General features: G+C 32.5%; 4 protein-coding genes and 1 long non-coding RNA gene across 13 annotated transcripts; 4 read left to right on the forward strand and 1 right to left on the reverse strand.

Annotated features, from left to right (window-relative positions):
- Positions 1 to 57184: 57184 nt before the first annotated feature.
- Positions 57185 to 193317, forward strand: LOC126856659 (glutamate receptor ionotropic, kainate 2). 5 transcript variants are annotated; one of them, XR_007688382.1, is made up of 18 exons: positions 57204 to 57282; positions 61998 to 62153; positions 104763 to 104947; positions 127878 to 128035; positions 155420 to 155561; positions 162873 to 163040; positions 170179 to 170199; positions 172704 to 172856; positions 176693 to 176914; positions 178863 to 179154; positions 179797 to 179935; positions 181331 to 181468; positions 182682 to 182880; positions 183962 to 184193; positions 185569 to 185684; positions 187197 to 187352; positions 189120 to 190761; positions 191468 to 191607. XR_007688382.1 is itself a non-coding variant. In XM_050605407.1 (17 exons), exons 1-17 carry the CDS (start codon positions 57204 to 57206, stop codon positions 191660 to 191662), a joined length of 2751 nt encoding a protein of 916 aa, XP_050461364.1. In that variant the 5' UTR covers positions 57185 to 57203; the 3' UTR covers positions 191663 to 193317. The 5 variants fall into 5 exon arrangements, 3 of the variants coding, with proteins under 3 accessions (XP_050461364.1, XP_050461341.1, XP_050461358.1); XR_007688383.1 differs by having other exon boundaries at positions 191471 to 191587; XM_050605407.1 differs by lacking the exon at positions 189120 to 190761 and having other exon boundaries at positions 57185 to 57282; positions 191468 to 193317.
- A 1181-nt stretch (positions 193318 to 194498) lies between these two features.
- LOC126856645 (glutamate receptor ionotropic, kainate 2-like) lies at positions 194499 to 205877 on the forward strand. Of its 3 annotated transcripts, none has more exons than XM_050605353.1 (16): positions 194499 to 194612; positions 196471 to 196567; positions 197002 to 197160; positions 197524 to 197714; positions 198035 to 198192; positions 198773 to 198956; positions 199407 to 199709; positions 199808 to 200227; positions 200367 to 200451; positions 200620 to 200896; positions 201293 to 201491; positions 202557 to 202699; positions 203932 to 204014; positions 204764 to 204879; positions 204981 to 205130; positions 205504 to 205877. In XM_050605353.1, the coding sequence occupies exons 2-16, from the start codon at positions 196483 to 196485 to the stop codon at positions 205684 to 205686; spliced, it is 2736 nt and encodes a 911-aa protein (XP_050461310.1). In that variant the 5' UTR covers positions 194499 to 194612; positions 196471 to 196482; the 3' UTR covers positions 205687 to 205877. The 3 variants fall into 3 exon arrangements, with proteins under 3 accessions (XP_050461310.1, XP_050461328.1, XP_050461319.1); XM_050605371.1 differs by having other exon boundaries at positions 198815 to 198956; XM_050605362.1 differs by lacking the exon at positions 194499 to 194612 and adding an exon at positions 195171 to 195488.
- A 1337-nt stretch (positions 205878 to 207214) lies between these two features.
- LOC126856681 (glutamate receptor ionotropic, kainate 2-like) lies at positions 207215 to 215345 on the forward strand. Its single transcript, XM_050605420.1, has 16 exons — positions 207215 to 207273; positions 207954 to 208035; positions 208138 to 208296; positions 208613 to 208794; positions 209159 to 209316; positions 209579 to 209720; positions 209902 to 210198; positions 210436 to 210654; positions 211199 to 211405; positions 212158 to 212242; positions 212354 to 212630; positions 213034 to 213232; positions 213385 to 213610; positions 213781 to 213896; positions 214923 to 215069; positions 215157 to 215345. The coding sequence occupies exons 2-16, from the start codon at positions 207966 to 207968 to the stop codon at positions 215277 to 215279; spliced, it is 2607 nt and encodes an 868-aa protein (XP_050461377.1). The 5' UTR covers positions 207215 to 207273; positions 207954 to 207965; the 3' UTR covers positions 215280 to 215345.
- An 18485-nt stretch (positions 215346 to 233830) lies between these two features.
- Positions 233831 to 234988, reverse strand: LOC126856869 (uncharacterized). Its single transcript, XR_007688421.1, has 3 exons — positions 234685 to 234988; positions 234261 to 234339; positions 233831 to 233976 (listed from the first exon to the last, which is right to left on the reverse strand). It is a non-coding gene; the product is annotated as an uncharacterized LOC126856869 (long non-coding RNA).
- Positions 234989 to 276780: 41792 nt separating this feature from the next.
- On the forward strand, positions 276781 to 286499 carry LOC126856766 (uncharacterized). Of its 3 annotated transcripts, XM_050605598.1 has the most exons (4): positions 276781 to 277161; positions 278135 to 278627; positions 284126 to 284405; positions 285342 to 286499. In XM_050605598.1, the coding sequence occupies exons 2-4, from the start codon at positions 278489 to 278491 to the stop codon at positions 286456 to 286458; spliced, it is 1536 nt and encodes a 511-aa protein (XP_050461555.1). In that variant the 5' UTR covers positions 276781 to 277161; positions 278135 to 278488; the 3' UTR covers positions 286459 to 286499. The 3 variants fall into 3 exon arrangements, with proteins under 3 accessions (XP_050461555.1, XP_050461544.1, XP_050461566.1); XM_050605587.1 differs by having other exon boundaries at positions 276781 to 278627; XM_050605609.1 differs by lacking the exons at positions 276781 to 277161; positions 278135 to 278627 and adding an exon at positions 280374 to 281459.
- The last annotated feature ends 1859 nt before the right edge of the window (positions 286500 to 288358 follow it).

The raw sequence follows: 288358 nt of genomic DNA on the forward strand, positions 1-288358 counted from the left end.
GGCAACCCCCAAATTTCGTACGTTCCAGCATCGTGGTTGCTCGCTTCGGGAATTTCAACGTCGCCTGTGCGAACAATGCCCCGTTCCGTAGGTTACCGTTGTGTGTTTACCGAAGAAGTTTACCCGTTTGAGAAACATCGTCTGTAGCGGGACGAAAAGTTTACCAGTCGTTGTCGACTGGTTGTACTCCTGAGCGATTAAGCTTTCGTGCAACGCAGTATTGAATTTTCACCTTAATACCGAACACTGTTTAAGTAAATTTCTATATCGTATATTGATGCATTGTGTTAAATTAATAAATAAATAAAAAAGCGGTTATAAAGAGAAAGTTCCTCTATATCTCAACTTTTAATATTTTTTAATATTAATTTATTTGTATATTTAATATTCATTGACATGCGCAATTATTATTCTGAGATATATTTTGGATTATTGCATACTAAATATTTTATTAAATTAGATACTGTTTCAATATATCTTTAAACTGACGAGTGTCATAAAATTATCAGGATGAAGAAATATTTGATATTTTAACAGGCAACGAAACAATTGTCAAACTTTATTTCGCATGTAAAATAATAAAATATATATTAAGAATAAAATTGCGCACGTATATCACAATAAATCAATTTCATTATGTATGAAAATATCAATTTTTGAACGAACATTTTTCTAAAAGTACACACATGTATACCGTGATTCAGAAGATTAAAGATAAATCAGGGTTTGCTCTGAGAAATTGCGTTTTCATGTTCGATTTACAGCTACGAAAAATTTCATCTCCGCTTTTTCGGAATTTGACGCACGACGTATTTCTGCTGTAAGATGGAGGAGCACGCAAAACTTCGAGAACGAGCTGGAATATACCGGCCACTTTAGACAATTTAGTTCGCGGACCGGCGGACTCCGAAAATGGGGTTCGTTTACATCATGACGGAAGACCGAGCCGCCGAAAGCTTAACTCGCGGCGATTATATATCATCCCCACCGTCGAGCACATCATGAAAATCCTCTTCGAAACTCTCGCTCTCTTCTTTGTTTTATAAAAACTTTATGGGCCGAGATATTAGATACGAGCCTCTGTACGATCGCTGGCATCCACCTTGGCCTCGCCCCGAGCTACGAGAAGTAAAACCGGCTTTGCGATAATCCACAAAATTCGCAGACCAATATATCGGGAGAAAGAAAATTTGTTTGCCAACATTGTTCTTAAGAATATTGAATACCTGTTATTCGTCATCTTTTGTCTCCCCTCAAGAGCGGGCCGCATTAAAATAAAAGATCGTGTGGTTTAAAAATTCAAGATTTTTTCTTTTTTTAAATTTAACATTTAAAAAAATAATCTTTTATTACACAATTTTAAACGAAAATAATTGTGAAATATTGTCAAAGTAGTGTAGTTCGCGAAAACTTTGGGAACATTTTATATTGATATTTAAATGCTACATGACAGAGAGAGTTATCAATAAAACAATTGCAAACTTATAACTTGTTTTCACATACCTCAATAAATTCGAGCAATATAAATTGTTATAAAATCAGACCACATCGGCAAGCTTTACAAAAATAAAAAAAAGTTAAGAATTGCATATGCATATGGCTTGATGATTAAAAAATATACTGATAATATATACCGAATATATATACCGATAATTACATATTTACAATTAAAAATAACCTATATAATAAAACGTATTTTTTAGTAATAAAACGTGTAATGTAATAATTTTGCCACAAAATTAAGTCCTTTTTTGTCGGAAAATTAAACTTGTTATTAAAAAAAAAAAAACTCATAAAAATGACTCATGGTATTCAAAAACACGGATCGAATTAATCATCGGCCAAGGAATTTTCATCAGATTGAAATCATAGATTGACATGAAAGCTCTCTATGAGTTTAACTTTTAGTCTCTGACTGAACTGTCCTGGTGAAACCCAAGCCGAGTGTATCTCTCGACGAATGTCAATTCGAGAGTGACCCTCGATGAAAACCCTCTCAACCCCCATTCTCGTCTACCTAGCCTCAGGCGAACTTTATCCGCAGGTTTATCATTGCGACCAAATTTTTCATACTGAATCGAATGCGACTGGATTCTCGGTGGAGCAATCGGGGCAAAGGCAACGGCGTTTCCGGGCTACGAAAATAAATATCCGAGCTTTCGCTTCAGGAGAAAACGCGCGCGATTTGACATATCGACGATCGCGGCGGGGGAGGATCGGATGAAACTTTTAATCCGTCCGTTGATATTCGTGCGCGCGCGCGCATAAGCGTAATATACGCGTAAAGAGAAAGAGAGTTCAGGAAAAACGTAGACGTAGCCTCCGGGATTATGCGATTCCTCGTTCTTTTTTGCTGCTCTTTTGCCGTGAATTTCTCCGGTACTGGCATTTATTTTGCAATAGCCGCGGATAAATATTCATGTCGTGCGCTTTAACCCACCTCCGCTCGGCATATATGACACATCGCGGTAACCACGTACGCCGTTACAGACGAGATATAATGGACCGCCGTGCGCGCGTGTGTATAACCGCCTCTCTCTCTCTCTCTCTCTCACTCCTCCATTCCGGACGGCCGGACGCGATTTATATGAATCGTAAATAGGCGCGTCATGCATGCCGACCGTAATTCCTTTCGTGCGCTATTTCCGCGGAAAAGGTTCGCACGCCCGTTTTCCCGCGTTTGCAATCATTAAACTCCGTGAGTAGAAAAAATGACCGGCAACAGACGAAAATTCAGGCGATATAAGCGATAAGGATAATGGCTGGGCGTGGTTATAGATGTATATCGACACTTGAATACCGCTCGCAATATACGCGTCCATGTGGATGATGCTTGACATCTGACATTCACGGTCAATAGTGCGAATGTGCGTATTATCGATTCAATAACAACGTGAACTGTCAAATTAGCGAGATTATTCGCGTTAATTAGAGATACAAATGAACCGTTAAACGCTACTTATGTTATCTTCATTCTGATGATTTTTGAAAATATTTGATGTAAAATATAATTATGTACATTATTATATCAATACTTTTTCTTTATGATTTTTAAAAGAATAAAAATAAAATATATATATTTTTATTAAAATAATAATGCAGGAAAACTGATATATATATATAAGAATATTGTTTTACTTATTTTTTATCCGTAATTTAAATCGGTATTTCTTGATTATAGTTTAAATATTATCATATAAATATACTTTGTATTTTTTTCTTTAAATTATTATATAATTTATTTGTTTCTTTATGTTCTTTTTAAATTTAAACGAAGAAACGATTATAGGCAAAAACGCCGACATAAATATTATCAATTCTTCATAATTTTTATTAGAGAATCTGAGAGAATATTTAAACTTTTTAATTAATCGCTGTAAAACCAAAGTACATCGCAAAAGCGGTTTACTCGACTTAATCGGATCGACATCGATTGCCTCGTTTGCAGGTTACAAGAATTGTGGCGATGTTCGTCGAGTTTCATAACTCTTACGAGATTAAGTGCAAACCAATAGAAATCAAATATGTCGTAATAAGAAGGAAAAATAAACTCGATAGCGGAGGTAACGTTAAGATTATTGGTTTGAACGTATACTCAAAAATTCTATTCGAGATTAATATAAACAATAAAAAAAACAATTGGAAAGATCCGCAATGAAGTTGAAACAGCGAGATATAAAAATATTAGCAAAAAAAAAGAAATAAAAGGAAAATATAAAAGGAATGAAAGGAAAATATAATAACAAATCGCAGTTTTTCCGTTTGGAAATGCATGTCTGTCCGGAAAGACCGATTGCATCTCGCAGTTTTGAAGTTATTCATTAGACTGGGAAATTATTCAGCAATGTAAAAGTATCTTTGTAAAGAATCACAGTGTGCAACGTCCGAGGAATTTAATAAATTATTTTTGAATATATTATCTCAAACGCTACAAAACTTGCTTGTTTTGTCAAAATTATATTTTATTGTTTGCTTGATTAATGTATTAAAAAAAACATAAAGAAACGGATCATAAAATGTTTATTGCATAACGGTGATACGTTTGAACATCTTAAAAAAAAAAAACCATTTGTCACATTCAAAAACTTCAAACAAAATATTTCTTTTCCGAGTATCTTATTCTAATAATTTTATACACAGACTGTTTAAAAGAATTTATTTATGTGAAAAAAATTATAATGCTATTAAAGAAAGAAATGCAGAACTGCATTTTTTGGTGTATTGTTGCACTTACGAAAAAATGAGTCAATAAAAAAATAAGCTTTGTTATATTATTCAACTTTTGCCTTCATCGTTTCTTTCTATGTTCAATGGAACAAATGCTAGAACCCATTTCAATTGCGTGGCTCACCTTGTATATGATAATTTTTCTGCAGTAAAGATCGACTTTGACTCTCATATATATGTTTTTTCTATTATTATATTATATTATTATATATTTATATTATTATTATATTATTATGTAATCTTTTAACATTTAATTTTGGACATATCTATGTAATTAAATTTTAAAAATTTCTATCGACTTTTGTTACCTAAATGCACTCTCGAGAGTAGCTTGGAAAATTGTATCGTCACGGACACTGGTCCATTTTATTGGTCTGAGATTGTGTCGTAAAAAAAGTGTGTGACGAGTAAGCGCTGGTCGTCGAGGCGACTTAAACGTTACTTCTGCGCGTCTCGTAAAAGGACGAACTCTTTTGGTCAAGAGATATAAAAGCACGCGATTAGCTGGGTCTTTGGAGTGCGCATTTTCTCTCTCTCTCTCTCTCTCATTCTCTTTCTCACGCCTGAGAATAGATAAACCGTGCTGCTTCGAGAAAAGTGGAGATAGCTAAGCTTACGAGTGCTAAGTTTCAAGTTATGGACGGTGTATAAAAGTCTACATTTACACATTCTTTTCGTCCGCGATAAAAGTTCCGTAAATTGTGCCATGTAGTGCACAATAATGTTTTCGTTAATGCTGCGCGCTACTATAAAAATAGGTCTTTTTTTACAATAAACATTTTTTTCGAGGTTCTAGCTATTGATAAAAAAAAAGAAACATATGCATATGAATTTATTACTAAAATACTATGTTTATCCTTTTATAATACAGGGTGTCCTAGACTACCCGTACACCCCCTTTCTTCCAAAAACTAAGCATTTTAGAGAAAAACGTTTTGAACAAAAATTGTATGGTTTTGAAGGGAACATAAGATGGTGTCATTGGTTTGACCTTGGATGGCATTGTTAAGGTCAAGACAAGAACACCTTTAATTTCTTAAAAGGAATCCCCTATTTTTTATTGCATATTCTTATAGCTTATATCGAAAGCTTTCCAAAACACTATAATAAAGTATTTTTTCATTAAGAATTTTTTGAGTTATTTTGTATCTTAATCTAACATATTTTAGTATAAAATATTTCGAAAATTATTTAGTGTTTGATAATTGTATCGTAATATTTTTATGTACAGAATAATAAGATGAATCAAATGTTATAAAAAAAAAGTAAATAATTGTTATAAAAAAATATATTGCAAATAATTGCATACTTTTTTTTAAAAACAATTATTTTCTGTACATCGTAATATAAGCATGTTGCATGAAAAATGCAAAAAATATATACATATATATAAATCGTTACAATAATAATTATTATTTTCAATGAAATAGTAATTTATAACTCTCATCTTTTATCGTTTCGATTTTTACTTAAATTAATAAATTGCGCGAAATATTGATTTCGATAAATAGCTGTTAGCTTGATATATTTTTGAATTTTGAACTAGTTGATATGATATAATATTTGATGTGATATAATACATATATATGTATATATATATATGTTAATATATTGTGTGTATATCAAATATATATATATGTATTCGAATTTTCATTGTGGCTACTTTCTATTTGGTGGCACAATTCTCGCGAATCCTCATTAACAACCACGCGATGGTAACGATGAAAGCCTCAGTTTCCTTCGTTTCGTATCGATTGTGACTCGACCCAAGGGAGAATCAAGATTTATAGTCGTGGAACTGTCGGGCACTCCCTGTTGGGGCTTACCCACGGTTGATCCATCTGTCACAGAGAATATATCTGATCTGTTTGTCCTTTTTTTTTACAAATTCATTTTATATATTTTTTTTTTCGAATGTATTTTTTGTAATATCGTTGTTGGCAAATTGTGGCTTGTCGAGTTCGTTTCACGCACGTATATTTCCTGCATATTTTAAACAGTCTTTGATTACTTTTTCGCCGCATTCTCTGGGGTACAAGCTATGGCATTATGAGTAGACAAAGCCTGATTAAAAATCACGGAAAAATATGAAGAATAATACGATGCTGGCTATTACAAGAGACACAATATTGTTCCTTTTTTTTTATGCGTAGAACTAAGCGATAATTTACAACAATTGACTCGGTCTGGCTTTAATAAAACTTTTATCTTATATTTTCATAGAGATTTGTTTTTTTTTTTTTTTTTAAATATTTACAGCGAGTTAAATAATTTTTCCATTTAATGATATTTAATTTTTATGTCGCGCGATAAATAAAACATAAAAGTTTCAGTCTCAGTTGAAGTCTCTTTCACATTTCGCGAAAAAGTCGATATTTTCTTGTATTATAAATTCAAGACAAAGATTAAATCTTGTTCAATAAAATTATTTCAATATTTCAACAAATTGTATTTTCAATAAACTCTGCTCTGTAAAAATTATTTGTTTATGCGCTAACATCTATTATCAACTCGGGTCTCTTTGCAAAGTAACCAATCGAGATGTGGAATCGATTCTCTCGTTGAAACGATTCCGTTTGCGTATTATTCCATTGCGTCTTCGAAAATATTTGCATAGTCGTTCAACAAAAGGGAGACGTCGTACGTAGGGCCGTATAGCATCACATGTCTTTGTCACGGATTTTCGTTTGGCATTTTCGCTTTTCCGGTTTGAGCGAGGAAAGCGATTCGCCGCCGTTCTCCCGAGTCCCCTAAGATTCACACGAATGCTTTTCCGATATCTACACGACGATGATGGCACGTCGCGCACGCGAGTCTCCGCTCCACGTCGACGTCGAGAACACCAACGATCACTGATGTATCATGCATATATACTTTCGTCAGATGTTATTTTCAATGACAACATCAATTCTAGAAGATAACTCGATCACTACGTTTCGTCAGCACTATCGTACGCACACGCATATTAGCAAATATATGGATTATATGTAGAAAGCTTTAATTTATAATGTGTTTATTTGCAAAACATTCACAGTGCGTGTGCAAAAACAGAATTTAAATATGTTTTATTTCACGTAGTGAAACTTGTACACGTACCAAACGTACGTGTGATTTGAATTGAAATATTAATTGAAATAAATTGTATTATATATTATGCAATACCACTTTTTGTCTCTTATTTTAAATAACTTATCAATGACTATATTGTAATATCATATTTTATACTTATATTGCAAATTATAACGATATTTTATAATTGAAATCACGTAAATTGTACGTGTTTTAAAATTCAATATTATAATTTAGACAATATTGACAATATTATATATACAATATTATATATATAATATTATATTATATATAATATTATATACATGTATATTGCTCAAACAATGTTATATGTATATATTAATTTATTTACTTTATAAAATAACTTTTTATATAGTAGCATATATTTTATTTTATATATTTTTTTTTATTTTATAATATACTATATATTACAATATTTTTTTTATTTCTGAACTGTATTTAATATAAAAAAATTTAATTATTTTAATTTTTTATATAGTTAATGATAAATGCAAAATTTATTGCAGTCGCGATTGATTTTTGTTCATTTCGTGTGTGTTGATTAGAATCAATTTGTCCATTATTTTTTTATTTATTTTATTAAATATAAATCATGATGAGCAAGTTATGGCAGGGCAAAAAAACCAGAAAGAAAATGATGCATTATAAAATTTTAGAAACATTTTGCCCGTCAAGATAATGGCAGTTATGACGTATAAATAACAAATCAAATGGATTAATTTATATTAATAGTGCGTTGCGACGTAAAAATAACATTGCAAAGTAGCACTGAACTGTTTCATTGTAGAAAGAGATAGGCTATAATTTGCTAGAAATATTCATAACGCACGCCAGCGCAAACAAAACCGCTCGACTCGTATCACCGACAATATTTTCGCCCTACTTTTTCCTTAACGAATATAATCCAATTAATCCCTTTTTACACAGAGCGCGCCTTTCACTAACGCGGACAGAAAGCAATTTTTTATTTGGCACTATATTGAACTCATTTTTTTTCCGCGATCTTGCTGCGGATAAACATTTTTAATAAAGAACGAGTTTCCGGAGAGCTTCCAGAAATAACATGCGTTTTTAAAGCGCCGAATGCGTTTCGGTTGTCGCAATATCGCTCTGGCGACATATTTGCCGGAAAAAGGTCTGCTGGAAGACTTATCGTTTCGGAAGAACCGGCTCCTCTGCTCGAATGGTATTTTCGTGTGCGGAGAATGTCTGGAACGATATATCTCGGGCGGTGAATAATCGCGACTCAAAAACAAGAAGCGAGAGCGGAGAGATGTATTATTCGTCCAAGCGCGGCTGGCAACATAAATTACCAGCGCATTCGTTGTATGCGTACGGCCGCCGTGTATAGATGTGGGACAGGAAATGCAGGACAATCCACTCTGCCGTAATCTTATCTAACGATTGGACGAATAGGAGAACAAGCCAACGCTCGTTGCGGCGCGATCGACACAGTAGAAACAGACAACCTTCGTGTAGCCCGCGATTGTGTTCTGTCGCACTCGATAGTGCAACGATAGTGAATGTGACTGCGCGTTATCAGTAAGTGCAAATAATCTGTATTTCTATCATATGGCCCAGCATCAAAGATTCATCACATTCAACTGTACACATACATGATTGTATATCCGATGTCACACATGTGTCATTTATCTCTGATATTAATCTTATTTGCCAAAGTTCGCTTGATTTTTTTTACAGTTTTTTACAATTTTTTTTTTGCTGAAGTTGTTGAAACTGTTGGCAATGAATTGTAGATCTTTTATAATCATAAATATTTTTTGTTGTCGATACATGTAATAAATGCGTTAAATTTCAGAAAAAAATACACCTTTTAAATTTTCCGAATGAAAACAATTGGCGTTATCAAAAGTGGCAATAGATGGAATATTTTATCAGCGATTGCGTAAATTTTTTACATTTATAGAGTATCCAATATAACTCTCTCAAAAAATATATTATATATTAGTGATATCGCTAATAAATCATCAACTATCGTAAAAAATTTTTCCAAAAAATATACCCTTTTAAAAATCATGCATATTACAAAAATATGTATTATTTTTTAAAAGACATCTTTATGATGAATTTTTTTGATGTATCATCGCGACATTTTTTAAATTGCTATTACATAATACAAAAACACTGTGTTGAAAAAAACATCAATTAGCATGAATAATAAGCAGTTTTTTATGTAACATGATTTTGTGAATGAAAAATAGAAGAATTTATTGTGAACATAGAAAATGAAGGAAAGAAGTCGGCCATCGTAAATCACAGAATAAATTACCGGGTCACCACGTTTGTATCGCCAATTGTATATATGTACTACTACACTCGACTGCGCAAGAGCGTAACAGAACAACCCCCTTGCTTTGCATGAAAATAAACCACCCGGCAGCAAGCAGCACTATCGACAAGTAAATTTTGACCCAGCTAAAAGCGTTTAGAGATACGCCCGTTTCCGCATTGTCTTAATGTGTCTACTTGCTCATACATTCATGAGTGGGGTATGAGGGGAAAGTAAACGAGACAGGATAAAGAGAGAGAGAGAGAGAGAGAGAGAGAGAAGGAAAGAGAGAGAAATGAGAAACATGAGAAAAGAAGTTGCACAATTTGCCTAAAAATAAATTAGGCAAGTAAGTTGAATTAAAAAAGATAAAAGCATAAAAAGAACGGCAGTAAATATATTTATTTTATGAATTTGACGAAATAAACAACAAAGGAAACAAGATATTTAATAAGAACTTCGTACAGATAGAATTAATGTTTTATGACATCTTTACGTTATTTTGACGTTAATTAAATATCTTTCTTTTTTTTTTATTGTGATAGAATAGCAACAGAACTTATAATGTTATATGACAATATCAATTTTTAATTAATCTAAATTGAAACAAATACAATAATATATACGACAGTATCAATTTTTAAATTAATCTAAATTGAGACAAATACGATATGTTTTTTTTTTTTAAATGCTATATTATGTCATGGAGAAAATTATTTGTGGAAATAATAAAATTTTCATCGTTACGTATAAGACAAAGTTGAGACGTAAAAAAAATTTTGTATTTTACTCATCTTACTTCATATTTAAAGTCATATCAAGAATAATTATTTTTGATAAAAAAAATTAAATTTTGATAAATATATTAATTCGAGGGATGTAGATCTATTTTAAATTGCATTTTTTTTATTTAAATTGATTTTTTTTATTTTTTTGAACTAAAGGATTACAATTTTTAAAGTAGTGTTAGAATGGAAAATAAGGTTTTGTCTTTTCAGAGTCGTGTACTTCTGGGTACAATCTGCTCTGTCCTATCAAATAAAAGATAACTGATGCTGAGATAAAGTTGCAACGAAATGTGCTTGCAACGCGCAGACGATCAAAATCAAAAGCCAGTATTTTTAAAGTTAAATGACAAAACAAATAGCATGTTAGGTGAGGGGGGGGGAGGGGGAGGGGGAGGGAGAAGATACGGATAATAAGCAGAGAAAAACAAGAGATAGAGAGAGAGAGAGAAAAAGTGAAAGAGAAATCGGGAAAAAACTGTAGCTCACAGCGGTATCCAACGATCGCGACACGAGGGATATAAATTGCTTGTTTGTTACGCATTTCCCTTGTTAAGCTCGAGGGCAGACGGGAACAGCGTGAAAGTGCACAGAGAAAGGGGGAAGAGGGGAGGGGTTCATCCTATATCGTATGAAAATAAAGCAAGCATGGGTGTGTGAGTTCAATGAGCGGGGTCGAGCGCGGGATGAATGAGGGCAGGGTGGGTGTGAGCACGTGCGGTCGCGAGTTAACTGTTGAAAAGCGGTTATAAATAAACCACCGCGATGTCCTCGCAGCAGAGACTGTCACTTCTCGCTTCGCCTTGTCGCACTTTGCGCTGCATCGTGCGAATTTCGGACACCGCGCATGAATGTTTTAGGACGATATCGTCCTGACAACAATATCCGGTTTCCTTTTCCTTCTCAGTGCAAGTATGTTAAAAAAAAAAAAAACCGGCGATTGCTGCCACGTTTTTATTGATCCAGTTAGGCGCGATATCATGTCATATTATAAAATAAAATATAAAAGCAGATATTGTCAATAAAAAAATCCCATGAAAGTTCAATAAAAAAGAAGATGCCAATAAAAAGTTTATTTAAGACAAAATAGTTAATTTTTGTACTACTTGCTGATTTTTTATTTATTGTAATATTGACTTAATTGACTAAAAATTGTCTGTTAATAAGATAGTGATTAATTCTAGCGATCGAACTTTGATTGATTCCTATTTTCTAGTTATCAATTTCTTATTAAAGGAAGTAGGTTAAGATACGAGGAAAATTAAATTTTTAAATAATAAAAAACATATATGCACTTTTCAATGTTGGGAAATTTTATTGATTTTTTTATTGAAGGAGCGAATCATGTATATATTGAATGAATCCGAATAAAAATAACATAGCAAACTACAAAAATACCGTCCACTATGTTAAGCTTTTCCAATGCTACGTTGGCTCGTATCTACATATATGTGAAATAACTCGGTTTTCATCGAATGCATTTCCATGCAACTCAATGGCCAAGTGCTTAATCAAAACTCATCAACTGTACTTGACTCCACCTAATGCGCGCATTTCCATAAAATAACAAATGTGTGCGCATGCAAATTCCTCCTGTATTATTTTTCGCTATATAAATATCCATTAGTCGGATTTCAAATAAATAAATGCATAATTGCACTAAAGTTGTTCAACTCTTGTTACTCTTTTTCAGTATATTTCGCGATTTGCATCCAGGACAACCATCTCAAATATTTATAAACGCATCTTCGCGATTTCCGTGAAATGACATTTTTCGCTGCCTACTGTGGAACTCTCGTTCTCCTGTATATATGCTATTGCATATTCGGTAACAAATTTTCTTTTATTTAGTTTTATATATCTTTAACACGTAACGATAAAAAATATATAATACGTAATGATAAGAAGATATACACTTCAAGAATTAACATACATTTCACATTTAATTTTTGCACTTTTGTAATGAATTCGTCTTTTTCATGTTTTAGTTTATGAGTTATATGCATATGTATATATATAAATATCTCTCTTTTAATATCCCTTTTTCACCCAACTCGATTTAAATGCTCATCGTTAATAAAAATAATAGTATCAGAGTTTCGAGTATAAAATTAAAGATGCTAATTATTATCAATTTTTAAACTATAATCGTGGTCTACATCTCGTGTTCTTTTTCATCTCTATAATTATGTGCTTGAGGAAACGCTAATTAGCTGATAGTGCAAATAATTAGTAATAATACGTAGTTAATAAGTAGTAATTCTTTAGGTACTTGGAAATTAATTTTGTGTGGCAAGCCAGTTCCGTTTAATTTTTTATTTTTTTAGTACCAAAAATGTTTTTTACGACTAGATCAAATCCATTTCGAGATGCACAATTATGTAAAAACAAAACGAACGAGTGAATAGAGAAAAATAGAATACAATGTATAGAAGAAGAGAATATATTATATATACAATATTTCGACTTATAAATCTTCTTAGATTTACACATTTAAACGCAAAAGAAATATTATGCATCACAAAATCGTAAAACAAAGATTAAAGATTAAAATAGCCATAGAAATAAAAAAAAAAACAAAGATAAAAAAATGATGAGAAAAATGAAATAAGCTAATTATTTATATCTAATCAAGAAAATATAAAAATATTGAATATAGAAAACTGAATTTAACATACAAGCTCTATATTCCAGCGATGAAATGATAAAAGAAAAAAAATGTACAAAGTATAAAAGAGGAAGAAGGTTATCGCATAGGGAGAGCAGGAAGCTGCAGGACAAGAGAGTGGTATGAGATGGTTGTTGATGAAAGGGAAGTTAAATAAACGCGAATGCCTTGCGGCGAGTGCCACAATAACAAAGCTATTATCCGCTTTAATCGTCGATCTACTGTCGAACAATCATAAAGAGAGCCAAATAGCCTGGAACTTGGGGGTTCAGGTTAATTCAAGCACTTCGGTTAATTTTGCTCTTTTTTTCGACATGACTCAATTTAATTGCGTCGTGTGTTTCAAATGCGTGTGTTCACTTTGCGGAAAGAAATAAAAGGGAGCAACGAACAAAGATCGATGCACAATACAAGATAGACATTTGCTTTGTATCGTCTAGTCTCTCAATCGGATTAGATTCTACTACAAAGAGATGAATAGAACAGTGAGAATAGAATAACTATTCTATACAAAGAGAAGCCCTTTGCGATCGGTAACTCTCGCTGACTTGCAATAAAAGAATAAAAGTAATGCAATTACCGCAACAACAACAATTGAATAAAAATTTCTACGCAATAATCAATAGTTATGATCTATTTGCTCGTTGTAATTTATTTGTGTATAATTTAGACATCAAGTCTGGAAGGATTGCGTTGGTTGCATCGGACATTATTAACGATAAGAAACACCTGCACGTTTCCGATTATTTCAGAATGATAAAGGCAACGTAATAGGTAGAATCATATGCGGATGTAATGTACGGTAGCGCGATAACGTCGTTGTAACACTACTTCGCGACGGCGTCAGCTGGTCGAGGTAATTTAGAGAATCAATTACAACGAAACGATTAGACTATCTCTCAACAGCAATAATATATAACGATGGCACATCTGTAACGTTACGACGGTTATTACTGTGAGACGATTATAGTTGCCACGTTGCATCGCGGAGACATATTGTCCTCTAACATATACCGATATCCATGTAATCGATACTAACCAGCAACCTAATATTTGTCTCGGAAAATAATACTCCTTTTACCTATCGACATTAATGATGTTTTAAAAATTTTAATTTAATTAATTTTCTTTTATTTTTTTTTTCTGTCTCGTCTTATTTCTCTCACGACATATTTAGCAAAAATTGTTAATCATAAAAATATAAGAAATTTTTACTCTTTACATAATGTCATGAAAAAAATAAAAGTATAAAAAATCATTAAAATAATTCTTATATAAATATTCCTTCATAAAATAATTGTAACCACGTATCGAAACGAGTATCTTCCAAACATTACTTTTAAGATTTTCTTTTTCATATAAAAATATACAAAAAGGAATATTAATTATTTTACAGTATATAAAATATAATTAAGTATATTAAATGTTTTACAACGCTTGTGCGCATAGAATAGCAACAATTTGGTTGGAATTAGCGGCCGATCGATCGATTAATCGGACCCTCTCATCGTTTATTTACGCGGCAAAATTTGGGATGAATAGCTCGCGGAAATGTGTGAGACGTGACGCATCGCGTGCCAGAAGTCTTTTTCTGCTGGTGGTGACAAGCCTGACCGGGGTACGTGGTCGTGAGTTACGCAAAATTACCTCCGTGTGCGGTTTCATGCACTCTCGCTTCGCCGCACAGTGGAGCGCTTCACGTCGGAATCGACGCGAAAGAAGAGCGGGGGATGGATCCGGAGGTGACAGGACGCGGTGAGGTGAGCTACGTGTCGGTGAATCTGTTTGACCACGATATCCCGTTCGGCTGGTTGCAACGCAATGACCGGCGCGACTTTGTCGCCGAAATTAATGTGTCCGTTATTCGTTGGATTTCACGGACAAAAAGAAAGAGAGAGAAAAAAAATGAAAGAGAGAGAGAGAGAGATGTGTGTATACACGAAACATGCATATAAACTGATTGCATATCTTGTTTATGTAAATCCACGGATTCGTATGCATTTTAATTAATACGATCAAAATTTTCGCTCGGATTATGCGATGGAATCGCGCTTGGAAGTTTAGTATGCGAAAGATTGGTGTTCAAATATACCATTGGTATATTGGAATCATGAAATGTAAATCACATCATCATACGAGCGCTTGTAGATAATATAATGCAATTTCGAAATAGAAAAATTAGTGTCCAAGCTATGAAATATTTTCGCAACTTGATACGTTTCGTCAACAAAATGAAAAGTATCATATTCATATATTTCTCTTATTTTAATTATATACAGGATGTTCCAGATCAGGTCAATGAAACTTTAGAGTCTTATAGGAAATTAAATTTGGAACAAAAAAGTTTATAAACATAGATCCGGAAACGCTTCGTTAAAAAGTTATAGTTAATAAACTCCCTGTAATAATTAGTTATGATCAAAATTTAATAAGAACATTTTTATGTTTGCATTTGCAATGTTTGCACTATGAATGTAGTGTTTACACAAAGACCAAAAAGATGATTTTTTTACAAGTTTCTGCTTTTTTTTCCGTTGTTTTTTTTCGCTTATTTTCTTTTTAATGCCTTATCAGAATTAAATAAAATTGATTAATTTAGTTTGTTATTTAATTATCCATCAGATTTATTTCGTTATTTTTTTTTAACGGATCAAGAATTCTGAAGTTATTTTTATAAATAAAAAAAAAAGTGATTTTTCAAAGTTTATTAACTATAACTTTTTAACGAAGCTTTTCCGAATCTGTGTTGATCGGAACTTTTTTTTTCAAAATTCAATTTCCTATAAGATGCTGAATTTCATTGATCTGACTTGGAACGTCCTGCATACATATATATCATTGTAATACAAAGGTGTACATACTGACGCGATATATTTACGTGATAGAAGGAAATAGCGAAGATCCGGAAATACAATCATAATTCGTGAGCTCGATAATCATCGATTCACATATTTAGAGGATTTAGTCCTCCCCCGCCTGCCCAAGTCCGTTAATAAATTACCATGACTAAGTTTCAGAGATATTACCAAGTTGTGTATTTACCTTAATCTAAATTTTCGATGAACATACCCGGGCATCGCTAATTGCCGGAAGCTATGTATCATGATATTCAATCAGACGACGCCCTATATACACGAGCACGTATTATGGCCCTGATAGCACACCTATGGATATTGAATGTGCCTTGCAGGCGATCGTGGCATCGTTTGATATGACTTTTTCGGATCACGATCAATTAGTCAAATATAATTTATGCCCGAAAAAATTAAGAGAATAAGTTTGTATTATAAAGTCGATCTTGTACGGTTTTTGTTTTTGAAGACATAATTGTAAAATGAAGAAGATAATCAGATTAAATTAAAAATTTTTTTTTCAGAAAAAACAAAACTTATTTTTTAAAATAAAAGATGAGTGAGAACTTGATATAATGTGAAAATTAATAAAATCGAATTATTAGACCAGTATCTGTGTTTAATAATCAATGTAATATATACATAATACAGATACTGATAAATTTAATTGTCATTCCTCGTTTTGAATTAGACATGAATTTTTTTTATATTATAAACATAATATAACATTTCTATTAATTTGCGACATGCAAAGAGATGTGAAATTATTCTTTGAAAGTGAGAAGGAAGGGATACACATATAATCAAAATAAAAAACAATTATGTTTTTACATAAATGACAAAATTGGTTAAATGTCTCTTAGCGTTTATATCTTTTATGAAATAAAAGCATAAAAGATACTTATCATCAGTAAAATCATTTAGTATTCGAAATCGTAAAGTTAGTTTGTAATACCTTTACTTACGTAATACCTTTATTTTCAATTGAAGTATTTATATTTATGTTAGAATATAGGTCAGCGAAAATTATACATCAAGTGTTAAACACAAATATCATGTAATGATATCGCTGGCTCGCAAAGTTGGAGCTTATAATAGCAAGGTATGTTGCATAACTCGTATTTGTTTTTAATTATTTAATTTTATTTTAAAGCAATTACACACATACATGCATATAAACATATATACAGTAGCTCGTACATATACAATATATATATATATATATATATATATATATATATATATATATATATATATCGCATATCTCTTAATAATAGTAATTAATTTTTTACTTAATTCCATCGTTAAAGTTTGTGTTTAATAAGCGTATAAAATGACATAAGATTAAAAGGGCTCGTATGCATTCACGTCATTATGACTTTAATGAGATTCGATAACGATAAATATGATACATTCAATCTGTGTGCAAAATCTTAGTAGGTATCTATGCCAAGTTATCGTTAATTATGAAACACGATATCTTGCCAGCAACATGAGTGGAAGCATATCACCCACCACAGTATTTTGACTTTGTCTTGAGAATTGTAAAAAATCTTCGAAAAAGAAATATCACAAGAGAGAGAATTTTTCTTTTATAATTTAAAGATGAAAATTTACAATCAAGTACGAAATCCATTGAATAAGTTTCCGTAAAAGAATTCGCAGACTTCTATCTCGATTCCCCGCCGAATGAAATCAACGTATAATTACACGGCATAGAAAATCATTCGAGCAAGGAACTTCGATACCGCGCTTATTCCTATAAACGCGAGAGAAATTAATAAACTGTCGGTTTATAAGTTCCGGAAATTAGCGAGGTAGTTTAATTAATGCTTTACTGAACTTCAAATCCCCGGCGGATATTTCCATACTTTGCAACACGTTCCTCTCTCTCTCTCTCTCTCTCTCTCTCTCTCTCTCTCTCTTTATAAAACAAGAGGAGTCCGCCTCTTCGTGGTATTTTCCCTTGCCACGTCCGTACACTGCATTTTAGTATCTCATCCTCTTTTCTTTTATATCGGACGCGCTCTATTCAGCTTTCATCAAATTTGAAATCGTGTCATCAGGAGCGGTTTCCTCTCCTGGAAACGTGTCCATTGGGATTTGTGTCATTTACCACGATAGTGCTAATTAATCATAAGTTACTTCGCTTCTTGTCATCGTTATGTATATATCGTTTCACGTTTTAGTAGACTTTGTATATAGAATCTGCGCATGAATCGCTTTTATCCGTCACACCTAAATTGGTTTTAATTATACGCGATACTCGAATCTCATAAATATATTATGAATGCAGAAATAAAACTCGTACTCTCTCATAGTATTCGATATCTATATTGATAGATTATTGAATACCAATTCATGCATGAGTTGTTTTAATTTTTATCAAGGTGCTCAATCTTATTTCCTTCCTGAAATTAATTGTAAGTTACAAACTTGAAAATAGTAAAATTTTGTCAATTATTTAGATGAATAAATATAAATAAATTTAAATAATAATTTAATCCCGAATTAAATCTCGCATTTGCATTCAAATACGAATACGCATATTTAACCAAAATTTAAAATATTAATTTATAATCTGCTTTTGTATTATTAATCTAGAGCATTAGCTTCATTTTTTAATTTCTTTTCCGTTTTGATCAATCGCGAATTTTGTTTTGTGAAAAAAATTAGTTTTTTTTTAATTAATCTCTAGAGCAGATTATAAAAATCTTAAACATAGTTCTTGTAGAGTTTTTAATATTTCACGTTATTAAACATGTGTTCAGCTGTGCGTGAAAATGTGATGAATTTGAAATTACAGGTAATCTGCATCTTATTGTATTCATATAAAAAATTAAACAAAATTTGAGATAACTCACATAGGATTAATAATTTATTTAAATAATTAACAAAATATTAATAAAAATTAATAAAATAGCTTTTATTTAAAAATAATAAATGATAAAGAGCATACCTACACAGAATGATTAAACAATTATAGCCAATTTAATCTTACTGCATTTCAGATATATATTTTGTATTTACTTTTACAGTTAGAGAGAATTTTTTTTTTTTATATTAAATAAACCAGATCATATTTAACAAATAAAGATATATATGTGTATATTTATACTGTCTCGGATGTTTATCTTTCAATTCAGTTATACGCTGGATAAAAAGTTCAGCTTCTTCCTAAAGTAACTTACAAGGTACTTGATTTTCGGTTTTTATTTCAGTACTTACACTGTTACGGTAAAGCCAAGATGGATCGGTAACCGTCTGATCTCACGACTTAAACGGCGGGCTCTTAGCGACTCGCGGATATAGAAACTCGCTTTCTATTATCCGGTCGCGCTGAGATTTTGCCCCCGGGGGCGACGTCATTCGGAAATTGGAAAATATATCTTCCCGGCAAAAAAGGTCAACCCGATACACCAGGCACTGTACAGCGAGGGATTTTTCCGGGAAGCTACTTACGACCGTTACGTCTGATTTATCGCGTGTGCGCCGCGCTTTACCGCGTTTGGCCGAGTCGATGAAATTAAGTATCTCGCGATAAGTTCCTTCCCTCACTCGATACACTGTCGATGCTTTATTCACCATCATCCGTTTGCTATGCCGTTCTTCGGACTCTATGGAGCGTGTATAGAACTGTTATACACAAGAGACCCGGTTTGCCATTACGGAAAGTAAGATCATTTTAAGATCATTTTTGAGGGAAATCGATATAATGAAGATTTTTTGGGAGTATGAAGGGACACGAAAATGCTTATTTTCCCATTTTTGCTTTGAGTAGAAATTTATCGGCGAAGTACAGAGATTCTTTACTGAATATATATATATAAATGTATCTGATACGCGCAAGAAATATAAAATGCAATATGCCGTGATACATGCTGATGGTTATCATGTTCGGAAACTGTCATCTATTCTACCGAGCTATTACACATGGATATGTGATATCATAATAATGATATATCTAGAAAGAAGCATTTCCTACCTCACATTTAACAACTTCTGTTTTATGATAGTTTTCATGCTTGATACACGTTTTGATTTATAAAAATTTATCTTATGTATATAGGACGTATATACAGAAAAAAGAAACGAGACTACTCTTATATCCTCTTGCATTATTTTAAAATATATTTCTATGTACTATGTATATACCATATATTATCTGCTAAAGTAAAATTTACTTGAAATTAAATAAAGGAAAAAGTTTTGTAATTCGCATTCTCTGAAACTTATTTCCTGACAATTGCTAAATTTTCAGGTGTTTATAGTTTGCGATGCCTAAGGCACTTTGTTGGACAAAGATCAACTGCAAAACACAAAGAATATACAAGAGCAAGCGCGAGAGAAACTTGTAATATCTTATATATTTTACTACATTTTAAATCTCCGGACGTCTTTAGATTTTCCTCGCTTTTCAGTTATATAAAAAAACAAATCAATTGTGAAACTCCCCTTCTTCCATTTCAGAAAGGATTGTACGTACATACACTAATAAATATCATTTATAAAAAATTTGTAATGATTTGTTTCTTTAAAGAGAGAGAGAAGGAGAAAGAGAGAGAGAGAGAGAGAGAGTGTGTGTAGCAGAGTTTCAAGACTTACATCACATTTATTGCAGGGGCATTTATTAATATGCAATAAATTTTTATTAAATACGTGTGACAGATTGAGCGTACAATTATAATACATTTATAGCCATTATCACAGAATTAATTCAATGCGAAAATCGCCATTGGGTTATTGATTAAATTATAGGTCTTATATATATATATATATATATATATATATATATATATATATATATATATTCTCGAAAATGTAAATTGCGATGACTACAATTTATTTGATTCGCACGAACATTCCGAATTGTAAAAATTTTCCAAACTAACGTATCTAAATGTGCATTTAATTTTGAGAAAATAATCGAAGCTGTGTCGACGGTTGCGGTTTGCAACTCGTGCATTAAATGAATTTCATCGGTTAATTTCAAAACTATCGCAAGGACTAGCCGTGCGATTGTAAACTTTATCTTTTATCGATTGCGGGAGCGATCAGGCTCTGCTCCAATTGCATTGCGCACTTATCTGCTCTCGCTACGTTGATCCGGAAATTCTACAAAAACTCGCGCGCATAGATCGAAAAGGGTTTATCGAGATATCTCCGCTAAAATACGGAGATACGAATGATACGATATTGCAGCTCTGACAAATCGGCCGATATTGATGAATACAACCCGTGTTGCGTATCAAGATTTTCGTACATTTTCCGAAAACTCTCTGCGAACATAATCTGTGCGCGTGTATGCATGACTATTTGTCACGATCGTTTACTGTGAACGCGTTCGTTGATTGATAAAAAGAAATCATTATTTATTGGAAACGTTAAAAAGCAGTAAAATTAAAGTTATTCTTTTTTAATCTTAAAGATTCAACTTTGTATAATTCTTTGAGCCCCTCTAAGGAATCTATTAGTTTGTTTAAATAAAACAATGAATTATTTTTTATTCTTAACTTGTAATATTTCATATTGCCATTTTATCTTATTAATTTATTATGTTTGCATAATACAGAGTATCCCAAAACCATCGAATGTCTTTTTAATAACAGATTTTTTGCTAATTTAAAGTCGATTTTTCTTTAACGAAAAAATGCGCATTTTTTATAAAAACTGTACGTAATTCTTACTATCATTCTTTTTCTCTTGCATTAAATATTTTTTTCTTTTATCACATCTCGTCTTTATCATGTGGCGCATTCAAGCGCATCGGATAAACATTGATAAAAGCGGGAAATGTTTTTGCTGTTTTACAAGATGTCAGGAAATACCCTCATTTGTAGGAGATTTCTTTACACTGTCGTCTTATACACAATGTTATATATAATATTAAGGCAATGCAGTATGCGAAAGATTCTGTCGCTTATTTCTACATTTTGTATTATATTTTTAGTAAAATAATAACGCAAAATAAACATAAAACAAAGAAAGTTTACGTAATATATTAAATATAAAATAAAAATAAATAATTTGAAATATAACAATGATTGTTTGTTTAACTAAAAATTTAATACAAATTTTGTAATAATACGTAAGAAAATATATAACTGATCCATGTTTGTGTATGTATCGATTAAACAGGAAATGCACCATTCAATATTATTGTCATATTCACACAGTATAATAAATTAATAATGAGCTATATATATATACAAAATTATTATAAATTATTATAAATTTAGATAATATGGTGTTAATATTATAAGCATGGAGACCAATATTGAATATTGATGTAATTAATTAAACATTAATGATTGATGCAATCAATATAATTAACGCTTTCCTGTTATGTATGAAAAAAATATAAAAAAAATCTTTTATTTCTTTTTCTCTCTTTTTCTTACTCTTGTAAATACGTTAGTTTTACTCTGCTTTCCCATGATTGCACGGATAAGTAATCAATCGAGTCTTACGATCGACAATTTTCTTTTCCAGGAACGAATAAAGCGTACAATCATTGATCCGTTGTTAATTCCGGAGTATTCCGGATCTCGTTTTTTTTCTCTTCGTAACTTTGCAGATAGGTCAAGATAGGAAACGATTATTGGAAAGTTATAGCTCCATGAATCAATAAATTTTTATGAATTTTAATACGCGGTTAAAACCCTGGAAAAGAAAAGAAACTGTTCCCAAAGTAGGCCAAGGATTTAATCGATACAGAATTCTATTCAAATTAGAAGCCTATCCTCATGTAGCAATGCCTCTGTATATAACGACACAAGTTTTTCTGAAACTGGAACCATATCACCGCCGATATCGCGGTGTTGAAAAGTAATCTGATAATGTTCTGTGAGACGCATCGAGTACAGCAAATAAGTTACACAACATTGATTATACAAAATTTTGTACAACAAAATTATTTGTTTACGTAATAAATAATGTTATGCTTTATATTACTGATCTCTACTACTTTAATACTTAATACTACTGTGACACTCAATCTTTATCATAATTTATGAGATGGCGTTTCATAATTTTTACTTTTAATGTTTCTTATTTATGTGATCACATCATGATGGCCACTGTTAGATTATGATCACAATGTGACATTTTAATTTCAATTGTATTAATCATACATAATATAGTTATAGTAATTATCATAATGTTAAATGATATAAATGAGAGGTTTTAAAAGAGAAAATCATGACACTAAATTCCACATTACAAATTATGATGAAGACTAATCATTATTATATAGGGGAAAGCAAGGACTAATGATCAGCAAAATTTTTTTTATTCTCTGATTTTTTGTAGAAAAACAAATCCAAAATAGCATCTGGTTCCTCTATATACATGTTTTATATATATATATATATATATATATATATATATATATATATATATTGTAAGACTTTTAATTTTCTTTACAAAAGGAATTCTTTATAAAAGGAATAATTTGCTAAAAGTCAGGATTTAGAAAAGCTCTGTTTAGCTTGATATATTCGCGCGGATTTGCACGTATGCTTAAAAATGTGTAAGAGTCTTTTCTGTGTTTTATGCAAAATAATATTCATGTAATTATTTCAAGCAAACATTTCTTTTAGCAAATTATTCCTTTTATGAGAATGTTAAAAATGTTACAGTACTGCATTTTTTTTCACAAAATGCGTAAAAGATTATCAGATTTTTTTACGTACATATGTATATATATAAGTAATATATACGTATTATTTTTGAATTTTTTCTCTGAGAAAACTATATTTTTTCTATCTCGGAGCTCCTAAAAAATGTCGCAATACTTGCATTTTTTGTTTTGTTCAAACGTAGGAACAATTGAGGAATTTTTTCCCCGTACATATATATATATATATATATATATATATATATATATATATATATATACATATGATACGCTCAAATATTTTTAAATATACAGAATTCTTCCAAAAGCGTTTTTATTTTTAGCATTTCTTTTTATAGTCAAAATTTTTTTAAATTACCGCAGTACTTGTATTTTTTGTCACAAAGTATAGAAACATTTAGAAATTTGTCACTGTATGTATACCGATACAGAGAAAATTCCGGATTAAAGGAAAGATCAGATTCTTTTAGCTCTTCCAGATTTGATTCTTAGCAAAATATTTATTTCTATACATATATGTATATTTGATATTACTTTTGTAAATTAATATTTTTTCCAGAAATTATAAAATGAGAATTAATGTAGTATTCACCGATATACTATATAACAACAAAGATACTATGTATCATTAATGTATAAAATAAAAAAAAAATATATTTAAATTAAAATAACGTGTAAAATAATTAATATTTCAGCAAATATTTATTTGATATAATTAAAAATTCTTTACTTTTACTGTAAACATTATTTAAAGTAATATAGAAAGATTATATAATTTTTGAAAAAAACTAATTTTTTTATATATATATATTAAAATTTTATAAATTATAAAAATAAAAAATCTTTAGATTAAATATATAAATAATATAAAAATATAATTAAACTATAAATTTTAAACGATGTTGAAATAATTTATACATATATATTTATATGTAAATCATTAATTAATATAATTATTTTATCACAAATATTTTAAGCATTATGAAATTTAATAAAATCTCAAATATTTTATATATATATGTATATGTATTATATTTTACAATAATTTAAAATAAATTATTACTACGGAGATAAGCGAGCTATTACTTTTACAAATAACAAATAATAAATAAAATAAGTTTTAAATCGTTTACTTTACCATTATTCCACCGTTGTTTGAGACTTCTAGAGACGTCTCTTTCTTCTCTCTTAATCATTTTCTATTGCTTCTTCATTCGTCACTTATTCGTAAAGGTATTTATAATCACGCGCGTACTAATCAGCAAAATTCGACGATCGCAAGACATTTTACATGGCATTGTCGATGTTAATCGTTTAAATTTTATTCAGGTGCACTATTTTTCACGTTATTTTTTTTTTCGAAGTGTTGTCAGACCAATCAGTGCAAAAAAAGTATGCTTTGAAATAAAAGCAAGCAAGCAGAACGCTCCCATTATTACAGAAAAACAATGCAAACATTAATCACACGGTGCTACGCACAATAAGACGGCACATTAAAACTATCAAATTCGCGCTTTGCTTGTCGCGGCAATGTTTTGTCTTTTGCTAACTATTATTCCATCACAATTGACTAATATTCTATGCAATTTACGATTTTATTATTTTATATTGTAATAAATAAATAAATCTGTCTTTATAAATTTGTCGGTCGATATTTATTAAGGCATATAATTGACACAGGACGGATAGAGCAAATCTCTATAGTAGTTAAAAGTTCAGACGCCATAAAGCGACAGAAAATGTATGATCGGAATTTAATATTGTAATTGTAATAGATTTTCTATCGCATTTTCCAGAGAATTACAAAGTCGCGCGCGATAATCTTATACGTTCTTTATTGAAAGACTTAATCAATCACAATTTATCAGTAATCATTAATTGTAATAATTATCGAAAATTATCGTATTTTGAAAGGTAATGTATGATACGTGGAGCGCCGATATTTGTTCGTCCGCGTTGCCATACGAATGAGTACTAGGATAAGACTACTATGTCAATGACCTTGTGACGTAGCGCGGCTTGTTATGCTAATCTTGACAACAAAGCATTTGCGCGGTGGGCTATGTTAACCTTGACAACAAGGTATTTGTGCGACATGATTCGAGAGAGCAGGCATTGTCTCACTCTTCGCATATGATACATAATCTAAACGCAATCGAAATGCGATTATTCGTCATAAAAATTACTGGTTTAAGCAATTGATTAATGCTCGCAATAAACGATATGTAAAATTATCGCGCGTGCAGCTATTTGATTCAAATAAAAAAAATAATATATCGACTATTTATATTAATGTATTAATAATATAGGTATGTTATTGCTAACTAGTAACTACGTAATACAAGTATTTCGCGGAATTTTTGCTTTGGAAATCTATTAAAAGCGATATTACATTTTAATTATTATATTTTCTGCCGATTTAATGTGTGTGTGCGTTTTAATGTTTAATTAGAGATCCTCTATTAATCTCACATTGATTTCACTTATGTTATAATGTAAAATGATAAAATTATGTCCAAGATATAAACGTAAAATATTTATTAATAACAGAAATAATATTGTCACGGCAAATAATGCGTTGATGGCTTAATTTTCGTGCCAAACATATCATTGTGCGTAGCGTTGTGATTGTAATATTCCTATTATTCTTTCATCATAATTTAATAAATTTTTAAAAATATTTAATATATATTAATAGCTATATCAATTAATGTCGGGATTGCCGAGTAAATTAACTAGGCGTCTGTCGAATTTTGTCGATTAACGCGCTCGTGATTATAAGTAAATGTGTCTTTGCGAGTGAGTGACATGAAGAAGCAACTAAAGACGATCAAGAGATGGCTAGGAAAGGCATCAGATGACGGCGGAACAACCGTGAGATAAACGATTTATAATTTAAATTATTATTTGTTACTTGCACCAGCTAATAAATATTAGCACTTTTTAAAATCCTTTATAATAAAAATAAAATATTCTAAAAATCAAAGTCTCCTCTAATAAAAAATATTCTAAAAAAGCTCACTATAATAAAACATTTGCGTTTGCAAATACATCTAATTGTAAATTTACTTTGCTTAATTCTCTTTATTTTTTAAAAATATTCAAGATCTTTATATATATAGGGTGTCCTAGACCACCCGTACACCTCTTTTCTTTCAAAAACTAAGCATTTTAGAGAAAAACATTTTAAGAAAAAAATTGTATAGTTTTGAGGGGAACATAAGATGGTGTCATTGGTTTGATCTTGGATGGCATCATTAAAGTCAAGTCACCTTTAATTTCTTAAATGAAATCCCTTATTTTTTATTGCATATTCTTATAGCTTATGTCGAGAGCTTTCCAAAACACTATAATAAAGTATTTTTTTATTAAGAATTTGTTGAGTTATTTGGTATCTTAATCTGACATATTTTAGTATAAAATATAAAATATCTCGAAAATTATTTAGTGCTCGATAATTGTATCGTAATACTTTTATGTATAGAATAATAAAATGAATCAAATGTATGCAATTATTTGCAATATATTTTTTTATAACAATTATTTATTTTTTCTTTACACCATTTGATTTATCTTATTATTCTGGTCAAACCAATGACACCATCTTATGTTCCCCTCAAAACCATACAACTTTTGTTCAAAACGTTTTTCTCTAAAATGCCTAGTTTTTGAAAGAAAAGGAATATACGGGTAGTTTAGGACACCCTGTATATTTAATAAGTACGAGTTGCACGAATACAAATAAAAATCGATCTTTTTGTTTGCCCTGTGCTTGGCTGATTGGACAAATTGATGTACCCTTGTATTTGTCCGCGAAGCTTAATGGTCATTAGATCCAGACGTGATCACAGGATGTACACGAATAATACTACAGAGTAGTTTCCGCGCAGAGATCGAACGATTGCCGATTATCTGCGAGTGCAGTCGAGTTCTAGCAGGTAAATGGTGCGCGCAATTATTGCCATCAAAGCAGCAAATACAATTTCCAAGCGTTACGGAATATAGCGAGACAATCCCTTTCTTCTCTCATCAATCCAGTGATCATTATCTATCACGTATAATTCTGGCATATTTTTAATTTTATTATGAAATACTAAATATTCAATATTTTATTTCATTCTATTACCCTCACAATTTTAAATTTATCAATTACTCGTTATATTGTTCCGACAACAATGTTTTTATTTTTTTATAATGATTTATGAAGGGAAAATATACTTTTTAGCAATTCTCTATTTTCACGCATATAATTTTATTCGCGTGTTATTCTTTTATTATTTAGATTTTTATTTTTCATAATTTTATATGTCACTTATCTTGACAAATTTATCGAAATAATAAACTCCTGTTGTCTCTTTTAATTGAAATTGCAACAGATTTAACAGGGCGCACTTATTTTCCTTAATTGCATTCTTATCTATTAAGATCGGCAATTCGATTTAGCGCAAGAGAAGTTTCTTCGAATCTTTCACGCGATACAATCTCTGCTTTTCGCTTTGCCCGCAGGATTTAATTTCATAACGACGAGAGAATATTTCTATCTTGTTTCTCCAAAGTATTCCGATGTATATATCACCTTGGTCGTAATGTCGTAATTTTCAAAGTTTTCCGAAGCGCGGAGCTTATTTCTATTTCACCTCGTGCCGTCGAAGTATTTTGGTCCGGCAGGGATTTCTTGCGTGAGAAGAAAGAACGCCATCCAACTTTCATTGTAATGCGACGAGTTGCCGCAGTATGTTACGGAAGTAATTTCTAAAGTAGGGCCTCGCTGTTCCGGCGGAATAGCGTCTACATATACGTATGTAGATCGAATACGTGCAACACAATCACACGCAAGACGATCGCTCTGTTAATGTTCCCTTAGTGAGGGGAGGACACATCTTCGCGCGCTTTAATTCAATTTCAGTATCACAATTATGTTTTCTCGATCGTTTCCGAAATATTGACCGCCCATGAAACGTTACGTTAAAGACAATCACGGTATCGCTGCTAAATGACGCATCACTCGATGTCAAAATCTGATTTAGTGACCTCAATCTGTTCCGTTTACGATAATTATGCGTAGTTTGATTAGTGCATCATCGATCAGACTAAATGAAGCGGCCTAAAATTAATGCAAGTCATTTGCGAGCCAAACACATTAAATGCGCGTCCAATAAATCAAAAGTTTCTTACTAGACAGAAATTATTAGATAAGTTGTAGTAAAGTTGTGAATTTAATAATATAAAATATACAACTATGCTAAATTTATTTAATTTAATTTTAAAGCTTGTTCACAAATCATTAAAGCATTAGATTATTATAAATTAATTAAATGATATTAATTAAAGGGAAAATAAATTACAGACAGTGTTTCGGCAATCTTCATTTCCCATGTCTCGTTCTTTAATTAACGAACTTGTTACTAATACGGATTGATTGCCTGTGCAAATGTTAATTTAGCCCTGATTGGAGCCGTTTAACTTTTAATTAGAATTCGAAGTGGCGCGAGCAATTCGTGCGCGCGTTCGTGATTACCAACGCGATTATCCATTTCCGGTATGAGCGACAGATGCATCGGATCGACGAATTAACTTTCGCACGAGTTCATCAGCTAACGTCGGGCCGAATCGTGAATCAAGCAGCTAGAAATCGGAATTAAAATAGGAACAGCGGGTGCATTGTTCGTACGGTAATCGGTTCGTACGGCGTTGAGTTAACTATAATTATGTCCGACCGCGCCGGTAATTAATTTTAAAGTGAGAGACGATTAATCATCTCTCGTGGCTATCCCGCGCGAGGCAATATTTTACTCAACCTTCTGACAAATATTTCCTCTACTCCTTCACAGAGCCGGAAGATTCAGGCAAACAGTCGTGATTGCGTTTATTTTTTGCGTTCTTTATAAATGCATCACTTGCGCTTTTTAATCACGTATACGTGCTTTGGCGAGAGATATTCTTTTGATGAAAGTTAGTTGATTTTATACGTTAAGCAATATTAAAATATCTTTCTAACGAGAATTCTCTTTTTCTCGCGCTTTTTCTCCAACGGGACCCGTTATCTATGCAAAAAAAAATTATTATAAAAATAATAAATTAAAAAATTTTTTTAAATTATAATTATATATATATAATTTAATATAAATTAATATAATTATAATTATATATATATATATATATATATATATATATATAAATACATATTCTTATTATATATCTTAAAAATAACATTTTGGTTTTTCGTGTGTGCATAATTTAATTAATTTAAGATAAATTAAATAGAAGTTAAGAAAATTACTTTATTTTTAACTTGGTTTTTACACAATAAAAAGAAGCTTTCAACCGAAAAGTATAGTGCAATCGTTTATCTGACTATGGCAATTTGACAAAAATAATTTTAACGAGTTTTAGTTTTAACTGTGCCGATCGTAAATCAAGAAAATAATATTTTAACGAGATTTGTTTTTCGTTTGTGAGCACATGGCGTATGGTATCATTTAAGCGATGACTCCGGAATGATAGTTTAGATATGGCTTGGCGCCAACATTCTGGCGGCGCTGTGAATCGGCTTGTACATATATTTAAGTTGCTCGTAAACAACATATATGAGCAATTATCTGCAGTGTGCTAAATAAAGAAAAAAGAGACAATTTCTGCCATATCAAAAATACCCAAGTAAGTTTAAGTTGAATAAAAGGGAACATGTAGACGTGAATTTTGTGCTTGCCTATACTTAATAACGCGTTTCAATTCGATTTGCGTTTTGGACTGGAATGGCTTGTTAAGGTAATTTTAAGAATTATTTAAAATCATTTCCACAGTTAAATAAACGATCGAATGTTAAAATAATTATTTCAACATAATCCATTGATAAAAATAATTTAGAATTAAATTTACGTTAAATTATTACTCGAATCTTGACAGTTATTTTGACAGTTTCTGCAATTTTTGCAATTATTTATTACATATAGCAAATAGACAACGTTGATGTTGCTACAGTTTCATTTAGCTCGTGGAATTTTCTTCATAGGATTCCCTAAGTTTCTTTTGCACGGAGAGCATTGGTATCCGAAATATGTTGGGAAAGACGGAAAAAACCGTAATGCGGAAAAGAGAAAACCGCAAGATAAAGAATAGCCTGATATTCAAGTTCTTCGAGGCAGAGCCAACCGTAATTTGAGCGGATTCTTTGACCTTCCGGAATTCATTGTCCGTGTGTCTCATCACCAGCGATGCTTAATTTTCCCCAAGTCTCGTGGTCTATACAAGTATTCACTATAAAAATTGTTACTCGTCGTCCCGAATTTTTCAAAGTTAATAAATTCCACTTACTTTTATGCATGTTTGTCTTTTATATCTTCTCGCAACTATAGTAATATCGATATGAATTATTGAGCAAAGTTTTATTTGTGAAGTGATCTACATGTTTCAATTATTATCTTGTTTCTGATGTTATCTATTACATAATTCTTTTCACAATTATTCTGTAATATTTTTATTAAATTATTTTTGAAATAATAATATCTTTTTCTTTCTTATTTTCAAATTTTTGCAATTATTTCAGATTGATTTGTATTAATGCCATTAAATAAAAAAAGATATATATGTGTAATCTACCTTATAGGCTAATAATTTTAAAAAATAAAAAATAATTTTTTTTCTTAAGATTTGAGACAAATCTTTTGTCGCTATCACTTTATAGTACATTATCCTTACTCTATCATTAACATAAATATATTTATCATTTTTTCTTATAAGCTATCTCATTTTTTATTTAAGAATATATAACTGTATTAAATTTATATTAATATAATACTGACGAAAATTTTTCAAACGATTATTATAATGATATGCATCTTCTTTATCAATCTATATTAAACTTTTCCATGATATTTCATAAATTTGACTCTTTGGAAATAGATCGCGTGAATCATTATTTTGTGACATTCACACATAAAAGCGGTAAAAAAGAGACTCGATGATACTAATGGCACGACGGCGGAGTAAAATACCGGAAGACGTTTATACGAGCGGCGGCAAACAATGCCGGGCAATAAACTTGGCTGGGCATGGCGAGGGTTTAGGTAAAATTGCTCGCGATAAAAAGATAGACATCTTTTTATCCGTCGGTGATTTGTCGCTGTGCATGAATGCCATCGTGCAATTTTGAAACTTGAAAGACGATAAACGATTTATTGCATTATCGCAATGATATCAAAAGCGTTGCAATTTAATATCAATCACATCGGACGCAATTGTTCTCTCGATGAGGGAAAATCAAAGACGAAAATTTTTGCACACACGCGGTTGTCTATTTTTTCTCAATTATAATACGAAACTGCGATAATTAGATAGTTTCGTTCTTTGATATATATCTGTAAAGTTATTTATATAAAATACCATGGCGATATTTGATTTGTGAAAGATATGCATATATTATTTTACATTTCTAAGCTTACAGCATTTTTAAGTTTTCAAAAATTTAATCTCTCTTCCCTAAAATTAAGTAACATTTTTTTTATTAATTTAATAAACAAATATGTTACATAATAATATTAAAAATAATATATATAGATTTCTATATATATATATTCTTAAAATGTATAGAATATAGCGTGTGAGTTGGAGAAAAAAAGAAAGAAAATTTTTTTCTTTAAATTACTCACTCAATTACGCAAGAATTTTTTTTGCTTATTTAAAAGAAATCTGCAAATCGTTTTAATTTTGTATATACATATAAATTGCTAGGTATAATACTATAATAAAGATAATTACTTGAAAATTTATTTTTAACCAAGCATTACATAAAAGAAACTTGCGGAATTGAAGAAGTTGTGTCATTTTACCTATTCTAGCAAATTCATTAAAAGTTTAATTCCATCATTGTGAATATAACCATAAAGCCTTTTGTTATAATGGAAAGTGAATCTATTCTATAGTCCCTTTTTCATTGTTCGATAAACTTTTAATTAGATATATTTCTCCCTCTCTCTTTTTCTCTGTCTGCATAAAATCTTTTTATGCTTTTATGTGCGATGGACATAACTGAAATGCGGCTTAAAATGATAATTGATTAAAATAAAACATGTGCATGACATGAACTGCTAATTGCATTCAAAGCCGCTTTTTTTTGCGTTAATTCCACGTTGATATTTATCTTTCTCGAATGACCTATTTTATTTATTGTAAAAATGGAGCAGAATAAATAATATAATATTTTCGCCGATATTTTTCGATGATATTCGTTTTTCTGCTAAAAGACCTCCATTTCACGAGTTAAAATACGATCACGTAACATGCGCGAAATTTTCGTGTAACACACGAGCATACGAAATGAAGTAATTCGTGTTTATGCAAAATACGGTACTAGAGAAACGCAACGAGAAATATTCCGTTAATATTATAAATATATGGGTATATTAAAAAATGGGTATTTGAGAGTATAAAAGAGTATAAAAAGTATAGTGAGTATAAAAAGAACGGGATATAACTAGTAATGAATCCTTGATATTATCTATTAAAATATAATATATAACAAATTAATATTAGTATTGATCAAATGCAGTGTGTATGTGTATATCTAAAAGTATATCATATTTAATTTATGTTATATATTGGTGATGATTTGAAAGAAACGATTTAATATCGAAATATATCTGTCACATTCTATATAATAAAAGAAATATCATAGTTAAAAAGATTTCGATTTTGGGGATATACAGTTTAAAATGACGTGATTTTCCATTTACAAGAATGAAATTACGATACAAGAAACAGAAATTTGTCCAATATTGGGTATTTATCGTGTTATTAAAATTATTGACACAAAATTTAATGCACGTTGTTGTATTAAACGCGCAGCTTGCTCTATTTCGAAGAGGCGGCGCAGCCCGAGGCCGAATCGCACGGAATTCATCCTCTCTCGAATATATCTATCGTTGAATCCAACTTTATCGGTTCGCACGAAGCCAGGCAGGCGCTCACGCTAATCCTAGATTTACACGAAGCCAATGAAGGAAGTGAGTATAAAGCGAGAGAATTTCTTGATGTAACCTACTGACGTATAATCACGCACCTGCTGCTTGGCAAAACGATTGGCAAATAGAAAGCAAATGCCAAGTTGAATTAATAAGCAATGCAAGCGAATGGTCACAAATTTATATAAAAAGAATTTGTTTTTATGGTAAAATTTGAAATATAAATTATCTATGTCATTTTTGGAAATTAAACAATTTATTTTTAGTTAGATATAAATGTGATAAATTAAATATTTCTACAGCTATAGCTTTGCTAGTTTATTCTTAATTTTGATAACGCAAGCCAAAGAGCTATGGTACGCTTTAAAAAAAATAATTTTATAAATTTATTTGTCTAATCTTTAAAATATATTGTTTACTCAACATCAATACATTGTTTTTATATAATTTGTTTAATAAATTACACAATGTTATATTTTTGGCTATAACAATATTATATATAATATAATATAACAAAGTAAAATCACACAGGAGACAGACACAACGCATAATAAATAACTTTAGAATCTAAAATGAATTATTTTTCTACACGATTTCCGCGATCAGAATAAATATTGCCGTGAATTATGTATTTACTTGTTGGTATTTACATCAATTTGTACCAAGTGAATATATCGAATATCGATATCAAGGCAAGATTTATCAAGCGCCAGCAGCATCGCTGAAAGTCAATTAGAATTCGTTCCATCGAGTGTGTCCGGCCGTATGTTGGAGCAGGAATCGGAGCTAGCTTTTATAGTTTCCTCTTCGACCATGACGAAATTTAACCTGTAATTCAATATCGCTAATACCTTTCGGCCGACACGAGTTTCTTATTCGGTGCTGGTGCGCAAAAAGAACACGTAATTTGTCGCTACGAATCGATAATTAGAATCCCAATAATTCGCGGATAAATGGACTTATTGACAAATCGGAACTTTTTTAAATCTTTTTCTAACGTTCAAGATAGCGTTTTAATTCGGTGTGAATATATTCCTTTTTTTAACGATCTATTCGGCGATATATACAGATCGTATATGGAATGCACGCGATAACATCAGATTAATGCAGGCTAAATTTTAAATAAAATAGAAAGAATTATCTTTAATATCGCACGTGAAACTTGCATTTATTTTTTTTAAATTAGAAAAGAATTAAATTTCTTTCCTTTTCTTTAATGTCATACTTTTCAATCATACTCCATTTCTTCGAATATTTTCTTCTCAAATGTATCAGATATACATCAGATTGTAAAAAAGAATGCTTGAAAGTTTGTTGTTATTTGCATTTCAAGCATTCCCTCCTCCGTAGAATGTATACTTGTACAACACTTTCTTGCCCGATTTGTCGCAGCTTCGATATCTCGTATGCTATTTGTTTCCATTGGCGATGACTACGCGGTCGCCAAGTCTCTCGGGAACGATCTCGCGATTTCGGACGACAGTTTGGTGGCACTTTTTCGCCGCGCTTCTCCATCCGGACCATTGTCTGTCGTTCTGTCCGATCGTCCATCTGACATGACATTCCCATAATGGGAATGTTGCACGAGGCAACAAAAACGGCATACGGTTTTCCATTATGTGACAGCAACAACCGATTGGCTATTTCGGGAGAAGCCATCAATACTATTGATTAATAAATGATTCGATATAAGTAAATCAATAATTTGACACATAACATTATAAATTATATGTCAAATTATTTCTAGTCAATATATTCTAGTTTATTCTTATAAAGAGATTGAATATTATTGAAATCTTTTTTCGCAGAATCTTTATGTCAAAAAGAGAAAAAGAATAGATAAAATATTGCGATTACATTATAGCAGTACGTGAAAATGGATGAATTCAAAATAAAAAGGAACAAGACCGCATAAGGGACTACACCAAGTGTAACTCACGCCTAGAAAACATGAATAAATGTGAACAAATATAAGAAATATTGAAAATATAAGTATATGAAAGTTGGTGGTGTAGCGATATCGATACGGAAAAATCGCCGAGTCCAGTGAATCCGGAGCAATAATCGGTCGCATCTATCACGTCGTCCGATTTACAACGTTCGATTTATTCAGATTTATATATATTTTCGCGACGACCCTAGGCGGATTTCTCAGGGATTTTCTCCGATTTTCCGTGTGTCGAAATATTCTCTTCTCCAGTTGTACCGCATCGCCGTCGTCGCCGCGGCGAGGCGAGACGACGCGCGTTCTATTTATCGATTTTCGTCCGATCGCGCACGCGATTTCGCGCCGTGACAAGTGTAATTTCCGGCTGTTAAAACGCACGGCGCAGCGGTTAGTCAAATTTTGGAAGAGAAGCCGCGGCAATATATTATGTAATAGTAATATTCATAATTAATACTTCTGTTATTCCGCGCCGACAATGGCTCGTGCGCATTGCGCTCATTTCATTGAACATCGCGTAATTTATGCAGTGAGTTTCACTGTGCACCGTGGAGCGAATAAATTCGATTGTTGCGTAGCAAAACGTTTTTTCTTTTTTTTTTTTTTGATAAAGTAATTATGTTTATAATTAAATATAAATTCTATGTAAGTGTCAAGACACAAGAAACCTTTTTATTAATCGATATTTTTGTATCAAAGAGAATGTGTTTGATTCTGTATAAATAAACTTATAATTAAAAATGAATGTTTTAAATTATTTATTTAACAAGATGGTATAATATAAAAATGATTTTGATTGTCAGCATTTTCTGAAAATTGTACAATGTAATATCATTACTAAAAATAGTAATAAAAATGAAATAAAATGTGTTTTACCTTTTTTCTATGTAATATGCAAACAATATAAAAAAGTATTTGATATATATATATAATAAATTTCCACCTACTACATATCTATCTACATAGCTAGCGAACGCAGTTATCAGATAAAAAGTAGCAAAAATGCGATTGTTGAGTATTTAAAGCGATAGTTCAAAAATGAATACCAGAACGTACAGAAATATCGAAATTCGATAAAACATGCTTGGAAAATGGATGTCGAATAAGAATGTAAGTAGATAAAGCCTTTGTCCATATCATTGCACATCTAGTGATTTTATCATTAATATGATAATCATTCAAGTCAGCAAAATTTTAATAATATAATATATCAATTTTATCTCACATAATATTGATATAAAAACTTTAATATAAATATACTTTAACATATTATTAATAGAATATTTATTACATTAATTAGACATTATTGATGAAAAACATCTGTTGTTAATAATAATTATTAAACATATATTATAAGTTAAATTTTTATTTTATTAATTATGTAAAACTTGTTCAAAATATCGATAAAGAATATTAATTACAAGCATGATCCAATACTGAAAGCGCGAAAATCGGGGCAGGAATAATAAAGAAACATATATCGGATAATTGTTTTGTTGGCAATTAATTGCCAGCTCTCAATCTCGATTCAACCAGTTACGGAATTATTTACCATTTCGGAAACTACGGCCGTTCATTGTATCCTCGCAAGTATAAGCAGAACTACATACACGCCGGCGAGTATTTGTTTCATACGTTTTCGCCGCGCAAATACATAATAATAGCACTTTAAAAGGATTGTTCGCTCGGCTAGGTGACAGCATATATTTAATGACAAATTTAAACCGGTTGCACCGACGCTTTGTGCGGTTTGCACCGTTATAATTTATCCTAACAAAGAACTCTCTCATTTGGCGAACGTTTTAGGATGACGCGTCCGTTCGCTGTAACGCCGAATGCGATTGTTCCGGAAAACGCGCACTATTAAATCGGGCTTGGTGCGAGCCAACGGATACGAGCCAACCGACACAATGCGGACTGTTTTAGTTATTTATCCAATCGCAGCTTCATTTTTCTGCAGCTAAATGCACTTGCGTCAAAATGGTTATTTTTGCAAATGCGATACGCAAAACGATAGGACATGCATATTTTCCGCTTTCGCGCTACTGTTTTCGCGTGTTTTATACCCTCTGGTGTCATATCGACTGAAAATGTCGCGTTTTATCTCCGCGCTACTTTAACTGCCATACGCACCGCAGAGTGTATCAATAAATTTCAATTTTAACTAATATTTTTTTTATAGCCAACAGCGATAAGGATAACAATATTTTTGTGAAGATAGTACAATGTTTCGGATGTAGTCGCACAATTATTTTTTAAAAAATCACTATATCGTAAATAAAAGTTTATTTTTATTGTAGACACACACACACACACACACACACACACACACATATATATTGTTCAGATTAATTAAATTGAAAATCGTATACATTTATTTCAAACATATATAAAGTAAATTGCAATTTATATATGTATGTATGTGTATGTACTTGCGCGCGCGCGCGCGCGTGTGTGTGTGTGTGTGTGTGCGTGTGTATGTTGTATTAAATTTATACATATATATATATATAATATATATATATAATATATGAATGATTATATCACATAGAATGATTATATATATATATATATATATATATATATATATATATATATATACTTTTAGCAATTTTATTTAAAAAATTGATATGTATTTCAAAATTATATACCTTTCAATTATGTTTCCTAAAAGAAAGATACTAAGAATAATATTTCGATAATCGAAACAAACTGAAGTATATTTTAATCTGTCTTGATTTGATAGATAATACAATTTTTATAATCACGAATTGATCTAACATTTCTTAATTTTATTTTAAGCAAAGATTGCATTAAATTTTGATACACCTTTTCTTGGAATAGATTCGTATATCGTTTAAATTTGAGCAATTGAATTAGTTGCGACATGCAGGGTGACTTGTTTTGTTTTGCAATTGCTTCGTTTTAGCTTAATATGTAGCTATGTGTTGCAAAGAATTATCATAACGACACAAGAGTATTGCTTCTCAAATATCTTTGCAAATAAATAGAGGAAGAGAGAGAGGAAGAGAGAGAGAGAGAGAGAGAGAGAGAGAGAGAGAGAGAGAGAGAGAGAGAGAGAGAGAGAGCTTTATGAAAAATCAGAACAAAATTTGCTTTTATTTTGGATTTGCTGTACCTTTTAATTCAGCTTCCGATGCGTGTAATAGAAGTCTGTTGAGTAATTGGATATTGTGAATCTAATGGAAAATATTGTTTTACTATATTTTCGGTTTGTTGTTGCAATATCTTCTGCAATTGTTTTCGATAATGCATTTGTTCGAATAAACGTAACATTGTGTAAATACAATTTTCCATATTATTATGCCCTTTTTGAAATTCTCGGTTAACAGAAAATCATCTTTTCAAGCGAAATTCCCAGCACATTTTAATTTACCATCAATATGAACACGGGCGTTTTAATTACGTAATTTAATCCATTAACGAAGCGTGTAATGCATAACAAAAATCTGTTCCGATACGTTAAAGCAATTTTCAAAATTTTTAAATATTTTCCACAATCTTACGAGAAAGTTTCATTTCGTTACATTTAAAATTTTTTAATGATAAAAAGAAATAAAGACACATATAGACAATTGCAAAGAATTGTGAAATTACACATTTAACTCGCACATGATACGCGATAATTTCAACTTTGTGCAAATATAATCTGGGATGAAATTAATATTTCTGTAAGTGAAATTAAAAGAGCCGGAAGCGCTGACACGATAGTAGCTCTCTGAATTACGTTTTTCGCCGAAGTTAACATCTAAAAAGAGATAGAACAAGAACGATGATAAGAAGAAGGCAGTGCGCCTGTTTGTTGCATATGCACATTTTGTCTAACTGTACACATTTAGTCCGTCCCTACGGACGTCAGTTCGCTTCCGCATAATAGAGTGCATTATAAAACTGGATTATTCTGACAACGCTTTCGCGCCGTATTTATCTTGTTCTTGCTTTTCGTACGTTAAGAGCTTTACGATGATTTCTTCCGTCAACATAATTCATGAACATCATTTTAAAAAAAGTTTTCACGTTCAATGTAATATCTATTCGTTAAAAATATGTATTTTATTTGTGCAGTATATTTTATACCATAAAAATAAAGAGATTATATGAGAATACATATAAAAATAATTCAGGTTTGCCTGAAATTATGCCTTCTTGGCTAGATATATTAAAATAATTTCTTTTTTTTTTAAAAAGCTAGTTTTTTATATTTCGTTGACACATCTTTTGTTTTTATGATTTTGTAAGATTAAGAAAAGTTATGATATATTATACAATTAAAATTTTGTGATGTAATAATAATTTTCAATTTAAAAATAATTTTCATAAAACATACAAAATTTTTTTATTCGCATAATAATAATTAAAATGTGCAAATAGAGAGACTTGATCGATTTTTATTACATACTTTTTATGAAGAGAAGACATCGTTTAAAAAGATGAATAATGTACTCATGATTAACTGGTATTAAGAAAATAAGTGAACGAGTCAAAAACCGCGAGAAAAAAATTTCATTTTTAATGCGTCAAAGTTTTCTAATAAAAAGCATCTCAAAATGCCATCAATTAAAATTCTCATTCATATCTGTCAAAAGCGATTTTTACGTGACAGCTTAAAGTTTCTTCTACTAAAACAATATACTATTTTATGCATGTTAATTCATTTATTATTAACGCGAGTTATCGTACAAGGCATTCAATGCGCATGCAATATTTTCGTTTAAACACCGACAATATAAAGCGATTAGTGACCGTGCGTAATGACGATAAATGATATAAGCGGCAAAAGCGTGTTCACATTCATTAGTTGATGCGATACGTAAATACGGTTGGCAATCTCCAATTTAATACTGTTCGATTGAAATACGTAACACAAGTGCGCAACTTTTTGTCATTTATTATCTGTCATTGTTTTCAATGTACAGGCGCGCAAGAAAAAAGTCAGTCCAAATGCGCGCGCGTCGTTTAATGAGGCACTCAGGAGCTGCAATTCCAATTAGGATGCATTGCATATATGCAGCGCATAAAGCCCCTAATTAGTGCGCCGCGATATGGCAGGCGTTTGCAGCGAGCTAGGCGGTCGGCGCGGGACGTTTGTAATGCGGCCGTAAGTCATCCTCTTATTGCACGCTACTTATTAAACGTGCGCGCCGAATTTTGCTGTTTTGCAGCAACTAGGTGCACCGACAAAACCGGTGCGTGCGCGGGCGGATAGCAGGCGGGCAAATAGCGGGTGTAATTTCCGCGGGATAACTAAGCGCGGCCGTTCGGCTTACGGTCTTGGATATCACCGTACTCGTTGTACGAATCCTGCTGCAGCAGAGCGTGACCATAAAATGCGTGACTATACAGGTCGTAGGCCGTGTGAGTGCCGTAGGTTTTCATTGACGGGATCGATAAAGACGGGAAAAATTTTTGCGCGGTCGCTCGCGTTTCTCGCGACGCCCTTTTCGATGATCCTTTGTAAGGATACAGATGAATTCATTCTGCGCGATGATGTTTACGCGGTTTGTATATACCATTTCACATCTCCCAAACATTAAATGATCACAGTAATTTTCAAACTCAATGCGTTTCATCTCAAGGATTGTTATTTATTCCAATAAAACCTGCCAACTATTTTCGCAAATGATGTAATAAGTTTTATATTATGTTTGTTGAAACTTTAGAGTACGTAGTTGAAAATTGAGATCTAAAAGTTGCGGATTCAGAATTTACATATGAATACGTACTCACACACATGTATGTATGTATACTCTACATTTCTACACAAATAAATTTATGTGTATAAATTTATGTGCGCGCGTGTACATTCCAAATAACTGTATTTAAACAATGATACTTGTACTTTGGAAATAAAAGACAAGTAATGTTGAATCGCAATGAAATTTTGCGCGTATTTTACGATGCATGCAAAAGAGTTTTGCGCGTATTATATAATGCGATATACAAGAGATATTCGCGTAAACTTTGCAAAAATGCACCTCCAAATACGGAATGGACATTGTTGTATAATACAAGAGACGCTGGATCTCTCGGTTAATGCATACGATGCATTTTCGTGATGCTCTTATGGACTGACGGCGTCTGACAGTAATTGTTTCGTTCTATCTTTACGACAGAAAGATACTTTGAACGGGCTTTTCAAAAAGCTTTGTTCGACTCTCCGCGCAAAAGAAAAATCGTTTCATCGACGTATCCTGGTCGTAACGAAGTTACGAGAGCTTTTATCAATCGAGAATGTTCTGGCTGTGAAAAAATGAAACGACATCGAAAACATTGGGCAAAAATATTACTAGATTTAACAGAATGAAAAAGCTAACGAGTTATTTTAACATTTTATACTGAAACGGTGGTCATTTGATATAATGTCAAATTTAACGAGAATATTCCTCGGTTTATCATGAAAAATATCACGATGTAAAAATAATAATAAAATTTTCGCGAAAAATTAATAATAGCCGAAAAATTTATAGTTAAAATATATATGTTACGTAAATAATGTGTATATAAACGAATATGTAAACGAACAATTTATTATTAAATTTTATTAATAAATTAAATTTTATTAAACAAGTGTTTATACGACCAAACTGGCAATTTATTGTTTGATTATTATATCACGACGTTTCGACCATATGGTTTTGGTCCTTATCAAGTGAAACTAAAATAACAATACGATAAATAATGATAGTCATGTTACAATGAAATAAATAGAATTAAGCAACTTACGTTATAATTAAAAAGTAGAAAGAGAAAAATCGAAATGTCAAACTGACATTGTGTCAACCACTATGTTTGGAATACTGAGATCAACTAAACGACCTTTATTAATTTATCGTATATGTTGTTTAAATTCTCTGTATCCTTTTGGGAATTAATAGTGTTGTCAAATTTTTTAATAAAAAACATTTCAGCTATTTCTCTCTTTCTTACATGTTTTTCGTTATGTAGAATATCAGGCGCTGACCAATCGAAGTCATGATCAAATTTTAATTTGTGTTTGCTAATTACGGATAGATTACTTTCGTGCATTTTTATATTATTGCAATGTTCCTTGACTTAAATTTTATTATTAAATTAAATTGAATTAATTACAAAATATAAAAGTTATGTTTTATTTTTATTTTTAAATTTACGACGTTATTTCTCGATGTACTGTATTTACGTAAATTTGCATGTACGTTATATTATTAAGATATGATGATAAAAAATTTTCTCCCATTATGTATTAAAAAAGAGCGTAAGCATTTTTCTCAAGATTTCTCGTGTGGGCGTGTTCTGAATGCAAGTTTTATAATCTTTGATATGCTGTTTGTTTTGTCATCGAGATGGCTTTGCAACACATCTCGAGTGACACGATAAACCGAAGGCACAATCTGTATACCATATGCCTTGATCCTCATACATATTCAAATCTCAATTGCCATATACCGTGTGTACACCGTCCATCCCCGAAATCCAATGTTTTCCGGCTGCTTCATTTCATAAAGTTTCCATCTCTCACTTTTATGCGCGACCCTTATCGTTTAATGCGAAATAAATGAACGGAATAAGTAGAACATTTTTATTACGCGTATTTAGACAAGAAATAAATTACTTTTTAAATATTTATTCTCTAATTACTCAACAAATTGTATGTGTAAAAATGTGTTATGTCACACAAATATAACCGTCAAATAATCAAGCGATATATCTAAAAATTAAATAATAAAATTTTTTCTTGCTTAAAATTTTTATATTTATTAATGTAATTACTTCGTGTAAAAAAATGACTTTTTATTAGAGAAATTATGGAATTTGGAATAAATAAAAGAGGCTCACGCGATCTTTTGGTTATCTTTTTAAGTTCTTCATATATATATATATTTTTTATGTGAAAAAAGAAATATGACTCAGGGAGGATTTGATAATATGTTGCGGTACGATAAAAATTCGCGGAACTTTGACTGTTTTGTAAAAGTATCTAGAGCATAACTGGAGTTGGAAAGTGGTGCACAAAATGCTGAGATCCTTGGGGACGAGCTACCTACAAAATCCAAGCGGCACCACGTTCACGCCATTTCGCCATTCTTCGACTAATGCCTAGCTTATAAAGTCTACGTGCTGCGAGAATATATTAAACCGAGTGTGGTATATGTTGTTATACACTGTTACAAAGTTTTTCTTAGGTTTTTCATTAATAAAGTTATTCTGCCACGGTGTTAGCATGTATTCGTGAATTCTTGAATATTTAAACCTTTGGTTTTCAGAAAAGTTGAATCTCTCTCTGTAGTTCCTTAGGTACTAAGAGCGTTAAACTTTAATTGAGTATTTGAATTCTCACATTCTAGGATTCTAAAACTTTCACAAATTTTCAGATATTTAAATTTTTATAAAGTCTTAGCATATTTAAATATTTAGATGCTAGACTTTTATTCCACCATAGATCTTTGGATTTTAAAATTCTTCATTAGTTAATTATGTATTTTAGACAATTTTTAGATTTTAAGAATCTTTTAAGATTTTATGTGTATGTGAGAATTAATTTTCTAAATATATCTTGAAAACTTTGAATCTTTTAAAACTTCCAAATTTCTTGATATATACAATTTTTTAATTCTATAAAATTGGAATTATTAAAATGCAAGATTTATTATAGAAATTTAACCTGTTATTATATTATTATTATTATTTCTATTATTAATTAATTTATTACTAAGCAAGAGTTAATGTAAAATATTTTGCATATCAATTATTCATAAAATTAATAACAACTAACAGAGAGTAAGCACATACACATAATTTCCGTTATATATTACAAATATAAATATTCTGTACAATCTTTAAATTATCAGTAATAGGGTAATGAATATTAAAATTTAATTTTAAATAATACTGAAAATTCTACTCAGCTAACAGATGAATAATGTGGCGGCAACGTGATAATGTTTTTTAAGTATTTACCAAGAGAGAGAGAGAAATAGAGAGAGAGAGAGAGAGAGAGAGAGAGAAAACAAGAGAAAACGAGAAATATTTATTCTTAAAAAAGACATGTTAAATCGATATTCGCAAGTATTGTTGCTTCTTTTCCTCGATACTGATTGATTACCTCAATACTATTAAATATATTTATTAAATATATATATATATATATATATATATATATATATATATATAATATATATTTAATATTTAAATTGTCAAATACGCAGCCATGATGTGTATATAATTTTAATTTAATTGATTTCAAAAAAACAGGTAATACATATTATTATATTACATGTAATTTTATAATAGTTACATGTATTTTATAATAGGTGCGTGCCTTAACCCTAACCGCGTGCCCTACTTGCATGTCTTACTTGAATAGAATGTGCCCTAATAGAATGCACCATAGGCTGCTTTCGTTGGGCCAGTTGGACTTACCTTTCATTGATCCTGGTCATATTGATTCTGGCTACATCTAGCCAGAGATGTAGCTTCGACTCTTATCAGAGATCAATGAAGAAAGAAAATTTCTTCCGTTGCCGGCTAATTATTGTCACCGGTACATGAACATAATTTCATACTCGTTTATGACAGTTTGTCATGCATTGTTTTAATATAACTTTACTTTAAACTAATGCCAAATTATCAGTTAAATTTAATAATTGATTGAAGTAATAATATTTAATTTAATGTTATTAAAATTAAATATTATTACTTCAATCAATTAAATATTATCGTCAAATTATCCATATGACACATAAATATTTTACTAATTTTATTTTCATTACATATTATTATACAATAACAAATTACATATTATTATAAATATTATTATAGTAAAACGATGACAAACTGCTCAAAGCTTTCATTGATATAATAATAAAGATAGATGGGCTATGAAAAATATTTTATATTTTTTTCAACTTTTTGTTTTAATTTATATTTTAAATTATATTTCTAATATGTTTTAATGTATATTTAAAAAGTTTATTAAAAGTTATTTGATTTAATTTATTCTAGCCCATCCATTTTGAGACAACGGATCTATTTACAATTTACAATCTACATTTGCATCTACAATATCTACGGATCCGTCATCTCAAAATAAAATAAAATTTATCACTCACCGGCACTGATGAGCAACAGCGGAGATTTGGTCTTGAGGCTACGTTGTCTGCAACACACAAATATAAAATCCAAATTATAGCATCTTAAAATAATTAATATTTCAAAAATTTATTGTACGCATTGAATTTTATATTTGATGCATATAATAATAAACAGATTAATAAAATAATATTATAAATTTTAAAAAAGACACTAATAACTAATAATTTCATATAAAAACTATAATTTAAAATGGAAACTTTTATAAAATTATAGCTTTTATATAAAAATCTTTTTCTCTCTTGTTTTAATCATATCAATAAAAAATCAAATTACGTAATTAATTGCTCAATTTAAATTGCACGTACGCAATTAATAAATAATTAATATGCAAATAAAAAAATTACTTACCGCATGGTTGCTCCACCAGTGCCCGATGCCTCTCCTAGGCCTCCTCCTCCTCCTCTCAGATTGATTCACACGCGCGATACTTTAAACGGCACTTCCGCACTTTTATTAAAAGATACTTCCGCACTTGTACGCGCGATATTTTCAACGACATGTCTCGTATTTTTGAATTTCGCGACGCGAAAACCGTCCGCGGCACGATGACGGGACCGACGCCGCGATAAGCCGTCCGCGGCACGATAACAGCACTAATGATACGACGAGCCATCCGCGGCGCGATGACAGCAACGACGACGTTGGGTGCTTGGTTTTCCCTTTCTCAGTAAACCTTTAGAGACCTTAAGGCCCTTAAGGCACCGTCCAGGTACTAAGCCCTCCCACCGCGACAAGGTTACACCCTAGGAGGGTATTATACGTATATAATTTTGTAAAATTATATACGTATAACGTGAGATTATATTTGAAAATAAATTATCTATATCTATATCCCTATTTTCTCTCGATTAAAAGAGATGCGATGTAGATAGATTTTCAAAAAACAAGTGATATATGCATTATATTATACGATAATTTAGATTGGATTTTATACACCATTAAAGAAACGAAGGAAAAAAACTGTGCAGTATATATATTTTAAAATTAATATAGATAGTAAATAAAAATAAATTATTTATCACACATACCTCTGCTCCATCCATCGTTGGATGCTTTCTAGTATCTCCTTTTCTTATCTTGTTCATCTCTTGTTGTTTTCACATTTACTCGCGAAAACACAATTAATTACGATTCGTCGAATATGCGACGATCGCATTCTTTTCATCGACACTCGTGATCGCGAAATAATTACACAAAACATACGCATTATTATATCGTAAAAGAGAAAACGAAGAACATGATTCTTGATGTTTACTGTGCTAAAATCATGCGTCACTCGTAAGAGTATCTCTATTATTGAAATATTATTTTTATTTCTTTTTAAAAGTTATTTTTAAATGTTAATTAGTCGTTAATTAGAATAATCATAGCAAATTATATTTTAATATCTGTCGCGATCGCGTTTAGAAAAGGAATTTGATGATATGTATCGCGCTTTACTACCCTACTGTTCGACTGTTGCCGTGCGAATGATAACAATCCGTAAATTGTGATACGATAGCGCGCTAATGTTTACATCGACACGGCCGTACACCATGTTATTGATAATTTACAGAAGAAATAATTATATACTATGACGTATAATAAACGGAATATTAAATTATACACAAGTAAGTAATTTAAAGTTTTAGATTAATTATTTAATAAATGTTTAATATATCACTTATTGTTATGTTAATTACACGAACTTGAGATTCGATTATTTTATTACGCGTTCTCAATCCGAATATTTAAAAGTCAAACGATAAAGCATCAGACGAAATATAATTGAACTTTAAGTATCTTTTAAGAAATAATTATATAAAGGAAGAGAAAGATCGTAATAGAACAATAATTTATAAATTTTATTCTTATTATTTTGATTCTTGATTAAATGTGTATATATCACGCGCGAAATATGCACTTCGAGAATTATCACTGCAATATAATGTATTATTTAAGATATTATGTAAAAAATAATTAATATTTATCATATTAAATTATTTTCCGATACTTGTCACAATCGTGTTTAAAAAAGGAATTTGACGGAGTGTCTCGCGCTCTACTTCCGTACTACTCGAGTATCGCCGTGCGAATGGTAACATGTAGGAAAGAAATTCTCACCCCACTACATTCCATTCAAGTATCTCTGAATGAAATAATAACAAAGTCGTGATACGTAAACAATAGCGTGCCAATGTTTACGTCGCCAAGGCCGACTACCATGTCAGGTATTGATAATTCGCTATCGAAATATTTTACATACTATAAAATATATATGCAAAATATTAAGTTATATAACTATTTTAAATTATAAATCAATTATTTATTAAACGATGAATGTATCACAAAGTTTATTGTTATGTTAATTATTTGGATCTGCGATTCAATTATTTTATTACATGTTCTCAAAGCAAATATTTAAATCATAGAAAAGTGAAACAATAAAGCGTTGGACGAAATATAATTAAACTTGAAGTATTTTTAAAGAAATAATTCATTGCTTATAAAGAGAGAGAAAGATCGCGACAAACCAATAATTTACAATTTTAATTTTGTCACTTTGATATATATATATATATATATATATATATATATATATATATATAAAATCTATCTATATAAATAAAATATATAAAATTTTGTATATATATATATAATATATACATATATACAAAATCATGAGCCACAAGATGCTACCTTTATTACTTAATTATTATTTTTTATTTCTTATTTTTAAAAGTTAATTAATTGTTAATTATAATAATCATAGCGAATTATATTTTAATATCTGTCGCGATCACGTTTAGCGATCTGGGTAGCACATATAAAAGAATAAAAAGATATAAAAGAAACTTTTAACATTTTTATACTTAAATCAATATTGCAAAAGATATCGCGATTTTTTTATTATTTTTGTCTATTATTATTTATAAAAACTAAATTTTGTAATATTTTATATAACACACACGCGTATAATATTCTAATAATGTGCTGTGCAGTCCTCATTGAGATATCTACTTTTAAAAAGGCATATTAAATCGCTACTGGCAATATTGTTATCTCTTTTTCGCGATGCTGATTGGTTATATCGATGATGCACCGAACTTTACTTTATATCAATAAAAGTTTGTTATGTAATTGAACGGCACATTTGATAGTTTAAATATTAAGGGGGTGTGTAATTTTTATTTAATTTATTTTGAAAAATAGAAAACTAGAAAACACACAAAATAAACGGCGCGCGCGTAGCGCGTATAATATTCTAGTGAACGTAAAAAGGATAGTCGTGTAATTATCTCCATTATCTGCTTATTTTGCAGTCACAACGGCGTATAAATATATAAATTTTTTTAAACGTATTTTGCTCTTACATACATTTATATACACATAACCCACATATATGTATACATATATGACGTCACACAACGTGAAAAGACGGAGACGTGCGATCTCGATAGTTGACGGGTAAGGATTACGCAAATGGTACACGGTAGCGAGAATCCTGCAAATCCTGATGCTGTCCGTCGCTAAGACGTAAGCGAGATATTTCGCACTAATGCGAGCATGTAAAACGAGAGCTTGTTAGCTTTTAATTATTTTTTGTCTCTAAATTAAAAAGATAAATGTATAAAATATTCGGAGATTTCTCGCTAGCTTATCAAGCGCAAAATTCTATAAATTTATGACAAATATTTTTAAATTATTATGTCACGCTTGCGCGCGGATAGATTCACTGAAATTTTATTACATTACAATTTTAAAAAAAATTTAAATTGTTGTTAGTTAAAAAAAAATGGAAAAATAGAAAAAATAGAAAAATATAGAAATTGTTGAATTTTTTACTGACAGATAAAAATTATTAAATTCTTCTTAATCTAAACAAGCAAGAGCAAAAATTGCAGAATTTTAAAACAATATGCTATAAATAACAAACAAATAGAAAATATTAATTTTTTATACTTTTAAATTTTTTTACTTTTAAAATTCTAATGGCTATAATAATGACTATAATAATGGCTATAATATCATTAATATCATTGAATGAAAACCAAAATAATCAATATTTAACTTATAGTAGTTCAGAATGAATTAGAAAAATTTTGCATCAAACTCAGCATTCTTTTCGCCTTCGATCCATTCTTCACATGTAATATATCAATATATTTCATGGACTCAACGTGCAATACATTTCATACACCCAACGTGATACCACTTGTGCGATCCATCATTTATGCAATATCACAGTCCCACTGTCAGATCTTGGAGATCGAATGATATTTTTCCTCACAATAACTCCAAACATTGTCCTTTTCTTTGCAAATCCTTGGGACCGTCCTCTCAATTCCGCCTCGGAGAGCATCGTGTATCATTCCGCATTCTTTTCTTCATCGTTCAGGCGGATCGTACGCAGAAAGGAAACGAGCTCTTCTCGAGGGAAGGGAGATACATAACGTAATCGCGAGAGACTCGCGAATGGAAGACATTACGAATGTTTTTCGATGGCGCGGTTGCTACGACCTCGCCATGAATATCTGCTCCGAAAGAAAGTACTTACGCGCGCTTTACTGCGCGCGAAGCGACGCGCGCCCCCTTCTTATGCAAAATCCATTTGGGAATAGAACAGAAGAGAAAGATGCCGTGAAATGTTAAACAAAAGGGGGATTCAAAAGCGAATTGGAAAATAAAACGGAAAAATCTTACATCCGCGACGCGACAATTTCGGCATTGTGACGAGGATTTATTCGCGTACAAAATGTCGCGCAAGCAATATCAAGGATGTGAGAAAACCAATAGACGAGATAACGTGCGAGAATTATTTGTCCTAGTCTCACCAACGTAAAGGAAATCAAGATATTAATAAATAAGATATCACAAATTTACATCGTACTGGATTAGAAAAAATTATTTAATTTTAAACGTGGGAAATAATTTGTTGTTGCGAATGCTTCGCATTCCTTATAGGACGAAAATTATTATTGTTAAAACAAAATTTGATAAATCTCTGTTATATTATTTGTTTTAATTAAGCTTATTTTTTCTATTTAATGATTTCTAAAAGAAAAAAGTATTTCATAAAAATATTTAAAAAAATATTTTATATATGATAGTTTTATGCATATTTTATATTATAGCGCACTCTCTAATTTTGAAACTTTCAACTTAGTATTCAACAAGAAAAGACGAAAGACTTATGATCGCTACTATAAGTTATTTTGCAACACACATTGCGGTGCTTATTAAACTTCCGCGCACTTCTTACCAAATGGTCGTAATAAGTTTCTTGCTTGTACCTAAGTTTCATACTTCGCCCAATTTTTCACTAAAATTGGTGACCGCGCCATTTTGGCGTCACGCCAGATGACAGATCGATCACGCGCGATATCGAGAGGCAAAGGTATTTCAATATATTTGCAGTCTTGCGTTTAAGCGCATCCCGATTTCATTTACATCGCGGATAATTGAGCGAAAAGGAACAGCTTGGCGCATCGCTACCGCCAAGAGAAGTTTGATCATAAGATCGTCGCGACACGAGTCTGGGTGATCGCGCGGAGACGAAGACAAGGCGCGAGACGCATAATCCGTGTTTCCATAAAAATTTCATGCCCCCGCGGTCCTGCGGGACGGACTCTGGCGAAAGCCTTCCGCCGGAAGGAGCTTAGCTCACAAAGGCAAAGCGTTCATTAAAATTCAACGCGCATCTCCGAACGGCGCCAATGTCGGCTCTTCGCCTAGAGCGCTCGTTTCTCCTCCTCTCATCCTCATTTACCGCAGACCTGCATATGGGCGGCTAAATCATGATTGTACCTAAGCGCGGACGAGAGTGTCTTTAGGCATGCTTAACGATATTTTCAGAAGGTGCAGGAATTGATTTTTCAAACAATCTAAGATTATTGGTTTCTTTTGACAAAAATGGCATTTAAATGATTTCCCGCGAAAGAGTTATTTAATCCACTTTCAAAACAGAAACTTAATCTTAGAGTTGAAAAAATAAAATTTATAATTTTTTGGATCTCTCTTTTTTTGAAAAGACGATTAGATTAGATTAGCTATGCGGCAATGGAATAGACTTTTTATCTTCACTTTGATATACACATTTTTCACAGTGTTTTAAATTTCTTTAATACATATAAAAATGTCATAAATAATATAAATAATAATAAATCAAGAAACATTATTTGTCTCATTTTATTATCTCATGTTATATTAAAAATAATGTATTAATTTTTCCCGTTTAACAACAATCTGAGAGACTGTTTTTTTTTTCCTTGAGAAATGTCAATATTACTTTATGATGCTCCAAGATAGACTATTTTCTCTTTCCCTACTTTTTTTCGATAGGGAAGAAAAGAATACGAAATGATACGATATTTTTCAGGATACTGGAAAAGCAATAAGATTGAAGATAAGATTGAGAGATAAGATAAAGACTTGGGATTAAAGGGGACAATGATCTATAATGTTGTTATGAATAAAAATATTATGCCCATTTAAAATCTAATTATAAATTCGCCAAATAAAACAATGCTTTCTATCTGCGCTATAAATTTATCATATAATTATTGCTACTTTTCAGTCAATAATTACTTTATTTTAATCAAAATATATAATTTGTAGTAAAGTATTGTGTATGAATTTCTGAAATTATATTAATATTAAAAGAGAAAAATATTTGTTTTTTTTTTTAACAAAAACAATGCGATTCTTTGCACTTTTATTCAGATTTTATGTATTTCAATAGTTTGAAATGATATACAGTTTGAATCTAAATATAAAAAAAAAAGATTGTTAATATTTTTTCCATCATAATATAATTCTCTTATTTTTATTTAAAAAATGTTAACGATAAAAAACTTATGATAAAAATAATTAATATAAAAGAGAGGAAACTCGCGTTTTACACATTTTATGTTACATTATTTTTTACTACTTTTTTCTATATTTTTCTCAGTATTATATAATATAATTGTAATATTTTATAAATAACACAAACAAATTCCGATATGTTTTTAATTTGCGAGACTATAAGTCTTTGACTCTTTTATCTACAACACGTATTCAATAATATTGAATATTTCGATTAAAAAATATATCGGCTTAATATCAAAAATTAAAATACATGTAACCAGGATTTATATTATCCAATTTTATTTCGCTCCATTATAACAAACTGTAATACAAATTGGTAGAGATTGCACGCCGTGGAAAAGGGAGCGAATAGGATTCAAGCTTCACAGCACATCTGCGGGAACGCGTTATATTTGCCAGAGTTCGCCAATGTATCGGAAATTCCTGGATCCATGTTGATGTGCGTCTGCGCCCAAAATCGGTAACATCACTCCCGGAAGGAAGCCAACGACTGCGACCTGATAAGTTATGCGAAAAGAGAATCAGCTATCGATGCATGCGTTAACCGCCGCGTGTCTGTGCGACAGTCGTTTCGGCAATATTCGCTCCGCTCCGAAAGCTCTCACGGGCGTAGAGACCGGAAACGACGGGGCGTTTTGTAAAGTGGTGTGCCGGTTTTCCCGGTTAACTACCCCAAGTCAGTAATTCGGGGAACAGTGCATAGCGGATGGGTAAATAGGTAAATGGTGCACTGCACGCTGCGAGTATGTATAATGCTGCACTGTAATGCCAGTCTTTGCTGTTCTATTAAATTAATTCGAACTACCAAAGCAAAGAGAACCAGTGTGAGATTTTGGATAATCCCTCATGAATAATAAACAATTTTTTTTAAGGATAAAATTTTGGGGAAATTGATACTAATTTATTCGTTGCATTTGTGTATATTATACAGAGGGGCGGAGGGGGGGGGGAGAGGGTACAATATTATTCTAACAATATTTAAGAAATTTTATTTGCTAGTCCTATTGTCAACTTTATTGTAAACATATATTTATTGAAATATTTTATTTTAATTATTTTAGATATTATACTTAATTAATTTCTTATTTAATATAAATCTTTTCTAATTTAAAAATAAATGAAAAAAATTGTATGTGATTGTATTACGCTTGATAACGTTCTTTTAATAATTATAAATAACTATATTCTCAGGTGCGATAGAAATTTAGTGGTTGTCGTTAATTTACCATCGAAATTGAAGCTATAAATCGCATTTGCCAGCTCCTTTCAGCTTACCGCACAGGTTAGATTACTACATAGCGTTATATTGCCTCATACAACGTATAATATAATTTAAGATAGTTATAATTGATTGCGCGTACGCTATCGTGGAGATGATCCGATAATAACAACGTGACTGCGTAATTTTAGATATAATCGAAATGTAATGTGTAGCAGTATCAAATACAGAACAATCATGAAACGGATATGCATGATAAATGTAATTATATATTTGCACATTTTATATTACATTTATACATATGTAACATTTAACATTTCGACGCTATTTTTATGCGAATCATGTTATTAAAGAATTTAAGATATTTGTAATATAAAATGTTCGATGAAATTAATCGCTCGAATTCACATGTATTCTGAAATCGCACGATTGATTGAAACACGAAACGATGATAAAGGCGAAAGTATCGCAATGCAGTTTATCCGCGTTGTTATAACATACGCGTTTTCGATTGACACAATCTCTCTGACAATATACTTATAAACAATTCAATGCAATTTATGAATAACATACATGCGACGAACGTAAAGCTCGGGAAAAACAAAGGGAAAAAATAAACGCGATCCATCCTTCCACGCGCGACAATTCTCTCTCCGTTCTAATGAAAGAGCGGATTTCCCAAAGGCGAATAAGGGATTTACGCCGCTTACGAAATCTGCATTGCGGGATTAACAAATATTTTTCTAGAACACATGGTACTGTTCTACATGGCAGTTCGGCACAGCGCGACGCAGCGCTATGTATTTTCACTGTATTCCTGCCTGCATTTACCAACATGGCGCACACCCCAACTCAATGCTCTCGCGAAGCTCGTATATTGTACACGCACGGCTATTGTAACTACACATTCGTGGTTCGCATTACCAAAAAAAAGTCCTCTAGTTGCAGTTTAAAAACACGCGCAATCCCCCATTTTTTTTTGTCACGCTTGTTTTTCCCATTTCCGTCCCAGTGCCTTCGCTTAAGAAGGAACTGAATGAATCAGCTACGTCAAAAGTTATAAATCTAGTACATTTTGAGATTCATAAATTTGACATTGAGCACACATAAAGCAAAATAAAAAATTAATAATTAATTTATGAATTAAAAATTTGTTCTGGAGAAAATAATGTAATTTCAAAATCGTGAGTCTTATCTTATATCGAACTAACAGTGTGACTGTGCACAAAAATAGATAAAAATAAAAATTTTAACTTTGCAAGGCAAATCTTTAATTTATGTATAAATTATTAATTTATGTTGTAAAAGATTAAGAATGATTTGTGTATGCGTGCAATGTCAAATTCATGAATCTCGAAATATATTAAATTTTGACATAATTGATCCGTCTAGATCCTCTTTAAACGACTATCCATATTAAAATTATATTCATCGTATTTTTAATTCTAATCACCATAATTTTGTAAAAACGATAAATGCATAAAGCATGGCTAAATCACACGTTTTGTAATTTGTGAAAAGTTCACTGAAGAATCAACGAACGCTCATAATCAACAATCTTAATAGAGATTTTCGCTAGAAAATCAAAGTTTACATAAAATAATCAAGTTTCAGCAAAAAAGTTTACTTTTCGAATCTGAAGATTTAGCAATTCTGTATTTTCATAATTATTAGAAAATTATTAAAAAAATTTTATTCTAAATATGTAAGAATTTATTCTCTTTTCTTTTGAATTGATCTGAAATTGATTGAAAATTAGATAAATCAAAAATGCTTGGAGAGAAAAGATGTGTATTTATAAAATAGAAAAAAAAAAAAACATGACAATCATTCATGAAAATTTCGATGAGATAACCGACTTATATCCGGAGATGCTGTGATTTAAAATCAGTGCGACCTGCATTTCTTGCGCGATATGTAACATTTCTGACCGCACATGTAACATTTACTTTCATAAGGTATCATGGGCCAGTTGTAACAAAAGGGAGGAACTGGGCAAAGCAAAATGTCTCGGTATTTCGCGGAATATATTTCAGCGCGTAATATATTTTGGAATTATATTCAGCGCGACGTTTCGTAATGCTGCAATACAAATTGCCGGCATATACACTCGTTGTGTGTAATATCTTACAAAACTTATATTTAAAAAGAGACGAATAAGAGACATTTATATCTATTATAGTCATTCTCTATTATGTTGCTTCCAACAGCAATTATTTGCGTGCTTTTACTTTATTTACGTATTTAATTTATTTTGTTACTGATATAGCATTAAATAGATATATCCATATACATATTGCGTAGTTCAGGTAAATTACACAATGCCTCGAAATAGCAAAAAAGCAATCACTAATGTGTAAAATTTTTATTTTTACGTCCATAATTTCATTTCTTATTTCTTGTTAGAAGCGATTAAATTATAACATAAAAATTAATCCAATACAAATGTGTTTAAATGCAAACAGTTAACAAAATAATTAATTTTAAGAAAATTATTGTAACGCGCATTAATTCTTTACTTTTCTTTCAAGTACATATTTGATAAAATAATTAGACAATTCTAGAACAAATCTTTTTTCTCTCAAGTATCAATTTTTATAAAATTTAATATAATAAAAGTCATATTTTTAGTTAAATAATTTAAACAAAAAATCTCTTTTCTAAATTTATTAAAAATATTTTTATATATGTATAAATATATGCAATTATATATAATAAAATTAAATTATAGTAGCTAAAACGATATAGGATGCAATAAATAAAAACTGACCTAAAATATGCAATCAAAATACAGTATTGTATCCATAATACATTTTGAATGCATTGATATTGCAAAATTCATGTATTATTAATAAAAAATTAATGTATTTTGATTTTCCATTACTTGAATTATTCGATTCGGCGATTCGTATATTATTCCAAACTTTCAATTCATAAATGGTGGAAAAATTATATTTAAATCAGCAAAAAATTTGAAAGGCAATCTATTTAAAAATTCAAGCATTGTTAAAGAAATAATCATTTTTCGTAAATACATATATCCATATATGTACATACAAGTATATACTTTATTTAGTACGATATTATCTATCCAATTTTTTGAGCCTGATGCGATTATTTTTTTTTTCTACAATTTTGTATCTACTACCCTAATATCGATGATTAATTTAAATATTTATTATCATTTGAGCCTGTTCTTCCATTGATTTCCGGTTTTCGTAAGATGACAATTATAGTCGATTTCGTGTCGGCGATCACGATGATGTCGTGGCGTTCTTGAAACACAATTCTCTTGTAAACGAGGGCAGATATTCAGGCTGGATACGAAGGCTTGCAGCGTGCATTTTAATGAACTCGCTGTCCAATCTTGTTTTCCAGTGGCGTAAGTTCCTTTGGGAGAACGAAGAGGGATAGAATCCAGAGAGAGGAAAAGAGAGAAAGGAAGGAGAAGGAAAGGCTGCAGGCGACGGCGGTGGTGGTGGCGGGGACGGTGGGCGGGGGAGGCGGCGGGGTGAACCGGAACCGGAAATGGCTGCGAGGTGGCTGCTGCTGCTGCTGGCACTCCTCGCCGCCCACGCCGCGGCTCTTCCTGATTTCATTAGGATAGGTGAGTATCTTTTCCAGCTTCCCCCGGTATGAAAGCCGCGACCCTTTCGACCGCATTGAATAGCGTCAGTAAAATTATTATCAATGTCCCGCTCGATAATACTCGCGAGTGAGAAGACGGTAGCGCGACTTGGTTCTTTCAGCTGGTATTGAGAATGAAGCTTGGGAGACATTATAGATAAGATCTTATTCCCTCAAATTAATTCCAAGCAAAATTTTCTTTAATGGTACCTTGATCTCAAGCTTAATTATCGAGAAGCGTGCGCTAAAATTCCTTTTCAACGGAAATGCGCGCATGAGGTGATTTATTCAATTTAGTTTTACTGGTAAAATTGAAGTGTATATGAGAAAAAATGCTAATTTTTTATTGCAATCTAACTATAGTAAACTTCCAATATTGCTGTAATGCGGCAAAAAATTCTTACATCTCGTATAACGCTATAAATCACTCTCATAATGTAAATTTCAAATATGTTTCGTGCTTTTTTATAATAAAGATTGTATTTTCGAATTTTGTATAATCCAGATATGAGTATCGTTTAACGCGGCATCATATAACGCGAAATATATCGCATTTACACGGGGATTTATTGTATATGTCGTTCAACTAACATTATTTGTTTTTTATCTTTGCAATCGTAATGCATTTAAAAAAAAATTATATTATACTTTTAGTTTTATTTAAAACTATTTTCTTACTAATTGTACCTTTTAATCTGCAGTTATTCTTGCTTTATACTTTCTTAGACATGTAAGTAGTTGCTAACGTTATCATAGTGGCTTTAAAAATGTTTCGGCTGCGAGGCACAAATAATTGAAATTAATGACAGTAATTCCGCATTACTAACGGTGTTTTATTTAATTGCCACTGATGGTGATGCAAATGAAACACTGGCAGAGGAACGAACAACAAGCATTTTATCGACGTACGACGACAATTACCGAAGTTCTGGCTCTCGCGCTCTCGCGCGTCAGAGAGAAAATCAGTTCGATGCGTGTACTATTGCATATGTAGCGCATATATATTTGTAACACGAGATATTTCACAGTCAAATATCGTAAATTAACTGCCTCTGGGTATATTAAAAGTAGTAGCAGTTGACTGTAAACAGAACAGATGTGATATACATGGCATATTTTTACAGCCCCCACAAGTCGCAAATAAATTGCAAAATATTTCAATCGGACATAATATCTAAATATAAAAGATTTATTTTATTTAAAAATCATTTATATAAAAACGATGATCAAGCAATAATTTTATATTTTGAACTTTTTACAAGTATTTGTAGAAAAAGAAATGCTTTTCATATTTTCTAATAGTTTAAACAAGGTCTTTTGCTCTTTTAAATTATGCCTATACATATGTGTGTATGTGTATTTATGTATATATATATATATATATATATATATATATATATATATATATATAATAATTATTATTATTATAAATAATATAATAATACAATAATAATTATAAATTAGTAAAATTAATATAGCAATCATATATACATTTTTTAAAATAGCTTTTTACATAATAAATATTTATATATTAGTTATTAAAGTAATGTAATTCTTATATTTAAATTATTGTACTGTATTGTATTTAAATTACTTTTATTATTTTCAGTTATTGTACTTTTTTTTTGAAACGCAAAATATTATTTTATTTTACTGGAAAAAATGTTTTGAAAGTATAGTCTTTTAGTTTTGAGTCACGTAAAAACGCTCGGTTGCTTTGACATAAAAGCTACGCATATTTAAATTTTTATTACACGTAGAGAAAATTATTATAATTACGTGATTGTAATATACAGTAATTTTGTTATACTGTGTGTTTTTTTAACAGAAAAAAAATCTATGTATTTAACACAAAAAGATTTTATTACGCCATTTAACGAACATGCTATCATTGCCCGGAGACAATAGTGATACTCTGTTCAGAATCTAATAATAGTATAACGTTACATCAGCTGTCATACATATTTCTATATCTAAAAATCATTGATTCGTACATACTTTTTGAAACACAGATATTGTATTTCATAATACAAGCGTTTTATACACATATCTATATTAAATTTCTGTATTCCATTCTTATTTTAATAATACAATAAAACAATAGTAATTTATAGATTTTGCATCACACGTGGAAACATTGTTCATCATTGTTTAACATTACAATCGTCGTTTTTATACAACGCACAGACATATACGAGCAACTGATGATGCACTGAGTTTAGACTGCACTCTGAACTTTTATCGAAACATATATTTCCCGTTGCACTCGATTTCCGAGCGCGGCTTTCTTTTCTAAAATAGCGAGGGAGAAGCAGAAGCGGATCAATATTGTACATCCGTGCTCAGGAAGATACTTGCTATGAGTTTTGATGCATTCATTTGTGTTACGCGTGCTTCCACGCCGTATCACCAATGGTGCGTGTACGGTCAATATCTTTCTGAATTGAAAAGCTGAAAAGCAAAGGAATTTATCGGAATAATACGAAGATAGACATAAACCAAAGATAAAAGAGACATCGCTAGAAATTCCTTTAACTTGCATAAAATCGATGTTAAACGTTTCGCATTTTAGTTTTCTTATATTCTCTTTGATACTTGTTCAATATCTGTTGTACCTTTTTAATGCTCTTTCTCAGTATTTTTATTTCCATTGTTATTGTTCATCAAACAACCGCATGGTTTATTCTGTTAAGAAAATTACGTTGGCAAATTATTATAAATAAAGAAGAAATATAGGAGAAAAAATTACTTGTTTTGTTAATGATGATATATAATTAATATAATTTACAGAGATAATTTTGTTTCGTAAATACATATATATGAAAGAGACAATTACATATATATATATATATAACAATTTATATATTAATTTATATATAACATATATTAAAAAAACATACTATTTTTATAATACGCTGATAAAAATCCATTCTTTGCCATTGTTATACATTGCAACAATATTCTGTTTTAAATCAACAAAAAGTTCATTTTAAATTCAATGTTACTACAAACACGTTTCTTGTCAAACCGTAGTCAAGATTAAAAACCCGCATGTGGTCGCGTATAGTTTTCGTTATTTATTTGCACAAACCGACGGCAAACTTGTTTTTTCGAGCATATAATTAAACCGAGGCTTGAGGTGCGCAATAGGAATAAGCTTGAATGTCCATTGATTCCAATTGTATTTAATTGGAATCAATTTACTGTTTTTATTTTCATCGTATAATTGCGACAAATAAGCGACGATGTTATTGCTCCATCAATTTGAGCGGACTAATTCATTAACGATAAACAAATGTAATAAAATTTGATTTGCAAACAAGGAAATATGTAACTGACGTGAGCGTAGATTTTTAACAGACTTTACAACGCGACGATTTTACAATTGACTCAAAATATTGTCACGATTCTCGTACACATATTTAACGATATTCACAACATAAATTCGATTGATAAACCGTTAATATTGTTACGCTTTTAATCGCATCCCCCAACATCTTGCACAACCTCCTCTCTTTCTCTTTGACCTGAAGAATTGTAGATATATTAATTTTTTATTTGTATTCCTACAAATCTGTCTCTGGTAAAAAAAATTATATAAATTTCTTCTCTCGATGCAAGAGCATGCGTTTCTCTCTCTCTTTTTTGTTGATTTTATGCCGCACTATTCACTTTTTTGTTTGCGTTATTACAATTATTGTTACAATGACCGGCGAATTGACCTTATAAAGTGCGCCAAAGTAAATCGATAGCAACTCACTAACGAGAGACGTAAATCTATCCCGCAAATTCTATAAATCGCGAAGTCAAGCCGGCGCAGCTGCTCGTACAGTTACTTTATGACATACATGAGATTAAAATCAATTTATCGCGCCAATTTCTCCTAACTGAATGAATTGAAAGGTGTGGAATTTGAGTAAACCACACGAAGAAACTGTCAAGAGTACTTATGCGATGCGAGATGTTGGAAATGACAGCAGATGGAAAGCAAAAGTAATTTGCTTTTTCGATAGCATATAAAAAATATCAAAACCTATTATTTTTTAAAGTACAGAGATATTTCACAAATTTTATTTTAGTTTTGTTATGTAGTTGAACGATGACTCTGCAGTTATTAATGATTTCTAATATTTTCTTTTTATATACGTCTTTTATTTATATTACTTCTATTATAAATAAATTCAATGTGAAATGATACAATATGTTTAAATTGATAAGTTTTTTTCTATACAAGTTATTAATGAATTAATTAATACACTTTTAGAATTTATTATATACAATCTGTTGTCAAAAGTATTCGTATCAAAAAATTTTAAAAACATATTTTTTAAATTGAAAATTATATTACAATACAACTATTTAAAACTCTTTATTCTCAAGCTTAAATCAAAAGATTCTTGCAAGAAATTGTTATTATTTTAAAAATACTGAATATAATACATAAAATATATTAAATAGTAAAGTTACGTTAAATATGAATCCGATTTGAATCATTCAGTGCGAAGATGTAAATGGATCATAAATCTTTATCGTTCGCCTTCAGACGGACAGAAAAGATCAGATAGATAGAGGGTTGAATCTAGAAAAAGTGTGTGATGGTGATCGCAGACGGAAAATAAGGAAGAATATGGGCGTATACACGCGCATGGATCTCGTCAAAGTAGCACTCTTTAATATGGATGCGTGATTTCCCAGGCGGGCTGTTTCATCCATCGGACGACAAGCAGGAAGTGGCCTTTCGCTACGCTGCGGAGAAGATCAACGCCAACCGGGACATCCTGCCTAAGTCTCGACTCAGCGCCCAGGTCGAGGTGATACAGCCGCAAGATAGTTTCCACGCTTCGAAACGGGGTGAGTTTCATAATTGAATTGGAAATACTCAAGTGATACGAGACTTCGCTATTCTTCGTTCATTGTTAGTACAAACTTCTTATCAAGTTTTGATGCCGTCTATCGATGCGACACTCTAATATTTGCGGGTTAACAATTTATTAATCTAATTTATCTATCTTTAACTTTTTGTTTCTTTATTATACCATATAAAAGTTTTAACAAAAATATTTTTTAAAAATTTTAAATATTTACATACATGTTGAGAATAAAAATATAAAATTTTAAGCCATATTTTGTAACTGTTACAAAATTTGATTTGTGAATATTACAGTATATTAAAGATTTTGAAAATTTAAAAATTTTATACTTATACAAAATGTTTCTATAACAAGAAGCGGTTTCATAATTAAAGAAATAAAGAAAAAAATTAATATAAAAGTTTTCTCCCTATCGACGATATACATTGAGCGTAGGAACTATGAAAGAAGAGACATCAGATAAAATTATTGCAGTTGGTGGTCTCGACAAAAGTCAAATAGTTAAGGACTTATGTTGCAAGCAAAGGGATAGCAAGTTGACTGGAAATCGCTTCGCCTTAACGTATGCGTGGCACGCCAAGTCGCACGTAACTGCCTCGAAAGTTCGCACGACTTGCTTGATGCGCGAAATAAACTCCATTTACGCGATTAAGGATTCGAGACGTCGTTGCTGCTGTGAAGCTTCACTTTCGCACGTGGTGAGACCGGGTGCTGCCAGTTGATGCCCGATGTGACGATCCCCTTCCTAGTTCTCCACTACCAAAGTGGAACTCCCTAACATCCTTATCTCCAAGGTGGAGCCCATTTCCAACGCTGAATTCCGTTACTTGCAGTTTCTGTACATCTAGTGCATCCCATTAGAGAATCAGGAAGCCTTAATATATTAAAAATTTAACGGATAATTTTATGGATAATTTTACTTTCTCTCTCTATTCTTTGACAATGACGGTATTGCTCGAATAATTATTGATTATGTTTCTTTTTAAGATTATATTTAAAATACTTATTTAGTGCTTTCTTGAAAATTGTGATAAACTTTTTTACACACAAGACATATACATATATAAATCTTACACAGTTATATACAAATATATTTTTAAATTATAAAAACAACATATTTATTATTTTTTATTTCTTACGAGAAAATTATTAAATCGTAACAAATTAGTTATTAAGAAACTTATATTAAAAGTGACTTATTAATAGCATTAAAATATGTATATATAAATTTTTTTTTTAACAGTAAAATATTTTTTTAAGTGGAGATTATTTTGCTATTAATTTATATTTAGTAAAGGTATTATTTTTGACATTAAGGATAAAATTGTTATTATTATCGAGGATATAAATATTATTTTTGTTAGCATTAATGAACGTAACAATTGCAATTACTGTTGAAATAATTGCAAAAATCTGAAATTAACTATTTCTATTACGGAAAAATTTACTTAGATTTTTTGGAAATAATTGAGAAAATTAGTTATGTTTCTATCGTCAGTAAAGTTTCTTTTCCTTGATACTTATTTATCACGATCTATTATTGTCTAATAAATAACTTGTCAAAACTATATTATATTGAATATGTTTTACAATATTTGTGTATATTTTATCCTGTAATTGCAAAATATCGCATGCCAATGTTTAATATGTCATACATTATTCTTTCAAGATTATTATGCTTGTACCTCATATTGTAACATTCGTAATAAAAAAAATATGTAAATTTATAATTTTTAGCATGATTATATTGCAATATTTTCTGCATTTTGTAATAGAATTTGTTGATCCACGATTTATTCAATTATTTTAACTATGAATTAAATTTTATAAAATGGAAAATTTTATAATTATTTTGTCCATTACTTAAAAAATAATTTTCGCTGCAAAATAATAATATATTGCAAATCATTTTGGTTTTTATTTTGGGATAATATGTAATAATGTTTCTTTGCAATGACTGCTAAATATACGAGAATTATTTCATGATTAATGCATAATGTGATTGAATGACGCAATCCTAGCCTGAAATTTTTGAATAGTGATAGTGGAGGAACTTGAGAAAGCGAAGCTTTCATAGTACGTGTCATTGTAAATTGACAGGTGTTAGAAATAATCTCTGCAAACGCTTCAAGTATTGCGAGGTGTGAAGATCGAATATCGGGCCGAAATTTATTTTTCTACAAATTATTCGACAAAATATGAAATATTATCTAATCACCACAAGCTTTAGGCAAAGCACTGCAAATATCTGTTGAATTTTCGACCACGTGAAATTTCAATCTTGAGTCCTACAACTGTCCAAAAATTTCGTTGAGATTGCACCATCCATTCCGCGGCGTTATCACATTGTGCATTATTTATGAAATGACTCTCGTACAAACAATACTAAAAGTTTAGAGGCTTATATTCAGTGGGCACCCTTTGCTACTTTTTCTTAAATATATTTTTTCGTTCTATATTATAATATTATTATTATTTTCTTTTTGTATATTTATATTTTTCTCTCTCTTATTTTATTAGAAAAAATAACAATATGTATATAAAGTGTGTACAATAAGTGTGTTACTTCCTTGTAAAGCAGAAAATATATATTAGAAATTTCAAACACTCATGGAGAGCTGAGTATGAAAATAGCTCGATCCGCACAATATATAAAATATAAGCCAGCGGTTACACGTTTAACTATGTATACAGCCGGAAATTGATAATTTCCAGCATAAAATAATAAACTTGGCGGATATTTGCGCATGGTATTAACTAGGAGCAACGTAATTACCATGTCGAGTTACTAAATGATTAAAGAGAGAACGGCGCATTGTAAATATGCACGCTGGAGTCGCGTACAGGCGCATCGCGGTCATGCCGCGAGTATGCGAGCGTGTGTGCGAGTCATTGCAAAACATCAGCGCAGGAGTTGGATGGCCGAATTTGGCGAAACTCCAGAGCGGTATTACACTGTGAAAGCAATTTTATTGATAAACTTGTGTTTGTTGGAAGTTAACAAATCTCCTTGGGACATACACGGCGATCGCTCCGGCGCGGCGCTCGGGCTGGCAATCGCGCTGCACATTTCGCGACGCTCGAACTCGCCGCTATGGGTGATTCGAAAAATTTATCTTCTCCTGTAATTCAACGGTACGGCGAAACGACACGGTGCAACAGAGCAACGAGCGCATTCGCGACCGAAACGAAACTCAAACTCCGTTAACCATGACGTATACTGCTCCATCATAGAAAATTACGTGAGATGAAGTTTACTATTAACAATGGCGTGTAACGGGGATATAATGCGAATTATACATGATTCACAAGCTTTATGAATAATAATATCCACTGTAATGTAATGCATACCGCGAACTCCGCGAATGTAATTTAATACTTGAATATTTAGATATCATCACAAGTCGCGAATTTGAAATTCTCGAATACTCTGAATAATTAGAAAATTTGGATAAAAAATACAATCGGTCTCTTTGCAATTTGATTAATTTAAATATTATGTATGCATAAAATAAAGATTTTTGCTTTACATTAAAAACAAATAAATTAATTAAGTGATATCATATATATATCAATTTCAAAATCTAATATCTAATTTAATTTTAAATATATGTACAATATTAAAAATAAGGATTATATATATGATTTTATGAATGATAAATATAGAGGCATTACATATAATATATAATAATATATATAGTTAAACCTACAATATATATAAATCGAGAATATATATTTAATATTTAATAAAATATTTATAACAAATTTATTGCATTAATATTAGAAATATTTAAAATATATTTATTGAGAATGATGCTATTTTTTATTAACAGCGCAATTATTTCACAAACGTTCGAGATAAAGGAAGTAAAAAAGAGAAGAAGTAGTACTGGTAAACAGTTGTCTGCGACGTCAGCCGCAATAGTGAGATAAATTAAATGTTGGGAATTCACTTCAGGTCTTGTGTTCTTCTCGTCGTCTAGATTCTGTTCGTCCTCAGGGCGATGAACCTCCTCGTTCGACAAACAGAAAGAGCGGATGGTAGTTTGGACGGTCTCGCCACGCCGTCTTTTTACGATGCGACGGAAAAACATCGGCGAATGCGGTGGCCTTTGTTCGCTTCCTACCTTTCGCAAGCTCGGGGTTGTTGGTAATAGAGTTTTACGATTCCGCTCGGCTGTCTCGGAATTTTCGGTGATACAGCCCGTCGTTCTCCAAACGCGAAACGCCAGTTGGAGCGGAAGTTAACGAGGATGCGCGCATTCGATTATGCGTGCCCTTCTACTGCGCCTCGTTGAAAAAAATGTGCGACAGCGATAACGAAAGCGATAGCAGTTCCACCAAGGACAATTGTCGAGATCTCACTCTATATGCATTGCGCGAAGAATATTATTCAAAATGTAGAGATTTGGAGCTCTTATGCGAACGTTTGCGTATCGCGCGATAATCTTTGTAAAGTACCGAGAAGATTTCCTCGATTCTTTTAATATACTTTTGTGGTAGAAGCGATATTTCGCAAAAGAGAGAGTCGAGATGACATTTCTCTCAAAATAAAAATGTCTAGAATTTTTTCACAAAATTGAAAAAAATAAAACACAATATATACAATAGAATCTTATTTTTCTTTAATTTAAGTTTATGTAAAGTATATTTAGTAAAACTTTAATAAAAAAAATCTCAATTCAAACGTTAATTACAAACACTCTTAAAAAATGAAATGTGTTTTAATAACTGTTGAAAACTAGCATTTGAATTTATTTGTAAGATAATTATTACTTATTAATATGGAATTTATACGGATTAATCTTTCCAGATACAGAAAATAAAAAATATATTTATATTTTGCTGTAAAAAATTTATTGATGCTGTAAATAATTTCCGATTGATTAAACATTTAAACATCCGCATATACATATATTTTTGCCTTAACTCAGATACATTACTTATCAATTATATTGTAACTCGCGTGTACGAAAAGAATCTCTCTTTCTCTCGCGAAACTGGATATCCCTCGGCGCCAGTGTGCGGAAATGAGGATATACCGAAATACCCTTGCGAAAGTATAAGAGACGCTCTGTAATATTTTACGCTTACGACGATAGTGCTTGGCGAGCGTGTCCGAGGGAGGTTTCCGTAACTACCCTTACCGGGGGTGAAGTAACTCGCCGCGCAAGCGGTGGCGTTGTCTCGCTCGTTTCACTTTCGCTAAGCCAATTTCCCAAAAACCACCAGGAGGAAACGTAAAGTTCCGCGCCGGGATCGTGAGAGCGACCGCAAGTTGCGCGACGCCGAGATGAAGCGGTCCGCTCTAATTTTACCGTAACTTTTAAGGTTTCTTCTTTCACATTGTTGCGCAAACTTTCGAGAACCTATTGGCACGTGGGAAACAACCGACGCGTTTCTCTCTTTCTTCTGAGACTAGCCTTCGAATAGCCTTGTTACTGTCTAAAAGAATGTTGGGGAGAATAAAGAGCGTCATTAACTCTCCGCTATTTCATATACACATGAAACACGCTAATTCGCACTTAACTTTATATTAGAAATAAGAGAGACTTCATAAACAAAGCAATGTTTTTGAGGAAAAATTCTTGATACATAAACGACAATTCTGTTAAAGAAAATATAATATAGAGATTGTGAAACTAAGAAGTAGCGTGCGTGAAATAAACTTTGATGATAAAAATGATCTATTATTAAGAAGACAGGATGTAGCGCATCTTCTATTATCAATTAAAAATATATACGTTTCACGTATATATAAATTATAATATTGTTTGATAATTTTTATATTATGACGTGACAATATTATAATAGAGATTTGAAATCAAAATATAATTTAAAGAATAAATTGAAATATAATACGAAAAGAAAATATAATTTTACAATATAAATAAATATTACAACAATATTATATTAAAAAAAATTATATTGAGAAAAATAATAAATTGAATAATAAGCAGATGCATCGTTTTCATCAAAATTGCATTATTTTCTGCATTATTTTATGAAATCTGTAACAGCGTTAATTAATTAAATCTTTTTTAAAATAATGATTTTTTATCATATTTTATATGAATATTTTATATTAAAATTTATGCATATATAAAAGCAACATAATTGTATAAAAAATATAAAACAATTTAAAATAAATTGTTTCAAAATCTAGAATCTTTCTAATTAAAAAGCTTGTCAACATTTTTTACGACAATAAGAGCTCATCGATTCAATTTTTTTCGGATAATGTAATCGAAGTGCTTATCAAATGCGTAATTTTTGTAGCAGTAGTGTTTTTTAACATGTTTTTTAACATGATAAAATGGAGCAAATATTTAACCCGTATTGCCGATTACCTCACGATTTTATTAAGAGTTCATTACGAACGATATAAAACCAATTTGTGTTATACGTTTCCGTTAAATATTACATTTTTATTACATTTTTATATATTTAAAAAAACATGATAATATATAACAGATAATATAAAACATGATAATTTTATATTTGTGAAAAAATTTGCATGTATGATTTGATTTATAATGCGCTTTTAATTTAATAGATTATGTATATTCACAATTATAAATTTAGCATGTAAATTTATATTCCTACTGCAATTTCAATAAAAAGATTCTAGTTTTGACTGTACCATAAAAAGAACCAAGAAAGATTTCTAAATCAGCTGACATAGTGAAAATATTCAAATGACATTTCTCTCTCCCTCTCTCTCTCTCTCTCTCTCTCTCTCTCTCTCTCTCTCTTTTTGTTGATACTTTAAGGATTTTGAAAATATTAAAGCAGATATGTGCACCTCACAATCAATGAGATCTTTTAATTTATTAACTTATTTATTAATTATTAATCTTTTAATTATTAATGATTTTCTAATGCGTATTGACCGATAAGATATAGATAGCTACCTTCATAAATAGGTCGACGATTTGCGGGTGACGATTAAGCGCGACCAATCTCGTGAGTAATTACACACGATAATCAGGTGGCATATGTCGCTCGCTCATTAGCAAGCGCGCAAACAATACAAGTGCAAATACTGTGCTCTCAATGCGATTTGGACGTAACGACATGTTGTCTTCCCGCGATGCGATTTCCGATCACGTTCCGGTACGCAAACGAATGTTGGATATGTCTCAAGTTCACTGTAAATACCAGCTGTTTTAAAAAAGCTCAAGCTTCCTGGTGTTTTATAAAAAGACTAGGTTTTTTGCGAGAGGACTGATTTTACAAAAAACTTGTAAGACATACACAACGACGGACGGTAGCGAGAGATCGGCGGGGAGGGGGAGGGAGGGAGGGGGGGGAACAGATTGACAAGGGACACAGAGCAAAGAAAGAGAGGAAATCGCGAAGTTGCTCGATAATAGTAGTCATGAATAATGTAATCGCTTCTCGCGTTGACAAAACGCTTTTTGTTTTTCTTGAATAGTCGTTTCACGTACGTTCAAAGTATAGAAATTAAAAAATAAAAAATTATTAAATATTATATATATTTAAAATTTTTTTTAAAAAAGACTGAAATTTTAAAGCTTTTATAATGAAAAACCCGTTCGTATTACGTACAATACAGTTATTTACTCCGAAGCACGATAACTTGTAACGACTTACAACTGATATTTGGTTCACGCGTATCTACAATGAACCTTCTAAGTATGCATTAAATGTCGCGCCGTGCAAACGTTGCAGCCAATTTAATCGGCACACACGTAGCGTGTCTTGTTAGGACTGAACCAGCTCAGAATGTTGGCTCGTCCTCTCTTCCTCTCTCGGCGAATCTGCGAAATGTTGGCGAGGAACTGCTCTCTTGGACCGTAGCGAGAGCGCGTTAGCTTTTCATGCAATTACGAGGCGCACATAAGGGCGCAACCTAACTCGAAAACGGCTCCGCCGTAATTATGGTTTTGAGTTTTTCAATTACAACAACGACATTTCCACAACCGCAGTGCACTCGCAAATGTTTCTCGTCGTCCGTGTAATTCGCAAAATAATTAGCTTCTCTCTTCTTTTTTTTTTTTTTTCTCGAAGATTGCATTATATGCACTGCAGAGATTTTCATCCTTTTTCCTTATTAGTATTTTTTTAAATTACAATACTTACTTATTTTAATCTTAGAATATCAGCTATACTACATTATATCATTTTATTGAAGTATTAGAAGAACTAGATGCTAAATTAAACAAAGCCAAAAGTTAATCTAGAATTTAATGTAATTAATTGCTTGGAAAAATGATGTGTTAATGTTAATAATTAATAAGGGAACATTCGGAGATCGTTGAAAATATGTTTTTTCATTAATCACGGAGAGAGATTAATTAATGTGTAATATTTCACAAACAAAGTTAATTAAACAATGTTATTAAAAAAAAAGTTAATTAAACAATGTTATTAAAAAAAAATTTCTTTTTGTATAATCTTATACTTAAAAAAAAAAAATAAATAAGAATACCTATAATAATTATTTCATAATACCAAAATTTCAAAAACAGAGCGAGAGAGATAATATATAACTTGTAATACATAAATCATGATGCGTCCAATAAAATGCACGTATAACGGTATGCAATTCGCACAAAAAGCCAGGCAAACGTTATGAATACTTACGGGTCGCCGCAATTTTCGCCATTCTTTTCAGAGTTGGACGCTTTTCTATCTGCGAAACTCTTTTTTCTCTTTCTCTCTCTTTCTCTATGGAATAAATCGGATCATGTTCTATACGGGCTTATACGCGTACAATTAAACGTTCCTATTTTGCAAGATCCAAAAAATACACGAAAATAAACAATAGAAAAGATACTTTGTGAAAATGATAACTTGTAAAGTAATTTTGTAAAGTAATTTTATAAAATGTTATTAAATTTAATAAAATTTATCGATACATTTTTATGATAATAAAAATAAAATTATTTACATTATTAAATTTTATTAATAACTTTTAAATTGTAAAATATTAAAGAATTAAACAATTGTTTTATTAATTAAACTACATGAGAAGCTAATATTTCGTGTTTTCTAATCTTAAATGGATATTTAAAAAGAAAGGAATTTTTTATTACTAAAATATTTAATATTTATAATTAAAAGTTGTATGTGTGTGACAGATAATACGTTATTATGAAACTTTTATCTTATGACAACAACACACAAAAAAATTTCTTGAAACATATGTCACACACAAAATCTGTAACCGAGAACGTAAGAAATCACGATCTTGTTTTTGTTTTATGAAATTATTTAATTCACGAAAATAATTCTATTCAGACAGGATGATTAAATAAAGACCACGATGACCCTTGCGACGTTGAATGCATTTTGTTTTATTCCGGCTCGTTACTTAATGTAGTTTCTTCTCGTCCCTCTTCTCTCTCACGTAAGTCTCAGAACGGCTTACTATTCTTTCGGCAACTTCCGCTATTTTTCTCTTCTATAAAGTACGCGCCGTTTTGCCGTCCTTAAAATTAAAATAAATTTACGAGCCGGCGAAGTTCGTTAAGAAAAAGATCCTCGCTATTTAGTAAATCTACTTGAAATTCTCAGATATGGTCCTCGCTGATGCAATATAACTGAGAAAAATCGAGTGTGCTTCCGCATTTGCGGTACGGAACGACTCGCTAATCTAGTATTGCAAATATTTTTTTTAAAATCCAATATTATATATATATATATATAAAACAGCATCAAATTTACACACATAACACACACATGTGTATATATAATTTTTTATAATATTATCTCACAATCAGTTGCAGTAAAAGAAACTAATTTGCAAAATATGCACAATGTTCCAGATATTGTGTATTTCTCGATTTTTTAAACAATAGAAATATATATTATCGGTCAGCGCCTGATATTCTGCATAACGAAAAACATGTAAGAAAGAGAGAAATAGCTAAAATGTTTTTTATTAAAAAATTTGACAACACTATTAACTCCCAAAAAGATACAGAGAATTTAAACAACATATACGATAAATTAATAAAGGTCGTTTAGTCGTTCTCAGTATTCCAAACATAGTGGTTGACACAATGTCAGTTTGACATTTCGATTTTTCTCTTTCTCCTTTTTAATTATAACGTAGGTACATAATTCTATTTATTTCATTGTAACTTGACTATCATTATTTATAGTATTGTTATTTTCACTTGATAAGGACCAAAACCATATGATCGAAACGTTGTGATAGAACAATCAAACAATAAGTTGCCAGTTTGATCGTATAAACACTTGTCTATTAATATATATTATGTTAAACATACATTTCTAGTAATGTATTTTTCAAATTATATATAATTGGAAACTTTCATAAATTATGTACTATAATGTTTGTCAATTAATATTCCAAAAAAATAAGCAGAGGAAACTGTATAAATGTATATTTGAATTCAAAATTTATTTATAAAGAAATTGAATATTAAATCATCGTAAAAAAGAACTGGTTTTTATTGACGGAAAATCAATGTGAAAATTATTAAATTTAGTTAATGAACTGAATGGACGAAAGTAAGCCGATAATATCTTGTAAAAGCTATATAGTTTATATAATCTTGTATTTTGCTTTTACAATCGCACACATTGCATTTTTAATGTTGAAAAAAGCGACGTTGAAGGATTTGCTTTTATAAAGAATGAGGGATTTAGAATTCTTTATCAGATAGAAAAGCACAAGGCATTGAAGAATATAATCTCCTACGTGTCTGTTGTATTATATAGTAAGTGTTTAATAAGCGATGAAAAATTGATCGCAACGGAGGCTAAATTTGCGACACAGTGGCGAGAGGGATTTCCCTAAAGCCGCTTATGAGAATCCACCCAAGTCTCGGGATGCCAAACTACAGTCTAAGATACTCATACGAAAGCACTCAAGAGTTCTGTGAACGGTGTTGTTCGCATTATATCGCAGTAGGATCTTCGTACTCCTCTTAATTGTGTACGCACTCCGATACGCTCCTTAACCGCTTGTATAAGTAGACTTTGGGTACCGCCTTAAATTATGCGGAATTAATTATCGCAAGTAAATGAAGCCGTCGATCGTCTGAGCTGAAATACCCGTAACAAATTACCAAATAATAGACAATTGTCACAATAACAGCGATCATTTTAATATAATATAAGACTTGTGTCACTAATGCCATTCTTGAAATATTCTCATAAAAAAAAAGGGAATTATATAACTGTTTTGATGAAATTATGATTCGATTAAAGAAAAAAATGTGGAGCTATTGAAAACATAAAGTTTATTACAACTTTTACTAAATGACATTTGAGATAAAGGTATTGTGGCCATTAAATCCGCTTATAAACGTTGTAGTCCTTGTGTTTGAATAATTTGTAAAATCGATAGCAATATCAATTTGTTCCGTTTTAATTATCTCGTATATACAATAAATCAACCAACTGCAAAGCAAACACTGCAGGTAGGTCGAAACAAGAGAACGCGCGTGTGTGCAAGTTCGGTATCTCATTTTGCCTTGGTTAATTTTGAATTTTCACAAAGTACAACAAAAGAGAGAGAGAGAGAGAGAGAGAGAGAGAGAGGCAGGCTCAACCGCTCAACGAAACCGCTACTTTTGGCTGATAGACGAAAGTTTCGACGCTACGGCGAATCGATCGCACCAGCTGGCTCCGGCAATAGGTGGCGTCGCCCCCGTTTATGGAACCCGCTGCGGTACGATCCAAAACTTTTTCCTCAATTAAGGAAGCGAGTTTCGGAGCTATAATTTCGTGCCCTGCGTTTTACTACTTTTAATAAAATTAGCGACGCGCCGCCGCGGAAATCATCTCGAGCTCAAATGACCATTTTCCCTCCCCCATCCCTCTCCCGCCCCTTTTTCTTCTTCGTCCTCGCTCGAGCTCTCCCATTGACGTTTCTCATCCTCTCCTCAAATAGACTCGAGCACAGTAGCGCGAATAAAAACATCATAATTATCCTATTATTCTCCATCATAGTTCGCACTTTGGAGACTCGAAGCGAAGGAAATTGTATGCAAAAGTAATATTGCGCGAATAATCATTGTTTCAGACATCTTCATTGTTCAAGATTGCAGCTTTGATTAATTTATATTATAATTTGCTGCTTGTGTAGTTTTGTGTAGTAGATTTTTCATTGCGCGATAAACACTTTAGATTTTATACATTTAAATATATACATACATTCTTTGGTCACAGTATGTTGCTTTTGCTGACGAGCGCGTGACAATTAAGTTTCTTTGCGACGTGCTGTCTTCATCGAATGGCGTGCGCGAGGTACTAGTATTTTACAAAATATATGTAACTGCAAAAAAAAATCTTGTCTTGTGCAAATTACATAATATTACATAGTTTTACGTGTAAAAAATCGCAAATGTTTTTTAGAGAAAGGCAAGTGCTCAAAAATCGTATCTCAATACGTTATTAATGTTTTGTTTATTTTCGCATAACGTTTTGTTGATAAAATATATATAAGCAGATTATATGTATATCTTGGAGTAATTTATGGATTCTTTTAAAACCAAACTTTTGTTCAAAACAAATAATTTTAAAATGTATTATTAAAAATTACTAATCTAATTAATATTTCATTATTAATATTTTAAGTTTATGGGTAAATAGCATATTGCATAGAAAAATTATCACTTGACTAAATATTGAAATCTGATACAACTATTTCATTGGACAAACATTGAAGATTCGGTTTTGTCAACTAGCCCTTCAGCATAAAATACCTCGCATTGTTTTCAACTGTGTATTCAGTGAAACTATACGTGCCTCTGTCATTTATCTACGAGTGTCACAGTAGAAATATCCAGGAGTATCGATAAACAAATGCGCTCGAATATCGTTGGTCACACGAACCACCGATATTTCCGGTTCGATTTCAACTCCCTCTTGACCTGCCCTAAACAATTAAATTCTTTTAAAGTGGAAATAGCAATTTCGAGTTTCACGCATGGGCAATGTACATTCTATCAAATTTTGCAAACAAGTTACATCTACTGTAGTTTTCAATTTTTTTATTTTTAGATTAATTCAGATATGCTAAACATTATATAATCATTCTTAATTGAACAATAATTGAATAATAATTTATTTATGATTAGATTATTCAATATAATAAGTATCACTTGTTATATAAGTATATTGAAAGTATTTTTAATAAAATATGTAAAATCAAAGAAGAGTTAATTATATCTTTTATTATAAAATTTTTAATATGTCGCAAGACTCATTTCTCAAGAAATTCTTTATGTTTTAATATTTCTAGTTATATCGGGAATAAGAATATATTTTAATAGATAATAATGCGTAAAATTATAATCTTTTTATCTATTTTTTTATCTTATCTCTATTTTTCACTAAATTCATAATCTGTTTATAAAGCTAGACTTGTAAAACTAAACTAAAAGACTGAAAAAAAAATGCTTTATAGATTAATCGATTGGTTAATGGTTTCATGGAGTGGAATAATCGATAAAGGAACGTTTACGTCGTTTTATTAATAGGTAATAACAGATCACAAATTGGAGTACCGCTATTGGAATATCGGTCGACGAAGCGTTTTGTCGAAGCGTGTGAAATGTTCGACAGGATGACACATCGCGGGATTACATAGGACTGCATCATCCTCGGCATTACAGGAATTCTATTAACTCCCGCTATCTCCTCGCGAATTCTCGGCAAACCGGGAATTTTCTATTTTTCTCTGATGGGTAGTAGCCGCGAATAATTTTCAATAAAGGGTTTGAAAAATACCTATAGTGTCGAACATCCCCGCATGCGGAACACCTACTCTCCTGTCAAAAGAGAAAAAGAGTATAATTCTACGTAAAATTGCAATGGCTTTATTAAAAATAGCGCATAAGATTTTTTACTTATAATAATTATTTTATGAAAACAATAGTATGATTTATTTATTTTAAAAATTCTGTACAAGAATATATATATATATTTTTTTATTGCAAATAAATACATTTATCTTAATGCAACATATCAATTTTTGATAATATTTTGTAAAAAGAATTTATGGTTGTTACTTGTTTGTTTTAAAATAAAAGATTTATATAGCGACAATACAAATAAATATTATCGACTATTGTAAATGGGTAGTTATAAATTATTTATTCTGCGAAAAAATTACTCAATTTACACATTTATATAACATAGATTTATATAACATAGATTTAAAAAGTATCGATACAAATAATCCAATATAATAATCGATTATTAAAATAAGTATATTATGAATTACTTATCCCCGATAGAAATTATTAAGAATGAAAAAGAGATTCTCTCTACTGTCACTTGATCGAGCAACGCTACACGTAATCAAAATGTCGATAATCTGTCGAGAATTAATTTAAATTTTCCAGCGAATAATTCTCGATTTCTTTTTTATGAAGACCTCAGAGATGCTACCGGAAGAAGAAGGGTGCATAACTTTCGCAGAAAGTTCACGGCACAATTCTTCAAATACGTTCATCTGCATACCAAAATACATGGCTATTTAACTTAAATTGAAATTTTAGATCGCAATGGGGATCATAAAAATAAAAGAATTTTTTCAGCAAATATCCTTATAAATTTATTCTCATCGTTCTATTTCTTACTAAAATAATCATGAACAAATCCTTTTTTTTTAAATATAATTTAATATGATTAATTTTCATATCCTTCGCTATTCATGAAATACTTACAGGCTCGTATCTTACGCTTGAGTTTTTATGCGATGAGCATGATTAATTTCATGCAATTCAATTAGACACAGTGGTAAAGATTTTTATCTCCAAAATAGTAGAAAGAAAGTTTCATCGCGGTCGGTTTTTGTTTCACGGCACAGGAAGAACAATAAATTACTTTGGTATATAAGAGTGTTGAAAAGAGGAGGCGGTGGAAGGGATGTTAATCGGATTGTTAGCGGAGAACAGAAAGTCTTACAATATAACTTTGCGAATGAATATTTGCGACAAGCAGTTGACAAGTCGGCGCTCATTAATAAACGTCCCTCGACGTCGTCGCGTCATTTTCTTATAAATAAAGTACTATTTGTTGCGCAGCGCATAATAGTCGGAAATGAATGCATCCTTCGTCGTATTCTGGTAATAAACGTCACTGAAATAGACGTATATATTCATAGTAAAAAGACGTAATTTAGCCGTAGAATATCAATGTCTTGTGCTGCACATTCAGAGAGTATATTAACAGATTTAACGCAGTTATGATGTCAATATTAAATGTAATATAAATTATCACAACAATAACATATAATATATAATTACCTATTTTTTTCAAAAAGAATTTTACTTGTAAAAATGAAAATTTTTACGAATAAAATTCCGACAGAAATTTCTAAATTTCATAAGTAAAATGAAAAAATTCTTATCTATATCATATTTTATTTTTATATTATATTATATTTTTTATGTTATTACATTTTTATATTATTGTTTTGAAAGTGTTATCTCTCTTTCATCTAAAACTTTATATCAATTTTATTTAATATTATTTCATATTTAAATCTAAGTCTCTTTTATACACTATTAACATTATATATATATATATAATCAAAGATAATGAAGCTCAAAAGAAACGAGTTTTAAAAGCATTCACAGCTTCGAGGAGCTTAATAACTCGTGATAATTCTTATTTTCTGCGGTTTAACGCCCTCATTAGAAGCGAGGATCCAATGAGTTACTGAATTCAGGAACGCTTTGCCAGCATTGCGCTGAAGCGAGTACAACCGCAACGGACGACGACGACGAAGCGGAATATAAAGGCGGGTTTCGTGCCGCGTACTCCCTTCTTCCCTAGCCCTTGTTAATCCCCCCGGCGGGATTTCAACGCCGTGGAATTTGCATAGTCGCCGGATTTTTATCCGCGAGAAAGACTATCCACTCTGACCGGTCCGGGTCGCCAACACCTTCCATATAGAGCGGTTGGTCCCGCGTCCGCGCCCGTTCCGGTGCACGGAGAGAGAGAACAGAGCGCATCGATTTTTCATTAAGCTTCAACCCCCCGCGGACCGTCCGGCTGCTTTGCATACGCGTTTATTCGTTGCACCCACCGCCGCATCGCGAATTCCCGGATTCTCCCTTCCATGCGGCCCGCGCGACCGCGCTCTGTTTCCGACATTACGCGACACACAGGTAGACGATGCAAAATCCCGCGGCCCATTTCCGCATTGGTGGTACCGGCGGAAGCGGCGAACGAGCCGAGAAGGCATCTGCCTGTGTATTTGATCGGTCTTAACGCGCGTTATTGCCGCGCGGAAATCATTGCAACGTTTCGAGATATATGCTGTGAGAAAAATATCGATCTATTTTATATCCACTCTTAAAAAAAGGGGTGTTAAGTCAATATTCGAATATCCCGAACTGTATTGGTGTTTTTTTTCCGCGCTTTTGATTGGTTCTCTCGCTATGCTTTCTTCATAAATAGTTGTCATTGCGGAAATAGCATATTTTAATTTAATTTGTACATCTTGACAATTCAATGTTATAATAGTCAAGAAATAATTTATACGAATAAATTTGTTTAATTAAAATTTTTTTTCTATTATATTAATGAGGGTTTTACGTTTAAAAATATTCGCTGATTATTGTATCGCATATTTCGTAGTATTAGCAGCTGTTTGGCAGCGCGAAGATTATTTTGATAGATTTTATCTCGAATTACATTACACAATAGAAGGAAATAAATGGCGCGCGCATAATGCACGCGTTGTAACGTTCTAGTAATATTAAAATAGAAGCAAGTAATTTTCATGTATTATAAAAGTCTTTAAACGTTGAGTTCATGTATAATAATAACAAAATAACATTATCCTTTTCCTTTATATAATTTATATATCGCACTTGACATAATCTCTCTTATCAGTTTAGAAATATATACAAAATGATATACCTTGAAAACATTTCTAAAGCTGTATGCGTGCGATAAGAAAGTTATGTAAAGCTCCGAGATCCGCTCGACCCTCAAAATGGTCCAGGGAATTAAGGGGGAAAAAAATTGGGAGATTTGCCGCGATATCTCTCCACGTTGCAGTTACGCGTCAATCGTTGTCATGCAGATTCGCGGCAACCAGCGCGGGAGATCGTACGGATGGGCGAGGTCGCCATAAAACGAGGAAAATTTCGGGAAACGAATTTTCTATTACCGCGATATCCTGGTCGCGTATCCCGCTTCCCGATTTCATCGTGCGACACATCGCTCGTGAATTCCATTGTGAACGGATCATAACGATTCTATACTAGCAAAGTTATAAAAACTTGTCTACGCAGAACAAGTTTAACACTCAGCCGACGTACACGACATCTCGAACTTTCTTACGATTGCTTGATGAAATTTCTTCAATCGCGGAACAAGAGAATCGAGGAAACTAAACAACCGTCTCTCGCAGCGAACGGCTGATATCGATAGGAACAAAAAATATTGTTCACACTATTTCATTTCTTTGGTGATTCGCGTGACAGATTGCGCTTTTTATTCCAGTAACTTGCAATCTTCTCAACATTTCGCGTACACACTTACATATCTATAAAATATTACAAAGAGTTAATAATATTAATATTTTTTGAATATCAATTTTCTCTATAATATAATATGTGTGTGTGTGTGTGTGTGTGTGTGTGTGCACGTGTTTTATCTGTCAAAAAAAAAGAATGCAGCTAACATATTTCTCAATTTTTCTTTAGTCGACTTTCAAATTAATTTTGTGATAAAACAAAAATTAATTACGAGTAGATAATAAATATATGCATAAGTTTCAGAATGTGATCTTTTACCGCTTCAAAGAAAATGGACTCTAAAGATTTCAAGTTCGACATATAACGCCACAATATAAACAATAAAAAATTAAACATGATTTATAGAAATAAAACATTTTTATTTTAATTATGTTATGACATCACTAATTACATCACATAAGCTCTCATGACAAAATTGTGGCCATAATTTGAAGTTCTTCTTTGGAGTTCATTTTCTTTGGAAAAGATTACTCTCTAAAACTTATTTATTTCTAATCTAATTGTAATTATCTTTGATTTTATCACAAAAGTAATTGGAAAATCAGCTAAACAAAAATTGGGGAACATTGCCAATGGCAATTTGGCCGCAGTCTTTGTATAAAATTTAAAAAGAATAGAAAGGAGGGGGGAAGGGAAAGAGATTTTTCCTTTAACGTCCTGCTTGATTATAATCTTGTTATTTTGAGAAATATTAGCTTATTAAGGTCACAGAAAGTCACCATCCGCTCCTCTGCTAATCGCCATCGAATATCTCGCAAACAGTAACCAAAGGCATTTACAGCAATGGTCTAATATATCAGGATGAATTCAGCCAGGTAAATGCCTTGTAAAGTTTCTGCACAATTTCCCTCGATTTAGTTATATAGACTTGTTCTCCCAATCGCATGACTCTCGTTGTGGTATTGTACACGACTGTTAGACACGCCCGGTAATAGTTCCCGTGTCGCAAAGTCGTAGATAGGTTTGCGTTACGTCACTGAAATTACGACGTCGACGTGGTTCGTACAGCTAGCAATATAAGATGTACTCAAGTACGTATAATCGCTAGTGTACGTAGGGGGTTAAAATATCATCGCAAGCTGCGATTAGCATAAACATGTTTTAATATTAAGATATTTTGTTGCAAAGTAATGAAACAATAATTATTCACACATACATATACATATATGTATGTTTATATATCTTAATATAATAGCAATCTAATTAAATTAAATTCGATAGCAATTTTGACATAAAAAATTTATATAAGTATAAAATATGATATTTATATAAATAATATTTAAATAAATATATATATATATATATATATATATATATAAATATATAAATAAATATATATAAATAAAAATAAAATAAATATATAATATTTAATTAAATAAATATAATATATAAATAAAATAATGTTTATTTCAATTTGGCACAAAAAAATTGTATAAATATAAGTATTAAGGTAAAAAGAAGATTATTTTGAAATCGCTATCATATTAAATTTAACCAATCATACTCTGAGATTCTGAAAGGTATCTTTAAATCTCCTGAATGTTTATTTTCGATTATGCACGGGACTAGCAATGTTGCAGGTTCGTTATGCACATCGAACGCGATGGTATTTACGCGGTGGGATCGTAAATGAGTTTGCGGTATTGCGGCGCAGACGCTCCCGACAGAGACGCACAAGAGACGTCGTCGTCTCATATAGATTGCCGGCATCGCTTAGCGCACATCGCGAAGCAAAACATGTATAAGTACGATAGGATATCTGTTGCCAGCTTCGTATCCGATGAATACGAGGTCGCCGTCCTATTTTCTCAGGAGAGAGAGACGGTTATCGGCTGGTCGTGAATGGGGCCAACATCGTGGACACCAATTTTACGATAACAAACCGCATGAATATAGATGGGAAATTGGAGCGACCAAGCACGGAGGGCGATTACTTTCACATAGAATTTCTTTAATAATTTAGAGACAATTTAAAGTTTCTTCGACAAATTTATAGAATTATTTCTTGAGATAGAACTCGTATCGAAATGTCAATCAAGAGTTTGGCGCAACAGCGCCGAAAAGAAAGATCGTACAAAATTTTTAATTTAATTTATTTATAAAACTGATAAAAATACTTTGATTTTTTTTGTAAGCAGCACTCTTAGATGGTGGGCTTTAAAATAATGTCAAAACAATATATTCACATGGACGAATAAACACGTGCAATTAAACACGCGTTTTTCGCAAGTTTAACGCACGAATATAGATACTCAGCGTATAAATACGAATAGCGAGAGATATATTACCAAATATATTACCAGTTTCCAAATGTGCACATAAACCAGGGTGTTATACTCTCGAAGCGCTGAATGCGATAAGTACGATCCAGTTGTGGCGAAAGGGATTCCGGTATATGTTGCTGACACAGGAGGTCGAAAGCCTCATCGGACGACAACGTTAATCAACACAGACTGAAACGCTCGCAAACCAAGCAAGTAGAGATCCTCCTTTCGGCGATCATGCTCGACTAAAGCCGGTTTATGTTAACCTAGTCTGAGATTAATGTCATTCAAAACCCGCTTTGATAATTTGTCTATCTATACGCCATACATGTATGCGGAAATATAATTGATTTTTTAAATAATGGAATTATAATCTCCTATGTCAATTTAAATATATGCATCTTTACTATACGATTATCATTATAATAATTTTTATTAATGTTTGAAAATTTGATATTTTAAATATTAACAATATAAAAGTGCATAGAATTTTTGCATTAAAATATTTTTTATAATTAATATATTCAATAACCCAACATAATATGAAATTGCTGACATTTTCAACAATAATTTTATTTTTGATAAAATACAAATAATTATATATATTTTTAATAATATTATACTAAAGACAAAAGTTGCATTTATGCGATTTATGTATCAAAACTACGGTTTATCCGTTTGATTTTATTATTGTAAATTGTTCTTATATATAATATCTCATAATTCTCTCTCTTCCTCTCTTTCTCTCTGTCTCTCTATTACATGTACGATACTCTCCTTTTACACATTGACATCATTCAACTCCACCAAACTTTGACGATCGTTAGCTTTGTCAAACTTTACACCTCCTATCTCCTTCATTAACCGTCCTCGAAGTTATATAAAGTTGCCATCATACTATTCCCTTACGATATCAGACTCTTCAGTTGCTTGCACGTTGTTAAATTCTATAATGTTTCGATCAATCAGTAATATTTCGATCCCTTAAACAATTTATCTTATTTATTAATAATTTTCCGTTTGTGTTATCGCATTGATAATACGAATGTATAGTTGCCTAAAATTTTAGTGGTAAAAAATATTTACATTCTAATTTTGACGATTTTATTAATAATCTCTATAAAAGCTTGAGATACAATACACAGATTTAAAAATTAATTTTTATATAAAGCAAAGTATTTAAATATCCAAAATATTTAAATGTCCAAAGCAAAGTATTTAAATATCTAAGCATTAATTTGTTTAATTTTGCTATATAATATATCTAAAATTAAAGAAGCTGTTTCGCCGAGAAGATTAATATAAAAAATCGGTTTTAAAGTGAAACATATAAATGTCTTTTATAAAAAGTAATTTATTTTTAATATTGCCAATATTATAAATCAACGAACGCGATACATTCATACAGATAGATTTCGTGAAATTAAAATTTCTTGTGCGATCTTGAACGTTGCGCGATCCTGTGACATTTCTCGTACGCGCGCATCGTGATTGCGTGCGATTCGTTTCGATTTCCACGCGAGAAACCAAAGGCATGTATTTCTGGACCGGCGGTATTTTATATACATACTTTTACCAATCTACCATGGAAAGGTGGTTGTCGGTAATGCAATTCCACGTAGCGAAACGATGGTGGAGTTCTGTTCGCCTGCAGATATACGCATTCCTGCTCGCTCTTCTTCCGCGGCGCCACGTCGCGTCGCGATGCTGCCGGCATCAGGCAGCCGGATAATGCTGTATGAGAAGCGCCTCGTTTGGAAATGTAATATAACCGGAGACATCAGAGTGCGGGAATGCGTCTCCACGCACAAGATAGAGACGTCGTCGTCCTTAAGTAAATGAAAATTGAATTTGCGGCGTAGACTCCGCGCACTTTCCGCATGGCCCGTCCCGCCTTCCCTCCTCCGTGTGTGTGTGTGTGTGTGTGTGTGTGTACACTTTGAGTACTTCGTTTCTTTTCCATTATGAATCCCCGTGCACGGAGCGAAATCTGACGTTCGCGTCGCCATAATTCAATTATTCATACACTTACCCTTCCCTGATCGAAATGTTTTTCTACAATCGAGGAAAGTTATTATATGTTTGAAGGAATATTAATCTTTTAGAAAAATAATCATTGTTAAAAATTTTTAATGCTTCATGACATTTTCATTGTTCAGATATTAATAGAATAATAATGATAAAATAAATAATGTGTATTCCTATAAAAGGAATGCTAATAATTTTATTGACGGGCGAGTATTTTTTAAAAAGTAGTAAATAGATTTTTTATAATTATCCGCTTAAATAAATAATTAACACATAATACGCGTTGTGATAAGATATAATATTTTTTTTAAACTCACATCACTTAAAATAATAAAACACATATTTCTATGTAAATTTATCCTTTTGTGAATAAATGAAGTGTGGTGTCACAGCAATTAACGCTTAATTTAATTTGATTTGTTTGGGTTGGAAAGGGTTCAACGATAGGAGAGCTTCATAATAACGAAATGACCGAGGAAGTTGGTGCATTGTTGGAGACTACGGTATCGCAGAGGGCAAGCCTGGATGTGATTGACGGTGGTTCGTGGTACCCTGTAGCGTGTTAATTTGAGGGATGACCACATCTACAAGTGCTCCGCCGCGAATCGATCTATGATGGGCTTGCATCGCGTATAACAGCTTTATTTCCAGCACTTCCGCATGACTCAATTGTCGCTATTCGTGCGCCGAATTTCCTCACAGGATCCTCGCGTTACGGTAGATTACCATGTATTCCGTTTCGTAAAATCTCATTCGCACTTACAATTTTATGCGCGAGTTAATCAGTAGATTCAAAAGGTAATATGGTTCGGCGATTTAATCAATGTTTTATTTCAGTGGATTACTTATCGTTTTATCGAATCGATTTACGATATAAAAAATGTACACGTCAATTGTTTGGATATTGTATTTGTAGCATTATATATGAATATTATTACAAATAAAATATTGTCATTCATGAGTAAAGTTCAAAATGAGTAAAGTTTATAATTTTTATAAATTCCTCTGAGTATCTATAAAAAGTACACATTAGTCAAAGTTTTTTTTCCATTTTTATCATTTTCTGTGATTTTTTTCTAATTTTAAATATACTTAAACATTGTTATTTTAATAATAATCATAGTAGTAACAACAGAAATAATGAAACTTTATTTTGAAGTATTTTAAATAATTTAAGAAAATTTAAGAAAATTTAAGGAAATATTTAGCGCACAAGAATGTCGCAGATACGAGGTAAGGGGAACGTTGTGCGACGATGTTTTGGACAACAAGTGGTCACTATCAGCATTGTGATGCGCGCGATGCTGGCAGCATAGCGTTCCGCGTGCCATGGATACAATACTATCGGAACGGTACATAATAATCCACGGTACCTGTAGTGGACCACCGTGCATGTTACTAACCCACTTTACATACATTGTACCTATAGACTCTGGCTTAATTACAATGTGAAGCTATATAGGTCGAACCCTTCTCCCAAAATCGTCGATATCTGTCGATGACCCTTGCCTACGCTCGTTTAACTACGGAGGAACCATCCGCGAAATTGCGCCGGAAATTCTATGTAATTTTCCAAACACTTGATTAACCATGCAGGGGGATCCTTCAATAATCTTTTACGTTATATCTCCATTAGTTGAGTTGACATTAAATTGTAATGTAATTATGATGCAAACACACTTACTATGTTCAGTTTAATTCATAATTTTTTGTTTTCCGAGTAATTCTTTTACAAGGCGAAAAAGACATTATTCTGCGCATTATCTGTAAAGATATATTATTTTTATTTTTTGTTTGTAAAAGCTATTAAATTGCTTGAAATCAAATAAAATAAGCATTGATCTTTTTTCATAATTTGCATCCTGAATGTTTATGAAATGTATAAAAAACCGAAAAAATGCATATAATATATGATTCTTTTTTTACGTGTACATATTGTATATGAACATGAATATGAACATATATATACATACATACATTCATACATATATATATATAGTAAATTTTTCTTTCAACTATTTAATACATAAAATATTCTTAGAAGCATATATCCTTATTTTAATGTACTGTTTAATTAATCAGTTAAAATTACAATGAATTAATTAAATGCCAATTATTTTTACAATTTTATTCTCTACTTAAATTTAAAGTTTATTTATAAAATCAGCTTAATAATAAGTTTGCATTATTTATCTATCAGTAAAAAATTCAATGCACAAAGTATATGTCTCGAGAAATCGGCAAATGAAATAAATTTAATTATTTATTCCGCTTCCAATATAATATATCCGCAAAAAATTCACAATACAATAATTATTTGTGATAATTATTGGCGGCAAAGTCTTTGAATGGAAGTCAATCGATGGATCAATAGAGAATTAACAGATCGGACGGGCATCTACGATGGCCCGGCGGTTTGGTATATAATTTTGTCCTGGATTTCGGCGAATAACACAGATGGCTTATTGCCAGATTAGCGCCGGATTCTAGTAAGTCGTAATTTATTACATAATGAATTTTAGCTATCCTACCAATCTTTCGCGTCATTCATTGATTTACAGTATACTCTTGTATTTCTGCATTTGATGATCGAGATATATTTGACAGGCATTTATTAGCGGTTGCATGGTCTTCCTGTAATGGGCAAACGGCGCATTCATTTTGGTGATTAATTAATGTCATGTTCGCGAAAATTTCTGTACCATGTAAATGGTTATTAATTGTGCAATGTTACGGAATGTAATTTTCGTGACAACATAAGAAAATTAAAAAATTACCTTTTAAATTTCATTTTATATTGCTGCGAATAAAATTAAGCATCTCTCTCTCTCTCTCTCTTTCTCTCTCTTTCTCTCTTTCTCTCTTCGCAAATTTTCTTCAGAATAAACGAATAATTATCAGGCATCGCGAAAAACGCTGTCGCAATGATCAAAGGAATGGTTAAACAAAGCCTGACATACTAATTAAAAACGCTCAAAAATTTTGAATAATAGTATAATAAACATTATATTTATAAATCCTGTATATTTTTATAAGATAAAAAGCAGTCTGTGCAGAAATATATATATATATATATATATATATATATATAAATCTTGTTATTCTAAATATTTAATTAATTAAAAGTAATTAAAACTGAAAAAAGCTTTAATAATTGACGTATGTGGTTTAATACACACATATTGTTGACTATATGTCACATGATTAACATGAATTGTATAACAAAATTATACCATTGATATCTCAAATATCGACATTGATTATTCAACTTGTAAAGAGTTTCGACTTGTAAAGAATTTTTCTAAATTAAATTTGAGCAATATAAAAAGATAAACTTATTTTTTTTTTTTCATTTAATATTTCAAATAATTTTTAAGAAAATTTTAATTTGTTCTTGTTCAGTTGTAAAAGTAGCTCGAAGCTAGCTGCTGAAAAGCTCACAAACAAAATTTGTTCCAGCGCGATTGGGACTTTCCGTCGTTCAATTACGTGAATTTTCGAACGATCGGTCGAGCTTTTGATTCGTGGGGCTATAATCACGTCTCATGCGTATATTTCAAATCGTAATATTATACAATTTGCGCGCGGTTGGCCGCGTGCGATCACAAGCGCGCGCACCTTTCAGCCTATGCAAATATAACGTGCCGTTGTATTTGCATACCACGGATTCCGCCCGCCAGAAAACCGTCCTCCGATCGGGCTTGGTCGTTCAAAAACAGACCGGACATTTTGAATGCGTAATCCCAGGTTAGTCTTTTGCATTTACATGCGCCAATCCCTTCCCGATTGCACGCCCCTCCGCCCCTCCGCTCGCGAATAATAACCCTTTCCCCCCATCCCTCTGATGCAGCTATCGTCTGCCTGTAATCTTTCATCATACGTATGTGTTTTCTTGCATAACGTCGCGTATTATCACTTTGTTATTTTTTTTTTATCTTTGAAATCCTTTTTTTTATTTTTAATAAAATAATTTTTGCATGCCTAATGTTGCGTTACATGAGCACGTTGCAAATCAGTGTTTATGCATTTCTATCTCCTTTACAGCATAATTATTTTTCACTATCAATTTTATATCTTGATTTATATTCTTGATATTTTATGTTAATCAACATATGTAACATACTTTTACGTTTATAATATAAAAATTTATATCTTTAAATACTCTCATTTGCATATTTTTAATTTATGCTCGAAAAGCAACCTCTGGATTCTGTCTTTATACAAAAGTTTCTCATTTTATTTATATTCCGATATACTTTTCAATAAATGCGAATATTCTGTAATTATGATTTAATTTTTTTTTTTATTATTTTCTCTTTTATTCATTGATAGCGTTATGGAATATTAGAAGAATTTTAGCAGAGGCATTATGTCGCAACGCATTACTTCACGTCGTAAAGACATTTCAATCCTTCATTCATCAAAGTTGCAAGATCTTGCATTACGCTGTCGTAGATAAAGTGATGTATCGTTCCTTTTTTGCGATAAACTCGAAAGGAGTAATATTTCAAAAGAAAGAGGGATGAAAGGTACCAATCAATTACAGACACGGTAACATTTTTTGAATATGTTCCACTACAATCGGCTAGGAGAAGTCCATTATTTGACGATCTAAAAACAATTATGCGCGAGAGGATCGGATCCGTCCGTCGTGTTCCTTACCGCTTGAAAGATCGATCGAAGAGTAATACTCGAGCTTCTCTCTCGTCAGCAAGCATTGTGATCAGAATGCAACGGATGCACCGATTGAGAGCAAACCGTATCAGTTCTGCGTTTTACTCATAGCTCGAGAATAGATATCGATAATCGGTGCGAGTGAATTAATGCGGAAAAAGCATTTTTGTGCAGATGACGTGCTTGGCATCAACGCTTGACGGAAAGAGAACGAATCACGTCCACGACGCTCGTTAACGCGAAGCTCTGGTAAACGTGATAAATCGCTGCTCTCCTATCGTGTAATTGTCGCGTGCCGACAAAACCACACTGCGACTGAACTGGAAATTAATATATTTAAATCCGACGAAAATGCTCGCGCTCTCTCTCTCTCTCTTTCTTTCTTTCTTTCTTTCTCTTGTGCTCGCGCTTGAGCGAGCGTGTACCATTTCCGGCTTTCCGCTCTTTCTTCTCTCTTTCTCTTTTCGCTGCGCTTCGCTCTAACGTAATCTACGGTTTCGGAGTTTCCTCAATGGATTTTTGGATTACCGTGAGACAAATGACTACTGTTCCCCACGGGGAAAGTATAGAATACTGTAGAACCGCGATTATCCGGCCAATCCCGACAGAGAATTAGCTCGACGTCGGTGGGAATTTCTTCCCCATTACCAAGGTCCACCTTGGAAATTGATGAAAAGATATTACCAAGTAAAATAGTCTTAAATATTTGTATTATAAATATTCATCAAGATAAATTAAAAAGACATTTAATTAAGATTTGAATTTTGAGGCTATTTCAAATTCTTCAAATTTTCATTAATAATATCAATGCTAAATTTGAATTTTATATTTATATTAATAAAAAAAAAAAGTTTTAAATAATATAATAAACACGGTGTATAAAAAAATAAAAATAAATATTTATATACAATTCACAATACGAGATATTTTTTCTCTTAATGCGATATCATAATCCATTTATCACAATTCATTTTTTAATCTTTTCAAAAAGTTAATATACTTTTCAAAGGATTCAATTTTTTGCTGTTCAAATTTGATTTTTCTTTCTTTGCCCATTTTGAAATATTACTGACTATGAGTTTCTAGCACAAATTGCTTAGAAAAACACGAAATCATCACGCAAAGTTTTGTATTTGATGCGATTTAAATTTTGTTATCGCCTAGTCGATATTTATAGAGGTAATCGGAATAAACACTTTATCTTCATATTTTTTATATTTCTATAGCAATTTTTACGGGTGCGGTCAGAAGCGGTGATAAAAATAAAATACGTATTTTACGCGCCTATATTCTGCAAATTCTCATTTTCTTTACTGCGTTTTAACGACAGACAGTATATAATAAAACATAAATAAATAAAGATAAATTTATATAAATCAAATATACATATAGTATTATTTTATTTTATAAATTATTAAGCAAATAAACAATTGAAAATATTAAAATTATTATTATTATTAAGAATAAGTTTCAATAAGAGATAGCAAAAATTGTACTACACTTCTTGTTGAGATTCTCTTTGTGACAATAATCCGTAAGATATGTGTAACTCTCTTGGCATCTTTTGTAGTTTTTAAGGATCTCCGAAAACGAGTATTTCAGCCTTGCATCTTACTTCTTTGCTAAATATATTTTCCGAATAAATAGTATATATATATATATATATATATATATATATATATATACATATATATATATATATATATATATATATATATATATATGTATTTACAATAAATACAATTTTTCTTGATTTTTTTTATAATAAATAACAAAATGTTTATCGATTAATTTTGTACAAAGTGTACTCTATTTATTATAATAAAAGAAGAATGATTTTTCTAATTTTCTAAAAATCATAAAAATTATTAGAATAATACCTATATAGTTTTATCTTGCTTTATAATTACCATGATTAAGCAAATAAGCAATTAAAAATATTAAAGTTATTAGAAGACTATGTTTCGATAAGAGGTAGCAAAAGTTGTAGTATCTCTTTATGACAATAGTCCGTGAAACAGTATACAACATTGTGTAATTCTCTTGGCATCTTTCGTAATTTTCAAAAGTTTCCAAAATAGAATATTCTTTTTCATTGCTTATACTCACGCAAATTGGCTAATTTTTTAAAATTAATTTATCAATAATTATTACAAAAATTGCAGAATAATAAAGGACTTTCCTTCTCGATATTTCAACCTCGTTTAACTTCTTTGTCAAAAAGATAATAACCATATCACTTCTCGCGTGCAGATAGAGCAAGTGAAATCGAGGAAGAAAGTCCTTTATTATTCTGCAATTTTTGTAATAATTGATAAATTAATTTTAAAAAATTAGCCAATTCGCGTGAGTATAAGCAATGAAAAAAAATATTCTATTGATATGCAGTTGCTAGGATGCGCGATTCCAACGTTATACATCGTTCGTAACCGTTGTCATTTATAAAGCGTTTTTTCCAAAGCTTCGTCACGCGCCTAGCGACCGTGTAGCTTTGAGCGAAGTTTGTGTAAATCTATAATTGTTGCATTTTTTTATCTTCTCTACGTGATGTTCCAGATGAAATTCACGGTTCAATCGTTTCACCGGCTTCAATGTGAATGTTTCGCTCGAATGATCGCGTAAAAAAATACGTACGAGATGATTTTATCTCTTTAGTTACAACGCGAACAGTATAATCTCTTTATGACAACATTGTCTATAGGTTTGTTTTTTTTCATATAAAACGATTCAGACAGGATAAACGTCAAAAACGATTCATACAAACATGTCTTAAACGGTACGATTCTCGTTTGGCGTCTACCGGCCAGATTACTTACTCGCGTCCGCGTTTTACTTCACCGAGAATTAACGAGCCGAGGAGCAAATAAGCACTCCGCTTGCGATTCACGGGGCCAGTGTTATACGAGCCTTCGCCTCATAAAGTCCATAAAGCACCAGCACCAGCGAGCGTAAGAGAACGAGGATTCTTGTGAAAATTTCGCAGCTCGATCTACTTTCCCAGACTACCTTGAGTTTGCGGGATCTTCATATGTACACAAGAGAGTATATATATATATATATATATATATATATATATATATATATATATATATATATTCCTATACATTTATGTGCATACTTTATATAAATATACATACATATATATCGCTTAACTATGAATTTTATTTTTATATCAATCTGGAAGTGACTTTTTTTAAACGCACACACATATAAATGTAACACAATCCGATAGTATTTGTAATAAAATATTTATAATTAAATTTCATAACGAGTTTTAAATGTTTTAATAATCAAATTTCTCTCTCTAATTAAAATTTAAATAAAAATTGAAATAAATATAGGATTAATTAAAAAATAAGATTTCGCAAGAACTGCTGACAAAAGATTAAGAACACTACCCCTAGAATATGAAGATTAAGAAATTTTCCGAAAGTATTATTATGCAACTTTTGGTGACGTGAAATAATTGTGATTCTATTGAATAAGATTTGAGAAAATAAAATAAATAAATAATAAAAGAACTGTTGATATTTTTTATGAATATATTTCCCCACGCTCATCAGTATTCTCGATGTGAAAAAAAAAATATATTTATTACAGTACCTTAAGAGAGAGTCCGGAAAGTTTATCGGGCAAGTTATGGGATACCCTATGTAGAGACACATAAAGGGAGCTATATGGGGTATATGGAACCAGGGTAATCCCCGTGCCACATTCGCGAGACTCTTGAAAAATGGATCGGTCCGCTGCTATGTTACGCGTATAATATCGTTCTTGGCAGTAATGTCCATAATGGCAGCTAAGATGATCATAAAACGGTCACTATTCTGATATACATAACATAACAATAAATCATGATCTCGTCGACCACGATTATGCTTGCGACTACGTGACAGTTTAAGAAAATGAAGAAATTTATTTATAAACGAATCTCAATCGGGCTGTTTGTTCCGCGAAAACAATTTCACTCAAATCTCTCCTATATAAGATTTTTTCTTGAACAAATAACGCAAAGAAATGTTTGTCGATATAAAAAAATTGAACGTTATTTATTAATTAATTAAAAATATTGTCACAATATACATAATACATTAATATTGTTCCTGTATTGGTAATTATTAATAAGAAATTCAAACATTATACAGTGCCTTATATGGATTGTCTCAATATAGTAGTATATTATGACTGAAATAAAAGATTTATTACAATTGCTCCTAAAGATATATAATCATAACAGTTTGTATATAGTTATAAGAGTGACATTGTTTTTGATGTTCAAATGCAATTATTTCAGAATCATACACGAGAATTTATCGCATAATTAAAAATTTTATTGTAGTGACACGACATATGATAATAACCATATTCATCAATATCAAATCGCTAGTATTGAATTAATACATTAAGTAGTTTAAATGAGAGAGGAAGAGAGATTATATATCCATTGTAAATTAAATTTATACGCAAAATATAAGATATATTAATTTTTTTTATAATTTTACTGAGTTTTATAATAATTTGAAGGCTATTTATCATGAATTTGACAAATATTTTATTCTATAATATTCTATAATAAATATTGATATTTACTTATTTATTATTAATTTTTGAACAAAAATACTGATAAGAACTTAATAAAATATTTTATTTTAATATAACGCGTATTTTTGGGCTGTATATTTTTGTCATAATTAAAATACAAAATTAAGAAAAATACATATATTACCAAATAAGATAAAAAATTTAATTATATAATAATATAATTATATAATAAGCGCATATAACTTGGACCAACAGCAAAATTTGATTCACTATTTCGATTTTATTATGGCAGAGTTTGTTGTTCTTGTCATTAAAAATATCTTCGAGGCGGAACAGATTTCAGTAACTTGGCCGATAGACACTCAGGAAGCGGGCAATTAACCGATGGGTTAACTCTAAGAGCCTGTAGGGAGCCAATACGATCTCTCGCGCAAATGCATTAAGCTAATCTTCAAAGTTTGTGCAAAAACTATATTGGACACGAAGATCTCGAAAGTTTAAACTCCGTCCAGAACTTTTCAACAGGGCGTTAGATAATTGGTTGTGATTACGATCAATATCTATTTTTTATTATAAATTTTTTTTTTATTTACTTAATATTTATTTTAATGTATTTTTACTGTACAATTTATATACATATATAATGTATATGTAATATAACTTTGATAGCGAATTGTAAATGAAGACCATAAATGTTACGTCAGAGCTCGATGACAATTATATCGTATAGATATGTGAACGGATTTTAATTCTCGTTTGCATCTTAAAACGATATTTTTTTATGAATTTTGTAATATTCCAAAAATCATACCGAATGTGAAAGACCTCACATAAATCGAAAGAAGCGCGTTCTCGGTTTATATTCTCATCCCATTTATCGTTCTACACACAACCGACACGACAGGAGCAGTAACCTCGTTACTTATTCCGTTCCAGTTTAGCTCTTCCATTGCTACGAATATATATATATATATATATATATATATATATATATATATATATATATATAATATGTATATAATACGCACCCAAGAAAAATCCGAAGATATGATACATATTTTCTAATAAATTCTTCAAAGTCCGATATGCATCCAGCGTTCATCTGCCTATATATATTTTTTAAAATAAAAATATTGAAGATATATAAACATTTAAAAATATGTCATATATATATAACAATGCCAAAATTCCATAAGCAAAAACTAATAAATATAACAATAAATTATTAAAAGAAAATTTTTTTAATTATTAAATCCACATTCTTTAGTATATTATATTACTTATTTTTAAAAGAGAAATATTCAAATTAAATTTGATCATTCAAAAAAGTATTGAAATTATTGTTCCTTTTTTTCTCATTGAATTTATCTCAATGTGTCTCATATTGATATGAGTTATTTCATATCAATAAAAGAATTGTGTCAATTGACTTAAAGATTGAAGAAATCAATATAATGTGTAAATTTTATTTCATTTGATAAAATTTTAATATCACTGCTTTAAAAAGAAAAACGGAAAAAAAAGAAAAAATTCTAATACTTCTTTTTGTTTGTAATATGTGACAATGTATATTGATCGTCGCAAAAATTGCGTTTTTTGACAGTTCTTTCAAATAAATGCAAATCAAATTTGCATTCAAGTTTGCTCGTAGCGCATTGCTTTCACTAATGAGCGCGCAGCAATCGAAGTCGATTCGCGTGTTACAGTCAGCATCAATGCAATATTAAACATAAAGATGATTCATACAAAAAATATTATTAATTATTAATTATTATTAAACAATTTGATGATTTTATTATTAAACGATTTGAAAAATTAAGATTTCACTTAAATAAAATCAAAGATTTGAATTATAATTAATAATAAATAAATAAAAATAAATTTAATTCTATTAAAGAAATAGATAAAATTTGGTGGAAGTTTAAAAAAAAAAATATTGCTAAGAAATTGATCTTAGTTAGAAGATTTTTATACATTTAAATAAATAAAAATTATTTAATAAAGAATTGTCACAAAATATCTTTGAATGTTTATATATATATACATATAATATAAATAAAAATCAATCAAATATAAAAAAAAATCAAAAGATCAAAACAGGAACACAGAAATAGTACGTGCTACAAGCACTATATATTATATGTATATTAGAACTTAGTTTAAAAGGAACTTTATACAGCGTTTGTGTCAGCAACAAAAGAGTTAAAGTTACCATGGAGACGCCAATGAGACAAAATGAAGAAGCAATTAAGAGCGAGCTGCTCAATATCGAGTTACTGAAAGTTGGCAAAATTGCCGAAGTCATCGCAAAGAATTGCATGAACGACGACATCATGAGAATAACGCGAGCCTCTTTTATAATATAATTGCAAGATAAGAACGATCTTACTCACGATAATAGAAGAAATCTGTGAAAGAACTAGACTTACTATCATTTATAGATCACAATGATCAAGAAGAAGAAATAAAGATTTAACGTATTATTATCTTTATCTTTATCTAATGATTCGCAGAGCTATGATAATTTGACAATTCTATGTATCCCCAATTACATTTTAATTATGCATAACGTTTTATTTTATTACAGCATTCAATATTTTCTTGATGTAACTTAATCGAAATAGTGCAGTGCTATAAGTTACTTATATTTTCCAGCTTATGTCTTTACTAAAATTTCTAATAAAAAAAATTATTCTAATTAAATATAATTCTGAGTACTCTAATTAAATAAAAAAAATCAATTTTTTTATATTGCGTATTACTAAATTAATGATAGAAACTACTATCATCAAATTTGATTTAACTAAAATATTAATATAATTACAACAAAATAATCAATAATATTATATAATACAATGATAATATCATACAGTTATTACTGATTATAATATTTATAATAATTAAGTAAAAAAAAATGAGTGCGACTCTGTTTGGAGATCGAATGGAATAATTTACTGCCAGAAATGACGAAAGTTAAGTTAATTCGAATCGATAATTTAAACATCTCTCATCCCCCCGTGCACATAGAGGGATGCATGCATGCACATAGCAAAAGATCATCGATCTCGCAGGCATCTTCTATTCCCATTCTTTCTAGCAGCTGGTCGCTTTTATCTTCGTATCGGAATCGTGCCGCGACGGAACGTGATAAAGCGCGTTTCACGCGAGGAGGACTTCTTTGTTCAACGAGCAATGCATTATTTGAGCGCTTATCGATCTTCGGCCATGACTAGATCCTTTGCGCGCTCGTTCGATGGATCGGTGATAAACATAAATCCTCCTTGCCAAAGTCACTCCAATGGTCGTGGAAGAATTGCGCGCGTTTGACTTTCGACCCTGACGACGATACCATAAACATTGGAATCTTAAACTAATGTGAAATTTTCAATAAATAGAGGAAAATTATGATGTTATTAGGTCGAAACACTAATATTTAATTAAGAAAAACAAAATATGATTTAAAATGAAAACAAGCTTGTTAAAGACAAGAACAGGCGGTTTAAAAATACGAATAAATAACTTTTTTTAAACGGATTTTCTCCACTTATATAATTTAATTAATAAAGACAAAGAAAAATTAAAATATATATTTTTTTTATTAAATAGATTTTTTTTTTCAAATATTCGCCAAAAATATACTGTATTCATAGGAAGGAAAAAGTCTGCTCCTACTTTTTGTGTTTTGTGTGTGACAAAAACAAAATAATCTACTTACTGTAGCAAAAAGCAAATCGGAGATTTTTCAGTTTTACGATGAACTGAAATCACGGTTCTACGCTTGACGGACGAGTTTCATTTGGAAGAACGGACAGGATTTTGGATTTCTAGTAAGAAAACATTCGTTTCCAACCGGGGGAATTTCTCTCGCCCTTGGGTGTAGCATTTAGTTTCCCCAAGGACGCATTAGGAAGATTAAAGGACAATTCGGTCCTCATTGTGAAGGGATTAAAATCACTCTCCGAGCTCTGCGAGCTTTCCTTTCCCATGTCTCTACACGATGCCTCTTCTTCGTTGCCTATCTGGCAGATATGGCGGATGTGCAGCACCTAACATAGCATTCGCGATCGGTGACGAGCGAATTAACATAATCTTGCCGCTTTTACTCTCGTGAAATCGACAGGTACAAATCAGCACTCGCGTCGGATTTCAAAATGTGAGTAAAAAGACAATTAGTTTGCTCGTCCGCTTCGCTCGGTCTGGTTTAACGATCGTTTTGGGTCGATCACTCTTAAATGATCCGAGTTAAGGGACAGGGTAATCTAAAGCGGACGATTAGGCTGTGAATTTCTCACCGTTAAGAGGGACGATTCGATTCCGCTCGATTCATTAGATCGAGAACTCTCGTGTCAATTATGTTAAATTGATCGATTTGATCAAAGAAATTGTTCAAAAAATAAATATTGCAAATAACTGCGAGAGAATTCTTTTTTAAGGATGTTTGGATGTAATAGTAAAAAACTGTCAAAATTAAAAAAAAACATATTTCTTACGTTTATTTTGTTTGAAAAATCAAACAAATAAGTCTGGATTATGAAAAGAATTAAAGTATCACAAACTAATATTGATTTTAACGTCTTTGTAAAAGAAAATAGTTGTAATTAATATTTTTCCTAATTTATTAAAACTTTTGATCGTGAACATCCCCTGCAAGAAACAATAAAAAACAAGTAATTTGCAGAAAGAGACAGATAATATTTTTCTACAATTTTTAGTAAATAAGTTTTTAATAAGTGGATCTAAATCAAGTTTTGCACAAATATTTATTAGAGTTTTCTTAATAAATGTGAAAATTTTTATTTCATTTTTTTGATAATATTTTTTTCTTCAAATTTGTCAATAAGTGTTACAATACGCGATTTTCTATAAGAATCAATAACTTTAAACTTAAATAATTTCCAGTTACGAAAATTGTGCTCAGTTTTTGCACAGATATTCAGAAGAAATAATAGAACAATCTAATTCGTCGAAATTTTTATGCTTTTGTTAATATTTCGATATATGACACATACATCCTTAAAAGAACAATTCTTTTTTATTCTCTCCAATTGATTATATTAAAATATTAAATAGAATACAAAATTGTCATCAATCGCTATTTGAAAACAATCAGAAAAGATAAAATACCATTTCCTTTTGATACAAAAGATTAAAACATGTTGGAAGACATTAGTCACTAGGAACGACGAGAAGGAAAGAGAGTATATCCTCAATAATACCGATTTCTTATTTCGATATTGCCTCGAAGTGGGGTTGATCTCAATATCACGCACGTCTCATGGAAAGATCGCGTGCGAGCTGAACTTTTCGTTCTCAATGAGAAATGTTCGACGAGAATTCAATAGAATAGCTCGATAGAATTTGATAGAAGCTATAAATGTTCCAGGTGTCGAGTCGTAAAACAGAATATCCTATTAACCACGACCCGTAACCGATATTCGTGCGTCGTGACTTCTGCCGTGGTCTTATCGGTGATCGGTAGTCGCGCGATAAGCAAGTTTACGAAGGGCGAGAATGTGAACTCCAGAAATCTCCCGAGATATCGCTTACTGCGCCAGAATCAGCGCGGACTGTTTCATATTTCGCCAGATCATCGGTGGAGCGCGAAATCTTGGAATTTCGCCGGCCAAATCGCGCCGAAGCTAACTCGCAAATCGGACCTGTTATCCGTGAAATAAGAATTAAAGGTGGATATGTGACTGGGATTGAGAATATAAATCCACGGATAAAAAGAGAGCAGAGGGAGAGCGTGCGTAATGCACTCTTGCGCTATCGAATGCCCTAATCTTGAATAAGAAACGAGCAAGAGAAAGAAAAAGAAACTCTCTTCTTTGGAAGAAGGAACGAGAACGGAATTACGGCTTGCGGCCACTAGACGTACTGAAATACTCGAGTGAAGCCGACGGGGAAAAGCCCCGAGAGGATAGAAACATATCACTTTCCTGAGGACAGGAAGTAAGAATTTCGACTGTGCAATGTTGAGGAAATAGCAAGAAAAGTAAGAAAGAAAGAGAGAAAGAGATGTGCATTTATATAGGGTACTTTAAGAGAATTTTACATTAATATTAGTCGAAGAAGTATTACATTTTAATTATGCAATTAATGTTAAAATGTTAAAAATAAATAAAAAAATTAAGTCTTTATTATTATTAATACAAAATTTTTATATATATTTTCATCTTTTATGTTCTTTTACAAGAACTATCTTTCATACATGTGCGTATATGCAAAACACAAAAGATAAAATCTTAAAAAAAAATTGCTTATAATATCTACAAATATTCTAATATTTTTTGGGGGGAAATTTTAATGACATTTTCGTGTCAACTTTTACTTTTTTATATAATATGATATATTCATTATATATATATATATATATATATATATATATATATATAAAATGATAATTAAAAATTATTTTAATTATTCGACTCATTTCTGTGTTATTAAAATTATTATAAGTAATAATAAATATTTTATGTGTGTGTTATGTTGTATCACACGATGAAGAGGAACAACACACACATAAAATATTTATTATTACTTATAATAATTTTAATAACACAGAAATGAGTCGAATAATTAAAATAATTTTTAATTATCATTTTTTAAATTAAAGCTGTACATAAGAATTACTAGTTTTTTTTATTCTTCTAATAAAAAAGAAATCAACTTGGAGTGGTATAGTCGTGACATTCGTTAGCAGCATTGAGATAAAGGATGAAATTACAGTCGGTGATGAGAGAACAGGCTCGATCAAGGTCGCGTGGAAGGACTTTGGAAAGGAGGAAGAGAGGACCGCGGAATTAGATATTACTCGGTGCCGGCATCGCTCACCAACTGGCTTTGATATATTACCGAGCGATAATCCTATCTGCGCGTAAAGCCAGGACACTATGATATAACCAGAGCAACTGGATGCCATATCGACTCCGTTGCATCTCACAATGTACCTACATTCAGTTGTTTGTCTGTATAAACTAGACTTGTGTATCTATAAGATGTCTATAAACGCAGAGAAGAGTAAGCGCGGTTTATGGACATACTGGCATCTCTGGTAAGAGCCTGAAGATGCAGATTCATGTTGACGAAGGAAGGAAGGAAGGTCAAGCGATTATGTCAAGAACGATTGCAATGCGATTCACCGATATATAGCATTATATCTCAAAGCAAACAAGAATGATAAAATATTCCACGTTACGTGAATTGCAAAAATCTTATTTGTATTTTTACTATCGTGTTAAATATGATATAAAACGAAGAAAGCAATCACTATAAATCACTGAAAAACGTGCGAGATATATGTTATTATTTAACAAAATTAGAATAGATTATGAAAGGTATAATATCCTCATTTATTTCTAGATTTAATTGATTTTGACTGATTTCTGATTAATCATACATTTTATTATTATGAAAAAATAACATTAAAAATATATTGTTTTATTAATTTTTTTTATTATAATTTAATATTTTATTTCAGTTTTTATGATATAAATATTTTCAATAAAATATCTTTTATGAGAATTTTTTAATAATATTTCAATCAAAAAAATATTTAAAAGTAACTATGAATTTTATAATATAAAAATATTTTAAATCGTAAATTAAATATTCATAATTTATATATATTTTATTCCCCCTTATATATTATTTATTACATTAATCTATCTAAATTAAAAAATTGTGTGAGTTCTGGATATATTAATTTACTTTTATTAAATACTATTGCTTAAATAGTATTTCTTTTTCGCGAGGGTGTACATATCGCGATAACATTCTCTTACAGCAGATACAAACTTATAATTAGAAACATGACATGACATGTCCTCGAGAATTATTTAGCTTATACTCGAGCAATTGCTTTAATGTTTAAATATGTTTTAAAAATTATTATATTTTAATTCTATTCTGTCGTAAATATGAACTTAAATCTGCATCATTCTCAAATTATATTATAGTCATTAAATATCGAGTGGATGAAAATGTTATTGCAATTTTATGCCTCAAAATAAATGGAAATAATAGAAATAATATAACTTTTTTTTCACATGGAATTTTCGGAAAAAATAACTTCGAAAATCAATCAGACATATCGCATATTATTGGAGTAAAATTCTATCTAACGGATTTGCCTATACGTACCACTGCTGTTATGCTATGTATAAAATGTCGGCCTATGCAGAGGCACAATGTGTGATTTACTGAGCCCTCAATTCTTGACGTTTGCATTATCTCCGTCGAATTGATAACGCCATCGGCGATATATAAAGAGTTTTCCCGTACATACATCGCGTCTTAACTGCATCTGAAAACCAGCGGAAGACGGGTGCGCGTATCGTTCCTCGGCCACAATGCAGCTCGAATTGATTTCCGGGCCGATCTCGGAAGAGAGACGCTCGAGATCTTCCCAGCGCGTTACGATCGACTGAGGAAAATAAGAGGAGAAAAAGAAAAAGGAAAAAAAAAATCAGAATTCTCGATACATACCGATATGAATGGTGGTACGCAGATCACCTCGGGGCCAGTTCGACAAAATTGCATCCGGAATTTCAATATAGCGCATATCATATTTCAACCTTAAAACGCCGCCAGCGCTGTCCGGGTATTACTTTGAGGCTTCTGTGCCCGTGCAAGCCGACTTTGCCCACCGATTATAGAGATTCCGACTGTGGTAAGTTACACGCGGATAAAGCGCGGGGAAAGCAGAGAATACGCGTATATATATATACACACATTTGCAAGCATACGCAATCACTCTCTTCTCAATCCTTTTACAAGGATGGAGCAGCTTATGTGCGTGTGTATGTGTGTTGCAGGAGACATTAGACGGTTTTCGCTCGGAATAAATGATCAAAAGGTAACTCCGGATTAAAGCTGTCGCTCTTGCCCGGTGATAACTTGCTTTTATACGCTTTGCTTATGCGACCTGATACTTTTGTGCAGTGATTTAATTAAATTTTCGGAAAACACGATGCCATTAATATATATTCGCCTGTGCTGATGGAGGTGAATTCACGCGTGTTTTCTCAGTTTTGAATTCTCTGTCAGATTTAAAGTTAATTTCAGCTCACACACACACACACACACACACACAATTAGTAAAGGGAGAATGAAATATCTACGCGATTAAAGTTTGACTGTGAGTGGAAAACGGAGAGAAACATTTGTTATTATATTATAATCTTTTTCAAATACAAACTTTACTGTAATAATTATTTCATAAGTCTGTTATTGAATTCTATTTTTTATCTCTAATTCTAAGTTTTATTTTTACTTTTAAAGTCGATATTTTGCTACATGTGATCTCACACTATCATTAAAATATCACGGTAAAAAAAGTATTTTATGCTAAAAATAAAAAAAAAGATTAAATATGTTAATAAGCTTGATAATAACATTGCAAACTCACGTTTGAAATCGAGTCTTAATTTTATCAATCATCTACATAACGCGCCTTTTGTATACTGTCTATTATTTTTTATTGTTTTACGAATGTAATCAGCGTTAATACGATTTTTTTTTTTAAATATAAGTAATAGTTACACAGAACTTAATGCAAAAAGAGAATAGTACAGCTTTAGCAATAATTGATATAATTATTGCGTAATTAATAGAATAGATATAAAAAATGTATAAAAAGGATTATTAATAATGACGCATCATATTGAAGATTATGAGCCGATTATACTTTCAAAGTATGTTCTTTTCTCGTCATATATTCGCCGGAAAAAGGGGAAATTATCGCGGTTTATACACATACACGCGCAAATTTGAAACGAGAAAGACGAGAGAAATTAATGCCAGTTCGTTGGGACGGCTTGTGTCCATGGTCGCAGGCTTTAATTACTAGTGTGAGTAAAAAATAAATGGCAGCAGCCACGCAAAATACCGATTTAACGAGGAGGAACAAGCATATCGCTATCGAAACACTCGCGATATTCGCCATTAGGCGGAACGACCCTTCTCGGGTAATTTTCACTGTATCCAGCCATCTCCAGCAACGACGCGACGAAGGACGAAACATTTTTTTTTTTCTTTTTTATTAATGGAAGATATCATAAACGAGTTTCAAAGTAATCTTCCGCCAAGTGCTCGACGGTGCGCGCTGAGACAATTTTCTTTCCAAGTTTACCCCAAGTTGGCGATTATCGAGAGGAGCTCCCATTCCGCGAGCAAAAAAAAAAAAAATTCTCATTATGACTTATCCGCGATCGACTCCGGGGATATACTTCGGGAATCGCATCGCCGACAAAGATGACAAGCCTGAGAAATCGTCGAGACAATCGGTCAGCGAAAGTGTAATTGAAAAGGATGAAATAAAGATCCGCGGAGACTGGTGACATCGTTTTCCCGCTACAACGAATGAGAGGAAACGAATCGGAAACGCGAGAAAGACGAAGGGTTGACGGCATTCGTCGACGAGTAAATGCTCGGCTCGACACGGTGATTTATTGTTGCGGAAAGAAAGAGTTAGGGGAGGGAGGGGGAGGGGGTTGTGAAGGGATACGCGATGTAACGTGAAGGAAACCGGCCGCGCAAAAACGCGCTAACGAAAACATTTATACAAATTAAATTGGGAGTAAATGGGAGAGATTGATCGGGAGTTATGCATCGCGTCGGTGAAAGATTCTGGTGGACAACAAGATCGTGGCGAATGTTCCGGTAATACCTGGTCATTTATCACGGTAGCGAATGGAGAGAGCTTGTGAGGTCCGGAAGATCGTCTGACAAGCTGCACACACGCGGTGTTGCAGCGCGACTATAAGTTCGCGTGTGAGTTGCGATGATTAATCGATAACAAGTCTCCATATGATACGGACGGTATGCTGTCGATGTGATGAAACGACCCTAATCACATTAGTTAACGGTGGTATGATCAATATGTTATGACGGGACAGGTCATCCCGTTTCGTTAAGCTTAACATCGCAGTACGCCGCCGCCGTCGTTCGCGTCATGCTTATCTTGCTCGCGTATCACCATGTTACGCTCACATATACATATATCTACATATACATTATGATAATAGAAGCGAGCTGGCTAATTAATCGATCCACATAACGATGCTACCTATTACCTATCTCCCAATTTCCGTTTGCGTAATATTCTATATTTATGAAATCTATATGTACGCGAAGACAATTCTATTACAGAGAAGAGAAAATTGTAATATATTTTTATAATTACATTTCACGATTAACCTTTTCTGCTTTACGCGATGAATTCAATAACACGGTAAAAAATTAGAACGTATTATTTAAAATAAACGAGCATTGTGTTTCCATACAATTTATGTAAGTAATAAATCAGAAAATATAAAAAAAAAGGATTTATGTGTAAAGAGAGAAAATTATATCTTTTATCAGAGAATATGTGTACATATATTTGATTAATAATACTCATAGCTTGTTTTACCAATATTTTTAATTAAAAAAATAATTGATAATAACAAAATTAATTTGCGAAGTAATTTTCAGATGAACGGAGATGAGATGAGTAAAGATAGCTCTTGATAAAAAAAATCTCACGTATTTGTCGCACAACGACTCTTATTGACCACGTTCTCTCGTGTGTTAAAGTTTGCCATTTGCTGCGAGGCGGCGTGGCGGCGATTTTTGGACCGCAGAGCGCGCACACGGCGTCTCACGTGCAAAGCATTTGCGACACCATGGAAATTCCGCACTTGGAGACACGCTGGGACTACCGGCTTAGACGACAGAGCTGCCTCGTCAACCTATATCCTCATCCCACCACTTTGTCCAAGGTACGTATACAAACTTGAGGAATAATAGCCTCATTAAAGCGACAACCACCGCAGAAAATGTGCCTTCGTGGTCTTCCTCTCTCTCTCTCTCTTTCTCTCTCTCTTTAGTTTCATGAATTTCTTTAGATCCTCATAACTATTTTGTACCACACCTTCATCGACGAACAAATATCGACTTTTTTATGCCGTATGATTAATTTAACGGTCGTCACTCTAAATTAGGGTAGCTTAAACATTCCATGCTTTGCTTAGCTATATTTGATTAATTGTGATTAAAGTTGGAATGTAAAGGAAAAACAATGAGGCTCAGAAAGCAATCAAACTTTCAATAGAGACAAAAAATATATTATCTTTCAAAATTAAATTCAAATTTCAAGATTAATACAAATTTTTACATAGTCCGTAACTTATCTATATATATATATATATATAATTCAATTATAAAAATCTTAAATAGTTTTATAAGAATATAATGATTGATGTAAAAAAAATATATATATATTTTATATATATATATATATATATATATATATATATATATATATATTTTTTATTAGTATAAATATATTTTTTTAAATTTTTGTTGTACTTTTTTCATAACAAAAAATGTAGTTTTGATAAAATGGATCAAATCTTTAATAACATTGAGACAAAAGAATATTTCAGTTTCCGTTTTGATCATATGTTTCCATCAAACCTATAGCAGGATTGCTTTCGCAACCAACGCGTATTCACAGCTATCTATCCGGATATTGCATCGGATGCTGCGCCCACAATGCACCAGTTTTAAACTTAACGTAAAAGAAAACTAAAACTTTCTAAATTTTTCTTAATAAGCGCAAAGTTCCTCGATAAAGAGTACGGAGGCTGGAAGCCTCAGACGCAGGGTTTGTGTTTGAATGCTCTCGAGCATTCGGGTTAACGAGAGTTCTCTCTCTCTCTCTCTCTCTCTGTTTGTTGTTTTATGAGTCCTCGCAGCTCTTTTCCTTTTCCCAATATTTGCGACTCGCGAGCACTCGCATCTTGCGACACTATGCTCTGTCTTTCTCGCTCGCTCGCGCGTCCTCTTTCAATATTTGCCACTAGATTTGTGCTCCCGAAAAACGTTTCATTTATTCCCTTAGAATGTAATGGGAATCCTGCTCATCGTCTACCATTAAGTTTCCTTTTTATTTTCGGGGGAATTCAGGAAGAACGCTAAGAACCGAAAATAAATATTCGAGATACTTTATGCTTCCAACGAGAGAACATTGAGAAAGACAATGAATCTATTTGGGCGAATGAAAGAGACAAAAATTTACCAAAGAAAAACATGAAAGGCAACAAAAATGAAATTTTTTTTTTTAAGACATGCGTTCAAAGACTATTTATTTGTACCATACGCATGTATCTAATAATAATGCAAGTGCAAGAAGCATCTTCACATTTTTATATTATTATATTATTATTAAATACGTGAGTTTTATATTTAACAGACTAGAAATGAAATATCTATTACTCACTTGCAATTCTTAAATTCGTAGGAAATAAAACAAGATTGGCAATCAGTATTTATTTCTAGATGACAGATATCGCAAAGACCTTTATGGATTTTTCGCATGAAATATTGATAGATAGATAATAATTTACGGTCGCGTACATCGGCTTTGACATTGCCGATCAAAGGGCTTTCAATGGGCACACAGAGGACACAATTTAAAAGCCATCGCATACCTCAAGTTGTCCGCTCTTTCCTCTGACTCTCTCTCTATCCTGTGAGAGTAAGAATTTCAATTAGAATCCGCTCATCTGTCGCATCACTGAACTTTGAGCATTCGTTAAAAATCATAAATTTCGATATTCCAATGATGTCGATAAACTCACGATTGTTCGACACAACTCTATAATTAACGTATACATTTATGCAAATGCAAACGTATCTATTGTAAGAAATTTCTATTGTAAAAAATTTGCGTATGCTTATAAAATGTTTGAATATACAAATATCGATAAAGATATAAAAATAGAGACAAACATTACATAAAGTAACAAATCAGTATTTACTTAATAATATTAATATATTTATCTCTCTTTTCACTTTTTTGTAGTTATCTATATCTGCTTAAAAACATAGAGATTATGTTTTATATATTTATTTTTTTTAAGAATTTAATTTATGACAATTTATAAATGTAACACGAATGAATCGAATAAAGAATAAATACAGATAAAATTAAATAAAATTATATATATATATATATATTTAAAAAGATATTCACAAAAAAGGTAATACGTTACATAGATTTTGTTAAAGGTTTCATCTGCATGCGATTTGTACAAAAGATTCACAGTAAAGTCTATTTTTTTGTTTGTTTTTTTTTTTTGTAAAATCCAATGTTCGCACAATGAAATGCGAATGCACCGAAAATTGAAAAACACAAAGAAACTAGAAGGTATTTAATAAACCTTCGTGTTCAGAAGGTGATAAACATCAGATTTCCTCAGTCTCAAGTTTCCATTGTGAATCTAGTAAACCGAAGAGAAATAGCTTACGCGTCGTCAGTTATTTCACGATGTTGGAATGGGTTTGGTTTTCCCTTGCCTGAATTCTTTTTCTCTCGGCAAAGTCCTGCCATTTCCAGCGGCAAAAATGCAAAATTCGCTTCGAGAGTAACGATGTTCTGATTAGAGTACGCGACAGAGGAAAAGGAAAATCGAAAAAGAACAGCAAAGGTGTGGGAAACGTTGGCGTCGATTCCGTCAAACGAGCGACAGCCTCATTCAGTCAACCCGACGACGGAAATATTTTACTTTCCGGTACCATCTTATGCGCGGTTCAAAGGAACCGAAGGCGATTGCAGGGAACTGATGGGAAAAATGGAGCAAAAAAAAATTACAGTCGCGTTGCAGTGAGCAGTGAGTCTCTTTGATTCGCATCGAGCGTGCGAGTTGTGGGGATAACTTTTATACCCTTCGCACGGTGATTTTACGCGGAATGATAACAAATTACTATCGCAAACGGCATATTATTCCAGATAATGGCGTAAAGAATAAACGTGCAATCTGCGAGAAATATTAACTGAAATGAAATGTTGAATGCGTCAAAGTATTTTTAAACGTTTGCAAACCATAATTTATCTCTTATTTGCTAACTGAAATTTAAAAAAAAAATAATTTCAATATGACAATTATTAGAGAACATTTATTTTAATCAAGCAAAAATAGAAATATTATTTTATATATTTTTTTATTGACATTGTATGAATTCTTTTGGTTTTAAAATCCAGAAAAAAAGATATCAATTATTATTTTATTGGAAATATTATTTCTCTTTCCTTTCTCTCTCTCTCTCTCTCTCTCTCTCTCTCTCTCTCTCTTTCTTTTATTTCATGTTTTAAATACAAACGTTCTGATCTGTAAAAATTAATATTGATAAAGGAACAATGCTTCGATATACAAATAAAAAACGACATATTCGTGATTGCTCTATCACGTTTGAAATGTTTCTAATCGTGACGCTTTAATTAACGTATTCAAACGTGAAGACGAATCTATCCAATCTCGCTTTGAACTTTAGAACAGCTCGTATTGTCCGTGTTGAAATCGAATTGTCAGGTATTTCGATTCGCATTCCTGCACGGACGTGAACTGCTTCTTCTGTTCTGTGTTCTGTGAATCTCGCGAAATAAAATAACTCTTTGTAAGCCATCAAAGAAATGCCCTACAAACTTGTCGAATTTTCTCTCTCTCTCTCTCTCTCTTTCTCTTAATATCTTTTTTAATAATAAAACTTTAAAAAGAGAAAGAAAGAAAGATAAATATTTCTTACTTATATAATTTTTATAAATAAATAAAATTATCTATATTATATATATGCATGTATCAGCACTTTTAATTTGAATCATTAATGTCTTACACTTATATGAATATATGTTATAAAATCATATACATATGTAAAGCATTACTGATCATTATAATTATTGTGGATATCTTTTGATTATCATGGAATGCATTTATTGCATTCAGCGATTGCTCGTTCCTCAGCCTGAATTTTTCAATTATTAAAATATCATTAATGATGATATCTATGTCTATAATAATTACAAAGGCATTCCCTATATAATGCATACTAAGCATGTTTTAATCAGAGAGAATTTTCTATAATTAAAATTATTCTGTTTATATATTAAAAACGAATCAAATATTTCTCTCTTTCAAACTTCCAATTATAAAATAATATTGGCCATTTTGGTTGCAAGGTAACCGACATTATGATGATGTAGCAGGCGATATGTTGGTGTTAATGAACCACGAGGGGCACAATTGCCGTTACCGCGGCAATGATTTAACGATCTTGTTCGTAGTTGATAATGGACCGACTTCTGTGCTTCGATGGGCGTCAGACCAACAGTCGCGATATATATGGATCGCGGTTGAATCAACCTATGTTGCTATGTTGGAATTTAATTTGTACCATTTCCTAATCGAACCTTTGCTCATTACGTTTTATCGTGTCATTTTATGTAATTTACAATGCTGATCAGCAAACCCAATTTTGAACATTGAAAAATTTTAAGGAAATATTTAATATTTTCATATTTTTATAACTGCATTTCATTTCACTTATCATATGTTTAAAAAAATTTTACAATTTAATAATAGAATTTTTTAGAATACAATATATATGTATATCTCAAATGATAAATAAACTTGTAAATTTTATCCTTAATCAGAAAAATTGTCTAATAAAGATGGAATTTAATATTATTTTTTTTATAAGAAAAATTCAAGATTATTAAATATCTCACAATAATTAAATTTTTTTCAAAAATCAGATTTATTGTATATAATTTGTAATAAATTGAAACGTAACAATAATTATATAAATTATTTTTTGAATCATTCTTTTATATATTCATACTTTTTTCAACATTTTTCCTCTTTTTCTCAAATATTTTAGACGGAATATGCGACAATATCACACTTCATTATATTCAGAAACGGCCGCAATTTCATTTGCTTCAAATTGTACTTGATCGCCACCGCCTAAACAGATCATTGACGGTAAGTACCTACTTGATTCTGCTGTGGCATTCACGAATGGCTGTACTCTTTTTTCGCAACAACATATGTTGTTATTGCTTTCTTCTCACTTTCCCGTTGGCTCTTAGGCATTATGAAGGAGCAACTATATCAGGTTTATTTTTTCGGAAATGGTTAGTAATCAACGCCATTCAGTGAAACCACGCACTCCGAAAACACGTACAGCCAGCGCGATTGAAAGCCGATTGCATCCTTCTCCCCTTCTGCAGCATCTCAACGATTAGCTATTTACGTCCTTTTCCTCCTTCGCAAGATTTCTTCGTGCTCGTTTGGCCGATCGCATCTTCTGCTTCCACCATCTTTTCTCTTCCACCACGGTAGAGACTGTGTGTCAGAAGTAAATGGATTGCACTCCCGCGTATTCGTTTCTGACGTTGATGAGCGTTTTGTTCGTCGGGGTTGATCGGGATAACGATCAAATTTGCGAGCTCCGACTAATCAGTTCAATCGTGTAGACGAGTTGCCCTTAACTTTTCTCAAATCTCGAATTATCTGCCTCCGTTCATCTTTTCATTCGTGATACCGTAAAGAGTAAATTACTTTTAAAAAAAAATTTTTTTTTTTTTATACACATTGTCTCCTGATAATCTTTTTAAGTTATTAACAGCGCATAATATTTTTGCGTTATTTTATTAAATTTGACTTATTTTATTATTAACATTTTTTTATCTATTTACGGTTGAATACTATATTTTAATTAAATTCGTAATATTTTCTCTAAAATTAGAATTACGAAACTTAAACATGGAAAAAATTATCCATATTACTTATGCAGATTGTCTACATAGTAATGAGATGACAAGGACAAGGATGATAAGATCAATCTTCAGCGAAACTCATTCGCTGTATATTGCGGGCATTATTTCTAGAGAGAAAGAGAGAGCTCGTGCGGAACGATGCGCTTTATGAGGGGGCGACCAAAAAGGACGATCGTCAAGAAATGTAGACGCAATATCGTACAAGCGAAGCATGGACGTAGAATATGGTACCGTCGAATAAAGCGGTCGTATTATGTCGAAGGTAAATAATTTCGTGATGTCTAGCACGTCAGACATAATCTCCTTTCGCGTTCGAGAAGAGAACGAACGTAAGAAAGTGTGATGGAGAGGGTGAGAAAGAAAGGGCAATACAACAGCGAATGCGCCTTGGGGGATTATTCGTGTTCGCGGCAGCCTAAGCCGCTTGGTGCCCCGAGTTTCTTCGCTCGTAATCGACGTCTCACCTTCTCGCGGTTTTCAGCTATTTTAATGTGCTGACAGTGACAGTGTCAGAGTACGCCGATGAACCCAAGCTGGAGACGGTGCATTCCAAGACTCCGCGGACCCGAGAATGCATTATTTACGAATGCATTAAGCGGAATTCTATTAGAAGCGGAATTAAGAGCGTCGCTTTTCCTTCGATTTTCTCTCACATCTCTCTCTCTCTCTCTCTCTCTCTCTCTCTTTTTATCATTCTCTTTCTTCTAATGCATTTCGAAAACTTCACTGTCGAGTCGAGACGCCGCTCGGAGAAATGAATCGCGGAGAATGTAAAATGCATTCATCGCGAATGACATTTGAGAGAATCGAATAAAAGGACGCTTTTCGAATAGCACTGTCTTGAATTAGAAGAAATTTGTACTCTATGTAACTTTATACGATTTTTCCATCTGTATTATTTATTCGGTTTTTTTTTTATATGATTATCGTATAATTAGTATTTTCATTTTATTAATAATTTCTTTGTTACGTATTGAATTTTCTCAAACAATCAAAAATTTATTTTGCTCTAAACTTTGTAATTTCCTATATACATGAGACTATATTGTTAGAAATTATATAAAGTATTATTAATTAATTAACTGATGATACACTGTTGATCGGCACTGCTGTCATAAGCGTTTTCTCTATATTAATACAACGAAAAATTATTACAGCAGAAATAGTTTTATGTGTTGTTACTAAGCTGTACACGCTGTGAAAATCGAACCAACGAAATTTCAATCGAGCAAAAGGGCCGACATAGTGATTGCATTACATTTTGTGTGCGCACATTGTAAGTGAAATTTAATAGAAATTCGTTTGAAGTATTATCGAATGTAATTAACTAATACCGGCAACACGCAAATTCGTGTTCTTATCAAGACAATTTTATTTCTATTGCCGTCTCTTTCTCCCTTTCTCTCTCTCTCTCTCTCTCTCTCTCTCTCTCTCTCTCTCTCTCTCTTCATCGCTGCATTATGAACATCAGCTTGAAATTTCCCAACATAATATAACGCATTCAAATTAGCATCGGCATCGACTGCAATTTATTTTTTTACATACAAATCCAATGCAATGCGGCATGGTAATAATACGGTGCATGATTTTACAAATTGCAAATCAAAGTCATGAGCGTGTCAACTATGATGCGACTTTAACACATTTAATATTATACAAAGTTTTTATTTTAAAACCGGATTAAAGATAAGCAGCTAATACGATAAATATATTTTTATCTAATCTTATTTAATTTCTATTGACGATTTCCATATACTTATGTAACATTATATACAGGTGAAAAAAAATACTATCGAAAAACATATATAACTAACAATAAGTAGAAAATTTTACTTTTTGTCGGAAGTAAAAAAATTTTGTCTTTTGAGGCAATCGCCACATCGAATTTAAATGCAATTACAAAATGGTAATCGACAACCACTCTAATCTTACTAATTTATTACTTCCAGAAATGTTGATAAAATTCGGACTCTCGATATATCGCGATAAGAATAGAGATACATGCAATAGACGTAATGTAAGCAAAACTTCGCTTTTCGCTGGAACTTGAATTTAATTACGCTGACTGTTCTTTTCATTTTATTCATGACAATTATCTTTTTCTATTTAATTTATTACTTAAAGCGTGATGAATTGTTATATCTCAGCTCAGTAAAAAAACAGTACATTAAGATAACAATATTTTATAAATCAAATGTTAAATTACATGTTAATTATATGCAAAAAATCTATTTTTGTTATGTTTATATAATAGAATATTTAATAACCATTTTATAATTATATGCTAAATTAATGTTATTTACAGAAAATAAATACGCTACACAGTCTTTTATTGTTCAATAGCTTTAATTTAATTTAAAACGAGAAATTATATAATTAGGGCTGTAATAATGACATTTAATAAAAATATTATGAAGCAATTAGGATGAATTGAACAACATTTCAATATTATAATATATTAGTGAAATAAATATTAATAAATATAAAATATGAGATAATAATAAAAAAATATGAAATAAATATAAAATGATACTAAAATAAAAAATAAAACACTATGTTATTCTAGAAAATAGAAACATTCTGAATACGAAGAATTAAAGTTTGATCATCATAATACAGAGGAAATGATGATTTAGCATCAATTATTAATTGTATGATTCATCACACACATCGCAATATATATTCAGGAGAAACAACGCTTTCGAAATTTTCCTTTCCAATACTCATCGTTGGCAGTATTGCAAATATGAATATTTTGCACAACAGCATGGTGCAATTTGAGAGGCGTAAATTGATCACGCATTTATCGTCTGAAGCATTCAAAAGTCATCGATGAGCGGTTTAGAGCGTAATAACGCAAAACCGAAATTGAAAGCAGTTTCTCACGCTCGGGATTAATGCCAATTATTGTAATATATTCTATATGTAAATTTCGCAATCAACACACATTTATAATATATTATGGTAACCGATTGTATTGAAATTTGATTGATGGTCATAACAGCATGATTTAATACATAAACTGTTCGTTCATTATTCATAAATTCGATTAAATATCATGACATCACAATACAATATGCAGAATATATTCCAGCTTTGACATGCCTTTCTGAATCTTTAGACTCTACGTCAATTTTACTTATTGATTTTAATATATTGAATGTTACAATATCTTTCTTCACAATTTGGATGTAAATATTTTTTTCTAAGATTAATTATTTAATTAAAATTTTGTTAGCTCATATTTGATTTTAATAATAAAATTATATATTATTTATTCGTAGCTTGGAAACTTTATTCATGAAAATATCTAGATTTTTACTCTTCGCTTATTACTCAATGATTATAAATAACGATTTTTGTCAAAGAAAAATTAAATGCGGTTTTGCCAATTCGTAGATAAAAAGGATTTCGTGAAATCAGATTTTTTTCTCAATGGAAGAATAACAATTTATTCACATAGTGAAAAATCATTTTTTTGTAAAATCATATAACACATTTTGCCTGAATATAATTTCGTGTTGAAATATTTCTTGGGATTTATTCGGGAGCGAGTAGAACTCTCGTAAGGAAAGCATCTTGAGAAAAGAGAACGAGGCAAAAGGAAGACACTTGCCGCTCTGTCTAGCCGGTTAGAAAAAATCATACGAGCTCAGAGCACAGACGTACATTCCCCTTTTTGGGATCTTGTTACAAGGAGTACGTCAGCAAGCGGTTCGTTAGCCGCGCTACCGAGTAACTGCTATTTTACGTAAATCTTACGCGCGTAAGAACTCAATGAGAGAGCAAGGCTCTTTTGCACGCAAAAACTCAATGCGAAAGCGTAGCACGTTTAAAAAACTTTTGATTGAACGTGCGTATAAAAAAAGCCGTGTTTAAGCCAAACGAATAAATCTACGAAATTAAAATTCAAAATGTGAATTCATATATAATAAAAATTATAACATATAAAAATATTTAAAAAAATTTTTTTATATTTGCAGGTTCTCACACACATATTTTTACTATTTGATATAAAAAATCACAAATACATGTTGTAAAAACTGAAGCATATTTCTATACAAGAATCGTTTTAAGGTACGTAACATTTGGTCGTTAAAAGATGTGATTGACTTTATAAGAAATGTTTAATAAAAACTGAAATTTTTTTAATACGATATTTCATGAACTTTAATATACAAAAGGTTTGCCATGAGAATCGCGAATAAATCGCGTTTAATCCGACGCGCCTCGTTGACACTTTTCGATTCTCAGTATAAAAAATCTAAAAAATGCAACACTGAGAGAAGCTGTTCCGTGTTCTCAACATTGCTCTCAGAAAAGAATGCATCCGCGAATTCGCTGCCGACGCGCATCACGCGTCATCGTTCATTATAGTAAGCAGTACATAACGTCGACTATGGATAGGTATGTATCCACGCGCGGCGAGATAAAAGCGTATGTATCCACGCCTTATATGCACCCGAGCGCATGCAGGATGCGCCGGATATACCGTCGTTCCTTTTAACGAGATGAATTTTTTAATGAATTTTAAATTGATGCAAATGCAGCACAAGGCCGTATCGAATCGGTCAAATCTCTTTTTAATTCTTGATTTTAAATAGATCGATAATTTAATTCAGCTAAAAGCTATTTCTAATTAATAGCAGATTGGCATATTTTCCATTTACATCCACAAAATTTATTTTGCCTAAATTCTTATTACTAAATTTTTATTTATTTTACCTTTAATCTTAAAATTAAAATATGTAATAGTTAGTGCTGCTGAAACATATCCTATTACAATTTTGTTAAAGTCCATCATAAAATGTAGATATATAAGCTGTCTTATATACAGTATTTTATGGGTAATCTTGTAATTTGTAAATTTGGATTTTTTCAAAACAAATGTGTTCGATAAAAGTTCAATAAATATTTTTGTTCTAATGTTCTTTCTTTTAATTATTGAAAAATTTTTATGATTGATAGAAATTTTATTAAATTGAAACACATTTGATATTCATTAAATAATAACTTAAATCAAAAATTGAAATTCGCAAAAATTTTTAGCTATTGTCTGCTCTGATACTTTTATTCACAAAGAAAATTTCTTTCAAATAATAGACAAAAGATGCAGAAGAACTTGCAAGAGAGGAGAAATGGATCAACCTGTGTTATAGTCACCGTCGTGTGAAACGTAACGTACTCGACCGCAAACGTACTCGAAATGGGAACGTAACGGGCGTGATAAATCTCGCGTCACGCGCGAACTCCGATACTATGATAAGAGCCACCACCGTGGTGAGGCGTACGGCGACTTAAATATTTCACCGCTGAAATATTTCCGGCCAATTTGCATCGGGGTCGTTGAGGTCCGCGCACTCCTACACGTCCACATCATGTTCTGTGAATACGTAATTTCGACTGCGCTACCCCTTTCTTTCGAAGCGTCTCTTGATCGCTTGCTAAAATTCTTGTGACAGTATATTTTAATATCAAAATCTTTGGAATGAAAAATAACAGTCCAATTGGAGCTTTGATAAGTTGACACAACTGATTGTGCGATAAGTAGGAGGTCTTAGTCTAATGTCATGAGAGCGAGAGAAGTATTTTCGTGAAAGATATCATTTTTCCTTATCTCAATTTCGTAAATAGATTTACAACCGTGCTTACAGATACAAATTGTCTCTGTTAAATTATGTCAAATCTGGTAATCTAAATTAATGTTAAATTTATATATGAAATTTATATATCTATATATAGGAAAAATAGTAAATTACTTTAAATATTTATTATTAAATCACACTAAATGAATGAATATTAAAGTAATGATAATCAAATTGTTATTGTGTATACAATATAATGTGTATATTTATGCGTGTTAATGAATTAATTTAATGTAATTTATACTGTGGCTTTTTATATTTATTAATATATAAATATATATTAACCTATTTTATCACCATAATGGGCCTCACACCTTTCAACCTCTTAAAATATAAATTAACACACTAATAAGTATTTTTAACAATAAAAGATGTTTTTGGTTTATTAATATATATATATATATATATATATATATATATATATATATATATATATTAATATATATATTTAATTATTAGATGTTTTTGTTATTAAATTTTTAGCTATCTTATATTTTATTAATTCTGCGTAAAAATAAGTTTTATTTTTAAGATGAAAAAAGCGGTAATCTTATCTGCGAATAAAGAAATGTTATCATCATTTAATTAGTGTGAAATAAATTAATTTGTATTTAATTATGCGATAATAATGTAATAAAAGAGAGAGAGAGAGAGAGAGAGAGAGAGAGAGAGAGAGAGAAAGAGACAGAGAGATCGAAATAATATTATAATTTTCTACGAATGATCTACAGATGTGCATAAATCGAAAAAAAGCAAACACAATTTCTAAATAGATTACAATGAAAGATTATTAATTATTAACATATCATTATATTATCATTAATTATAATATATAATTATTAATATATTTAATATTTGTCTTATCTTTTGATAAAATGTTTTATACATATTTATAAATTATTATATATAACAATAAAACATGTAATTAGTACATAATAATTTTTTATACATTTTATAATAATACAAACACTTAAACTTTAAACGAATGCACATACTCAATAAACAGCGTGGAAATATATCTTTGGAAAATCTAACTATTTCCGAGAACGAGAAAACCAGATTCGATCTCACAGTCGTTGATTATCGGAAGCTGGCAAAATTATCGCTAGCTCGCTACAAGCCTCGCCACGCAAGCCACGCCACTGAAACACTCAGATATTTTACAAGCATTGCAAGCTGCAATTTACGTGCACTACACTGAGCGTAATTTAAACATCGATCCAGTCGTGATATATTACATGCGCAAAACACACGGCGGAGGTGAACGAGAGTCTGGCGGTGGCGCGCTATTTGTACGGTACCGGTTGGTCGTTCGGCACGTGCGAATATGCGACAGACACGCCGGGCATAGTTGTCGTGATCAGATTCGCAAACTCGCGTGATTATGGGAGATGCACGGGTGTACAGCAATGATCAATACTCTGAACATCGACCGATTTATTCCCCTTCCGGAATACATTGGACGAAAAACGAAGAAGGCTACTGAAATTGGACTGTCGTATAAATTACGTCTTGTTGAATCAACGATAATTTTACACTACAGGTGAAAAACATTTCGAGCGCATTGTTTTGCCCTCCCAATACATTGCAAAAATGTATGGTGTCAATATTTGTAAAATTTTAGAAATTATTTCCTATAAAATTATTATGCTATTTCCAGCAGTCATAAGTACATTTTCAATTTTCATAAATCGTTCTATTTAAACAGATAAGCTATTTCTTTAAAATTTACTGAAATAGCTACACATTTTATTTATTGCTGTTCTTTAATAAAATATCAATTTAATTTTAATAGAAAATTTTTATTAAATTTTAATTAATTTTAATAAAATTGTAAATTAGGTAAAAGACAAGGAAGGCAATGATCGACCACATATAATTGCACAAGCGCAAACTTGCTTGTAACGGTTAGAAACAGCGATGTGGACAAGATATTAACATTTCAGGAAGCCAACCACAAGCTACATTTATCGTTCTACATCGCATTACAGCACCGAGTTTGAACAAATGTTATTTTGATACATCGTTGACTTAGTTTAATTGTGTTTGAATATTACGTCATTTTTGCAAACTTTAAAAGAGAAATATTCTTGTTGATATTTACAAAATTAAAATTAGTATAATAATTCTGGCATCACACACATCGTCTAAGCCATTTTTTTATTTTATCAAAACTGTCAATAGAATACAATTCATCGAAATATTTATTTCTTCTCATGTTCAGCAAAATTATTATAAAGTACTCTGCTGAACCGTTAAGCGATCAAGAATGTATTTACCAAATTCAGCAAATCCCTTTTTTGACAAAAATCCACAGTATATAATCACTGTATTATTAATGAGTGCGACCTGGCTATTCGCCAGCAGTCGCTGTCTACATTTTCTATGACAATTCGAGCCTGTTAGCATCGCAAATGGACAAGTAACTGGGTCGATAACTGCACCGTCGTCTGTTTTAGCATGTAAAAAAAATGGCCAAAAACGACACATACAATGATATCATTGAAATCTGTTATATATTTTTCTATTTTCTTTTTTTATAGACTTTTATCGCATAAAATAACGAGCAAAACGGTAAGCGATCCGACGCGTTATGAAGTTATCTAGCAAAATCGCAACTTTGCATTCGACTAGCACGTGTGATAAATTCCATGGATGAGTTGATTTTGGAGAAGCGCAGTAAGATAAGTTTTGAATATCTTGCTCTCTAAAGTAGGTACATCGTAGTAATTTCCATCGTAGTAATTTCCATCCTACTTAAACATGCTCCAAAGTTGGACTTACAGCACTTTCAAAAGTTAATCAGTTCTTATTAATGTTATACATTCAGAACTTTCGATATTAGCAACACTAGTGCAAGATATAAATATGATAAAGGATATAAGCATAAAAAAAAAACACGAAACAGTAAGCATGATCTATGTATAATTCATAAAGTCAAAAAAGCTATAAACTTTTTTTTATTGTTATTTATTCTTTAAATGATATTCTTATATTCTCTTTGCGTGTGTAAAAAGAAATTTTACTACGATCAAAGAAAGAAATAAAAAATATAATATTAAAATAGAAATAAATAATATTGTTAGCCAAATCTTACAAATATAAATTTTCTTTTTTTTTGTTTTTCATTGTTTTGACACATTGAAATGAAAAAGATAAATTTTAAACTTTTGAAATCCGCGTGGTTTTATATTTCTTTAATTTTTAATTAAGTTTTTAAGAAAACTTATTAGAGACGCGACTTGTTATGCTGCATATGACAAGATAATCAGCAGGATCGAGCGCATAGAATTTATCCAGTAAAGCTTGCGAAATGATTTACCTGCGGCCGAGATAGAAATTAAGAGTTAATCTAAGGATCAGGAGCACGTGGCATCATGTATTATAGTCCTAATGGCTAGGATTATCCCAGATGAATATTATGCGACTGGGAGATGCTTGGTTTCTTCGCTAAAAGCGCAGCAAAGGAAGTGAAATCCCGAGACGGTGGGTAATATAAAATTTTGCGAGAAGATCGCACGAAGAAGAACGTAAAAAAAGATAAAAGGATGAAAAAGTGAGAAAGGATGGCGCGCAAAACCACGGCGAAGGTTCCTCGTCGAAAAATATACATTCGTCTTTTCATAGCGTGAATTCGGATTATCGGAAAAAGCGCGGCTGCGAAGTGTGCGTTACCGGCAAAGTGAATTCTTGCGAAAGCATCTCGGCTCGACTTCGATTTGGCCATTGGAGAAACGTCGCGACTGTGTAATAGTTGTTTTCTCAGTTAAAAGCCTGGGCTATAGACGAGCTCTACTACGCGGCAAAATAAGTTGCAGCCTTTTACAAACTACTCTTGCAGAAGGCACTCTCTGTTGCATCGTGATATAATGTGTGGTAGGAAAGAGTATATAACATAGAAAAGGTTCTTTTAAAACACAATTGGAGTTATGCTCTACCTTGTCTTTATTTCATTGTACGTATGTACGTAATAAAATAAATTAGGTAAAATTAAAATATTCAAATTAGGTAAAATATTATATATATATATATATATATATATATATATATATATATATATATATATATTTGAGAGAGAGAGAGAGAGAATGTGTAAAAGATATGTAATTTATTTTTATATACAAAATTTATTAAATTAAAATTTATATTCTTAAAGGTTCTTAAATAATCTTATTTTATCGACTTTCTTTAGTAATGGCAATTATTTTTAAAGAGTCAATACTATATAACTACGATCATAAATTTACATAATACTTTAAGGAAGCTTGCTGGAGCCGATAGTAGGTTTTTGATATGAAAATGGTCTTAGGTATACATTACGATCAGCAACGGTATCTTTTAAAGTACAGGGTGTCTAACAATCAACTTACTCCGACATAATACATCGGATTTAGAAAAAGCAACAAAAATGGGATAACTATGACAGCGCTGATCATGAAGAACTATAGTGTTCTACGATTTTCCATGTTCGCAATAATGATGCCTATGGAATCCGAGTTTGGCTCTGCTCCGATTTATAACTAACGCCGGCGACATTTCATCGGCAACGTATTGTAATTCAAAATTTTAACGGAATTCGGAACACGCGAAACATGTACATCCGGCGCGCAAATTCTTCTTGCCGATGGACCGTTGTATTTCGCGTCAATATGCAATTTGTTACTAGCTGTAGATCCGCAGCGCGGCGCACAGTTTTCACGCTTGTAAATCTACATTTTTTTTATGAACGTATATGCGTCGTCATTTTGCATGAACATGTCTAACAAATGTCGCACAATAGCTGTCACATACAAACTTGTTTACAATGTATTATAGTTAATATAACAAATAAAAAAACGTTAATCTTTTTAGACATAACAATAATATTTGACTTTCTCTGTAAAATTTTATTTCACATTCTAAGCTTTCACTCACGTGCTACAATAACACAGAAATTCGACAATATAATACGTTCTACATGTTCTCTCTTTTTTCTTCTTTTCCCCAATTATATTTTACATTTATTTTCCACTCTTAAAAAAGACATGTTAAATCGATATTCTTACTGTAATTATAATGTGTGTGAAGAATTGAACGCGAATATAGCATTTAATAATAGTGAATTTATTTTCAACTGCGCGATTTTATATGAATTTTGCGTCAATTTTTGCGAATCAAAAATAAGATCTATATCTTGTTTCGTGAATTGCAAAACAGACTAAAATAAACTTTGTAATTCTTTTAATAATCGCGTTATCGTTGCTTTTTACGGAGAATAACTGATTAACGACCAGATGAAGATATTTCTGCCGAGACACTGGTTAATATCTGACAGAAAGGACAATCCTAAAAGTGGAAAGTGACTTCAAGTTGTCTTATTTTTATGTCGGGCCCTGTAGAATCGATCCACATCAAAAAGTTAAGTGATTCATTAAACGTCAAAAGTCCCGCTACAGGAAAGAACGGATCTTCCTGCTCCCGATAGCAGTGATTTTGGCAGTAAATTAACGACTGTTACGGTCACCTTCAATATATGAGGTAAAAATTCGCGTAAAAAAAACATGTTTTTTCATTATCAAAAAATATCCTTTTTTTATTAAAAAACAACTGGATATAATGATTTTTATATATGCGGGTATAATCGAGTATATTTAAGAAAAATAGAATACATGCACTTTGTTATTGCTTGATTAAATATGTGAGTATAAATAAGTTTTAGGTATCAAGTGTGTTCGAGACAAATTAAATCCGATAAGTAAGATTTAAAAAAATCGATTCAAATATTTTACAACGTTAAATGAAAAATTATCAATCAATTAATTTTTTTATAACATTTCAATAATAATAGATCATTAGTTTGAATAATTTCTTTTTTCTTTAATATTATAAATTATTAAATACTAATAACATTTATATTTAAATTTAAAATTATACAATTTTAAAGAAAACAACAATTTTTAATTTACAGAGAATAAGATATTAATACATTTTACAAAATAAAATGTTATATAAAATGTTAAATCTTAAAGCTTTTTACATTAAATCTTAAATCTTAAATGTTAAATCTTAGATATACGTATTATACACACAACAAAATGTAATTTAAATGTATTTTATATATTTAAGAAACATTTTTACATTTGTCAAAATTAAATTAAATTTTTAATTTTTATTTAAAATTTTTTTGTAATTGATTTGTTCATTTCTTCAATGATTTAATAGTCTTTAGTGTTTTTTTAATTCCTAATTTAATTTTTTAAGAATGTTAAGAAATTAAATGACCTATCTATTATTCATCTCTCCAAGGATTTATAGTCTTATAGTATTTTTTTAATTCCTAATTTAATTTCTTTTAAATGTTAAGGAATTAAATGACCTACCTATTTTAAGTTAAGATATAATTCTAATAGTCCTAATAACTTTATTTTCGCTGGCTAAGCCAGCGGAAATCTGGGATTACCAGATTTCCAGGAAATGTGTACTAATTACGTGCCATAATCGCGTGTCCTAATCGCGTGTCCTAATCGCGTGCCTTAATCGTGTATCTTACTTGCGTACCCTACTCGCGTATCTCATGCGAGTAACCTATTAGCATGTCCTAATAGAAAACATCGGACATTGCTTCCGTTGGGCCAGTTGAACCTACCTTTCGTTGATCCTGATCATATTCATCCTGGCTACATCTAACCAGAGATGTAGCATCGATCTCTATCGGAGATGAAAGAAAGAAATTCCTTCCGTTTCCGACTAATTATTATTGCCGATATATGAGTAATTTTACGTTCGTTTGTAGTCGTAAGATATTACGACGTTTGCATTGTCATATTGTAACTTTAATTATTATAATGCCAAATTATTAATCAAAATTAATTGATTGAGAAGTTCTTATGATAATACAATATAATTTATATATATATAATATTTATATATATAAATAAATATATATGTATATTTATATATATATATATATATATATATATATATAATTTATATATATAATATATATTAATATGTAATATTATTAATTTATAATATTAATAAATGTATAATTTATATTATAATAAAATTATTAATAAAAAATTTATATTTTATATAATATGATAAATCGATAATTTGGCCTTACATCAATTAAATTTATCTGATAAGATAATATAGATGAATGGGCTATATCAAATTAGAATAAAATCAGCGCAACATAAGAAAAAATTTTTACTATTTCATATAAGATAAGATTTAATAAGATTACTAGAGCTTTCTTTATCAAATAAATTTAATAAAATTTATCAGTTAAAAAAAATTTTATACCTTTTCCAAATTTTTATTTTAATATTTGTACCTCTAATATTTTGATTCTTATTAAATAGATCTATTAAAAGTTATTTAATTTAATCTTTTCTAGCCCATCCATTTTGAGGTAACGAATCTATTTACAATCAATAATCTACATTCGCATCTACTACATCTATGAATTCGTTACCTCAAAGTAAAATAAAATTCATCACTCACTGGCACTGATGCGCAACAGCGGAGTTGTTGGTCTTGAGGCTACGTTGTCTGTAACATACAAATATAAAATCCAAATTATGGCAGCGTCCAAAATAAAATTAATATTTTATGCAGAATATTTTATATTGAATACATAAGAAGCTCTATATAAAAATGGAACAATTTTAAAAATTATAAAAAGACTTTTTCCACTTTTTTAGAAACTTTTATAGAATTTATGTACAAGTCCTTCTTTTTATTTTTCTCTTCTTTAATTTATTCAAATAAAAAGACCGAATTAATACGCGTATGCAATTTTTAACAACCGGTATACAAATAATAAATACTCACCCTAGGGTTGCTCCGCCGATGCAGGATGCCTCTCCTAGGCCTCCTCCTCCTCTCAAGTAGAATCGTTACGTTGATCTGTAACATACAAATAGAAGATTTAAATTATAGCAATAATCAAAATAATTAATATTTCCAAAAATTTATTATACGCATTGAATTTTATATTCGATGCATATAATAATAAGCAGATTAATAAAATAACTTTATAAATTTTGAAAAACTATTAATAACTGTAATAATTTCATATAATTTCATATAAAAATTTCATATAAAATCTATAATGTAAAAGTAGAAACTTTTACAAGATTATAGCTTTTATATAAATATCTTTTTCTCTAATTTTTTTTATTTAAATTATATAAATAAAAAATCAAATTGCACGAGTAATTGCTTAATTAAAATTGCATGTTTGCAATTAATAGATAATTAATATACAAATAAAAAATTACTTACAACAGGGTTGCTCTACCGATGCCCGATGCCCCATTTTGTTAAAAATATTTTATATTTTTTTTTTCTTATAACAACTTTACTAATAAACACTCAGAATGGGACAAAAATTATTTAAGAAAAGCATTTCTTATTAAATAACTATTCTGAAATATCAAACGCGTTTTATAATTTTTTAGTAATATATATTTTACACGCGTGCGTTACCCCTTAAAAATGTGGTAATTTTATTTCTTTTTGTCGCTTAAAAGATACAAATAAGATTTGAAGATATTATGCGACACGTATACAAAAATACAAATTCTTTTTCAACACATACTATCAACCTAAGAACGTTCCTTTCGCAAAACTTGATATTTATTCTGATTCGTTCTCACACGATAATAAAACGCGCGAAATAAAATATTGCGCGCCCTAACACAATTCAATTTGATCAATAACGATCAATAGATAATACCAATCGATAATTTAAATTATTCGATTATTACATTATCGACGTAGATTCACTCGGCATTGCCGACACTTATCGCGCGCGACCTACGCAAAAATTAAAAATGACGCGCCATCATGGCGGACCGATATTTGGCGCGCAAATATCGTAGACAAGCGCGATCGCTTATATCAATGACATTCACCGCGACGACGAAATCTCTCGATGTTTTTCGGTGCTTCTCGATGCTTTTCGATAATCCGAATGCTGAATGACACGGCTCATCGGACTGACATACATTGCGAAATATCTGCATATTAGAAATCGTTGCCGTTGCTTCGACAGAATGTGGAATGTATCGATCACGCATACCGAGATACGCGATTAATTGCCGTTAATTGCGAGATCATACAAGTCGATTAATGCTGAGATGATTACCTGTCACTAAAATCGACATCCTCGATGTTCGTCCGGATACGAAATTCGTCCGGGACGGATTAAAAAGACGCGAAAAGACGGAGCGATCACAATTCGACTGCACACCAGCGACGCACGGCGTCAAGTAATGGTTTGTTTCGAAATTCAGTCACGTGGCCGCGGCTAATTTCACACGATTTCGCGAAACATAACTCCCGCGAATATATAACTGTACGTATATATGTACATATAATATTTCAAATATTATATTAATTGAATGTTATATACAATCTACATATATTATAATTTCTTTCTATAATGTATGCATGTACACTATGGTCATGTTTTTTCTCCTGCATATTTTCTTCTTCAAAATTGAAAATATTTAAAATGTACTCGCACATCTAGATATTTGTGCACCATGACTGTTAATTAGAAATTTTAAATTATAGATCAATTATTAAATTAACGATTAATATATCACAGAGTTTATTGTTAATTATTCGCATCTGCATTTCGACTATTTTATTACGCGTTCTCAATCCGAATCATATTTAAAAGTCAAACGATAAAGCATCAGACGAAATATAATTGAACTTTAAGTATTTTTTAAGAAATAATTATATAAAGGAAGAGAAAGATCGTAATAGAACAATAATTTATAAATTTTATTCTTATCATTTTGATTCTTGATTAAATGTGTATATATCACGCGCGAAATATGCACTTCGAGAATTATCACTGCAATATAATGTATTATTTAAGGTATTATGTAAAAAATAATTAATATTTATCATATTAAATTATTTTCCGATACTCACAATCGTGTTTAAAAAAGGAATTTGACGGAATATCTCGCGCTCTACTTCCGTACTACTCGAGTATCGCCGTGCGAATGATAACATGTAGGAAAGAAATTCTCACCCCACTACATTCCATTCAAGTATCTCTGAATGAAATAATAACAAAGTCGTGATACGTAAACAATAGCGTGCCAATGTTTACGTCGCCAAGGCCGACTACCATGTCAGGTATTGTTAATTCGCTATCGAAATATTTTACATACTATAAAATATATATGCAAAATATTAAGTTATATAACTATTTTAAATTATAAATCAATTATTTATTAAACGATGAATGTATCACAAAGCTTATTGTTATGTTAATTATTCGGACCTGCAATTCAATTATTTTATTGCATGTTCTGAAAGCAAATATTTAAACCGTTGAAAAGTCAAACAATAAAGCGTCGGACGAAATGTAATTAAACTTGAAGTATTTTTAAAGAAATAATTTATTGCTTATAAAGAGAGAGAAAGATCGCGATAAACCAATAATTTACAATTTTAATTTTGTCACTTTGATATATATATATATATATATATATATATATATATATATATATATAAAATCTATCTATATAAATAAAATATGTAAAATTTTGCATATATATATAATATATACATATATACAAAATCATGAGCCACTCATAAGAGTATGCTACCTCTATTATTTAATTATTATTTGTTATTCTTATTTTTAAAAGTTAATTAATTGTTAATTATAATAATCATAGCAATTATATTTTAATGTCTGTCGCGATCGCGTTTAGCGATCTAGATAGCACACTACGATATAAAAGAAACTTTTAACTTTTTATGCTTAAATCAATGTTGCAAAAGATATCGCGATTTTTATTATTTTTGTCTATTATTATTTATAAAAACTAAATTTTGTAATATTTTATATAATACACACATACACACACGCGTATAATATTCTAATAATGTGCTGTGCAATCCTTATTGAGATATCTACTTTTAAAAAGGCATATTAAATCGATACTGGCAATATTGTTATCTCTTTTTCGCTATGCTGATTGGTTAGCTCGATGATGCACTCAACATTATTTTATATCAATAAAAATTTGTCATAACTGTGCGACACATTTGATAGTTTAAATATTAAATGGGTGTGTAATTTTTATTTAATTTATTTTGAAAAAATAGGAAACTAGAATTAATATGTAAATAATTATATACACATACACACGAAAAAAATAGCGCGCGCGTAGCGCGCGTTTATAGTATTTCAATTATATAAATAAAATATGTTATAAATATTAAATATATTACTCTTTTTAATGAGAAGTGTTATTCATCGTATTTATCGTCTTCGTGTGATGATATATTATCGCATCACGTAGATAATCCGAGAATTAAATTACACGGCGAGATGTAAAAGCGTTAGAGCAGTTGTGGACAGTGTGGTTAACCTGTTAACCCGACTGTAATAATAACATAGCTTGTGATTGATTACCCGTGTTTCAGGCATACGTCGATCTAGTGAAGGCCTGGGGCTGGAAGAGTTTCACCATTATCTATGAGAACAACGAGGGGCTCGTGCGATTGCAGGAACTTCTGAAAGCTCATGGACCTAGCGAATTTCCTATTACGGTCAGACAGCTGAGCGAGGGATCGGAGTATCGGTGAGTTTAGTTCAGTCTGTTCTTATTCTCTTTTCTGACACGCTAGTTTCCTCTCCGACGTGTAATGAGCTCGTGGCATTTAAATCCTCCGCGTGTCGATATTTTAACGTATATTTCTCTCATTCGTTATAAGATGACTTTTACTGCGTTCTACTTTGTATAATTTATATGACGCGTTTAAAAAAAATTAAATTTATCAATTTTTCTATCTTTCTCCCTTTTGTGCATTATTTTAACATTTCTGAGTTTAGAGTTTAGAATTGGGAATCGATAACAATAATATTGCAAATGAAAACGCCGCGCTAAGCCGGCTGTCACACCTTGCTACTAGAATTTGCTTTCTGGGTTACATTGGGATGGTTTAGATTAGAATGCTTTACTTTTTTCAAGTTTGCAAAATAAACCTATTGCGATTATTCTGCTCTATCACAATTTAAATATGCGCAAAATTTAAAGGAATTTAACTCATTTGTAACTACATTCTCAAAAAACAGATTGAGTTATATTATATATATTATATAGCAACAAACTAGTTTTTTCCTTGAAGCAGCAATGTTATATATGTAAGTCAATTGGATTTATACTTTCTCCGACTGAATTAAGGGATATAAAAAAAAGTTTACACAGCGCAAAAGTATGTCAAAAAATTCATTTTAGAATTTTTCTTCTCTTTATCTTCAACGAAATCACAGCATGAGCGTTAGCACAAAGCTAGCTATCTTTTGCTTGAATTAATTATTTGAGATTTAGTTTCTGATACGTGCTAGATATCAATTCGATCGTTTTCATCCGCTTACAAACAGCGGATAGATCTCTCCGTGTTTGATATTTCGAAATGATCTGATGAAACCGGCTTTCCATAATTGATATTATCATGGTATTAAGTCAAACATCGGTCATACGTGGCGCACCGCACGACTGCACACCGAAAACGGCCCATTAAGATTGAAACGTCGTTGTCGGCGTGTAACGCTTATTGGGACAATGATCTTCTTAGGTAGAATCGCAAAGTGGACGTGGCAGTATCGATCGTCCGGCCGCTTCGTCGGTGAGAAACTGTGTCAACTGTGAGGCAACCAATGGGCAAATCTTCCCCGTTCCATTTTGCCCGATAACCCATTTTCTTCTCTTATCCTTTCGGCGATGATGATGCCGGAACTGTCCCAAGAAGCATCTCGCCATCACGATTAAGTCTGTAATTAAAATTAAAATTCTATTAATATATATAATATATATAATATATATAATATAATATAATAAAATCGAAATAAAATAACAAATAAATTTTATTTTATTTTTCTATTCAGGCAAAAATCTATAGATTTACGAAATTAAGAAAGATCATTCTAAAACATTTAATATTTTTTTTAGAAATAAATTTTTAGAGTTCTAAATAATTATAGAATTTGTAGATAAAAAAAAAGCGCACGAAATTTGGGATAGTTTCTATTAGTATATTTTAAAGATGCTGTAATATATAAAAGCCGGATAATCATTTATAAACATATTTTTTTTTAAAGCCAATATATAAAACGTTCGTTTAAAGCCTTGTTTCCATTTACAATTTTGACTTTTGAAGATGTTGCAGAAATATATATATATATATATATATATATATATATATATATATACTTTTGTCTCCTATCATGCCATATTATACGTTTTGCGGAAAAAATTTCTCGTAAGTTGCATTATTCATAGAGACCATCCATGACTGTGACTTATTGCTGCCGCCCTACGGCTAGAGAAGGGTAAAACGATAGGGATTTGAATAAATTCGGTTAGATTTGCCTCTGGACGTGCGACGTATCCTGTCTTAAAATTCATCGCTTGCGCTCTCCTTGTTCTAGCAAAGCGACCAATTTACAAAACTTCCGCGCGGCTCGTATGCGATACAATGAATCGAGCAAATGCGCAATCTTTTTCTCTCGGTGAGGTAAGACTGTTTCGGAGAGATAAAAAGATTTCTGAATAAAACACACTAATATCTTTTAAATTCCGCTTTTTGTTTCTTTTATTTATTTATTTTTTTTTTTTTTTTATTAGTTTTCACGCAATCCCGTGGACCGATCCAAAAAATTAATATTACATTCTAACGCATAATTTTATATGCTTTTAATCAGTTTTAAATTATCGTGCAGTTTCCTATATAATAAATATCAAGAGAATAACGCAGATGACTTGTTTTAATAATTTACATGTTACTTGAATCGCAATATCGTTGGCGCTCTTGGCGGGTTCGCGATCGTGTCTCTTCTCAAGATGTTGAAAGATTAACTTCGATGCACTGACTTCGTATAGTTATTCCCCGACGTGAACGAAGGAAATGAACGACGCTCGTGGAGGATAGTGCAGCCGCGAAGCGGAAATGAAGTCGTATCTTATCTCGGTCCCACACCCTCCAACACAACTCACCGAGATTCCCAAAGTGAATAATTCTCCGGCCATTCATTTTGGCGTTCCGCTTTAGCGCTCGCGGTATGGACAAAGGGAGGACGAATGAAACCCGCATGGAAACAGAGACCGGCGACGGTGAAGTAAAATCGTCCTATTTTTCCAAGATGAGCAGAAGAAAAAAAAGAAACAATGCGTGTCCGAAAAACTTCTCTCAAAACTTTTTTCACTCCGCAAAGGATCTATAGCGGAAAGGGAGTTTGACGAGAAGATAGCGACGTAGAAGGATCATAAAATAGAGTTTGAACTATATTCTTAATAAGCTCAAGTATGAATAGTCACAGTGAGAGACTGATACACATGAATACTGAATTGTTCTCAAAGCAGTGTGATAAGAACGATTGTATTCATACGCGTAATAGTTCTCGTTAAACTTGCATAAGCGGGAGAGATTATCTTTAAAGCTATGACTTTCGAAGCGGACGGACACTTGAAAGTCCTTAGCTTACGCGCAGGAGATTCTGCGAGAGAAACAGATCGACAGACTCGCGCTTTATCATGAAGAACACTTGGACGGGTGAGAGAAAGGAGAAACTGACATAGATAATCGCGAAGAAGAGAGATACGCGAATTTTATTGGCGATATATACAGTTTCGCGGTTAAACCGCTTACCCAGTGCAAACATTTGCACTTGACCACGCAGAATACAGGCTGACAGTGATATAAAACTTTATCTCCGCTGAAAGCGCGAGATGACCGCTCAAAAATCGCTTTCAACACACATCCGGCATAATACACTATTGGGCTGTGATTTTCGCGAATGGTACTTCTCCACGCAACAAGTACATCGTCGAGAACATGGAATGGGCCAAAAATCATTTTGACAAGTCCACTTGGGACGTAATTGTCAAGCTAAATAGAAAATAAAGCAATCGAATAAAATATCTATTTTTTGCTTTTTCATAGAGGAAGCTTTGTTTTGCGAAGAAGTTTTTATTTCGAATTTTGATGCCAATGTGTTTAGAACGTTTTGAAAACAACAGAAAAACATTTTTATAAAATGTCCATACGTGTGTATGTATGTGTACAAAAAGAAAGAGTGATTGGTCTAACTTCCGTAAATTTTGACATAAATTGTGCTAAATTTTTTTATATAAATAAAGTATCATTAAAGATTGGTTAGTATTGAATTTGATTAGGATCGGTGAAGGAGTTAATTTTTTATAAAGTTTTGAATTTTTCAAAAAGAGAATGTTGTTGCTTTAATTTCCGTTAATTTTGAGATATCGAGTTGAATATTTTTACATGAATAGAATATCATTAAAGGATGGTTGATATTAAATTTGATGAGAATTGGTGAGAGTTTTTTGTTATAAAATTTTGAATTTTTCTAAAAAAAATTGTAATTGCTCTAAATGTAGTTATTTTTACAAATTTTAAGATAAAGATGGGCTAAATATTTTTACATAAAACATTTCTATTGATTATAAAGGGAAAGAATAAGATTATGAGGAAGCAATATGCAAATTTTTCATTTGCACATTTTTTTACTTGTTTACATTCTTTTCCGACATCATAAGCGAAGTGTTTATCACAATTTAGAAGAATTATAATGAAAGAATTACAATTTAGAAGAAATATAATGTACAAATTTAAATATTAACGTTGCAAAATATAAATTGCAAAAAAGTTTTCGCTTTATTACTATCTTATTACCAGTATACACATTTTATAAAGCTTCCTTTATATTCTGTACATCAGCATCCAATTTTGTACATTTTATAACAAATTTAAAAGTATCTCCGTAACTTACGAGTAGTGAAGAAATTAAAGTTACAAAATACACCATAGACGACTGATTTCCAATACTATTTACGTTACGGATCATTTAAGAATTAATGTGCCATGTGCATGCCGTGTTTCTATAAACGAACCAACATCGCGTTTACGCTCAGTGGCGCTTAATCTTCCGCAGATTCGGGAGAGTACGTCGAGCGGTAACTCAAACGATCTATCTATATCGAAGTACTGAAGTCGATTCTAAGGTTCCGTACTGAGTAAATTGCGAAAGGCTGCCGCCTGCCGCTAAGTCACTCGCTTAATAGAGAGATACAGGAAGAGATGGGTGGAAGGAGCGCGTGCGCGAGAGAGAACTAGTATGGCATAAGTAATTGAAATGTTTCGAAGCCGGCCGTGTGGAAACGCTCGGTTTCGATGGAATATATATACTCCGGTCCGCCTGCAGTTATACGACTAGCATGACGATGAGGAGCTTCCCTCTCGGGAAGACTTCAAACGCATCAGCCAATCCGGCCACCAACTTCGGGATAGTTTCCGTTTGTATCCGCACGGCTGATCCGGCAGATCTTACATCACGTTTCCCGCCGACTCGACTTGGCCGTTCGATTGATCAAAGAAACGCCGCCGATGAAAGAATGCGATGAGAGCGTGCGAGATACCATCTTCTTTCCTTGTCTCCGATGTGCCCCGCCAATTACGATCATCCGCGAGACTCTGTGCGAAAGTTTTCCTTTGATCGATTATGCAATATCTCTCCGCGCTTTGAACCCCGGAAATAAAACTAATATTTATCCACGATATCATATGTGCATCTTGATTTTTTAGTACGCGCGTACTTGTGCAAATTTTTGTTACACAAAAAAATCCATACCATAAAAACGTTTAATACAGGAAAGGAAGAAATTTATATTTTTGATTTATATATCTATTAATTTAAAAATTCAGATTATACGAAAAATGTGTGCGAATTTAAAGCGTAGGATTGATATCATATAGTTCGAACTATCAACATAAATTCTAGGTTCGTTGATAAAAATAGTGATGTATTCCGACAAGTAGAATATCTAGACATGTACTTTATCGTGCTTCATAATATAATTATATAAGAGTTTTACTGCAGGATAAACTAATTAGGAAAATTATTGTTAGTCATAATATTCCATGAATTTTCGTGAATTAATCTTTTGTACACGAGAAACTGATGATGTTGTTCAGATTGCCAACCTGCGGTAATACGCATATTACGTATTGTATACGCTCTTCTATTATGATTTCAGTTGGAGAAATTTCAGTTTACGCTCTGTTATATTGCCATATGCCAATATGCCGTTTGTTATAAATTTCATATAGATTACAATGCAAAATATGCCTTTCATGTTTGCATGAATAGAAAGCTACCCTTTGAAAGCCGCTAATGGAACTTTGATTAATAATTAAAAAATAATATTTGTAAAGATGTCTAAATATATATCTGCTTTTATACGTAATAACTGGACAGATTGTTTTAATTAAGAATTTATAAAATTTTACACGAGATATGCTGTTGTTTTCTTGTTATACGAGAGATAATTGTTGACGGTTCTATAAAATAATCATTTCAAAATAAATATATATGAGAATATATATGATTTTTGTCGTATATATATGCCTATATTTTGCACAAGATACTATATCTATGTAAGAAGGTGCATTAATTGATGCGCGATAAATAATAATATAATTTAATATATTGTTATTTCATATATTGTTTAATTTGATTGCAGCGATAAAATGTCAAAAATCTGTACAAATAATAATTTTAATATATTTTCTAATATAGTATAATTATTTATTGCGCATCAATTAATGCACCTTCTTACATAAATATAGTATATATATATATATATATATATATATATATATATATATATATATACTATATTTATGTAAGAAGGTGCATTAATTGATGCGCAATAAATAATTATACTATATAAAACTGTATATATATATATATATATATATAGTTTTATAGTCGATCAGATCGCAAAAATGGAAATCAACTGTCTCGGATTCTCGCAGATCTCCGCCTTTCTCGGTTTCTGTTTTGTAGAATTGCATCCAACTTGATATTATCTTTCATGCACGACATACGTGTTGCGCAACTGACTGGATAGAAATAAGCGAAGAAGCCCCGACGGGATGCGAGAGAGTACCAAACGTACCGAGCGGTGGGATAAAACGTGTCACAGTCTGAGCATTTCATCGAATATATTGCCGCGCTGCTACGTGGGAAATTGCGCAATAAACTTCCAATCTTGCAAAGAAAATGCACGAGAAAAATTGCTTTTTTGACGGAGAAGTGTTATGCGATTTATAATGTCACGCATACGGAGAGCATTGTATTGTTTAACAGTTAACTTTAGAAACTTTAGAATAGTTGACTACGCGCTCTTCTAGATGCAAAGTATGATATAATCATTAGTAATGGTCTATCCTAACAGCGTGACATCCCAGTCATCACGCAAGACAGATTAATAATTAATTACTGCATTGAAATTTAACAGACTTTTGAGTTTAGGTAACTAATTTTCAAAGAGAATGGAAATCGATTCGCGTTGCAATTTTACGAATAAGTTACAGTCATAAACAACGTAAATTTTTGTGGCAAAAGCATTTCTGTTCAGAAATCGAAATAAAAATTTAATATTCTCACATTTTTATTCTCTCTGTCAAGATTGTAATTCCATTTAATATGAAATATTATAATATATAAATATTATAATATGGAATATTCCATTTAATATGAAATTTGAAAACAATTTTTCTATTTTCATATTTTGCGCCTTATTTCTTGCTTTTTCGTTTTTTAAGCAAAAATTAAATATATGGAACCACATCTAGAAATGAAAGACATTCCAATTACTTTTTGTTGACTCTTGTTGTCTTCAGGCAATGATTACATACACGAAAATTTGAGTCTATATCTTTCAGTGGAATTCTTATGTGTTACGTTTACGCATCTCATTTTCGCACCATGGTCTTAACATCCGTCACCTCTGAAGTTTCTCTGCGGCAACCCGTTTACGTGCTTACAAGTTCCATGGAAATGCAGTTCGTGTAAACGCGTCAAGCCACAAGGCAGACGATAGAAACTTGTTAAGCGGCGAGTTTTATTGCGCTTCTTCGTATTCCGAACACGTCACACTGCGAGATAGCTCGGCTGCCAAAGTTTCGAAGCCGTCTGGGTATTGTAAATTTTCCCATTGTTTTGCGCCAGATCTTCATAATCTCCGTAAGAACGACCCACCGTCTCGTCGTGTCCCAAAAAGCGCTTTGCGCTTACGAATTATTTACTCCCGTACCTTCGATCGATGGCGGCTGAAAGCTGGTGCATTTTGCAAGCAAGCTTACTTTTTGCCTCGTTAATAATGTTGCTGTGTGTGGAGTATCGTAAAGCAGACGATTCCTCTCGATAACGAGGAAATGGAAGAAAGCAAGGAACCGTGACGCCTTAACGGCCCTACGCCAGAAAGTCCATTAGAAATTTTAACAGCTAGATCCATCGTCCATCCCACTACGTAAGCACTCTTTTCAAGCAATCGCAAAACTTTGTGGATCTTTAATCGATATCATTTCCGTAAAAAATAAAGAAGTCTTTTTTCATAGCTTGAAAGGCAATCCTTCTCTCGTACATGTACCGATGATTCTTTCCATTCTCCTTATAATATAATATAAAATGTATCATTTATAATATGTATAGAGAAATATATTTTTCTTTCTATTAAAATTTGATTAAAGTCTTTACTATTAAATTCATAACGTTCGAAATTTTAATATTTAATCATTACAAATTACATTTTTATTGACGTAAATTTTAAATAATTTTAAATTATTTTCTTTTATTAATTATTTAATTTTATTCATTTTTTATCTTTTATTAATTATTTCATTATTAAATTTATTACAAAAAAATATATACTTCTTATTAATGTATTTTGTGTTTTCTTAAATAATTAAAACAAGAGTAAATACGAATTTTTCGTGCAGCGTGGATTTACACGCTTTTTACATTTCATTGCAATCTTCGAGTCACAGATGTATTCCTAGACATCATAAAAAATTTTCGCTTGTCCTTTCCTCGCGACAGCAACACCTCGCTTTTCTTTTCTCCGCGAATTTCACCGTCGGAAACTTCTAGCTTTCGCGTCTTGTCCTTGCCAAAAGGAAGGAAGTGCAATGTCGTTTAAGTCCACTTTTACGTATATGATATCCATTCGGCTCCGTTAGTTCTCCGCGGGAAATGCGACGCTGCGAGCATTATCCTGAAGACCGGTCCACGCGAAATGAGGTTTCCATTAGTTTGCAAATTCTCACGAGTTACTTGGCCGCACAACGACAGAGTTTCAGTGAGAGAGTCGTGCTCAAACTCGCGTTAGCTTGATCAGAGTGGTTCGGGTTAAACTTTTGTGCGAGAGATCACCTTGTCTTCAAGATCGCGCCACACTTGCGTTTTTCAGAAATAAAAATAAATATATTCATCAAATACAAGGAACTGTAATGTCCTCTATCCTCGTATATGTTGCGTTAGAATAATCTTTGCGTTAGTATTCTATTATATCTTCTAGTGGTTGCTAAATGGCCGAAATATATTTTCTCTAAAATTTTGATGACTATCATTAGTAAAAACAATAATTATTTTGTATTTTAAATAAAGCTGTTTAGTGCTATAATAAGGGATTATAAAATATATTAGACAAAATTCTTTCATTAAAAAAAAAAAATAAAATGCCAATGTTAATTAGCCTATACAAAAATTAAGGAAACATGTGAAACAGAAATAAATCTTTCCCACGACGAGAGAAAGAATTTTCTGTCCAGAATTTTTTTTTTTTAGCTACGTTAATTAATTAATAATTCTTGCGAATTAATAATAATCTCAATAATCTGTAGTCATAAATATTAATAATTTCTTCAGAATCTCTGAAGGAACTGGATTAAAAGTGTCAATATTTTATAATTTTTCTTATCAAGATGCAGTTATCGGTAATCGATACTTTTTAAGCATCTCGACAACTTAGTTCTTTAGTACTTGAGGAACTGGGTTGTTAGCGCAATATAAAGACGTTTTTATGGCGTTTGACCTTTCTTATTTTCGCCGTTTTTAATCCACGCAGATCACGCTTCGTGCCAGTAGAAATGTCAGATTTAGTCATACATCAGCGAAAGGAAAGACGCGTTCTTGTTGACCACTCGAAAAATATGACTGTGCGCGACCACTTAAGAAATTGTATAAGAGACACGATGCATCATCGTCCTTTGGGAATAGATGAGAACGTTGCTCGGGATGCATGATGGATGTTGTAATATCCAAAGAACGTGTATGAAACATGGATATTGATAATAAACCTGAACCATTTTTACAAAAAGAAAATAATCCTGATGGTTTAATAAAATTTCTTATCCTAATAATAGCAATATATTGTGCCTCACTATGCTATAAATATCAAAAGAAAAATAACTTTGCGAATATTATTACAGCGGATGTTGTAAATATGTGACAATTGTTGATATTCACGCGAGATACATTTTTATATGGTTGTCGTCGCACTGAGGAATTGTGGAGCACAGTACCGATAGAAAAGTTTCAGTTATAAATTGTGAAACTGCAACATCCCGATAGATGCAGCGATGGCTGAATAAAGCGGCTTTTGTGCTCACGATAATATGCCGCTTTTGAAAGAACCGACTGGTTGATGGACGACGGTAATACCTGCTGTACGTCGCGGCATGAAAAAAAAGGTACGCGCGCTAAAAACTCGGCAAGGTCAGTAATAGCGTTATGTATGCTAATACTTTATGCATGACATCGAGGACCTTTTTTCCCGATACGTCGCAAAACTATGCGGCGATATCTTCCATAACTTCAATAAAGTAATAATTTGAATTAAAAATGACAATTTCGATTTACGTAAGACGTCGTTTTCTGGATTTGTATTGGCAATTAATCATAACTGAATACAAATAAAATTTCCCGTTCACTTTGTAACTGACATGTTTTGACAATCAAGCTGATGATGACGATGATTATCAAAAATATGATAGTAATATGAAGTTAATGTAACGTCTATATGAAAATCATATACATAATTTCATCTATATTTTAATATAGAACTTTTATAATACATATTAAAAATATAATACAAAAATCGTGTGTATTATGAATATTTTAATAATTTTTTTTTTATTTTTTCTTATACATTGTATACAATAAGATACTGTTATTATATATTTTAATTATTTTGTTTGTATTTTGATAAAAGAAATTTTAAAAAATCATTACTAAATAAATATTAATATATTATTGAAATTAAAATTATGTAAATAATAGTAAAATTGGAATAAATATTCAGTTTGTGCTACTTTTTTCTGTTCAAAATTTGCATATTGCATATAAATATTAAAATTGATGTTATGAAATATATAAATATATAATTTACAAGCTTTTTAAAATTTTCTCGAGATACTTGCATGTGAATTAAATGCATGAAATATTAATGCAGCGAGAAAAATTACGATGCGATACTGCAAATGTCCTGGTATTTCGCACGTGGATCGTGGACTCCACTTGTGAAAACTTATGTACCTAGAGAAAACGCGCGTCTAGACACACTCTTATATTATTTTCCTGTTTATCTTATCGTCGTAAGTACATACATAAACAGCATTTTGTGCGAGAACATTGCGCGCGATGAACATAAAGGCAATGGAAAATTGTGTCTCGTGCAACATTTTTATTACGATCTATGTATGTATGTATGTATGTATGTACAAGAGGAGAACGAAAAAGAACGTTCTGATTTCGTGACACGTTACAACGACACGACTTGAAGTCTTACTTCATGGATGTTATCCATCCCTTTAACACAGAGCGATAACAATCGTGTAATTTAGCTTTATAATTTATGCGAAAACTTGATATTTTGTTAATAGTTGGAGTTTCGCCTCGCGAAACTCGTGCGTTTGCTGTTTATAAGTTCACTGATACAAACAAGTAATCCAACGTTTGCCACCTTGCTTTAAACTTGACGTTTCGTCGGAATAAAATATTCTTCACAATTCGAGCGGAAACGAATTTTGCGAACATAGCGTTTAATTGCAATTTTGCATAAACTGCAATTTAGCAAAGTCTATCTCTTAACTTTCCAAAATATAATAAGCTGAAAAAGATAAAAAAAAACATAACAATTTATAAATTTTTTAACATTGAAAAGAATATAATAGAAATATTCTCTTAGTTGATTTATGTCTGCGATTTTTATCGAAAATTTCATTTAATATCTCTGTAATATATTAAACGTATATATTATTCGTCGAGAGATGATTAATGTTTTGTTTCATATAAAGATCTGCCAGATATTATCGCATTTTTTTATAAACTTCCGTCAGATATAACTTGTCACGGTAAATCCGCCGACGAGTCGAGAGTAATTTAAAGTTCAGATGGGACTGAAAGAAATTGAGTGGATCCAGGGTGGAAGTTTTCTAATTAATCGACGAAAGCTGGCGTAACGACCACGGCTGATGAAAAATTCTATCATTCGCTTTCTCCAACGAATCGCTGCTGAGGGAAATACGAAGATGAAGCTCGAGATTATGGTCGACGGCTAGAGATTGCCGGTTGTAGAGAGAGAGAGAGAGGTATGACCGTGAATCCGGCTCCCTCGCGCGATCTTCGTGTTAAATCGAAGCTTCGTTTTCGCGAAAGTCTTGTTAGGAAAGGAATTGCCTCATGATCGATATCATCCGCCGAATCTCAGAAACTCGTCGCCCCTCGGCGAAAAGAAGAGCGCGCCCTGGAATGCAACGGAAGACCCAAATAAATTAAGGCGCGAGCTACATCGAGAAAGGAACGGGAAACGATCGACCTCTATCCGTCGACGATTGCTGCTTTATCGGGAAATCAATTTTTCATGGAATCATTCCGGCTTTTGTAACACCTCATATCAGGAATTGTCCTCGATACAGAGAGGCGCACATTTTAAATTGTCAAACGACAAGATGTGCCAACGTGACAAGATTACGAAGCGCGATTGTGATCGTCAAGATCAATTACCGTAAATTTTATTGAATCGCGTCTCAGCATTAATGATCTCTGTTTGAAAATTTATTAATCAAACATGTTAAAAAAAGTCTATTTTACAAAAAAATGGCAGTAGAAGAATTATAAACATATTTAATTTTATTTTTATCTTAGCAAAATGCATTTCTCTAAAATACGTAATATCATAGTATTAAAAATCCTACTAAAACTAATTTATCCGCTTATTAAATTATTCGTACAAATCTTGAAATAATAAATAATCAAGATATAATGCAGAAAAATCTCACTTTGTATCTCAGGCCAGTATCCATTCTTTTCAAGATCGTCTTAAGTATTATCTTAAAATATCTTAAAATTCTTACACGGTTCTGTGATTAATTTATGACATCTTAAGATTGTACTTAAGACGGTCTTAAGTATAAGAACTGGTCTTAATGTATATTCTGTATCGATATGTGCGCAAAAAATATAAACTTTATAATATAATAATTATAATAAAATTAGTATGCATCCAATTTTTCTTCGATAATTACATTGCACACAATATATATATAAATTCTTTGATTTTTTTTTATTCTGCAAACTCTCATATTTATTTATATACATATGTAATACGCGCTTTCTTTAAAACTACTAGATATTCGTATCTTCGATGCGGAAAATAAGTCATATATAATCTTATAGGCGAGTGGAAGAAATCGACGGCAAACTTGTCGGGAACAGTATTAGTGAAATTAATTTCATCCTAACAAGCTTTTCACGAGTTTGAAGAGTGTGTCGAAGAAGAGTTGGCTCGTGAGCGCCAGCAGTTACTCCTTCGTATTACTCGGTAAACTGTAGTCGACTCTACGACGGGGCTGTCCGTCGAGATGTAACTTACACGTAGCCACACAACTAACCCCCGAGACCATTTCTCATCCCGACTACACGCTCCGCGAAAGAGGTGTGGGTGACGGCGGCGGGTGTGCGAGGCACGCGATGTCGGCGAAAGCAAGGCAGAACCATCCGCCAACCCAGCCAGAAGAATCCATTCGACGAAGGTAACGGATGAGGCGAGAAAGTTTGCACGGCGATAACTCATCGTTCACACCTTATTTACCTAGTCGTCCCCGCTTCGCCTAGTCGATCGTTCCTGCACCGCTACAATTCAACAAAATTGAATTTTGACATGAATTTTCCCTCCAACACCAAATTCTAGTATTTATATCTCAACAAAATTATTTTCGGCAAAAAATTATCTCATAAAAAATTTTTTTTAAAACATACGCGTATTAATATTTTCGCAAATATGAGAGTTCGAAATCCTTTAATTTTTTTCTTATATATGATTCTTCCAAATTTTTATTGCTCGTGAAACGAGAATGATTATAATAGTTAATTGAATGTACAACCTTCAATATCATCAGTTGTAACAACAAGAAGCTATGATAAATAAAAACATCTCGTGCTTCAGCAGCGCTTAAAAAAAGTTTTGAGCTAAAATTATAATTAAAAACAAATTTATTATATCTCGTGGGAAATGTTGGTTTTCATATCGCACTTGTGCTATTTAACGATTAAGACTGCGAGATATTTCGCTCTTGAGAAATCACGAGTAGAGATAGAAAAACGATGGTAGAAGAGCAAGTCGTCATCGCAATGCGACTCGGCGACACTCCGGAAGGCTATGCATCATTCCGTCACATATTTATATCTCCGCGCGCGCGCGCGGGCTCAGGCATAGCATGAGAAGTAAAGGGAGAACGCCGTGGCTTATCGCCTCGAGATTGCGCCTAAATCTCTCCCCGGGGTGCAACAGCCGCGCACGCGGGAAGTTCCGGGTTTAACAAACGGTTGCTCGCGATGAAATTGCTCGTCGCCAGAACCGGCGCTGCGCGAAAGGAAGTTCTCGACTGTTGTCGAGGCGGTTGCATCCACCAGAAATCCTCGGCGCGGTTTGTCGTTTTATAATCGCAGCTTTTGTTTTCGTCTTGCTAAGAGCGTACGAAATCTGAGAGAAAGAAGCCAGCGTATACTCGTGCGATAATACCGTCAGTAAAGATATTTTCCGACAATTATCACACGGCAATATCTTAATAACATTACAGTAAACCATTTCTTTTTTTCAAATTTTTTTCATCCTTCCTTCGTCAGAGAAAGTTTTATATTTAAAAAAATTGTATTCATGTAATGTATTTTCTCTCTCAAATTATTTTTAAAACATTTAATATATATTTATATTTATAACCGTTGAGTAAACTTATAGAATAAGATATAATATACATCTGTAAAATATAAATTATAAATTATATATACATATATATATATATATATATATATATAAAGCAATTTTTAATTTAAATTTTGACTTATGTTAATTCAGTTTAATTATCTAGAATTACAGAGTTCAATACGAAAGAAATATGAATCTATAAATTGTGATTCCTGCACTTGAAACATGACTATTTTGAGGGAATTCTACGGATTATTCTACGTAAATTCATTTCGTTATTGAACTGAATTCTTCAATTCCAAAAGTTCGCCGGTATATGCAGTGCTTAAACGGGAGAATCGATTGTATCGCTGCTAACGCAGCACGGAAGAGCGAGATGCAACTTTGATGCAGTAGCAACGAAAACGGGGATTTTACCATGCCCACCTTTACGCTTGAATTAACATACTCATTTGTTTCCCCTGAGAGGACACTCGTTTAACCCCGGCGGATACGACGTAGCTCCTATACATCGCGAGATGCAGATGCAGTCGGATGTGCTGGAAAAGCCATATTTCCGGAAGATTATTCATGGTGCGTCTCCACTTGATTTCTTGATCTCGGTACACTAACCGCAACAAAGATTTGCGCCGCACCGCTATTTTATCTCGTTATTGAATGCAACTGTCGTCGACGCGGGGGTTTACCTTCTTGTTTAAATTGTTACCGGAAGAGAAAATGTATTACGCTCGGTTCGTCGTCACCAGTGAAATATTTAATTCGTTTCTTCCGCGAAACTGAACACGTGCTTCTCGTGTGCAAACGCTGTGACTTCTGCTCCATTGTTTTTCATTATCGTAGGTAAAATGAGAATATACGTGTATTTTGATAATTTTTTTATACAATAAAGGCATTTATTAAATAGACAATTAAATAAAGTAATAAATTAAATAAAATAAAAGTCATGAATTTTATATTAAATATTCGCATCACAATGCGATTAATTTTTTTATTGCTGAATAAATCTAAGATGTTCTATTATATATATATTCAAAAATTGAAATAACAGTTGGATTATAAATAGCAATTTTTTATTAATAATAACTGAGTCTATTGAAAAAAAATTGTAAAAATGTAATAAATTTTATTCGCGTCGCAAAATATGATTTATCTAAATAATGGATCTCTTGCAGTCTTTCTCATTGCGTAGTCATTGCGGATTTTTTTCTTCGCTAAGTGCTGACTCGCGCTCTTAAAGCACTTGGTCGAAGAGTTTTAAAGCGCATTATCGTAAAACACCTGTAGTGAATAAATGTACGCTCGGCACATAAAAGTGTTCAACTAATAAGGGAAAGCTAAAAGCGTCACAAAACAACGCTAAATTGCATGCAATAAATCAGATATTTTGATTAATTTCAGAGTAGTACAAATTTTTAATTAAAATATTTACTAAGCATATTGATCTTGCAGTTTCTTATTAAAAACACATCCAGAAAAATATTTTCTTAAATGGAATAAATGTATTGTCACGATAAGTCGTTTTAATTATATATATATAGCATGGAAACAGTGTAAACTCACTGAGAAAAATGAGTTAGTGATAGTATATATGTATAGTATATATTTGATTTTTCAATGAAATCTTACTATAATCAGTATAACATAATATGGAGGAGCAAACTGTGAGTGATTTCACTGAAAATTAGTAAAATATTTACTAATTTTCGATGAAAGCTTACTGCTTTTACTCTTACTACTTTAATCAGTGACATTTATACTGATTTACTTTAAAAGAGTATATATCAGCTGTTGTATATTTAAAACTAAAATTGGAAGATGATGAAAAGGATTATGTTCAATAATTAAAACAATTCTTATATCATCCTTGTAAGGATTTGCAGGGATGTAAATCTCGAAATTTCCGACAAATTTGTAATCCGCTGATTTGACGGCTGTCAAATGACGCATAATAACCATAAAAGCCCAACATAAATGTAAGAAAATAGTGGAACAAATAAGAAGTCATAATTTTAAAATTTTTATCTCACAGTGTCATATAATGTCATATTCGGGTATCTAATTTCATTTACAATATATAAATTCTGAAAATTGACATATATTTTTTTTTTAAATGATAAATATATTTGTATTTATACATTTTAAAGTAGATCCGCAAATGAGATTAAGGGCTCATTGACTAGATTAAATATATTTCTCTAATACGCACACTAGCAAAATCTGAAATAATATATATTTATATATTTATTTGTATACTACTTATATTTTTTTTATGTATTATTCAAGAAACCCAAAACATCCTTCGAATAAGGTTTATTTGACACATAAAAGATTCATTCAAAAACAGATGTTGGAAAAAAATTAATAGTTAATATCATTATATATTTTCTTTAAACTTATACATAGATTATAACTTCTTTAAGAATGTAAGCACTTTTTCAATTTGCCCTTTTATCATCTCTGTATAATACAGTATGTCAAAGCTCCAGCCGCTCTCTAAATCCATCATTAGTTATTTTTATTGCAAATTTTATTCTCTTATAAAACACGGTTTCTGTCTTTACGTATATCGTCACTTATTCTCGCTAGTATCTCCAGTTGATTTCATTGCTGATCAAACATTTATCGTGAAAGTTTGCAAAGTGGCAGAAATCTGAAATCCCCTCATTGCTTATATTCCCGGGAAGAGCCATGCCGGGCACATTGATGTACACGCACACACGCGCAAATACTTTTCCTTTCCTCGATGGTGGAGTTTTAGTACCGTAGGGAAAAATTACCGCGGAAAAGCAACCGGAATCATAAAACGTTAGGTTCCGCCTGGCTCGTAGTTTTAAACGGATTCATAGCCGACACGTTTTATGTTTATTCGAAAATCAAGAAAATATACACACGGGGTGCGAAATTATTTTTATTCAATTATAATCAATCGGAAATAATAGATGACAATAATCTCTCTTCAAAATGCATATATCAAGAAGGAGAGCATCAATTTCTGAAAAATATATTCAGCATTATCTATCATTTATTAATCATACAATTAAAGAACTTACTACTGTAAACTAAAGGGAAAAAAAGATAACTGCGATCTGTGTAAGCTTGTTAAAGCGAAACTAAAAGGAACTAAGCGAAATATTTATGTTTTGAAAACTGACAATTTGGAAAAAACATGTGACAGTTGGATGCAACTGTCATAACGACAAGAATGACTACATGACACAGTGCGCTCGAGCGAAAAGAGAAAAATTTCGAAAAACAAACGAGAAGTACAATAAAAATATACCCGAATAGCAACTTTACCAGACAGAGTATGAATTTCGTTGTTTCTTTCCCTAACTATAGTCGAAACTTCACCGGAAGATGAGCATCCGACTTGGGACGTAGCGGGAACACGCCGCATCTTCCTGACGAGGCGACGTAGACAAGCGGAATAAATTACTTTCTTTATTTTCAAACGTAGTTTTCGCTCTGGTCTGAATGACCCTCCTCCAGTTTATCTTCGGGCACTGACTCATCTAGCAGCCGCCGAGAGTATCGATTATTTCTGCGTTCCAACTAGATTGCCCGGCACAAAAAGGGAACCGTCGTCCGTACGGTATCGAGAAACGAAGCCGGAAAAACATCCGTCAAGGAACATCCATTAAGTAATTAATGTTACGGTAACAAAGGACGTGCAAAGAATTGCAGTTCGCTATATACGAATGCGCATATCTATGCGGTTTCTGACCTCGTTTGAATGTTTTAGATATTTTCGATTAATGTGCTTCTTTGATCAATCATGTAATAAATCGTATGTTCATAAAAAAAAATTAATAATTAAAAGTTTATTTTTTTATTATTTAAGTTTTAAATTAATTTTAAAAAGAAGGAATATAAATATCTCCGAAAATTGTATGCTTGCACTAAAAAAATGGATACTCTATGATAATATTAATTATTTAAATGTTTCTCTTGGCGGATGTCTTTCCAGTCTTTCCAGTTTTTTGATATCATATAGGCGATAATTTTCTGACAATTGGTTAATTATTTTGCTAGAAAAATTATAAAATAATACGTGGAAAAATTTTTCGGTTAAAATTTGCATTACAGTAGCTGTTTGAAAAATTTACGGGCTGTTGAAAAAGTTACTCATCACATTTTTTTAGTATGAGATTTCTTTTTTGTAACAAGAAACTTTGCATTTCTTTTAACTTTTACGATGTTCATTCAACGACTTCGCGTCTACTAAGTTCCATCAACCGCACGGCGCAAATGAATTGGCGCATTGACCGGTTACGACTATTTTAAGTCGATTCAGCCATGCCGAGAGAATGTCAGCTGTGCTTGACCCAATTTTCCGTTTCTACTTATATCACGGCGAAGGTAGCGATCTAGGAAACAGACCGGAAATGGTCCGAGTAAGTTAGTTAACCGAGACTATTGGCGAGGCGACCGAGACGTAATTAACTCATTAACGTCTGGGATAAAAGGAATGGAGTCGCGATTCTGTCATGTTTTCAGAACAGAATGAATTAAACGTGAGAAATAAAGCTCGTCGTTATCGGTCATGTCACTGTCTCTCGCGTGTTTTGCTCTCCTCGCAGCTCGCTCTAACGCGAAATTAAACCCAGTGAAATTATTCCTCTCGTTTTATGGAGCATTTTCGCACTCGCTCCTCAGAGTTTTACACGGTTGGTGTGTGCTCGCATTTTTCCTCACATCGTCCGATTCTCCCGTGATGTCACGAAGCGCGATATGTGTCTGTGCAACGCGGAAAAGAGACGAGAGAGTCGATCCATCCTAGGCCGAGTGTGTGGTACATAAAGATATATTACATGCGTATCGTTTTAGAACCGTCACGAACCGATGCGCGAGCAACATACCTAACTAAAAAATTCGTGACTGATAAAGTCATTGTAATATATAAAACTTGACTTGTCTAGTATCTACATTATACGTATATACATATACTGATATCTATATGTATATGCAATTTCTCATGTTGATAAGAGATCTGCACGGACATTTGTCGCCGGGTCCAATTAACGCGAATTTGCCTCGATTCTAATCAGAAAATTTTACATAATGTAGCAAATTGCTCAAGCATATCATCGATATTTTTTTCACAGGACAATTACATATTAATTAAATTTTTCAACTGATTGTGAGAATTATTACATCTTTTTTTTTCTTGCAGTACCATTTAAAAACTAATACTATAATAGCGTACTGTTATTCTTTTAATATCGAAAGCTTTTATTTAAGCTTTTATTTAATCAAATGGTACAATTTTTGAAATGTTTGATATTAAATATCGAATAAGCTCGAATTTTTTAAAACCAACGCACAAACTCTCAAATTTTTTAATATTAATACTTTTTAATAAGATACGGATATTGTATAAACTAATACAATATTTAAATTGTAATATTATTTTTTTAAAATCTACGTTTATTATCAATATAAATAACGACGAGAAAGAGAGAGAGAGAGAGAGAGAGAGAGAGAGAGGGAGAGGGAGAGGGAGAGGGAGAGAGATGAATTAATTCAAATTTTCTTATACAGAGTTTGTCAAGCGCAGAGATAAGCAGAGAATATATTCTCGCAAATTCTAAATGTCGCCGTACGCTTATCTGTCCGACGATTATGCTAGCTGTATGTTACACTTTCCCAAGTGCGGTTACTTTGAGAATACAGTTTCACACGCCTGTCGGATAAGCCAGAAGGAAGCAAGCCGTTTCTCCGAGTCCTTCTTACTCAACTACGCAAACTCGCGAGACGGTCCGTCGTCTCGATATATCTTTCGCGTCCAATAATCAAGCAGTTAGAGAGACGACTCTTTCTCCGGGCCGTCTATTAAGGAGCCCATGGTATCGTCTTAGGAACTTGAAATTCGTGTCGCGAATGGAACTTTAGGATTGGAGCGAATAAAAAGTCTCCTCTCTCTCTCTCTCTCTCTCTCTCTCTCACACTCTCTGTCTACCTTTCTTTCCCTCTAACTTTCCTTTCTCCCCCGCGAGGGATGATATTTATCTTGCTTCCGCGAGTGGTGGCTCTCTTAAAATTATAGGCGACGCGAGAAAATTTCTTCCGTCGCGCGCATCTGCACGGTATTCTCTGAGACAACCTCGGCAAGCAGACCCGGAAATAAGCCGCGCGTCTCCTTTATTGCTCCTTTGCCAGTGCTCTTATCGCCTTAATTTCAAGCGTGAAGCATTAGTAGACTCTTGTTGCTCGCGTTTACACGCGAACTTCGCGACTTTGCTCTTGTTACATCTCGCTTGGAAATATCTTGACCGATTTACGATGATGAAATATATCGTAGTAACGTTGAGCGCGAGAGGATTGTCTCTCATCTCGTGTGCGAAGTGGTATCACTTTCGCAAATTGGCGCTGTTTGCGTCATTAACAATTCCTTATGTACGACGTTTTATGTATGAGACAGAATGAGTTCTGTTATGTCGACAAATACTAGCAGAAAAAAAAAAACTAATCCCCTGCGGTATATATTCGCAACGCAAGTTTTAGTTTCAAAAAAATCAAAAACTTTTCTTATAAAACTTTATTTAAATTTAAATTTATTGTTAAATTAATAATTAAAATATCTCAAAGCATTTTTAATTCAGTTTTGATGAAAAAAGAATAATAATTTTCTAAAAATTTTTAGCTCTAAAATTAAAAAATAATCTTATGGAAAAAACCGCTCTACAAAAACATAATTGAAATCGAATATTATATTAAAACTAAAAGAAAAGAATTCAAATTTTACTTCAATATTAAATGGCATACATGACGATATTCACATTAGATAAAGGATTAAATTGAAAAGACGAGTAGCTCAAGTTACATTCTGTTGAAATTAGAACTTCTACAAACTTTAACATTAAAAATATGAGAGAATGCACTAATTTCCACCGTAAATACATTTTAAATAAATGAACTCGGCGATTCTTTCAGAGGGTATTTAATTAGTTTTATACATGGAACCACAATTTCGCTCTACATAATCATTTTAAGAAATACTTTCAAGACAGGACATTAGTAGATATGTAGTTCGTTAAAACAACGGACGTAATATAACAAAGAGAGAGAGCGGAGGAGTTTTACCGCATGTTTTTCCACGAACATAGCGAGATGAGCTCGCGGAATGAACTGACACTATGACAAAGTATTGCGTGGAATATCGTTCTTTTGTAGACCGGTCCTATAGAGAAATTCATCTGACTCAGCGCCAAAGCAGCCTCCTGAGGCTCGCCGAAAGAAAAGGCACGGCGGACGTAACGCAGCTGTAACTGACGCAATGATTCTCTCCCTTGAGTGGACAGGAAGCTCGCTTATCTTTCTTTACCTTTATCGGACTCGTCTTTTAGTTACTCAAAGCCAACCCGTTATGGTGCATCTTCAACGAGGAAATCCCGTCGACAGATTTAATATTATTCTTGTAATAGCAGGCAATTAATGGCAAGAAAAGGATAATATGTAATATAATTATATTGAATATATGCATGAAATCCATTTAATATTTTAACTGAATTATTCCATTGAAGATGGCAAAAAATAAAAGCGCGTAATTAAATATTTCTGCTTAAAATATTTGATAAAAAAAAGGATAAAATTATTTTATTTTTTTCAATATATACAAATGAAATGTAATATCATATTCAATGTCCAAAATTAATATTATTGGCTGTCTGTATGTACTGTATACAGTACATCGGCCAAATTCTCTCTCACCGATTTAATTCCCTACGATATCCGATTTTGTGTTTTATTGTTGATTTTATGAGAAAACTCGATATCAAAATGACTGTGATTATAATTGCAATCGATTGGTGATTACAACAAATATAAAAGTAAGGCAAACGCGATATTTCTTGATGATTAATAAAGTATGAATTTCGAATAAAATGCATATAAAAAATATTGCGTGAAACTTTTTCTCTCTCTCTTTTTCTCAAACATTGATGTTTGATTTTTCATTTTGCAAATATTAAAAAAAAATTTTATCTAAATTTTATATAAAATATGAAAGAACGAAATTAACAATTTTAAATATGATTATTAATATTAAATTATACAAATATATTTTATTTTTATTTTTGATAATATTTCTTAAAAATGTAAGAAATATATTGTCAATAAATATATAATATATTAATTTTTATTTAATTTTATTATAATATTAAAAATATTAATATATTTTGTTTATAATACATATTTTGGCACAATAATTTTGGATATTAAATATATTACATTTCATTTGTATTTATTGAAAAAATAAAATAATTTTATCTTTTTTTTATCAAATATTTTAAGCAGAAATATTTAATTACGCGCTTGTATTTTTTGCCATCTTTAATGGAATGAATCAGTTAAAATATTAAATGGATTTCATGCATATATTCAATGTATACAGTAATATACCAACAATGCATCGCGTTATTTTTATTACTTCCGTGAGCCTCTATCTAGACGATAAAAGCTCTCTGTAACTAACGTGAACGCGCTAACTGCTAGTGTGAGTAGAAGTATCTCCCCTGCAATGTGTGGCAGCCGCAATAAAGCGTTCAATCGACTCACGCAACTGTGCTTTATTGATTATCCGATTTCAATATACCTGCCTGTTACCAGTTGCCGATTGAATCGAACCACCGACATGAAATAAAACGTAACATAATATTAGATACGCTCATATTCTCATCATGTTTGAATGATATTATAAGATGCGATTTTGACAAGCGATATTGATAATGTAACATCATAACAATGACATAGCAAAATTCCAGATTATAATTGAAAGATCAAGGCAGATTAAGTTTTATTTTATTTTATTTTTTTTTTTTTAAGAAAGAGAGAGAAAAATTTAAAATTAATCTAATCTCTCTCTTCTTTTCTTACATGTCACATGCTTGAGAAAAATTGTTGCCACTTGACGTGCATAATTTTTACAAGATAAGCAAAAATCATTTCCATATCGAGACATTTTGGCAGGAAATCACGCGCGATAAAATATACGCAATCTCGGCGTGTTTTTGTACGTGGAAAACTGAACTATTCGGTTAACGAGGAGGTCGCGGAATTGACGTGTCGTCAGCATTTTGCATTTTCTTGATGAAAAATAAATATTGGAGCGGCGCGTAACCATCGAGCATATTGATTATCAAACATATCGAAATGCAGGATGCATTTTTCATCAACGTGCGTCGTTCTTGAGCGTCTCATTGTTATACAGAGTCATATCTAGATCGCGTACATCTGATGAAAGAAATTTTCGACGCGACTACTAACGAGTACATTAATCAATTAAAATCTTATTTATTTGCTTTGACAGAAACCATTTATAATAACGAATCTCCATAATATACATGTTATTTAATATCATATACTTTTTACTACATCTATTTACAAACTCTGTATACATGATGTTTTCAAACCAGAGGAGATGTGAGAGGTTTTATATTAATATATATTAATATAAAAAAAATATTTATTTGTAAAAAAAAAATGTTTTTATTATATTTACAATTGCACCATCATTTTACAGTGATTTATTACACAATAACAACTTATAATGAAATAGTATTTATTGCAATCACATACTTTATATAAATGTTTTTCCGCTAAAAGCATTTACACAAAATTGATTTTTTAAAATATCTATATGCGAAAAGAATGTACAAGCTAATAAATTTACTATTTTGTTAAATTTGAAAATTTACCATACATTAAAATTGCGCACAGTAATCAATTATAAAGATATTAGAGACGGCAATTCCGAATTCTGTATATTCTTTCATTTTTCATCTCAATTCAGATGTCGGGAGATTAATGGCGCTGATTCGTAACTTTGTTCCCGCAGATGGAATTAAAAATTCCAAGATTGTTTTATCGTTGCTGTACGCTTCGTGACGATACGGTATCTTCTCGCAAGGGATTGTGACTATCTCACAAGCTATCTCTCGAAAGCTATGTAGAACATCGACGACGACGATCGACTAAAGTAGTGCAAGGAGTGGTCTCCTTGTGAGAAAAAAAAAAGAGCAAGCAGAAGACATTTGCTCTTACGTCAGGCTGTTTGATTCTTTCGAGAGTGCGCCTCGCAATAGGTATTATGTCTAGAAGGAAAGAAGCTCAAACATGAAGAATTCTTTTACGAACCGATTCTTTATCGGTGACAAAGTTTATACTGAACGATATCGATATCGTACAAATGTACTTATAACAGGCTTCTCTTTTCTCGATACGTTATCAAAATTGATGTCGAGTGCAAAATTATTGTCGTCGTAAAATCACGCAAAGGAATTATTGGCGTGCAATTGTGTACACAACTTCTCGCTGTATTGTTTTTAATAAATAATTTATGACAACTTGACAACAGTGGCGATAATTAAATTTGCAATTTTTAAATTAGATATTTTAATTGATTGCCTTATGTTTTACACATATGATTGATAAAATTTCTGCTTTAAAAACTAGAGCGTTAGCTCTATCATTTTTTGAAAATAAAAATATTTTGTTATATTTTGTGCGTAATGTAACATCGAGTAATTGGTGCGAGTCAGCTTTTTATTACAGAACGAATCAGTCGAATTTTGTAACATCCAAAAATACAGGCTTTACCTGCACGCTTTGCCAAAATCAATCTAGCAAATTATTCTGCTCGCACATATAGTGCACATTAACACTTGATACTTGAGAAAGTCAGGTTATTCACTGACAATATGATTGCTGCAATGTTTATAGCAATTAACATAATTGAAAATACACATTAGTTAAACTCGATGTAAACGCATTGATTAATTTAGAGTGACAATTAATCATTGCATAATAATAACATCAATAACAAATGACGCTATATAATTTGTAATTATCATATTAATTGTCGATCGTATATTAATAATGAAAATACAGCATGTTTCAAACAGATATTACTGTCAAATCAAGATCTTTGCTTCTACATAAAAAAATCTCTTTAATGTTTTGACAAAATAGACTTGTTATTGATAACGATATTAAACTCAATCAGTTTAGTTTACAGATTTTAATTTTACATAGAAAAATTTTTTTATTTGTCTTTGAAATATTATATTTCCACGTATATGTATATGAATGTATATATTATGTATTTAAATGTTTTTTTTTACACATACACATGCACTGTCATAAAAATGAAATAAAAACAAAAGTGTGTTACAAGAAAAAGATTGTATTTTTGTTTTAGACGTTAGGAACACATATTTTTTTAAAAATCCAATTAATAATACAGATAATTTTTCAAAAAATGCGCGAATAGTTTTAAACAAGCATACTGAGGGACTAATCAACTAACCGGTTCGTTCGAGTACCATGTTAAAAAAGAGAATTTCTCACAGAGAATTTCTCAAATGGCTTTAACTAGCTCCGGCCCTTAGGGTAGTCTCGAGTAAAAGCCAGAACTGCCAAGCAACGCGATGAAAATGCTGTAAACTCTTAGGAAGCTAAAAGGTGACAAAATGTGCGAGTCATTGGCATCGAAACGTAATAAAGTTACTTCAAAATGTTTCACGTCTCTTTCTCTAATATTGTAAAGCTATCCAAAGATAGTATTTTATTGCGAAAAATATGTAATTCTTTCTGTCGAATGCACTTTTATTACTATAGTAAACAGCTGCTATGAAGAATTGTTATGGCCATAATGCCAATCATCAGATCAATACCATTGCTAATACTTACAATTGTGAATAGTCTTTTTTATAATTCTGAAAAATTATTGACATACATAAAAATAAATTAATAATTTGTTCGTATTTAGCTTGAAATGACTTTTCGCTAAATATTTGGCTAAATATGTTTCCCTCATTTTCTTAAATTTATTTTTCTTTAAACAAATTTATCTTGTATTCCACCAGAGGGTGTCACTAATTAAAAATAATGTTTCCTCTTTATATATTTGTAATATATCTTTGTCTGTCCATAAAGTTTTTTTCGAATAAAATATTTTTTGAAATATTTTATATTATTTTGCATTATTTATTTATAGTTATTTTGTATTTCTAAAATTTATATTCACATAAGAAGCGCAGTAAAAAGTTGCGAAGTAACGCAATATAATTTGGCAACTCTTTGATAAGGCTATAATTTTTTGACGCAATATGAATCTACTTTAACAGTCGAAAGTATAATTACTCGTAGATACGATTCTCTCTAGTGGAACTTTTATATTTATAATTCAAAACTATCATAACTCTCTGTTCTCCTCTGTCAACGCCCTTCCTTCTCCGTTTCACTGTTCGATAAAGTCGCAGACGCGGAAAGAGGCGCAATCGTCGTCGACGGATGTGGGAATGGAGGTGAAATTCACGAGACGATACGGCTACGAGAGCAACGTGCGCATAAAGGGCACTTTCGCTAAATTATGCATAGCGCATGAAAAATTCCCATGGCGAGTCGAGCCCCCGACTTCCACGGGCTGCATAAGGAGATTCGCATTATCGTACATGTTGAATGACGGGAAGCAAGAGAGAGAGAGAGAGAGAGAGAGAGAGAGAGAGAGAGAGAATCCGAAGGGCAGCCGGGAGACCGGAGAGCAGCCAGCAGCAGTATGAAATTTTTATCAGTGGTACACGGCGGAAAGCATGTCCGGAATCGGAACCGCTCCGTCCTCCAAGAGCATCACAAAAGCAAACGTACTCCGCGAAAATTCCACATCCACGCAAACTTGATGTTATATTTGACATTTGTCTTTCTTGTATTAATTAGGTCGACGTACTTCATTCATTAATTCTGCGAATGACAAGTTTATTAATTTTCTAAGCTATTACTCTTTTTTTTTTCCTTTTTTTATCTGCGCGTTGCTCTAATATTTACTTGCATTTTCATTTATTTTTTAATTATCGAGCTATTTTATTTATCTTTAATAAACGAATTGTTATTCTGTTTCAGACCGCTACTAAAACAGATCAAGAATTCTGCAGAATCGCATATCGTGCTGGACTGCTCCACCGAGAGGATCTACGATGTGTTGAAACAGGCACAGCAGATCGGAATGATGAGCGACTATCACAGCTACCTTATCACTTCCCTGGTAGGTATCTGAGATTAAACTAATCAACTTTGCGTTCGTCGTAAGACACAAGGTAATCCGGAGTAGGCGTAAGATCCGCGAAATGACATCAGGCGCGTCGTAAGGCTCGTAAGGCTAATCGTCTTCATCGCTCTTCATCGTCTGAGCCATCTGCGGATTTTCCAGTTTTACGAAATGTCAAACGAATCGAAAGAGCTATGCCGAAAGACTTTACGTTCTCGCGCAGGTCGAAGATCGATAACTTTACTCCCGGAATATTCGAGTCCCTCGTAAATTACTGCTAAAACGGTGAGAAATCGATTATCGTAAAAACGGTAGCGTTTTAGCCACGGCAGAGATTGCCATTCACTGCCGTTGACTCGCCGTGATTGAAGATGTAGTTAAACGTCGAATAGCGTCGATATAGCATTAAATGGTCTCCGCGGTATTATTTCCGCAAATTTACTCGATCATTATATCTCGAATAATGTAATAATCTACTTGAGTATCCCGCTTTGCAGTAAAACAAATTTGATAGATCTTATCGATGTCAACAATATCGTTATTTTACATTATTTAAAGATTCATCAATTGCATGTTATAATTATCTCCAGTAACATTAAATCAACAATAATATAGAATACTGATAATAATGTCTCGATTAAAAGCTCTGTTAAAAGCTATTAAGATGGATAAAAAATTAATTATACCAGAAAGAAGATCTTTAGACTTACTTAATGAAATTAAAAAAGCATTAATATTTTGCAGGAAGTTTGGAATAAAAATCAGTGTAAATTATCAATTATTTCGTTAAATTAAAATACAAATTCAGAAGAAAGAAGACACTAAGAATAATGTTAACAAATGATTTATTTGGTTGAAACGAAAGCGCGCAGTTTATCACTATATAAAATCACCAATATGAATTCTTAATTTTAATAGCGAATAAAGAATTAAAATTCATTTGTTGTAAATTTGTTTGCAAACTCGTAACGAGGATAATGAAAATGTTATGCGAGCGCAAAACGCGCAACTTGACGAAACGTTCACTCAAACGAGTAAAGGGCGGAAGTAGTTAAAATTGGAAGCTGTCTCAGGATAATTAGTAATTTACAGCCGTCTCGGCGACGCGAGTGGAAGCATCCGTGAGGAGACATCTTGTCGCACGAGCGAGACGTTACGAGAAATCGTCGTCGCGTCGACGTCAACATTCACGACGGCAATATAAGTGATAAAAAATAAATAGGGCTTTAAACGGACACGCCATATAACCGCAAGCGGTGCAATTTATCTTGGCGCACCTCCTCCTCCCTCTTCCTACCAGATTTCAATTTAGATCCATTAAAATGTAAATCAGCGATGGTATTTGTTCAAGCGCGCGCGAAAGAATCGAGCTATGCTTCTTTCCCTTGATTCTACTGACGACGGACGATTTGTCTTACGCAGGTTCGTATTGATGACAAATTCTTATTGACGATCACTGGTATCAATTCACGAGGTAGCAGTTGCGTAGATTTAATAATAAATTCTTACATATGATAAATCATCCATTTAGCTTTCAACGATAACTTGAAGAAGATCGATGAAAATCAGCCATAAATTCCATTAATAATATATAATTACTCTTCATGATCCTATTGTAAAATATGCATCGTGCAATAGTACGTTATTAGTAGAGAATATTAATTTATAAATATAAGATGTGCTTGTCTCATTAATATTAATTATTACGCATGCAAAAGAAGCACATAGCGAGAAAAAAATGGGCGCAAGCGGTTTTAAAAAAACATTAAACCGAGTAAACGATGCAATCTAATGCAGGGCGGAAAAGCGCGAGTGATAAATTATTAGACAAGCGCGGGTAGATTTGTCGACATGGAAGAGCCCGATGAGATGAAAAGGATAAGGCTGCTTAATAATTGCTTAGTGTCGCGGCTGATTTCCATCGCGCGTAGAAATTTAACGGTGCCGCGCGCGATTCCCGAGACAATATGTCCCAACTCGGAGACTATTTATTTTCACTTACGTCGGCCAGTCGTCAAGGCTCTCGGAGGGAAAAATTGGCCATCATCCATCAACCTGGCCTTTCCACGGTCAGGAAGTCTGCACAGCTGTGTTACATGGGCGAATATAGATACACACACACACATCGTTGCAGCGCGCTGTTTACCCGACGCCGCGAAGAACGGGTGAGAGCATTAATGATTCTTGCTCGGTCACTGCAAGCTTGGCTTTCGACGGATTACCCTTCATCGAATTAAGTCCGCCCCATGAAACAGTGATTTCGCAATGAAATTATGGGCGTCCGTCCTCTCCCGCAGACACCTTGGTTGTAGAGGAGACCGCGCGAATTTTCCAGCAACCTCCGAATTTAGCGGCATCGTCGTATCGTTGTGGTTTCCGGTGCGATCATTACGATTAATATGCCCGCTACGGTTACGATGATTATTATAGTCATTATAGCTTTAACCACCATTAAGGCGCTTATTACGGACATCCATTGCTTGTACGATGATACGCCGCTGGATTTTCGCGCGTTTCTCTTTGGAACTCTCGAGATCGGAAATATCCTGTTTCGCAGTGAAATAGAAAACTTTCCAAGCAAAATTTCGCTCAATAAAAAGACACTTAACGGTCTTTATTCAGGAAACTGTGAAACCAGAAAAATGTAAGGAAGTTAATCAGAAAACTGTAAAATTTTGGAAATCACTTAAAGAGAAGCCAAGTTTTCACTAAAAGGGAATAATAATAATAATAATACGCACAACTATTTATCAAAATAGCAATAAATAATTAATTATTAAATTCGAACATATAATCCAATATTATCAGACAATAATCTATTTATTCAAATGTTCAAAACGAAATTTCAATTCATAAATTAAAAATTGAGATTTAATTCTTGCGCGGATCTTTTATACAATTTAAGCTAATTATAAAAACAAATTATCAATTTTTTATTTTTTATTTTTATTTCTATACATAAAGTTTGAGAAATATTACCACGATAAAAGTTTTAAATCAAATCTGTTCTTTTGTAAAAATTGAAATAATACCTATCGATCGATAATTGTCGCGTCGAATAAATGCATAAATGTAACGGAATACAAATTAGATGTTTAAAAGCCTTCTGTATAAAATAACTTTGACGTATGACCGAACCGAACATAGTTGTACAACGCAGTAATACACATCTCTGCAACACATAAACCATCTGTCAAACAGCTTCGACGATATTCTCCGCGTCCGTGAACACATATTCGCACGCGCCGGCTGTTTTCGTTTCAAACAAGTTACGAGCGAACGAAAATTTAATGACAGATCTCGCATCGGCTACGATGGCTACGCGGGCGCAGTGCGCAATATGCCGTGTGAAAAGCAATATACTTGCCGGATCCGCATCCATATTCCGTATGGGCGCGATGATAACATGCTGAGAATAAAACTGGTCCCTTTGTTACTCGCTCCTCTGTTGCTCTTGCAAGTGAACGAAAATCCGATATCGCGTGTATATTTACACGGCCCCCATATCGAGACGAATAGGCGAGCCGAGGATACAGCAATCTGTTTTCCATCAACGTTATGGATGAAAAGTATCCGACAGATATTCATGCCGGGACCGTGACCATCGGATCGAGTTGCCATCGATCAATAGTCATTTATGCGTGATATACGCATCCCGTGTGATGACGCGCGCACACAGTTTTTTTCCGTGCACGTTTTTAAAACATGTTAATAAAATGTCACACATGTGAGATGAGAGACACAATGTTGCTGCTGCGGATCGTCATACTGGAAGAAGTTACACCGGCACGTACAATAACGCATTTGCGCCGTTGCGTTCTTACACGCAAGAGTTCTTCGGATTTTCCTCTCCGTTGCCCTTACTTTACCAGCATAAATTACTCTTTTGGCGACTATAACTAGTATATAGTTTTATTAAATTATATATTAAAATAAATTATATGTATATTAATGAATAAATGGAGCAGCGTAATAATTTTTTAATTAGTAAAAGTAATAATTTTAAGCTTATTAAAAACTAAGTAAGCCCAACAAACACATATTATAACAGTTATATAACTTTGGAATAAAAATTAAAATAACAACTGTTATATATTTATTATATAACTGTCATATATCATCATCTATTTACTGTTGTTATTAAATATATGTGAGAATAGTTATACTCGTAATATAATATTTATATAACATAAAATTATTGATATTATATTATTTTATTGATACATTAAGAACATAATTGTAATAAAATAATATATAACATAAAAATAGTATTCGCTAGTTTGTTTCTTTATCACTATGCGACGCGCAATGCGTTTATCTCGCATTTAAGTTTTAGCTATGAGAGCAACTGAAAATTAAAAAATGTTTAATTAAAAAATTATTTTCATCAGTTTTTTGATCTCAACATAAGGAATTCAGATATTAGACTGATCGTTTAGAAATCGGACGGATAAATGTCTGAAAAAGTTAAAATTATATATCTTATTTATCATATTTGTTGTCTACTTAAGACATAAAATACAGTTTTAATATTAATATAAATAAAATTTTGCATTTTACGAGTTAAATGATTTAAATTTAATTATTTAATTATTTAATTATGTCTACCCAAGTCTTTTTGTCGTATAATTTAAAGTAATATTTATAACATTTTAGAAAACGTATATATGTTAAAAAAAACATTTGTATATATTATATTATATTATAAATACATATCTATATGCAATGTTTCTGCACCTTCTTGTGCTGTATATTCATTAATAATATATTCATAAATTAAAAATTATAACATTCATATAACAAAATTATATAAATATTAAATCAGTATGTTATATCTTAATATTATTATAGTTATGTTCTTAATATATCAATAATATAACATTATATAATTGTTATAATTAAAATATAACTGCTAACATTGTTGCTTCCTTGAGGGAAATTACAAGGAACGAGAATATTACATGTTACATTCCTGTAATATTACTTGTTATATTCGGTTATACTGAATTATGTTACCGTTATAATATAGTTATAATATAATTATAAAAGTATGTTTGCTGGGAGGACATTAAAACATAATAATTATTAATTTTATCATTGAAAACTTTTTTTTGCATTGTCTTACCTGTTTAAAAATGATTTACTCATTTGACGCTATGTATTCTAATCATATCTTCATAATAATTATGTCACATATTTATACCATTTCTCTAAATTTTATCTTTTCTTTTATCTACATTCATATACAGAATAATTTAAAATCTTTTAATCTGGGTTTGGAATTAATTTTTTGTTAACAAAGATTTAACTAGAAGACTCTTTTTTCAAAATCATTATTTGCTCAATATATATATTTGTTTTAAAACTTTATTATTTATTAACTGTTGTATATTTTTATTTATCGAAAAGCTTTTTGATATTTTTTTTTCCCAAAAATGTTGACGCTTTCTTTATGCGATAATTTTATTAAGAAAAAATTGATCTTATATATTGACATTTCATTTTATTATGAGTACAATTATTAAATTAGTCTGCATAATAATTTAAGAATTAATGATATTTTAAAATGCTTCTTTTTATGAGATTCATGTTCACGTATTGCCTTTTTGGATTTAATAATTGCAACAATCGTTATAGAAGTAATAGAAGACAGAATAAGAAAAAGTAAAGAGAAGTAAAGTTTATAACTGTAATGCGTCATCTGTAACTATTGCGCATTATTGTACTTGGCAAGTGTGATTTCGATGTCGTGTTACAATGTGTCTCGAAGTAGAATGGACCGGATGTAGCCGGAGGCGAGATGATGATCGATCATCGACGCGACGGTCAATCGATCCGCGCAACATCGGGAACGTGGGTACGTCGCCAAGTGTGTCGATTTACTTGCGAAGACAGCAGATCGGGAATATCGAACTTATCCATCATGTTCCCGTATGCGGGACAAAGGATAATAAATGGCCGCGGCGACGCGATTCTACGCGAGTATTCGAAAAGATGGGAACTGGGATGCGCCTTCGAGCTGCATGCGACTTTAAATCACGTCGGACCACCAGCGTCACTGATACAGATACCAGCATGAAGCAGATCCTCCTATGCTTGAGTTATCTTTATTCCCGCTGATAGCCACTGAATACATCACCGTGAATGCAAACTTACACATTCTTCATGTTCAGGTGTCGATTGTGGCAAAAATAATGACGAGGGAGAGAAAGAGAGAAAAAAAAGATTCATTGCATCCTGTAATATTATATATATATATATATATATATATATATATATATATATATATATATTAGAATAATTTCAAAACAGAGATATACGCGATGAGAATGATCTATGAAAATGATATAAAACAATTATTGTAATAATTCTTATCATTATTCTAATTCTGTAATGTGTTTGCGTCCACCAATCTCCACTATAAACATTTAATATATTTTTACAAGTTTGTCATACACAAAATATATTTCAATTTTTTTTCTTGCAGTCGATTATTAAATTATAAATTAAATATCAAAAGTAATAAGGGTATCAAAAAGACAAGAAGCGATATAGAGAATGGGAACAATATGAATGCTTCTTTCTCTAACAAATCGGACAAAATTTTTGCAATGCAATAAAAACTGGCAAAACTCTTATAGAAAATGTTTTAAACAAAACATTAATCTCTTCTTGAAAATTACACAAAAATCGCCCAACTTTACTAGATTTGACATCTGTCAAAATGATTAAAACCCTACATAGTCCGAAGTATAAGTCCAAGAACGTTATATTATGAGAGGAAATCCTCCGGAAAAATTTAATATCATGTTGTTGTTTTTTTATTATTATTTTTATCATTCTTTGAATTTGATGGAAATTTAGCTTACATAATTAATCCATTATATACCGTAAAACAGAGTTTCGGAGACAAAAAGTTATACCAATTTAAAAAACTTTCTTACTCATTTTAAAATTTAACTTATTATTTTCATCATCCTTTCTTCGCGTCTACTCTTATTTTAATTTAAAAAATGTAGCATTATCAAATTTATATTTTATTTTTTGTGTGATACAATGTTTATTAAAATATAAGATAACATTTATAAAAATAATATTTAAATCATAAGTAGAAATCTTCTGGAAATGGAACTATAAATATTTACATAAAAGGTGATAATAGAAAAGATAATACATTATGGAATACATATATATACACCACATGGAATGTGTGATATAGCTGATATAAAATTCCATGATTTAGCACAGAAATATGTGATTGATAATAGGAATTTATGTCACGATTGATCGGAATTCTCCTCTTTTCAGGACTTGCATACCGTCGACTTGGAAGAATTCAGGCACGGCGGGACCAATATCACTGCCTTTCGATTAGTGGATCCGGAAAAGCCGGAAATCCAAAAGGTAATCCAAGACTGGATCTACGGTGAGAAGCGTTATAATCGCGAGCTCGATATGGGACAGAACAGCAACAAGGTAAGATATATCTTACAAAAGAGTTAGTTACATTAATAACAGAGAATGGATCGCCGCTGCTATTGCAGCAGATATATCGAAGTCGTTTATTTTGCCGATGCCGATATTTTGTTCTCCTCGGGCATAAAGTATAAATATAAATAATACGTGGCACAAGATATACGCAGCGTCGCAAAGTGTAAACATAGAGAGAGAGAGAGAACGTTATGTATGCAAATGTAAAGATCGTTCCGCTACGAAATATGTTTCTGTCCTTAAAGCGGCCGCGCGTCTCACGTAATAACATTCTAATTCCGTATTCTTCGTGGAAACCCGTCTGACAGCTGCATCGATCTACTTCTCGGTTCTTCTCGTTCGCGAGACTTATTGTTAGCACAAGTCAATTCGTTATCTTTGAGTGCGGCTGAGAATAAGTACATGAGAATAATAATTAAATAATATCTTACATTCAAAACTTAATTGTGTCGCAGAGAAATTAAATTCTTCCGTAGCACTTGCCGATTCTTGTAAGAATAAGCTCGAGCTGGGACTGTCGAATTTCGTTTTCAATTTCGCTCGGTCAAACTTACGATACGTTCGTGTCGGCTATTTGCGAGGTACATAACGCGAAAAAAGGTTACATCTTCTTTTAATTAGATGCATATCAGATGTTTAAGCCAGTCGCATATTTTTTTCGAATATTAGAGGCAAATGTTAGAGGCCAAAACGCAAGGTAATTGTATCTGTCAAAACAATCGCAATTTTTGAATTGTCAATAATTAAAAATAAAACGATGCTGATAATTTATATATTTTAGTATATGTGTGCGTATAAAACATTTTGTATATATTAAATAATTTGAAGTGTAGTCTAAGATTTCAATTTAGATATTAAATATCAGAAAATGTCAAATATTGATTAAATCCGATCAAATTTTCGATGCAAATAAATAGATTTCAAATTTGCTGAAAAGTCTGCCAGAGATAATAAATAGAGATAAAATGATTTTGGTATATTCTCTGGAATTATATAATATCAATAATAATATGCGGATAGATTTATACGGCTGTAGCGATTTCCTTTGTACATATTTTAATGCACCAAAATCAAACTCTTCAAACTTAAGAGAAGTATTTCAAATATTAGTGTATCTGTTTATTTGGAAAATTTACTAAAATTTTAAACTAAAAATTTTTAATAAAAATAGAAAAAACTTACACATTTACGGATCATAAAATTTATATTCTATAACACGTACGTAAAAGCATCATTACGTGATTGTAATTATTTATTTCAAAAATTTTATAAATATTATGGTAGAATATTATGGCAAAAGAATTAGAGTTTAAGTATTAAATTTTTAGATTTTGCGCGTTTTAAAATTAAATAAATAATAAAAACAATATATATATATAGAAAGTAATGCCAATACTCAGCACACATATAGCATATCTGTAATACAATATATTGATACGCACCAGAAATAAAACATATAACGCAGAAAACATCCGTTTAATATTATATATATAATACTGCATAAATATTTGTAATGTAATATTAGTACAAATATCGAAATTGTAAGCAAATTGTTTTAATTTTGCATTTTCTCCATTCATAAAATCATGAACGCAAACGGATTTTTGGTTTGATGTGCATCGTGAATTTATAAAGATGTCAGGTTAGGCAGAATGTAATAGTCCACAAGTAAACACAATTTCCGCGTTATTCCTAGATGCGGTTTGCTTATTTTTTTTTTTTTTTTTACTTTTTGTAAGCCGATTTCAAACAATCCGTACGAAGGCGAGAACGTCGCGCGAATCGCAGCGCAGGAAATTACGTGTAGAGTTTACCTACTTCTACCAAACACATATTCCGTACATGGCGACGTAATGAAACGGCGGCGAATTAATCGGTACATACGTATGTACACGTGTACATGAGAAAGTACACGCGAGTTTGCAGGTACTTCCATTAGGTGTCGACATTTTATTGGACGTATCGATTAAGTCGATATACGGACGTGACGTATAACGTTATAACATGAGTCTTAGCGCTCGTTTTCTGCATAAAATGTAATAATTCCAGAATTTTTCATCAAACTAGACGTTAAAATTGCTCATAATATAAATAATATTTAAAAAACAATTTCTTTAAATTTAACTTTTCTTAAGGTAATAGCTTTATTATTATTGTTAAGATCTTAAGCTCTCTATAAATTGATTCTATTAAAAAAAGATTGATTTAAAGACAAATTTTACGTTTGTTTTCTAATGAACATTGATTGCCCTGCGTTTTCATAATTAATAGCATATAATTATTAGAGAATGACTATTCATTTGATTTTTCAGAAAATATAATAAGAGTAGTCTCAGCTTCTTTATCTTTGTTCATTCATCAAGATTATTAGTAAGATTATTGCTTTCATTCTTGTCATTGTTCCATATATGTTTGCAATCTGTAATTATAATGCACTAATCATTTATTATGTTCGTATAGTATATTTTACATGCATTATGTTATCCAGAAAAGCAACATATATATGTACAAAACATAACCATCTTAAAAAGAATGCTCCTTTACAGACACAAATACGCGTATATATCAAATATTAATAAAAAAAAATTTTTTTTTTTTTGCTAATTTCATATTTAAATATATTTTATCAGTTAATTAAACTTATACCATTAATTATATTTTACGTTTAAGTAAGGTAGCAATTTTTTATTTAATACATGATAATAATTTCTCACATAATAAATAATGCTTGTATCAAAAAATATTCCCATACACTTTCACGAGTGTGAATGTAATCTAATCTCAATTCGAAATTACAATAAATAACTCCCGTTCATATAACGCGTTAGATAAATTTCAAAAATTTTGCGTTTCATTTATAATAAACAACATATTTTCCTATTTTATTATCCGATGAATATCGTGTAACGCGGAAGATAAAAAAAATTTTAAGAGTGAAATCCCTGAATCTCTTCTAGAATGAACTATCATCGCGCCGTAAAAGGAGCAAATATTGAGAGGCGAAATTCGCGAAAAGCGAATTATATCGTCCGTCGCATCTGGCACGGCATCAACTGCAGAAAAGTTGAGAAGCGCGAATCCGTACGTTTGGCTATTTCGACGGAAGCAACATCTGCCGAGTCCAGCGCGTCGGGTCCTTAAAAAGGCCAATTTGCCCCGACACGGTTGCACGTTCGCGCGAACTTTCCCAACAACTTTTTGCCAATGTTCTGCGGTATACGCGTAGCTGCCGCATCTCGTACGAGAATGTGACAGATCTGCTCGTACCGTTCGTCGCAATAGCGACAATATTTCGCGAAAGATGTTTTCTCACGTCGTTTCTCTTTCTCGAGCGAAAGCCGAAACATCATTCAAGCACTAATATTTACTCCTTTACCAAAGCGCGCTTAAAAATAATGATTACTTTTTAACAGTTCATTTTTATACAATTTATTTTTCAATAACGTTATTTATATACCATTTTGTAATTATTATATATTTTGTGAGAGAAAGAGAGAGAGAGAGAGAGAGAGAAATGATATACTTTTTATAATTTTTATACAATTTATTTAAACATTATATAAATTATTAGCTTCAATATATACGCTATAATCTGTTTCATATTGTATTTATTCATCTACAGATGATATGATGCTACACCAAAACTTTGCATTTACAAAGATAAATTTATAAAGAAAAATAGCAAAAAAATAATGTACAATGTTAATTGATTGGATAATATAGTTAGCTTTGAAAAGACGTCGATTTTGCAATATTTATATAGAGTTGAGCACGACATATTTAATAATTCCATAAATTTTTATTAAAATTAAATATTTTGCTGATAAGTAAGGATTGATAAGTAAAAACAATCCGCACAAAATATAAAATAGCTATATTAAAAAAAAAACACGCAAAATTTTAATTTTTTAACAGAAACGCAGAATTTATGTGTTATGTATAAAATAAATTAAAAAAAATTTGTAACATAATTAATTGCGATTGCGATAATATAGCTTCAGATATTTTAACGACACCGTAAATTATCCATCTTCTTCTCTTCATAATTTCAGAGTAGTTCCATTTTCTCTTTTTTTTTCAGCACTCTCGCCTGTTTGATCAGTGACCCGTTCATAATATGGAGAAAATGACTTCTCGCACATATGTGCGGCAAGTGCATATATATAGTCATATATAGAAGACGACTTATTACATTTTTCCAATCGTTATTATATATATTGATATAGTCACAGCCCTGATACAAATAGCAAGAAAAAGAAAGCATTTTTATTTCTAATCGTATTCAAAACATCTCTCTCTCTCTCTCTCTCTCTCTCTCTCTCTCTCTTATTTGTACCTTTAATTCTTACACTGGCTTACTAATTTAATTTTGAATGATTAATTTTTTATAAGCTATAGAAGAATTATGTGTTTGAGAAATAACACTTCTACGAAAGAAAAAGTACAGCCAAAAATTTAATCAATATTGTATAAAATGTATCAAATTTCTTCTATTGTTTAATCAAAACGTATTCGCGATGAAAAAGAAATAACATAAAACTGTTTTTCTTTTCTTACGGCATGTGCCCGGCAATATTTTATTTTCACCACATAGCGTAGAATCTACATCACTATAGGCGCATAAAATCTGCAGTGGTTTTTTTCGTTTCGAAGAGACAGTCAATAGTTGATGGAAGATATATCATCGTGACGATAGATAGCGCGTCTTCACTTACTCGCTTCAGCAAGAAGAGAACAATGAATTGGCACAAAGAGACACTCGGTCTCTTGTAAAATCTTGCGAAATAAAAGTTATAAAATCGTCGATTGAAATCGCGCGAAGTAAATTGCACCAAAGACTGCGGCAAGCCATCGATTCGTGGCATGCAAAAAAACGTCAGTAATAAAAACTTTTACAATCGCCAGTTTCATCACAGCACAGTGTTGCAGTTTTAAGCCGATTATTAGATTTACTATCACTATCTTAAAATCAGAAACATAAAAGTTGCGATAGAAAAAAAAAGAATTAGCTAACTTCTTGAATTCAGATTCTTAAGTAAGACCGTAGTTTCTTATGCTCGATATCTTTTAACAAAGAAAAACTTACTAGACATTTTTAAAGTTACAGAATTTTAATGTTTCGTTGATAACAAGTATACATTTATTGATCGCGTATCATTTCATTGTTATACTCTTATCCTATTGATAACAATGTGACAAATTTGTTTCTTATAATCTTTAATTACGTTCATTAGATATATGTTAATTATTAATTGATCGATTTTTTTTCCTAATAAAATACAATATTATCAGTTCGATTTTTTGACAAACTTTTTAAAAAAATTTTTAAGAAAAAGGTTTGGAAATAGGCAAATAAAAGCCAGACGCAAAAAGTATAACACAAATAAAGAATTTTTTTGTAAATTTAATAGAAAATTTAATAGAACGTTTCGGTCTATTTTTAGACCATCTTTAACAACTGTCAAAAAGATAAGAAATATTATATCAAACAAACAGCTACAAAATATACTTAACCGATTTTTTTTTGTTCAAAATCTCAGAAATTTTATTTTTCGAAACATTTTTTACAACTTTTACAAAAGCATACAGCAGAGGAATTACTTGCAAATTCTTAGGGGGGATTAGAAGAAATCAGATCACGCATTTAGTAACTTGAAAATAAACGAATATAAACAAGGGGCGAAGATTTCATCTCTCTTCATTTATGTACGAACGAGAGAACATTTTCCGTCATCCATTCAGGATTTGTCCTTATAGAACGAATACCTTTAAGACCGTGCAATCGACGGGAAATCTCTATCTCTGGATAGGCGTTGTATTCATGGGAAATTTATCAGTAAAGGGCAAATTCCAGGGCGTTTCCACCCTCGAGCCGATACGAGGCTGGTTACTGCCAAGAGGGTGGATTATCCAAGCGGCACAATGGCCGTTAGGTCTGCGGATTCCTCTATGTAAAACTCACAGGGCCAAGAACATGTCGTATATTCAATTCTTTAAGAAAGGATTTCGCGATTTTATTATATTTTTCCAAATATCCTCCCTATTCAACCGTATTCTCATGCCTTTTCTCGCTTTTGTAAAAACCATGATTCACTTACTGATAACTAAAACTTATATTTTAAAGAAAACTATTAGATTAGTAATTATTTAAAAAATTTTATAATAGACTCTAGATAAAAAAAAAAATTGATGCAATTTATACGATATGTTCCTATTTGTTCTCCTTTTCTTATCTAAATTAAATATATTTCAATATAAACGACTGTGTAATCAATTTCAAAAGAGATCAAAATTTTATGTAAATAAAAATTATTTCATTATATGATTAATATAATTTAAAAAAACAAATTAACAATTCTTTAAAGGATAATAATTTTTCATTTGATTCTTAACTGGCAATACACCTCACTAATTTAATAGCCTAATATGCAGATATTCGAACGATATGAGTGAAACATTAAGTAGGCATTATTGAATTAATTGAAAGATGACTCACTCAGCCCCTCAAATTGATTTCATGTCTCTGCCACGTTGCCACACTGTCATTCGAAATTTAATAGCAACGTTATACAACGTCATTGTCGCGTAACGAACAATCATGTTTGATCAAATTCCGTAACGGAGATATTTTGTTGTTCGGGAGAATGTCGACAATCCTATTACAAACGCGTCAAAGTCAGGCTAATTAACTCAATCGTGTATTCAAATCTGACGACAAACAACAAACGATATATTGATTCGATTATAGATACGATGTATGTAACAATTGAGATTGTTAGAATCAAAGTAGCGAGTTATTCGAAGCCTGTACATAAATTGCAGATTATTTTGCGACACCACTCATCAGTTTTACGTAAGCAGTAGCGATTCAAAGTAGCGATTACGTAGCATAAATTTCTATACCCATATTTCTAGCTTTCGAGAAGTGATTAAGAAGATTAAGAGATTATCCCATTCTATTCTAAAGTCGATCCTATTTATTATTCAATTTAATGTTCTATTCATCGTGTTAATTTTACTTTTTCAATATCTATCAAAGTATAATACTTTTTTCAATCCTCTCATAAAAATTTTTTAAAATATTAAATTATGTGTATTTTTTTTTCATGCACACCTGGCACAGAATAATCTCACAACAATAAAGGTAAGTTGAACATTTGTTATAAGTAGATAAAAAAATATCTGTTATAGAGATTGTGTTAAAGTTTATTGAAATAATGCGATCCAAAAAAATTTATATTTTCAAATTTCTGCAAGATTTGTAACGAAAAACATTGACATAAATAATTGTATTTGTACAAATTTTATGATGACAAAAATTAATGGATTATGTGAATTCTATCCATAAAGTATAAATCAAAATGATAAATCAAAATGATCGGTGTTACGTTTATAATTCATTATTTACGAGTAAATACGAGGATGCTAATCAAGAAAGCCAACCGACTCGACCGTAATTACCAGAAGCTACACAGTTACACTAAATAAATTATACGATCGTTACGTTGTGTTGTGCGCGTGTGTAATACATTGCGCTATAAAATATCGTAGCAGAGTGTCGTTTTTAAAATTTAAATTTTCCAAAATTAAAGAACAAAACTTATAGAAATAGAACTATTTGTCAATTAATTTTATACAAATTTTATATTATTGAAATTAATTAGATTCTAAAATATTTGATATAAAAGAAAACAAACTAATCAACGCGAATGCAAATTTAAATTTAATTGGATTTTTTTTTTTAATAAAAGAAGACTTGAGAAAGCTATTGTAAAACTATCTACGATTCCGATTGTAACCATATTCCGAATAAATTTTTTACTTTCTCGTAAAGTGTCAAGAAACTATAGAAACCGTTTTAAATGTCATTTGAATTTCTCTTTTAAAACAGAAGAAAAAAAAATCTCTTATAAAAACAGAATTATTTTAATAAGGAATCTTTCCGATAGTTCCATAAGAGTTCCCCAATGACATAAGGAAAGAAATTTTATCGATCATTGGACATAAATCTTCAGAATATTTGATATCCTTTAACATGCAATTTTAATGTAATCGTGCGTGTTCGACTCATGCACTCTGTCTTTATCAATCGCAAATCATGCGCAAGTAATGAATAAAATTTAGGGAAAAGTGTCACTTCTTTATAGAATTTGTGTTTGTCGGAAACTTCGGCGTATCTATATAAGGATATCACCCCACAGTCCCTTCGCATTGGGAAACATGGGAATCGTATACATTGACTCGTTCCTCCGTAAATACGCTTTCCGGACGAGGCCTCGTAAAATCCGGTAAGGATATTGGTTGTCCTGAATATATCGGAAGGAATGTACACGGCGCGATATCTAAGGTGATACCGCTTTTACAGCGACAGTATCGCGGGGATGCCACGCGCGCGCTCGCGCGCGGTTACGAAATATAAATGTGAGGGAAACAGAGGCGCCAATTTGCCGTGAAATCCTCCCAGGAGCCGAGATTTTCGTCCTTTCGTCCCCCGCGTGCGTTGACGCGGAAACGGGAATTCCCCGTCCGATCTTCACCTACAAATACGATTCCTCTTGTGAAATAGTAGATTCGAGATCTAGTCTTTTCATTTCCTATCGCGATCTTCGATAATTTCAATATCGTAAGCGTAGAATTGCAATTTTGCTTGAGATAGTTTGTAAATCAATAATATAAAATATTTCTCTCTGAAATCGAACACTTTGTTAATGTGTCGCACGTTGATTCTTCTTGTATATGAAATGTTTCAAAAATTTATAACATAATAATAATATAATATGATAATAAATTTACGATAATATAATGCATTTTGTTCAATCAATGAATATATAATATATATTCTAAGCAAGCTCATACACAGAAAATTAAGCTTTAAATTGCGATATCACAAAAGATATGTATAAGTTTTTGGATGGCATCCAATAAATTTCAGCATGATAGTGTTATATTAAAAATGTAAGAATTGTAGATGTTTTCTCTCAATTTTTGTGCGCAAGAAAAGTCGTATCAAAATTCAATATAGGGAAGCTTATTATTATTTTCTACAATATCCAGTATATACACTCTCTATATACGATACATATAAAGCAACATAATCTCAAAAAAATATCAATAACGGAAGCATGTTATAGTGAGAAAGGATTTTATTACTCAAAATAGTTTTTTTTAGACGGAAAAATGCTGCAAATTTTCGGCTTTTATACGCAATTTGTCTTGTTGCAACTTTTTACGATCGGAGATATGTCAATCTTCAAGAGAAAGGCGAATCGCGCGACATGACAACGAACAGCTGATTTACTCACGTGTCGCATCGCGCGACTTTGCGGCCATTCATTCACATGACTAAGCAGTACACGCTATTACGTGAGGAGACTAACTCCGATCACCTCCATTGTTCATGTCTCGCGCGCACTCATGACTAATTATTCATTAATCAAACACTCGATTTTGAATTTTATAGTCGCTAATAATTCTATGGAAAATCAATATAATGACAAAGAAGAATCGTGATTGCGCGGTTTGTAAAAATTATTCGGTATATAAATCTTTTTCTGCTAAAATATTCACTACTTTGTTATTTTGCGTAAAATATCTTGTAAAAAACGCTCTCTCATTAATGAGGTCCTGTCATGTATATACGATTCACAGACTGAAACATCCTTGCTGTATGATGCCGTCCATCTCTTCGCCAAGGCATTGCACGATCTCGACACGTCTCAGCAAATTGATATCAAGCCGTTATCTTGCGAATCAACCGACACTTGGCCTCATGGATACTCACTAATTAACTACATGAAGATCGTAAGTAGTATTAATTAGAGCAATCAATAACATTTTATCGTAGTTTGAAAATACAAAATTATTATATACATTTTGAAATATATAACATCGCTCTTTTAGCAATTTATATGAGCAGCATAATTCTTATATTGCGTATTTTAATATTAAATGCATAATTTTTATATTAATTAAATAAAACGGACAAAAAATGAGTAAATTATATTTAATACTAAAGATAACACTAACGCAGCCAATGCAAAAACAGGCGATATCTATATACATACATTTTAATTAATCATTAATCAGATTAGTAAATCAGTTTAAATAGATTTAAAGAGATAGACAGTAACATATTTCGAGTTTGGGCGATACTCTTTCAAATTTTCATAAAATATTGTTGTTCTATCAGTCTCGTAAAATGGACTATCATCTTTGCATGATTAGTATACGCTCATCCAACGCAGAAGCAGGTTTATCGCGAATGTACCGCGTCAGGGAGAAATTAATTTCGCAAAATTATATATATATGGGCACCGCCAATCGATCGCACCGACAACATAATAGGCCATTATAATGATATGCTTAATCCAACCTATTCGCTCGCTCACTCGCCTTTTGTGCGATCTACGCATTGCTCATTAACAAGCATCATGATTCTTGTCATGTATGTCACGCAATGCACCATGGGTCCATCCGTCATTCTGCAACGCATAAATCATAAGCTCGCTCATTTTTCTCTTGTTACTTCGTATAATATCTCAATAAAAGATATTGAATTTCGCAAATGTGACGTTACTTTATGAAAATTTACACTTTCTAAAAGTCGATAAATTTTTTTCTTTATTTATCCCTTATTAATCCCATCAATATATAATAATATACCAGAATGATCATTTATAAAGCTTCTATTTATGATTATGCTGCGTATGAGAGTTAACTAATTCAAATGCTATTAATATCGCAAGTAAATATCAGATATATCGCTTTGGTATACAATTCGCTTGCGTATACAAACGGCTAATGAAACAATGAAAGCTAGATTAATCTCATTAATTTAACACCAATGCAGATTCTGCATTTTCCGCATGGTTTTTAATACTAGAAGCAAGATGCATATACAAAGAAAAAGGGTGCGGGGTTAAAGAGAAAAAAAAAAATTGATAAATATACGTGACACTAGCGCGAGATGCAGGAAATCACGCGAAACCCGGACGCATTGACTTTCCACGATCCGCACGATTGTTCTCACAGAACAATGGAAAGTTACTCCAGTTTAAACGAAGCTGTCGCGCGCGCTGACAAATTGTCGTTCGCGGTTTTACCCCGGTGCATCCCTGACGCAAAGGCCGGCACAGACCATGGTATGTACGCTGCGCAATATATGAATTGGCGCGCGATATTCAGGCCAAATACGTGCAATAAAGTTCGTAATCAATACGAGTTGCTACTGCCAAGATTTACTCTTCGAAGGATTCGCTTAAAAAGATGACAATTATTAATTTAATAAAAAAATTTGTTTTTTAAGCTAATATAAAATTAATAATAAGAATTTGATTTAAAGTTCATTTAACAAACTTATATCAGCAATGTAATATATATGTATGATATGATTTGTAAATTAAATGTAAATTTGTGACAATCATCCTTATATCATCATTTTGTATTTTATCAGACAAAATTTTATTATGTTGATTGTATTCTCTTTTTATTCCATTTTCTACACAGATATAAAAGAATAAATTTAATACCATTGATCCCTTTTCATGACAATAATCGTAAAAAAAATATCGAAATTATACAATATTTAATTGCATTTTAAAGAAGTGAAATTAAATTTAATAAATATTCTCTTAATAGATAAAATTACATATGTAAAAAATAATTTGCTCGAGAAGAGTGCTATATCTCGCATTGCTTCGTATCGTGATCTGTTTATTCGTATGCTGTAACAACGAATGTCATATCACGGCATGCTCTAGCTGTTTAACGCCAAAATCGACGCACGCAGGATATATGGTAACCCATTGCATCAGCACTATGATACGAGTTGCCGTGAATATAAATATGCATTGCATACGAGACAACGTGCCTCGTCATTCGTCCGTGTCGAAATTGACAAGTATCATAAGATATGTTCTCCGCGCGGAAGCGATTCTCGTATGCGAACGCACGACTGCGTATATGTCACAAACGAGCAAAGTCTATCGTACAAAGCGGTCTGACAGGGTCAGCAAAAATTAATGTCGATAGAATCAAGCCTACGCGCGTAATTTCGATGAACTTGCAATTAAATCCAATTATTATACGCGATACTATTCTCATTATACGCGCCATCGTTTCGAATTACAAATAATATCTCTAATTTTTATAAAAAAAAAAAAATACTAATTTCTCTTTTTCGAAATCGTGAAAATATCATTTAAAAAAAAAATCTTTTCTATGCTTTTCTCATCTAAAAATAATATAATGTACCGCGATATATCTTAGCTATTTATTATAAATTCTTAATATTTATAAGGCAATTTTTTTGAATTAGAACAATAGAAATAAAATAATTCGTTACGTCCGCAAGAAAAAAGGAAAAATATAATAAAAAAAATTAAAAGAATAAATATAATAGCTATACGCTTCCAAACATGCTGACTGCGACTAGCTTCCTCAAACGAAGATTCCGCGGCGAGCGACGCGGCTTATCAATTCGCATTACGTTACTATCAATAGTTTCTTACAGCAGACAGATTGTTTCATATCCATTTGCGGGTAGATTGATACGGTGCATTGACATTTTTGTCGCGTAGCATCATAATCGTCAACCAGAACGGATTACTTTTTCTAAGGATTACATCGTAAATCACCGGTAGCGTTAGTGCTTGTATTAATCTCACGCGTCAACACTGAATTTAATTTCGCGATATTCATGAACCAGTAATTACAAGCAGTCACCGAGAATTTCGTCCGCAATTATACCGCGCCGTTTTATACATATATATATATATATATATATATATATATATATATATATATATATATATATATATATATTACACTATGTAACTTGCGGGAAAGGGAGATAGGAAGGTTCGGTTATGATGCGGAGCGTAATTACTCGCGAATCGTTCTCTTTACGAATGTCGCGACGAAATTTCCGTCTCAAAATGTTGCCGCATATTAATGCATTTTCTGCGTCTCAATGTAATTGTGAACTATAACACCCGACACGCTATCGCCAGACTCTCGCTTTATTCTAGCTTTACACACGGCAAATGTTTTGACAAGTCCTACGTACTACGTATGCGTAATAAATGCACCGCAAATCTCACCTTCTCATACCCTAGTTTGAACGTATACATATATATGTCTATACGTACAGAGAGAGAGAGAGAGTGTCTGATGGTTCATAAATTTCCTCTGTTCAAGAAATCACGATGCGCCGAGTGTTTATATTGGCAATGAGATGTGATACATATCGTGTATATGACACACAAAATAATTAATAATTTGTTTTTTTTTTCTTTAATAAGAAAAGTTGTTGGTAAAATTTGTGCCATGATTTTTTAGAATTACATAATGATTTATACATTTGATATATGCGCGGACGCGTATGTACATGTAAAATTGTTATTAACCATATGTTAATTTGCTCGTTTTAAATAGCATACTCTGATATATTTCGATATTTAATGCGCTGATTATAATTTAGGGGATGTTAACAATTTATTATAAATTCACAAATATTAATGTAATTTCATTATATCAATAATTAGCAACAAAATTTAGCATATTTACGAATATAACTTAATATTTATTCTACAATATACATATACTAACTGTTAAATATATTTTGACATATATTTTAGGTGGAAATGACGGGGCTCACAGGTATTATCAAGTTCGATCATCAGGGTTTTCGCTCTGACTTTGTCCTAGATATCATTGAACTGAATAGTAAAGAAGGCTTGAAGAAAATCGGTACTTGGAACAGTACGAAAGGTATCAACTTCACGAGAAGCTACGGCGACGTTTACACTCAAATCGTTGAAAACTTGCAAAATAAGACTTTTATCGTGACGACTATACTGGTGAGTTTCCAAAATGTCTTCCAAACGTCAGAACAATACATTGAATAAAACTTTTGTCTTTGAAAGCAGGAATACCTAAACTTATAGTTTTTTGAATTTTTTTTTTTGAAGTAAAAAATTGTACATTATTTATTTTAAATGGAATAAGATAATTATACAACGTTTTACTTTTTTTTGATAAATTTGGTATTATCTTAAAATAGCATATTTTACATATTTTATAAAAATAGAAAAACATCTAATTAAATGCAATATTAACTTATTTAAGCACAATTTTAACTTATTTAAAGAAGTAATATGAAATTGAACATACATTTCTATATATACATAATGTAATGCCTAAGTAAGATTTTTAAAAAAATTTTTTTGCATAAATCTTTCTCTTATTTTATTACTATTTAAACAAGATAGAAAGCGTTTATGCTAATTTTACAACAATATGTGGTGCTTAAAAGAAATCCTTTAGGAAAAAAGGTATTACTGGACTTGACCTGCATAAATTTTAAGAACTACTTTGCATGATGTTTTAAGTTTAAAGTGAGGTAAAATAGCAAATCTTTTATTCCGGTATCGAAGACGGTATCGCGTCTGTTTACGTCTGCAAAAATCGTTCGCGACAATCGCGCGACGAGCTCGAAAATCATTGCTTTAATCGAAGCGCGAACAAAACAGGAACGTCGCCGCATTTAAGCGGCAGTCACAGCGGGGCGGAAAATTTTTTCCGTCCATTAGCGAAGAGAACGTTCTACGCGCTCGTTAGCTTTCCGCTTTCCTCTTTTTCCCGGGGAGGAAAGAAGACGAGAGGGACGGAAACACCGCGTTCCCGGATACGCGCGGCTTAATTGAAGTTTTCACGGCGCGCTCGACTCGCATTACTTATTCTCGCGTTAATTGCGGCGACAAGTAATGTACTCGGTAATGTATTAAGTATCTTGAAACTCGGCCGAGGAAGGGACGAGTGGTGAGTTTCCAACGGCAAAACCGCATGATAAGAAACGAGATGTGATTATTCCCATAAAAAAAACTCTGACGTTTCTTCAATCAATGTATCAAGAGTAAAATCAGCAAATAGCTAAACTCAATTAATCATTGATAAGTAACTAGAATATGTCCTACAAATATAGATTACAGAATATTTCGCGAGATTTGTATCAAATGTAAGATCATTTTGTGATCAGTGATTAACTGTGTATTAATTATTTTTTCACTGATAGAAATAAATCTAACAGATATAATTTTATTCTATAACTGCAGCTGCAGAAATCTCAACAAAAATTGTAATTGTTTCTCTTTTTGCAATTTTCTTAATTTTCAATATTAAATATTTTAGCATTTATGTGCAAAATTCAGATTTATAAGTAAAATGCATTTACAGTTAATTAATAAAATTATATTAAGCAAATGTTGATATTTTTTAAAAATATTCTTCAAACTTTTAACAAAATTTTTCAATTTTTAATATGTAGAATTTAAATTTATAAATTCTTATTAAAATATTTTCTTAACTTTATAAATACAACTTTTAAAAAATCTCTTGTACTTAAACAAAAATGAAGAAATTTTTCTTTTACAAAAATTGTGTAGCAATACCATGTAGTTTATATTAAATAATTAACATAAACTCTTTACTTTCCGAGAAATATTGACTCCTTTGCGAATCACTATACATTATCTAGATACGATTCACTCTAGTATTATAAGAAACTTCAATATAAAGAGATGCTATTGTGTACAGTCTCTATGTATCCAATCTATTTTAATCTTGATATTCATATATGAGCGTCGCCGAGATTACTTCTGCAGATATTATAACTCCACTCGCGAGCTCGAGAGCTTTGCTCTCGAGAGCTATCGTCGATAAACTCGACTGCCCGTATCGGTAAACGCGCAGCATCCTTTCAGATGCATATGTGCAGCACACTGTTGACGGCAGCTCATTATCTCGCAGAGCGCGCCGTACTGCATGCGGAAGGACTCGAGCGAGAAGCTTACCGGAAATGCGCAATTCGAAGGCTACAGCGTCGACTTGATTTACGAGATATCGCGGCTGCTTGGATTCAATTATACGTTCCGGCTTGTGCCGGACGGACGTTATGGCTCGTACAATAAGCAGACGAAGGAGTGGGATGGGATGATGAAGGAGCTGCTTGATCAGAAGGCCGATCTCGCGATCGCCGATCTCACCATCACGTACGATCGGGAACAGGCTGTCGACTTCACCACGCCGTTCATGCCTTTAGGTAAGACTTATTGTTAGCTATGACTTGTGCAATGAACGCTCCTATATTTTCATGACATTCATAAACGTATTATAAAGAGATACGTAAAAATCATCATCTCATGTATAAATATAGTGTTGTATTGTCTGTAAAATAATATTTTTATATATAATAAAAATATTTTTAATATTTTTATTAATACTACTTTTATGGAGCAATGTTTTTTCACGCGTGCATTCGCAAATATTATTATTGTCGAAAATATATTTTAATCATGTACATATAATTGAAATATTCTTAAAATAATTGATGTGTAAAATAATTAATTGATGATTTATAGTATTAAAAAGAAATCTTATTATTACAAAATATTATGAATGAGATTAATATACTTTCTAAAATGATAAAAATCTCAAGCATACACTGACGCATATGTGTACGTATGATGGACAATCTTTGCATTGTATATCACCGAAATAATTTTGCAAGCGCAATTTCGCGGCGGACCATTATGTGCTTTCGTAAGCCGTTTGTGGCCGTAAAGAAAACCGGAATAAATCTCACGAGTAATTATACTCGGTTCACTGTGTCCACACATCAATGCATTCTCTACTTGTAATCTGCGCCGTGGCTACGCATAAAAGGAGAATTTTGAATTTTCAGGGATCAGCATACTTTACCGCAAACCCATAAAGCAACCGCCGAATTTGTTCTCGTTCCTCAGCCCTCTTAGTCTCGACGTTTGGATCTACATGGCGACGGCTTATCTCGGGGTCTCCGTGCTCCTCTTTATACTAGCCAGGCAAGTGGAACCACTTGAAATTTCTCCGACAAAATGCCGTCATACTATTCTGGAAACTCGATCCTCTATTTAATCGATACAAACTTTGTGCATCACCTCTTACCTAGCACGGTACATCAACGAATTAAGTACAAAAGAAATGTGTGAATCTGTCCTTCATGATTTTTATTTTATTTTTTTCGTTTAATAAATAGTTTGTTTAAGACAGCGATTAAAAATTAAATTTATATTGATACCAATATTTCTCTCTTTTATATAATATTACAAAAATAGATTAGAAACTCGTCTCTCTTTTTAATTTTAATCAGCATATATAACATATTTCTTTCTATTCTTTCTCATATATGTATAATATTAGCTGTTTATACAAATTTTTTATAATCCAAACAAAATGCTTTTTTGAACTGTATGTATTAATTTATTATAAAATCGACAACTCTTGGACAAATTTTTGAGATAGAGTTTTTCATAACAAAAGAATACCATTGGATACCATTGGATCAGACCGTGCTTGGAATAATTGAATTTAGATTCACGCCGTACGAATGGTACAACCCGCATCCGTGCAACAAAAATCCGGATCGCCTGGAGAATCGCTTCAAGCTCCTTAACTGCTTGTGGTTCACCATTGGCTCCCTAATGCGGCAGGGTTGTGACATTCTGCCCAAGTAAGCTCTCTTTTACGCATCAAGATAATAATCTTCATGCGCCCCAAGTATCAACAGACGTGCTCATTGCATTCGTTGCATGTTACACTGCTGATTATCCCTCGGCAAAACTAAAATATTGCCTCTCTTGTGCATAAATCATAGAAACGATCGATCACTAAGAAACACATAGACAGCTTAATAAATCGCTACGAGATTGTAAAGTTAAAAATTCTTATTTGCATCAAGCGAACCACAAGAACAAAATAAATCTTATAAAATGTTGTATGTATTTTTAAATGATAAGAAGATCAAAGGAAAACATTGTTTTTTTAATTGGTACGTATAAATTTATACAATTAATTAATTTGTACTAATCAAACAAGTTTCATATATGGTCAAGTGATATGATCGAGATCGAAAAAATTTGAAAAATTGAACTTTGTTTCATCGGGAAGATAAAATACAACAAAATAACTCTTCATGGTATTAATATTATTTTATGTAAAAAAAAAAAAAATGAAGTATGTATGATTTTTCATGTATTATTCACACGTATCGCTTTTATTATGAAAAAAATCATTGTATATTGCTTGATTTAGTAATGTCAATTGATCCATTTGACCGCAAAGCACAATAATTCCATAGATTTATCACGCCATTTCAGGATGACAACACCGATAATACGTGGACAGAGATGCACGTTTTGACATCTAATCTCGGACCTTCCCCTTTCACCTGTCCGCAGGTTCAGCCCTTACGAGTGGGAGAATCCCCATCCGTGCAACGGGCAGTCCGAGGTCCTCGAGAACGAGTTCACCCTACTGAACTCGCTCTGGTTCACCATAGGCTCGCTCATGCAGCAAGGCAGCGATATAGCGCCGAAGTAAGTTATCGAAGCACGCAGTATATATAAAAGTTGAGTACGACAGTGTAGAAAAAAGAAAGATGCCTGTCGACCATGATTGTGTAAACTACACGGTCGCGCAACGAAAACGAACGTACGTCGCGTTGTATTAGATTACGCGAATGATAATAAATAAATGATATACAAAAATCGCTCAAACCGTGCTATATCGTAGGCTTGCTGCAGCCGAATGTACGCCAAGTATGCCGGAAAATGTGGGAATTAGTAGCAGGAATGTATTCCTTAACGACTTTTGTCGACTTTCGTCTCTAATGAAAATTTCATCGGTGGCTTAATTAGAGAGCTACTTAATTAAAAGGTTATGGCAAATTAAACGTTACAGTGGTGCAACGAAATAACGTAAGAAAACTTTACTTTCTAATTAATTTCAATCAAGTACTTTCCTTTAATAAAGAATTAACATGATACTGAATTAGTAAAATATCTAATATTCGAAATTAAGAAGCTTCAAGAAAGTCAAATATGCTCCAAAAAAATAACAAAGATATGTTTTTAAAATTTGTTAAAAAGGAAATTTATATACATGTATATATATATATATAGCTACAATTTCCGGTAAATTGTGCGTAAATGAACAAATGGATCAGAATGCTTCCTTTATTCCTGGTCATCAAAATGCATGAAATCGCATATCATGGGCTAGCAGCTTGGAATGCCGTCACGCAGTAACGTTAGCAGTTTCCAATAATTGCACGTGCTCGTTATACATGATATAATTGCGTTTACGTATACCGACCAATTTTCATGTGTAAAATACAATAATTCGCCCGCATACATTCCACATATACCTGCTTTTGCCGACTCCCGCATTTGCCATTTAATAGAAAACGCGAATCGCTTAACTGCGCGACGTATACAGCTAGCTCGTTACATAAAGCTCGTCACATAAAGTTGAACTTTTGCACGGTCCATTACCTCGTGGAAGGCGTGAAATTATTCTCGCGAAAACTTTCGCGAACGGCAGGTGCCATTGATTCCTTTTTTCCGCGACTCCGTATTTTCTCTAACACGTTCCGCTTTATCGAACACAATGTAGCTCTACAAACTAGAGACTAGATTGTACGAACTATTTCGCGAATAAAATCGAATTTTTAGTTCGAAAGTGTCTTTAGTTTAAAAGCATCAGCTTACATGGGAAACGGTTAATGCAGCCTTTGATCTTTCATCGCAGGGCCGTGTCGACACGCATGGTCGCGGGTATGTGGTGGTTCTTCACGCTCATCATGATCTCCTCTTATACGGCTAATCTCGCTGCTTTCCTCACCGTCGAGAGGATGGATTCTCCAATCGAGAGCGCCGAGGATCTTGCGAAGCAGACCAAGATCAAGTACGGTGCCCTCAAAGGCGGCAGCACGGCGGCCTTCTTCAGGGTGAGATACATATTTTTATATCATATGCATTGTTTATATATATATATATATATATATATATATATATATCTAATATATATATATTCTATATATAGATAGAATATAAATATTCACGGCGCACGGTTATTATCGCGTGACTCTTTACAAATGTGCAACATCAAAAATACATAATAGATAAATATAAAACAAATATTTTACGATAAAAATAAAAAATAAATAAAAATAAAAGTTAAGTAATAAGTTAAAGAATAAAGGTCAAGGAACATTGTAATAATATAAAAATGCACGCAAGTAATCTATCCGTAATTAGCAAACACAAATTAGAATTTGATCATGACTTCGATTGGTCAGCGCCTGATATTCTACATAACGAAAAACATGTAAGAAAGAGAGAAATAGCTGAAATGTTTTTTATTAAAAAATTTGACAACACTATTAACTCCCAAAAAGATACAGAGAATTTAAACAACATATATGATAAATTAATAAAGGTCGTTTAGTCGATCTCAGTATTCCAAACATAGTGATTGACACAATGTCAGTTTGACATTTCGATTTTTCTCTTTCTACTTTTTAATTATAACGTAAGTACTTAATTCTATTTATTTCATTGTAACTTGACTATCATTATTTATAGTATTGTTATTTTAATTTCACTTGATAAGGACCAAAACCATATGGTCGAAACGTCGTGATATAATAATCAAACAATAAATTGCCAGTTTGATCGTATAAACACTTGTTTATTAAAGAATAAAGTAGCTACAAAAGAAATTGCCAATATTAGAATTGAATATATGAGCGTATTATTATATGGAATACCACAATTGAGTTGAATTTGCTCTTGACGGACTAAGAATCTCTAATCAAGCTAACAACGGCGCGGAACCGCAGGATGCGGACCGAGAATATTCCTCTATTAATTCGAGAAAGCGCATGCGATGCGTACAATTAGGGGCGAGATGAGCGATACCTACGTCGAAGTAAGGCATGCCTACTTCGGGATTAACCGATTTCCGCTCCGACGATCCATCGTTTAATGGCACGCATACTCAACCACGAAATTCCCGGCGTGATCTAGGATTCCAATTTCTCGACGTACCAACGCATGTGGTCCTTCATGGATTCGGCGAAGCCGACGGTATTTACGTCGAGCAACGGCGAGGGCGTGGATCGAGTGATCAAGGGGAAAGGTAGTTACGCATTCCTGATGGAATCCACCTCCATCGAATATGTAATCGAAAGGAACTGCGACCTTACTCAAGTCGGCGGTCTCTTAGACTCGAAAGGATACGGCATAGCCATGCCACCAAGTAAGTGTTAATAAAAATACCAGTACACACACACACACACACACACACACACACACACACACACACATACATACACATAGACACACATATTTTAATTACGTCATTTTTATATATTTTACAAATCGCAAATTTATTTGTTTACTTGTATTTCGCAGATGAAAAAGATTTAAGATAAAAAAACATTTCTTACTAATAATTTCATGCTTATTATTTTATATTTTAGTTTATCAATATGCCAATATTATCAAATAATGCGCATAGATTGTCCAAACAACAAATTTAATATTTCAACTGTGAAAATGTATTAATGTATCTTTCACTCGTATTGATCAAGCATAATCCGAATATAATAATACGTTTCATACATAATAATTATGAAAAATTTTATTCTATTAAATATAATATTTTATTCTATTAAAACCAATTAATTTTTTGTCGTATTTTGGCAATCCACGGGTGTTGCTGGATAGCGTCAGCTAAGCGGCCTGATAAAAATTCAAATATATTCTGAAAATAATTATTTTTACAGTCAAAATATGAATTGATATTTTTGATGATTAAAAAACATAAAACATGAAATTCTGTAATTATTGAGAAATTATTATCATGTTTTTATCGCGTCAATACAATATAATAATGCATTAATGTTTCTCCTGATCAAAAAAAAAAATATATATATATATATGTTAAATATCCGTTTATTTGACACTTATTTATGTGTCACAATTTTTCATCGTATTTTTATTTGCGTCTAACTCGTATTGGCACTTGCACTTTTCTTACCCTTGTTTTTTATATTCTCATATAAAACTATAAAATTATGCAATTTTAATATAATTTAAAGTAAAAATATAATTTGATTTAACAAATTTTGAAACTATTATATGTTTTTTAATAATTCCAATTGACAAAAGAGAGTAGCGGATGTAGTACAATGATTTTTCGAAGAAAGAAACGTAATTGATCGATATCACGGCGAAGTATTTTATTGGCCTACCGATTCACCTGTGAATAAAAGAAATCCTCACTTAATTAAAATTTCTCCTTCATGCAAATGAAATTCTAATAGAAAATGCGAATCGTTCCCTCGGCGAATCGAGAGATCGCGCGAGCGGGCTTTAGTCAGTTTATCCGCCATCCGCTCATCCCGAGAGATCGAATCGCCAGTCGTCTTCTTAATCTCGCGACTGCGCGAAAATACCGGTCGATAGTGAATATCGCTATGAAGGAAGCGATCGCGCGCGGAATTGCAGGCGAAACGTTGGCGCGAGGGAACGATTGGCGCAACGGTACTTGCAAAAGTTTTGCGAAAGTACGATGCTACGAGACGATAAAAGCGGTAGGGGAGTTCCTCAAAACGACCTTGGAACTTCAGACTCGCCATACAGAACGGCCATAAACGGAGCCATCCTGAAGCTCCAGGAGGAAGGGAAGCTTCATGTGCTGAAAACGCGCTGGTGGAAGGAGAAGCGAGGTGGCGGATCTTGCAGGGTAAGCAAATATACATATTAGACGAAAGCATATGATTTACTTTTAATCGTCTTATAATAAGGAATGTAAAATCTATAATAAAAAAAATCACGAAGCATCTAACTTAAATAAAAAATAATTTAAAGATTATTCAGAAAAAGACAAGATTTGATAAAAATAAGGAAAGTATCTATGCATAGATATAAGAAAATAAAAAATCGAATTATTTTAATAGTGTTTTTGCACAAAATAATTGTACCAGAATATATACAGCATATTTTTATTACAAATATGTGAAAATAATATAACGATAAATATTTTATTTATATCTCGGATCGTCAGACAGAAATTCATTACCATTAGATGCATATGGAATCTTTGTCATGTCCGAGACTCCCTCAATTTCAACATTTCGTTTTTAACACTTCTCTTCCCTTATTTTTCTCACGCAAAATACTTTGCACCGCGCTAGCAAAGTGAAGAAGTGCGCGTTCGAGATTCTTGCGTCAGACTCCAGCAACTCCCCTCATCCGTCAGGGATGAGAAGGTTACTGGGGGGTTGAGACGGCACGCTAAGAAGACTATTTCGCGAATTCGCGAAATCGAGGCTTCGCCGAGCATGCGATCACCGTTGCGAGCACTGCTATTTCTCGCTTAGCTACGCCGATAAATTCTCCTGATAATTCGCCGGCTCCTCCCTCCTCCTGGGCAAACTTGCCGACATTCGACGCACAAACGTAGATAGACGATTGTAGTTATGCAAGAGGAATTAACGCCTCGATCCTGTGCTTCGTTTACAAGCATTAAAAATAAAACACGATATTTTTTACACACTGTACATAGAAATAAATCAATTGCTCTTAATTTTTTATTTAAAATTTAAGAAACTATATATTTAATATTATTAATTATTAATATATTATTAAAGTTTTATATAAATATATTATTAAAGTTTTTAATTTTCTTTAGAAATTTATATAATTGTTATCAAATTCTTGTTATATTATACTGAAAAATAAAAAATTGATCCTTTTTAGTCTAAAATATTTTTTTCGAAAAACAGTCTATAGAGGAAAAAAGATCATACCATCGCTTTAAGTGTATATTTTGTAGCTAAATTAAAGAATTGCAATATATATTTAGACACACACAGGTATTTTTAATACGTTTAGTATACAGATTTTTTTTTCATATAAAATTATTAAAAAATTGAACTCTTTAAAATTAACATCAAATAGACAATTTAATAAAATCGGTGAACCATTTTCTCTCTCCTCCCAGCGCTTTAATTTATCAGCATGCAAGGGCGCAAGCAACCGAGATGAAATTTTCGCGATATTATCGACGACACGATTCGCTTCAATAATGAACATTCGAGGTCGAAGGCCACGCGTGCATTAACAACGCGTAGCAGACTAAACACGAAAACCGCCGTTTCTCCGACAATGCATTACCGGTAAAACGGGCCCATACTCGGCCCGATAATAGCCCGCGTTAATACGCCGCAGGCTAATCGATGTTTCTCGTTAACAGGACGAAATCTCGAAAAGCAGCTCGGCGGCGAACGAGCTCGGCTTGGCGAACGTCGGCGGCGTCTTCGTGGTGCTGATGGGCGGCATGGGTGTCGCCTGCGTGATCGCTGTCTGCGAGTTCGTGTGGAAGAGCCGGAAAGTGGCCATCGAGGAGCGGGTGAGTGACGTGAAATAGCACGTGGAGGAAGGTCGCGCGGAAATCGCCACGTCGGGATCAGTGACCGCGACCCGGCTTGACCCCGACGCGATCTATCCCGACATACCGCGCGAGTACATCAGTTGATGCTCGCATACTGGTGGAGTTCCTCTGTAATGGTCTCGGTACAGAACCACTCGGGTCTGATCGCTCGCGCGGCACGAAATCGGTACCTCTTGTGTCTCCTATCGATCGATTGCCATCCATATCGGCGAGAACTTACGCGGCCTCACGAAACAATCCGCTGCATGCGTATAATTTTATTCCCCCCTATTTTTCCGCCATCCTCGTGCATCGTTATCCTCTCCCATTCGTCATATTTCTATTTTCTCGTTGCGCACGAATATCGTCGTTAGTCGGACAGACAAATATCCGTCTCCCCTCGCCATCGAAGATACGCTAGTGCATCTACGCTGAAGAAATGTCTGGGGTATTCGCGATTTGTGATAAATCAAGGCAATTCAAAAGTGGACTTTTCTTTTGCGAAAAATAGGAATATTTTTTGCGCAGAACTTGTTCATTGAAAAATATTATTTATTTAAAATAATAATTAAGAATTTGTTTTGTTTAATTAATTAGTAATGTTTAAAGAAAGGAATTTATCTTTATATAATTTTCTTTCCTTTCTAAAAATTCCTCCTAATAAATTTGAATCTGGCTTTTGGATAAGTCAATGTTAATATTATATTCTAATACACGTCGCATTTCTTTTTTTCCATTTAAAAAAATGATTGTTCCAGTTCCAATCTAAATATTAATACATACAATTGCACGAAGGAGTAGAAAGCCGTTACGAGACTATCGTGGTTACCGGGAAGACTCAGTTATAAAAACGCAGCCAGTGAGAACTTGATGAAAAAATTTTCTAGCAAATTTTGTTTTGCTCGAGCGCGGAAAAATGAAATTATCGTATGTAAAGCCTGGCGTTGCGCTGCTCGCGGTGGCCGGCATGCGGTCTACGCGATATGTATTTGTGCCACCGTTTGCATACATTCAAGGGGTAAGCAAACAGGCAACTATTTGAAGAGGGCTCGTCCAGGGATACGAATACGCAGCTTTGCGCGGATCATTTTGGACGTACCCTAAGAGCAAATAGCTCTATGAGCTAGCGAGCGTTGATGGTGTTGCTCGAGTCTCTTTTCAAACTGTTTACTTCAGGGTACGCTATAGAGTGTGCGAGACAAGGTTCTACAAAAATTCAAATCCGCTTAAATCGATCACGGGACGTGGCTCTCATTCTGCAATGAATAGTACGGATTTCGAATAGATCGTGTATACTTGAATATTACGTAATGCGCAAGATTGATCTGATATGATCTGATCAAATCACAGTCGACTACGAATGTTATAACAATCGCGATATTTGATATCACAAAAATTAAAAATAATAGATTTAATAATATTATGTGAGATTAGTTCTTATTCTTTGTGGAAATTCGTCGTGAAATAAATAATGATTACTGTAATCAACGATACTTCGCGAAAGAGCTATGACAATTAATGACAGATAATGCCTCTATGTATGTATTTTTATTTAAAGAAGCAATGAAAGCTTGATAAATATATATATATATATATATATATATATATATATATATAATTTTTTATTTGTTATTTAAATAAGCGAAGATTAACTAGATGCGCTGCTTTTCTCGCTTTGCTATTAGACCATGGCAACAATAAATGATGTAACGATTTTGATTCGGGCATTTTGATGTTCTGTTTTAGAAGCAGAAATCCTCGGGGAAACCGATCTGCGAAGGTTTTACTGATCTGCACTAGCGACGGTACGCGCTGCGCTGCGAAAACAGATTCTTAAACTCAAGCCGTACCTCAAAGCGTATCCGATCCGAGTTCAGTGGACCTAAGGAAGAACTCCATCACGAGTGATCGAGAAACTGTGTAAAGATCGTAAAATTATAGGGACAAATTAAATAATCGAACAGGAGAAGCAACGAGCCTTGACCTTTCCAATTTTCCTCTCAAAAATCCTGTCAAATATCAATCATCTGTTTTGACGAAATTATTCGAGATATGTATATTTGTATATATAAATATTTTGGCGCACAAAAAAAAAGAAGGTAAAGTTTTCAATATTCTAATGGACGGATCAAGTGGTTCTATCAAAATTATACGATATAATATCAAATTTCTTACATGAATTTCTTATACGTGAAGACATTATTAAAATTTTATTAACGACAATTGTTCAGTAGAAAAATCTATAATTATTACGACATGCGTAAGGAATCCGAGCCGAAAGATGGCGGAAAAGAAAGATTGGAAAGGCCAACGTGTTTGCCATTTGCTCATATCAAAACTTAGATTAACAAACAAAGACTTTAAAGCCTCGCAATAGGAAAGGCCAAATCCTTCCTCGCGAACTTGTAAATGTCTCAACCGACGTCAAAATACTAAAAAGAAAGCCGCGGTATTTACAACCGAATTATAGTGCGATACAAACGGACAAACTTTTAAGAACAATCACGATTTTATACCGGCTAGATAGTGAATGTATAGTGTGTGCCAGATTACAAGACATTTTACTGTACATAATATGTAGCTATCGAGCTAACCATTACGTTCATAAATGTGCCGAGTCCGTTCGCTTCGTAAGATAAAGATACGCGATAATCAAAGGAGCACGGGTGGATACAAAAAAGATATATCTTGACAAAAATCGAATTTTATTCCTGAGTTAATGATGAAATATTTTTTTCATGGTCTTATAAAGATATAAAAAACAGATATTATCAGCAAGAATAAACGCATATTTCTAATAAGTAAATTTCGCTTGAAATTAATTAAAAAGTGAGATTTTAAAGTTCAAGAAAATTGCTCTTCAAGTTCGGTAAGGTTAGTATTCTTTGATTTTTAATGATAAACAACATTTCCGTTTTAATCTTTATTAATAGTTGATTTCGAATTCGTTGAAAAATATATGATTAGTTCTCATCTCTCTTTACGCGTATGTAATAATACTTTCTATATAAATTCTTTATATATAAATACTTTCTACATTGCATTGATTATAAATTGTACGAATAAAATTAATCTATCTTTTATAACAAGTGCGATATTAAATTGCGCCATATCATCTTTATCCACCGTGCACCTTACTTCATAATGTAAAGTACTTCCGATCCATGTTTAGAAGCACGCGGACTCCGAAGTTTCGTTATTAAATAGACAAATCTATGTGTCATGGCGAAATAACTTTTACGAAAATTGCAGTTTCAAAATGTTGCATTACTTGTAGCCCAAAGTAAAATTGAAAAGACGCGCGTTGTGTGTGTGTGACAATTTAGTATGACATTGTTAGTTGTGTCGCAATGTTTCTTGCTTCTCTCCCGTCACGGATTCACAGGAGGTGAGCCAATTTATTTCGTTATCAGTATTGTTACATAGATAAATCTTCATAGCTGAAAAAATTAAAATTAATACTTTAATTATATAAATAATCTATTAATTTTAACATTAACAGACATCGAAATATTGTAATGATTTAAAAACATAATACATTGAAAAAAAAATTCTATATCTATATAATAATTTTTATAATTAATTTTTTTATTTTTATAATTAATATTTATATTATTATGAGATGTATTATTCATTGAGATGACTATGAAGATTTTATCTTCGATAAATTTAATATTGTAAAAACAGAAATTTTGAACTTTTTACAAACTTGGATGCATTATACTCTATTATATGATTTATTACTTGCATAAACTCAGTTGAAATATTTTTTGAGATTTTTGTAAAACATTTAAAAAATCCAAAATTATTTCAACAATGAATTTCAATATAAATTCTTTATCTTCAATCGTTCCTCTTTTTTTCCATCAGTTTCAATCTCACTTATTATAGATTTTCTTATATAAATGATATTATAATCTCTCTGAGCTCAAACATTTTGAAGATTACGTTTTGTTAAAGGAACTTTTAACTGCGTCTTTGCAAATAAAGCGGATTTTAAAGTTTAAATTTCAATGTAGTGCATTTAAGCTAAACGACTTGTTCGCGAGCCAATACGTGAGCATGTCGCAATACTCTTTCCGTGAAACTTTCAGAAGTCTGTGTGCTCGGAAATGGCGAGCGAATTGCGATACGCTTTGGACTGCGGCAACGGGAATAAAAAGCCGTCGAGGAAGGTACTTTGTCGACGTCAGAGGCAACACTCGAGCCTGTCGATCGTCTCGGAGGAAGGCAGGTACGCGGCGTGCAACAAGTACAGGCACTTCATCGGAAAAGCGCCTTTGACATGAATAAAGGGACGCCTGACCGAACGAAGGAAAGACCGAATGTTGAATTTATTTACGGAGTTGATTGCTTTGTTCATATGTGATTTGAAATATATAAATCGATCGGTTAATAAAACAAAATCTGATCAGAAAATAAAGTTATTGTAAAATAAAAATTATTTATTTATAAAATTATTTATAATATTAAGCAAAATTTTAAATCTGTTAGAAATGTGGATGTGAACGATTGCGTGAAACGCAATTATTATAGAGCTTATTATAAACGCTGTTATTATAGAGAAACTAAATTTTTTTTAATTATATACAATTTGGCATTATTAGTCCAAGGAGAGTCCTGTAAATTCGTTACGAGATGGAAATTTTTTATGCGATTTGGGTCGCTGTGTAAAAACTTACCTCTAACTGTATGTACACGTCTATCTGTCCTTTTTTTACGAACCACTATCGAATAAGATAGTCCACCATTTAGACCCTCATAAATGCGATACGAGAAGGGTGCGTGCAAGAAAACGAGCGAGTGAACAAGAGTATGAATTTAGGCCTTTCATTGACGTTAGAGATGTACACTGTCGCTATCAAAATAAAATCAAGTATCCTATTGAAATCAATCTGAGTATGTAATCACCGACATATGTGAATTTCTTCAAACATGATAAAACGTGAATCCGCGCATGTAAATTCTCTATGACGAATAGTGAGCAAATGATCATTACACAATTTTATCGCGACCCACAATTATTTTCTGTATGTAATTCGCGATAAGATAATTTATATATTTGAACATACCGATTTATCTGAATTTATTCCTATCCTTAGCTGGTCTCGTACGGGGTCCATAAGGTCAATGAAATATTACTTGAGCAAATTAGAATTAACGTATGTAGAGTATTCTAATTATTCAGACAATTTGGATAATATATTCTTGGCGTTTTCGAGTCACGTTGACAGACATTCCGTCGAATGCAAAAAATCGCGTCTAACAATGCTCAGATTATTTTCAAAGAATACATGCTACTGTTATTGCTAATTCTTGTTGATCAACATTTCTGTTTAATTGTGTTTACGCGGACCTTGTGAACCAAGCAGTATTTGAGTCTTCCTTCTATCGTAAAACAAGAAAATGTAAAAAAAGATCCGACCCCCGATTATAATCTAACTTTTAATCTAACTTTAAATCAAAACCCTCGGAAAGGAGTGATGTGTAAATCAAAATACGAATGCTCGTTTATATTGCGTTAAAGAATGTGTGTGATATTCCAATAGCTTCTGCGAGTGTTATTTTAAGACTGAGCGTGAAAAAACGAAAATGAATGTAATCCACATTTTATTTCCTTCTCTCTTGTACTTGCGTACATTCCACGGATTTCGTTACTCTTCATACGATTTATCAAGTTCTGAATGCGACCATAGAGAGGCGCATACCAACACCCAATATACACATATATACATACATATATATACGCACGCGCGCGCGCACATCGGCACCGATACGATGCCCACTGTAAATAAACGTCGTAAATAAACATTGTTACATACTTGCGTTTACACGTCGCGACATACGAGTTTGTTAAGAGCCTATCGATTCTACTTCTTATATAAAATGTATTACAAGCATCATATTAAACGTGAATAAATTAATCGTCTGTAAATTCTCATCCGACATCCTCTGTTGTAATTGTGCCTTCGTGACATCCGTTTCCTCTATCCATCAGTGATTATTAATTAGCAATCATACCATTAATTTTGGCTAATTGTATTATTTATCGATTCTCTGTTGATTTTTGTATATTATAATTATAAATTATTCTGAGTATAAAATAAAAAAATAATAAAAATAAAAAATGAAAAAATAAAATATTAATAAATTTAAAAAAATTGAATATATCAGTATTTTGTTTGGAAAATGTTAACGTATTTATTTATTTAAAATATTAAAATATTTGTACATTTTTTTATTGACAATATAGAAATATAGCATGTAAGTGATAAAACTAAAAGTCTGGAAACTAAATGGAAACTCAATCAAGCTGGAATTAATAAGGCTAAATAAAAGAATTAATAATAGCAACGTTAAAATAATCGGGATTTCTCTCTGGTTACAATATATATATATATAAGTTCTAATAATAAATTTCAATTTTGCATAGTAATTGTGATTAAATACTTTTAACTACGATTATAATCCCATGATATATGCCCGCTCTTGTATATATTCACGCAATTAATTTCCTAAATATCATATATTTATTACATTCGCTCAACCACACCCTAGTACTAGATTATCAACGTAATTACATAAATGCAACATACGTTTGCAAATCGTTATAAGTACTTTTATAAACGCAGTTTCTTCTAGCAATAATCACCAATGATAAATATGATAAAAATTAAAAAAAAAAAACGAAAAAAATTTTTGAAAAATTTTCCATCATTAGAATATTGACTGTAAAGGCAACAGCTTTGTATTGGCATACGACAGCCTTCTGTAAGTATACAGCAAGTTTTCGTAGATTAACAGATTATATTCTTATAATGATTATTCTCACAGCATAAGAGAAAAAGAATATTTACTATAGAGATAGATTTTGATATTCGATATTTTGATTTCATATTCAGATATATGATTTCGAAGAAAAAAAAAAACGTATCGCGCTACCAGAGCAACACGAGGCAATTTTTTAAAATATCAAGACTTTTAGATTTTTAGGTAGTTTTTGATATCAATCAATTTCTGCCGTTTTTTTCTAAGTGCACACATCGCACCACCACCGTTTCGTCGCGACGATGGAATGATCGTGAAAACTTAGGAAGGGAGTTTAGAGCATGCGCTGCCGAGATGAGACGCGCGAGAAGTGGCGTTCGGATTTAGAGTCGCGTGTCGCGCAAGGCTCGTTCGGTAAAGCACGCGCCTCAAAAGTTCTGTGCCAGGTAGAAGCAGCATCGTATTTTTTAGGTAAGCTCTTGCGAATTCTTAAAGACTCTCCTCTTTGGAGAAATAACATTTCTTCGCTCCTCGTCGCTTCAATCATGACACGTGCTTCTATTAGAGTAAAGCTCGCAAATAACGCTACGCTTCCATTCCCTCGCTTTCGGCAAAAAAAATCATCCACCTCGATAATCCTCAGCCGGTTGATTAATCCTCGAACAGCTAAAGTAAAATAAATTTGGAAAAAAAATTTGTTAAATTGTTTCTTTTTTAATTTTTCTCTGAAATTTTTGAATGCGCGTAGAATTATGCGTTTGATGAAGCAACTAAAGCTTCTCTTGATATCGCTTTTTAAATATCATCATCAGAGTAAAACAAAAAAAGAGATAAGACAAAACATATCCTTGGATGCTGATTGAAATAAAAATTAAGTACACCATCAATTTTCTATAAAAAAGTACTTCCAATTATATTCCGTTGAAATCTATGTCACACGACGAACGCGACAAGCATCAGTGGCGGCGGCGACGCTCGATGTCTAAATATATCGACATCGTTATGCGCTCTCTTAAGATTTTCGTTAGTTTTCCATGTTGTGCCGACGCGTGCTAAACCGTATAAAGATCTTCTGATCACAGCAACTCACTACAGTTCACGATTCATTCCGTGTATGTGAATAAAGCGACACTTTGTAAAATATCTAAAACGGCTCTGATAAATAGATGTGAATGCGTGCCCGACGATGAATGAATGAAAAAGAACGCGCCAGACTGCGTGCATTTGGCACGATGACAGTAGATTACGTGGAACTCTGAATGCGTATGAAATGTTGCTAAAAGCTCGCACTCTCGTGACAGACGCTGGTCGTCTCCGGCGAATAAAAAATACCCAAGAGAATGTCGGGTAAATATTAATATAGTTTTGAGAAATTAATTAATAGTACTCATCACGACAAGCACTTATCAAGTAACTTACGTATTCACGAGTATATAATTCAGAACTTTAGTAATTTTTGCTGTATAAATGTTTTGTACACAAACACATTTCGTAGATATGTGAAAATGTAATTATTTGTAGCCAATTAAAATAAATAATTTAAATAAATAAATTTGCATATTAAAGAGCTTCAATAAATTGTAAAATAATTGTAGAAGTAAATTTAATATGATGATACTTATTTTTCAACTAATTTTATTTTATTTTTACTCCAATATAAAAAAAATCAATATTAAATTAAATAAAATTTAATTACAAAGATAGTTGACGCTAATAATAATCGCCTATTCAAAGTTTTAAAAAATATTTAAATTTGTCTAAGAACTTATAAATAAAATATGAAAATTATTGGACATATCGTGTAAATAAATTGCCGTTTCAATATCAAAACTTACAATTTACAACCTACATGTGAACTGCTGTTTGTAAACATCTTATATTAATATAAAAATTTTATATTTATTTAATATAAAAATTTTGCGCAGAGAAAGAAAGAGAGAGAGATAAAAAAAGAAAAGAGGAGACGTCACGTGGAAATGCTACTGAGAGAGATCGCGACAAACGGATTTATTAAGAGCACGCAAGCAAATAACTAGATTCAATATTGGAAGATTGATTTTAGACAGGTCTAAATATTTATGCGCGCTGAGAGAGCGACTTTCAGGCAGCGCGATGCCTTCTGGCTAGTTTATATAACGTCGACCGTTTAAGTGCTTGTTCAAGATCTTTCCGTTTGGTCGTGTGCATCGTATACACATCATTTACATCTCTCTCGCTTTCCCCCTCTCTCTCTCTCTCTCTCTCTCTCTCTCTTCGATTTTATTAGATACACACCTCGCACCTGCGCATGCATTTTAATTTTACTTTAATTTTATTTGTATGTGCGCAGAATGATCGTAAGATGGTGACCAAATGTCTGCTGATATTATTGGCAATATTTCTGTCCTGTGTGTATGTGTCAGGTTTTCCTAAAAAGGTCATTATAGGTAAGATAAATTTTCATTGATTTTGATCTATGAGAAAAATATGAATAAAATAAATGAAAGACATTGAAAACATTATTTTTGTATTCATTTTTTGTTACGGATTTTAAAATGTTTTGATAAAATGTAGATAAATATTTAGCGAAATAAATCTTCCGCTTTAAATAGTTTTATTTTACGAGATATTTATTAAACCTATTTATAACAGAATCTTTTCATGATTTTTGTAACTTATTGTTAAATATCTAATATTAATAATGATGCAATGTTAATTCATTACTAATATCTTTAAATGTTAAAAATATAAAAATATTGTGAAAAAAAAGTATTCCGTCAAGTTTGCTCACATACAATAATACGCTTTGCGGAAGAGCTTCGTGAGCTATTTCGGTCGTGTCAGCGTGTCTGGACTTTAAAAAGAATCGGCTGTATTATAGCGGGACTATTTGATGAAGATGAAGGATTCCAAACGATGTTCGAATCATCGGTGAGAGTGATTAACAAAGAAAGGCATGAAAACGAAGAACTCTCAAATGTGTTTTTGGGACCGGAAGCGATCCAAGTTGAAACAGATTTGTTCGAGATATCATTGAAAGGTAAAGCATTGTAGCTAATGTCAAAATGACATGATAGGAATTGGCACTAAATTATATCCAAAATTTTGTATCAGTTTACGTCTGATATCAAAATGCATTAAACAACAAGACGATTATATTTATCTTTTTTAATGAAACACAAACATAAGCACACAGTAACATTATGACACGCTTATGTCTTTTTTTTTTAGATGCTTAAATAAAATTTATATATGTGAATGTAATACAGTGTCGTATAATAATATGTCCTTACATTTCTCAAATAAAAATTAAGTAATAAATAATGACTAAATTGCAATTATTTTTCCGAAATAACGCAATGTTATCATTGTATTTTGTACTGATCTTTTTCGAAATGTTTAGTATGCGAGCTGGTAAAAACAGGAATAGTTGGGATCTTTGGACCTCAAAAAAAGGTGACCGCAGAGTACGTGCAAAGCATATGCGATACAATGGAAGTGCCACACATTTCCGTGCGACAGGATTCTAGTGAATCATTTCAGTCACGTGGATTAAGTTTGAATTTCTATCCGCACGTGAGCTCGTTATCACAAGTAAGTAACTGAAGTTTGAAAGATCTATATTATAATTGCATATTAAAATAAATAATATGAGTAATATTATATATATATTATAATAAATTTTGAATTACATAATAAAATTATTTATTTATATATAAATACGATAAAATTTCTGTCTGACATATAAAAATTGAAAAATAAATAATAAATCAATTGCAATTATCATAAAATATTGGCATATCATTTTTGTATCTTTTATTCCTTTTCATTTATAAGCTTTCTTGAAATTTTAATCTTACCCTTACATTTGACGTATAAATGTAACATAACGATCGCCAACGAAACTTTTACAGATATACTATCAACTGGTAATAGATTTGAAATGGAAGAATTTTGCAATACTATACGAAAACACCGACAGTCTTATTCGCATGCGTCTTTTGCTGAAACGATCGGACCCTCACGGCAACTCTGCATTTATGTATCACTTGGGTGACGGACCGAATTATAGGTACAGAATACAGAAATATTTAATTTCGTAGTGTATCTCGAAAGGATCTTCTAATCCCTCAATCATGCAAAAGTGGTTTAAATTTTCTGGAGATATCCTGCAGGATATGATTGATTGATTGTCACCTTTGTCTATTCCTATTTATGAAATACATGTACATACTTATCAACGTCATATCATTTGATAACGTTTTTGTCATCACTTTTTGTAAAACACTCGTTTGCTTATTCTTAAAACTATCATTAAAATATATTGTTGCGTTTTTGCGTTATGATCTTGCTGTAATATTTATATTTTTTTTTCGTTTGATCAATTTGGAATAGTCGAACTTTTAATCAAGAAGATAAAGATTTTGTTCCTGAGATGCAACAATATATTTAATAACACTTTTCAATATCTAAATAATTTTCAAATATTTTTTTGATCGAAAAAGGCAACTAGATAATTTGCAATTTACGGTCATTATAAGTAATAATTATGTCATTGTAAATAATAATTATAAATAATAATTACTATGTCGAAAATAATTAAGTGAGAGTAGAAAGATTGGCGAGTTTAATTAATTGTGAAAGATTCCCAGGACATTGATTAATTGTATAGCTTGGCATCGAATCCTGTGTAGGCAAGCGATGCAAGAAATCAAAACATCAGATATAGAGAACATTATCATCGATTGTTCGTCCGACATACTCAATGACGTTCTCAAGCAGGCTCAACAAGTTGGCATCTTATCTGAAAAACACAAAGTGATTGTAACATCTTTGGTAAGACATATAAGTTGCTTTATTTACATATACAAACTAAAACAATTGCGCTGTCTTAATAATATTAAGTCAAAATTAAAAATTATTTCGTGATAAAATCTACAAGCGTCTCGCATAAACTTTATTTTTATTAGAAATCTATTATATCAAAATACATATGTGTGATTATTAAAATGCTTGTTATAATATTTTAATAAAAACCTATAATTAATAAATGAAAAAATCTTTTATAAAAAGTGCAAAAATTAATTTATGAAGATGACACAAATACTTAAAGATTTCGAAAGTTGAATTATTTATTTTTCGATATTACATTGAATGCAAAATTTTGATGATATATAAATTATATAAGTACAATTTTGTTTGCACAATTTATTTTGCACAGTTTATGTACCATCTAAAAGATCTAATAATTAAGATGATATATCGATGAATATATATGCATGGCAGGATCTACAAACCTTGGATTTAGAGCCATATCAGTATTCCGGTGTCAACTTCACCGGCTTGCGCCTGATTGACCCTGAAGATCCGATAGTTAGTCAAACTTTCAACAAGCATAAGAACGAATGGGGCTTAGACGATCCCTCGCAGCTACAAGTTGAACCCGCTCTCATGTACGACGCGGTACAATTATTTGCGAGGGCTTTCAAGCAATTAAAAGATGCCATCAAAGGCGATGTGAAGGAATTGCCATGTGACGGTAGTGTCAGATGGGAACACGGCCTGAGTTTGAGCAACTTTATGCGATCGGTAAGATGTGAGGAAAAAGTTTTTGAATATTTTTTTATAACGATACAAGATTTTCTTTTAACCGCGTTACAAATCTTATCACATTATTTCGCTTTCAGACTGAAACACAAGGATTAACGGGCCTCGTAAAATTTGATCGAGACGGTTTCCGCAGTAATATACAATTAGATATTGTACATTTGACCGAAAATGGCTTGAAAAAAATAGGTGTATGGAATAGTACAAATGGAAAGAACATTGATTGGTTGCCAGACACTAAAAAGTCAGATGTCGAATTAAACTTGCAAAATAGAACTTTCATAGTTTTAATATCCCTCACAGCACCGTATGGCTATGAGAAGGAATCATGGACGACACTGACCGGCAACGATCGATACGAAGGTTTCGCTGTTGACTTAATAGATAGTATCAGTCAAATATCTAAATTTAATTATACGTTGCAAGTAGAAAAGGACTATGGCTCATACAACAATAGAACCAAAAAATGGTCGGGCATGCTTGGAAAAATTATAAATGATGTTAGTATTAATTGAATATCAACTAATGTCACTCTGATATTATTTATAATCTTTTATGAGATTATTAGGATTAAAATTATAAAATTTATAAGTATCGAAGAGAGAAAAAGAGATATATACATGATATATTTTCTTTTAGGAAGCAGATTTTGCCATTACAGATCTTACGATCACTGAGGAAAGACAAAAAGCGGTTGACTTCACAAATCCATTTATGAATTTAGGTAATATATAATTTAATATTATTTATATTATAGATTTTATTTAAGTTTAAAATAAATTTCTTCCTTATCAATTTTTTTACTTATCACTTTTCATTATTAATTTTACTATTAATTTACAAAATAATTAATTCACATAGCTCAAATGTCAAGTTTTATATGATTTTTCAGGTATTAGCATTTTGTATCGCAAAGCTGGCAAACAGTCTCCTAGCCTCTTCTCATTTTTATCGCCATTTTCAAACGAAGTCTGGTCCTATTTAATCGGTGTATATATTATAGTGTCTTTGCTATTTTTTGTAATGGGTAGGCTATGCCCAGCAGAATGGAACAATCCTTATCCTTGTATCGAAGAACCTGAAGAACTTGATAATCAGTTTACATTTAAGAACGCATTCTGGTTTGCTATAGGAGCAATTATGCAGCAGGGCTCTGAAATTGCGCCAATGTAAGATATTTAAAATAATAAAAAAATATAATAATAAAATAAAATAATAAAAATAATTGTTTTTCTTTAGACATATTTCGTATGCAGGTAGAGCAGGTAAATCTGAGGAGAAAAATGCTGTACCATTTTTTCTATAACGCTTAATAAAAGAGTTATTATTGAGTGAAGTCTGGCCTATCATCGCCGATCTTTAGCTGGTCGGTGAGCCGTGCTGGTAATGTGAAAAAATGCGTGCTCTACCTGCACACGACGGGTGATGCGATTGACGCCGGACACCCTATATATATATATATATATATATATATATATATATATATATATATATAATTCTCTATTATATAAAAAATATTTCTCAGAGAATGAAACTATAAATTCGTTTCTATAAATTGTTTACAGAGGTATCTCAACAAGAATGATGGCTTCATTATGGTGGTTCTTCTGCCTCATTATGGTATCTAGTTACACCGCTAATCTAGCGGCATTTCTGACTGTAGAGACTCCTGTACAGGCTTTCGATAATGTTGAAGAATTAGCAAAGCAAAAACATATCAAATATGGAGCAAAAGATGGAGGAGCCACGTTGAAGTTTTTCGAAGTTAGTAAATTCTTCTATATTTGTTGTGATATTTTATGCAAAAATGACAAATTATAACGATAACATTGCTCTCGTATATGTATGTATGATATAATAGCAAATTTACACGACATATAAAATGCATTCGCGCAAACATTATTTGATAATTAAGTTAATAATGTAATGTAATTCTTCTAAAATATTATTTAATTTGTTGATTTTTCAAAGCATAGCAATCTGTTAAATTTTAAATAATTAAGAAATTACATAATATATAATGCTGTGATTTTACATTTTAACTAGAAATATTAAAAAATAATACAAATATTAATACAATATCGTAAAAAAATGTTACCAACATTCATATATAACTTATAAAAAAATATGACCAAAATGTAAGACATTTAATATATAAAATTTTTATTCTTCATTCTCAAAATTTTTGAATTTTATTGGTATAAGTACAAGATCCAATTTTTAAATATACAGATTGCACTTAATTTAATTATCTCTAAAGTTATCTAATTATTTTGATGAAATGGTTATTTTATATGTAATTATTTAATAAAAAAATTAGGTATGTAATAATAGATTTTTCAGGATATTTACACTATTTACTATTTTTATAGCATATGAGAATAATCTCTTGAACGTAAGACAACTTAAACTACCTCACGATTAAGTAGTCATTTGTCATTTATTATATTTATTTTTCCTGCTTATATAATTTATTTGTTATAAATATTATTACTATAAATATACATAACTCTTTTTTTTATATTATATCATTTGCTCTCCATATATGCACCAACAATTTTTCAGTTTTTTGCATATTATCATTATTATCATATTATCATCTCTAGAGAATAATATTATAATAATAAAATTTAGAATAATCTCTCGTAATAATATTAATCCACAATAATGCCCTAATAATGTCGAAAACAATTATTTTCAAAGAAGAGTTTCCCCTTATCCGCATTAGATGCGACAATATTAATTATAATAATAATATTACAGTCGACACGATAAATATAAGTTATATTCTAATCCAGTTCTTTGATAAAAAATTTTGTCAATTTCAAGCATAGCGATCATTCGACGTACAAGGATATGTTCGAGTTCATGAAGGCAAACAAAGATGATGTGCTTCCAAAAGAAAATGACATCGGAGTAAACAAGGTCAAAACCGAAAATTACGCATTTCTAATGGAATCCAGTTCGATAGAGTATATATTTTTTATATTTATAGTATTAATTAATATCTTATTATATTATTTATTATCATTATATATATATATATATATATATATATATATATATAATATTTTATATGCGTAGTGTGTGTGTGTGTGTGTGTGTGTGTGTGTGTATATCAATTTCAATAAAATTTGAAAATTTTTAGTCGAGATATCTCGGGAATTAGTAAAGATATTAAAAAAGAAAGAAAGGTTTGGAAAGAATATAATAGCATAGCAAAAGAGACATCGAATCGTAGTATAACTGTTAAGAGAAAAGTCATTCTTTTCGCATCTCCTATTTCAACTTTAAAATATCAAATGGCATTACTCCCTTTATGATATCTCAAATTAAAAGTCTCAACAAATAATTTTCACTTGTACAAGTAAAATTTAAATTGATTAATTTTGCTTTTAAATGATATCAGTTTGATTTTAAAAAATGATTATTTTTTAAAGCTATAGATGAAACACGTTTTTATTTAATTTTGTTTGTTTATATAAAATATTGTAGTTATAGTAAAGGAGTAAAAACAACTTTTGTGGAAAAATTATGGCCTGAAACGATTGAACGGTTTTGGCAACGGATCGTCAAAGAAATTTATTTCTAGACAAATGTTTCAAAATGTCGACAATTTGAGAACAGGCTTTATTATTGTTTGAAAAAAATAAATTGTGAATATTTAACTAAATAAAAAATTGTAATAAATGAATTTTTATTTCTGTTAGTTATAAAAATTAATGAACAATCTATAATTTTTCTATACAGGTTATTTCTATTCCTTTACTATTTACTAATTACAAAATTTTATAAGAATAAACTAAAAAAAATTTAATAAAATCTATCTCAATTACAGCTTTAAGAAATAACAACTTTTTTCAAATCGGTATCATTCAAAAACAAATCAATCTATTTAAATTTCATGCAGGTAAAAAGTACTTGTTGAGACCTCTCATTTGAGGTATCACAAACAAGATAGTATCATTTAGAATTTTAACGTAGACGATGATTTACTTTTTGACAGTTATACTGCGATTCGATATCTCTTGCTATCCTATATTTTTCCCAAACCGTATTTTGATATTTTTACTAGTTCCCGAAATACCTCGGCTAAAAGTTTTCAAATTGAATCTTTATATAATACACATATGTATTTTTAGATATATTATTATTATTAAATTTATTATTATTAGATTGATTAGATTTATTATTATTATTTTAGATATATAACGGAACGTGAATGCAAAGTAGCTAAGGTGGGAGGCCTATTGGATGAAAAAGGCTATGGTATCGCTATGAAAAAAGGTGTGTAAGCACTATCAAAATATATTGTATATGTAATATCTGCAATTTTATGTAGTAATAATATAATCAAATATTGCATATTATTTCTTATCGTTTTAAATATTTTTCATTATATGTTATTTTAATAATATTTGGCAAACTCTGAAATCATTGAAATTACCTAAAAAAAAAAAATTGAAATTTTGACAAAAAATTATTTTCAATAATATATCATATTAAATCATCGGTTAAAAATATTTTAACTGATGTAGTTGATAAGCAAAATTAAAAAGCAGAAAAAGATGAATTTAAATTGTATGATAATAGAAACATGTTGTTATAACGCTCGTAAGAGAATAAAAAGTAATATAAAAATTAATTAAAGAAAAATAATAAAGTATGATTTATATAAATAGTTTAATAGTAAATTTGACATCACAACTTTAATTTTAAATTCAGCAAGTTATTCAATTTTTTGATAAAGAAAAAATTGTTTATCTTTTTTAAAACATTATACATTCTATATTATTTATATAATGTATATATTTATATTATTTATATTATATATATATATATATATATATATATATATTTATATGTTATTTATATACTATATATATTTATTTATATACTGTAAAATAATTCTTCTTGATAAGCAAATAAATTTTATTTTACAAAATTATTTTAAAAAAATAAAACTGTCATTCTACTTCTGCCATTATTTTAGTTCTATTTAACAAACAACCGTCTTATTATATAAAATGTTATAGATTCACCGCATCGGCCCAAATTCAACGCTGCACTTTTAAAACTCTCTGAAAGCGGTGGCATAGCGGACCTGCAAAAGAAATGGTGGAAAGAGAAACGGGGCGGAGGCAAATGTAAGGTGAGAGTAAGAAATCAATTATAAAATTTTTAAACTCAATTATAAAATGCGCATTGCACATCACATTCTCTTCATTTCTTTATTCAATATGCGCTGTGTAGGATGACGGTGGAAGTAATTCAGCAGAAGAACTTGGTGTAGCTCACGTGGGTGGTGTATTTCTCGTTCTCACCGTTGGGGTAGCCTTATCATGTATATACACCATTTTCGAGTTACTTTGGGATGTTGCCCAAACATCCATTCAAGAAAATGTAAGTGAATTTATTCTTATTTATAATATACATAATTCATACAGCTTTTTCTTAAAACACGCAACAACTTTTCAAAAAAATTAATAGACTCTTACTAATTTAGTATAACATAAAATTGCGATAATTAAAATTAATTTGAATTTAGATCAAGAATGTAATTAAATTGACGTATATATAACATTGATAGACAATAATCTTAAATTTATTGATTCAATAACGTTTTTTATTTAGATTACAATTTGCGATTTAAAAGTTTTATAGCTTAGAGATTAAGAACAATTAAATAATAAATGTTAGTTCTCGACATATTTCTATTTCTATCCATCTTTATATGTATTTATCATATATGTGATAAATTATTTTGTGTGTGTAGGTGCCTTTCAAAGAAGAATTGATAAACGAATTGAAATTTATTATAAAGTTCAGTGGATCTAAATCGACTCGAAGAAGAAATGGAGCGTCTAGCAAAAGTGAAGAGAACAGCACGAGAGGATGTACACCCCCGTATGGTTTTATACCGACAGTAATAACAACATCACCGACCGATGACAAATAACAAAGAGACAAATTTGCACAGATTTATTATTTTGTTGCCACGATGCTCGAGTAAAATTAATATGAGAGTACACATCGTAGGCATTTTAAGGTACTTGCATTGAACGAGAAATTTTAAGAGATAAAAAATATTATACTGAATATGCACACAACATATAGTTTTCACAAATAAAAATTAATTTTAAATTGCCATATCTTTTCGTTTCATGCATCTATTAATGATAATATGACAGGATATAAAAGAAAAAAAAAAATAATAACAATAAATTTTAATATAAATAATAATTAGCACTATATATTCAATATTATATTAAGTATCTTTTTTTCAAATACACTTTCTTTTGAGCTCCATGACTTGGTTTGATTTAAAAAGAAGAAAGAAAAATTGTAAGAAAAGCAGAGTATCATAATTAAAAGCTAAGATTATATCAAATATTGTTATACTGTAATTTATACATTTATATTTATACATTTTGACTCGCATCAAACTTATAAAAAATATACGATCAGAAACTGATAAAGTTAATCCTAAACATAAATATATTTCAAATAAGAATTGCATAGATTTTTCAAATCTTGATTAATTTAAGAAGATATTAGCAGTTTTAGAAAAATTATTGCTTATACATGATCATCTTTACTACGTTACAAATTACAATTACAAATTGTTACAAATTCACAAAGTTGCAAAACGCGGCGTTATTAATGATAAGCGATGACTCTTCTAATTGAAAGCCGCAATGATCATGCGCAAAACAGTAGACGAGAAAATACGGTCCAGTTACCTACTTTTCGAGCTTGCAATAGTCAAAATAGTCAACCGATGGTTATGGGATAGTATAGCCACTGGCTCCGAAAGCGCCGGGTGGTCCGTAATATATATATATATACGAGTTCAACGACACAAAGTGTCTCTGTTAGATTTATAAAAATTGATTAAGAAATCCAGTTTCCTTCGTGCCGATCATTATTTCCAGTGATCCTAATAATTTGCGATAAACTCAATTAATTGCGGGAGTGATCTCGTATCATTAATCAGCCTGAAAAGTTGATTATAATAATAATTAACTCCTATTTAATAATATATAATATTATATATAATATTCTTGCTTAAACGTGGATCGAAAATGTGGTAGATTGCGCGAAGCTGTCGCGTGGATCTTCCTAACGTCAACATTACTTTATACTATAAAAATGGTTTGTTTTCTCATGTTGAAGGAAAAGTTTAATGCACTTCTCGCAATGCAACTTTGGCGCTCGCATTTGCTTTGGCAATTGGCCACACACATGTGATATAGGACGTTTCAAGCTATATTATTTAACATGATACAGGAAATGCGTATTGAAAAAAAAAACATCGAAGAAACAAGAAGTAGAATCAATTTTAATGAAGTTTTCCAGCTAATAAATATTATAAAGCAGATTTTTGTTTTTACGGCACTGCGTAATAATTAAAAATAGGGAATCATCAACACATGATTCTTATAAATATATAATTTATAATACTTAAAATCTCTTACATTTCGAAATAAAATATGACGTGACTATTTAATTATTGAAGTATTTTTCTGCTTTATATAATAATTATGTAAGTAATGAGAATTTGAAAAATGAGATTATCTTGTTAATTACATCTCTTTTTATAACAGAACAATTAAAAACTTTTAAATAAAAACAAAATTGACAAAACTTCTAACATGGAAACTGAAAATGTCAAAATACTCACATGTTTATGTTATTCGAATTATTTAAATAAAAAATGCATGTTGCACATTATATTAATACATATTATTGTTATTTTACATTAATATATATTAATAATATATATTATATTTTACGTTAACATATATTATTAATACATTATTATTATATTTTTGTTATAACAAAAAAACTATTTATATTTGAAAAATCATGGAATTGCTGTTGAAAGATGTATCTTTGTGCATTAGTAACAAGTCTCAGAGATTGTTAGTGAACCATTCGACAGTTGCTTTCAACATAAATTGAGAGAAGCTATTATAAAATATATTGGCACACATGGAGGCGAGAAGTGTCTAAATATATCATGACTATGTATACATTATCAATGTGTTGCATGTTAGGTCATATAAAATAGCAGTGCTATGGAATAATAATAAACAAAAACAAACCTAATTTAAATTACATAATTGTTTATTTTTAGAAAAATAAGAAATTGTTTGACGCGGATGGTACGTTGTACCATTTATCGCGTCTATTGCAGTTATTGTTAGAACGATTCTCTTTTAGAATGGTCGAGAAATGCTACTTCTGTACATTATTGCTGCATTTATATCCCATATTTTGGGATTTCCAAGAAGAATTCCTATTGGTAAGCCTATCGTGTATTTTTCACAAGTAACCACAAGTGACAGAAATGAAAAATATCAATAAATTGATGCAATATATATCGACGAAAATTGAATAATCGCAGGAGGTATATTCGACAGCGATGAAATGATTCAAAGAGCGTTTGAGATATCAATCAAAGCAGTGAATAAAAATATCACTGTCTCCGAAGACGCTATGGGCGTATTATTAACACCCAGAACCGAGAAAATCAACAAGAATACTTTCCACGTAGCAAAGATAGGTATTTATTATTATTATTTAAATTAATTGAAAATTTTACTTATCTACATTCTATTATCTATATAAGCATTCTCATATACTTATAGTCCACAATTTAATTAGCATGATTAATATCGTATATCGCAAATATACTTTCTATTTTTATAAAATTGTATGCATTATAATATGCGTATAATTAAAAGTAAATTTGCAAATTTTTATCAAAATATATAAACTAGATTTTAATTTATTAATTTAAATACTCAATTTTTCTAATAAATAATGTGTGCAATAAAATATCTTACGAAATTATGTATTTTTGTGAACACTGTGTGCAGCGTGCAAATTGATAAACAGCGGAGTAGCCGGAATATTCGGTCCCCAGAATAAACTAACAGCGAACCACGTTCGAAGTATGTGCGATACCTTGGACATACCTTATATTACCGCCAGATGGGATTCCGAATCAAAACGCAGCAACGTGATAAATTTGTATCCACACCCTGACATGCTTTCCATGGTATTTGTTTATATCTCTAATCATTTATAAGTAATTTGTATTTTCATCAAAATGCAAAATTAAATTGTAAAAAGCATTTAATAGAAAAAAAAACAATATTGTTAGCATATAAAAAAATTTCCTATGCATTGTCCTAAAAACAAAATAAATAAATAAATTCATTGTATTTTGCTCTGTATTTTTTTATTTGCAAGCATTTTATTATTGTGTTCAAGATATAACATTTAGTAGTTGCTAATACAAAAATGATTTAATCAGAATTAAAAACAAGAGAATCTGAAATCTTTGATATTTAATACATTTTAATGATTAAAATCACGATTGGCATTTGTATTAAGATTAATTTCTGGCATATATAATTTAGGTTTTTCAGGATTTAATAAAAGAATACAAATGGGAAGAATATGCAATACTTTACGACAACACAGATGGCCTGATTCGCATGAGTCGTCTGCTAAAATTGCCAAACGTGAATACCATTTCCGCCATGGTGTTCCATTTGGGAAGTGGACCAAATTTTAGGTACGCATACACGGATCATATAAATAGGTCGTTCCTGGAACAGACTTAATGTGCATGCACAAGCGACGTTTGTCAAACAAAGTTATTCTGCACCTGTGCCGTTATTTACCTCCACCGTAAACGTCAGAAAATATCGCGATAATTTACGATACGACTATTTGAATATGATGCAAACGTCGCTCGTGTCGCCATTGCCAAGGTTTTTTTTTTTTCGAAAAGATGCAAGCGTTATTCGAAAATTAACGGGATAATTTACCAGCAGGCAAGCTATAAAAGAAGTAAAAGAATCCGATTACAGAAATATCATAATCGATTGTTCGTATGACATTCTTGCGTCCGTTCTTGATCAAGCACTGCAAGTCGGGATACTATCAGAAAAATATAAAGTGATCGTTACTTCTTTGGTAAGATATTTTTATCAAATTTTTTTTTTTTTGATAAGAGAGAGAGAGAATAACTTAAAATAAAAATTATATTGTAATTAAAAATTCAAATAAAAGTAAATAATTTCTAGATTTAAAATAGAAAATACTTTTCATTACAATAGCAATATTCTAAATTATATATTTCATTATTTATTATTAGGATTTGCAGACTCTGGATTTAGAACCATATCAATATTCCGGAGTGAATATAACGGGCGTTCGTTTAATCAACCCGGAAAATTCAATTGTTCAACGTACTCTCCAATCCCTTAATTGGAATTTAACGAGCGCTTCTCACTTAAAAGTGGAAGCGGCGCTCGCTTACGATGCGGTCCAACTTTTTGCGAGCGGTTATGCGCGATTACGCAACAGCGTTAACGGAAGTATTAAGAAATTATTTTGCAATCGTACGGAAATTTGGGGACATGGTTTCAGCTTGAGCAATTATATGCGAAGCGTATGTGTGATTACACTGATGTACTTAAACGCATGTACAATCGAACTTAACTTTCCCTAACTTTACAAAAAAATAGTAAAAGAAGTTTAGCATTAATGTAGAAATAATTCAAAAAAAAAAAAAAAAAATAATACAACTTTACATCCCCAAGTATTACACATCTTTTACACATCTTTACATATCTTTACACATCTCTTTAATATATTTTAACCGGAGAAATCTTTGAACTGACGCTAGGAGCAAATAAACGGATTGAGCGGAATGATAAAATTCGATACCGCCGGATTCCGGAGTGAATTCCAACTCGACATTGTAAATCTGAAAAATCAAGGATTGCGAAAGATCGGGAGATGGGAAACGAATGTTGGTATTCAATGGAAGCGGGGATATAGAATTCCTAAAGTGGACGATGAGAAGACTTTACATGACAAACATTTCCTTGTCCTGATATCGTTAGTATGTTCCAGTATAAATGTTATTAATAATATTTGTTTCTCGAAATTCTTTAAACTTTATAAATTAATTAAACCATCAGAAAAGAATAGACGTAACTTTAAATCTTTTAATTATTAATAAGTTAAGACGGGATTATGAGATAAAAAATTTTATAATTTTATAAAATATATGTTGAAGAAGACTTTTAAGAGTTAAAATAAAATATAATGTATATGTATGCATAAGTAATATATGATTTTAAACTATAGAAAACTGATAAAAATAATAATACACAATCAAATAATATAATAAAACAAAATAATGCAATTATCAATTTTAATAACACTATTTTAAATGTGATTTCTTTGTGGAGAAAATATTATTACAATTGAAAACCAATCACATAATTATCTGTCATTATATACGCATTTTCATAATATATATATATATATATATATATATATATATATATATATATATATTATCGTTAAAATATAATTTCCAATTTAATATAAAAAATATAAATTGAAGAACAAGTTCCTGATTAGATTAAAATAATTTCCAGACAGACCCATATGGGATGCTTAAAGAATCAGCCAATATGACAATTGGAAACGATCGATACGAAGGCTTTGCGATCGATATAATTCACGAAATGAGCAAGATATTGGCATTTAATTACACCTTCGAAGTTCAGGCCGACAACATGTATGGATCATTTAATGAAAAAACCGGCCAGTGGAACGGCATGTTAGGAAGAATAATCGCTGGCGTAAGTCAATGGGGCATTCCTTCACGTTTTCATCATATATATATAAATAAAGCATAAGCGCGTGATAAACTTGACCGACTTTCGTTCGCGAGTAGTGCTGCTACCTTCCATCGTGCGCACGATGAAAGAGAAACGCGTTGTATCTTCTTATCGATAAAGCAGCTATCTCTATATTCCTTTGATAAGATATTTTTAAGCGTTTTTAAGCGGTTTTACTCCTTAAAATAAATCATCATCACAAATCATATACATTTTAATATATTGTCAAAAAAAATGTTGATTTATATTTTTTCTTATTCTTTATTTAATCAGGTCCCCGTAAAATATCTATATAATTTAATCAATGCTTAATTAATTATTCAATAAAAAAATAAATTGAAATTATATTTTTTGCATATTAAATAAAACAACCACAAACTTCTATATTCTATTTATATATATAAATTATTAACAAATTATCAACAACGATGTGATAGGTAGCTATTTATAATTGGAATATAATCAGGTTGTCAATCGATACTTATTTTTGAAGGCAAAGCTGCAATATTTAACATATTTTTATTAAATATATACAAATACTTTTGTATTAATATTGCACAGCTTTTCCTTCAAAAGTAAGTATCGATTGACAGCTTGATTATATTTTGCCCAATTCTAAATGGCTATCTTAATCTCGCTGTCATCAGTTTAATATATGTATAAAAATCTGTGAAAAAAAAAACCATAATAAATGTTTTCCTTTGATTTTGAAGACAGCGGATTTAGCGATTACAGATCTGACGATCACGGCGGAAAGGCTGAAGGCGGTAGATTTTACGAATCCATTCATGAATTTAGGTAAAGCATGATATATACTGTATATTGTCAATGTGAAATCAACAAGTATAAAGTGTGTAAATCTAGATTTTAAAATCTATTCACGCCTTGATCAAATAATATCTTTTTTAGGTATAAGCATTCTCTATAGAAAACCAACGACTGCTCCTCCGAACTTACTATCCTTCCTGGGACCGTTCTCGAAAGACGTGTGGGTATATTTGATCGTAGCTTACATCGTCGTATCAATATTATCATTCGTAATCGGGAAGCTCTGTCCTGTCGAATGGACAAATCCATATCCTTGCATCAAAGAGCCCAAAGTTTTGGAAACGCCTTTCACTTTTATGGACACTCCGTTCTTGATAATCGGAGCCTTACTCAAGTCTCCCACCGGATTTGCACCTGCGTGAGTTGCTCTTCATTTCGTAAAGTTCATCAATGTTTGAAATATCTTTCTTATATGGAATCAAACTCTTATTGAGCGCATAATAAAGTTTTATGTCGTTGCGTCGCATAAAGCTAGTCGTGCTGCGTGCAATTAATAATTATAGTCGAATTTTCACTTGGACACTTGGAAAATAACACAAAATTTTTATTTCGCGTAATTATTCTGTAATTTTTAACTGTAATTACGGTTAAAAAAAAAACAATATATTATACTATATAACATTATCCTATTTTATTATCTTAATTATGAATTAATTTAAATTATGATCCCGTAATCTAATGACTTTTACGACAATCGCATCAGACATGTTATATTACTCAAAAATGTTATTCGTAAAATAAAACAATATAACACATTTCAGAGGAATATCAACAAGAACTTTAGCTATTGCGTGGTGGTTTTTCACTTTGATCATTACATCGACGTATACCGCCAATCTGGCGGCCGCCTTATCCACGAAATCCGTTGTGTGGCCTTTTAAGACTGCGGAAGAATTGGCTTATCAGCAAAAAATTAAGTACGGCGCGAAAAAAGGCGGATCGACGCTCTCGTTCTTTAAAGTGAGTGACACAATTCGCAAAAGAGGCATAAAAATAGTTATCGATCGGTTATTAGCAAAAGATTTATTATTAGAAATATTGGCTGACGATGATATTTCACGTTATTATTTATGAAAGTGCCTAGGCTTAGAGTGATCAATCTTATTTTGCAGGACTCCTCGCATAAATCGTACAAAATTATGTTTAATTACATGCAGAAGCATGCTGACGAGGTGCTTATGGAAAAGAACGAACAGGGCGTATGGAAGGTGCAGCAAGAGAATTATGCATATTTCATGGAGTCCTCGTCAATTGAATATATTAAGCAGAGAAAGTGTAATGTAACGGGGATCGGTGGGCTTTTAGATAGCAAAAGCTACGGGATAGCGATGAAAAAAGGTCAGTGCTTCGATTTTATATAATTTATATAATATGATAATTGAGACAGTCTCTATTATAGAGACATAAGTCTATTGCTTTGTTACACGCCATGTTGTCTCAGATTTGATGAAACATTGGAAATGATTTAACTGTCATTTTTAATCAAATAAAAAATTTTTTAATGACAGCTGCACCTTATCGCTCAGACCTCAGCAGAGCTATATTAAAACTGCAGGAAAACGGCATGATCAATGAGCTGTATGAGAAATGGTGGAAACAGAAGCGAGGCGGCGATGAATGTAAAGTATGAGACATCTATGTTTCTACATTATGTTTTCGACTTCATTTATTTTATTTCATAGCAAAAGTGAAATTACATGGTTTATTTATTGAACAGCGCGCGTTCTTAAAATGTGCTTTACCTCATAAATAGTTGCGTGATTAATAGTATGTCAATTATTTAACAGTTTTATTTAATGATACAAAATATTTTTATTTATAAAAAATTATATACGCAGGCTTCTAATTTATCTGAGACAGAATCCTTGTACAATAGATAAATTAAGAAGTATGCAGTCTGAATAAACGTCTGAGTCAATTTTAACAAAATTCCGCCAAGCCAATTTGAAAATCTTTTTTATTTCTGCATTTTTATTTTCTCCTTATCTCTATTTTTTTTTATCTTATTTACGAATTATTTCTTTTTATTTCTGATTTTTATTTTCTCTCTATTTCTATTTTTTTCATCTTATTCGCGAACAATTTTATGAACTGTTTATGCAAGTATTATTTAAAGCCAAGCTTTAACTGCTGCGGTTTTTTTAGATCTATTATTTTTTGAAAAGGATATAAAATCATTTAAAATTTAATTAATAATCAAAAATACTTTTTCTTCTAAAGTTGACTTTCACTCATCTAATTATTAATTTTTTATTTTTTTATTTCATTTATTTGATTACACGGATAGATAAAACACTCAGATAAAGTATTTCACCTTACTTGGCCGCATTTATAGTTTAGACTGACTCAAACTTTACCGATTTAGTTTGTACGTGTAGAAACGACATGGCGATTTTGGCGCGTGTTCAGCATGTATACGAGTAAGTCAAAGTTAAAGTAAAAGTAAGCTAAAGTTACTTAGGAAGTTGTCAATATTTAGGAAGAAGATTACTATACTATATAAATTTTAAATTATTGACACAACTTGAAGAGAAACTCATATTCAACTTCCAAAAACTTTAAATCGTGTCACTTTACTTAAGCATTAAACCACGATCGTTTAAATGACATTTAAAAAAATTATTCAATGTTAAAAATCTAATTTTTGCAGGAAAAGGTAGAAGTCAAAGTGGACGCCTTAAATTTTGAAGATGTCAAGGGAGTATTTTTAATTATGACAAGCGGCATCATGTTGTCATGGCTTTTGGCGGGATGGTCATTTCTTTGGAACATTCGAAGTCTTGCAATTGAATATAACGTAATAATATATTTATTTATTCGAATTTCATATATTTCCTACAAAATTATATTTGTAGTGTCATATAAATTGTGTTTCATATTACAGGTATCTTACAAAAATCAGATGATAGAAGAATTAAAATTTTTAGCTAAGTGCAGCAACAAGAAGATCATCAAAAGAAGAAAGACATCCCTTGAGACGATTGGAAGCAATAGCACCGATTCTTAATAAAGGTACATGTTACATCTGTAGCAAGTCTTATATGTAAAAAGAGATTAAATTCAAAGATTAAAGGATTAAATGAGCAAGAGGTATTTCAATTATAGCATTATTTATAAAAGACGATGATGTTGGCTTTAATAAAAGTAAGACAAAGTATCAAATATCTTTGAGAAAATCTCACGCAAATTTTACAAACTCGTTCTAATGATTAGCATTCTGCCCCTAAGCCAGGATGCAACGCAGGAAATAAGCGCTCCGCAATAAACGCTTCTCTTGAATGGAATTGACGATTGCAGCGAATCAGCGTTGCATGTATAAGGAAAACCTCGTGTGCAATATTCAATGTTCTAAAAGATTATATAGTGCTTTTAAACGGATCGCGAGTGCGACGAGCAGAACGCATCGATTGCTGCAATAGAAAAATTTTACGTTACATTTTACGCCAGAGAGAGCACGCGTACATTTACGGATATTTGTACATATATATATCGTCCGATGTCATAAAAGATTAGATAGGAGAGCACCGGTTTATGCGAGCGCGATTTGTCGAGGATCCGAGAATCTCTCTCGAGCGAGCGATCAATGACATAACGATCAAACTCCTCGTGTTATCGAATAAGAAATGTGATTCTCGATGTTAAACGCGGCAATCGCGGATCGATCCTCGCGGACGTACGTGCATAATGGAGGAGTCCCGTGAAAATATTTCTTAATGCATTCGAAGTGGATAGGCGAGCAAATAATGGGGCTGTCTAACAAACTACTAGACGCGAGGTACAGTCCTTCCCAGCAGCATTAATATTCTTCCTGAAAGAATTCCACTGCCGGCAACTGCTGGAACTTGCATCTTTTATTCCTCCGGTATTCTCAAAACAATTCTGTAAAAGACACGCTGTTTATCGCGTTTATAAAGTTCTATGAATTTTCCCTCACGCTATTACTTTGCTTGAAGATAATAATAGAACTAACAATTGTAATAATATCTAAAATTGAGGAATAAGAAATATCCGATAAACATGATTATTGTTTAGCTAAAAATTACATTAATTTTCATTTTTTTAATATTTAATATTAATAAAAGTATTAAAATATTTGCAACACTATGTATCAATTATAGCTCAATATTTTATAATCTATATGAAAATATAAAATTTTTCAGATTTCAAAAATGCTGAATTATATGAATAGCATATAACATACGCATTACCGGCAATTAAATTTGCATTTTTTAGGAAATGTTAAAAAATAATTGCAATTAATGCCTGTGATTACTCTAATAATATTCAAAATAAGAAGATGAGAAATATTTAATTGTCGGACATTAAACTGAACTCCAGCATCATAAGGTCATTAAAGATCACCGTTTATCTCTACCATTTTGTCGTAAACATATCCGCGTATATATCCATGGGTATAGTCATTCGTGCGTGATGGAAATAACAAAGAAGATCCGGTGGAAAGATACGCGCAACAGCGCGTAACCACTGATAAGTATCCTCACGAACAGAAGAGATCTACCGCTAAACGATAAAGTCGCGCACTTTCTCTCTCTCTCTCTCTCTCTCTCTCTCTCTCTCTCTGCCTAGAATTTTCGTCTTCGTCTCACAAACTACTGTTCGATGACATAAATCCTTTGGAATCTTCGATTACCACCTCTCCAAGAGATAGACAATAAATCCAATGGAGAGAGCAATGGCATCTGAGGGAGGAGAGAGGAGAGCGCGTCTCCGTCGATCTCCGTTTTATTCAAAGGCAGCGGCAAGCAGTGAAAGAGTTGCGCGGGTGGGGAAGTGCGGCTCTCGTAAGGTAATATTAAAAGGCCATTAAACAGCTCGACATGACGTACGACTTTGTGAGCGCGTATACGAAGAATCGCCGGCGAATGAAAGTTCTTCTAGGTCGGCCGCTTCGCCTTGCACCGATAAGAAGGCATCGTGTCTGTAATTTCGTTCCCTTTTATGCTATCTGTCACTCTGTCGTCATTTGTATTTTGTCCCTTTGATTAGGGGAAACTGTTGGCGTGAAATTTATGATCGTCATGTATGAGGACCAGAGAGACTCTATCGCTTAATTCGCATTATCTCCCTATCCTCGTAATCCATATCAATGTGAGCGAGAGACTCAACTGATTAGGGAAACAGGAAATGCGAAATTTACGATCGGCACGTGCACGTTGCGTTTCGCGAAATTCGCCGAACCACACGACGGATATCACTCTCAAGATTTGCGATGCGTTTCGGAAAGTTGTAACCGTATATCATCCTCATTGTCAGATAAAATGTGCAAGCATGTGTCTTTGAAGTTAAAAAAAAATAACTTCAGAGATATCAATAAATTTTCTTCTTTATTTATATATTTTCAACGTTACTTATCTCAAAGTGTCTTCTTTAAACTCGTGAATCGAATATTTAAATGTAAAGAATTCTATGCGATAAACTTCTTTTATTACATAATAAAAAATATATGTAGCAGAATTGATCTTATGTTTTCTTCTCGTAAAATTGAAAATGAGTTGTAAAAACATTTATATCGGTGCATCTCAAATTTGAACAAAATTCATTCTAATAATAACATTTGATTATAATTCAACACAAAATATAAATAAGCAAATTAATAAGTGTAATTAAAATTAATAAATATAATTAAAATTCGGTACTAGATACTTAAAATTTACAAAATTACTTTGTCTGACCATAGACGAACACTAACTACTATTTATATTACGAAAAAAATAATCTTAAAGAAATGCAATCTTGTTAACAAAAGAAAATTGACAGTTTTAAATAAGAAAATGTAAACTTCTATAAAAAAATCAGTTTCTGTCCATCATGAATTCAGAAATATTAGAATCATTAAATTTGATCCACATAAAAGTTAGTTTATATAATTTTATATGTATTTTATAGAAAGAGCTTTTTTTACATATATAAATTTATTTAATTTTAATATTAGTAAATTTCTCTTAATAAAAAATTATCAAGACCAAGAATTTCTAAATATTTCTGTAAATGTTTGAAATTTTATAAAATCGACATATTTGGAATAAAAATTAATTGAGAGAACTTTACTCTTCTCTTTATCAAACAAATTTTAGAATTTCATTTGATTCCAAAAACTCTGATACAACAAATCTAATATATGTATAACGTTAAACATTACAAAGCTAGAAAATGTAGGATATAAAATAAAATTTTTGTTAAAGAAGATTCAATTTTTGAATTATTCAGAAAATTTAACAATATTAAATTCAACAATATACGCGGAAATTGAAATATTTTTTTATACATGATAGATCCCAGCGCCCAATTACTTATATTGAGCTTTAAAAAATTTCGAGAAATATTCAAAATACGACGCATATGCTGCTTTGTATACTTGCTCCTTCAGTTATGGAATTCACCATGAAATGTCATCATCACACTTAGTTGTCCAAACATGTTAAGGATCTAATGCCGAAATGCTCAACGAAACGCGCGCGTCCGCCGAGTCATTAATCATCGTTATCGCGACGACGAAGCAAAATTAGTGGGCACGCCTAGCGCGACCGAGGAAAATTAGAGAAGATTAACGTGCGTTTTCCATTATCCGTGTATTCCGCAGCACGCATCTGCGATGCGCTGGAATATGTGATACGAGGTGCAAATATCTACTTTGCGTGCGCGCGTCTGAGAAATCTTAATGTTTGCGGATCTACATTTAATGTCTTGTACCTCACCTAGTTACCGGCAGTCTTGACATTATCAATGCATCCCGATTATCTCTTATCTCTCGCGTGTTTATTTTAGATTGTCCAATTTTTTCATGAGATAATAGAGTTATAAAATATCTTTTTAACAATATTATATATAATAACGTTGCTTTCCAATTTATAACTTACATAAAAGTTTAGTAGCAATTTAGCTTCATAATTATAATTAAACTTTGTCATAGCGAGGTACCGCCTATTAAATAACAATAAAGTAAGACATTAGCATGAAAATAGGTGATGTAACAAGAAGATGAACAAATTTTCAACGGCGCCAGTACTAAAAGAGTATTAACCGATCCAAATAAAAATGCATTACAAAAACGTTAAAAATTTTTGAAACCTCTTTCTCTCTCTCTTTCTTTCTTTTAAAAAGAAATAAATAAAAAAAATATTTAAATATGTAATATGATATTTTTTTACATTTTTTATTTTTTAATGTAACATTTATTTATATAAAAAATATAACTAAAATATAACACAGAGAAAATTCGGGGGGATCGTATCACTCGAAAGATAATTTCGCACGCTCTTACCCAGCGGTGTCGAATAGCTCGCGGCATCGTGTGAGATCGCGAACGCGATGGATAACGCTATTACTCATGCAAGCGATCTCACGATGATGCGTGCGTTTTGTTCGTATATCCGATTAAGAAGTCACTACGAGTCCTGACCGCGGGCAACACATTCCGCGTTCTAACAAGTCGGAGGCAAAAAAAAAAAAGAAAAGAGACATGGATGAAAAGGGGAAGAAAAACTCCCGAGGAGTTAACTCCCGTTTTCAAGAACAAGCTGGAAAGTCGACTGCGAGAGAAGTCGAGGTCGCTCGTTCGTCGAGAGATGAGACTTGCGAACTCTTGGAGAGACTTAACTTTTGCATTGTAATTTCGCAGCGTCAATTGACACTGCGATGAAAGAAACCTGACTCGGGCTCCGAGTTGACAATTGTCATACTAATGGCTAATTAGCGTTTTAGGGTCACGATTCTTGCGGTGTCACACATGCGAAACATGCGAAACAATTAAGTGGAAACAAAATATAATAAAAACTTAAGGCTCTATTATTAAGTTTTAATTAAGTGGAATTAGCAAATAAGACTCGAGACGAAAATTTATTATTGTTAAATTTTAGTAATAAATATTTTAAAAATGTATGTTTCAGATTATTTTTTGGTCTATCTTCAACATAGATATACATATAAATATACATATAAAAATTTTACAACTTGACATACAATATTTATTGTTGTAGTCAAATTTTAAATTAAAATCGACAAAGGTAGACTCAATAAAACTCACGTAGAGTCTGTATAAATTAGAGGACAACGTCTAAAAGCTATCGTTACATATATATCCGTCGGTGGCTTACAATATAATCAAATACTGATTATATTGTAAATATAATACACGGATATTAATTAGCCTTCTTTCTTGATTATCAACTTTAATTTAAAAATCTGTAAATAATAAAATACATCTCTATGTTGAGAATAAATCAAAAAGCGGTCCAAAATACATATATTTTTAATACACATTTATTACTAAAATTTAACAATATTAAATTCGCGCATCAATATCCGCGCATTGGCTTTCATTTGCAAATTTTTCCACTTAATTGTTAGTATCCTAAGCTTATTATTATCATTATTGGATCTGCGAAACGTCGCTTAACGAATGACAAGCTCGATAGCTACAAAGAGAAGTCACTTAATAAGTGGCAAACGCGTATCTTTATGAGCACATTCACATTCTCTGTATATATTCGAACACCGCCCTATCTGCGCACGCAATTTAGATTCGCGGCGAAACACACCGGGTAGATTGCAACATCGGGAATGCCGTCAGCTGATATTTATAGCTCGCCGCTTGCATCCCTGAGAGAAACGTCATTTATTCCATTGTCGCTAACAATATAGCCGTCTCTTATTTCTTCAATGATAAATTCGCGCCGCATCATGGAAGTTACATATGCATTTGATGTTATCTCAGAAGTAAATTTTCAGAGGAAATTTCGGTACATCCTTTCTTATCGCGCAATCGCGTACATGTTACCGAATATTTATAAGTCTTGCTTATCACAGTATTGCAAGAGAAGAACAGAATCTCTTTTTAATTCGCGCGAAAGAAATCGTAACACTTGCATAAGTATTATATATGGACAGTGTAACGCAAACGTTAGTAATCGCTCAAGTGGAGAATGTAAATCTGAACCGCGAGCAAGCCAGACATGTCTTGAAGGGACAGCGCCTAGTATTTGCAAGGGTGAAGGAAGATTAAGTGCTACGTAGGACGAACAATGTGACGCACGTTGCAAAGCCGCGACTCTGTCCGGCTTCGTTGTCACTAACGCGTCTCTGTTTGCGGTTGAATAAATCGATCGCGAGAGAGACAACACTGGAAATAATCTCTTTAGGTGACGCTGTGGAAATCTCTGTTCCTGTACAGCCAATGTAACACTCAGATATTTGAACGTTGCAAGCTAAATCTCCCCCCCAAAAAATGCAAAAAAAAGCTCAACGCACTTTAATTATTGATTTGCCGATAATAAGATTTTAAAAATATTCACATATTAAGTTTTATATATATATATATATAATTACTTTGAGTAATATTTAATAAATATAATATTGCTATATACTAAATTTAAAAAAAAGTATTATTATTGCACCGTAATCGTGATTTAAATTAAAAAAGTTTATATAAAATCTTATATATATAAAAATTCCAACAAGCTCGTCTATATTAGAAATTAATCTCACAAGTGCGATATGAGCTTTGATAAATTTTTATCATCAGATTCATTATCCTAATACTTGATTGAACGAGATGGCGAGAAAGTACATTTAGTTTCCGACTTAAGCCTGTGATATCGCGCGCCGTGAGAAATTCAATAGAGAGAGGGAGAGAGAGAGAGAGAGACGGATATTTGTCGCGATGCAAACGAATGCTTCAGCGTCAGTTAACGGTACTTCTCTCCCACGTTCGATTAATACAAGTAATTTAATATGAGAACTTTGACCAAAGAGGCATCTAGCGTTCATTCATGTTAGAGCGAATGACGAATTATGCAAGTCGAGTCATTCGCGATCTCCTTTAATCTAGCACTTTTATCATGGAGAATCAAATTAAAATGTATGACATAATTAAGTGTTAATTAAATGCTAACTTGATGCTCTAATTCCGAATTTATTGTTCGCAAAATAAATTCAAAATAATCAAAAACACTCCAAACGCATGTATCAATCACATTATTTGCAATATATAATATTTTATTGTTCATTTGAGAAAAAATTTGATATCTAATTGATATTAAGTTGATATTGTAAATTATTTTTCTAATTATTTTATTATTATATAAATATAATATTTTGTATTACATTTATAAAAATCATCTTTTTAGGATCTAAGCAGTATCTTTAAACAAGAAATAAATGTATCTGTTTTTTTTTTTTTTTTTTTTTTGTTTATGATTTGCTATAAATATTTTTTTTTTTCAAAAATGAAGGTCCCAGTGTAATATTAAATCAGCACTTTCATTTTTAATATAAATTTCCTATTAATTGATAAGGGCATTAAATTTGGAATTGGAGCAATAAATAAACAACATAAATTAGCACTCAATTATACCATATCTCTAGATTTCACCTCTTGCGATAAGAATGTGGAATTAATGGAAGTACGTTTGTTATTTTTTACTTGTAAAAGAAATATAAAATGTAAATTTTCTATTTGTCGAGGATCGAGAAAACTGATAGAACGCGCGTGGTAACGACTTGCGAAAACTTGAAGCATACCAATACAATTCATCGTCCGCTACTCGTTGCATTTATTCACGCGCATAAGATTCTATGAAATTATTACGAGATTCGCCGCCAGCAAACTGAGAGCCTAGGATCCGTTAATATCCGAGCGGAAATCTATAAACCACAGGAAAAGTTTGGTAGTAAAATTAATAACGACGTTAAATCATTCCGAGGCGTCGAGACATAAAATCTATTTCTTGGATCTTATCATCGTCGTTGATGAACGGAACTAATGGAATGAATTTAACTTGTCTACTTCGAATTATTAAAAAAGAGAATATTTAATCTCAAGGAAAAAAAGAATTTAATGTTTAAATTTTAATAAATCTGTTTAAACTTTTGAAATTAATTCCTTATTATTTAAAAATTAAATAATTTTTTTCTGGTTTCGGCAAAATGATCAAGTAATCCTTATATAATTGCAAAAATAAAACTCTAAATTGAGCAAAAATAATTCTTTATACTTATTCGTCATCTCTACCAATTAATTCTAATATGCAATCGTGCAATAAATTCACTCAATGATTTTTAAAAATACCTCCACATTTTTTAAATATATAAAATAAAGTTTAAATTTTTTTTTAAATTAAAAAAAATAAATTTTTCTAAATTCCGAATAAATTTACTTTTTTTCGATATATTTTATCAATAATTAGATAGTCAAGATATTTTTTTAGTTTATAACAAAAATAAAATGTAAGTAATAAAATTCGGATAATTATAAACAATATCTACAATCTTGATTTAAAAAATAGAAGATTTCTAAAAAATTTTGATAAGTTCAGCTAAATACGTTTTCATGAAAAAAAAAAAAGAACGTAATAAATTTCGACACTAATAATAAGTTTTGAAAAATGTTGAAATAAAATTAATTAAGAAAGAAACAAAAATACATATCATGATTATTGACACAATACTTTAGAAATATTCCATTTCTGCTGTAAAGTTTGTGAAAACCAATTAGCTCGTCTTGCCATGACTTACAGAAGAAGTTATATGTTGCTCGCCGCGGTTATATATTCAAAGGCTGCTATACACTTTCGCATATTTTACTGCGGAAAATGATACGAGTAAAATACGACGAAACGGTCATAATTTCTCGCGGAAATACGCAAATCTTCGTTAACGACTTTATCACGGACTATGTTCTTTGCGGAATGGTGTGCGATCTGAACGATCCCGTATACAGTGGAAGCATTCGTAAAGGTATTAGTCTACGTTTTTAGTCGAATGCATATTTTCGCATTGTCTCGAAGAGAAAAGAAAAATCAGGCAGCTGTAAAGGCACCGACGTAAACATATGACGAATCGTAGATCTGACAGAGAAATGCCCTGTAACGTTAATGAACGCAATTGTGTGAGTTGCGGAAACGCTCGTCAACAGCTTTATCTTGCGTTGATATTGAGATTATTTATTACGCTCACAGGCGGCAAAGCTACGAGTTGCGCCAAGTCATTCTCACCTATATGAGTCTTGACTGCGCTGTCAGTGCAAGTTTCTCCTCGTATTCTTTTTCGCGAGCTTTCTTACGAGTTTACGCGCCCAGTTTATGATGAGAACCGGTATTAATTAGTATATATTCAAAACATTGATAAGAGTGTAAAGGATGGGACAGTATTTCTTTATGGGCACTGATTGCTAACGTTTCAAGGCATCGAATCGCAATTTCGTCTCGCATCTACTAACAATAAGAATAGAACTCCCAAAGAAACGCATCCTAAGTAAGAGAAGAAAAAGGGAGGGAATGGGACGAGGATGTTACATCCTACAACATCGGCGGCGGCGGCGGCGATGCCACTCAAGGGCCAAAGGTTAACTCGCCTAACGTTCGAGCACAGGCGGAATATAGATGCACAGTACCGTTCGCCGCTTCATTTCCTTGAGTTATGGTCAATTACGGATGCCTTATCTCGGCGGCGTGGGTCCACGACTACCACCTCCAAGAGAGGGAGCGAGAAAACCAACGAACGTGCGAGGAGTGCTTTCTCCATTCTCTCGTAACCGTCACAACCGAGGATAATCCAGCAACGTGTATCTATCCAGGAAAACATCCCACTACGCTGCTCTCGCTAAATCGTCTTCTTTTCCACGTTCTCATGGAGACGTAGTGTAATGGAGGAACGTGTATCAAGTACCCGAGTTTAATGATAGGTCGTTCAATCAGTAACTTATTTCGCGAAAATAACGCGCGCGGTTCGTCTGCCGTTTATCTTGAATTAATGATCCGCGTAATATATTTTTCTGCGATAAAAGCAATTATGATGTGAATTTTAGAACCTTGCACTCATTGATATATTTATGCGACAAATTTTACTATATTTTCTTACGTACATAGGATCTTTAAAAAATTCCTGTATCACGTTCTCATAAATTTATTAAATCTTCAACATTATATTTTGATGTGTAATTAAAATATTTATGCAAGATATTAGAGTATGATATAAAACTATTAAGTCAATAAAGAATTTTTATATGCTTCAAAAATAAAATAATTTTTATAGGTAATATATATAATAAATAGAATATAAAAAATAAAAAAAAAACTTAGAAAATTAGAAAATAATTATTATGCAAAAGAAAAAGTGTACATACATTAATTAATATTTTAATTTAAAAACATTTTGCCTGGAGTTAAATATGTGTAGCAAGTAAATATTTTTATCGCAATCTTATATTTATTATTGTAAAAATTTATGCATATATTTACACGTGTAAAAATAAATTTCGATTTTAAGAGAATTTGCAGTGTTACTGGAACACCCTGTATGTAAAATCTTTCACACACAATCGCTTTGCAACGTCGACGTGTCCGATACTTGCCTGTGCCGCGTAATTAAATTTTACATCTCGCCGCGCGTCTGCATCTCGCAGAAACGAGCTCTTGAAATTAATTTCGCTCGTATAAATTGGTTGATACGCTGCGCAGATGACCGAGTAGCCGTGTTTATGCCCGACTGGAGCTCTCCGACCGACATACACGTATTTTAAGGACGGCCCGACGATAGTGAAAGTACGCATGTGGAAAAGGTTTACGGCGAAAGTTAATCTCGTCCTACCAATTGCAGCACAGTTTGCTGAGAAAATAAAACATTTTCAGCTCTCGTGTTGTAATCCAAGATAAGCACATTACTCATTGCGCTTCGTAAATAAACTAAAATCTCAGATTTTAACCGGACATAGGATTAAACGGATTTTATTAATGGTTAATTGACCAAGAGAATTAATTAAACGATTTATGTTTAAAATAGCATCGCAATAGAAATCGGATATTTACAAATTTAATATCTATAATAAGATATTAAAAAACACATTTTTTAATTATTTATATTACACAAATATTTTATGTCGATAAATTTTATGATACTAATCAACATTTATTTATCTCGCTTTACAAATATAAATACTGAAATTTGTTACAATTAAATTTCAAATCTATAATAAGCAGTATGATCATGTAAACGTTCAAATGCTTAGCAAAAATAATTAGAAAAAGATAATTAGCGTGCAACATAAAAATAATAATCAATTTCGCTGTGTTTCTCGAAATATCTAATATATCAAATGTTATTTTGAGATGAGAGAAAACAGCTGATCACGTCCGACGAGAGTGCATTTGCAACGCTTTTTCCAGGACACTTCGCAGTAGCATCGATCAAGGAAAGAACGTCATTTGGCGCTGTGCGCGGAATTAATGTGCACGAGAGATACGGTATAATTTCGCTGTGGGAGGCGCGAGAGGTGACGTCGTAAAACTTCCGCGAGGAGCCGGCTTTAGAAAGAGATAGCCGAATGAAATCGGTGAATGATTAATGTCACGTTCTTGTGGCCAGGCCACGACGCGATGCAACCCCTCGGAATTGCATAATGCGCTCGCGTGCGTGAATATGTCAGACGCTTCCGATTATAAATTAAAAGGTCCGTGCGACAGATATCCTTAAGTAGATCGCGCCGCAGGCGAGTCGAGTTGGGCGATTTATCGCCGTCATCGATCGAGAGATAAACCGGTTTTCGCACAAAATACGAATTCGGGGCACGAAACGCGAGCGTAAGAATAGATCTGTATTTTTGCATCGAGATATGTGTGTGCAATCATTTTCGATGATTCTTTATAACGCTCGATAATCAATTTATTGACGAAAATTTGCGCATGTCATTATCATCACTCTTAATATAAATATAAGCGCGATACTTCAAGAAACACGCGGTATTACGAGTTATAGAGAAATTTTTTTGCAAAATTAATAACTATTATTTAATAAATGATTCTATAATGTAAATAAAAAATTTTATTATTATATACATTTATCGAAAAATTCTAGAGATTCTTCTAAAAAACGCTGTCCTCTTTATACATTCAAATAAATAACACATTTATTTATATTTTATATTTACTAAATTATTAATTATATTTACTAAATTATTATAAAAATAGTATTATTTAATTTATCCCTATATAAATATATTGTTTCTAATTTTATAAACTTGACGTACATACAGTCGCTTTTTATTGCGAGAGATATTTGAGACAAAATACTTTATGGCTCTTAATTTTCAAACAGATGCGTTTATTGCAATTAAGAAACACAGATAAAGAAAAAGCTCAAGTTCTTAATTTCGAAGCAGCTACGTTGAGTGTACTTCTATGTTATACTAGTTATCCTTCTTCGTTTAATCTTAAAGTAGAAGATATTGCACATAGAACGCTGAGAAATCCCAACATTAAATTGAAAAAGACTTGCAATATTTCTTTATTATAGCATTACATTGCTTTATGAAAGATTCTGAGATAAATAAAAAGACTCAGTACACACGATAAGATTGCGAAAGCAAGTTATAAATAGAAATAAATACTTTGTATATGCACTGCTTATTGTTTTTCAATTTTTATATAAAAGATCGTAAAACTAAAGAGAAAACAATAAAGAAACGCAATTAAAAATAAAGAAATATGACATGTAATGAAACAATAAAATAAATACATATCTTCAATTTATATATAGTTTTAAACAATATTTAGCTTCCTAAATAATAAGAAAAAATATATTAGTTCTACATAAATTTTAAAATTACAATACTTATAAGTTATTTATAATTTTATGAGACACGAGATAGTATAGCAATGCATTCAACACATGTCCAATTTATTGCAACAAGCAAGAATGAAGTACTATAAATAAAGACACATTATTCTCGGGGATACGAGGAAACTATAGTAGAAAAGTCGACATTGCGTGTCGATGTACTAGCGTACACTAAAATACAACTGAAGTACCTGCGATCAGTTCTCCTTTTAACGACTACCCTCGACGGCGCCATCATTACCGTCGTTGGTACGTGGATCGATGTGCCAATTAACTCTTTAGCAAGCGTTCCACGGCTCTCGCGGCCGCGCTAGCGCGCTATAGCTCGCGCATACATGATTAACGGTATAGAATAGAGTACATATTGGATGACCAAATTGGGACTCTCGCGTACGTAGGCGGCTTCGAAAAAACGAATGGACTCTCGGACCTGAGCTCTCTCTCTCTCTCTCTCTCTCTCTCTCCTTCCTTTTTGCAATTTTACGAAACATCGAGATCGAGAGACGCACGACAAGAGATCGGGGAGCCTCTTCCCTTTCCTTCCACCGTGATCGTCACATTCGCGGGCTTCGGCCTTCGCCGCAACGTAGATAGACGACCAATGTGCGCGTGTCAAGTGCATTCCACATTAATTGCGAAACGCAACTACGATCGCTGTGATGCTAGAAAGTGAATTTACATAGCGGCTTTATAGCGGGGCGGATCGCGCGTCAGCCCGCGGGGATTGCCGAGCTCTCTAGAAATCTCTAAGTACTGACGATCCGACGGTACTCTTGGCTCTTTGCTTTCCCGTGGGAAACCTCGTATCGTGCCAATGCTCGCAAGGTCAAAAACTCGCGTTAACAGCCTCTCGTGTACATTACACAGGGTGATTATTTGAAGGAATTCTGGTTAATCCTCTCTTTTGCGAATTAAGTTCAAAGATATTGTTCATTTCAACTTATATATACATACACATGAAACGTAATATTAATATGATATCAATATGATCAAATCAGATATCAAATTAAATTGATATTAATACTTTTATGAGTGTATAATTCTTTTTTAAGAAAGACGGCAAAAAATTATTTATTCGCACGTATTAAATAATAGCATTTTTGATGGAGGTAAACTTGAATCATTTCGAAGGTGATTAAATTCAACTTTTCCGAACTTACATTTGACTGCAAATGTATCTGTGTGAATTACAACCTGACGTAAAATTATGATATCATTAATCATTCTCAAAATGATTCAACTCAAACTCGTTTTAATCAAAAATGCTACGTACACATTTCAAAATGTGGAAATATTTTATAAATACCGCATCAATATGCGGTATTTATAAAATATATATTTATAATATATTTTTAATATATTTTTATATATTTAATATATTTTTAATATATATTTTAGAAAATATATATTTATAATATATATTTATAAGAGACATTAATTACAAGAACAATTATATAATTGTTAAATATATTTGTTGAAATTCAGGAAAGCAATGCAGGAAAGAAAATGATTGCGCGTATTTGAAAAAATTAATGTATATAATTAATTTAATAAACAAGTGTTTATACGACCAAACTGGCAATTTATTGTTTGATTATTATATCACGACGTTTCGACATATGGTTTGGTCTTATCAAGTGAAAGTTATAATTAAAAGTAGAAGAAAATCGAAATGTCAAACTGACATTGTGTCAACCACTATGTTTGGAATACGTATAGTAATAGTATTCCAAACATAGTGGTTGACACAATGTCAGTTTGACATTTCGATTTTCTCTTTCTACTTTTAATTATAACTTTCACTTGATAAGGACCAAAACCATATGGTCGAAACGTCGTGATATAATAATCAAACAATAAATTGCCAGTTTGGTCGTATAAACACTTGTTTATTAATTTATTTACTGGCGACATTTTTAAAATTAAACATAATAATTAATTTAATTTAATTAATTATTCATGTACCAATCTTTAAATTATAAATATATATCAATGCAAATACGTATAATGCACATACATGAGACAATAATATTTAATAATGACAATAATATTTAATAATTATAATAAAATATGAAATTATAATTATATGATAATAATATGCGAAATTATTTTGCTGTAAATTTTTTTACATTGCATAATTTATTATTAACCGCAAATTAACAGCTAATACATCATTTATTCTTTCATGTATGATCTATTTTGATTGATATATTCTACAATATTTTATAAAAAATATCGATATCGACTTTGTCGACACTTTGTTTTTCTTTGCGATCCGTATTATAAAACTTAATGATACAGATCAAAATTACTAAACGTAAATGCGTCTTAAACTACAATACGAAACATTCCATCGGCAAACCATTAGAACTAAATCAAATAAATAAATCAAGGCGATAGCATAGGCAGGAATGATCACGCCTCCATCGAACCATTAGTTATGATTTCGGTATTGTAGCCCGTCTCGTTGTGACGCCTTTATTCAAAGGCGAACATGCCGATCGATTTAAGGCAATCTCACACGAAATGCATCCTATTATTAAGCAAATATCATCTAGAATAAAGATACGTTCATATCTTGCAACTCAGATAATACTTATATTTTATTGGAACAAAATCTCTAGATAATATTGATGCCATACATAAACCAGTAAAAATTTTTAATTTCCTTTAATAAGTTTTCTAGTAAGAATTATATATATTTGCAATCAAATGTAAAAGTTATATGTGCAAGTAAATGTAACAAGATATAAAAGTTGAAAGGTACATTGATTAACATGTGATATATATTTTTGCTGCCCCCAGTTTATATATAATATTATTACGTGTATCGCGCAGATAAACTTATGGCAAACGCAGTATATTTTTGTACAACAAAAAGCAAAGAACAACAGAATATGCTTTGCTCGCGCAGAAGTTATGAAACTGAAACTATCATAGTGCAAATATAATTCTACCATGAACGAAGCCACTGTAAACGTAACTGCGCTAAACTGGAATGGTTGTGCAAACACTTTCCATAATCTATTACACGAGGCTTTATTACTCTTTAATTCCGTCATGTTTACCGACATCCGGCCGGAAACGAACAAATAATGTCTGTTCGGGTAAATCTCTCTCACACACACTTCGTCGAAAGTATACTTAGTGTGGAGCTGCCTTTATATTTAAACTTTGCCCCTTTCGGCGCGTCGATTCATGCAGAGAGTTAATTCCAAGGTACAAAATTACGACGGCTTTATTGCACTGGAATGGGAACGGGATCGAGAAAAAAAAAAGGTATCAAGGCAATCCGGGCTCGATTTCTCATTATTTACGTATTAGTTATCGAACGATTAATCGCTCCGCTTTACAGGAAGACGCGGTTATTTTTCGTTATTCATTTTTTCAATTAACGATCCGCGGATAATTGCGAAATAAAATATCAACGGGTTTATGTCCACGCTGCATCATCATCATCATCTGGCACCAATCTCTCACTTCCACCAGCTTCTGCCGTTCTACTCGCAAATTTCCGCGAATAGTGTACCCCTTAGTAATAATATACAATTAAACAAAATTAGATACTGCGTTACAATAACTTTGCCTTTTCATTAAAGGGCGCCGCGGCAAAAGAATAACAAGAATAACAAAGGTAGTGAAATAGCCACGTTGAAAGTGATTTCTACTCTCTAACAACAGCTACACGCAGAGAGCCCTTAAGCGTTTACGTCGAAATCCACAATTTCCACTATCCCGAACCTCTGTTTTGTCAACCTCGGGGGCAAAAATTTCGATCAAAATGCTCCTTCCAGCTTGATTACGCGTCGCTGAGAACTATAATATTTACTTTCTTGAATCTCACTGCAATAAATCCGCGATTAAACTCTCGAGGCAAGGCCAAAATTACCAACGGACCTCCCAGCAGCACGTAAATCGGTGATTAATGTCGTCTGCTTGTAGAAACGGGATCTCGAATGTTGCAACGTCGTTCTTCCTTTTAAAAGCATTGGCTCAAAAAAGACCAGGCTGAATTAATCAGGGATCGAAATGCAAATGCAATCGCGGACACATAACGGATATGCAGCGCAAACGAAATTTTGATTTCGCGAATGCAAGTGTCATCCGGCAAGAATTAAATTTCTCACATCGAGCACATCCCGTTTCACCACGTCCCTCACGATTATGCTCAACCATCAGAACCTCTCCTGCCCCTTGTTCTTCTCCTCGTCCTATCTTCTCTAAAGCTCCATCGTCATCGTCGTCGTCCTCTCCTTTTCCTTCATTCTCCTCCTTTTTCTCCTTGAGAAGGCAACCTCGAAGGTAAAAGGATTAAAGTGTCCTTGCCCCTCCACAGTCGGCCTCTCGTGAAAGAATCTCCACTTCGAGGACAACCGAGACAAGAAAAGCGGCAAGAAGGTCGAAGCGTGTCGCCGAGCGATTCGGTGCGATAACGTCGTTCCGGTTCTCGAAACCGACATGTGTGAAAGAACATGTTTGTCGGCCGGCAATAAAATATTGGTGCGCCCCTCGACGCTTCGATGGATTCGTGCGCGCGAGCCTTCCTAGAAAATTGGATGCGAGGTTTTGCGTCTCGCGAGCGCGAAGTGTCGTGGAACCGCGACGCATTGGTGCAAAACCGAGCAGATTTCTGCTCCTTCCACTTAATTTTTAATCCGCAAAATTTCTGCGTTTTCTCCATTAAACCATCTCTCGGATGATTGTTATGAATTATACACATGTCCACATGACATATGTGCTGGCCATAAGAATGTAACATTTATGCAGGCATTAATTGCAAAGCATTATAAATGACAGAAGATGATTAATAACAATATTAAATTATTAGAATTAATACGCACACATATATTATATTACATTTTGTAAATTTCCGGCCTTCAGCATAAATTGGCAAGCGGATCTGCATCGCGTCGCCGTAATCTCGGTGACTGTAACAGCTCAACTTTCTTACGCGTCGCGTGATTTATATCAACAGGAAGTTAAGTAATTAACGTGAAACGAGTATCTCTTGCCGCTTGATGATTGTTGCCGGTCATTAAATTATAAAGACGCTAAATAATGTCGGATGGCTTGTCTGGTGTTACCACAGGTAGTATAATAATTATATTGTGTCCTTAATCCTCAAGTCGGTCAATGATCCAGCATGTTTAATCTGGCATAGTTTTGGATTAAAAAAAGGAATAAAGACACGATAAATATAAGATTTAATATAAGATTTAATAAGACACTATCCTATATTATTATTATATGTAAAAATTATTATATTATTATATTATTATATTATTATGATGTAAATATTATTATATTATTATTATAAATATTAAATCTTATATTATTATTAATTTTATAATTTTATTTAATTTCATTTTATTAAAATTAAATATTAATACTTCAATCAATTATTAAATTTGATTGATAATTTGACTTTCAGTCAAGTTATTTATATATTAAATTATATGACACATAAATGTTTTATTAATTTTAATTTAATATAAACATTTACATATTACATATTATTATAAATATTATATACTATTATAAGATTAAATATTATTATTTCAATTAATTATTAAATTTGATTGATAACTTGACATTAAATTGACTAAAGTAAAATTATATTAAAACGATGCACGATAAACTGTCTAAGCTTTCATTGCTATGATAATAAGATGAATGAGCTATGAAAAATTATGACAATTGGCGCAACATCAAAATAATTATCAATATTTCATAGAAGAAATAAAGTTAGTACGTCTTCTACATTAAATAAATTAAATAAAATTTCCATCGAGAAAAAGATTTTATATTTTTTTCAACTTTTTGTTTTAATTTATATTTTAAATTATTAATATTTCTAATATGTTTTAATGTATATTTAAAAAGTCTATTATAAGTTATTTAATTTAATTAATCTATTCTAGCCCATCCATTTTAAGGCAACGGATCTATTTATAATTTACAATCTACATTTGCAACTACAATATCTCGCATTCGTCACCTCAAAATAAAATAAAATTTATCACTCACCGGCACTGATGCGCAACAGCGGAGATTAGGTCTTGAAGCTACGTTGTCTGCAACACACAAATATAAAATCCAAATTATAGCAACGTTTAAAATAATTAATATTTCAAGAAATTATTATTGTACGCATCGAATGTTTTATCCGATGCGTAATAATAAGAAGGTATATAAATATGGAATAATTTTATAAATTCTAAAAAAGAAAACTATTTTTTTTTAAATAAAAACTTTTATAGTATGAGTCTCTCTTGTTTAAACTATTCAAATAATGATCAAATTGATTTAATGTATGTACGGAATTTATAATAATTAATATAGAAATAATAATACTTACCCTTGGGTTGCTCCGCTGGTGCAGGATACCTCTCCTAGGCCTCCTCCTCCTCTCAGAATGTTAGGGACGCCACGTTGATCTATAACATAAATAGGAAATGCAAATTGTAGTGACGCTTAAAATAATTAATATGTCAAAAAATTTATTGTAAGCATTGAATTTTATATTCGATGCATAATAATAAACAGATTAATAAAACAATTTTATAAATTTTGAAAAAAGACTAATAAATAATAATTTCATATAAAAACTATAATTTAAAAATGGAAACTTTTACAAGATTATAGCTTTTATATAACAATCTTTTTCTCTTTAATTCTTTCTTGTTTCAATCATATAAATAAAAAATTAAATTACGTAATTAATTGCTCAATTTAAATTGCGCATAATTATATAATTAATATGCAAATAACAATTTATTTACCACAGGGTTGCTCCACCGACGCCCGATGCCTCTCCTAGGCTTCCTCCTCTTCTCAGATTGATTCACACGCGCGATACTTTAAACGACACTTCCGCACTTTTATTAAAAGATATTTCCGCACTTGTACGCGCGATACTTTCAACGACACTCCCGTACTTTCCCGAATTTCGCGACGCGAAAACCGTCCGCGGCACGATGACGGGACCGACGCCGCGAAAAGCCGTCCGCGACACGATGACAGCATTAATGATACGACGAGCCATCCGCGGCACGATGACAGCAACGACGGCGTTGGGTGCTTGGTTTTCCCCTTTTCAGTAAACCTTTAGAGACCTTAAGGCCCTTAAGGCACCGTTCAGGTACTAAGCCCTCCTACCACGGCAAGGTTACACCCTAGGAGGGTATTATATGTATATAATTTTATAATATGATATAGCATATTACAAAATTATATACATATAACGTGAGATTATATTTGAGAATAAGAAATGTAGATAAAAATTATTAAAAAAATTTTGTTAATAATTTTCAACTTCTATCATTTTGGTTTTTTCCTTCACAGTAAACCTTTAGGACACTTAGGTCCTTAATGCACCCCAGGTATTTAAGCCCTCCCACGTCAAGATTATGCCGAAGAGAGTTATATTATATGTATATAATTTTGTAAAATAATATATATGATTTGGAATATATTTATTTTATAATTGAGTGATTATCTATATCGTATCCCTCTTTTCTCTCGATTAAAAGAGATGCGATGTAGATATGTTTTGAAAAAGCAAGTGATATATGTGTTATATTATACGATAATTTAGATTAAGTCTCTCTACATGTCTACATTATTGAAGAAACAAAAAAAGAACGAGTAATGTATATATTTTGAAATTATTATAGATGGCAAATAGAAATAAATATTTACCACACATACCTCTGCTCCGTTCCATTGTCGGATACTTTTTAGGACCTCCTTTTCTTCTTTTGTTCGCCTCTTTTCATTTTCTCATAAAATTCACATTCACTCACGAAAACAAAGTTTAATTACGATTAGTTGAATATGCGACAATTGCAGCATATTTTCCATCGGCACTCTCGATCGCAAAACAATCATAAGAGACACACATTTTATTATATCGTAAGAGAAAACTCGTAAAATACTATTTATTCGACATTTACACGACGTCAAAATCATGTCCCATTCGTTACAGCAATGCTATCTCTATTGCTGAATTAGTTTGTTTTATTTTTTATTTTCAAAATTTAATTAATTGTTAATTATAATAATCATAGCAAATTATATTTTAATATTTGTCGCTATCGCATTTAGAAAAAAAATTCAACGGAATGTGTCGCACTACTTTATTGCTCGAGCGTTGCTGTATGAATGATAACAAGGCTAAGTCGTAAGACGTTAATAATAGCGCGCTAATGTTTACATCGCCAAGGCCGAATACAATGTTATTGATAATTCGTAGCCGAAAATATTTTGCGTACTATGACGTATATACGGTGTGGAATATTAAATAATACAAGTAGAATATTAAATAATACAAGTATTTTAAATTATAGATTAATTATTTAATAAACGATTAATATATCACGAAGCTTATTATTATGTTAATCATTATTCGAACCTGCAATTTGACTATTTTATTACGCGTTCTCAAGCCGAATCATATTTAAATTGTCGAAAAATTAAACGATAAAAAATTGGATAAAATGTAATTAAAAATCAAGTATTTTTAAAGAAATAATTATTGTTTATAAAGAGAGAAAGAGAGAGAAAGATCACGATAAAATAATTTACAATTTTGATTCTAATCATTTCAATTCTTGATTAAAAAGTCACGCAAAATACGCGCTTTGAAATTTATCCATTATGATATAATTACGTATTATTCAAAATTTAAAACGTGTAAAAGATAATTCATTATTTATCATATCAAATTATCTCTCGATCCTTGTTGCGATCGCGTTTAGAAAATTTGACGGAGCGTCTCGCATTGCTACTTTACTGTTCGAGTGTTATCGTGCGAATGATAACACGTAGGAAAGGAATTCGAGTGTCTTACTCCACCACAATTCTATTCAAATGTCGCCGTATGAATATATACGTGTTTATAGTATTGTAAAATTAAAGAGAGATGTAGGTAAAATAAAATAAAAAAATAATGAAGTATAAGATACTTCAAGAATAATAGGATATGTCCTGTTTTATAATTTACAAAGACGTATTTGCGCATTAATTAAAAAATGTAGTAATTAAAAAATTATTAAGAGTTATTAGTAAGAAATAACATTTTTGCAAATCGAATGGAAATGGTGATGAATGGTATCTGAAGCCGTATATGCGGTTAAACAAGAAGTATTAGTGAATTGACAACCAAATGTAATTTAACTAACTCACATATTAACGCGATTTATGTCACTAATTGTTACAAGAATCATTGACATAGGCAATTTGTAATGTAACCGATAACAAATTCGCACAAATTATTATACGTACAGAAATGATTAGAGCATGCTTCCGGTTGCGTGAATTAAAAGGTCGGATAGTGATTTACTTTATGTAAATTAAATGAAACCGTTACGAAGGCTCCACCTCGAAAGATCTTAACAAAACATGAAAACGGCCTCATAATTATGTGACTGGGATTGTACTGTTATTCGCAATGTATAATTAATACTTGCGAGATTAGAAAAGCGTATTTTTTTTGCGGATTATCTGTTGAAGTAACTGTTTGCCATAGGATTATTAGGATTGCCGGCGACGAAGGTTTTGCGCGTTCGTGCGTTTTCCAGATATAAATCCGAGATGATCATAAGCGAGATGAATTGTCAGTTGCGCTTATAATACCAATTAAAACGGAAAATGGCTGTGCATAGCGGTATTCTTTAAATTAATGGGTTTTGCTTTAGCCAGCTATACGGTTATTGGCTGACAAGATAATGGAAGAATCATTAATCGTCCAGTAGAGGTCAATTAAGTGAACGATCGTTAATTGGCTGTCGCAATATTTCGATTATATCATTGAACGTCGATTTAGCAGAGAATCATCGTCAAAGTTATAGAGCTCGATGTGGATTCTTTTCCATGTCACGTTCTTATCCAGGAATCTCTATTTGATAAAAAATTAATCCGTGTACTTGTGATAGCCAGACAACTTTTATAACGTGCATATTTCTTTTATAAAAGATACAGGAAAAATATTTCCTACTTTAGTTCCTGTCTACTTTAGAAATAATAATCAATTTTTGTTATTATATATATATATATATATATATATATATATATATATATATATGTATATGTATATATAATATCAGAAAAATTGATAATTATTTCAACTAAAGTTATTTAATATAGTTTCTTACAATGTAAAGTAACTGTTTGTTGTATAAGAAGAAGAAAAATATTAAAAGTAGAATAATAAAATATTTCTATAAGCTTATATATGTATATATATATATATATATATATATATATATATATATATATATTTACCTCAGAGATTTATTAATAAATTTAAAGTTTTATATTTTTAATTGGTATTATCTCAACGTATTTTAAAAATTATTGCTTAAATGTTAATTGTCGACATGATATATTATGGAGAGTAAAGATTCTATATTTTTATTTAATTTAAAAAATTTTTAATAGAAAGCCCTGGCATTACAACATGAAAATGAATTTGTGACAATGTTTTGCTATAAGGATATAATTTTATACTTATTTTTTACTTTCTTTTGATAAAATACACTATTTTTTTCTACTTGTATTTTCTTGATTTATTATTTGATTATGATTACAATTTATAATGTAATTAATACTAATCACGGATTTAAGTCTAAGAATAAGTAATTTAAGAAATATTTGAATATTTGCCTTCAGTATCTTTGATAATAATTGAGGTCATCATCATGTGTGAAGCATCATGTGTGATGAATAAATTGAAAGATGATTCATCATTATTTTATCCAATTTAACGGTCAGTCTCATTACGGAAGTTTTTAGAATCTGGCCTTCGCGTCACTAGGTCGACGGATCATTGCTCGCGTTCCTTATAATACGGTCAGTTTGTTTTGACGAAAGAACAGTTAACGTCTTGTCCGAGATCGCGGATAAGAAAAGCCGAGTTCTCGAGTAAGTCTTTTCATCGCGTGAATATCCGCGCATATATCCAGTATTTGCTACAATTATACTTGTTTTAATAACGTTTAACAGTACACAAACAGCTCTTATTCACACGACTAGCTATTACTTCATTTGACGCAAATGATGTGTATGTATATTCGATGCATATTTAATGTCTTATAACAAAAATTGTTAATCACTTATAATAGTGAGTGATTTACGTTACCATTATGTTTTCAATATTAGTGGTATCACTAACTTTTTGACAGTTAATCTACCATGAAAAAAAAAATGTGTAATTACCTGTTTCTTCAAAATCAATTAAATCAAAATTATACACATATACTTAATATTTGAATTGTCAAATACGCAGCCATGATAGGTTTTTATTAATATGAAGTAATGTAATATTAAGAGATAATTCATCAACATCGAAGAAAAGAAGCAACAATACTTGCGATTATCGATTTATCATGTCCTTTTATTAGTCTTAAAGCTGTAACGCAATGCATTGAAAAATTAAGAAAGAAGATTGCTTAAAGCGTTTATCTATTGTCTATTATCACAAATCATGTTTTATAAAACAAAGAAAATAAACACATTTAATTTACTCGGATAATTAAGAACCAAACGCGGATGGTTGCAAGAAAAATTATTTTTCTTTGGCTTTTAACTGTCTACTTAATTTAAATTGTGTTTTTCATGAGAGAGCCGTTTCAATTTCGAAGAAAATGAAATTAAAAAAATATTTTTTCCTCCTTTTTACATCAAAATCATATTTATAAAGACAGAATGTACGACAAATTAATATTAATTTGGATAATCTACTCTCTTGTTAGTTTTACCGAATTTTATTGAAATAATATAAATGCCGAATACCGCTAATAGCTATTTTTATTTTTTAAGTGTTCTGTTTATGTGTAAAAGAGTCTGCAAATTTAAAATTATTTTTTATGGTGAAAATAATTCTTTGATAAACTTTAGACGGAAGAAAAAGTCAATCTCAAATAATGACGTGATCTCGCTGATCCCGTTTAACCTTTATTACACGCACGAGATGCGTTCTTTTCTAATGCTTTCAATCATTCGATACGTTCCGCATACCTGGCTCTTCAAGATAATCAATAGCTTAGCTCGAACATTAATAGACAGCGGAATTTTTTTTCTTATACACAATCTTCGTGTAATTCTACCGTAACTTGCAACAATCAATATCTGCCATTTAAAGCGTGTCTAATGTGTGTATTGTATATATATATATATATATATATATATATATATATATATATATATATATATTATAATATATAATATTATAATATTAGATTATATATATATATATATATATATATAATATTTATTCTTAAAATATAAAATGTTTTAACAAAGAGATTTATACAATGAGTTTTAACATAAAAAAAATTCTACGATAAAAGGAATTCATATAAATGTAAATTTGGAATCTCTTCCAATTATATAATATATAATGGTATTAAATTGTGTGCGCAATTATTCCTAAAGATTAAAACTGCAAATAATCTGTCCACGGAAAACCAGAAACATCGCTTCTCGTGAAAAAAACTTTTAAAACTAGACCAATGCTATAATAGTTTTTACAATTTTTACTGCTGCGACAAAACGTATCGAATAAATAAAGCAATATCTTAAACTCGGCATTAAAAGCGTAATAACTTTTGCAATAACTTTTCTTTGGCAATCCCATAAAGAGATACAAAGTAGAAAATTTTAATAGCTGCATTTCACAGATGTCATGGACGACGTTACGGTAAAAAAAAATAAAGATTTTACGACACGCACGCGCAAACGAAACGGCAGATGTTCAATTTGCAGCTTCGCCACCGAGAGTATCGAGACGCATGCGAGCCGCGTGCGCGAGAGACGATAGAATCTCCACTAGCTTAGGGCAATCTCGTGTGCGCATATCGGGGCTCGTAAATGCACGCGCATAACCCGCGGGGGGACGCGGAGGGATTGGCAAGTGGTGCGTATGCACCACGCGTTGCTGTATGGCTCGTAATTCGTACGAGCGGACGCGTAAGTGCGTAAATGCGTGCGTGTCTGCATTCACCCCCGAAGCGGAACGACTCCGTCCGCGAACCCATAGACTTATCTTCGACGGGGAGAGAGAGAGAGAGAAGAGCGCGATTTACGAGTCCGCCGATGGCCTTCGATCGCGATTCCGGAGATTTGTCGGAGATACCGGGCTCTCCATAGCCATCGATTTGCGCCGCGCGAAATTGTACGCCGCATGCAAATAAAACGTATCGTGATTTATATGAAAAGAAAATTTGTGGCCGCAAATCCAGATTTTAAACTTTCATCAAATTCATAATATTGTAATTTATTTTTTTTTTGTCTTCTTTAGAAAATATCTTCATAAATAAGCAAATATCCCGCGATCATACGCGATACACGCTATTACAAGTGATGAGGGCGATCCTTTCTTCCATGACATTAACAAATCACGTACCGCGATCCCGGACAAATCCAACCGCGCGCAAGAAATCGTCAAAATAAACGACAGCGCCAGATGCAAAAAGACACGCGGACGTAGTTTGCTCGATACGATCTCTCTCTTAGAGGCATCCCGTTTAGTACAGGACGCCCTTCCGGCGCGAATACACGAGTTTCTTTCCTAACGAAGACACGAAAAGGGACGAGAGCACCCTTCCAAGAATAATGACGTTCGTATATTGTAAGGTGGCACGTCTACTTTATACACGCGGTCAATCGCATAAGCAAGGCGCGCTCTTCGGAAACAATCTGTGCAACCTGGATATTCTCCAGGATGAGAGAGCGCACGGACGTGGCTGGAATACAAATCGGAATTGGAATTCAACGAATACGGGTGTACAGGCCATGCCGAATGGGCTGCAATCCACTCGGGAAAGCAGCCTTTGCTCGCTCGGTATATACCATGTACGGATTTGCGTTATCGTTCGCTTACGACGACAACGACTCGTCGACAGAGTGTACATCGCGCGCGCGGCGTAGGTGTGCGTTCCAGGTGAACATCGTATCGCGCGGATCGCGCGAGAGAAAAGCAAGATCTACGAGCGGCATTTCCTACTTCCCCCCATTGTCGCTTACACAAGTATCGGATGCATTGCATCCGATACCTCAAAGTGTTCCCTTTATCACGATATCTAATTGCCAGTCTGCGAAATTCAGACACAATTTATCATTGTGAAACACGTTTTAACGGTGGAACGTATCGAATGAACGAAGCTGTCCGTATGAAATATGAATTTACAGCGAAAATCGAAATAAAATTTATGATAAAAATCTACAAAAAGAGCTTGATATAACGGATTGAATTTCGCGATATATACAGTGTAAACTTAAACGTTAAAATTCGTTATATTTCAAAGAAATTCATTAATATTCATTTAATTAATTCGGATTTGAAAAATGGATTTATATGTAGTAATTTAATATGTTTTATTTATTTTTGTTAAATATTACATATTTTTATGTTAAATGTATGTTACAGTTCTTTCCAGTTTATTTAATCAATATTTGTCGTTTGTTCTTTAATATTTTATTTAAATAAGATCTATATTATTATACTTATATTTTATTTATTTATTTATATTTTGTGAAGAAATTAAAAAAATTGTAGCTTTAAATGATATGCGATTTAAAACATAAATATATCAAAGATTTAAAAAATATTTTAAAAACTATGTAATTGCATACATATGTACAAAGCAAACATCATACTGTTAACCATGCTGTAATATTTATAAAAAGTTAATTACTTTTTGCATGTATGATCCGGGAAATTCGCGAGAAGACAAAACATATGATCCAACTGTGTTCATTGAGACAAATCATATGTTTACTAGACTTCTTGCATCTCGGAATTCTTCAACAACGTTTACTCGTTATTTATCAAAGTGTTAGTATTGTATTTCTCTGCGATGATACGGCTCTGTCCGTTTCAGAAAAGTTTGCGGAGAGAATAAAAAAAAAAAAAGAGAAGTAACCGTACTCTTCCAGTGGCACGAGGAAAATTATATACACTAGCCAGGTATTTACTAACCGTGAACACGACCGCCGCACTCAGCGCAGCGTGCACTCATTGCGGACAAATGGACGCGAAATCATCGTTATTATTGCAATTTTCCAGTCGGACTGAGGTCTCGCGGCGGTAGTCGCCATCGATTAAAGAGAGGGTTTCGCAGCTAAATCGGTTGGACATTTTTACGCCGTAAATCGAAGCAGAATCCGTTTTCTTTGTCCGCGCGCAGGCTGCTCCTTCGATAAAGACAACGGTTGCCGTTGATAAAAGCATGGCAGATAATTTATTTTTGTGTAAACATGACATCAATGAATTCGTGCCTTTTCCAACATCGAGTTTTAATTCTTTTCATTAAGAAATAAACTCATTAGGAACTTCATTAAGAAATAACTCAGATTGTTTATTTATATAAATTGTTACAATTTTTATATAAAATAAATATATAAAATATATAGAATGGAAAGCTCAAAAAAATAATATGTATATTTTTTATATCGCATAAAAGACAAAAGACTACAAAGATTTCTAATCTAATGATATCATATAAAAGAAAAACAAGTAAATAAATTTAATACATTAAATTTACTGAGTTTTTGTCATTTATCATTTGTTTTCTTTTTTTTTTTTAATTAAAAAAACTAAGTAGTAACTGTATCCAAATGTATCACACACTTATTTAATTAAAACTGTTTAAGCTTTTTGCACTTATATGATTTATGATTTATAAAATCGTAAAGCGAATAATGTTTAAAGCATGAGGGTTTCTAGTGTTGGAAACTTTAGAACAACAAATGCTTGAGAAACTTTAGAACTACCAATACCTGAAACTTCAGAATAACTTATGTTTAAACTTTAATACATTCAATATATGATTTCGCGGTTTAATAAAAGCCATGATAAAACAGAAAGGCAAATATCATACGATAAAATATGGAATATTTTATAATGTCTATTTTTTGACGGAAGGGATTATTCCGATTTTAACATATATGTACTTATACATACATATACTTATTTATATTCATATGAGAATCGACAATTTTTATTCATGTACTATGTATTTTACGCATATTGGTATAAGTGTACAACATTGTGAAAGGACAGATGTGTAAATTTAAACTTTGAATCTTCCTGCAAAATATTTAATTTTAAAAGATTTTATTTTAAAAGATTAATCAATTGTCTAAACTTATATATCGTATAGAGAACTATTTTTTTTTGCGAGGGAGAAGAAAATGCCTGAGACACACCTGGCACTACCTGTATGACTAGGTAGTGTGGGGTTTGCATCCACTAAAATCTCCCCCCTTTCCGCAGCCTCCTTGGACCAATCCAAGCCGAGAGACCGGGACCCGATTTCCATAAAACATCCCCGAATGCCGGTGAACGCATAGAGAATATATATGTTGTTTTCAAATAAAAAAAGTCTCAGAAAGCTTAAAACCTCGAGTTTCTTAAACACCGTATGAAGATATAGCATGGAAGAAATTATCCGAAACCTATTTAAAGAGGATGCGACTGTGTTGCAGAACGTGGTAATACTTATGTGGATAAACTGTTGAGATTGGGTCGGAAATGTCAGTCAGACTGGATATTACTAGAAAATGATTGCTCCTTCCGTGAGCTGATAATTGCTCGATCGTGTTACGTGATCACATTCGTGCCTGCAGATAAATAGTATATCCTATGACGCCTTCTATACAAGATAGTTCACATCCGTATACATCCTCAATAATTACAGAGTGTGTTCGTTTCCTCGTCATACTAAGTTGCTCTTTTTTACAAACTAAGCCGGCGGAAGCCACGCCACCTTTAAAATGAGCGTACTTTGCCGAGAATCTAAGATTTCAGTATTGAATTTTCTCTCTTCTTTTCTCTAATCCAATATTTTATCTTCAGCTTTCTTTTTAACGGCATGTTTGAAACCGGATTTGAATTGCTTCGAGAATGATTAATGATCATTCTATCTCGTTATATATAAATCAAATATAGATACATTTAAAATCACATATACAAGCTCAAAAATTGATTTTAATCACTTCCACCTTCTTAAATCAAAATTGAACTATCATTCGATTAAACTTAATATTTATAAAATCATAAATTTTTCATTAACGCTGAGAAATAAGTAGTTGACAATTTAAATAAAATTGTTATTGTCACTATAATAATATAATTTCATCTCCAAAAAATAGTTTATATAATCGCATTTATATATATATATATATATATATATATATATATATATTCCCTATGTATCACACACAATTATCGCAATTGATTTCATAGAATTTCTTCATTGATAATATTATAGACAAATATAATAATCACTAATAATGAATTTATCTACTGTTTATAATAATACTTTTCTAAATCTAAATATACATATACTGTAATTAATAATATCTGCATGTATATAAATATTCTGGCAAAACCATAAATATATTATGGTGAAAACATGCGGCTGTAAAAAACAGTAAATTGACGTACGATTTGATATCAATATTTCTAAAAAGATAAAATAATACATAATGAAGCCATTCAAGAGTCAACTGAAATGAGTATTCAAAGAGTCAATAACAAAAAAGATAAAAACGTTCGCAGATTACATTATGATAAACATACTAAGCGAAGCTGCATATATCATGATATCGCGCATTGTGCATATAAAAGATTCGTGTAATGAGGCCGCGACTAGTTCTGTTCGGCACAGCTTTATATAAATCACAGCATCCATTAGCACATTTCTTTTATTTGCACTTTTTTTTTCATAGACTTAATAACGTGGGAACGATAGGTATCATGAACTCTTTATATTATAATCGAGCAGTGCGTTAAACAGTTCGGAAACTTAATATTACACTGTGGATAATTAAGAGCCTAATGAAAGCCGTTTGAAAGCCGAGCCGCCGTCAAGGGATGCTGGCAAGAAAATGCACAAGAAGCATCTATCCAATATGCCGTGACAGCGTTTTATATCTAATGATATACACACGAGAACGCGAAAAACCTGAACACCCATTGCGTCAAAGAAAATAGAAATATAAAGCATATGAAAATTATTGCTTCCTCATAGAAAAAGTTTTGTTATTGAGAAAAAAAATTTTTTTTTTTTCAATTTTAATGCCAATATGTTCGGAATGTTCTAAAACGTCAAAAAACATATTTTTACAAAATGTTTGTATGTGTGTATGTATATGTGTATGTACACGAAAAGGACGTGGCTGCTCTAACTTTTGTAAATTTTGAGATAACTGACTAAATTTTTTTATATGAATAGAGCATGATTAAAGAATGGTTGGTGTTGAATTTGATGAGAATTGGTAAAAAAAAGGTTTATTTTTTATGAAATTTTGAATTTTTCAATAAATGTCTGTGCATGTTTTAACTTCCATTAATTTTGAAATATTGGGCTAAATATTTTATCATGAATAGAATATCATTAAAGAATGGTTGGTATTGAATTTGATGAGTTGTTGGTGAAAGTGTTCTTTTTTTTATGAAATATAGAATTTTTCTAAAAAAAGATTATTGATATTATAAAGGGAAGGAAATAAAATTATGAGGAAGCAATGTGCAAGCATTTCTAATTTGTATAATTTTTTATTTGTTTACTATACAAAAATATTTATAATGCAATCCCATATTTTATTATGCTTATACTTAGTTCTCTCTTGAATGACACTATGACATATGATTTAATCTCTTCGTTACCATTACGGGAGCTTGCAACTCAATGTAAAATTGATAATCAAATTGTATATTGCAATGTCCATTATATACCTTGATACTCTTATATCATGGTTTGTTGCGTGCCCCGCAATGACACGCGTCGCAAATCAGAACCGCGCCGGATGTTCATCACGATGAAAGTCTGTGATCCTTACACAACTTGCGCTATTAAAACGCTAGCTACCGGTTCGACAGGCGTGTAAGTCGCGGCCCGTTGTAATTCACGATTGCCATTAACACGTTTCTTATGCCGCGGACTCGTTCCACTTCCACTTCCACTTCGTTCATCTTTTACGGTTGGCAAGAAGAATATTATTTCGCTGTTAAAGCCGAAAATGTAATTATCGCGCCACGACCGCAGTAAATTGAAAATTATTGCCATAGAATCGATGCGAATGCATATGAAATCGTATGTCTCTTTTTGTTTACAAGCAAAATGAATCAATTGTCATATGAATTATTCGTCGATACCGAATTACACGGTGCTTTTAACAATATTATTGGCTCGAATACACCAAATGCTCCGATAAAGGCTACAATTTCGTATCCGATGCGAATCGACTACGAATTACTGTCCCAATTTCTATTCTAGAATTAGATTACTATTCGTTGTACGCGTGACTCCAGAAGCATAATATTGCAAAAGCACTCCAATTCGCAGAAGCGTCCTTCCATATCGTTAAAGCAATCTCGTTATGAATCAGTGGATACGTTCGATAAGTTAAAATAATCCTGCAAATTATGTGTACACGCAATTATATTTCTCGCGCACGCAAATGCTGAATTGTCTGGCAATTACGTTTCGAGTTTACGATTTCCCTTGAGAGAAAAAAAAAAAAAACAAGTATAATTGCACAATAAAATTATGCAAATTAAAAACTTGCACATTGCTCATAATTTTGTTTCCCTTTTTTTTATAATAAATATCAGGTAAAACGTCTCAGAAAAATATATTTAGATATCTCAAAATTTGCAACCACATCTTTTTTTAGAAAATTCAAAATTTTATACAAAATGAACTCTTTCACCAATTCTCATCAAATTCAATACTAACTATCCTTTAATGATATTCTATTCATATAAAAAGATTTATACAAATATCTCAAAAAGATTTATACAAATATCTCAAAATTTACGAAAGTTAAAGCATGCACAGACATTTATTGAAAAATTCAAAATTTTATAAAAAATAAATCCTTTTACTAATTCTCATCAAATTCAATACCATCCTTTAATGATATTCTATTCATACAAAAATATTTAAACCGAATCTTAAAATTTGCGGAAGTAGAACAACACTCTTTTTTTTTAAAAAATTCAAAATTTTATAAAAAATAAACTTCTTCATCCATCCTAGCCAAATACAATACCACTCAACCTTTAATGATACTTTATTCATATAAAAAAAATTGAACCCGTTATCTCACAATTAACGACAGTTAGAGCAATCGCATTTCTTTTGTGCACATACACACACATTCGTAAACATTTTGTAAAAATATATTTTTTCGACGTTTCGACGTAAAAAAAATTTTTACAAAAGCAAAGCTTCCTTTATAAAAAAAAGAAAACTCCGAGAGAGAAATAGATCTGTAATCTCTTCAACTTTATATCGCGAGCATCGCATGGTATCTAAGCACTATGTGGAAATCGCCATCCTTAATCCCACTAGGATCGAGAGTAATTGCATTCGCTTCAAAGCGGAAAAGTTACTGGCGAGCTTGCGAGAGGCGGGCAGGCGGCGCACAGGGAAATTTGTGCGCGTGTCGGGATTATGCCGCGGTCGAGATGCCGCGAGGCGAATATACGGCTACACGCGACGCGACGACGTTTCGGTCCGCTGTGCACGTAGGTACGAGATCTCGCGGTTATTCAATGCAACAAGCTTATACATTACTTTGCGAGAGTCGCCGGAATATGTAGCGGAACTGCTACCTGCGTGCCGTGGCTTCGGATTAATGTCGCTATATTTCGTCAGTCGAGGAGAGGGATCGTGAAGGAGATCATGAGGTCCTCCTTCTTTGCTCGCAATTTTTTTGATTCTTATCTTTTTGATATCTTATTTCCCGATCAGCAAAGACTTCGTATATTTATTCAAATATGATGTACATTATACATATATCATTTGATGTACACGCTTTTGCTTAATTTTTTTTTCGCGGAATTATCGCGATAAGATTCATCGAAATTCTTGCGACGATATACGTGTCGTAGATGTCAACGATGCGATATTTTGCTTATGAGGAGCAGAGCGTGACTAAAATCGCCGATAAAAAACTATATTTACGAGCGAGATTCTAACCGGCAATCAAACGATCATCTTGTTCCGAATGAACGAGAATAAAACATGGGATGTTATTACGATGAGGTGAAAGAGGAAGTTCGCCAATACGATGCGTTCTCGTTGAAGAAGTTATCGCCTGCATCAAGTACACACCTCACAATTTTACTCTCTTGGTAGTTCAATACTATACAGAGCTCCATTAATCGGGATAACCGGGCATATTTTATCTCTCCGCAAAACATTTATTGCGCGTAACTATCTTTTATTTGCCGGACGCGGACGAATTAATGTAAGCGTGATACCTTCGTATATTTTTTATATGTATATTTTTTATATCTATTCGTAGATATTTTAAGCAAGAACGTAAGGCTGCGGCTGAGCGTAAAATCGCGAAATTCCGTTCGATCACGGTCCACTTTACTATAGCAATCTCTACAAGAAATCAACAAATAATCTTCAGGCATTAAAACCGAAATAATCCTTAGAAAGATTTTTGCCAGAATATTAAAAAAAAAAAAAATTATTAATCGTACTGTTATAATAACAACGAGGCCGAAAAATATGAATTAAATTTTTCAATTGAAAAATCGTTTGCTAACTCACATTTCCTTCAACTAACTTAACTTAACAAATAAATTTTTTAATCGCTAATAAATCATTTTGTACCTGATTTATATATGAAAATCTACGATATTACAGGATTATTATTGTTAATGTTCATTAAAAATTAATTTTCATAATTATATCATTTTAATGTTAATAAGTGTGCATTTATTATGTGTATAAAATATATAAGAAAACTAATTGCATTATTGTTGTTTGAAAGTTTAAATATTAAACAACGGAAAAGTAACTTACATTCTTTGTGGCATTCAACGAGAGACTACAACCAATCTCTCGATATTATCTTTGATAGATAAGTGCAATACGGAAAAGTGATTTTTACTGGATCGACGATTCACTTGAACATCTATATAGCAATCTCGTTGAAAGAGAAAGAACATCGTGCGCCGCACGTGCGTGTATGCGAGTGCATTACCAAGGTAGAAACGTGAAATTGAGAGAAAATGAGATCGATCATTCCCTTGATAAAGGATGAAGCGTCCATCCGCGAGCCTTTGAGATTGTTCCCCATGGAATGATAGAGCTTTAACGATGATTTCACATAATATCTCTTCACCCCGAGTTTCCGCGGACGGTAAATGATTCCGGCTAGAAGAAAATTACACGGCCAGAGGAGATCTATTGTGAATACTTGCTTGTTATTCGTGGCTTCGAGAGAAATTCCGTCAGGCAAACGAAATGTCTCCACTTTTCACGAAGCCATTTGCTTCTTCCAAGTTTCCCTATTCGCTATTCTTTTCTTCCTGATAAGAAAGTAATTTTCGCGAAACAATCAAACAATTCGTAACATCGTGGTTTTTGTATTAAAAAAATTAATGAGACGTCGCCGCAAGCGTCTATATAAGTGCAATATTCGTTTGTGTTAACATGCACATTTCCTAATCAACCACGTTATTGTTGTTTTATTTTTAAAAATAAAATTCATGTTTCCTTATCTTTTTCTCTAAAATTCCTCAAAGAGAGAGCTTAATCCTCCCTCTAACAAACTCTTTTAATTATGCATTTAATTAGATGAGAATAATTGATGAAGTATATTTCGTCGGTACGAGACTGGAGATCTTATTTTAACGAATGACGTATGGCTGCGGATCTCTTGGGAGGACGAAGACGTAGGAAGCGTACGACGGGAATGTACAATATGTGGGAAAGTGACGTCGATAAGACCCTTTGTCCCTAGCCTATGACCTCTTCGCACGGCATCACGCACACGGATGGACATAATGCATTTTGGACGTGGGCGATTTGAGGCAGACGCGGGATAATGAGTTCCTGTAGTGCGGCTTATATTGGCATGCGACTTATAAGGATGCCCGCCAATCGGGGAGTAGTAATAGTAGGCGCAAGATCGATGCATCCCCGGGAATAGACGATCCCCGCGCGCTCGGCTATTATTCGTAAATCGTGATCCGGGGTCAGGATGATCTTGTCGACTTCAAGCTACACTCTGTTACTTCAAGCTCCGGGAGGGATACGACCAAGAGACGGCAATAACGCATTTTGAAGAAGCACCCTTGCCCTCTATCATTCCCCACAAGATCGGCCGTCCATGACGACGTAGGGTTGAATGTAATGAGGCTCGTATCATGCTAATGTAAACGCTACGCTACCATTACTCAGGATTCATATTCGTCCAATTTCTGTCATCCGTAGAATTCGTACGCATCTCATGCAAATGCTAATATTAGGTTGGCAACTAAGTTCCCGCCGTTTTTTTAAATTTTAACATTCCGCATGTCATTAAATGTTTTTGGCATAATGTTTTAAATCATTCGAAAGAGGATGTTTTGTTCTACCGGAATCTATGTTTTTTTTTTTTGTTCGAGTTAATTTATGTTAATTTTCAGATCATTAAAGTGGAATGTCAAGTTGAGAAAAATGAGCATTTTCGACACCTCCTTCTTTTTGCTTTTAATCAAGGTGCTAAGGCCGCAAAAGCTCGGATTTCCACCTCTTTCGATCTCTTTCAAATGCTATGCGCGGAGTTTCGTTCAACACTGATGCAGAATTGAGAGCTTGGTTGGATGAATTTTTCGAGTCGAAACCGGGTGATTTCTACCAACGAGGTATTGAAAATCTTGTTGAACGTTGGGAAGATGTTGTAAACAACAAGGGAGAATACATTATTGATTAATTAGTTGTTAATTTTTATTGAAAAATAAACTTTTAAAAAATTTAATAAAACGGCGGGAACTTTGTTGCCAACCCAATACAAATGATAATAGCGGTGCGCTTGCAAATTATTATCGCGACACAGAACTTCCAAGTATAACGCGATACTTGGAATTCAATTTAACGAAACTTTGGGATAAGATAATCAGTCGTACTTATTTCTTCCTTTCGATTTTAGGGTAGATTTTTCTTTTCCGATAATTTATATATCGGAACTCCTGTCCTGTTATCTTATTTTAATATCAAATATCTCGATAACTATCGAATAAAGAAAGTATCAACTTTTATTAAAATTTTTATTTAAAAAGATCACTTTGTGCTGGTTTAAAAGTATAATTACTTGTAAATAAAGATAAAAGAAATAAAAAATGAAAATCTTATCCAAGTACGTAATGTATATTTCTACTATCCTGCGCTATAGAAGTGTAATCAAGAATACATGTATGTGTGCATACATAATGTCCAGTTAATACAACGTTAATATAGGTAGTATATTAATATCATAGAAAATAGTATCACATGTATTCGTAGAATAAAACATTAACGATTAATTCGCACGATCCTATGCGTGATTTATTCTGGAATGCGCGGCGTGTCAATCGCATTTGGTATGTCGATTAGACGTCATTTAAAATTGCATGTCAAAGCAATGAAAGAAACGCAGGACATGCAATTTAGCGTCGAGTTTATATTGCAGGGTCAGGTAACGCTGGAAATTTGTATACACATATACAGCTGCTCCATATGATAGATCCTTTTACGCGCGCACCACGATGTAATGAGCAGTAACGACTCGTCAGCTATTTTTACGGACGATCGACAGGGTTTCGGATTTTATTGCACATGTGCGCCGCGGAGCACCGTTCATACGATAGGCTGTAAATCTTGAACCTGAAAATGTACGCGCGAGCGGAACGTAATTCCACCGCGATACCGAACCCACCTACCTAGCGACCCAGCTACCTACCTACGCGAAGAGCTGCATGCCACCGCGATGCATCACGTGCACACGTTCGCGTGCACGTGCATACGTTCACGCGCGCGCGCGTTATCCCACCGACTTGACTGCCTCCGCATGCTTCATATAACTCCGGCACACTGTAGACTGCCAGGTACACTTTATCTCCGGTTATCTCCACCGCGATGAACAATTGTGAATTCCGTACTTTTCGTATAGTACTACGGGCCGATCGCATGATTTACACGATTTCTCACATCTCGAAGAAATAAATTACGTCGTTGAATTCGTTCATTGCAATTTTTGTCTTTTTTCTCGACATCCGCGACACATCATCAGATCTAAAATCATATATAATGTGTAGTTTAGAATTCGGAATGTAGTTTGCCAAGAAAAAAGAAGAAATGCAATTGAAAGAGAGAGTCTCTCCTCTCTTCAACTTTTTGCGTTATTATTTAAAAAACATAACATTACATACAATATTAATATTATTTCTTAAAAGTCACTATTTTATCAAACAAAATTAAATTTAATTATCAACACGATTATATATTGAGTACTATTCAAAGCTATTATTTCCATTTTAATTTGGCAACTATCTTAAATAATTGATTTAAAAAAAAAATGAAATTCACGAAACACCCACGCGGATCTATACTTATTGATTTACGTTTGTATTTTTAAATAAAAAAATTTGAAATAATGCGTAACTTTTGCACGATACGAAGTATCGCTTCGGAGGATGCGTAAATTACGTATCATGCCTGTTGACAGTTTCTACCCACTCTGAACGAAGTCATCGACATGGCAAAGGCGTCCATCTCACGGCATTACCTTTTACGTCCGCTAGTAAACTTGTCCAGGCGTACGTAACCACCTACATGCCTCGTCATCCGCTTCCGATCGTGGTGTTTTTGCCCAAGCGAATTGAGTTACCTTACGATTATCACGTACGGATATATTCCATGTATATTGTATCCGTTTAATTTCCGGCTTGAATGATAAGACGATATCGTCGCGTTCACAAGCAAGTCGATTAAAGAAACAAATTGTCATAGACGCAAGATGAGAAGACGAAGAGACAGCTCGATCCAAGAGAAAGATCGATCATTTGATTTACGAAGATTGGGAAAAGAGAAGCGAGAGTCAAAGATAACTCGCGCCGGCGGAGATGGACAATTATTATCAATGCATCATCGTAGAGCGCACATATTTATATCCAGATATCGCGCAGAAAAATAACACAAATATTTCAGAGCGCTGCGCAAAGCAAGCTAGTTCTTAATTAATCGCAGCGTAACCAATAATCAAGCAATTATGAGTATACAACTAATGACTTTAGATCAGATCATTAACGTTCCCGTGTCGCGCGAAAATTGCTAATTCCATAAAAAAGTAATTAAGTGATCGGTCATGGTACAAGAACTTAATGCTCTTTTTATGCCTTAATATATGCGTGTGTATATTCTAAATTCTTATTTTATTTTTCTCGAGTCTGTCGGCTTGTAATAATTAGAGCATAACGCTATTCACGACAAGTACAATATTTCACGCACGATGCTGGATAAAGTTGATAAATTAGTTTGAAGCAGGTTTATATACTTCGTATATTAAAACTCGATTCTTGAATGTAAAAAAAAACCTTTTTTTTTAATATATTATTTTCAACTTTTTTTTCTTCTAATAATCGATTTATTTAGTATCGATAATGCTACACCATGTTTAATTGAATAAAAATATGGATAATAAATTTTTTGTCATCAAGCGTATAATCCGGCAGGTCGATAAACGTCAAGATTTCTTTTGGTGACTCGCTCGAGCATCGTCAATGAAAAACGGCAATAGTCTCACGTATTATAATTTGCTTTGCAAATATTGTTATCGGTACCGCGTAGCATCGGTGGATACCTTTTTCTCGTTCCCGAGAACAAAGAGTTAGGAATGCGGCGACCGAGATCCGAGTCGTTTCGATTTCGCATTTCATCACGCCGTTTCAGCTAATAAAAGAAGGAAAATCGGGCTATCTCTCGCCGAGAGAAGATCGCTTGTGCCTCGCATCATCGCTAAAAGCGTTTATTGGCGTGAGAGCACTCAGCTGCAGGTTGCACTTGCAGCTGTGGCGCCAAAGTTGTTGGCTGTCGTGCACGAGAAATAAGTCCGCCGTCCGTTTGTTGGAAATGATCCTATTTATTTTATTACTTTTACTCACGTCTTTGCTCGTATCACACGCTCGTGTATCGATTGGATATGTTGCAACTCTGATCGCGTCGCCGGATGATTTCTCGTTATTGAACGCACCTGCACATCATAATATCTCATCTATATCTATCGGATCTGCATATTTGATTGATGAACGTTTGATAGGGAAATCAAGGTCTCTTGTTTATTAAAAAGAAATTTTGAATATATTTTTCTTAAGAGAATAAGGTTTTAAAATATTTCAATTTTACAAGTTAAAAAATTAATACTCAAAATAGAACTTATATAAAAATGATATCGCACAAATAAATATTTTATACATTTTAATATAACAGATTTAACTTTAAATGCTTTAACTTCACAGATTTAACTATGTACATATCGTATGCATTTTATCGATAAACATAATAAATATGTATCTTGTTTACGTAAACATATTTTTTACATCTTTTATTAAATTTGTCTTATAATAAAAATATTCTGACATAAGCTTTTCGCGTTATTTAATTTTAAGTTTTAAAATTTAATTTTTCTAAAAAAAATCCTATAATATTCTTCGTTATAAGTAATTATTTTTCTAATTATTATTTGCTTCAATTTAGTGTAAAGAAAAAACACATTTCCTACTGTACAGGATGTTGCCGCAACAGGATGTGTTATCATAATTCGCTATAATTAGTCTTATCGAGAGAACGACGACTCCTTCGATCGTTTTGCATAGCAGTTTTATCTAACGTGATGACGCGCGGATTGGCCAGCCAACGGCGCATTAATATCCATGGCTCATACCTTCTAGTCACTTCCCCTTTAACTACAATTTCCTGCCTTAAGTTGCAATCTGCAATTCAAGAATTCCTATATTGGCTTATTGAATACACTTGCGGCGCATGATGTAACAACATAAAGTGTCAATCATATTTGCGATTTGTTCAAATTTAATATTCTCTGCTTTCTAAAAAGTATGCTCACATTTTTTAATATTAAACTTAAAATTATATAAATAAATTTGAAATTATATTATGTTATATATATATATATATATATATATATATATATATATATATATATATATAAAATCTGTGTGTAATTTTCTTAAAACAATTATACAATATAAATTTGATGACAAAAATATAATTTATAATAAATTATAAATTATAATAAGTTACAAGTTACAAATTTGTAATGAACTGAATTTTTGAAATATATTTCAGTGGTAAATAAAAGATTACAAGTCTGACAAGTGAACAGACGAGGCGTATATTATGAAATATATTATGAAAAATTTTCACTTAACGATTTTATGATGAGCAAGATTGTAATTAAGATAATCTTTATTAGCAACTTGAACAGAAAAACTTCTACAATATGCATACGATATATGCTTTTCAAAGATATCTTTTGACGATAAAGAGATTGCATAAGAGAATAAAATTTTATGCATCTGTTTCTCGTTGATTGCAAGTTATTTATACATCATAATGCTTTCAAAAATTTCGGGAAATAAAAATGGCAACAGTAACTCTAGTTTGATAAGGCAAAGTGCTCTTCTCGACATATCATTCCATAATCAGGCTTGTTAAATCAGATGCAAGAACGCAATGATCCTGCGATCGGAGCTGTCCGATATCGTCCGTCAACGTGTGGCGAAATATTTCGCAGCGATCAGATCGATCGGTCGATCAATCGTGTCTGAGGGAAAAAGTCGACTGCGGAGATCCGGGGAACGATCTCGCCGGCGTGTCGCTTCTCTCAAGAGAGAAAAGAGCGAGAAGAGAGAGAGAGAGAAAGGAAGAGATCCGGATGAACGTCGCGGCGGAGGTAGCGACGTAGATTACACCGAACGTGCTACCCATATTAATAAACTAGTTTTTACCAGGACATACACTCGCTGCAGCGGTCGTTTATTACCATAGAGAAGAAGACCGCCGGCTACTGAAAATGCGGACCGCCCGTTAGTTTGCGCTGAGAGTACCACCATTGCCGTCGTGCAGACACCACGACCGAACTAATTAGATAGCGCGGAGGTTACCAAGGTCGCAAAGAGCACTTTTCCCTTTTTATCAGCAGCAATTCGCTGTCGCCGATTGAGGAAAAAACGAATGATAAAGTTGAAACGATTATTATTAATCACGATGATTAAACTATTTTCGCCGCCGACGTCGCGTGATTGGCGAGAATGGAAATCCTGCAGAGAAACATGGCTGTATGTATAAAAAGCGCAATAAATCATTGATCGATTTATTTTTAAGTGTCTGGGAGACTTATAATTCTACATGTCTGTCTCGACTATATATTTTTCTATTAAAAATAAAAATAGATTTATATGTTGAAGAAATATATAATTCTTACATTTAATTAGAAGCACACGGAACGTAATATTCAAATAATTTAATATAACTTCTTATATAATTAAATAATAATTTGTATATGTGTTTGAAAGAACGGCGAGCGATGCCAGAAGTTTTTAACAATTTTTAAAATGTTTTTTATAAACGATACACGCGAACGAACGCAAAAATAAATGCGAAGAAAATGGGAAAAACGTGTTAGAGAGATGAAAACTATGCACGGCCGGTCGCGCTCGCTAGCCGACTGTCATAGATGATTACACCAATCCGGTCCGTCAAGGCAGCTGGCAATTGTACGGTACCACGAGGCAAGAAGATAGCACGGTGCTTAGCATTGTTCACAAATTATGGTCTCGGTGTAATCATTCACAGAGAGACGTGCTCGCGATTTTATTAGTCTCGTGAAATCCGTTAGACGCATACAAAAAAAAAAAAAAGAAAACGTTACGTAAGAATTTTTTTACTATAAAATTCTTTTACGGTTTCTTTCAAGCTGTATCTTAAGTAGGGCTTACACGAAATTATAAAAAAAAGTTCACGCTTTTATTAGTCCAATCCGCTAGTTGAGACTTATAATGACGAAATGATGCGCTGATCTCTCTACGTAAATTTCTCTCTCCGAACAAATCACGATCTCTCACAGGTTGTACCTCCGACAAATGGATTTTGTTTAGAATAAGATGAGCAAAAGTAAAAGAGAGGACGACCTGGTCAATAATCGCCGATGGTTTGCTAATGCGTTTCCGATGTACATCCGCTTTGTAATCGACATGTACATAACCTTGGACAGGACATTCCGAGACTAAGGTTTGCACTGTGAAACCAATTATCCTGTTTTGAAAGTCAATCTTGTTCTTTGGAAAACATCTCTAATGACATAACTCTCAGGATATATATTTGTATCATATCGGCAAAGTTTGTGCTCTTGACGAAAAATTTTTTTTTTTATTTCCATCTCCGTCCAATACTTTATTTCATTTTTGTATTTTTATCGATATAAACGATTTCATTGTTCTATAAAATTTAGTGCCAATAGGCTTTATAAATAGATAAAAAATATACAAATAAGGATATAAGTGTATATTATAAATATACAAAATATATATATATTTTTCATCCATATCTTTTATTTTATATTTTAATGTTGTTTCTAAAGCCTGAGATGAGCATCTAAGAGGAAAGGATAAAAGTTAATTTAAAAAATTATTCCAAAGTTTAACTCTGAAGTTTATACTTAAATGATCAAACTTTGTACCTACACGAAGAAAATTTGAAAAGAGTAATATCTAAACTTTTTTCAACTAGCTTGATCTTATATTATCTTAATAATTAGAGGTGAAAAGTATTAGAAAGAAACCATTATATTTAATTACACGGCATAAAATCTGTTTTTAGAACTTGAATGAATAAAGCAGAAAATAAATTCATTTAAAACAAATAATATATAAAAATATTTTTTATTCAAGATATGATTGTTTAAGTAAATATAAGATAATTAAAAACAGAATAATTATAAAAATTATTTATTTTTGAAAAGGATGAAAACTTGATAAAAAACATTCTATACGACATACAAAACTGAATCTCTGAATGTTTTTATCAGATGGATTCAACTAATTAATGCGGCTTCGTTAATGAAAAGTTACATTTAAATAAACATGAGAGTAATAAACATGTAATATTTCTCTCTCTTATTTTTAATGCTTATATGGTTGTTATAAATTTCAAAGTTTCTCTCGATTAAAAGATTTCAAAATCAGATCTAAAATATCATAATATTTTTTTAATTTTAACAGAATTTTCCTTTAATACACAAAATTGTTTTATAAAAGCATTGAGCAGAAATTTAATTTCTAAAATATCAAAGAAATCACGAGCAAAAATGTCAGTGTAATTGTAAGCATTAGTGGAATAAAAGTTAATTAAAGAGTAAAAACAACAAAATGTATTTCAAGCGTTTTATTATAATCTTTTTCTTTATTATAAAAAATAAAGGGGCTAAGGGCATTTGTAAAAACATCTGCTCAGACCAGAACGAAAAGAGGATCGGCTGCGAGAGACTGCCAATCGGTTGAGAAACTTAGTCAAGGACAGACAGCGTAGGCGGATAACGACGGGATGGACAAAGTATCTCTCTCGGGAATACGGTGACGCGCACTCAGTGTGAAAAGCAAAAATCGGGAACACGATATTCCACTCGGCGCGCGCGCGCGCTGGACCGTGCGGGTTAAGAAATTGAAATCGATTTGATGTAGATCTTTCGCTTCGATAAACCGGCTACTACAAACGAAATGAAAGACACCACAAGCGATTCTAAAAAAAAACTGTGCGAGCAGATACATTTGAGATATTTTAAAAATTGATTAATATATTGTAAACAGCTCGTGCGATTATAAACGAATAGAAAATCATTACAAATGATTTTCCATTCAATCTAAATGTCAGCGATTTCTTTTTATCTTAAAATCAAATAAAAACATTTTTTTTTTTAATACTTTTTTTTCATAATTTTGACAAACAAAAAATTATTGTTGCTACAAATAATTACAAACAAAGTACTATACTGAATCATTTTTGTATTAAAAATTTAATTTATCAGAAGAATGCTAAGCTTACATGAATTATAACTTCAGCTAAGAATGAGTTGACCCGATTGCCGTCTAAAAAGCAGAAATTTAATTTCTGAAATTTAGATTTTTGATGCGTTAAAATAATTTACGAAATAAACTGCACTTAATGAACAAGAAAATTTACAGAATAATACTGAATAATAATAAAGTTGACAAAAAAAATAAAAAAAAAAAAACATTTAATATAAATGAAATTAATATTCCGAGGATTTGCCTTTCCGAAATTTCAGATTCACAGTGGACGAGCTGCACGTGCGCAAACACAGTCGGTCTCTGACATACCAATGAGCTATATAAACGCAAGAGCATTCGCGGATGTGTCCTGAAACCGCGAAGCGGTGCTTCCTTGACATTCAGGTCTACGCTCTAATGTTCGAGACACTTAACTGTTTCTCGTTAAAATTAGCGGAAACGACATCGTAAAATTCTAAGCCTCGTCAAGTTACCGTTCCCGTCACGGGGCGCGGAGCACCGACAAGCAACGACGAGTAAATTGTCGCGGTCACGGGACGTGCTATAAGGGGAGAACCGCTGCGGCGCGTAAAGTTTCTACTGAGCTCGCTTTAACGACACTGCGACAATCGCGGCGGCCGGCGGGGTCTTAACGGTCTTTATTATTATTTCCGCTTAACTATATGGGCCACTGCGGAAAATTACTAGGTATTCTTAGACTATGCGCACAATTATGGCATTGTGGTATCGTTTGTATGTATGTATGAACAAAATATACAAGATATTGCAAAACTTCAAGAAAAATGATTAAAAATTTATACCCACGTAAAGCAATAAATTTGGAGACATTTATTTCACACATAATATTGCTCCCACAATCCTCTTTAGAGAAAGAAAGAATTTATAAAAGAATATACATTATTGAGAGATCCAATAATTTTAATATTATAATCCAAGAAATGCTCGCGCGATCCCTCTTTGACATAAGGTTTGATAAAAGAGAACAGCTGTTGCTGCTGGCGTATTTTTTCCATTTCAACACTGCTAAATTAAGATCGCCAGCACGGCGAAATAAAAACAATAATGATAATAATAATAATAACAACATCTTATTTATTATTATTTATTAGCACCGATCTGACTAGTTGAATCCTCAGCCGCTTATCAAAGCATATAACTGCGATGCATATGACGTGGATTCACTGATTGTCGATCGGCGGAGATAGCCGCGTATCATCTCGAGACGACGACGTCATTCTCCACATTTACGAAGTCTGTACCGTGCACATGTTACGCCGTCACTTGCCAGGCCCGAACGACACGCATGTCATGTGGAGTGCGTACGGCGCGTGGGCCGGTTAATTGAGTAATGAAACGCTCGCGTGTACAGCATATATGGCATATCGCCTCGAACGACGATGACGACGACCAAGATAGCCAAGGGCCGTAAGGGCGGCCGTGCCGCGAGGAGAGACGCACCCGTCACGTATCGATTTAAGCGCGACCGGATGGATTCAATAACTCTTCCATCGAGAACGGCCGCGCCAAGGTATTCCGGTTAAAACGTGCGTGGCAACCGCTATTTATCCATCTCATTATCGGCGGAATTTATGTTACGATACGGACGGCGGACACTGAGACTTCTTTCCGTTTTCCCTTTTTTTTTTTTATCTTTTTCCAGTTCTCTCCCGCCGTCGTTAGACCGCGAGCGAGCGTTCGTCAATTATGAGAATTATTCGCGACGGACCATATCAGATTTGTATCTCCCGTATATCTGGCGGATATAAACAGGCCGCTTTAACGAGCCGCATAAGCGTGCCGCAAACTTTTTCATCTAGACGCAGCATCGCAGCATCCAAACGATCGATACTACCGTTAACCCTTTAATACCTAGCGTGACCAGTATGCAGGTGTTTGCTAAATGGTTTCTCAGCTCATTTGTATTCCCTGAGCGAAGTGGATTGCGATTTTCCAGAGTATTCCAAGTAGAATATTATTAATGATTTTCTTAGTAAATTATAGATGATTTAGGATTACGGACCTTCATAATAACGTGCGCAACGTCACATTATTGTTGCATTGACAATTTCGTTGATAAACATCGATTTTCCTTCGACGGTAATGATGAGGGAAAAGATAATTCTGTGTATGTAAAAGAGCAACTTTGTAATATAAATTTCGCGATATAAATACTTTTGAATTAACTAATTATTAAACGTATTCTCTAAAAAATATTTTCTCTTTGTTCGTTTTTAATTGGTTAAAAGTTTGTTGATGTTTTTATCCGCTGATTATATACAGAGCTCGCCTTGCAATAGAATAGTTTTGAAGTTTTTCGATGAATTGAATGATCGTCACCTGTCTTCGTATTATTTGCAAATCATCGTGGCGATAAATAAGCAACGTCCATCCATATAACGAGGCATTCAATGAATTAATAGTCTCGAAAGAGATAGAGTATATTCTGCAGACGATTTAATCTATTACAAAAGGCAAGATGGATAATAGATAAATATAAGGAAGGGGGCTTTAATGCAAAAATGCTAATTTTTCATTAAAGGCAAAGATGTAAAAATCATTTATGCATCACATTATTTAATACTAATGTACATTATAGATAAAATGATAAATTGTAGATCTTATTGTCTAACATAAAAATGATAATTAATATCAAAAGATCAGAATAAATTAATTATGTTTCACAAACTACTTATATTTAATTTTTGTTTAATTATTTAATTATGTTAAATTAATTATGTTTCACAAACTACTTATATTTAATTTTTGTTTAATTATTTAATTATGTTAAATTAATTATGTTTAATAGATGTGTTTAGAGTCCCAATATTTAATCAAATAATCTAAACTCTCTTTATCTAAAAAGTCTTTATTTAAATATTAATTAAACTCGCCTTTTTGATCAACATTTTTTTAGAAATTTAAACAAAATCTCCTGCTACATCGCAAGGCTAATCTTGCTAAAGAAATCTAATCTTACCCATATGGTGTGTACTTTCCTGGGAAGATTCAAAATATGCGTTTCATGACTATGATATATGAACGCATCAGTCTTATGATCCGCGCAAAGAGAGATCGTCGGCATGAGATCGTCGAGAATGATAAAAACAATCATCATGGCATCAATTTTTTGGTCAGGCTCGATGAGCGACGCACACTGACGATGCACTCGGATAAAAAAATCGCACATTGTACGCGTAACGCGCGTCACGCCCTGCAACGCTAATAGGCTTCGTATTTAATTAACGCCAGAGGCTACTACGAATGACTCTGCGTAGATAATCTAAAGTGTGTTATAAGCAGTGAATCTTTTCGGGCCACGAGGCGAAACGAGAATGTCGACCCGACGATAATTATCAAGAATCTGCCTCAATTAGACGGACTGTCGCGGAAATAATGTATATCGCGATCCTCGCATTAAATTTATAATTTTGCATTTATTGATTACACTTATTTACACGGAATGTGATTTATTGAGTAAAATAAAAAGTGAAATTTTTCGTTAAAATATTTTATGTGATATGCATATCATACTTATAATTGCACAATAATATCTAAAAGAAAGGTGTTATTATTTAATTACTTTGAATAATTTAAATAATAAAATATGATTTTAAATAGGAAAAACAATAATTATTTCCAATAACATTATATATATATATATATATATATATATATATATATATATATATATATAATAAAAATTATTTTAATAATCTTTAAAATAATTTATTTAAAAATTTAATTATTTTTTTAAAAAAAGAGAGAAAAAAAGAAGTAATTTTCTCTTCCATAAATACAATAAATTTTACTTTATTTCTTTTTTAAAACCTGTCATCTTGTATAACGCAATCTGTCAATGTTATTTATTTTTATTTGCAAATTATTTTTATTTGTCCGTTTTAATTCATTAATAAATTCATAAATTAAACGAAAAACCTACTTCTCATAATTATTACCAATTTATTACAGTATTCTCATCACGCGACTATCAATAAAATATTTTGTCACGCGTAAAAACAAGAAAAGCGTAATTTACAAAATTATTTTTAGTAATAAGTATCTAAGCATTCATTTGTCATATTTTGACATTGCAAAAACGTTTGATGCAAACAACAGAATAATTGAAACAAACTCCTTCGACAATCGTTATCTACATACTATCAGAGACAAGCGATACAAAGTCAAGTACTCGGCAAGCGCTAGATCGAGCGACGAACCATTCGCTGATATCGCGATGCCGACTATAAAGGCCCCGGGCGAACTTACATATATTATTAGCCCGGTGAGGGGAGACCGTATAAACGTATCCACAGGTGACGTCCCGACATCCCAATGCTCCGGGCGTACATGAACTCTGTACTTTAATGGGCTCGTTTCGTTCCCCTCTCATTCTCCAGCTTGGCAAACTCCTTGGCGTTTTTCTCGCCTTTCACCATCGCCTCTTTCGCGTTTCCTTTTCTCTCTTTCTCTTTCTCTCTTCTTTTTTTTTTTTTCTTCGTCTTCTGGAGCTTGGCTCCACCACGCATATCGAAAGGAATACATACGCGCTGCACACGGTCTTCTGCAAATGACACTGACCGTCGTCAGCGAGAAGGTTATCCTCCAATTAATCGAGCACCACCATATATTCCGTCAGTCGCTGCCCTTCGATACACGTCAAGGCGCGAAATTACTCCTTGACGGTGAATCCCCTGTGGTTATTAACGCGTCTCACCTTTCCTCACCGTTTCGTTCTACCCGTGAAATATGCAAATCTGCTACTGCTCGCATTTCTGCGATTATTACACCCGTTTTCGATAACCTTGAGGAAATATATGGATTGCAAAATTTCACAAAGATGGAATTTCGAGGAAAATTTGGAATTTTTATATAAATAGTACTGCAATGATATTCTGTAAATATCGTTGATTGAAATTGAAAAACAAACATTTTCTTAAATAGAAATTTATTGAATCAGAATTATTTGAAATAATAAATTTTATACGAAAAAAAAAAAAGCGAACGAACGAACAAATTTTCTTCAAATAGAAAATCGAGATAAGAAATATAAAAAATATGGAAAATATGAAGTTATAACATCGTACGCGCTTGGAATGTGAAATTTCTGTTACTCGAGATCTAGAATCTCACGTCACCTCGATCAGGAGTCACGTTTCGATGGAACTGAGGGAATAAGTCGTGACTGCAGCGAAGATCACGCGAGAACCATCACGATTCTCTACAAGTGCTGTCGTAGAACTTGGCGTATCTACTTACGTTTTCCTCTACGTATTATCGCGATCGCAATGTTGCACATTCTACATCAAGAAACGAGATGGTAATCTATCGTTTATTAAAAGATCCTCCAAACAATACATACATAAATATTGGGTTGGCAACTAAGTTCCCGCAGTTTTTTAATTTTTTAAAGTTTATTTTTCAATAAAAATTAACAACTAATTAATCAATAATGTATTCTCCCTTGTTGTTTACAACTTCTTCCCAACGTTCAACAAGATTTTCAATACCTCGTTGGTAGAAATCACCCGGTTTCGACTCGAAAAATTCATCCAACCAAGCTCTCAATTCTGCATCAGTGTTGAACGAAACTCCGCGCATAGCATTTGAAAGAGATCGAAAGAGGTGGAAATCCGAGCTTTTGCGGCCTTAGAACCTTGATTAAAAGCAAAAAGAAGGAGGTGTCGAAAATGCTCATTTTTCTCAACTTGACATTCCATTTTAATGATCTGAAAATTAACATAAATTAACTCGAACAAAAAAAAACATAGATTCCGGTAGAACAAAACATCCTTTTTCGAATGATTTAAAACATTATGCCAAAAACATTTAATGACATGCGGAATGTTAAAATTTAAAAAAACGACGGGAACTTAGTTGCCAACCTAATACATAAAATCAAAAAAAAATAAATAAATAAATAAATTTCAACTCTAAAAAATCTTACGATAAATATAAATATTGCGTCGCACGCATATGTGCGCGACGAGACGGGAAAAGTTCTGTTACGATGGCAGATGTATAAAGGTGCGTATCCAGAAAAGCATATGAAAAACAGTGTACACGAGAATTCTAAATTCTGACTCTGAAAGACGTCACACGGCGCACATAATTGCTATGTACCAGGAGATCTCGTGCTGCTACACCTTCATCATCCAGAACGAGATGAGGGGAGAGGAGGGAGGGAGGGGTGGGGAAGGGGAGGGAGGGGAAATAGTTTGATCAGCGGGTACGCGACTGCGCATATTATGACTCACGTCTATCACGTTGAATCCTTTAGGTACATCAGCTTCACTCATATTCCCCTCGAATAACTGACGAGGTATCTAGACTCTCGCCCGCTCTCGTCTCGGCGGTTGCAGTCGAGCTGACTCGGCACCGGAGAGGAGAGCGAGACAAGCCGATAATTTAGCGGTTTTGTTACTTCTGGGGTAGTACCTGCGTTCGCCAGTGCAGTTCCCCCGCGTTTTACATGCATTAAAGCCACCGTGCGCGAACCGGAGCCCTCTTTTCCCTCAACTGCAGGCCGTCAGGCCTGCAACCGCTTCGCCGCAGCGGTTGCAGCCTCGGTTTCGATTTCTACGCTTCTTTGCGATCCTCCCTCTTCCTCACTCGACCTCTGCAGCGCGACGGCACATTCGACCAAACGGAATATATCGCTTCTTCATCGCAACGTATATACAAAGGGAACTTCTTTCTTTGCCGTAGTGATTATAGTTTCCGCGGGTCATCGAGCGGGCACGATCTCTCGGGAGCTAGTTTACCGCCTCGCGTTAGCAGCGACGAGGAAGGATTTTTCTTCTGCCGCTTATGCAAGAAACTGTTGCGTAAACTCGTCGAGAAAAATAAAGTAGAACGAATAATTTTCATCGCACCGACGGGAATATCTATTAAGCGTTCGCGCCGCGCGGTGAATTAACGGCCGCAACAAAATCGCCCGCAGCCACGTCACGATTTCCCATTCACGGTTTTGCACGTTTCGCCGACATTACCGTTGTCTGCCCGTTGCGCGACCGCATCACGCCATTCCACATATCCTCAGATAAGACGCTCGTTGCCGCGAATTTCGCGAATAACGGCGCATCCAGGGGATGTAGTGTATTAAGGGACACTGACAAGAGGCGAAAGAGGGAAAAGAAGATGGGGGGGTGGGAGGGGGAGGTTCGGTGCCGTTGCGTCGAGAGATCGAGGACAATCGTGAATCGCGAATCATCGCATGCGGCAGTAAGTTTCTCTCGCGCGGGTTCCATCTTCGGATCGTTTCAATGATGCGGGATAAGAGATTACCCCTCCCGATCGATTTGCTTCGTATGTCGATCGATCTGACTGTACTTGAAACCGGATGCATCTTTTTTGCCGAGCCGTCTCCCGTCACGCTTGTATAACGAGTTTAAACAAGTTTAATCACGTTTCCTACGCAAAAGCCGATTTCACGGCAATATGAACAGGCGAGAAATTGTGCACAGCTGTCGCAGCTGTAACGACTTCCTCTTTTCATATTTTTCTGCCTGCTGGCCCATTCGCCATATCGTTCCGCCTCTCTCCCGTAATCACCTGCCCCGAAAATTATGCGTAAAACAATGGCGAAATTAAATATTAAAGATCATTACGATGTAATGCACGAACCTTGCAGAACATTCATTATCATAAATTCTCAGTATTTAACGATCACTGAATTCTTATGAGACAACATAGTCTTATTATGTTTGCGTGATCAGAATGTCCAGATATGGTGAGATAGATGAGAATAGTTGCTAATTGATTCCGCTAAGGACACCGTTAATTACTTACCGGGGAATGCGTTATCAATGACGCGAGATAACGTTACATTTAGTATGTGAACCAAAAATTAATTTAAGAATAAGTTCCTTCATTCAATAATTACAATGTTAAAAAGTAATACATATTTTTTAAAGCACACATTTTTTTTTAATAGTTAAAACTATTATTTAAAACAAACTTTCTACTATAAGGAAAACAAACACAACAATTTTATTTTTAAGTAAACATAATTATTTATTAGAAAAGCATCTTGTAAAAAAGCAAAAAAAAATATAGGAAGAACAGAAACATAATTAAATTATTTTCCGAAAAACAGAGATCGAGAATAATATTTTATAAAAAAATTCTCTATCTTTTAATAGAGAGAGAAAGAGAGAGAGATCTACCTTTTGAATGATATACGGCATACAAAAGGAAAGATGAAAAATTTCTTCGTTCCTTGGTAGTGCACGGATCAGTGATGCTTACCGTCATTCCGCGCTGGTAACACTCGAACGACCATTGTGGCATTGTTCTTTCATGGCTATGCACTCTCCCACGCGCGTGTAACGCCTCGTTTCATGGGGCACGCATCCTAGCGGAGAGAGAGAATTCTCTTAAATTTCTTTTCCTATTCTCTCCTTCAGTTACCATCCATTCCTTACTCTGGGCGCTAACGCGTTGCACGATTCACAGGCTCGCCAGCAAGACTTACGAGTTCTCTTCTCGGTTAATGGAATACGCGCGCATAAGAACGATGGATCTTCGCGAACGGACGGCCAGTCCATTTAATTACCTCGTGTCCTATTCTATCTCCGAGGCTCGAGACTCGTCGACGTCCACGAGTGAGGCGAAAGCGATAAACGCGGAAGCGGCTACTACGTCGACTTCTGTTATTAGGGGCATCTTTTTATGCGTCACTTCCATCTCATGCGTGTAATCAGGAAGATTGAGATGATTGAGAAACGCTCGTCTTTGATTATTCGGAACCAAATAACAAAAGTTGCCGCTGTAACCTGTCCAATTGTAAACGGAGAGAAACTTTTTTAGGGAGAGTTATTGGCGCTTCTCTCTCCTGGAGAAGGCGTAGAGGATGAAATTTCCACGAGCACACACGTAAACCGAACGCAAACAACACGAGATGGCAGACCGATGAGAAAGCGTCCATAGAGAAAGGTCGTGACTCGACGAAGGATCGAGAAATCGTTTCCCATCGTACCTTCCTTATAGCTTTCTGCCTTTCCTTATGGTCTTATAGCCATCATCCGAATGTTCGCGCGGTAACGGAAATTGAACTTGAGAAGAATGTGAGGAATTTTTCGAAAATTATCCTTTGTAACTGCCAGCGTATAGAATGTCGTAAAATATTAAAAATAATGCATGTCAGCTATGCACGCTTGATTAGATTTAACAAAAAACGTTTAACGCGAGTGAGACAAGAAGAATCTTTATCTTATCAATTAATGTTACAAATTATAACTGATTAATAATATATATTTAGTATTTAGTTATATATATATATATAACTAGGAAGTACAATAAATAAATATATTTATAAAAAAATAATTTATGACAATAATTGCATAATAAAAAATTTTTATAAAACTAAATACTAAATATATATTAAATAAATAACTAGTATATATTATATAAAAATGTGTATATATAGTATGTTAAAATATATAAAATAATATCTTTGAAGACATATTATTAATCAGTTATAATTTGTAATATTAATTGATAAGATAAAGATTCTTCTTGTCTTATGAATGATACAAAATATGATAAATAGATACAAAGAGTGTGACATTTATAAACTAATCAGGCTATTTTTTATTGTAAATGAGCTGAATATATATATAATTCAATAAATGAAAGAAAGGAGTTTAACAAAAATAAATTGTTGAAAACACACACAAAATAAAGTTTCTTCTTCTCTCTTTTTATATTTTCTTATAATTTTATTCCAGAATTTGATAAGTAAAAATAACTTATCAGGAGTACTAAAACAGGCGTCAAACATGAAAAATCATATTGCCCGTAACAATATGAGTTTGCGCGTTTCCATAACAAGTATCTCGAAATAAGGTGCATGCAGAACAGCAATAAACGAGGTACTAACCGAGCAGAAGAAAAACTTAAGAGCCTATTATCAAAGTAAGGATACAAAATCGAAATAAACCTATATTATGCCGAGGATATGAAGGTGTTATTGCAGTATCAAACGCGTGAAATTTCAGATATCGCTTTATCGAACGCATTACCAAGCAACCGTAGAACCGGTAAATCTCGAAGGAACAGGAATATAAAAATTATTGTTTTCAAAGCGCTCAAGAAAAAGCATCAAAATAAAATATAACCATGGAATATTTTCAAAATATCTTCGGCGATTAAATCCAAAATTATTGCGATCCGCGTTTGACTCGCAAGGAACTTACTTTGTGTGCTTTCTTAACTTTCTTCATATTTAAGAATCATTTTTTTTGTATAGAAAGAAAATTATATTTAATAATAATTTTTATTAATATTTTCTTGGTTCCAATCGTTTTTATATTCAAACGTTTGACATTCTTTTATAAAATTATCGCAATATATTATATAAGAAATAGCATTGATATAAAATATATGTTTCTACATATTAACCCAAAAGAAAAATTAATAAAAATAAAAATTTATCGACAGAAATATCGACAAATAACATTTTCTCCTAAATCAAAACGAGTATAACTGACAAAGTCGTCGTAAAAGTATACAATTCGAGCGAAATCAATGGTCCAATTCTAACTCTTTTTATTGATGAAGTGAAGTCGAACTTTACTTTATTATTAGCGACCTGGATTTATTTACTTCTACTGTTCTGTGATGATCGAAAATAACGCTCGTAATGCCGATGAAATCCCGAGCTCGTCAGAGTGGTAAGGAACGCTGCGCCTTTTTTTTCGGAAAAAAATTAGCGGGTATCTCCGTCGATTAATCGCGGCAGAGATTATCAGGTGCACCGGCTATTTTATCGAACACGATGTGGATAGACGCTCGCGATGGGCGGTCCGGCAATCCGGCGGTCGCTATCAACGTAGCAAAGCTACGATGTAAGAAGAAGAAGAAGATCGGCGCAGTGAGTAGCCGCTGCCGTCTCTAGGTCTCTCAACTAGGAAACGATCGGTTCCCCCGATGTTTTGCCTATACCTATTAGCTGCCGCCAGATAGGAAAATAATTACCGATGCATAAATCCGCCGATTGGAAGCCCCCACGGCGAAATGGCATAACGGCGCGTCTCCGAGAGAGTGGCGTCTACGCGTTTAGCTCGTAATTCGCGGGGTGTAAGTCGTGTCACGTATAAACCGGCCGTTTTACGCGTTCCGGCGACGAAGCAGGAAACGTCCACTGGATTATCGGGATATAATCCTGGATAATTGTCGGTATTCCACGTCGATTCTTAACTACTTAATTAGCGCTGGAGGCCGACTCGCGTACGCCGGAACAATCTGTGCGTTTCCTCGCACGCATTACTTAAACCGCTACAAGTTGCAAATGTATTGTAATTTTTTCTACATCTTTGTTCATCTCCGATAAAACAATGAGATTGCTAATAAAATCGGAAACTTGTTATATTTTCTCGACAATTATGACTGTTTGAAGTGCGGCAAATTAATTAAAAATTGGCACGACCATCTTTAATTTTATTCTGAAAAACTATTTTGTATATAATATAAAATTAAAATTAACTATTGTCTGTTCTAAAGTATATAAAGGAACAATTTTTAAAACATTTTTCATTATTTTTATGTACACAGAAAAATTGTTTTTTGTTAAAAAACATGCCGGTTAAAATTTTTCTATTAAATATTTAATATATGCATATATTAATTTAACATATTGCTATTGTGTTAAAATTAAACTCAATGTTAAATTATTAAGACAATTTTCAAAAATAACAATATGTATATGATATATTCCGTATTATTAATAACAGAATTTATCTGAAAATTTAGAGAAAAAAAATTTTATTTAAGAAAAGTGAAAGTAAACTGTCAATCTTTTTTAAGTTAATTTTATCATTAAAAACATATTAATTTTACACAAAATTTATTTCTTGCATTATTATTTGCATTCATTCATGTTGTGAAAAACATATAATGTATCATCATTTAACATATCCATTATTAAAATAATCTTTCCGATTCGCGCGCGGCGCTGTCTCTCGCCGCTTCTGCCTCTCTTCTGGATTCTTTCACGTCTATCTCTCTTCATTCTCGTTTTTCCTTTTCTTTCGTTTATCCTGACCACCATGAAGCGTGAGCTGCTTGCTCGCCTCAAAGTCAATCGCGCGTTGAACGATGTTGTATGACTATCGCGTACTGTCCAAGCACGCGGAGAGACTGCATTTAAATCTTCCTGACGCGATTGTGATCGTTACTGAGCGATCGTTAAGGAGGACTTTTTTTGCGAAAATTACGCGATAAACGCGGTTTTGTTTGGTAGTGGCGTGTAACACGAGAGAAGGAGAAAGAAATCGTACTCGACTGAGAGAATGCGACTGGCTGTTCTTTCTTTCATTTTTCGTTCATGACACTCGCGTGTCATGCGATTTCCAGGAATCGCCACAGCGCGTGTGCACCGCCTGCTGCGATGAACGTCATGAAGGCTAATGCGGTGATATGTATTGCGGAAGGATCGTTCGTTACGGATCGGTCAATCCGTCGATTGTACGAAGCGGACAGTAGGTGAAGTCGATCGGAGTCAGACGACGGCGGAATGCGCCGGAATATGTCGGCTAGCGCGTTCGACTTAACTTAATGAATCTTATAAAACAACCGGTATATTGATATTGAACGATTGGGAAAAAAGAAGGTGCAAATAAGATACGAGAATACGGCACCACGGGTCTCTCGGTTACGCAAACATTACGCGGCGCTCGTCATCCAAAGATGTCATCGCGTACAAGAAGAGGAACGGCCGCAGTACATCTCGCGCAATGATACAAACAGCAATCGTTCCGAACTTATTATCGCCGGTAAGAAACTCATAAATGCTTATGACTTGCTTACCGCTTTTTGCCGTAGGGCTTGTACGATCTAGTTAAAGCGACGTTTCGCCGGATTGACAACCAGCTGGAGATAGACGGAAAATCTGGAGGGGGAGGCTCGTTGCATCTCTATGCGGTACATTCGCGAAAAAGCGAGAGAAAGGAAGAACGAAAGAGAAGCAGACGATGACAGGTAAGGGTAGAGAGGACAGGAGTACAAAGAAGAGGTGGAGGAGCCTGGGGAGTCCCTTCAACGTCATTTGTAATACCGGATGGCCTAATGATGCGACTGGTCGTGACAGGACGGGAATAAGAGTGGAAACGTGCGAGAGCGCGCGCGATGGAGGCTCACCGCGTTCCCTAGCTCCCCTGTATCAAGGTATACGAAAGGGGATATATGGAGCAAACGGGGAGGGAGGTAACGGAGAGAAGAGAGGAGACGATCGTATAAAATACATCCACGTGTCTCGGTCACCCGGTTGTTAAGGACGCGCGGAAAGCCTCAGGGACGTATTCCGCTCGTCTCGCGATGCGCGACGGCGATTTGCCTCATCGTGGTTGTAGATCACGACCAAAGGAGGAGAGGGGGGGGGGATCTATCTATCTATCTGCCGTGTGTACCACCACCACAACCATCCGTAATATATACGAGCGTGACTTTTTTGCGAGCGGCGAGCGGGGAAAAGTACACGCGCGCGTTGAAATTAATCTACCACCGGCCGCGCCGCCACGACGAGGGGCCCACGATAATTTACTCGCAAAGGGGGCGATTGTGTGCGCGCGCGCTTATTGCGTGCCTCGAATCTGGCGACACGCGTGTAACCGGCAAAAAGTTGATGATTCGCGGAACCGGCTTTCGACAGTCATTCGACAGCGTAGTTTTTCGTCGCAAAACGTACGGTTAATACAGAGATTGGTCCCATCATTGCCGAAATGGAATTTTGATGGCGGATTCCTTGACGAATGCGAAGCTGAGTTTTAATTACATGGATGAATGTTAGATTTATTTGTTCTGCGGTAATTTAGTCTGTAAAGATACTCTGTATACGTAAAATTAAAAAAGGAAAACATTTCTGATATTTCTGACATTTGTGTATATATATATGTGTAATTTAATTCGTCTGTTATGTTAAAAATCAATTTATTAAACTTCAAATAAGCTTTGCTTTCATGATGAAGACTGAAAGATTCAAGCTACGATTCATCATAAGTATTTAAGAAATAATGTATCCAGTTTAACGTCAAATTATTAAAATATAATTATTAAAAATTAATAATTGTAAAATTTATTATAATATTAAACGTACGGTAGAATATAGAAAAAATATATATGTTGTGATTCTTCATATTTAATTACGTAAATAATTATTATTAGTCTTTTTTCTGATGCATTCAGGGGATGGATATTTCGCATACACATAGTTGTCAGAATGAAATATGTACGTGTGTGTGTGTGTGTGTGTGTGTACCATCAAACGAGTGTTGCGACGTAACACTCGATGTACTCGAAGCGAGATCGACGTTGCATGCGATTCCCCCGCAAATCATGACGATCTTCGACGCGACGGACGTGCTTTTCTTCCCCTCACAGTACTATAGTGCACGACGATGCACTTTGAAGCACGGCGTAGCTAATGATGCAGAACATGCAACAATGTTTTCTTGCTTGGCCAACCAAGTAGCGGGGCTTGAAAAAATCGACAACCCACCGTAAGTTACGTCTGTACGATCGTCATGCTCACGTTAAAAAATCTACGTAGACGCGCCATAAATTATACATTGAGAATGATTTAAACGAAACTTCAATTGGTTAACTTTATCTAGCGGAACGAGTGTCGCAAAATTATTTTTTTTACAAATCGCGTTGATTTATTCAAATTGTAATTTAATATTTGAAAGCGACTTATGAAGAATTAGAATAAGAAACTTATGAAAATTAGAAACTCGTATGTGAAACAGAAATATTCAGATGTCTAACTCAAAAAATACTATAATTTATTACAATAAAATAAATTAATAAAATAGTTTTTAAAATGATATCAAAAAAATTAGCTTATTAAATCATCTCGCAATTCATATGCTGTTAATATTTATAAGCTGTCAAATCAATTTGATCATGACATTTTAAATAATAATATTTATCGCAGTAGTTAACTTAATAATACATAATTTATAATTCATAATTCATAATTTAATAATACATAATTCAGCCCATTCTATTTAAAGAACTAACAATGAGAATAAAAAAATTTAAGACAAACGATTTAAAATTATTCTCATGTTTTTTTTGGATATATTACAGTTAGATTTATGGACAAAATTTTGTCGTCTATAACTATAGCATGGTGTTTACTTCTGTTCTGTTCTGTTCTGCTCGATCAGTTTTGCTGCGGCGCAAGATGATCGAGATCGAGCGATTGGAGTCTCACAATATGATATCGATCGTGACTCGAACTTTCTTTTGTTCGATCAACAACGCGACGCGTCGAAATAATCGGCAGAATTGGGCCGACAATAAAATTGCACGGTGCTAAACGCGCGCGCTATGATTAGCGAGATTAATCAGCTACACACTTTGATTTATCTCAAATTATAACGGCGAGACATGTCGATTAACGATTAACGATACTGTTCGTCGATCGTACTTTTCAAATACACCGTGAACGTACGTTGATTACAGTACATGAGCTTTTATGAAACGTTTCTTAAAAATTTCCAAATTCTTTTAAACTTTTACGTATAAAATTGTCGTGCGCATAGAAAAGATTCCCACGCGCCTACAAAAGGCTGCTTAAGCAAGGCTGCGCTTATATAAGGCTGCCTATGCATTTATATAAATGCAGCTTGTACTGCAAAGTAGTTGAGCGCTTTTATAACACAAAACACTTATTGCGTATATTTTGCACGAGATAGAATGCCTGTAAAGAGAGATTGAGAGATTTAAAAAATTTTTTAAAGACTTTCTATGTGTGTATGTTCTTGATATATGCCAATATAAAAATCTTTCAAATTAATGAAAATGTTTTTTCATTCTTTATTACATACTTTATTACATTTCTTAATTACTTTTTATTACAATATCTATGTCGTATATAAAATCCGTCGAAAAAAATATGTCTCCAAAGATAAAAATAATTGAAGGCAAAACAATATTAAAGATTGCCATTAAATGTGTTCATGCAATCTTTTCATGCAAAAAATTGGTTCTTCAAGGCAAACGAAATTAATGAAACGCACACAAAACGTTTATCTTTAAATTACCATAATTACAAGACACGCGAAATGCTACAGAATTCTTTTCAAACATCGTTCTATTTATATAAATTATACAGAAATAATATATGAAATAAAGTAAGATAAAAAAAGTCTCTTTAAAGTCTCTTTTATTTTATCTTTTTAATGATTAATTATCCTGCATTTATTATAATTTATTATAATATTTATTGCTGATATATCATTATTAATTGCTATCCTTGTTTCACAAACTAAATAATTAATAATTTAGTTTGTATATTAATTTGTTATACAATATCAATTTTCCACTAATTATCATCAAAGTAGCAGAAATTAATCTGAATATCGCATAACAAGCGCAAAGAAGAGAGATATTGATAGAAGCGTACAGAAGCGACAAAACAGAAATGTAAAAGGACGAGAAAGACTAAATAAGAAGACACTAAGAGAGAGGAACATGTGAAACTCGAAGCGATTCACAAGGTTGCGACAAGGTAAACTCAACTAACATTGTCAGAACGTACGAGAAGACATACACAACCGACCGAGCGACCGACCGACCGACCGACCAAGCAGCCGGTGAGCGGGATAAAGCTAAGCTAAGAGGCAAGTCAAAGCAAGTCGAGAGGAGTTAGGTCGAGGCAAGGCAGGAGGTAAAGGCGAGTAGGGACAGGGTAAGGCAAGGCGCATTGGCGAGGCATGCTAAGGCAACGGGTCCAAAGTCGTACGACGATGCGAGGCCCCGGTGGCGCATTAACCTCCCGCTCGAACGCAGTACGCTCTCGACTCTCGCGCAGGCCAGGTTGCACCAATCTCGTCGGTCGATCCGCCGACCACGTGTCCGCATCCAACTGACAAGCGAGAAACCGCGAGAGAAAAATATCCGATCGCGCACACGCGCCTTTCGCGCACCAACCGCGACAATTTCGGAGATAAAGGAGAGTTTTTTTCTCAAAGAGGAAAAAGTTTGTCCGCGACGAGAAGATAATAACGGAAATTCTATCGTGAAACTTTGATCGATCGTTCTTGAATAATTAGCGAAATCCAGTGACATGAGATTACGCCAGTGCGGATCGAGATAAAATAATAAATATCTAATTTGTCCAATTTTCTCAAAATCAATCTCTCTCTCTCTCTCTCTCTCTCTCTCTCTCTCTCTCTCTCTCTCTCTCTCTCTCTCTTTCTCTCCGAATGTGTTTTACACCACGAAAATTTAATTTTCAAGTGTACAAGAATGAGATAATCCGTAGAAAATGACGGTGCTCGCGTTCGGACAGCACCATTTAAAGCGGACGCCGTGAAATTAATTTGAAGAGAGATTCCGATCGCGCTCTTGGATTTGGCTGCGAGCGGTTTACACGGAGGTATTGTACCGTGACGGGTATCCAAGCGGACGATTAATTTAATTCGTGAGATGTGTTTCTCACGCCTGCGAAATCGTTTATGACCGCGCGCGGAACGCGACGATTAAAAGAAGGCGAGTGCCCTCCCCTCGTCATTCCCAACCGAGGCGTTCCACTTTCGGTGGCCGTGCGTGAAATCGACAGGGCCGAGAGGCGAAAACGAATTCGAAATGGTCATCACGCTAGTGTGCGGCGCACGTGAGGCTCTCCTTTTACCACAAAATTGTAATCGCGGTGCGATAACCTGCGGGATCTTCAAAAGTTTTCGCGCTTCGATGAATCGCGGCGAAAAACAGGAGGATCGGCCAGAAAAATCGCTCGGCGTTCGGAGATCGATCGCGCACAGCGAATCGGTATAATTGAATTATCGAAAGCCCAAAGAGACGGAGAGGACGCGAAACCCGCGGGACGACCATACATGGTCGTCGTCAGCCTACGTCGAAGCCGAGAGGAAGAAGCGAGATCGCGTTGTCGCGAGCGCGTGGGAGGCGTTTTTTTTACGCTAAACGAGGCGGAGAGACAAATTCGTGCGCTCTCTGCGGAACCTACAGTCGCGGACAGAGCGCAGACTGTTTAAAGCCGCGGATCTTACGAGTACACTTCGTGAGACGAACAAGTCTTGCAGGAACGACATGACCGGCGCCGCCGCGATCTCTTTCTTCGACGCGTCGCGACAACGCGTGCCGAGACGAAGGCAACCGACAGATCGAATAAGATCACTGCAGAGACGAGAGGAACCTGATTCCGGAGCAAGTTTGTGCCGCCAAGCAGTCAGCAATTCGAATAATTAGCTACTAGTTCGTTAGGTTCGTGGCTAAATCTCCGCGCGAATCGAATCGCCGCGAGCAAACGAGATAGGAAACTTGCCTTCGAAAGACTGTGAGAAAAAGAGAGAGAGAGAGAGAGAGAGAGAGAGAGAGAGAGAATTTTCCAGAGGACAAAACGAAGCAAATAAAATGAAAACGTGTGGACAGATCGCGAATCCACTGTTGGAAAAGAGGGTAAAAGAACAGTACGCGTCACATCGCGCGAAAATTGTATACGGAATGAAGTAAATATTGCAATAGAGATTGCACAGTGTTGATCCATATGGCGTTTGAGATGCAGAGATTGTGGTTAAAGTGCATCATCGAAACAAGAAGCTCCGTTGTGCAGAGGGACCCTCGCGAAAAATAGACCGCTCGCGTTTATGTTTGTGACAAATGCGCGCGACGAATGAAGATTTCCGCAGCGAGAAAGAGATAATAATAGGGAGGAAAGAGGAACGAGGGGGAGAGAAAAGGAGAACATGCCGGTCGCGGGAACGAGGAAATTATGCAGAGTGGGACTCGCCGCGATCTTGGTCACCGCGCTGTGCATCCTGACTCTGTTAGACTCGCCGCCAGCACGACTCCCGGATCCACCGACCGATCCTCCTCCCACGCCTGGTAAGCAATTTCCTCCTCTCCCTCCCTCCCCTCTCCTCTCCCTCTCCTTCCCCTGGCATCTCCACGGAGGGCGCGAATGCCGCGACCCTTGCCCTTTTGTTATCGGTGAACGGTCCGCCACCGCAACCTGAAGACACCGCTCGTCGTCATCCTAGCGGGATTTTTTGCCGCCGCGCGAATCGCTCGTGAGCATAGATAAAATCGGGAGACAAATCGGTCTCGTTTCGCACGACGTGACGTCTCGCGAACCTAATTAACCTCTTGAACTCGAGTGATTCTTCAGAGGAATCATCCGTGTCGCCATTATATCTAATAATATCTAGGCTTGTAGGCATTCCGTTATTTATGTGCTCGATAACTTTCAACGACTGATGATATTTATTATCGCGTTAAATTTTATTTTAAATTGTTTAAAACATATATTTTATTCTTGAAACTTGATAACTTTTGGAATCTTAACAATAGATTGTGTAGTGTGAAATTAAAGAAAAAATAATATATTTGTCTTTCTATTTAAAATTTCTGTAAAAAATAGCAAAATTTAACTTGATGTATTAAATTCATATAGAGTTTTAAGAGATTATTTAATAAAAACATAAATTTATTATTTTGAGATTAATTTCATAGAATCACAATCATTTCGAGATTCTATGCATTTTATCTTATCGATGCAGATTGCAAGTTTAAACAATAGTATTTATAAAATACTTTGCCTCAAGGATAAATTTAAAAGCAATTTATAACTTATGGGATTTTATAGCTTGACAAAAACTATTGTTACAAATTAAGTTACACAAAAAAAGAGGTGTTGAATCAAAACTCATACACTCAACGTATTCATTGAGTTACGTATATACGCAACAATCTATAATTTTTTAATAAAAATTTCATAATCATAAATTTCACCAATAAAACAGTTTAATTTCAATATTATAATTGGTACCTAAAGACAATATAATTCTCTTGATAATTATAATCTTCGATTTAAAAATATGATATTTTCTATCCAACATTTTTTCTTTTCCATTCAAGAAAATTATTTCTAACAATAAAAATATATTTTTCTTGATTGAATTATATAAAATGGCTTCGTTCCAGCAATTTTCAACGCGGTATAATCTCATTTCAACATTTCCACGTTGAAAATAAAGATAATTTTAAAAGAAGAAATTTTTGTCCATGTAACAAGGAATAAAACGAAGAATAAAAACGAGCAATTTGTATTTTACGTACATAATTGCAACGTACGGAAATACAAGAGATGAGTCTAAATAAAGTAATAGTGATAGTTAAGGTACTCGCGCGACCACTTTGTTAGCGTATAAACCCCGAAGTACTATCTCAACACGGATAAAGAGAGATTCGCACGCAATCGACTCGTGCGAAGTATCTGCGAGTGATGATTTGTTACTTTATACGTGCTATTTCCTAGTGGCGTAAAGTTTCACAGCATTAAAATGCTACCCGACCGAGCCGAGAAGGAAGAGCTCCCGCTCATTGCTTTTTTAAACGCACATTCATCGCGCATAATTGTACGGACACTGCGCTTTCTCTTGTGCTAACAAAGAGCATGACTGCATTTAGAGGGCCGATATCAATCAACCCACGCTACGCATCGCAGAGATACACAACCGAGTTCCGCAGTAAACGCTCCCTCTCCCCGAGAGAAGATAAAAAGATACAAAGATAACGCGTATTGGATGCGTGCGTGCGTACGTGCGTGCGTGCGTGCGTGCGTGCGTGCGCGCAAAAGAAGCGCGCGCGGATACGGAGTTATAAATAAATATCGCGAAGCTTTGGCCGCACACATACATAAAGCTCGCCAAAGAACGTAAATCTCAGAGCTGTGTTATTTAGTAGTAGCGACTTCATTAGTCGACATAATTTATGACGCGATTCATCGAATGACCGCCCGTCGACTCGCGCGCTTTCGCATATTTCACCTTCGCCTCCGCCATGCAAACATTTCGCGAGGAATTATGACAGCTGATTGTACGGCAGACCCGAGACTGCATGCTACATCCGTGTGCTCGACAGACTCGGACAGGCTTTTGAAATTTGTCTACGTTGCACGAGGATTGCCTTTCACGTTATCAAAGGGCCGTGGATCGAGGAGCCATATTTAACGCTAAATATAAATCGTGAATACGGATTCATCATCGCATTTTTATGACGTAAAAATTAAGTTTAGTTAATTACGCGGGTAATAAAGGTACAGAGTTGATAATTGGCGAGATTTATGAAATATTTCCTTCGACAAGTTGAAGAGTTTCTTTCGTCGCACATAATTTCTGACTAATTAGCGATGGATCTTTGAAAATCGGAACGATTTACTCGCCGTGTGTTGACTTACCTCCACGTAACTGGCTAGATCCACTCTCCATCCTGACAGTGCGATTTCCATGAGAACGCCACCCGTGCATTAGCGTATTTCTAGCGTGAATGTACGAATGCCTCTCTCTTTCTCCCTCCCCCTTTTAAACCGCGTGAAGCCGCGTTTACCTTCTCGTAAAACTCGCGAAGCGTGGCCGCGACGGACGTACGGACAGACGAGGGGAGGATTACAGGTAAAGGGCACGGAGTCACGAAGAATACTCGCGGCACGCAAACACGTAATACCACCATCGGCGGCCTCATCGGGTCAAACGTCGATTTTTAACGACACGCACACCATGACGGATCATCATCTATCCCGCGGAGGTGAACCCGCGATGGATCAGCGGGATCGACCAGTCTCGTTATCTACCTACGCTCGCTACTATCGTCAAGAGATCGTGGAGAAAATAGTTCCGGGCGTCTGTCGATAACGTTCGCGATCCATATATGTCGAAGGCGAATAATTGCAAACGAGACGAGTCACGAAACGTATGTAGAGCCATAAATTTACCCGCGGACAACCGACACGATAGGCAACGTTTTTTTTCCCTTTTTTTCTTTTTTTCCTTCCTTTTTATCCTCTCGTCTCGTCGCCGCCACCATCGCCGCCGTCCCGCAAAAATAATTATAAACGAGACATAACGAGAGTCCTTAAAGCTATAATAACATAGATTTATTCGCGCCGACGCCGTAGGGCAGCGCGTCTGGCGGACATTCCCCTCCCTGTCGTATTTCATAAATATATTTATTAGATGCATTAATGCACGGAAAAGAGAATGGAAATCTCGCTTTGCGTCCGCTTCGGCTCGTGACTCGGATCTCCGTGACTGCACGGAGAACGAGTTTCTCCGCGGAATACAGGATATAGGCGGTGTCAACATTATGGAGTCAACATTAGGGAGTCTAATTAGCGATCACGTCCATTGAGATTCCGCCCAACTAATTTTCTTTCGCTACCTCTCTACCTCCGTGATCTTTCAGTATTATTACAGAGAGCGCTGCTGTTAGAATGGAAATCACAATTACACGTGCGGCACTGATAAGCGAGAGAGCGCGAGAGACAAATGTTTTTAAATGCAAGCATAGCAAGCTTTAAACGAATGTAAACGTATTCATAACACGTCGCGTCCGTCTCTAGTGCATGACACGCGTCATTTCCGTCCGATCGTATAGTTCCAATGTCTTGTCTCATGTTGATTTACAGTCTTCCGTAGTAGATAAGATCGATCAGCTTAGAAGACAATAAATTGATGGAAAACAAACACACAGCTGCGGTATTGCACTCGCAAAAATTATAAAATGATATATTAGCATGCATAATGCGAGCAATTACTGTCAGTCTAATAGAGCAAAAGTTTTGATAAGCTGCAGGCAGAGCAAACTGCATAGCGTATATCAGCGCGAGCGCTCATACTCTTACAAGAAAACGGTCGACTAAAACTAGTTAAGTAGAACGAAACTTTGTAAATATGAGAGTGGCTCAAGTCTAATATATGAATATGCATTATATTCGCTTTTGAAATTTGTATAATTAAATTTGTATGAAGAACGCCATGCGGCGTTGTTCAAAATGTATAAAAATCCCAAAGTAAGCAAAAGTTATTTTTAATAAGCTGTGAATGTTGATAATTAACATTTAAAAAAAATAATATTATTCCAAGCGAGAAAGATTTTATGACACATTTGCAATTCGTCCGAAAAAAGTACATTTTACTCATTTTAACATGTATGTTCTGGCATACTATATACAGAGTGTTTACGAAATACTTGGACAAAGTAGGGCGTATTTCTCATGGCAAAATAAAGAAAAAAGTTTATATAAACTCATAATCAAATACGAATAGTCGTGAATTTATAAAACAAAGTTTATGTTAACATTATTATGTGGCATAAGAGTTATCGAAATCATTATGTTACAAATCAAAGTCGTTGATAAGATACGAAGAGATGCTTCGTAAATCCATTATTAATATTTGTGAAATTACTGAATCCTTTAAAGTGGTTCAACAATCCTTACTTCGCCGTATCAATGCCTGTCTTCAATCAAATGGCGACGACCATTTGAAACATTTGTTATAATTTAAATATTTACGTATGATTATTTAATAATAACGTTAACATAAACTTTGTTTTACTATAATTTTGCAACCACTCATATTTGACTATGAATTTGTATAAGTTTATATAAGTTTTTCTTTATTTTGACGTGAGCAATACGCCCTAGAAGCTTGTCCAAATATTTCGTAAACATCCTGTATAACATATGTATGTATAAAAATATGCAAACTTTTTTTTCAAAAACAAAAGTTTTCTTTCAATAGCAAAAATATGTTTAAATATTCAAAACTGTTTTTGCAATTTTATTTTATTGAAATTTAAAGATTCATTTTTTACGCTAAATTCACTGCAATTTTTTATTCAAAACATTTTCTGTAAAGTCTCATTAGTATAAACTAAAAAGTAGAATTTATTTTTTTCGAATGTTTATATTATATAACATTATGTTTTCAAAGACCAATTAGATATGAATAAAAGACATTGCGTTATCAGTATCTCGAATTATTTTGCGTAACGCAAAACTTTATTTAAATTAATCCATATTTATGGAACCCAGAGCCAGTGCATTTGTCGTCTATTTATGGAATCAGAATCAGTGCATTTGTCGTCAAAAGTACACACTACTCTTGGAAAATATTCTATTTTAATGAAAAAAAAAAAATATTAATTATGTTTCGATATTTTGTTATTACACAAAAGCAATAAATTACACATATTTTAATATACATTTGAAATATATGCATTTGTGAGATAATATCCTTGTGCGGAATTTTGATTAAAAAATAGAGATCTGCTCCCACCCCCTCTCTCTCGGTCACTTGCATAATTATATTTTTAAAGATAAATACTGTTAGTAAAAGAAGAGCCACAGTTAATGTGCAATTCTATAATATCTAATACAGAATGGATGATTTATAACAAAAATATTGACGCTATATCCTCTCCCGAGCCTCTCAATTAACTCTTCCATATCGATCGCTCTTCCCCATTCCCTTCTTTTCTTTCTCTCTTTCTTCCCGTACTGATCAAACGACTTCTTAGCATGATTCTTTCGCGCGTTCCAGGGGGTGAACCGCCAGGCACAAGAAGCATCGTCGCTTATTCGTGGGCTCGAAGATTGGCACTCGATTACAGGCCCACCAAGCAGTGCGACGGTAATGGAACGCGCGGAATGGCGTTAAATGCGTACGAGCCATCCGGTATGAAATGGCTCGAGACAATCCCGGGACGGCTCTTCCTGTACAGCGCCCACTTGGACCTCAGAGTCGTCGGCTACCCGAGCATCAGAGTGATTGGCGTTAAACGAGGAGCTCTGCCGCCCTCCGCGCTCTTCTGCACTATATGGTGAGCCATTTTTCACGTCGCGATGCAGCCCTTTCTCGTCTATCTCTGACGAACGTTAAACACGAGGAAAGAGAATCACTCAAAAGACGCTCATAAACGCATGCTCATAAACGCGCGCTCTAATCGCGCGTCGGCTTTGCAAATCATGCTAGAAAAACGACTCGGCAAATTAGTATCAATCTTTCCAATAATACAAAGATTTAATGAGCTCGTAATTAAATTTATATTATTTAACTTGTTAATATAAGATTTTTCTATCTAATTAAAATTATACATTAAAATTAATAAAAATAAATAAAATAATAAAAATTCTCCACGAGAAATCTTTTCAGATTTTTAAACTCATGTATGTTTTTAATTAATTGAATCGTAATTTAAAAATGTTTATCAGAGCATTAAAAAAAAAAACGTTTCTAAAACTCTGACATTTCAATGATTGGAAATAATAAATGATCAACTCTCTTCAGATTACAAATGAAAAATTTAAAATTGATTCACGTCGGCCCGTTCGTGTCATTCGCTTCGATATTCAAGGAAAATTCCAAAGCTCTTATTCATTTGTAACAAATTTGTAGAATGAGAATTTACGATGCAAAACATACGCGAGAAGATTAATAATAAGCATGTTGAGAAAATGTGCTTCCCATTCATTTCACATTTTTAAATTCGACGAAATTAAACTTTGCTAACACGGATCAAACTATCATCTCGCTTAGAAACAGTTGAACTGTTCCAGATAAAGTAATGAGTAGCGACGAGCGATGCAAATATTAGCAGCGGCGCGAAACGGGGCATATTCCGTTTAAAATGCATGGTTGGAAGATATGTCTTCCACCATGTGCAAGTGTTTTCCACCGGAATGCTCGACATTAATCAGCGCGTTCTCTTTCAATCGGAAGCGATAGATTAAACGTCTTGGTCTCGTTATGTTTTTAGGTATCGGGAGCACGATGAGACACGATCGTTGAGCGTGGAGGCACTCGTCTCGACGATCTGGCTGGACGAATGGGACGGCGCGGCGGATAGTTACATCGGAATTCTCGTGAATTGTCAATTGCCGTTAGATGACTCGATACACCGGCCGTCTCGGATCTACGTGGGTCCGAATCCCTGCTACGAGAATGCTAGTCATAGTTTAACGACTCGCTCGGAATACGGCGATGAGATCTCCGTCGAGCGGAGAGGGCGCCAAGAGTTCACCTTGTGCATCAAGGGACTGGACTTTGACGAGGATATATCGCGCAAGCTCATAGCCTTCGTCGAGTTACATCGCATTCTAGGCGCCAAGCTATTCTACTTCTACGTCTTCAACGTGCATGAGAATGTGCTAAAAGTGCTGCGATTATACGAACGATCAAACGTGGTGCGGTGGTTCGCGCTCAATCTACCGGGCGATTTGCCCAACGAGAAGTCCACCCGGAGGCGATTCTTTAGCGAGGATATCTGGACGAAAAGGCGAATGGAGCTAATCCCGTACAATCACTGCTTCTACGAGAATATTCATCGATCGGAGTTTGTGGTGCCGATCGATATCGACGAGGCGATCGTGCCGACGCGTCGAAAAACCTGGCACGAGCTATTGCTGGACGAGCGCGCGAAGCTTGGTAGAAGCTTCAAGGATTTCGCCTCGTATTCTGTACGAAACGTTTATTTCTTCCTCGAGTTGCAAAACAAGAGCGGGTCCGATCGGTCGAGCGGACTCGGCGAGGAACCCGGTCGCTCGGTCGACCAGCATCCCGATTACTTAGATACCATGAGAACGGCCAATATCTCGCCCGAAGGTGACTCGGTAAAGAGCTTCGTATCTACGAGGCGTGCGCTAACGGTGCACAATCACTATGCTCTAGCCACGCTGAACCCGTCCACCAGGCGGGCTCATCATCTGGATTCGAACGACGTGCTCAAGCATCATCATCGAGCATGCGACAACCGACATCTCGACTGCGATCTCTTAATGGAAGACGTTAGGATCGACGAGTCCGCTCTACGCTACGCGGACGAGCTCAGAACGAGAATGAGGATTACTTTGGCTGATCTCAACGCTTTGCCATAGACTGTAGTAATATTGTAAATAATAAAGGTCTCCTTTTGAAATTCTCGTCTCTTGTATCTCACAAATGCATGTTAACTCCTTGCGATAATCTCCGAAATATCTCTCGCGTATATGATTTTGACATCTCGAAATAATATTCAACGTTTCCCTTATATTAAGGCAATGTTATAATTAAAAATAATTGCAAACGGGCAAAGTAATTGAATAATAATTTGCTATCTTTTTTGGTGCAAAAATTTTTGAAAAAATAGTTTTATCATTTCTCCAAAATTATATAACAAACAATATTATTTCAATTGAATAAATAAAATTAAAATGTTTAGTTTTAATTCTGAAAATTATATAATATTATTTTCGTATTTAATTTGAAGTATTTCAATTTTAATAATATTTATTATATATTTTGATATAAAAAACTTTTTTTTTTTTTATAAAATTGTTAAATTCAACCACATCTATTGTTTGTTAATAATTGCTTAGAATTTGTAAAATATTAGATATTAACTCTCAAGAAATGTACAAAATATAAATTCTTAATTATATAATTATTAGAGTCTAATGTAACAACAATAATAATATAAAAATACTTTTTTATCATTCCTATCTTGTTCTCTTTAAGTAAAAGAGATCAAGAAAAAAAATGATAGCGACCAATGTTTTAAAACAAAAAAATGCAGACATTTCTCGAGTGCATGGCAAGGCAAGTATTTAAAATTATTGTGGTCGGAAAACTAAAACAAAAACAAAAAACCTGACGCTTTTTAGACTTGAAAAAAGTTATTGCGACTGGGTACAATAATTGAAAAACGTGCAAAATAAAAGGTACGAAAAAAAAAAACATTTTTCAACCATGGAATTTGAGATTGAAACTATTGGGGCATAATAATTGAAAGTATTTAAAATGACAAAGGTCTGACGGGCTTTCAAGATTGAAGCATGAGATTGTAATGGTCGGACGCAATAATTGGAAACCTAACAGGACAAAAACAAGGTTGATGGCTTTTCAAGACGTGGTGTGTACGGGATGAAGCTTTAACTCGCTTCCGAAGATTCAAACGACTTTAACAGCTAGAAATGCATTTTGCACCGCCGCAGTCTCAACCGAGTCTGACATTTATCAAATGAAACAAAACAAACGCGCTATTTATGTGAAGGAAAGCATAGAAAAGGTAAGAGTCTCTCGAGTTAACGAGTACGTACGAGAAGCGGACGACTTTATAAAGCGCCGCATCCATCATGCTCGGTACGCGCGAACGACAGTTTCAATCTCGGTAAAGTGGCGGTTCGGTGGTCATCCATTAACGCTCAAGATCTCATTCCACACGCGGGTCAAATGCTTTGCACCTCAAATTATTCCGAAGCGATTTCCATCGCCGTCGTTATCCATTGATTAGATATCGAATTGGATTATTCATTGGTGATCAGAACAGCGTTACAGCCATCAAACATATTTTTCATGGATAAAATCATGAAACGCATATAAAATGGCTCTACTGCGGGCGAGCATTCGAGACGAAAAATAAATCCTATTGCAGCGGAAGCACAAACAAAGATACGATCGTTTGAAATACGATCGTTTGAAATACGACTGCGATTTCCTCAGATAAGTTTTATGACGCGTATCGAGTGTGGCATGATTAAGGTCGGAACTGGCTTTAATAGATCATAAGAAAACCGTAGTATCCGCATTCTTTTGTTATGAGACACAAAGATAAAGGCGGAATGTCATTTCGCCCGAGACATAAGTAAGTTTCGCTGAACGCTAAAATTATTAGCGAACATTTATGGCGTGCCAGGCATTTCTCGAGATGTCGTTTCGTCGATTCCTCAAATGTCTACGACTTCGAAATGGAATAACCGAACTCGCAAACTTCCAAACGAAGATTATTGTAGAACAAAC

Source organism: Cataglyphis hispanica, chromosome 2 (assembly GCF_021464435.1).
Source record: "Cataglyphis hispanica isolate Lineage 1 chromosome 2, ULB_Chis1_1.0, whole genome shotgun sequence".
Taxonomy (NCBI): Eukaryota; Metazoa; Arthropoda; class Insecta; order Hymenoptera; family Formicidae; genus Cataglyphis; species Cataglyphis hispanica.

Excerpts from the sequence above, each read along its gene's own strand:
- LOC126856766 (XM_050605587.1), top strand. The coding sequence starts at position 278,489 with ATGCCGGTCGCGGGAACGAGGAAATTATGCAGAGTGGGACTCGCCGCG. Across the intron at positions 278,628-284,125 it reads CGATCCTCCTCCCACGCCTG|GGGGTGAACCGCCAGGCACA; the intron begins GTAAGCAATTTC and ends CGCGCGTTCCAG. Across the intron at positions 284,406-285,341 it reads GCGCTCTTCTGCACTATATG|GTATCGGGAGCACGATGAGA; the intron begins GTGAGCCATTTT and ends TTATGTTTTTAG.
- LOC126856659 (XM_050605407.1), top strand. The coding sequence starts at position 57,204 with ATGGCTGCGAGGTGGCTGCTGCTGCTGCTGGCACTCCTCGCCGCCCAC. Across the intron at positions 170,200-172,703 it reads ATAATCTCACAACAATAAAG|ACTGAAACATCCTTGCTGTA; the intron begins GTAAGTTGAACA and ends TACGATTCACAG. Across the intron at positions 179,155-179,796 it reads CACGCCGTTCATGCCTTTAG|GGATCAGCATACTTTACCGC; the intron begins GTAAGACTTATT and ends TTGAATTTTCAG.
- LOC126856645 (XM_050605353.1), top strand. The coding sequence starts at position 196,483 with ATGGTGACCAAATGTCTGCTGATATTATTGGCAATATTTCTGTCCTGT. Across the intron at positions 198,193-198,772 it reads GGTGACGGACCGAATTATAG|GACATTGATTAATTGTATAG; the intron begins GTACAGAATACA and ends AAAGATTCCCAG. Across the intron at positions 204,015-204,763 it reads TGGTATCGCTATGAAAAAAG|ATTCACCGCATCGGCCCAAA; the intron begins GTGTGTAAGCAC and ends AAAATGTTATAG.
- LOC126856681 (XM_050605420.1), top strand. The coding sequence starts at position 207,966 with ATGCTACTTCTGTACATTATTGCTGCATTTATATCCCATATTTTGGGA. Across the intron at positions 212,631-213,033 it reads CCCACCGGATTTGCACCTGC|AGGAATATCAACAAGAACTT; the intron begins GTGAGTTGCTCT and ends AACACATTTCAG. Across the intron at positions 213,897-214,922 it reads GAGGCGGCGATGAATGTAAA|GAAAAGGTAGAAGTCAAAGT; the intron begins GTATGAGACATC and ends TAATTTTTGCAG.